The sequence below is a fragment of the Podarcis muralis genome, chromosome 3, assembly GCF_964188315.1.
Source record: "Podarcis muralis chromosome 3, rPodMur119.hap1.1, whole genome shotgun sequence".
In the NCBI taxonomy this organism is placed as follows: domain Eukaryota; kingdom Metazoa; phylum Chordata; class Lepidosauria; order Squamata; family Lacertidae; genus Podarcis; species Podarcis muralis.
Window position 1 is genome coordinate 57,504,217 of NC_135657.1, and position 288,358 is coordinate 57,792,574.

The 288,358-nt window shown below is 40.6% G+C and overlaps 2 protein-coding genes across 11 annotated transcripts in view; both read right to left on the reverse strand.

The window, feature by feature from the left end:
• Positions 1-55,832, reverse strand: part of SASH1 (SAM and SH3 domain containing 1) — a 548,281-nt gene extending 492,449 nt beyond the window's left edge. Inside the window, exons 1-2 of one of the 3 annotated variants that reach the window (XM_028723624.2) lie at positions 55,668-55,832; positions 54,303-54,803 (exon numbers count right to left, since the gene is read on the reverse strand). In XM_028723624.2, the coding sequence (XP_028579457.2) occupies positions 54,303-54,791 (489 nt within the window). In that variant the 5' untranslated portion in view covers positions 54,792-54,803; positions 55,668-55,832. Of the gene's footprint in view, positions 1-54,302; positions 55,009-55,667 lie in introns of those variants that run through there. The other 2 variants (XM_077925914.1, XM_077925916.1) reach the window with 2 other exon arrangements.
• Positions 55,833-72,052: 16,220 nt separating this feature from the next.
• Positions 72,053-196,848, reverse strand: STXBP5 (syntaxin binding protein 5). 8 transcript variants are annotated; one of them, XM_028723623.2, is made up of 29 exons: positions 195,269-196,847; positions 193,600-193,697; positions 169,764-169,845; positions 168,640-168,740; positions 159,517-159,651; positions 151,811-151,874; positions 146,939-147,022; positions 132,137-132,260; positions 130,637-130,715; positions 128,413-128,567; positions 125,850-125,922; positions 124,681-124,828; positions 124,530-124,597; positions 122,441-122,481; positions 121,211-121,431; positions 119,614-119,792; positions 118,297-118,422; positions 114,715-114,866; positions 109,934-110,017; positions 106,246-106,308; positions 104,264-104,323; positions 104,122-104,169; positions 98,478-98,528; positions 95,358-95,597; positions 92,485-92,854; positions 86,191-86,356; positions 85,001-85,112; positions 81,356-81,576; positions 72,053-79,671 (listed from the first exon to the last, which is right to left on the reverse strand). In XM_028723623.2, exons 1-29 carry the CDS (start codon positions 195,422-195,424, stop codon positions 79,630-79,632), a joined length of 3,543 nt encoding a protein of 1,180 aa, XP_028579456.1. In that variant the 5' UTR covers positions 195,425-196,847; the 3' UTR covers positions 72,053-79,629. The 8 variants fall into 8 exon arrangements, 7 of the variants coding, with proteins under 7 accessions (XP_028579456.1, XP_028579450.1, XP_028579452.1 ...); XM_028723617.2 differs by lacking the exon at positions 109,934-110,017 and having other exon boundaries at positions 106,246-106,311; positions 195,269-196,846; XM_028723619.2 differs by lacking the exons at positions 98,478-98,528; positions 109,934-110,017 and having other exon boundaries at positions 106,246-106,311; positions 195,269-196,846.
• Between the last annotated feature and the right edge of the window lie 91,510 nt (positions 196,849-288,358).

A 288,358-nucleotide genomic window follows, 5' to 3' on the forward strand; every position in this document is an offset into this window, starting at 1 on the left:
TTGCGAACAGTTCATCTTGCCCTTCTTGTGAGCTTCCTACAGACATCTGTCTGGTAGATCTGATAAGAACAAAGAAACATCTATGGTCCCAGGATAGTCAGAAGAGACAGTAACAGATACTGATCCCAGCACTTGCTTCCTCCTCATGTTGAGTCAGGAATTGGATTTTTTAAATCATTTCAGACATTCCCCGATTAAGAGGTGGCTGAATATTACTACCAGGTGTTAGGCATTTTTGGATATGATTGCTAATAACTCATATGGAGGAATTAAATACAGGAAACAAGGCACCGACTACATTGGAATAAATTGTGTGACATGACTTATCCTTCCTACCCCACTCCCTGCAGTCACCTTTGTGTGCCCCCCCCCCTCAATTCTGCTACAGATTGTTGATTGACCCTTTGGAGTACATTGCAGGCAAATTCTGATGTATCCACTGGCTCAGTGTTGGCTCTTGTGCACTTTATCAGTGAAATAACAATAAGAACTCAATAGGAGGTAAAAGGCAGTGTTGACGTTCTTTCAAATGGAAGACCTCCATTTGCATGCTACAGACCTGTAGGGCATGCCTTATGACGTCTTTCTTACCTGTGAACTTTATCTCACAACTATAAAGGCATTCTTTCTAAATGGCAACCAACATTTCCCACTAAGATAAAAGTCAAATATGTTGTCTCATAAACAAAAATAGTTAAAACTGTCAAAACATGTTAGTACTCTAACAGACAGCACTTTATCTCTTAACAACTGGTTCACTGTTCAACATTTTATTCTTAGGTTTTAGTCAAAGTGCCACTAAATTTAACTTCATATGCAAATAAATAAGAATGCAGTTTATTTTCAAAGGTTTGGATATATATATATGCAACAGATCCATATGAAGTTGATTACAAAACTTTTCAGGGAGGAATTTCAACAATGTGGGTGCAGAGGTAGTTTCATATTAATACAAAACAAAATCTGACACATTTCAAGTGAGACCACTCTTCAGATGCGAGACCCTGCTTTTCATAACTGAAATTCCAAGTTAATCAGTGACATTTCCCTTCCAAAATGTGAGTGAAAGGTGAACAAGTTAGAAACCAGAAATCTTGTTATTCATAGAAAAATAAAGGAACTTTCAAAACATGATAGCATTCTCCTGGTTCATATTCCCCCCCCCCCCCAGTTTATAGTCTCATTCAGATATAAAAGACTGTAGTTTGAAAACTCAAACAGCAAAAAATATGAATATGCAGCTTGACAGGTTTAGATGGTATGCACAATTCTTTGAAAGCATTATCAGCATTCAACAAAGATTCACCATTGTAAACTCCTAATAAATATATCATAAGTGAAAGTTATTAGTTGTTGCACTGTTCCTGTTTTTCATACAGAATGGGAAGAACATTTTTATTTGCTGTTATTATTAATTATTATGATTGGTTAGTTGCTATATAACAAAATAAGAAGACTCAATGAGACCTGCAACAAAAATAATACATAATCACACAATAGATTAAAACATGATAAAATACTAAAAGTGATTGGAAGGCTGAACTCAAGTACAAGAACGGAAGTCCAAAGTGGTATGAGTGGCTCTTCAAAGGTATTAAGACTATGGTCTGGTGGAATTCATGCATTTCAAATCTAGAAATTATCAGAAGATTGACTATGCCAGGTCTGTTTGCCTGTCCCTCCATTTTTTATAGGTAATTTCTATAATTAATTTCTGAAAATGGGCACTTACAGCTTTCTGTTTTTAACCTGCCAAAAGGCTACTTTGTCTGGTGGTGTGCCTATGTAGTTCTCATCAATCGATGAGTGTTTCATTAAAGTCAGGGATTATAATGAAAAAAACTTTTGTACATGTATCTTCACAGGCATTTTATCAGCCTGAACACTGATCATGCATGTTCAGTATCTCGTGGGGGAAAGGATGTAATTCAATGGTAGAGCATCTGATTTGCATGCAGGCATTACCAGGTTCAATCCCCAGCATCCCCAGGTAGGGCTGTGAGTGTTCCCTGTCGGAAATCCTGGAGAGCTGCTGCCAGTCAGTGTAGACAATACTGAGTTTGATTGTATAATGGTTGGATTCAGTATAATGCTGTGCCTATGTTCATTTTAACTTCCAATTATGAAAAGAACTTCTAGGGAAAGTTAATTTGTAATAGAGCAGAACATTACAATTACTTTTTGCTTGAAAACTTCACCTGGCATTTCTGATATTCCCGAAATTTGCTCTCCAGTCTAACCTCACAGTAGTGTTTTAGCAACCCAAAAACCTCTGTGCTTTGGGTATACCATAGGACAGTGATCTACTCAAAGCTAAAGACTGATTTTCTTTGCTAAACAGTGATTTGAACTGCTTCTTACATCTAACTCCAACAGGTCTAGTCACTGCACCCCATTGACTGCTTTATAACCTGCATTAAGAATTCTTTTGACGTCTACAGTAGCTACCTACCATCAAAGAGTGATGATGATAATGACTCTGTACTAGCAATTTTTAGCACAATTTAGCAGCAGGAGAACAATAGTGGGACCCAAGAGGTGATTAGCTGGCACTCTAGGGGTCATGAGCTCATATTTCACATAATATAACTGCTCTAAATATCACAGTTGGGAATGTCCTACGAGTACATCCTTCAGTTAAGCTGAATAGGGCAAAACAAATAAGTTTATATTTATCTGTCTCTTATTTCCAAGCAGGTTTACCCACTGAACGTTTTAATACTATAACAGTAAAATTCTCTCTAACAGTAAATTCAGGTATTTGGGTGTCAACCAGACTGGATCAAAGTAGGGGTGCTGAGAAAATTAAAAAGGGTGTTTCAGCATGAAACCTGAGGTGGAAGAAATAGAAAGCATTAAAACCAAAGGGGGAATCCTCCCCTCCAATCTCAATTCCTTCAGGAGCCGCAAGTATCACATGTAAAAGAAAAACGGAAAGTGTGAGTGAGGCAAGGAAGAAGGGCTACCCCTATGCTATCCATATAATCAGTAATCAGTAATCAATATATTCAATATATATCCATATATGTTTGCACATAATCAAGGCTTACAGTATTTTATAATCCATTTTGAATCAAAAGGGAAGCTGTGCCTTAGCTAACTGCAAACTGCTTGAAACAGCAAAGTTAGGAACCGACCTTTCCCCTATAAACATCTGTGTACCCCGGACAAGGGGAAGACGTGAATCAGAAGATTCTGGTACAAATTCCCCTCAGATACAGGCTAAATTAATCCACAGAACAGGAAGAGCAAAACCACAAAATGTCCAAGCTCCCTGTCCTGTCATAACTAGGGGAAAGGTTAGACAGAGCGTCACTGCAAGCATCGGAAAGCAGAACCAGAATCCAGTGCTTGACCAGGGTCGGGTAGCGTGACAAGAGCTTGCTGATTGGCTGATTCTCGCTGACAATATTGTGAGTCCCTCATGATTGTCTTATGATCTATGATTTGCTGTGATTTGCTCAGGTATAAAGACCTCTGGATTTCTGTCAATCGGGGTCCCAGTTCTTTGGAAGAGATTCCAACTGGGTCCTTATTGCCTGGCAATAAACCTCACCTTCTTATTCTCCAATTGCTGTTTCTGGCTGATCCTTGTTTTAAACTCCTGGCGAGTACCCATTTGCTTTATGAGGAGGGGTAGTGGAAGAAGTGGATTGGCTAGCTTGAGTCCCTTACAGTATAGGTTACCAAACTTTTAGGGAAACATTTGCAAACTAGAAAAACTTTTGTGGGCACTACATGGCAACTGTCCACCCATTGCAACCAGTCATGCATGCAGTTCTAAGATTACTATATTCTAACTTTCATTTATTTAATGATTTATTCACTCAGTATTTCTTTTCTCAGTTTTTACTCTGTTACACAAAGTGCAGTCATTGTTACTGATAGCAGCTGAATGGTGACCAGTGTTTTCTTGGCAAGAGAACCCATGTCAGTGCCCAGCAAGTAACACAGCTAATTGCTGATTTTCCAGATACTAAACAAATCACCTTCAGTATTAAAGCAAAAGTCCATCTAACTCAAGAATTGCTAACATAGTCGCTGGAAGCTCAAAACCAGGACATGAAGACTTTGGTTATGTCTGCCCTCTGGTTCAGTATTCAGAAACAGACAGCCCCTGACACAGATTTTCCATTTAACTATGATGAAAATATTCAGTAATGCAACAATGATGCAATCCTATGCGTATTTACGGGGACGCGGGTGGCGCTGTGGGTAAAAGCCTCAGCGCCTAGGGCTTGCCGATCGAAAGGTCGGCGGTTCGAATCCCCGCGGCGGGGTGCACTCCCATTGCTCGGTCCCAGCGCCTGCCAACCTAGCAGTTCAAAAGCACCCCCGGGTGCAAGTAGATAAATAGGGACCGCTTACTAGCGGGAAGGTAAACGGCGTTTCCGTGTGCGGCTCTGGCTCGCCAGAGCAGCGATGTCACGCTGGCCACGTGACCCGGAAGTGTCTCCGGACAGCGCTGGCCCCCGGCCTCTTGAGTGAGATGGGCACACAACCCTAGAGTCTAGCAAGACTGGCCCGTACGGGCAGGGGTACCTTTACCTTTACCTTATGCGTATTTACTAAAAAATGACTCCTACTGAGTAAATGGACATTATTCCAGGTACGAGTGTGTAGAATTGCAGACCACTGTATCCTGAAAGTGATAACTGATCATGGAAAATAAATAAACATTATCTTACGAAAGGAAGTATCTTTATTTACTGTGTACAACTATCCGGAAACAGCAGATGTCCTGGGTTTAATAGCTGTAGAATCTCAGATAAGATTAAAAACAGGCTCTTTAACACCATTAAAATGGCATGTGCTGTTATAAACTGTGTTTACAACCCACTGAGACTATTATGCGGGTCCCAGAGGAAAAGGCAAATTAATTCACTAATACTATTACATTTTCATTAACTAAGGACATATTCTGCTGGGAAGTTCTCTTGTGCAAGCCTCACTGAATTTGAACGCAAACTGTGCAAGAACACAGTGGTAAAGTTAGTAATAGTTTGGCAGAACCCATTCTTCCAATTTCTGCAGAGTTGATTAAGATGAGAGTAGTATACAAACATGGTGAGATATTGGCTCAGTTCACACATAACAGGAACCCATAGTTTTTTTCTGTAAGAACAAGCTGTGGCTCTTCCTCTGTATTGACAGTTTCCACTTTTGATTTTTAACTAATCAGTCATGTCCAACTCGTGAGTTTTTAAAAGCAGGTGTGGGGAATCTTTTCAGTTGAGGGATGAATTCCCTTCTAAGCAACCTTTCAGGGGATGCATGCCAATGGTTGATAAGAGCCAGGAGCAAAAGTGGGAAGAGCAATTTATTTGATTAGTTTGAATTGCAGGCTTCATTGTAGCCACACAGAAGTCAGATGATTCTAGACACACCCATGCCCACATCCCTACATCCAGGCAAGCAAGGTATTATCACAGTTCAAGGACATTTTATCTCACAACAATGTCAGTGTGAATGCAAAGAGAAACCTAGAATAATTAAAACAGAATTTGCTCACAGAAAATCCGGGAACTCTATGTCCTAAATTAAAGGTTATAGCAGATTATATTGTTGGCATCATCTGTCTTAAGAGACAATAGAGCATGCCTCTGGGGGTGAAGCCAAACTGCTGGAGAATCACAGTGCCTGCTGTGGCTGTAGAGATAGGTAGCTTGTAACTGCTGCCTTGTGCATTGCTTTTGCTGCACTAGCAGCACCAGTGACCTCCCTGGGGCGCAGAATGGTCAGTGTATATGGAGGACATGAGCTGCCCAAATAACAAGATCCCTTTCTCCACCTAACTGATGTTTGTCCAAAGGAAAGCAGAACAATACATTTGGCACCAGCTTGGCTGCAGGAGTTGCTGGAAGGTGGTGTACAAGACACTATCCAACCACCTTAGGGACTCCACTCCAGTTTGTGTAGGGTTTACTCCTTACCCTTTTCTTCCAGCAAGGCAGCAGGTAATAGCTGATTTGCTGTTCAGCTAAAACAGGGGTCTGCAACCTTTAAGACAAAAAGAGCCACTTGGACCCGTTTCCGAAGAAAAAAAAACCTGGGAGCCGCAAAACCATTGCGACATTTAAAGCATGCATGCTGCTGCCCTCTGATCTGACAACGGGCGGGAAGGTGACGTCAGGACGGTGCGTGACTAACGCACGCACTGCCCCCATGCGACGTCACAGCCAGTACAGCGCCCGCCACAGTGGGGAGTGTTGGGGCGCACAATGCGCCTCCTCCCCTCGCTAGTATCCGCCCTGGAGCCACAGCAAAGGTGTAAAAGAGCCACATGCGGCTCCGGAGCCGCGGGTTGCAGACCCCTGAGCTAAAACGATAACTGATTCATAGAGTTCTTTTTTAAAATAAAAGACCAACAACTAATGTTGCTCCTCAAGGGACTTTATCTAAGTAGACATCTGGAAAACTCACTGATTAATTAATAGATTCATTAATTAGACAGCTGTACTGTTAAAAGAGAATTTAATTGTTTGGATTAATAACCCTACTAATTAATCCTAAAGAAAATTATCAACCTTATAGTTGAGAAAATGCTGACTTCCTAAATGCCCATCTGTGTAATTAACATCATTATTTGGAAACATACTAGATAAGGATAGGCTGACTTAAAGCACCATATGTCAAACAGCAACACTGTTGCGGAACCCTTGTCAAGGGGGTCATGACCTTTGTCTCTTAACATGCAGGAACAGCTCTACTGTGATTGCACAATGCTTCTATCTCCATGTTTAAAGATTTTACAGAATTACAGCAATATGGAAACTGAAGTTAAAACAAACAATAAGAATACGTTTGGACATAGAGCAGCAAGATGTTACCTCCCCTGAGGATCACTTCTATATCACTCCCTTTGGGAGGAAAGCTGGAAAATGTAACTCATAAATAAATAAGGCTCTATTTTTAATTAATGTTATCACTGTAATATCAATACATACATGTCATCGTAAGATAGAAGGTAGGGTGGCCCTTGCCACCAAAAGGTTTACAAAAGATGGATTTGCTTTTGCTTGTTTTTTAATACACAAACACAGCGAGTTTATTAGGTTTAATACAGAAAAATAACAATAAGTATCCCTATTTTCTTTGTAATGGAAGTTACATGGGAGAGATTCACCTCCAATCTCTACTGTTTAAAACAGTATTTTGTTTCTCAACAGTTCCACTCATGCCATTACTATCTTTTCCCTTTCTTTTTTCTTCTTTCTTTCTTTCTTTGCTTTTTTTCTAATAATCTAATGCAAGATATATTAATTTTCCACAAGTTAAAAATTGCCTGAAATAGGATAAGACAATGATGGAGGAAGCAGCTATTCAGATTGCTAAAGAGGCATATCCTTCTTCTGAAAGAGTGAGCAGTTAGGGTCTGTGACTAGGGTCTAGTCTTCACTGGAAAGACGAATTCATGCCTGAACTATATGCACTTTAGACTCCAGGTGGTAGAGATGTGCCATGACCACATGGTTCACCTTGCAGCTGCAGCATTTGGAAGCAGCCCAGAATAATCAAAGGACTAGCAGAACAATACTGAGCAGAGGACATTCCAGCCAGTGGCGTAGCAAGGTCAGGTGGTACCCGGTGTGGAAAATTTCTTGTTAACTCCCCCTCCCCCCCCCCCACAAACATTGAAATTATTGAAAGAAGGAAAAATAAGATACTTAAAGTTGCAAGTGTTATTTTCTGGTTTATTTACTTAACGTTGTGAGCATAAGCACTTATAACCTTTTTCGTGATGGGAATTTCTTATTTTTAAAAAACTTATTTTTGCCATTTTGTCACTCATTTCGCCCTCAGTGATGACATTCAGGGCAGGCCGCACCCACTGCACCCCCCCTTCCTATGCCACTGATTGTAGCAGTAGAAGTCAACAAAATATGTTGTTCTCAGTACTTGGGCAAAATGTAATCAAAAGTTATGACACCAACAGTTCAAGATTTGAAACAAAATAGTAATAATTCAAAAGCTACAATAAAGGGCATGTATTCTCCTCACAGGACTAATAACAATAGTAAACTATAGAAAGATGTTTTTTCACACTATCCCTTCCCAACAAAAATAAATGAAATGCAAGATAGAAAATGTCATCATATGAGGAATGATCTTTGCTGACTTTCCCAATATTCTGAAATTGAAAATTTCAGATTTGGTTGAGGAACATTGATGCAAGGGTTATTTCAAGGATATCTTTCCCTATGTCTTATTATTGTGCTGTTAAGCAAAGACAGGCAGCTACTTAGAGTCTTGTGAGTGCAGTCAATAAATGTATTTCATCACTAGTCTCGCAGTAACAAATATCCCTGCAGAAATATGTTTGACAAGCATAAAAAGAATTAAGAGAAAATAGCATGATTTATTGCTTGCATTAGATTGACCACTGAATGAAACTCAGAAAGATAGGCCAGCTGGGTAAACTGGTGAAGAATAAATCAATGATATAGCTCTTTTAAAAATAGATTCCCTTAACTCCTGACTTCAAATGCTTGGCTTTCTGTTATTATCAATCATGTTTATTGTAACTGAGCTGCAGGTCCAAACTGGATGCTTATTGTGCAAGGCCCTGTACATAAACAAAGCAATAAATAGTTCCTCCTCAAAATAATTTATAATCAAACACACACATATTACATACAAGAAAAGAGCTAGATATACAGGCAGCAGAGACACTTCCAAGTGTTAGCCACATCACATGAATTCCACTTTGCCTGTGGCAGCTCTTTTGTGTGTAAGATTATCTTGCATCTATAGGGTTTGATAGAGAATGAACATGTATGGTTCTTGAATATTTTTAGTAGTGAATGGGTATTGAAAAAAGCTCAATTCAGAGCAGGGAACTGGATATGCAGAAAGGCCTGAAGCAGCCCCTGAGAATAATGGACACTTCAGCAAGACTATTAGGCACTACAAGGCATGTCCACCTCCATTATTGATGGAGCTTCCCCCCTCAATAGATGCTGGGTAGTGACTTGTCCAACCAGGCATAGGCAAACTCAGCCCTCCAGATGTTTTGGGACTACAATTCCGATCATCCCTGAACACTGGTCCTGCTAGTTAGGGAGGATAGAGGATGGGAGTTGTAGTCCCAAAACAGGGCCGAGTTTGCCTACGCCTGGTCCAATTCTTAAACAAGCCAGGTCAATATTCTTCCATCAGTTATTATATATTTGACCACAATCAAAGCACTGTTCACTCAAGAAGTTTATTGATCATCTTGCTTTCCACAGGGGTGCCTTCTGGTCACAGCAGCATGTAACTGGCACTACTGATGTAGGGTACTACCCGAATCTAGATATGCAATTGTAGTAGGTTGACCAGATTCATTGACAAACCTCTCCTTCCCAGTTTTGAAGATCTCCAGCAACCTACTGAGCAGATGGGCATCTGAAAACAGAAAGATCTGCTGATAGAAAAGTCACATGGAGTTTAACCGCACATGGCAGAAAGCTAGTTTGATGGCCTATGCAATGGTAGTGATACTAGCGAAGAAGTCTGTCTTCTCTGCTACCATCAGTTAGCTGAATTGTGTCTAGCTGAGTTATTTCAGAGGCTGTTATGCCTCAGGATCAATCCATCAGAAGGCAAATTACTTGTAACAGTTTTGCACAATCTTTGCTTATAAAGTCACTCAGATCCAGTTTGACTTAGGTGAGTGGTTAGCTCTACACCAGAGGGTGACCAAAGCATTTGCTTGTCATAGTTGCTTGGATCGTTTTGATCTATTCTCACTAAGGTTGTCAATGGGGCACTGGGAGAAAAGTACTTGAAGGTGGCAGTAATCTGCACTCTCTTTATAAATAAATAAATAAATAGCCAGCTATAGGTTCATGTAAACATTTCCTTTTATGCAACGGTTTGTGGTGCATGTGGTAGTAGAACAGCTCCAGGTATTCCAGGATGAACCTCATTCTGCAAGTCCTTCCAAAGTGGCCTCTGACCTGGTTACAAGACAGAAACATCTTTGGTATATATGGTTGGAGATCAATAGTGGAAACCTCACTGTTCCTTCAGTTCCTGGATTTAAATGTTGTGAACTGTGTTATTATTTCAAATTGTTTAGATTCAATATTTATAGTGAGGGTTTCAGGGCTGGCTCTCCAGTGGTTTTGCCACTGGGGATGCCAGCTCAACCACTTGTGATCTGATGAGTACAGTTGCATGGGTTTTGGTACAGTCATCAATATATGAAACAACTGAGTGACATTATCTGGGATTGGGTTATGTACAATAAAGATCTGATGGCACCCTGCTCCAAATTTCACTGTAAAAATACAAAGAAGCTGCTGTCTTTGTTCTGAAGAAATGTCTGGTGTAGATTAAGGATGAATTCAGACAAAGTGGGATAGTGCTGTTGGGAACCTATTTAAGTAAGGAAGAGGATCTCTTTTTTGCTGATCACTAGAAAAGCCATATCCCCATCTGACCAAGTTATCCTCAACCTGGGCATGCTTTCTGAGAAGCAGGTATTGTGGCTCATTGCACCTTTTATTTGTTACATGGGCTCCACCCCGTTCTTGAATCTTACAATACTGATCCTTTCTTTTGTAAGAGGATTGACTACAGCAATGCACTTTATGTCGGGCCGCTCTTGAAAATAAAGTGGAAGCTGAAAGTGGTGCAGAATGCTGCTGTTCATTTTTTGATGGGTGTAAGTTGAAGGCATATATGTAAGTATACTCAGTCAATACCACCTCAACTGCACTGGCTGCCTATGCCCTTCTGGGATCAAATCAAGGTTCTGGCTTTGCCCTTTAATGTCCTTTATGATATTATGTATTTGAGGGCCTTCTTTCCCTGTATCAGCCTTTCTCCGAGCAATAATCAGTGGGCTTCTCCCATACACAGATGGCCCCAAGATATAGTAGATTATCCCACCAGCAGAAGGGGGAAGGCAATTTTTGCTGATTCCTCTGTCTCATGTTGCTCCACAAGATCCCCCATAGCAGATTTTCAGGAAGGAAAAGTAGTTGGCAGGTAGTAGGGGGAATTGGTCACAACTGCTTCTTTGCTGATGGGATCTGCCCCCGCTCCAATCATGGAAGCCTACTCTATGTCTTCTAAACTGTGGAATAATAAGCCAGAAGAAACCTTTCCTAAAGGGCTTCAAAGCCTTTATGTTCCAACATGAATTTGATTACCATGACCTTGCTGTGTTTTGTTCCTACTGTCAGTTACCAGTGGCGTAGCGTGGGGGGTGCAGGGGGGCCCGGCCGCACCGGGCGCAACATCTGGGGTTAGGGCAAATCCACAGGTTAGGGGGCGCAAATCCATGGGTTAGGGGGCGCAAATCCACGGGTTAGGGGGCGCAAATTACTTGCCTTGCCCCGGGTGCTGACAACCCACGCTACGCCACTGTCAGTTACATTTGTTTTAATTTCTGTAATGCTTATATGAAAGCATTATTTTGATCATGTTTTATCTATAAGTTTCTTGAGTATTTGGGAAAGGGGCACAATAATGTCTTTAAAAATATATTTAAAAAATTAAAACAGGAAATGTGATGTGCTCAGAAAATGCAATTTGTAATACAATTTGATATCAGGGTCAAGACGTCAGTGAATAGTCCTGTTATTCTAAGTAGCAGAGGCATTGGGTTTAATAATAGTTTCCAGAAGTACAAAGTGCATGAATTGCTAGTGACCCATATCAGTTTGAGATCACATTTCCATTTCTCTTCAAATTTTAAGCTTTTTAAAATTACTGTGTGTCTAAACAATACAATACAGTACAGTATTGATGCCATGAGCGTGAATATGGAGTTGGTCATAGCCTTAAACTGAATGAGATTTCTGTGATGGCGCCAAGTAGATGCAACAGAAAGGGCATTTTAAGTGGATGATAATACTCTCAAGGAAAAAATGCTCACTAAAATTGAATTCATTAGAGCTTGAGTAATTGGTCAGTATTAGGAGATGATAACTGGCCTGTTGAACAAGAACTCAAGGCAACACCATGGGCTTGTGATGGTATATGAAGCAAGTTAATTACCATAATAAGGATGGATAAGGCAAGTACTGCTGCTCTTCCTAATACATTAACTGAGAGCTGAACATTTCTATCTAGCAATTCTATGCTGGCTATAATAACTTCAAGAGATTGAGCTATTGTGTACAAGCAGCAAAAACCTTTGCCATTTTAGAAGGTTAAGAAAGCCACCTTTTTAAACAAACAATATTCTGCTTTAGAAAACAGGTATGCAAGATTAGTTTAAAGAACAAATCTGCTTTGCTCTCAATTACAAATATAAAATGAATATACACCTGTCAAAATAAGGAGACTGGAAACATTATTTCCAGGTGGTGAAGGTCCTGTGTGAGTGCCTTGAGGCGGTTGGAAGATGGATGGCGGGCTAACAGATTGAGATTGAATCCTGAGAAGACAGCAGTACTGCTTTTGGGGGACAGGGGGCAGGCAGGTGTGGGGGACTCCCTGGTTCTGAATGGGGCAAGGTGGTGCGCAGCCTGGGAGTCATTTTGGACTCACAGCTGTCCATGGAGGTGCCGGTCAATTCTGTGTCCAGGGCAGCTGTCTACCAACTCCACCTGGTACACAGGCTGAGACTCGCCAGAGTGGTGCATGCTCTCGTTATCTCCTGCTTGGACTACTGCAATGTGCTCTACGTGGGGCTACCTTTGAAGGTGACCCAGAAACTACAATTAATCCAGAATGCAGCAGCTAGACTGGTGACTGGGTGCGGCCTCCAAGACCACATAACACCAGTCTTGAAAGACCTTCATTGGCTCCCAGTACGTTTCCGAGCACAATTCAAAGTGTTGGTGCTGACCTTTAAAGCCCTAAAGGGCCTCGGCCCAGTATACCTGAAGGAGCATCTCCACCCCCATTGTTTGGCCCGGACACTGAGGTCCAGTGCCAAGGGCCTTCTGGCGGTTCCCTCACTGCAAGAAGCAAAGTTACAGGGAACCAGGCAGAGGGCCTTCTCGGTAGTGGTGCCTGACCTGTGGAACACCCTCCCATAAGATGTCAAAGGAATAAACAACTACTGTATCTGACATTTAGAAGACATCTGAAGGCAGACCTGTTTAGGGAAGTTTTTTAATGACTGATGTTTTAATGCATTTTTAATCTCCTGTTGGAAGCCACCCAGAGGGGCTGGGGAGACCCAACCAGAAGGGTGGAGTATAAGTAATAAATAAATAAATAAATAAATAACAATAACAATAATAATAATTTTCTTTGGATTAATCTCAAAAGGTCAAAAGGTTCCATATTTAGAATAATGTAAGAGTCGGAGGCTACAGAATCTCCAGCTAAGGAGCCAGACCAAGTACAGGACTGTGAACCTTCTGCTGGAGATCAGGAGATCACCAAGGCTGTGGTTGATGACCACGAGCCCCTAGAAGAACCTCCCATATATGTAGACTCAGAGCCCAAACTCTCATGGACACCTTCCATGAGGAACCAGATGCCTCACACAGCACTTCACCAGTCCAGTGGTGTAGGGAACACAGCAGGAGGATAGGTAGAAAATAGTGTCTGTCTTCATGCCAGAGGTTTGGCCATTTAAGAATCTAAAGTTAGTCAAAAGTGGAGTAGAGCCTGGGAAAGGTGAAAAAGGCTCAGTCTGTTATCAACCTTTTTTTGGAGCTAATTGCGTATTTAGCACCAACCCCTCTGGTCATGCAATCTCTGATCAACCTTGCTGCCTTCTCCTTGGAATCTGGTATCAGACCAGAACATGACAATAATACCCAAGGGGATGAGCTGTTATGCCTTTATACCTAATAATTTTGAAAGCTAGTAATATAACCCTATAAAAAATTATTGGTCTGAAATTGTATTTTTATTTAACAGTGGTGAAATTATGGAATAACTATTAAACACAGGAAATTTGGTTTGGCCTGAGCCCAGGACAGACAGCTCAGCAGGCTATGTTTATCTTCTTGCCACAGGCCTTGATCTGGTTTTTCTACAAATCATAGGAAGTTTACAAGCAATGTATTTTGTTATATATGGGAGAATATAAATGGAAAGGAAATATAGCAAGACCTAGGGAGAAATATATTTGTGAGAACTCTTTAGTGCTGCAAATCTGCCTAAATGTTTCAAGCAATTGTGGACCTTCTCTTCTGAGGAAACAGTTATATCCACAGTTAAACTATTTTTTTATGAATCCAGAAGTCATTTTTATAGTTTCTATCTACAATATTACAATATTACAATATTTTCTGATTCAGTAAACAAAAACCCCATCTTAATCTTCTGAGAGTAAGCCTCAGGAACAGCCTTTATCCTTTTGGACCACCGCCTCGCCGACGTGGGGATACAGGGCATAGCCCGAAAATGGCTGTGCTCTTTTATCTCTAGTCGGGGACAGAGGGTGGCACTAGGGAGGGAGATGTCGTCACGCCACTCCTTGGTGTGTGGAGTGCCGCAGGGCACAATCCTCTCCCCGATGCTTTTTAACATCTTTATGCGCCCCCTTGCCCAGATTGTCTGGAGCTTTGGGCTGGGCTGTCACCAATATGCTGATGACACTCAGCTCTATCTGCTGATGGACGGCCACACCGACTCGGCCCTGGACACACTGACCAGATGCTTGGAAGCTGTGGCTGGATGGTTTCGTGGAACCCGATTGAAACTAAATCCTCCGGTCTTGGCTGGGGAGGGCAGGGTATAAATAAAAAATTATTATTATTATTATTATTATTATTATTATTATTATTATTATTATTATTATTATCATTATATGCCATATTTGGACAAATAATGAGATTTATTGGTACGCTTTCATTTTAGTAGGGCTGCCATATATCTGGAATTTCCCGGACATAGCCAGGATTCGACCGTAGAAAATGGTGCCTGGGCAGAATTTTCAAAAATACTTTGATGTATTTCCTTTTTTCTTTTTTTGGGGGGGGATGCATAAATCCTCTCAATCATTGGAACATACTTTGCATGCAAATGATACCAGATTCAGTCCTTGGCATCTCATTAAAACAAATGATTTTAAAAAGCCTCTCTTGGTCTGAAATCCTGAAGACCTATTTGTTGCCAGTCAGAATATATTATATTGGGTCAGACTGTTGGTGGTTACAACTTCCATCATCCTTGAACATTGCCTATGGTGGGTAACACTAATGGGACTTGGAATCTATCAACATTAGAAGGACCAGGGGTTCCAAACCCTTAGGGTAGACTGGCCATTTCTTATAGGATTTTAGTCTTATCTGATATAGTGCTGATATAATGTGATAGCAAGATGCATGGTTTTCAGTAGTAACATAATGTTTAAAGCTTTGAAATATTTTTTGCTTGGGCCCATGGGATAGGGTGGGTTCAAAACCTGAATAAATTAGCTAATGAATGGTTAATGTGTATATATTCTGGAGTACAACTGACTTAAAGTGACTATTCACTTTAATGAACTGCATTCTTTAAATATTTTTTCTGTCCCCATTTATCCTGATTTTGTTTCCCTGAATCCCAGAGTTTGTGTCATCTGTCCTCACATTATGATAGTGGTTAGTCCCAATTCCCTCTTATTGTGATGGTAAGGGAAAACCAATTTCTGCTCGCCATTAGTAAAGGTAGGATACAAACTACTCTGAAGAGAAGTGAAGTTCTCCTCTCAATTCCATTAAGTAGGTCTCCTACTTGAAGCTTCCTGCCAGCTGCTCGCATTAGCAATTTGATTCAAACAGTTGGTTCAGAGACAAAATGCCAAACCAGAAGTTGGTAGCACATGAACAAGCTTTAAAATGACCCATGTGTACACATATACTCCTCCATAAGACTCCTTCTCCTCACTCCATATACTGTATGGCAAAACCATATTTTGCTGCTTCATCTGAACCAGGAAACAATAGTTTGCACTTGTCTTATAAATCATGATTTGAAACCAGATCAAATTGTCCATGTAGACCCTGATTTGCAAGGAAAGCACAACCCACAATCTACCACTATGGGAGAAGGAGCTGAAGACATATATATCCCAGAAACCTTCCATGTTAATTGCTGTAGAAGTACACCAAACAAGATGCATCACTGGGATGGGAAACCTGACAGTTTTACAAAAACGAATAGCTGGAAATGGGGGGTTCTTATACAGAACACAGCATGCAGAGAGGGGATGTTTAACCCTTCTCTCTCTAGTTGTGGTCCTAATGAAAATCATGTGTGCACACACAACCTAATGAAAATCATGTATGCACTGGCATTAGCACACACACAAACACATGCAAGACCTCTCATTGGCACCAATTTCTAGAGCTTTTTAATTCTTCTGGAGCTAACAATGGCACAGGGGCAAAGTTCAGTGGGACTGCACCTGCGTGTGTGTGTGTGTGTGTGTGTGTGTGTGTGTGTGTGTGTGTGTAGAGCTAAATATCCCTTCCCTGTGTGCTGCAGTCCTAATGAAAATCAAAGAATCTCTTGATCTAAAGGGGAAATGTTTTTCAATAATGCAATGTTATTCTGAATTCTGCCTTCATAGCCACTGGCATTTTCTACAGAGCCTACAGATATTAAAGAGTAGAATATAGGTCTTCATGTTCACTCTAAAACATTTGTTTTTCCTCTCAATGGTATATGTCTAAGATGAGCACACATTCGTCCTACATCTCTAATCAATTGCATTTAAAATTCTGCAGGAGTGCCAACTTTAAATTCCCACAAAGCAAAAATCGAACAGAATATCTACATGTACTGCTAGCCTCTTGAAGCCAGCTAATCCTTCACACAGTCACAGCCTTTGGGATGCAAATACCGTTTTTTTATCTCTTGGTTCTGCAAGTAATTAAATAGCTGCAGAACTGCCCCCCCCAAAAAAGCTGACTGATAAAATACATTTTAAAAGTAACACAGGACCGAAAAGCTACCTAGATTCTGTTTGAACGCAACAGGCAGTAAAAATTATTACCTATTAAGCTGAAAACCTGCCTGCCTCATTAGGATTGGGTTAAAACCATCCAAATATGAACTCTTACAGTGTGATCCTATACATGTCAACTCAGAAGCAAGTCCCATTTAGTTCAAAGGGCCTTTTTCCTATGTAAATCAATACAGGATTGCAGCCTTACTCTGAGCAACCCAGTCATCACTATAGTTATCATTACAAAAAGTAATTATCAGCTCAAAAAACATACTGGAGAGCTGGAAATGGTTCATAAAATGCCAACCAAATTGATTGGGGGTTGTAGCAATTCCCCCTTGAGGAAAGGTTAGAACATCTGGGCCTTTTTAATTTATAAAAAAGGAAAATACGGGGGTATATAACAGAGATGCATAACATTATGCATAGGCTCTCCCTCTCTAGTAACACTAGAATCTAGGGCCAACTGGTGCTGAATGTTGACCAATCCAGGACAGACAAAAGAAATAAGTCTTCATGCTGCACAATAACCAACCTATGGAATTCACTCCCACTAGATGTAGTTATAACTACCAACCAGGGTAGCTTTAAAGGAGAATGGGACAAAATTAGAAAAGATTAAGCTGCATGTAGCTACTAGCCACAATGGCTATGTTCTACTCTACTCAACAGACAATAAATCTCAGTATATCAGTTGCTGGGCATCACAAATGATGAAGAACGCTGCTCAGGTCCAGATCATGGGCTTCTCATAGGCCTCTGGGTTGGCCAGTGTGAGAACAGGATGCTGGACTAGATAGCTCTTTGGGCTCATCCAGAAGAACAGTTCTTATATAACTATATATTGTATACACCAGGGGTCAGCAAACTTTTTCAGCAGGGGGCCGGTCCACTGTTCCTCAGACGTTGTGGGGAGCCGGACTATATTTTGAAAAGAAAACAAAGAATGAATTCCTATGCCCCACAAATAACCCAGAGATGCGTTTTAAATAAAAGGACACATTCTATTCATGTAAAGCACGCTGATTCCCGGACAGTCCGTGGGATTGGACCGGATCTGGCCCCTGGGCCTTAGTTTGCCTACCCATGGTATACACATTGCTTATTTATCTATAGTTTTGCTTCTATGTTCCCATTAACTTCAGAATTTATGTAAAAACATTTCGCCTTCATTTGCATTTTGTATAGATTTTGTGACATGTCCAGAAATATACCAATGCTTTCAATAATTTTTAACAGGTTTTTAAATATAGCATCATATGCTTTTTAGTTGAAATTTGCATCCAAAAGTAGAGGTTTTTTCTCTCTCTCCTACTACTCTGCTTTGGGAAAGAAAATGGGCTGCATGCCCAAAAATCAAAGAACCATGCCAATGTGTCAAGGGCTGCCAACAGCGGTTGTGAAAGCATGCTGGCTACAATCATATGATCAGTGTGGTAAAACAACCAAAGCATGTGCTCGTTCTAAAACAGTTGGCTTATAACCATCTGATTGACAGCTGAGCTGCCTTAATTAATTGGAAAGCTGTATGCCTCTTGCTGCTCTAGAAACAAAGGATTTCAGTGGTTCTTTCATAGAATACCATTGCTTGCCTTAACTTTGGCCCTTTCCCCCACTTTATTTCTTGTTGAGGGTGATTTGGGAGTTAGTTAAAAAGGAGCTATTAGAAACTTTTAGTTTACTTTATAAAACTGCCCATTGCTGTATCCCACTTTCTGGCAGGGATGCGTGAATCTGCCAATTTTGGCAGCTTTCAGTCTCTCATTTCTCTGCTCTTAATTTCAATTTTATACATTTCTGCATCAGTGTGCATTTTATTTTTTTAAAAAAAAGCCCTCATGAAACTTCATTGACATTTTAGTGTGAATTTATGATAATAGATACATCTTTGTATGCAATTTTGCCTCATATATAAAGTTTGGCAAACCAATCTCACCTAATATAATGCATTTTTGCTTGCAGTTTTCATGTACAGTATATATGCATTTTAATGCCAACTTTATGGGACGCGGGTGGCGCTGTGGGTAAAAGCCTCAGCGCCTAGGGCTTGCCGATCGAAAGGTCGGCGGTTCGAATCCCCGCGGCGGGGTGCGCTCCCGTTGCTCGGTCCCAGCACCTGCCAACCTAGCAGTTCGAAAGCACCCCCGGGTGCAAGTAGATAAATAGGGACCGCTTACTGGCGGGAAGGTAAACGGCGTTTCCGTGTGCTGCGCTGGCTCGCCAGATGCAGCTTTGTCACGCTGGCCACGTGACCCGGAAGTGTCTCCGGACAGCGCTGGCCCCTGGCCTCTTAAGTGAGATGGGCGCACAACCCCAGAGTCTGGCAAGACTGGCCCGTACGGGCAGGGGTACCTTTACCTTACCTAATGCCAACTTTGCCCTAGTATATACTTTGTACACATTACTTAGCTGGAGAACTGCACTGCAAAACATCCAAGTGTGAATTTCAAAGGATGGCTGTATTTGGTTTGCATATTGTTTCAGAAACTACAAATTAGGTAGATTCACCATTAAATGCAAACTGAATTTAACTTCTCCCTATCCCTAGTAAAGGTAAAGAGACCCCTGACCATTAGGTCCAGTCGTGGCCGACTCTGGGGTTGCGGCACTCATCTTGCTTTATTGGCCAAGGGAGCCGGCGTACAGCTTCTGGGTCATGTGGCCAGCATGACTAAGCCGCTTCTGGCGAACCAGAGCAGCACACGGAAACCCTATCCCTACTTTCAAGTAAATACGTTTTAAAGGCCAAACTGCTAATTGTGCAAAATTGCTACATTATCAGAGGCATTCACCTGTAAATGTGTGTTGCTATAATCACTGTCCTAGTGATAACATTTCAAAAAAACTCATAAGCAATATTTCCTCAGATTAACCATCATAAAAGGTAACTGAACTTTAAGATTCCCCTCCCCCTGATACACTTGTGCATTTTTTCATTTGATAGAAGGAGTCATAGATTTTTCATTAAAGGCATGTAGTTTGATGTTCAATTCCTCATAGGGTATTTTTGATCAATTATTCTGTTTCTATAGACTTTTCATTTAATTTAAAGAGGAACAGGCTATTTGTCCCCCTTTAAGCAAGTTTTAAATTGGTTCTAAGGTAAAGATATTTCAATAATATGCTCAGTATGAGCTGGACTACCTTATAAATTTCTTCTAAAACTTGGAATAAATTTGTCTGTCAGGTTTTTAAAGGAAGACATATCTGAAAGTTCTCCTATACATTTTTCAGTAATAAAAGGTATATATAGTCAGGTGTCCACTTTAAGACACATAGCACATAGCTGTCAACGTTTCCCTTTTTTAAAGGGAACTTCCCTTATTCCGAATAGGATTCCTCGCAAGAAAAGGGAAAAGTTGACAGCTATGACATAGCAGAATCTGTGGACAGGGGCATGGGTGTTTATACAAGATCCGACCCCCACCATCCTCATAAACATGACACCACCTGCTCTGTATCTTGACCTTTCCCAAGGTGATCAGGTGTGAAGGGTGCTTGTCCTCACATTCTCATGTAGGCAAGTAGAACACCTTGCACTGTGCAGGGTCCCTGCTTTATCAGAGTCCTGAATCATCTGCAGGATTCTGCTTGCTTGCAAACAGTGCTTTTTTTCAGGGGAAACTCACAGGGACTCAGTTCCGGCACTCCTCAGGTGGGCACCATTGCCATTCTAAGAGAACGAGGGAGGTGTTGATGCTGAATTCTGGCACCTCTTTTTCTAGAAAAATAGCACTGCTTGCAAGTGAATGTGATTAGTAGACTTGCACATTGCACAGTATCTCGTGAAGGCCTCCAGAGCCTGCACAAGAGTCTCCCAGAGCTTAGTAAGCAAGTCAGAAAGCTGAAAAGAGCTTTAAAGCTCCCTGCCTTGCTTTCCAGGCTCTGGGACAATCTTGCATGGGCTCTTGTGAAGGCTTCCATAGCCTACACAAGAGTATCCTAGGTGGGCAGGACCCGCTGGCTCTCTCCTTCTCCTTCTCCCTTTCCCTCTCTCCCAAGTTAGGGATCCTGTCCAAATACATGAGTTTGAAAGGGTGTGTGAAAAGTCATGTATTTAAGCTCCAGGAAGCCAAGCACAGACACATTTACAAATTCATGTATATGTGTGTACATGTTTGACAAAGTCCAGTCCTGTTAGGCTGCAATAGATTGTAATGGATTGCTCTGAAGTCACTTCAGCACCAGATAAAACAAAAACAAAAAACATCCACCCCGCCCCACATGTTGCCAGAACAAAGGTGGCAACCCCAGTCCCAGGCCCACAGCAAATGCCTAAACAGATGCCTGTTGTGTTAATTAAATATTTCAATTCAATTGGAAAGAAAGAAAGAAAGAAAGAAAGAAAGAAAGAAAGAAAGAAAGAAAGAAAGAACTAGAGATAATTGTCCATTTTGCTTTTAATGCACAGCATCTCCACTCCATGCATTTGCCAGTTTCTATCATTTATTCATGACTTGCAAGTTGACAGCACAAGCTTCTTCCACATTATTATCTTCCCAGCACCACCAATCCCAACATAAGTGAAGTTTCTGAGTTACCATATTAAAGCAAACAGTTCAGGCAAGACTAGACAGATTATGAATTTATGGTGTGTAAGCAACTAAGATGCACAATAATTTTTCAATAGGTGCTGCAGGGCTTACTATGGTACAAATGGATGACATTAACCAACCCCTTCCTGTAGTTTCCCCCTCCAAATCACCTTCCCCACACAAACTACTTTAGTCCTGGGATGAAAGCTTTCACTAGTGACTGTCCTAGTCTCATTTCTAGCGAATTATTTTTAGCCACCGACAAGGAAGAAACCCTCCTTTTCCTTGCTTCCCATGAGTCAATTACAAAGAAGTTCAGGCTTTCTTTGGGTAGAGCAAGGTAGGCATCTCAAGCAGCAGGTGCTGGGATAAACAAAGTAGAAAAGAACAAATAATAAAGTTGTCCTATTTACACCTATTCATTTTTTCCATTCAAAAATCCCTAGCATTAACTTCTAAAATCTAGCAAGATTTTTTTGGTCTTTTTAATTTCATCTTGTGCACATAACCATATGAACTAAGACTTACCATTATCATGTCTGCCATTATTAAACACATCAGGCAAGAGTTAGCAGCTGGGTTATTCCCCTGTGATTACTGACCGCAATCAAATCATGGGATTACCATACTAATGAGTTAACACCATTTTCATATTCATAATTAACATTCTTTATCATCTTCTCTGGAACAAACCAAATCATATGTGCTTTTTAAAATTGAAATTATCTCTCTAATAGCACAAAGTGTAAATTATAATGTAATGTGAAGTAAAATATTAGACTAATTATAAACTCAAGTGAATTGTTTTAAAGTCAGTTTCAGAAGAAGCTACACTAACCTAGCACAGGTTACATTGTGCTCAAAGAGTTGGAAGGAACCTCAGAAAGTCATATAGTCCAACCTTCTGCCAGGAACGTTTTGAGAATTGGTAAATTAAGACACCAAGTCACTTTACTCAGGAAGAATTCCAGTTGTTCTGCTAGGGACTACGACAGATCCACTATATTATGGATTGAAGTCCAAAGGAGAAAGGGTATAAACCTATTTATAGAAACATAAAGTAGGATATTTTGTTGTTGTCAAATTCACATATGCTCCCTTAATAATATTTTGTAACAGAGTCTCACCTGCAGAACATCCTGCTTATGAAAGGTATCCAGGGAGTGGACAATTCTATCTAATTTCCCTTTCCCCTCAACCTCTACACATCCTCTAGATCAGTGTTTCCCAACCTTGTGCCTCCAGCTGTTTTTGGACTACAATTCCCATCATCCCTTGCCACTGGTCTTGCTAGTCAGGGATGATGGGAGTTGTAGTTCAAAAACAGCTGGAGGCACAAGGTTGGGAAACACAGCTCTAGATCAGCCTTTTTCAACCTTGGGTCCCCAGATGTTGTTGGCCTACAACTCCCACCATCCCTAGTTAGCAAGGCCAAAGTTCAGGGATGATGGGAGTTGTAGTCCAACAACATCTGGGGACCCAAGGTTGAGAAACACTGTTCTAGATGTTGGGAGGACTCTCTGGAATATGGTGGGAGGTGAAGTACAAGACTGCAAGGAAAGCAGGTCACTCCCCATCCCCCCAAAACACACCCTTTCCCACCCCTTCCACAAGCAGCAACCTTTCCCAAAAGGTAATGGTGCTATTCTGCACTGATCCAGGGGAAGTTAAGTACAACTGGGCTAGGGCCAATAAGTTTGAGACTACACTCCAATGAACTCTTCCTTGGGAGCAAGTTTCCGCAGGAGTCAGTGAGACTTAATTCTGACTAGACCCTTAAAGGGTCAGGAAGCTTGCTGCTTATGTCTCACACAGCATGCTCATTAGTTTTCCACACACATACACACCTTCTTCCTGCAAGTGTGGAAAAAGAAGTTGCAAAGAATTCAGAACAGCTTACACAGTAGGCAAAATACCAAATGACTACTCAAGAGTTTCTAAAATTCTAAATGATGACCATATTCCACCTCCACTGTCAGCAGCAGTATGCTTCTGAATACCAGGCGCTGGGAATCGCAGGTGAGTAGCGTGTTGTTGTGCTCAGTTCCTGTTTGCATGCTTACCACACAAAGCTGGTTGTCCACTGTGGCAATAGGATGCTGGACTAGATGGGTCATTGCCTGGTCCAGCAAGCTACTTTAATGTTCTAACTACTTTCCACTGATGAAAGCAAAAATTATTAGGTAAAGAAAAATCAAAATTAGGGGAGTGGAAAGGGTGGGGGATCCACATTATTGTGACATACAAATTCCCAATTTTACCCTTCTGGGTTAGGTTCAGCCAGACCTGAGCTTATACATTAATAAAGCTCTAGACCAGTCAATAAATCATCACAAACAGACTTATATTGGTAACTTATATTGGAAAGATCAAATGTCAAGTCATAAAATCAAACCTGTCTTGACCCTTGTTAAAATGATGAAGCCAAGTAATTGTACACTATTGAAATTTCCACAAAAACTGTAGAGTAAGCCCACCGTACATGCACACACCCCTTGAGACTATATTATAGATGAAAATCGATAGTCCTTTTCATAAGATGAACTCTCAGACCAAAGGCTTATCTAGTACATCATTCTATTTCCAGCAGTGGCCAAATAGATGCCTCTGGGAAACCTACAAGGAGGGTGATGTCCCACTTCCACTATTGGCCCCATTAATTAATTGTTATTCAAAGACATGCTGTCTATGATCCAGAACAGCATGCAGGAGGATGGGGGATATTATTCTGTTGGAAAAGCAGAAATGCTTGTACTTAGCCATTGCTACACTGACTAAAATTCTTTGTAGCCATTTCTTGCTGTGCATACATACAATTCAAACCTATGCAATCTACATTCTTCAAAAAGCAGTGGCTGTCAGAAGCTACCAGAGCTGGAACTCTGAAATTTCAGTTCTGTGTAAGTTGTTGCCTAGTATGGTAATCTATCATATCTTCCTCTTGGATCGTCTTCCTGGCAGTAACATATTCTCAGGCTCTGGACTGCTTACTCAGACTGGCTATTGGGCAATCCTGTACAGGAAGAGCTAGGATCTTGCCTAAGCAATAAGATCTTCCTGCTCTAAATTGTTTGTTTATTTTCATTGACTCTGACTCTTGACTTCCCTCACCCTCAACCCCACAGCTCTGTCTCCCTGATTCAGCTCCTGACTGATAGTTCTCCATAGCTTCGCCTTGATGATGGCTATATACTCCCATTGATTATAATGCCTGTGGATAATGCCAAACAATAACCTGCTGTACACAGGGTAAGACATATTCCAAATTCTTCATCCGCCTAGATACAGAAACAGAGATGTACAAGCCTACCCTGCAAATGTCCCACTGAGTTGAACAACTTATTTTCTTGTAAGCATGGTTAATTACATGTTCTTATTAGACAAATAGTAATTAAGCAATTATGCTTCCTTCTCAAGGAGAAAAAACAGTTTCTTCTGATAGCTTTGCTCAGGAAAATGTGGAACACAACAAAATGAAGAGCTACAGCTCATGTTTAGGGAGCACAGAGCTTAACTACAAGCTAAGTTTCAGAAAATACTTTAAACTGAACCTTAGCCTTAGCACAGTGCAGCACAAGAATAAATAAAGAGGGAGGAGCAAAGCAGTATGAGCTCCTCTCCAGAAATCTGTACATTTGTACACTCCCAGTAAACCACAATTCTTCAGTTTAAAATAATACCACTGTATAAGAAGAATATCTGAGCCATTTTTACTATATTCAGATCAGTTTCAAAACAATTTCTCTGGCACATCACATCAAAATCCAAAAAGGTACATTAAGTAATTTGCTCTTAAAACAAAACAAATGATAGAGAACCAAAGCTGCATTTTAGAACTTTCCTACTAAACTGAAATCACGATAAACTCATTACTGCTGATTACAATACAGTCTAAATAGCAGCTACTATTTTGATTAGGGAATAGAGAAGTTTGATTTAATGCAAAAACTCAGGTTTCATCTAGCTAGCAGAGGATGAACAAAATATGCCTAAAGTGCCATAAACTTGATTGCTACAGGTTATTTAACATAATAGTATCCATTCAACTTTACGGTTCTTCAGGATGGGCACAGAAGGGTGGAAATATGCAAAGTAGGTACAATCAATCACTCCTTAATTCTGTGTGAGTTCCAAATACATTATCAGCATTATCAAAAAATTCATATGTAAAACAAGCTGTGTTAAACTTTAGACATCATTGATTTCATTTTGATCTCAAGGGGAAATAGTGTAAGACGCCTGTAATTGTCCATGGAATATTCAGTTGCTTTTTAAAGATAGATATTCTGTTATCTATTTTTCAAACTGGGGGAGAGTAAATGACATTTCCAGCATCTGAAGCGTGTAGTGTACATGACTAAAGCAAAACCACTTTTTCTTCTTTCTCAGATCCAGATCATAAGTGGTCACTCTGACTGATCCAAGCACCAGGGAGGTCATTAATGCCTCTTTGAAAGATGAAGGGGGTGGGGAGGTCCTAGCCTGCTTCAAGGAGGCTGTTGTAACCACTCCTCAAGAAACCTTCCCTAGATTTGGAAAATCCAGATAATTACCAGCCAGTTGCCAATTTCCCCTTCTTGGGCAAGGTTCTTGAGCGGATGGACATGGACCAGATCCAGGCACTCTTGGAGAAAATTTATTTTCTAGATCCATTTCAACTGGGGTTTAGACCCACTTTTGGCACAGAAACAAGTCTTTAAGGGAGCCATGAAAGGCTATTGTGACTTTTTCCTGATATTTTAATTGGACTGCTGAAATCTGTAAATCTGTAATACTACCATAGTATTGTGATTTTTAAGGTTGTACTGGGGCTGCTTGCTCTTTTAGTGTTTTTACTGGATTTTTTAATGTGTGGTATTCAACTAAGTTTTTCTTAGAGTAGACTCACTGAAATTAATCAACATGTCCAAGTTAGGTCCATTAATTTCAATGGGTCTACTCTGAGTAAAACTTAATCACCCAATATTGTTGTATTTATTTTTAGTGTTGTTGCTTTTTAATGTTTTAGAGTATATATGATTGATATATATTCTATGATTGTATGATTCTATTTGTTTGCCCTAGGTGTCTTGTCTGCCACCTTGTATGAGTATATTTTTAAATGTGGGTAATACTTTTATTTAAATTAAATATAATTAAAATGCAAACACTAATTAGAAAAAATTAGCTTCACTCCTTTACCGCTTTTATTGATTTTTGAGAAAAGCAGCAACATTAAAGCTGTTGATAATGAGAGTTTACATGGGCATAGTAGAAAGAAAAATCTATGGAAAATTACAAGGAACAGTTTGATAAAGCATTTCAGAGGAAGTCTGGTGTTTTAATTAGATACCATGGTGGGATTATAAATTACATGTGCTGTATCAAATAACGTATGACACACTGCAAATCCTTACTTCCCAGTTTGTTTACAAGACTGTAGTTGTTTCTTTTAGAAAATTAGCCCAAGATGTATTCGAAGCAATGATCTCTCTTTTTAGCTCTTTCAATCTAACATTAAAATTTTATAAAACCAGAATTATTCTATTAAAAAGGAAGGAAATCTTAGCTGTATAATTGCTAGCTGATGCCAGTGTGTTGTTAGGGTACAATTAACAGGATGATCTTGTTACGCTGATGTGCCTTCAAGGCATTGCAGGGTCAGATTGGGCAATATCATTGATTATATTAAGCTATTCAACTCTAACAGAATGATAGTGTACAAGACAGGTTCACTATTTTTCAATATGCCTCTTATAAGGACTGAACAGGGAGCAATGGATGCTTCCATGTGGAAATACCTTAGAAGAACACAAACTGACAACCATAAAGAGCTGTGGTTCAGAGTCAGGGAAATGACGGATTAAAGCCTGGAGGAATCAGATATCAAGTCACACTTCAATCAGGGAAGGAGGGGTGTCAGCAGCATATACACAGGGAACAGGTAACATAGCTTGTGTCCTCACTGCTGAGTATACAGAAGCACCAATTCCAAAATCTTGAAAGTTGACTTAATGCCAATCTCACAGTTCTGCCAGCAACTATCTCTCAGGAGTCTTTTCTTCCCTCCCTCCCTCCCTCCCTCCCTCTCACACGCCTAATGATAGTACAAAATAAAGAACCACAGGCATCCATCCAGGGGCAAAACTAGGCTTTATTTCACCTGGTTAAAAAACTCAGTTTGGCATAAACTCTGGTGTTTGCATACACATGTACGTGCATGCGTGCGTACACCCACACCCACCTCAACACATTTGCTCTTAAGAGGGCATAAAAGTAGGCAAAATATTATTTGAACACAAAGTTTTTAAATATAATATTTACTAACATTTTTACTGATTTCCAGCATAATTTACACAAGAAAACCAACATAACTTATAAGTTTTTATAAATAAAATAAAAAGTATTCATTTTTTACAGTATTCAGAGATATAATGTATATCAAGCCAATTCCTGACCCATTGTCAGGGACTGGGCATATGAGAAGGAGTGGCAGACACCCCCCTCCACAAGAGCCTTCCAGAGAGGAGGAAGAGGGAGAGAGTATGGACCCAGGATCGTGGTGGATTAAGACAGGATACACCACAGAAGAGGAAGAAAAGAGCTGGGAAATAATGGAGGACGAGGAACAGGAGCTAGCTAGCAGATGCTCTAGTCCTGAACAGAGACAAGAGTCAGATGTGGTAGAAACTGTACAGAAGCCATTTGAGACCATGTCACTTGAAAGCCTTGTAAAGCCTCCTCCTCCTCCTAGAACCAGGCATGCCCTTCATGTCTCTGAGCATAAAGCCAAATACAGACAGAAAGATTCCCTTGCCGGCCACCATAGGCAGCAGGAAGTGTCTGAGATGTAGAGGAAGTCAGCGACTGGGGGAGGAACAATTACTCTAGGCCACAGCTCCAGCTTGAGGGAGTACATTTCATGATCTCCATGTATTTCTGTTTGATCCCAATAAACGTACTGAAAAGCAGCTCTCTCTGTGTGTCTGGATTCTCTCAGCAGTTAGCCAAGTGCCGGCTTCCCACCGTGACACCTGCCTTCTCCATTAGGTGTGTGTGTGTTGCCTTGCTCTTTCCAAAAGATTGTGCTGGTGTTTCCTTCCTGGGGTTGGATAAGCTCCTCATTTTGGCTTTGGGGATGAAGGGGAGTCCCAGGACTGCAGGGGAGGGCGCCTGGGAAAGAGAGGAGGGGCGGGAAATAAACCCAGACAGTAAAATTGGGTGAAACTGTGTGTGGAAAGGGTGGATGGGTGTGTGGAAGGAGGGGCTAGCACTACAGCCCGACACAGATGTCCTGGGAACCCCACAGGTGCGGAGAGGACAATTCCCTTTGCAATAGGTAAGCTGAGGGGAGAGAAAGAAAGGAAGTCTGTCTCAGCGGGCAGGATGGGATGAGCCAACAAAGACAAAAGTGAAACCACTTTGGACCTATGGGTGTGTGTGGCCAGGCAGCCCAGGCACATTGTGGATTGGCTAGCAGGCTGAGAGCATCAATGGCGCCCTCTGGAGGCTTCACCCCAGGCAAAATTCCTGGCTAAATGCCTTTAGTTTTGGCACTGCATCCATTGCTGATTCCAAAACAGCTGGAGGGCATGCTTTCTGCCTTCACCACTCCTTTGTCCAGCTACAACTAGGCAACTGCTGAATTAGGAAGATATGTTGGATAAGTTTCACCAACGTTCACAATAGCATACTGAGGCCCTTTGCCAACCCCAACCCCAAAGAAGTCTGTTGCAGAGGATTGGGTAACTATCTCAATAACATCATCAGAAGTTGCTTCAGAAGAAAGGTGAAATTTGTAAAAGTCACCTCCCTCTTCCGTTAATCAAATCCTCCACTGGAGCAAAGAGCATTCCATGAGTGTTGGGTTGCATTTGGATATAACTCATTAATCATAATTACTTAAAATTTGAAGGAAGAAGAGATAATTTTAATAAGATACTTTGATTTTAACTTTTCTAACGCAGACAAAGTGTTATTTTTAGATGCAGCCACTGTAGTAATATCAGAGATCTGGCACATTTCCATTCATATTTTAGTGGCAAATAATTAAAATATTCCAATATTTCTTCCTAATTGGTTCAACAACCCCAGCAGTTGGATAGACAAAATAATAAAAAGCACTCCATGAGCCTTTGGGAGAATAAATCTGTAGATAATTATTTTATAACAAGCTTCCAATATTAAAAATCTCGGATTTAGGAAAGTACAATTTCATTGTAAATAGCACCATTTATTTCTTAACTCACTTGCAACTTGCTTGGAAAAAAACTGAATTAGTAGCTGTTGTTTTTAATCTAACAAAATTGAAAAGTAATTGGGGTAATTTGTGTATCTTTGTGCTTCAAAAACATGACTGGGAAAAATTTAAAAGCCAAGAAACTAATCAACTCCTAACAGCCACTTTCTCAAATCCCCTAAAACCTGACCACTGGAACATTAAATACTAACTTGAACTCATTGGCTCTGAGTACTACAATAGTTAAAAAACCAGTGGTAACTATAAAAAATGAATATGTAATTCATGATGACCAAGAACTCAAGAGCAGCAGATTATCACTGTCTTCTGTAGGATTTTCAGTTCTTTCATATCTCTGCTTGGCTGACATCACTAAATCATTGGCTGCATCCCATCTTAAAATGTGACTGATTAATGCAAAAGCTGGAAAACTAAAGTCACAGGAAGAACCCTGCTGGATCAGGTCAACAACCCATCTAGTCCTAACATCCTGTTCTCACAGTGGCCAACCAGATGTCTATCAGTGTGCTCAAAAGCTGGACTAGCACAGCAGCATTTGTAATTCCCAGCAACTGGCATTCAGGGTCATATTGTCTCTGACAAAACTGTTTAGGTATATTTATTCTACCAATTTAAAATAAAAATCACCATCGACATTGTTCAGAAACCTGACTGCTTTGAAATTGATTTTAAAAAATGGTTACATATATAACAAATTATATACACCATTCACTAGAAAAATGAATTGGACTAGAAAGACCTAGCATGATTAAGGGGTGGGGGGCTAAAAGCAGGACAGGGAAAAAATGTGAAAATACTACTTATGGTCTGAGGAAGGATGAACAATTAAAAATAATTATAACAGTTACATAAATCTCCAAGTAGTACTAGATATATGAACAGCAGCTAAACTGATTAGGTTGTGTAGAAAGATATGTGGCACAACTAAGAGTAAAAAGGAACCCATGGGGGGAGGTATGGGGAAGCTGAATAATGTAGAAGGATAATGAAGAATATTGTGAAATGGATGTACCAATTTGCTGTAAAAGCATAAATAATAAATAAAATAAATAAAGGCAAAATTAAATGAACAGGGCACAAATTAGAGACACGAATACAACCTGATCAGATGAATGTTCTGTCTAAAAAGGCCAGATGAAGAGATAAATAACATAACTGGGCTTACCCCAATTTCTAATTCCCTCTGCCATTGCAGCCCTCTGCACCTCATACCACACCATTCCAGATAATCCCCCAATCCTTAGGGGGCTGCAACAGGTTTTTTTTTAGGATGCTGTGTTTTGTGAGAAGTTTCATTGAAGGATTCAAGGTATTATGTCTTCCTATGAGTTGGGGAAATCTTCATTTTCTTTTCTTTACATATCTAGCTGCAGTTGTTATAGGTGCAACATTGGCAGTACAATGCTATGAGGCCTGTTGAAACATGGACATGAATGCTGTGAGACCTATAGAAATCTGCAGGGAATTAATTCTAAATGACAGTCTCTGAGGTTGCCAAGTTTTAGAAGCAGGGCCACAGAACTTTTGCTATGTTGGGTACTGTTCTACGGAGAAGCAAAGCCCAAATACGAGAACCATTTATTATTTCCTATGGAGTCCTGGGTATTTTTAAAAAATGAAATGTTATAAACTTCCAGTACACCACTTTTGACTATCTGCTATTCTCCCTTTTTCTCTCACTCACTCACAAACACACTACCTCAGCATACCCTTTACAGATTACTTACATATTTTTGAATTATTATTTATTATTATTACTACTACTACATTTATATACCACCCTTCAAATGAACACAGTTTCATTGCTACAGAACATGGACCATGTCTGCCAAGTAGTTTTCTTCTTTACAATAATTTGTAATGAATCCAGACGATGCAGGAGAAATTTTGTTGGCCTGTTCTTAATGAAAACATTATTCAAGTTCCCCCTTCTTTGGCCATGTCCTGCATTCGCTGGCATTTCCACTGCTAAGAATGAGAAGCATTTTCATATATGGTTCTTTGAAATTATCAAATTATCTCTAGACTGAGGTGGGGAACTGTTTTGTGGGTATCGTTGAATTCACTGGGACTTACTTCTGAGTAGATATGAGAATCAAGGGCAGAGGCGGTGTTGCTGTGCCTTGATCATGTAGAGTCCATTTCACATCTATAACGCATAAAGTAGATTCTTGTTTGCACTTGATCCATATAAGTTCAAGGAAACAAAAGAAAAATTCATTGGGACAGTACAGGAGTCCCATCCCCCCCATTTACTTGGGGGTTAACGTTCTGGGGCCTCATGCACATAAGTGAAATCACATCAACTGTAGAGCACCATCTAAAAAACCTGTTTTTTCTCACTCTCCAGTGTTCTCCCCCAATCTCTCTCCAATCCAGATCAAAATATCTAGAGTTGAACCTCTGGGGCCAAGAGGCAGCTAGAGGACACAAGGGAAAGCTGCTGCTTCTGTGCTATGCACAACATCAACTGTTAGACGGGGAGGCTGAGCAGTCTAAACAAAGCCCTGTTGCACTTCAGGTGTATTCAGGGCTTCTGATGCCCTCACCTGGATATCCTCTTCAGGCTCCAGGGAGGTATTCTTGCGAGCAATGAGGACTCCAGCTCTCTCCCGCCATTTCCTGGTTTGATTTTGTTTTTTTTATTTCTTGGCACGGCACATATACACAGTTGCCCACAAATAGAATACACGTAAGTGGGGGGATGCCTGAATATATATTTGAAATACTGACAGCTGACAATGGTCTTTCTAGGTGTGCATAGATATGCAACAGTCTTTAATTTATCATATAATTTATTTATTTTTTGGTCCTTGAGAATAAACTCCAAATTTCATGAAGAACGTTAATAATTTATGCAGGATTATATAGCAACAGACTACAGGGTATTTATATCTGAGTGTATATTAAAGCTTGGATGCATTTTTTTCATTTACTATATTGTCCTCATTCATGAGATGTCCTTGGCAACTAGTGATTTATTACACCTGTTCCAGGAACCAAAATGAACAACTCTGATTGACTGTAATAAATTATTCTGGCTTTCAGCAACTCTCCTTCATCCATGTGGCTGCTGAATGGTACTCATTTCCGCCCATGGAACCCAGGTTGGTATAGTGTATGTTCACATCTAAAATGAGCATTTCAACATTTTAAGTGATATGGAACTGAAGCATTAATGCTGAAGTTTATACTATTGGCAGCAAACCTAGGCTCATGTTCACATGAAGAAACAGAACAAGACTTAGGGCACTACTTTTTAAAGAATAATCTGTACTTCTGTTCTCTCCTAACTCTTCTCAGTATGAAGTAAGGGACTAAACGTACAAGCATATCTACTCAGAAGTGAGTACTTAAAGTAATTTGCTTATTTTTTGCCAAATTGTTATTGGGGTAAAGGGACATTTTTTATTCATGTACTGATGTCAGATGAACAGATGGAAGCAAATGACAAAAACTACAACTGAGCCCATGATCACAGAAGCTCACATTTATGTGCTTTCATGTCCCCCAACTCTCACTAACACAATTGTTGGAACCATTTATATGTGTGAACAGAACCTTCTGAAGAAACCTGTGAGGAAGGATTACTATGATCCACATAAACTGAAGTAGATTAGATATTTCCCCTCCGGGGCAAATCCTCACCAAATATTCACCTTCAAGAACAGATTTAGGTGGCTGCAGGAGGGAGTGAGAACTGCAACAAACCGCCCCCCATTCCACTGGCAAAAGCATTTTCATCATCAGCTGAGTGACAGTGTTGGATACAACTCATTAGGTTTACATTTTGTACTATGCCTCTCTATATAAACCGCTTTTCAGCTGATTCTGATAGGCTTGACACTGATAAATTTTGTAGTTACTACCAATAAAAAACAAATGTGATTGGTTGCACTCCCCTCTCTTCCACAAACCAAAGAAACCCACCCCGCAACGTTTTAGGCAAATCAGTCTGAGAACGTGGTTGGTGGTTTAGCATAGTCTGCTTATTATTCTGGGATTGTGTTTTTATTGTTTTAACTATGGGTGATAAACCACTCTGGTTACATTTTAAAATAAATACTGGAATATTATATATATTTTAATACTAGTAACAACAGACCGAAATTGTTCAACCAACATACTATACACACACACACACACACACACACACACACACACACACAAACACATACCTGCAGGTCTCAGAAGGTGGCTAACGTTTTGCATATATTTATGTTTCTAAAACATACGTCAACCACTTGGTATGCTATTTATAAGGACATAGAAACAAAAGAAAAAACTCTGCAGACTAATGTGTTAACTAGATATGACAGGCAATAATTAAAGAATTAGTCTAAACAAAACTGTTCACTGCTGCAATTTCTGTGTGGGCACTGAAAATCTCTATGACATTTCTCCTTACAAATGCATTAGACATGACAATATGACAGAACCATGAATGTAAACACAAAAAGTGTGGTGACTAGGCAATATGAATTCTGAAGAACTACTGTAAAAGGATACAGAAAACCTATTTCAGCTGCATCTGCAACAACAGACATTTTACTACAGGTATGTCTGCTTCCCTTCAAATTGCACAAAATATATTACAGGAAAATTCTAGTCAAAGCAAACATCTAGAAAACAGTTTGTGCTATTCAATCAAACTAAACCAATCAGCTAAGAAAACCAATTAAGTACCTTACATTTTACCAGCTGAATAGAGATGGCATAATTTGTTATCCAGATGACAAATAATAACGAACACATAATCTCTAGAAACTTCCAGATGAAAGAACTGGAAGGAAAGTGTGAAGGAGACATGGTAACCTCCACTAAGTGGCAACTTCAACATAGCACAAGGACATCACTACAGTAGTGCAAAATTTCTTAGGCTGCTGTAGCATTGCTTCGTGAGTAAAAGAGGGTTCAGGAGTAATCTCATTCTGTCCAGGAGGCAAAACTCAGTGACAGGATTGCACTGTGAAAATCTCATTCACATTTCCAGTTCCAAATACATCATATAATAAATATGACCTTTTAAAAATACTATTCCTCATTAGACAGCGTCTTAAAAAGCAGAGACATCACCTTGCCAACAAAGGTCCGTATAGTTAAAGCCATGGTTTTCCCGGTAGTGATGTATGGAAGTCAGAGCTGGACCATAAATAAGGCTGATCGCCGAAGAATTGATGCTTTTGAATTATGGTGCTGGAGGAGACTCTTGAGAGTCCCATGGACTGCAAGAAGATCAAATGCATCCATTCTTAAGGAAATTAGCCCTGAGTGCTCACTGGAAGGACAGATCCTGAAGCTGAGGCTCCAATACTTTGGCCACCTCATGAGAAGAGAAGACTCCCTGGAAAAGACCCTGATGCTGGGAAAGATGGAGGGCACAAGGAGAAGGGGGCGACAGAGGACGAGATGGTTGGATAGTGTTTTCAAGGTTACCAGCATGAGTTTGACCAAACTGCGGGAGGCAGTGGAGGACAGGAGTGCCTGGCGTGCTCTGGTCCATGGGGTCACGAAGAGTCGGACATGACTAAACGACTAAACAACAACATTCCTCATTAATGCATTTTATGCAACACACACACACACACCCCAACACAATCCAGAATCTTTGGGTATTTTTAGGAGGCAGGAACAAGCATAACAATAAAAGTATGAAAATGTGCTTCTTGTGCAGATTAATGCAGGCAATCTCAACATTTGCAAAGTGGAAATAATTCATAAGACAATGTAATTTATACCATACTGGTTCCCTTCATTTCACTTTAACTTTCAATTAATTTAAAATAACAAAAGGAGATGCAAAAATGATACATGTGTTCTTCAGTGTACAAGGTTGTAATTAATATAACATCTGTTTCAAATTTATTATTATCTATTAACAAATAAATAATTTTACAGCTTTCTAATGTGTACCTCTTAAGCTTTAAATCATTTGACCATAACTAATAAGCAGTGTAGTGTCAGGAGTACTGTAACTACAACCTTAGACTGCAGTTTTGTGGAATGTAAATCATCATCACTTTTAATGCAAAAGCAACAGCAAATCTCTATAATTACTGGGTGCATTTGAATCACTTTTATGGTTACTGCTCAAGACCCATTAAAAATCCAAAACACTGCACTGCACAGGGTATAAAGCTGGAATTATGATGCAGTACAAGCTGTAATTGAAATCCATAAATTTCCTCACCAGTATTCAAACTTATTTTGATGCCAGGAATTGCTGTCGTGCAGAAATGACTTTGAAAACATTTACTTTGTCTTGCAAAGTGGTTGTGGCAGCAGGACTTTGGTGTTCTGATAAGCTAAAAGTGTACAAATAACCTTGGTGATTTGTCTCTAAAGCTTATGTTTAACATGAGTGAGTTTGCTCAAGCAGCAGCAATGCAGAAATTATATCAATTGGCGGAAGCAAGGGGGGTGCTATTCATGCTCCAAAGTCTTTTCTATGCTGCAATTCAAAAAAAGTAATGATAAGTTTTGTCTAAATTTTGAACAAAAATATGAAAACTTCAAGACATAATTCAGTGCAAGACATAATTTAATAGTTAAACACTCACTTGTCAGATGGTAAACAGCTAAAAACCTGAGAGTCAGGTTTCACAAGCTGGCTTGTCTAGTTTTTCCTATACCAATTTGCTCTTGAAATATTTGCTCTCTATTGTAAATACTCTGCTTAAAATCCCCCTCCTTTGCTCCACAGATGACGATGATGAAGATGATGATGATGATTACAAAATACATATTGTTCTTATTGAAGTAGTCCCAGTGCTTTTTTTCTAGAAAATGGTGCTGGTACTGCAGGCTCTTGTACAAAATATATTATTGGGGGGGGGGGGGGTTGGGGGGGTTGGGGGGGTTGGGGGGGTTTCTCCCAATTTAATTGGATTACGCACTCATATCCAATGACATACTTTCTAACTAGACACAAAACATTACTATGAGAATGCAAAATTCAATGTGAAGTATGTAGGTGCAGCTTTTGTACATAATAGTAATTAATTAATGATTATTTAAAGAGATTTAGGGGTGTGTTGTTCCCCTGTGCACCACTACTGGTTCCAAGCAAGTCTCTTACAGGTGGAGAAGTGACAGGCTCAAAGGGGCACTCAATACACCTCGCAGCAACTATCTACAGTGGTACCTCAGGTTACATATGCTTCAGGTTACAGACTCCGCTAACCCAGAAATAGTACCTCTGGTTAAGAACTTTGCTTCAGGATAAGAACAGAAATCGTGTTCCGGCAGCAGGAGGCCCCATTAGTTAAAGTGGTGCTTCAGGTTAAGAACGGTTTCAGGTTAAGAACGGACCTCCGGAACGAATTAAGTACTTAACCCAAGGTACCACTGTAATTCTCTGGCACCTCCAGTACTTACTTGAGAGCAAGACCTGTGTCAGAATTTAATCTGAACTGCTGAACACCTAAGCTTGCAATGGACAGCTCAAGCCAAAAATTTAAAACATTTGAACAAGGGGAATGCCCTGAGTACGTGTGCAGGGAGTTGATTTCTAAAAAGATAGGTGTCAGGAGCTTGCATATCTGTGGAAGTGTTTTCCTATGATTCCTGCCCTGAGGAAGGAGACATGACTGCTCAGCTGCAAGCGGTGGGGGGGGGAGCACTCTACATGTTCTCAGAGGCATGCTGCTCTTTTCCAACACCAGCATTATTCTGGTATTTTGCTTTGTGGGCACCACCTCTTTTGTTGAATTTATGCTGTTATAACACAGGTAAAGAAGTTCCAAATAGAATATAATCGTGATGATTTTATCTATAAATGTATATTTTCTTATTGGTGAAGAGTGGATAAGCAGCATTTGAAGGGCAGTCTATTCAAAGGTTAAAATTAGAAAGAAGAGGAAGAAAATGCAGGAAGGTATTAGCTGGCTGGCAAAATGCAAAGAACAAATTATGTGTCCTGGCACAAAATGTCAATGAAGGATTTAGTGGCAAATATTACTTTGGAAATCGCAGAAGACTTTCACGGTGCAGAAATCAGTGCTGGTGCAATGTAGAGATATTCTGAGATATGTCTCTATGCTCTGTAGGGATTGTGATATTGGAGGCCACTGGCATGTAAGGTATGAATAGCAAAGCCTGGGTATGCACACTGACTGTGCAATGGCTACTTCATTCTATTTCTTGAGCAAGCTGAGAATCCAGCTGGAAAATAGCAGTTTCTGGATCTGCTCCAGAAATGCTTCTGTTCCAGTCAGAATTCTGAATTCCAGCCCAGACAACAACAACAACAACAACAACAACAACAATTTATACCCCGCCCATCTGGCTGGGTTTCCCCAGCCACTCTGGGCAGCTCCCTGTGGGAATGTTGAGGGTGGCAGGAGAGGATATATTGATTATTAATATCCTTCCTAACTTGGGCTAGCAAGTTTCTTCACCTAGCTTCTTATGCAGCAGAAAACTGGTTGCAGCCTCGTGTGAGCCTCTTAAGACAATAAACAATTCAATCTGGCTTGGCCAGATTGAGATATGTTCTATTATTCCTGGTAAGACCCCTATTATTCTTTTATCCTAAAAGAATAAAGACACAACAGTCTTATTCCTAAGTAACAAAAAGTACCGTAGTTTTACTCATGATCAGGCAGAGCAGGCTTTAGGCTTAAAGTTACAAACATGTACAAACAGGTTTACCCCATATGGGAGATAACCTGGGGAATCAGTCCAGGTGAATCAGAAAGTTCACAGGACGAAAAAGAAGATCGAAGAGAAGGAGGTGGCTGCGTGACTTGGCCTTTTACCAGGTCTGGAAAGGTCACGCCCACCTACTAGTCACATGCAAGGAAGGATGCTCCAGGCCAGGAGGAACAGGAAGGTTCAGCTGGCTGGACCAAACATTCCCTTGCCTGTCTACTCTAGCAAAATAAGGAATGTTGTATTTGACTGCTCCCAGTGGATTACATCCCACACTCCCAACAGAATTAAAAGCACAATAAAACATCAAACGTTAAAAACCTCCCTAGACAGGGCTGCCTTCAGATGTCTTCTAAAAGTCAGAAAGCTCCAACTGGGGTGGAATGTGACATCATCCTTATGAAACATGCTCATTCAAATAAGTCTGTTCTTATGTTCTGCCTCAATCCACTCAGCTACTACCACACCATATGGTTTGGATGACAAAGTGAACTGTGGTCATCATCCAGGCAGATGCTCTACAATGTACAATCTACATCCATAAACTTGGTTGTGAATAAGTGGATTTGCAATCACGATTCCATGATCTGGGATGCCACCTTAACCAGGAACCAATTCTGTCCACCTCTGTTGAAGATTTTCTCTTAGACAAACTAATGCTGGCTGCAAGTTTATGTAGGACTCCAAATGGAGAATAATTTTGTCAAAGGGGCCGAATATCTAATTTACTACACATACGCACCCTTTTATAATAGCTATATTTCAGTCATTTCAAGTACTCTAAATAGTATTACACATCATTGCTCATATGTCAATAGTTGAATTTTATAGTCTTAGTTGTTAATAGATTGCTTGTTCCTGAAGAAGGATCCTGTGTTTCAAAACATATTGAGCTGTAATGGATTCCTAATACTTCTGAGAAAAAGGTTTCTTCTATTTCTGTTCTTTGTTTTCTGTACCATTCCTCCTTTTTTGTATTTCACATACTCTACAACAATCCTAACCAGGGATGTGGAAAAAAGTAAGCGTCTATGAAGACTAGACGAGATTTATTGTGCCTTTTGATACTTTAAATTTCACATGAAGAAATATGTCACCTGCTTCAGGCGCAGAAAACTAATAAGCTAAAGCAGGGATGACATTATTCCTTCCCAGCTTAAGATAAGAAGAATATCTAGAGGAAAAAGTTACCCAGTGGCAGCAACTGCTAATAAGGATATTATCTACCAGGCTTTTATTTTCAGATTTTTCTTCTAGGTTCATTCTCAGAACTTACTCATTTCCTCGGTTATTTTAACATTTTCATTTTCTTTGTCATCAAAAAGAGAAATAGAGAAACAAATGCTGGGTGGGATACAAAGCCATAAATTGAAAACATGCCACGTTAGAGATTTTTTCCACATGCAATTAAATTGGAATTAAATAGGGAGAACTTAGAATGTTAGATGAAACCAGGTTTCCTGTATCAGCAGAACATTCCTGGTTCTTTCAATATAAAGTGAATCAATTCCAAATGGTAAGAACTCTATCTCCTTTTAGGGCCTAGTTATGCAACCAGTTCCTCTGAGATAACTGGTTTTGCTTCAATTTGGTGGTGGTGATCAGAGTCAGAAGTGACTTGGGAGAAAAATATCTCAGTCTAGTTCAGAGCCTGATTCAGTTGACTTCAGAGAAGTGACAGTGTAGACGGTGTAGACCAGGGGTAGAGGTTCAACACTCTCCAGATACTGTTGGGCTCCAACTCTAGCCTGCATGGCCAGTGATCTGGGATGACAGGAGTGGTAGTCTAGCAACATCTGGATGGCCACAGGTACCCTGTCCCTGGTGTAGACAATACTTTGATCATTATTGAGGGTATCTAGAAGTAAATGAAGTAAAGATCTATTCTATGGCAGATATATTCTATATCTATAGCAGTAACTTTTCATACCCATCCTACTGCTGTTTAATTTGTCACACTCTCTCTCTCCAGTGAATTGGAATCATGACAACTGTAGTTTTGTGAGTGATCAGAAATCCCTAACAGAAAATTCTCACAGTCCCCAAAACTCTGCAGTTTTCATCATTCTCTAAATATAAGCATTAAACTGCCATAAAACATTAGACATATTAAGCATAGATATGCTGTCCCAGAAAACATAATGACAGTGAACAGTGGTGTTTTCCTCAAATAATATTAGACCCTAGACTTAGGGATTGCTTGCCCATTTGGACAGGAATTAATGATTCAGCAAAGCAAACCTAGGATAGACTTTAGCTTTGAAGTCTTCACAGAATTTACAAATAAGCCATAAAGCAGCAATAACCATTCATTTAAAAGAAATAATATAAGTATATCTAAAAAATCAGGGGACACACTTGTCCTTTCAAAGCTCATTTCAAATGAAATGTAAAGCTGAATAACTGTATTCAGTAGCATATGCCAAATGTATTCCGCAAATACACATGCAGGATACCTGATGACATATAAATCCAATTACTAAATAATAAACTTGAAATGGAACTCCTCTCAGAGATAATTTTATAAGAGGACATTAATGTTTCTAGCCTAGTCTAAAGGTGAAATGCTGTTAATATAAGGAATTGCAACATCTCATATCAGCAGTAACTTTATCATTTATACATACGTACATTTGGAAGCATTAAGAGCTCTTTCATTATTTTTTTAAAAACCCCTCTTCTTAAGAAAGCAATCGAAATAGCATAAAATATATAACTGACAAGTATAATTATTCTTCATACTACTGCTTCACCTTCTGATCATTTTCCCTCATGGAAGAAAAACTATCCCCTGAGGATTTTATTATACCCCTTTGCTACATATGTGAGCATGAATTTGACCTTGGAAACTGGGACACTCCATCAGCTTTATATTTTAAGGGTTTTCTATGGCTTCAGAATTTGTCTGTGTAGAAGTCGTTTTAATGGGTGAGATCCAATTCAATTTTACAGCCTCTTTCTTGTGGCAAAGCTGGATTACTGTATAATTTTTAGACTGCAAGGAAAATAGTTTATTTCAACTCCTGCCTCTTCTTCCTTAATCCCCGAGGACTAGGTCTTTTGGTTTTAGAACTATTTTAAAAAGAGCCATTTAAAATGATCTTTTCCTGAATGTTCTTCCCTTGTCCGACTAAGAAAATGCTATATTTGCTCATATTGGGGAAGGAGGAAAGAAGGATGGAGGAGTTTTGGCTGGACATGCACAAAGGAAGAAGATGAGGGAATCCCCCTTTGCCAGTACAAAAAGTTACCGTAGTTCAGTACCACCCTATATTACTAAATTGGTGTTCTGTTTAAAAACTAACATAACATGGCAAATGAAAGCTCTACATCACTATTATAGTTTGAATCATACACATTGCCTCTAATTGTTGTAGGATCCATACACAAGCTAAGGACCTGTACCTTGGCCCTGTATACCAGAAGGAGCCTCTCTACCCCCATCATTCAGCCCAGACCCTGAGAGCCAGCACTGAGAGCCTTCTGGCAGCTCCCTCACAGTGAGGCAGAGGGCCTTCTTGGTAGTGGAGCCCACCCTGTGGAACACCCTACTATCAGATGTTGAGGAGATAAGTATACAACCTTTAGAAGACATCTGAAGGCAGCCCTGTATAGGGAGGTTTTTAATGTTTTACTATGTTTTTATATATGTTGGAAGCTGCCCAGAGTGGCTGGAACAATCCAGTCAGATAGGCAGGGTACAAATAAAATCATCATCATGAGTTCAGCGTGAACTATGATGTACATAAGGATCTTTGTTCAGAACTGCACAGCCCCAGAGCAGGGTAACCCAGGATAATGACAGGCCTGGAAATTGAGGAACAGTTCAAAGTGCTGGGTACATTTAGCCTGGAGAAGAGAAAAAGGGTGGCATACCAATCTCTGAATTGCTTTGAAGGATCGCCATGCAAAGGGTGCGGAAGACTTATTGTGTACTGCTCCAAAGGGCAGGACTAGAACCAGTGGGTAGAAATTGTAGTGATGCAAATTTGGCTAAGTATTAGGGGAAAGTTCCATACAGTAAAAGCTGTTAGACCAGGCTTCCTCAACCTCGGCCCTCCAGATGTTTTGAGACTACAATTCCCATCATCGCTGTCCACTGGTCCTGCTAGCTAGGGATCATGGGAGTTGTAGGCCAAAAACATTTGGAGGGCCGAGGTTGAGGGAAGCCTGTGTTAGACAGTGGGGTGGACTACTAGTGCCTCAGAAGCTGGTGGGCTCTGCTTCATCAGAGGTCTTTAAACAGAGGCTGGATGGTCATTCGTCACAGATGCTGCAGTTGCATCCTGCAATGCATCCTGAGCTGAGCAACGGAGATTGGAAGGGACCTGATCTTCCCCTCTTCCTGCAAGGCTCATTTTTCAAGTTAAAAAATGTGTGCCAAATATGTTTATACATTTAACCTATCATCTGTTTTGATAAAAAGACATAGGTTAGTGTCTTTGGTCCATGCTACAAAAGATAGACTAGGCAAGTAATATGTTCTTCGTTAATTTAGCACATTATGTCCTTTCTCTCATCTGGGAATAACTGCTACAGTACTATTCCTGTCTTCCAGACATACAGAGGACAATGTAAAGAATGGGGTTTTTACTATAAAAGATAGTCCACGGAGCCAAGATAATATATTGTAATGACAGCATTTAAACCTTATTTACCAACAGTGTCACTAAAGCTCTAGTGTACAGGCAAAGTGGCAGATCTGGGAGTGTTTTACACATCCAGCACATTCTACTGCAGAGTAGGTCTTAAAATAGAACACCTCTGCTAAACATAGTACTGCCATGATGTTTTAATAAATGGGAATCTCTACAGAGTACACAATCTCCACCATTTGTCAAGATGAGTATATCAATGTATGATGTAGCATTATCCAAGTGAAAAAGATTGACCTAGTTATGCTATTTTAAAAATAGCTACCTAATTTAAACTGACCAAGCAAAGAGAAGTTCAGACTTGAAATTAATTCTTCATTCTTCAGTCTCACTCTCACTCTCACTAAGTGCTCTAGGGAGCATGGCAACACTATCTAGTGGTGCACAAAACAAATCCTGCTAGTAATTGTAATGTTTGTGATTCTAGAAAAATGCCACAAAGCATATGCCTTGCATATTTTGAAAAGAGTCTATTAGCCACTGACCAACTTTCATGGTGCCTACAGGAAAATTCAGTTCAAAAGCAAATAGAGCCAATAAGCAAATGATACAGAAACCTGAAATTGAGAATTGGGTGCGCCATTTTTTATTTCTTTAGAAACACACTTAAGGGCAAAACACTTCTAAGTGCCTTCACTTCAGCTTTTATTTTCAAAAGCATATCACAAAGTTCTCTCTGTATTTGTGGTGGCAGATTTCCAGTGGAATAGTGAATAGGACAATATCTTGTTACAGAGTCAGTACACATGAACTATTCCATTAATTAACTTCAACTCTCAGCAACTGCAAGTTGAGAACACCAAAGCACCATGAACTGTGGGGTGCCCCAACAATCCTACACATCAAAAACCTATATAAGAAGGCTCACAAGTATTTGTGGTTGAAATTCTCATCTCTGAATACTAGATTAAAAGTATTTTGGTTTTCTGTTGCAGATTGGTTTGGTTGTAGGAAATAGAATTCCTAATACTAATGAATCTGGCATGGCATCTGCGATCAGTGCAAGCCAACGAAGTTTTTAATGACAAGTGTGTGAAAGATAGGTTAAATAAATAAACAAATAAATAAATAATTTATTATTTGTACCCCGCCCATCTGGCTGAGTTTCCCCTGCTACTCTGTAATGTAAATGAAATGCCTAAATATTTAAAAATATCTGAAGTTATCCTAAATATAGTGTAGCTGTGTCTCCTAGATGCCCCTCCCCCAGTGGAACCAAATGTTGGTCACAGAACCAGACATTATAGTAGAGATTTTAATAGCTCCTATTAAACTGTTGCACCCTTTCACAACCTGAAGCCTTCCAGGTGTTGTGAACCGCAACTCCCACCAGCCCACCCAGCATAACCAATGGTCAGGGATGATGGGAGTTGTAACCCAGCAGCGTTTGGTTGAGGAAGGCTGCTACGGGTTTTAAAAATTTGTATGGATATATGAGAGCCAGTTTATTGCAAAGAGCAGTCTAACTTACAGAAGAAATACAGTAGCCAAAATTAGATACCAAGACAGAGACACACATTATAGCTTCTTCCCATTAAGCTTTTCAGGTTCTTCTGTGTCATACACTGTATCTCAATTCCTAAAATATATTCTTGGAAAGATTTTTGCAAAACTGATGGAAACAAAGTAGCATGCCACAGAATTAGCAACTCTTTTCTTGGTTCTTTACAGTAGACATATCCCATGGGTAGGCAAACTAAGGCAAGGGGGCCGTATCTGGCCCAGTCGCCTACTAAATCTGGCCTGCGGATGGTCCGGGAATCAGCGTGTTTTTACATAAATAGAATGTGCCCTTTTATTCAAAATGCATCTCTGAGTTATTTGTGGGGCATAGGAATTCGTTCTCTTTCCTCCCCCTCCTTTCTAAAATATAGTCCAGCTCACCACATGGTCTGAGGGACAGTGGACCAGCCCCCTGCTGAAAAAGTTTGCTGACCCCTGACATACCCTCTAAGGCTCCTCATCACTGAACCAGCATCAGACTCAATAATTTTGGAGTGTAACTAAGCAGCTTTCAATGGCTATTGCAAAGCCTAGCTATACCAATCAATATTGTAAAAATTAGTTCAATAAATAAATAGCATGCAAATACTGGTTGCTTGCTTTCTTCAGATTTTCTGTTTATGCAATATACAGTTGGATTTAAATATGGTACAGGAATTAAATCCAGTGCAGAATGTTCAGAGTGCTATATTTGAATAAAGTATATATACAAAGAGGAAGGAATATGGTTATTTAAAGGTATCTAGTGGGAATGTCTGAAACTATTTTTAGCTTTGTAAACACTGCTAGCATTTTCCTAGAAAATATTGTATTGTTACTATTTACGCACAGCTGCTTTTGTCAATGGAAAGACTTCCCAAGATACATTTGAGAACATGAAATACTTGTATCTGGGCCAACTCTGAAAGAAATTTCACATTCAGCCACAGAAAAGGTTAACACTAAATTCTGCATAGCAGTGCACTTGAATTTTTCTTTTACTTAGAGGAAACAATGAAAGTTTTATATTTTTGTCCAAGTTTTAAGTCAACCATTTTAATGTACTGTTGACAACAGCTACAAATACATCTAAGATTTTATCTCTGAAAAAATGTATTTTATATAAACTAGGAGTGGGGAACCTATAGCCCTCCAGGGGCTTTTGGACAATGGTACCTATCAACCCCAGCCAAATGAAGCCTTATACCAAGTCAGGCTGCTGGCCCATCCAGCTCAGTCTACGCTGACTGACAGGAGTTCTCCAAGATTTCAGGCAGGGGAAGTACCCAGCCCTAGCTGGAGATGCTGGGGACTGAACTAGGGACCTTCTGCATGCAAAGCAGATCTTCTACCACTGAGTTGCAGCCCTACAACACTGTACAAACTTGAGGAGGAGGAAGCTGGTAGCCAGTGCCACCTACTGAACTGGTTATAAGGGCTATCTGAAAACAGACTAAGGATAACGAGTCTTTGTCCCATTTGCCCTAATGGACTAGCCTTCACTTATGCAAGTAAGTGGCAAAAGGGTCAGTTGTTTTGATTTGTTTTCATGCTTTTGTGTTTATTTGCATGTGTTTTCGTTTTTATCATTTAAGATCTAAATATAGTTCAGTGTGTGCTCTCAAAGTTACCTAATCATCAGAGTTTATTGAACAATGTTGTGAATGTAACTGAATTTTTACATAATCCTCAATTTTAGTTTTATAAGACCTCTCCACAGTAGGTAGTGATATGTCCATTGATTTATGTTTACTGTGGCCAAACAAATCATAATTATTAAGATGAGGTGTTTTTAAAATGTGTGCTTCTGATTTAGCTACTTCATTTTGCCCATACAGTGCTCTGAACAATTCTCCATGGAACAAAAATTGAATAAAGTTCCTCAAGAAAGGGTCAGGTCAGGTCATTTATTTCAATTAGAAGCACTAATGAAATTTCACTAAACTATTAGATACCAGTTAGTCCTTATATAAGATAAATAGAATGCTTAATTCCTCTTGACATATCCCACAGTTATGCAACCCTGACTTTCAGATATGGCCATTAAAACCCCCAAATTCTATTCAGTTTGAATAATTTTTCAGACATTTTAGTAATCCTTTATTAGCTGTATAATTAATAATTCATTAGCTGTGCAGATTCCTATCACTGCTACTTTTCAGATACAATATGGAATAGCATGCTTTGATCTAGAATGAAATTGAGCTCACCATACCTAGGCGGTTGATTGGTGAAGTTCATTACCAACCCCATCTTTTGTCTTCAAAATGAAAATTTTTATATAGTATTCTTAATACTAAATTTTCTAGAGAAAGATATCCGTTTTCAGTTCATCTGGACAGCCCTTAAGTGTAATTCTTATTTCACTGGCAATCTTCTTTTCCATGTCTTATGCAAAAGAAGTCACAGCCGTAAAATTTACTGCACACAGATATTGTGAGCCCATTCTGTACCCATGTCCTACTTGTTCGTGGAATGCTAGACCCTATCAACTCACTTAGTTACAGTGGTACCTTGGGTTACATACGCTTCAGGTTACAGACTCCACTAACCCAGAAATAGTGCTTCAGGTTAAGAACTTTGCTTCAGGATGAGAACAGAAATCGTGCTCCAGCAGAGCAGCAGCAGCAGCAGCAGCTGGAGGCCCCATTAGCTAAAGTGGTGCTTCAGGTTAAGAACAGCTTCAGGTTAAGTACGGACCTCCGGAACGAATTAAGTACTTAACCCGAGGTACCACTGTACTCTGTTTTAGTAGAGTCCTGCCACAGCCCAAGCTTGGTGCCATGTGAAGCCCAATAGAATGGAGAAAAACGCTTCCCATGGAACCCCGCGCAGCAAATAAGAAGTGCCTATTCCAAGTAAATACCTTTTTGTCCCACCAGCAGCTGGCTAACAATGGTATATAGGGTTTAGTTTTTTTAAAGGATTTTCATCTTATGGTTAACCCTAATTCCTATCTTTTCAGTAGCTTTATTTTGTTGTTTGTATGCTAGATGCATCTTGGGGTATGGAATAATTTGAATGAAACTAAACAGCAGTTATCAGGAATTATTATTCAATTATTTTCCCAAGGAACATCCTACACTAGGTCATTAATTGTACTTATTTCTTGCATTTATATCCTGCCTTTCCTCCAAAGAGAAAATCTTCTTAAATAATTTTCTTTTGGTTTCTTTATTTCTTTGCCATATACAGCATTATGCCAGTTTAATTCCAAGGCTCATTCTTCTGGTTACAACATTGCATTACCTGTTTTGAAAATGTAGAATAGCACATATGCGCTCCAACTGTAAACTGTTTGCATCCCAAACAAGTACATGGAACTAACTTCCAGAGATTCCCTTTGTGCATACGTAAGTAGCTTGATTTTCAAATGGCACTTTTAAATTTGAAGTACAGATATTTTTATCCTCTAAAAATGCTGAAAAGTTTATATGCATAAATACTGATTGGATATTCATGCCATCCATATAAGTGTGTTTAGTACAGTTTCAGATCCTACAATGTTAATGATTATGTGCTATGTAAATGAAAAGTTTGTTTTGTCATTCAGTTGCTACTTCCTAACTTCAGCACCATCCCCCTTTTATTTACAATACAAGAATCTGGTAAATGTGTATGGCAATAAAAATGCAGCATTTTGTTGGCTTTTTAACTGGCGCATACACAAATCTTCTTCACTGAGTTACCATACCTAGAAAATACCACAATCCAGTGCAGAAATGGGAAGGAGCTAGTTGGGCTGTGTGTTAAAAACTGTTTTAGCATATTCAAAAACTTTGGGGCAAAGAAAGAAACCCAACCAGCTATCAAAGCCTTAAGGCTACTTACCATGTTGCTTGTAGAAGATGTATTATTAACACTATGTCTTAAGGCATATGCAAATACAACCAAGAAATGAGAACATATCTATCACAGAGAGAATGCTGACATGTAAGTTACAATTAGTAACATTTTAAGTCACAGGTCCATGCAATGTGCAACCCAATGCACCCATATCTCAAATTACAAATCGTGTACATGCAGCAAGGCAGCTGGATCATGTCTAGGGGCACATGAGTAGCCTAGAGCCAATCTCAGGTTGGACTACTATTTAGATGCAGTCTTAATACATTGCATAAGAGTCTAAAAGCTGCATTCCCAAATGTCACAGTAAATGTAGGTAAAGGTAAAGGGACCCCTGACCATTAGGTCTAGTCGTGGCCAACTCTGGGGTTGCGGCGCTCATCTCGCTTTATTGGCCAAGGGAGCCGGCGTACAGCTTCCGGGTCATGTGGCCAGCATGACTAAGCTGCTTCTGGCGAACCAGAGCAGGACATGGAAACACCGCTTACCTTCCCGCCGGAGTGGTACCAATTTATCTACTTGCACTTTTGAGGTGCTTTCAAACTGCTAGGTTGGCAGGAGCAGGGACCGAGCAACAGGAACTCACCCCATCACGGGGATTCGAACTGCTAACCTTCTGATCAGCAAGTCCTAGGCTCTGTGGTTTAACCCACAGCGCCACCTGCGTCCCTCACAGTAAATGTATATACATACAAACTACACACAGAGATTTGTGAATATGTGTTTTATTGAAAAAAGGAATATGAAAAACAGGGCCTACAATAGGTCTACTTTCCTTAAAGACCTCTGCATTTACATCAAGTGAATGCAGGTTGTACTAGGCATGGTGCAATGCATTAACACAGAACAAACAATTGTGTGCTCTAAATCAGGGGAGGGTAATCTGTGCCCCTACAGAAATCTATAAAATCTAGTGCAGCTGATCTCAGTGAGGTGCAGCTGATCCCAGTGAGATACAGCACTGTCAACAAGTCCCATTTACAAAGGAATTATTGGAAATTCACTTTAAGCTTCTGATGGTTGCTCTGATGCAACCATGTCCTTCATGATCTTAGGTGTGAGGCAGGTGGGCATGACTTTCAGAGAAGGTCTTCACAGGCCAATTCGGGACTCATGTGGTCCACAGATTCTCCATTCCTCAATGATATAATGGATTCCAGCATGCAGCTACCAGTAACCCATTTCTACTTATACTTGGTGGTCCCAGGCACCTGTCTCTACCCACTACTGCTTCCCTAGCTTCACTTTGGCCTCCTACAGATTCAGGCCCCCTGTCATCTCTACCTGCCGTTCCTAAGCAAATGCACTACAGACAAGAAGAAATAGTCCTCCCCAATTACAGCTGAAGCACTAAACTACAATAAGTAACTTTTCAGAGGCTCTTTAACATGCAACTTCTACATGCAGCTAATCAGAGGTGTTTGGCCACAGGTAAAAATTATTCCATTTATTGGGGCCTCTAAAGAACATTGTAACTACGGGATCTATTTCATTGACCAGACTGAGTACAAAGCCTCTCAGCACTGTATCTGCAACGTAGAAAGAATAATGATACTGCCTAAGCTACCTTACAGGGATGTTGTAAGTTATACTAAGAAAGTATGTGAAGTGTTTTGAAGACATGAAATGTGCGATATCAGCACAACACATTATTTTCAAATATTAGAAATAATAGAGCCAAAGAATACTGTATATGTTGATACATTTAAGCTGATCTGTGAAACTGTTATATTCCCACGCTGGGTGCTACGTTTAAGCTAAATACTCCTTGTCTTATCCAGCAGACCACACATAACTGTAAATGCTGCACAAGTGGAGTAAGGGTCATCTTATAGTGTGAGTTCATTTCTCCTATATGAAGCTATAGAGTACTAAAACTGCATAAGTCACAATATTTCTCTAATTTTCTGGATACTGCCCAGTTGCTTTATCACTATCATATATAAGGAAATCAGTGAAAAAAGCATTCAATTGAAAATCACAAACCTGAAATTGCAAAGAACTTTATATTCTCTAACCATAACAGAGAGATGTCATCAAGGAAGCAGGCAGTTTATCTCTGCAGGGAGAATTTCCGAGACCACAATAACAAATTTTGTTTCAATAGAAGGACTGCATTTCTGTTTTTAAATAAACTTTCAGGGACAGTTTGCTTCTTGTGGCTTTGTTTTAAACATACTTACTTAAAATATAAAAGAAAATCAGCCTTACACCAGATTTATTTGCCATTTATTTGCAGAGGACAGAAATTCACACACTGTCTTTGCCAATTATATTATACTTCCAGTCCACTGAATGTGGTTTGCTGCTGCTGCTGTCAGAAGTTACTTACTGACAAAACCAATCTATGCAACGATATCATGGAACACAAGAAAAGACTTTGTTCCATAGCCACTGTATTTTTAAATGCCATTATACATGATACCCTACTCCTACTAGAGTGATATAGTTTGCATAGTCATAAAACTATTCTGATAACTGCTCTGGCTAATTTTCAAGTCTTTCCTCTGACAACTTCTAAAAATTAGGAGGTTAGGTTTTTGCATGTGTGTGCACATGCAACTATTATTTTGCATTAAATTCTGACACAGATTTGACGACCAGCATGGCTCCTACTTGACAGCTCATTTGATCAACAGCTTTCATAATATGAAATGGCCAGCATTTCCAATAGCATATCTCCACTGGGTGCACCATTGTTTTATAGGCTGACACTATGATTTGCCCCTCCCTTAAAAAATTGTATTTCCAGATGCATTCATTTATCCATTTGCATTTAGAACTGTTTTTGTTGCAAGTTGGCCAGTCATCATCCACTATACTGTCCATGATGACTGTGAAAAATATTTTTGTGAGCTAAAAGGCTAAGGGAAGCTTACACTATTATTGTATTACAGAGACCAGATTACAGATACCAATTTCACCTGTCATCCATATAAACCAATTTTGCAGTGAAAATAAATTAGTTTGAAGTTTCTGCATAACCCAGTTCTGATAATCAGGAAACCCTATTATGCTGTTGTCTACTTCTCTTGCAAAAGCATGATTTTCGAAAAGGCAAAGAATTCAAGGCAATTACTGAACTCAGTGGAAAACTTGCAGGTGTTGGCATTTGTCTTAAAAATCATTAAAGCACGTATCAGCTATTACTAGTCTCAGTGTCTCCTCGGACATTTAACATTGACCTCTTTCCTCACAAAAGGTGGATTATAACACTTTAGCTATGTACACTTCCTTGGGAATAAGAGTCACTGGATTTAGCATCACTTCTGAGTGAGCATGGATAGGATGTACTGCAAGTTCCAGGAGCAGCTGAAAATCCATAGTACAACTTTGTGTTTCAGAGGAGTCCTTCAGAATGCCAAATAAGTTTGTCCTACAATATATTTTTCCTTGATTTCATTAATTAGTTTCACAATTCAATAAATGTTTGGATCTTGCACCCTTACCATCTCATGGAATTAAAAATAATAATAATCTTACAGGCTTTTACCAGACACATTTCCCACCACCAAGAACTAAATAGAAACAAGAAATGCATCACCATTAACTGTCACCTTGTTTCACAAGTATTCCAAGAAGCACTAAAGCAAAAAGTCATCTAAGCAGTATAATAAGACCTACATACACACAGTACTAAACAACTCTCCTCTCAAGTTCTGTCACCAAACTTCACACAGAATAAAACTTCTAGCCTGCTTTAAAACACTACAACTCCGCCCCCATTCATCATGCCCACAGATTTTCCAGCAGCTTGAGTACAAGGGTAATACAAATCCCACTTTCAAACTCCAGACAAACTTCCAACATGCAAACTCAAGTCAGTGACTAAGCAAAAAAAGTTCTAGTTAACTCTTTGCAAAATGTGTCATCTGTGATATTAGAATGAGAAACACAAGAGAACTTGTATAAAATGAAAAGACATACAGCCAGAGCTGGTCCAAACATTTTGAGATGAACCACGCCATGGCACCCTCCACAGTCTCTTTAGTGAGATGGAGGTGATGCTGTGGAATAATTTTTGCTTTGTCTGAAAAAAAATACAAAGGCAAACTTCTAAATATGACTCCACTACACACCATTCTGGAGCCCCCCCCCACGAACCCTCGAACTTTCAAGATGTTAACAAGCTTTTTGCATTCCAATTCTGATACCAAGGGTCATTGTGTTGCCCCACCCCTCCCCACCTGCCCAATGCACATAGTAACACACTCAGATATCGGGTTCAAATCACACCTCCCTGTAAAACTCACATGGTCACCTTGAGTCAATTACAACCTCTCACCCTAACCAACTCACGGGATTGTTGTAAGGAAAAAGTGTGCAGGGGAAGGAAAGTTCAAAATAAGTCCTCCTGCCCTAGAATGCAAAATTACCACCTTTGCATTGCATGGTGCCTTGCAATATGCACATATAATTATACACTGTGTACACACAGATACAAAATGCATCTAATATCCAATTAGGAGATTAATTTTACAGAGACCCTGTGATAGCAACCCTATGCACACTTACCTGTGAGTAAGCCCAGCTGAACATATTTCTGAGTAAGCATGCAAAAGTTTCTACTTTTGGATACTAATGGATTTACCAATTTTTATATTAGTTGAGATAGTACTCAACTACTGTCTGTAACAGTAATCAAGTCAAGAGTGCATTCCTAAGACTCTCTACTCAGAACTAAGCTGCAGTGAATTTAATTAGACTCACTCATAAGTAACTTAAGTATAGGATTGTAGCCTCAAGCTACAGCTCTATGCATACTTACATGGCAGTAAACCTCAATTAGCAGAGTTGTCATTTACTAAATAAACATGGATGGGGTGGGTTGGGTTTCTCATTATGAAATGAGAAATCTCTCAGCCATGTTCTCCCTTCAACATGGAGATTACGACAATGGACTGTATGTGCATTTGAATGGTAGAACAAAGTTTTAAAATGTTACATGTACCCACATTTGCCATATAAAGTAAGGTATCGTTTATATGAATTCCTGCCTACAGATTTCCTTTTCTAGGTGTCCAGTCGCAACTACACTGTTCGAGATGTTTCAGTTGTATTATTTCCACAGCCTGCCTGCCACTTTCACCCAATGCGCTGGGGTGAAGCATGAACAATAACCAGGAAATCTCTTCCCCGAACAAAGTTATCAGTTTACTTTGCATGTTCAGCATTAAAGCGCGGGCGCTCTTCTCCCTCGTCTATCTACCACTTTAAGTCAACCTCCATTATATCCGGGGGGGGGGGGGGGCGTGACAAGGAAGAAGACGACCAGAAGGCGCACGTTTCTTGCTCATTAGCTGCCAGAAAGGGAGCGTCATTTGTTGCCCTCCTCTCTATAGCCTGTTGCTTCTCTCCCCAGCGCCCCGCCCAAAGACATGGAGCTGAACTCTCCTCCTTTGCTGCTTGAATTTGTTCAGCGGCACCTCCCGCTGCTTCAGCTGCACACTTGCACCACCACCAGCATCAGGGCCGCTCTCCCAGCGCATCATGCCTACCCCACTTTTGCCGGCGCCTCAACCGCCGCTTCCTGCTCCACCCGGGCGGCTGCCGAGGCGCGCTGCTCCACTCGCTCCCGGGCTGCCCCGAAGAGCGCGGGGAAGAAGACGGTGGTCCAGGGCGAGTCAAGGAGCGCGCTTCTGCAGCCAGAGGGGTCGTGGAACAGCAGGAGAAGGCTGCGGCGCTGGGGGCTCCTGTGAGCATGGTGGTGCTGGACAGTGGTGTTGCTGCTGCTCCGGGCGAGGCAGCAGGAGGTGGGGGGCACTTTGAAAACAGACACTTCCTCTCGCCACAAGGACGACAGCAGGGCAGCCGCCGCTGAACAGATTCAAAGCAGCGAGGCGGCACCGGTGGCTCGTTATTCGCCGCTGCCTGGGGGTAGACGGGAGGCTCTGTCCAGCTGGCTACTATTGCCACTTGTTACGGCGGGCGCCCAGCGGTGAACAGCAGGCGCGTCGCGGGTATGTGGCAGCGGCAGTACAACTTGCCGCCTGAGGCACCCGTCTTCTCTTGCCTAAGGAGCCGGCCGGCCCTGGGTGCAACTGCAGCAGGGCGCTTACCTTGTTGGAGTAGGGGGGTTTGCTAAGGTTGATCCCATCCCGGATGAGTTTGTCCCTGATCATGATTTTCAGTTTGAGCTTGGGGTAGGTCATCAGCTCCAGGCTGCGGGTCCCCACTTTCCGAGGGAGCCCCTTCTTGTTCCCCTGAGGATGGCGGGGTTTAGGAAGTGGCTCCTTCCAAGCCTTGGCCTCGTACTGCTCCACCAGGTGGCTGGTATAGATCTCTGGCGAAGGCGAGCTGGGCTGGGGCGGCTGAGGCTCCAGGGTGAAGTAAAGCCCGGCGGTGGTCTCGTCTTCCTCCCTCAGCCTCTGCACGGCTTCGTGGAGCCGGCGCCTGTGCTGTGGCAGCGAGACCCCGATGGCGTCCAGGTCCGGGTCCCCGATCTGCTTGCACACCTCCAGGTCGTCATAGCCGTTATCCACAAAGGACTCCGCGTACTGAGAGAGCTTCAGGGTCTTCAGCCACTCGTAGACTATGTTGGCGCACATGATGGATGGAGGCTGGAAGGAGAAATCAGCAACAAACTGCAACTTCGCAGGACTCCAGCAGCTCCCTTGGCGGAAAAATAAACCCCCAGGGGAAAAAATCCAGATGCAACAGACATCCGTGGAGAGAAAACAGCGAAGCCCTCGGTCAGCAAAACACCATCCCCGGGGAGAGACGAAACGTTAAATCCCAAAGCAGCAGCAGCAGCAGCAGCCCTGAGGCGACTCGCCTGCTAAGCCCACCTTCTGGCTGCAGTCGCTCTCCTCCAAGCCACCAAACCTGGAAACCTCTGGCTCTCAGGAGGGCTCCCTTGAGCGGCCCCCCACCCCCCAGAGCTCTCTGCCCGGTCCCATCTCCAGAGCGCGCGCCAGTGACTGCCTCTCTGCCCGTCTCTCGTGTCGCTGCCTCCCCTTGGGTTGGCTTTTGTTTCCCCCTCCTGTGGCTTTTATGGCTTTGGCAGTTCCTTTCCCCTCGTCAGTCTCACCTGCCTCTGCCCCTCTGCCCGGAACGACGCTGTGGACTGACTGACGAGGTTGGGTGCGCGCCTGGATTTTAATCTCGCCCCGTGTGAAGGTGGGGAGGGAGGACCCCAGCACGCTCTCCCGGCGCGTGCGGCAGCCTCGCCGCCTTCTGTGCCTTCGCGTCAGCCGGAGGGGGAAAACAGAGCACGCTGCCCTCAGCCCTCGCCTCGTCCTCCGGCTCGCAGGTCCACCCAGCCCGCCACACTTCGCCAAGCCTCTGACGAGTCATCCGCCCTGCTTCTCCCTCAGGGAAAGAAGGCGGCGAGCAACTGACATTCACGGTACCTCACCGAGTGAAGCCCAGAAATTCAACAGTTTCCCAGGCTCCCGCCTTTCCTGCGTTTAATAATGTCTCACCTGAAGCCTTGGGAGAGGGAGACGTTTTCCTCAGCGGCGACAAGTCTCATTCTTAAGTATTTGAAAAAAGTGTGCTTAAGACTGCCACTTTTATTTTGAAGGAAGAGCAGCCAATCAGCAGCTGTTGCTCGTGAGGAGAGGACCCGTAAACAGCTGTTTCTCTCCCCTTTTCCCTGCCTTGTAGCAGCAGCTAGGAAAGAATGGCGGGAAGCACCCCTCAGACCTCCCCGGCGGGGCTTCTCGCTCTGCGCTCTGGCTGCTCATGGGGTCGGAGGGAGGGGCAAGGGTGGGAAAGCAGGCAGCTGCTCCTGCTCCTAATTCCTTTCACCTGCCCACCTTTTCATGGCGGATTGGCCCCACAGGGTTGCAGAGGGTAACCAGAAGCAGCAACCTCTGTCCACTCTCTTCAGGTGGCGCACTACAGGCGATAGCGTGGTCAGCTGCCTGAGACAAAGGGCAAAATGGAGCTCCCAAGAAGAGTGGCTGCTGCATCTTTACTTCGAGGCAGAGACAGCATTTTCCGCCAAGGGCAAACTATGTAGTACACACAGTCGTCTACCAGCACTCCTGAGCACCTGTCACCTGAGGTAGCCACCTCATTCTGTATAGTGCTAGGGCCAACCCTGCAGGACAAGCCGCTTCTTTCTCACTCTCACCTTTGAGAGGCACCATTGTGGGAATTAGGGCTGACTGTGCCCAATCCTCCCCACCATACCTCCCAGTGAAAGAGTGAACAGAAGAAGTGAACAGGCAGAGATCATGGCCTGCCTCCTGCCCTGCCCAAGTAGCAGCCTCCTCCTTTTGCTGGCTAGGCTCCAGATGACTCCACAGGGTGAAACCTTTCTGTACTATTCAAAGAGAAAGGATGTGTGAGTGAGAAGAGCAAGCGGCAACCATCCTTTGATAGAGCTGGTAGAGATGTTGGAGAACCCTCAAATGGTTCTCCAATGCTGCAGGACTTCAATATACATGCCACTAAGTAGAATAATAGCATAACCAGCCCACTCACCAGCCCCCCTCCTCCTCTTCCCCTTATTCCTAATTGTTTAAACCAATTCATGAACCAAGAAATTATATATTGACCACTAATAATGAAACATATGATGTAGATATTTTTCCACATTTATTATGCTATTTTTGTGATATACAAATGACATGAGAAAACTTGATATACTTATTTGTACTGTATAACATTATTCTTGTTTATAAAACCCAATTACACATACACACACATGCCAAGGCTGCATCAAATGGGCCAGCTCAGGACTTCATGGCCTCCATGAGAACCACAGGGTTTCCTCAGTACATCAATGGTCCTACACATGTAGCTGGCTGGGCATACTCTCAACTTGGTCTTCACGTCAGAGCAGATTCATAATACTGTGTTGAGTGGCAGGCTCACGGTAATATAATGGATGGAACATAACCTGGTGAGATTTGGACTAAATGTAGCTACCCTGGTGTACAAGAGTGGGAAACCCTTTCGGACAGAGATGATTTGGCCACTGCACTCCATACTCTGGAAACTTCCAGATTGGATTATTGCAATGCACTCTATGTCAGACTGCCTTTCATGATTACTCAGAAACTTCAGTTGGTCCAAAATGCAGCAGCCAGAGTATTGTTTGGGATTTCATTTACATCTCATATAACCCATTTTAAAACACTTGCACTGGTTGACAGTTCATTTCTGGACCCAATTCAAAGTGTTCATGTTAAGTGTTTAAAGCCCAAAATGTAGAGAGGCCCCAAATATCTGAAAGACTACCCCATTCCCTACAGACCCTCTTGGGTGCTGAGATAGACAGAGGGAGCCCTCTAAGTAGTATCCCTACCTTCAAAGACTCAGGGGGTCAGGGAATGGGAAAGTGCATTCTCTACAGTAGCCCCTAAGCTGCGGAATTACCTCTGCACAGAGGTGAGTCTGGCACCTTTATTACACAGCTTTTGATAAATGCTGAAGGCACACCTCTTTACCCTAGGTTTTGTCACTCGAAATGTATATTCAGTGGTGGAGCGTATGCCTGTGCTACCTGGGTGGGTGGGTGGGTGGGATGGGCCCCCAAGAGGGGTGTGCCGCAGAGAGCGCCCTCCCCTGCGCCTCAGTTCAGGGTAGGAGAGGGGCGGGGAAGCTGCTGCCCACTCTCCTCCTGCTCTCTGCCGCTGGGTCAGGCCTGACCCAGCAGTGGAGGTTGGGCTGCTGAGGCTGGGTGCATCTCGTTGTGGCTGAGGCGGGATGCTCTCTGCCGCTGGGTCAAAAGTGACCTGGCAGCAGAGCTGTTGCCGCTGGGTGCAAGGTGTGCAGTCCTCCAGGGTTTCAGAAAGGAGTCTCACCCACCACTACCTGGAGACACCAGGAATTGAAACTGGGATCTTTTGAATGTAAAACGTATGCTCTATCCTTCCCAGCCCATCATTGCTGAGTGATCACTCAACCCTTGCACAGTAGCTTGGACTCAATGCATACAGTCCCTACCATTGCACCACCCAGAAGCAGAAAGCAGGTGAAAGGATGATGTGCTTGCTCTCTCCATGACCAAACCTGTGGGAGACTGGCTTAGTGGCACAACATCTGCCTTGCATGCAGATGTCTGGTTCAATCCCTGGCATATTCAGGTAGGGCTAGGAGGGTCCCCTGCCTGAAACCTGGAGAGCTGCTGCCAGTGTAGGCAATACTCTGGGCTATATGGACCAATGTTCTGTATAAGGCAGTTTCCTATGTTGCTCTCCATGCTGTACCACCCAGACAGAAAGCAACTGCTTCTGCTTTCTCGCAGGCAGCATCAAAGGTCCAATCCTCATGCCTGTGGCACCCAGAGAGGTGAGCAAGACAGAGGAAGCAGGAGCAACCTCTGTCATTCCCTGTTTGCAAGCTTCCCTGTCTTCCTCAGAAGTGGCAGAATTCCAACCAGAAAACCTAGCAGAATCTCTCATACCCTCCTTTCCAGCTTCAGGGCAGAGCAAGGACAGCAAGACAGCTGCTGCTACAGGAACATCCAGCCTTTCCTTCCCTGAGCAGCAGAAATTGGGCCAGGGATGGCTGCTGCTGCATCTCTTTGCTTGCATGGCCCCTTTCTTTGGGGTGTGCAGCAGGAAACATTGGTCTAGGGAGGGAGCCACTGGCGTATAACAGCATACCCAGCAGCAGAGAGTAGAAGAGTGAGGCCGCTCTGTCTTGTACCACAGAGGAGAGTGAGAGAGAGAATGGGTAGCTGCTTGTCTTTTATCTCCAAATAGCACCATGGGGCCAGTTCTCAATGTGCAGTCTCCAAATAAGGCAAGAAAATAAGAGGAACTCGCTCTTTCCTGCTCCCTCCAGAAGTAACTGAGTTCTGCTCTTTTCTAGTCTCAATGACAGGGCAAGGGAAGAAATCTAGAGGTATTTACCTCATTCTCACCAGCTGCTGGTGACACTCTTCAGCATGCTTTTCCGATCACATAGTCAAGCTCATGTGCTGTTGAGTCCTCTTGCAGGTGGCGACAGCAGTGATGGAGACGGGTGGCCCAAGACATTTTGGCACCTGAGGCGAACCTCAGGTGTTTCCCCTTCCCGCTAGGGAAGAAGGGGTGAATGAAGATCTACACTAGGAACAAGAGTAGGGAATGAAGTTCTACACCAGGATCTGCTGCCCCTGTGGATTCTGCCACCTGAAGCAATTGCCTCCCCTTGCCTCATGGGTGGACCAGCTCTGGGTCTGGGATGGTGTAAGCTGCAGTTGTAGCATCAGAGTGTGGGCCCATGACTTATTTCTATATACCAAAGGGGGGGGGGGGAGAGGGAGCAGGCTGTTCCACTTTAGAATGGCAATACAGTGGTACCTCGGGTTAAGTACTTAATTCATTCCGGAGGCCTGTTCTTAAGCTGAAACTGTTCTTAACCTGAAGCACCACTTTAGCTAATGGGGCCTCCCGCTGCCGCACGATTTCTGTTCTCATCCTGAAGCAAAGTTCTTAACCCGAGGTACTATTTCTGGGTTAGCGGAATCTGTAACCTGAAGCGTATGTAACCCGAGGTACCACTGTACTGTCCCGCCCTTAGCAGTGGATTTGATGCCCATTATTTCTGTTTCGGGGAAGAGCACATCCAGCACAGAAAAGCAGGGGTTACTTCCCCTCTCTTTGCCAGCTTTCAGGTATGCTCAACCCTTTATTCACCCTGACTCACCTGCCCTTTCCCTCTCCTGGAATTCTCTGCCACTCCGTGACAGAATTTATGCGGGGCCAAGAGCGCCCAGACTTCGCGGGGAGGAAGGGGGGGGGTCCTCCGTTGTCCCCCCCCGGGAGTTTTTCCAAGTGCCGCTGCCTTCGCTCTCTGAGAAATTATTTCCTCTTCCCTTGCCTCTGCCTTCTTAGGAGAAACATATTGGCTCCACGTGACGCAGAACAGCCTCGTTTCCCCTCGCGCTCCCGTTTGGTTGGGTGTAGCGGCCGTTGAGGCCCTTCGGGTTTGGCTTCCCTCTCGCCTCCCTTCACGCAGAAGGGCTGGAGGAGAGTCGGGTAAGCCCGGCGGCGCTTCCTTGTGGTGATTATGGACGTGGATGCTTTTATCTTTCTCCCTCTCTCTTGACGTGTAGAGGAAATGCTCGTGGGAGAGGCGGAGACGGGGTCTTGCCTGCGCATACCTAGATTTAAGAAAGGGAAGGGCAAGGGTCAGGAAACGCCTGTGTCGAAAGAAAAGGGGCAAGAAGCAGCAAGCAGTGGCGTCCTTTGCAACCCTCAGCTTCCCCCCATCGCCTTTCCCCTCAGCCCAGCACCCTCCCAGCGCCGCTTTCCTTCGTTTCTTTTGCTAACCCTGGAGTCACAGTGCCCCCTGACGGTTTCTGCTGAAAAGTGCAGCACTGGCTCCTTAAACCAGCGTCCTTTCACCTCCCTTAAAGGCTTCTTATTGAAATACAGTATATTATGCGTTCCCCATACCCACACGTTTGTCCCATCCATAGCAGGGATGCTTCTTTGCTGGAAGCCATACGTGAATCATTCCATGAGTAGGCGTTGGAACAGATACGCTTCCCGTTCTTCACATACACAACTTCCTACATCAAATTGTATGGTAAGGCATTTAACTTCAAGGTCCACTTCTACACATAGCAGCCTACTGCTCCAGGAAATGATACAGTGAACTCCTTCCTCAATAGTTCATCAAGAGGCTCTCTTGTGTGTCCCAATTTTGCACCTGACTGGAGTGAGACTGGGCTCAAGTTTTGGAAGCCGCTGCCTAGGGTGATGCTCTTTTGCTGTGCTACGTGAAGACTATCCTTTTTGGGTAGGCCTACAGCTTGGTTGTTTCTTAATGTCAGTTTGTAATTATTTTTTTTTATCTGCTTGCTGGCATTCTGCTGCTTGTTTCCTTTTTGATGATTTTTTTAAAAAGCATATGTATTATTGCGAACTTGTGTATGCACTTTTTCTACTGACCATCTTGAACTCTTAAGGCGAACTAGAAGTACATTTTGAAATAATTTGGAAACCTTGACATAATTTAAAACAGTTCACAGAAACTTGTTTGCCTCCTTGTTGTTTGTTCTTTCTTTCATAGGCTCTTACTCCTTTTAGGTGCAGCTGCACTTTACTGAAGTTGCAATTATTATTATTTTTTAGTGTTGTTGGTTGACCCAAACTAGTTAAAAAGAGTAATTGGGACTCTGGTAGGATAAAAATAGATGAGAAAAATGCTGTGCATTAGACACTACTTCCACTTCAGCATCTTTAACAATGTATGCCTAGTCTCCAAGGCCTTTGTTTTATCTACTTTGTTTTATCAATGCATTCCATTTCAGTAACGGTGGTAATCCTTCAGTGCATCCTAATGGTTTGGGGTTCTTTTGTGTGCATTAAAAAATTATGGATGACCCAAATGCAGACATCTGGTCCAAGCTGGGAAAAGCAGGAGCAAATCCCATGTGCACATGCCTACTCAGAAATAAACTTCACTCAGGTGAGATATTCTAGATTACAAAGCTGTGTGCATAGTTATCTGTGTTTGCTTCCCAATGTGGTGTAGTGGTTAAGAGCAGTGGATTCGTAATCTTGTCAACCGGGTTCGCTTCCCTGCTCCTCCACATGCAGCTGCTGGGTGACCTTGGGCTAGTCACACTTCTCTGAAGTCTCTCAGCCCCACTCACCTCACAGAGTGTTTGTTGTGGGGGAGGAAGGGAAAGGAGAATGTTAGCCGCTTTGAGACTCCTTAAGGGGAGTGAAAGGTGGGATATCAAGTCCAAACTCTTCCTCCTCCACCTCCTCCTTCTCCTCTTCTTTTTCCCTTATGGTCAGTACTGTTACAGAGTGCTGCTTATCTATTGAATAAACTAAAAATGTGTCTTACTTATTTAAAATAAATTGTATGGAAACTTGTTAAGGAAAGCAAACATTTTTATCAGAGGTGGCTTCCAGATGGATGGTTTCTGTTGCCATCCTAGCCATTGCTTTTCCACTGTAAGTTGCAAAAGGAATTGTAATTGATTTTCAACACTATCAAGAGAATGGTGCTTCTTCTATTTTCAACACTATCAGGAGAATGATGCTTTTTCTATTTGTCCACCCCTCTATGTTCTGTCCACATCAGTGGGCATGATGTGATTGCTGTGAGAGTATTTGAAGCTCAGTACGTATTCACTGTATTGTGGTGGGTGTTACTTTATGACACCATTTCTTTCTTTATTTTTAAAATTAGAATAAAACCCTTTTCCAGCTGCACTTAACAAGTGATAAGAGCAGTACCACTGCTTTGAATCCTCCTTAGAGTTGCTTGTCTGCTGCAGTCTCTATTGAACTTCAGGCCCCAGGATAGCCAAGCTCTGAATGAGCAGTAGTTGGTGTTTTCAGTTTTTCTCTATTTTAGATACAGTAGAATTTTTATTATTGCTGTTCGTTTTATGTAAGAATTTTTGATCCCAGGACAGGTTACCTCATAGTTAAAAATAAACAATTCTAGCAAATTAAGAACAGATAAAAGCATTAATAAAATTAAACATAATTCAGTCATAGTAATAACAGTTGCAGTAGTGGCTAATATGCCATAAATGACCAGTCAAACAGGTATTTGCCTTTTACCAAGCATTAGCACCAGATGTTTGTCTAGGGATGGTATTTCACAGCCAAGGCATCATCACAGAGAATGCCCTATTACATGACACCACCACAGATGATGTTTAGTTCCTCCATTCTGACTATACCTTCTCCTCAGTAGCATAGAGAGGGGTGGGGCGCACCAGGCAGCATGGCAGTTGTTGGGCGACATGGGTGTTGCAGGGTAGCGGAGCCACTGCCTATCCCTCAAGGAGATATTGCCCCCAAAAGCTGAAACGACTTTGGCAGGTCTCCTAAAAACAGCTCAACAACTTTGGGCGATCTCTTAAAAAAGGTCCGCTGCAGGGTTGCTATGCCGCAGCTTCTCCTGGTAACACTATATGCAACTGGGAGATTACAGCCACAGATAATAAACTAAGGCACAGTAGTAGGCTCATCACACGCTGTCAGACAGAAGACAGTAATGCCACTATAATACTTTTCCTGCCTGGTTCTCGCCCTAGGTAACGGTCACAAGCATGCCACCTGCAGTCCCTGGCTTACAATTCTGTATCTTGACTAATGGTGGGGGAAGCCCTTGTCCCTGTACCTCCCTGAAGTGACAACCCAAAGAAAAAAAAAATTCCCCTTGTGTCATCCCCTTTGGAGATAACCTCACCATGGTTAACTCCATGGCAGAGTCTATGCTTATGCTCAGATGGGCTCTGGACCACACCCACACCCTAGCTGTATCCACTTCACAACTTTATATTATCTCATAATACACAGAAATGAAGCAATGTAGAGTAAAAGGCATTCTTCACCTGAGCAAATCTTAGTTATGAAACCCCCCTAAGCTGTTTTATATTCTACTTAAACTGAAGACCTGTCAAAACTAAACTGCTCTCTATATTGCTTATGTTTTTCCCCTCAAGTATTTGCAGTGTACACTGCTGTAGATGACTCCACAGTATTGTCTGGGAGTAGAAAAGGTAATTTAAAGGCCAGTGGTTGTAAACACTGAAAGGTGAGAAGGGAAAATATAGTAGCTTTACTCTGTAAGCCACTCAGGATGATCTTTTAAAAATGCAGAGGAAAATATTGCAGTTTTACCACATGGCTGTGGGGCAACTATGAAATAGAAATCTAGATTTTCAGCAGATTTTTAATAGGCATAGTGCTGTATATTCAAGCACTGTTTACATCTATTAATAAAAATGTCATATAACCTCTATCCTAACGAATTAGATGCTTTTAAATTTCAGAAAAGTGTGTGGCATAATTTGACAACACTATCCAATTAACACCAGTTGCATAATGGAACTCTGAAGACATATGAAAAGCGAAAGGAGTTAAAGAATGAGTGACATTCACAGGAGAATTTTCATGAGCTACATAAGATATGATGAAAGACGAACTAGTTTTATTGTCAGAGAGCTAGGGGGATAGTGATGTTTGGGTTGTAAGAGATACCAACCTATAATAGCTTCTTAGTTACTGCATTTAACAGAAAACTTGGTATTAAGTTAACAAAAGAAAACTTTTATAGCCCCAAATAATTTATTTCTCCCCCTCCGCCTTCTATTAAAAACCATATAATGCACTCTATTATCTATCACATCATTCTAGAAAATCATGACATAGATAATTACCACCCATGTATTTTTTTTAAAAGATAAAATTCAACTCAACGAAGCGGCACAAAAAAACCAACATTACCTTCAAATCTATTTTTCAAAAAGTACTTCTTTCAACAAGATTTGTTGTTTATTAAATCAATGCATTGCTCTAAAAAGAGCAAGAACTTCTACTATGAAATTGAAAGCTCTATTTTATATTTGTCTGTGAAACAAAAATGTTTATGGCAGAAGTTGGACAGATATGTTTATGGCATTCTATTTGCCAGCCATATATCATAATCCCTTCAGTATAAACATTTTTTCTCACTCTCTGAGAGTGAGAAACTAGCCAGTCAACAGGCCCAGCAGCAACTCTTCATATATGTCTGCTGCAAAGTTCAGCTAAGGCATAAGAACAGAATAATTCTTTCCAGCACATAGTACTGATTTGATAGACCACATAGGAATATGGGGCTGCTGATACTAAGATTCACCTCCTAGCCACTGCTAATTTTCATGTGACCATTTCCAGTTCTTAAATGCACAGCCCAGTCTTCACTGAGGTTAGTCTCCAAAGTACATTTTCAAAAACAACCACCTGAAGCTTGAGCCTGAACTACTGTAATGTGCTGTACATAAGGCTGCTGTTGAAGATTGTTTGGAAAAGACAAGTATTGCAAAATGCTGCTTCCCAATTATTGAGTGGCATTATTCTTTGCGATCTGCAATGGCTTCCTGTTTGCTTCTGAGACCAATTTGTACTGATATTAACATGTTGTTGTTGTTTAGTCGTTTAGTCGTGTCCGACTCTTCGTGACCCCATGGACCAGAGCACGCCAGGCACTCCTGTCTTCCACTGCCTCCCGTAGTTTCAGATATTAACATACAAAGCTGTAAAAGGTTTGGGATGCAATTAGGTACTTGCAGCTTACTTAACATCTCAGTGTGTAACTCCATTGTTATCTAGTTCACTATTATCATTCCGCTAGCCCAGTCGTATATTATAATTTAAATTTTAGAGTAGTGCTTTTGAATTGTTTGATATAAGCAAGTAGGACATGTACTGTCCTCTATAAGGAAAGTAAATTCCTCACCAGGAACAATGTGCTTTAGGCAACAATGTTGTTGATGATGATGGTTAGGTAGGGCTGCCACCCTGTGGCAAAAAATATGAATTGGAGGATTTGTTTGACATTAATTACAGTGGTACCTTGGGTTACAAACTCTGCTAACCAGGGAGTGGTTGCTTCAGGTAAAGAACTTTGCCCCAGAATAAGAACGGAAATCACACACAGCGGCAGCAGAAGGCCCCATTAGCGAAAGCATGCCTCAGGTTAAGAACCATTTCAGGTTAAGAATGGACCTCTGGAACGAATTAAGTTCTTAACCCGAGGTACCACTGTATATTAAACTCTATTTCATAATAAGCAGATACAATTGGATATAATAAAATAGGAAGCTGGGCAAGATAGAAAGGAAAGACAAATGAAAAGAGAAAGCCTTGAGATCACATGAATAGATACTGAGATAACTGGGCTGTTAAGCTCATGGTAAACAGCAATTAAGGGAAGTTCACATCCAAGTATGGACAAAACAGCTAATCTAAAAAGGTATTCTTAGGTTCATTTACTCAGGGATACTAACAGAATTTCCTGGGCCCAGTATACTGTATGTGTATTGCCCACCCCCCAATCTCCCTCATCAATTTATTGGTCAGAACTGTTGCTTATGTAGCTATATTAACTTAACCTAACCTACCTCACAGGACTGTTGCAAAGATAAAAGGAGGCAGGGGAAGATAATGTACACATTCTTAAGCTCCTGGGTGGAAAGGCAAAATACAAGTAGATATCACCACTTATGTAAATAAAAAATAATCATGCACAAAGCCAGAAGCCAGCCCCTCTTGTTTTAACTGCCACGTTTCATAGTCCTGCTATTTACAGCAAAATAGTTAAATAGTTTGAGGGACGCGGGTGGCGCTGTGGGTAAAACCTCAGTGCCTAGGACTTGCTGATCGCATGGTTGGCAGTTCGAATCCCCGCGGCGGGGTGAGCTCCCGTCTTTCGGTCCCAGCTCCTGCCCACCTAGCAGTTCGAAAGCACCCCTAAGTGCAAGTAGATAAATAGGTACCACTTTATAGCGGGAAGGTAAATGGCGTTTCTGTGTGCTGCGCTGGTGCCGGCTCGCCAGAGCAGCTTCGTCACGCTGGCCACGTGACCCAGAAGTGTCTCCGGACAGTGCTGGCCCCCGGCCTCTTAAGTGAGATGGGCGCACAACCCTAGAGTCGGACACGACTGGCCCGTACGGGCAGGGGTACCTTTACCTAGTTAAATAGTTGAGGTAGTTAGCCTACCTCACAGGGCTGTTGTGAAGATAAAAACAGAGAAGGGAAGGCAATGTACACAGCTGTGAGCTCCTGGGAGGAAATGCTACTTACAAATATACAACAAGGAGCAACATATACTCAAATTTAGGTGCAGTTTCACAACTGTCAGCAACACCCAAAGTCATAGCTGTCGACGTTTCCCTTTTTTAAAGGGAAATTCCCTTATTCCGAATAGGATTCCTCGCAAGAAAAGGGAAAAGTTGACAGCTATGCCCAAGATATACTTGGGTAAAAGTACAATCTATAGGAATTTTAACTTGCTGTAGCTGCATGGCATTTGATTATTGTATTTGTGGATTCTTTTAGTATTTTAGGATTCATTTTATATTTTTGTTTTATGGTTACTGTATATTAAAAAATATATATAGCCAGTAAAGACATGAATACCAGTAGTGGTTGTGTGGAGGGACATAGAAAATCAGGGGGAGGGGGGACTGCAATACTTTTTTTTTCAGTAGGAAGGAAGCCTCATTTGTTTAAAGTATTTATCTTTGAGTAAAACATACCTAAGCCAGCCAAGGTAGCATACTTGTGGAGGGATGAACGAAATAATGTGGAAAGTACTTAAAAAAAACACTCCAATACACAGAGCCAACTCCACTCCTGCATCAGGCTAGCACAGGGGTCAGCAAACCTTTTCAGCAGGGGGGCGGTCCACTGTCCCTCAGACCTTTTGGGGGACCAGACTATATTTTGAAAAAAATAAAAATGAATGAATTCCTATGCCCCCACAAATAACCCAGAGATGCATTTTAAATAAAAGGACACATTCTACTCATGTAAAAACACACAGATTCCTGGACTGTCCGCGGGCCAGATTTAGGTGATTGGACCAGATCCAGCTCCCGGGCCTTAGTTTGCCTACCCATGGGCTAGCAGCAACAATGAGCTTCTCCTGTTTTTTCCCTGCTGCCTTGGGATGCTGCCCTCCAGATTCCCAGGTAAGCTGCTTAGCATTCCTTCCTCTGATTAAGTTATTATGCATGCTTAGCAACAGCAGTATCTGCAGCTTTAGAATGGTGCTTCCATGATTTGTCTTTTAGTTTTATTTATAAATGTCTGATTGACTTAGCTTTCATTTTTTTAAATAGTACGTCCCTGCTAGCTTGGGGCCTGCTACATGTTTATTTAATCTACACTTAAGACAATAAGAACCAGCTGCAGAAATATGAGGGACACTTGGATTGCCAGTAGGACATGTGAAAAGGATATGAGGTCTTAGCCGAAGCACAAGGGTAACTTGAGTCAACAGTACGACGCAGCAGCAAAAAAAGGCTAATGCTATTCTAGGCTGCATCAGTATAGTGCCCTGATCAAGCAAATTGAATCGTTCTGTTCTGCTTTGACCACACCTTGAGTACTGTGTCCAGTTCACAATTTAAGGAAGATACTGACAAGCTGCAGTGTGTGCCGAGGAGGGCAGCCAGTGGAACAGTTGAGGGAAATGGGTATGTTTAGGCTGGTAAAGAGAAGACTGAGAGGGGATAGTTGTCATATCTTCAATATCTAAAGGGCTGTCAGATGGGAGCAGCTTGTTTTCTCCTGCTCTGGAGGGTAGGACGCAAACCAATGGTTTCAAGTTACAATAAAGGAGATTCCAACTAAGTATCAGGGAGAACTTTCTGATACTAAGAACGGTTCAGCAGTGGAACAGACTTCTGTAAGAGCTGGTGGCCTCTCCTTCCTTGGAGGTTTTTCAGCAGAGGTTGGATGGTCATCTGTATGATGTAGTTGAGATTCTTACATTGCAGGGGGTTGGACTAGATGACCCTCGGGGTACCTTCCAACTCTACAATTCTATGATTCTACAATCCCTATACCCCGCAGTTAGCAGCCCTGCCTTTAGATTCCTTTATTATTCCAGTTAGTTCTGGGATTCTAAATTGTCTCTTACCAGCTTCCAGAAATGCCTTTTGTCTTTTGTTTACCAGTTTCTTTGATGTACTGAGTCTAAATGACAAATATAAATATTACTAGTCTTATAGCAATGTGGTTGCCACTAAAAATAGCTTTCATTTGTCCTGAGCTCCAGCTCACTGCAGTAATGCCTGAAAATTAGAAAACTGAAAAATTCAATGTTTATAAACTATACTGTGCACTAAATAGTGCACTAAATGAGAGCCAGTGTGGTGTAGTGGTTAAGAGCGGTAGTCACGTAATCTGGGTAACCGGGTTCGCGTCTCCGCTCCTCCACATGCAGCTGCTGGGTGACCTTGGGCCAGTCACATTTCTTTGAAGTCTCTCAGCCCCACTCACCTCACAGAGTGTTTGTTGTGGGGGAGGAAGGGAGAGGAGAATGTTAGCCGCTTTGAGACTCCTGAAGGGGAGTGAAAGGCGGGATATCAAATCCAAACTCTTCTTCTTCTTCTAAATACCCACACCACAATATCTGGGGCCAATGTTACTACAGACACACAGAACAGTGGTGAGAAGCATTTATTTTCCCTTCAAGGGGTGCATTCACTTGGGGAGAATTGTTAAGAGCTCACATCCTGGCAGTAGACAAGAGCAAAGTCTGGGGATGCAGGACACAAAAGTGGGCAGAACAAGGGTGTCTAACCTGTGGCCCTCTAGATGTTGAACTACAAGACCTAAAATCTCTGACCATTGGCGAGCCCTCCAAAGGCTGATGGGAGTTGTAGAAGAACAGCATTTGGAAGGCAACAGGTAACTTCCCTATGAGGCAGGGCCTCCACTTCTCTTTTTCTGTAACCCCCTTTCCCATCAATTTCTCCCCCCATTGCCACCCTCATTTAGAACCTATAATATACAGGTGCAGTTTTCAGCGGCAATTATATCATTTTGGTAATGTTTGGTTTATTGTCTACACAAGCTTATATTTACAGAAATATCTGCTTTGAGTGGGCAGCATTTATTATTCCCACAGTGCTGCGTCTATATACAGTACTGCATGAGCTGCATGGCATCATAAAAAATGGCTGGGGGGGGGGGAGCCCACTGCCCACCATGTACCATAGCTGGGGGAGGGAGACCTCCACCCCCCTATTTTGGGGAGTGCAGCCATTCTATTCCCATTGACAGCTGCCATGCACCTTTGGAAACCAAAGTGAGGTTCAAAGAGAGGAATACTCCTATTCCAAGTACTGTACTGAATTGCTGTGGCAAAAAAACAGATCATTCATATTGGCTGAGACATGTTAACTTATTTTGATACAGTTAATTTTTGTGTGCCACCTTGATTAGGTCTGTTTTTTGTATACAGTACTAGAAATTAAAGCCTGAGAAGTAGGGAGGCTGTTATATCATTGATAGTTAATACTAAGCACTGCAATACTTGTCGTATCATCAATGCAATCTTACATCAATGTGACACTGTTTGCAGGGCTCATTTTATGGTTTGGGGTGGATGCCAGCCTTAAGTTTAACTAAGCATGCAGCAGCAGCAGCTATCTCTGGCATGAACCACCAGCAGTTGGAGATTAGTCACATATCATGGAGAACAGATTGCAATTGAATCTAAACAGTAAGGTGATGCTGATACTAGGAAAGAGCCATGCCTTCTTGTAATAGATGGGGTTTCTGAAGTCCCATCTGATCAGGTAACAACTCTGAGGATACTCTGCCTAAGACCTAGTGCTATTCTTTGGCAGGCTCCAACCTGATTTTCAAAGGCAGAAAATGCATACACGGAGAAGGAGAAGGAGGAGGAGGAGGAGGAGAAGGAGAAGGAGGAGAAGGAGAAGGAGGAGAAGAAGGAGGAGGAGGAGAAGGAGAAGGAGAAGAGTTTTGGATTTGATATCCCGCCTTTCACTCCCCTTCAGGAGTCTCAAAGCGGCTAACATTCTCCTTTCCCTTCCTCCCCCACAACAAACACTCTGTGAGGTGAGTGGGGCTGAGAGACTTCAAAGAAGTGTGACTGGCCCAAGGTCACCCAGCAGCTGCATGTGGAGGAGCAGAGACGCAAACCCGGTTCCCCAGATTACGACACTACCACTCTTAACAACTACACTACATTGGCTCTCTATATAGTGCAGTCTCACTGACTGCAATACTATGAAACTTTACTTGTGTAAACACCCTGTTCAACAATAGGGCTTACTTCCAAGTAAAGATAGTGGTTGGACTCCAAAATTATCAAGTTAGTTGAAAATTAATTGTTCTAGATATTTTTAGTACACTCCTAGCAATATTTACAAGAACATATTGGTCCTGAGTGCAGGTGTGCATAGTACTTTCTAAAGCTATGTACGGATAAACCAAAGTTATTGCCCAAATTTAATTGGATTGATTTTAATGTATGCAGCAATTGAGCATTTTACTAGCTATGTATGGATTAAATTCTTCCACAATCTTTTCCTGTTATAAAACTGTTATTTCATTAATTACACTGTAGACGCTTATAACCCATCCTATTAAAATATTCAAGAGTTACCAAATTAAATCTCAATTTAGTCTAAAATTCTAACAGTAATCAAGCCAATGCACCCAGAATCTGATAAGCAGGTTATGAAAATAATGACTATCCACTGTGTGTTTCAAGCACCTGGTAAATCAGAGGCAGGTTGTGTCTGAAGGTGGTCATCTTCTGAAAATGCTGAGGTCATCTCAACCATCTTTCCTGTGTGATAAATCAAACAACATGACTGCTTTAAACCATTATTTGAAGAATTGAGAGCCTACAAAAAAAGCCCCCCCCCCCCAGTTTAGTGCTTGTGGTTTGTCTGGGCGGCGGCGGCGGCGGGGAATCACAAGTGTGGGTTTGCACATAACTAAGACAAACCATGGCTGAGCCTGGGTCATTTGACAGTAGCAGGGCCAGGGGCGAAACACATTAGACAGAGTCTGCTCTGTGAACCTGCACATTTGCGCTGAGTCATGGTTTGGCTTAGCATTACATGCAATCTGGGCCATAATCACTAAGGAGGGGGCACAAACAGAAGGTGGGAAATTATAGGATTTACTCAGGCAGAGGCAGCAGTCCTTTAACTTTTATACATCAAAGCACATTATCATTCTGTTCTTCATGGAATAATAAATTGTATCTTCCAAATCATATAACACAGAAGAAGTCCTGAAGCTTGTGCAACATTATAGTATAAAGCATGGACCATGCATGGTGGGAAAGAGACTTCCCTGACTATCAGGTTTCTTTTTATTGCTAGAAGACACGACAGGTTCTTACAGAGATCTGGCACCATAATCTGGCACATAATCACCAGCAAAATCAATGAAAGTGAAAATCAGATAGATTTTCAAAGTACAAATTAAACACATCTAAGATGATGAATATAGGAAAACCCTGAAGGAACATTTGCATTTCTTCCAACAGTAAGAAATACCCTCAAGCATGGACTGCATCAAGAGGGAAAATGATTACATGAAACAAAAACTAGGTTTGTTTTGTTTCAGGAGAGATTTGAATAGTTTATTTTGCCCATTCAGAGCCCTTCAGCATAATGACACATTCATATACACATATGAACAGTATTTTCTGAAACATTAATGTATAGTACATTTTCCTTTTAAAATACCAGCTGCACAGGTTTTTTTTATTTACAAAAATATCCCATACTTAATTTTAATGTTTGTAATGACATACTTTAGGATCAAGTACATAAAGTAAAATAACTATGCAGTCTAACATTTCCATTTGTAATGGTATGGATTGGAGTTCATACAAAACTATATTGGTAGACAGATGAATTTGCAACCCTATCCTAAGATGGATTTCCCATTTTCATCTTCAGAACACGTAGTGGGGCTCCGCAAGACTGAAATTAACAAGTGGAAGTGAGGAATAAATTAAAAACAAAAAAGACACAATGCACAGAGACTAAGATACATATAAGCTAGAAGTTCTATATCAAGCATGCTTACCCAATGAGTAATGTGAGAAACATTTATTGATGTTCTTCATCCCCCTGAACTCCCAACCCACCCCTGCAATGATGCTTGCATAATGAAACAGTAGCATAACCAGAAGCCGCTCCTCCTAGGTCTAACCAATATGAATAGTGGTGTATGAGTTTAAAGTAAAATGAGTACAATTTATTTACAAATTTTGAAAGGGTTGTTAACACTTAACAGTTTCCCCATTTTGTATTAGCCAATATCAAATAGCAGCTCCATGGATGATGCCATGATTTCATCAAAAAATCAAAACTTGTTCATATTTTTAAAAAATGTAGTGGTCAAGAAGAAACACAAACTGCAGTCGCTTGACGTTTAGAAAGATCAATTTCCTAAGTGCTTTATAAAAAAATGCTAATACTTATTTAGTTGCATCTTTGATTTCTATAATCAAAACTATATCTCAAATTAGTTTTAAAATTAAAAACTACACTCATCTGTGAACTTGAAACAAACATGATTTATATAGGAAACATGTATAGTAGTAGCCATGCACTTTTCTTGGTTTGATTCTCAATGCATGTTAAACAATGTTAAAAATTCAGATAATTCACATATACTGGACATTTAGCTTTGTTTACCGCCCACCACCCCCAACTATAAAATTCATTCAAACAGGATCTTTATTTATTTCTTTTGGCAGTAATGTCACTAACATTCACAGGGGGAAAGAATTCACAATACTTCACAGATAAATATCTAGACTGTGGGAGCAAGTGCAGCTGAGAATTTGTACAGTAAACAAAGGCAAACAATGAGCATTTTCAATCATTGGGCACACCACAACTACACTACAAGTGCAGTCATATTCTTATCTGTATGCATCAGAGCACTAACAAATAGGATGGTTCACCAACCACAGGAATATGCACTTTAAAAAACATTCTGAGGACAAGTAACAATCAATGAGTATAAAATATATGCAGAAACCAGAACTTCAAAATACAAAAGGAAAGCTTTAATTGACAAAAATACATGGAATCCAATTTTAATTTTTGGAAATTTTAAAAGGCTGAAGAAAATACCTGAAAATCTAGAATTTTATATATACTCATGAAAAAGAAGAGTTATGATAAATGTCCATCAACAAGCTGCAGCTATTTCAAACAGTTTTACAACTGAGGTGTGTGTGTGTATATATATACTTTCTTCTTGTAGCAGTTCTTTTTAGATTAAACTATAGGTTTATTTTAAGCTAGTAACTCTAGAGTATTTCTAATTAATCAAGATGGGTTAATTTGTTACTGTTATCTCGATATGAGATGAATTTATTTCTTATTATAAGCTTAATTGTATGCATAATAATATATACATTAAGTTCTTTGACAAACTTAACATAAGGTTTTTTTAAAATTAAAAGATAGAGCATATATTTTAATTTGGTAACAAACTATATTCTTATAGCATAATGTATAAATATCGCTGTGGCTGCAATCCAGCCATGGTTAGCTGTGCTTAACTCTCACTCATATCCATAGAACCAAAGCACATATTATTTGTGAACAAGATTGCAGTTTTGTGTAATTATTAAACAAATCTGAAAGTGTTTCAGTAATTTAGAAATAAAATATTCAGAGAAATTATCTACCGTTCTTATGAATCTTCCAAATCTAGCACTGGAACTCTAACACCTGTGACAACTTGCCTGTTTATTTCAAATGAGGAAGCAGGTCCCTGTATGCAGTCTTTATTCTCACAGATCCTTTTCCTTTATACGCATGGAGGTCCCTGCCCATAAAAGAATTTGTCCATGCAAAGGGTGCAAAGCTGTTTGTGTACAGAAAGAACTTGCCAAACTATTTTATGTACAGATAAGAGAATTCAAGACTCAGATGTACGTGAAAGGATTTAAGTACTCAAGGTTGTATTACTTAAGGTGCAGGGAAAAGAAATTCAAGTTTACGGTTCAGATTAGATCAGTGCTATAGAAAGCAAAAATATCACTGCATCAAAAATCACCTTTGGCTATAGCTTTCTAATGTATTTGTCAGGTGAGGGACGCCTTGAGCAAAAATGTGTAACAAAACCATACAAGTGCAGATGGAAATCAGCTGACTAACTTTATACCTACTGTACTGTAATGTAATGAATGTTGATGGTATCACACTTTCAGACTTGCTTGGAATACACGCAATTATTTACATGAAGTAACATTCAGAAGTTACAATTTGGCAGTTTTCTTCCTAAAGAAACATGTCTTTAGTTTAATTATAATTAAACACAGTAACATTACATGAAAGACAAGTAGCAGCAGTTTGTTTGCATTTTAGTAATATATAAAAAAAGTTTAGGCTGAGTTTAGATGCTCATTCCTCTGTAGCACTGGCAGCAAATTAACCCAGCTAATGTGGCATGAGCCCTGACCCAGCATCAGCAGCTTGATAATTGTACAAATGGTAACTGGAGAAGGAGCCTTGCTTGGGCAGAGTCTCTTCTTTATTTTTGTAGTTCCTAAGTGCAGCAGCTTCCTCTAGTCACATTCACAAGTAGGTCTTTTACTCTGAAGGAAAACTGTACTCCCCTTTTAAAAAGGTTCTATGAGTGCTTGGTGTGGACTCCATGCTTTGATATACTAAAATATCAACTTTTACTAAGTCCAAGAGCAATCTAGAAATCAAGAGAATGTACATGTGTGTCTGTGAAATTATGGTCAATAGCCAATAGGTATCTACAACAGTTTGCCAAAATGCACTTCATTACCTATTGCAGCAGTGCTGGTAATGTTTCTGAAAGATTATCTTGGCTTTTCCAGGATATAACTTGAAGGGGGGGGGGGGGGCTAAATTGAAATATGCACATTTCATGAGTTTTTTTAATTTTGCCACAAAACATGTTTCCTCATCTTGCCAATTTTTAGATAGAGGCTCGAAAGTGGCAAGTCTTCCTGTGCCTCTGAAAGTACAGCAGCTGCACAATCCTCTTCAGTTTCCACCTCCACAGTACCTTTTTAAAAGTTTCTTGCAACAGCCACTATTAACTGCTGCTTCAGCACCATTAAAAATTACTTCTGTATAATTGAAAGGGAAACCAAACTTTTGGGAACTTATGTAACCAGAAGGAAACAAATCTTATGGGAAAAGTTCTCCTAGCTAAATCTGTATAGCAACATGATATCATTAATTTCTAAGAAGAAATCAGGTTAAATAAAAAAATCATATTCCAGTAGTAATGTTTTGGTGAACTGAACAGCATCAAACTGGCATGAAAAAGATGGGAGATCCTTTCAGCGAACTTCATCCCCCACCTCTATTCCCTTTTTCAAGTCAAAATTCAAACCCTGAGAAAATTCAGCACAACACTACAAAAAACTTCCAGTATCAGTTTAACCAGAAACTATGGGAGGCCTAAAAAATAAAATAAAATAAAATAAAATAATGAACATGTGTTTACCATGGCCAACAGCAGCTCTACACTACTGCCTCCCAGTATCTAAAAGTTATCTGTACACAGCCTTATTTGATAGTTTGATCAAACAATCAAATTCAAATTCCAGCCAAGAGAATAATGGGATTTTCCCCAACAGTATGCCAAACAAACTCTATACAAAGTAAATTTCCCTATTCGTATAACTTATCTTGCTGCAGTGAGATTGACAAACATTACTGAATTGCCCAAACTAGACAAACAGCCCAACGATTTGCTACTATTTAATTTCTGCATTTTTTAAAAAAAGCAAATTATTTCATTTATGGTATAAAATGTGAGAACACATACACATTATAATAGATACCATGCTAAACTTTGTGCTAGTATGAACTTCCTTATTCTTCATTTCCTGTTGGGTGTCAAAAATTTGCTGCTCAGAAAGCTACAGATCTTGCCTCAGATAATTCAGCTTCACAAGGAGTGTCCCTCTTTGGGGATTTTCTGCAAAGGAATGTGGATAGCAGTAAATCTTCATTTACTATAGAGTTCTCTTGCTCTGGGCATTTTCTATAGTGGGCAAAAGTAATTATTCACTATAATTTTAATTTGTATGGAAACACAGACTTCCCCCTTTAAAAAAAATAAACCAATGTTATGTTAGGTTCATTATTACGTTTTGTGCTTCTGACTCCAATTACAAAATACATATTTGACACAATCCATATGAAGATTAGCCGTGAGAAATCAGTAAGGTATGTATCTCCACTTGAAATCAGTGGGGTTTAAAAGTGCTTATCTAAGGCTGGATCATGCCATTTATACACAAGACAGAATTTAACATTAAAAAAATGAAATTTCTAATGCACAGAGAAGTTATCATAACGAACAGTTACTACTGTTAACGTTTGAATGTCCACATCACTTAACAATTTTTTATTATTTGATTTATTGATTTTTCTCAGTGTTTTCACATATAGCTAAATGCAAATAAAGTAATTTGTTTAAAACAGAAAATCTGTTTCCAGGTAGCAGAATGAAAAAGTGAATAACTAGTCCCTAAACAAGTTGTTTTAGTTTTGACTCAAATATTTGCTGTAGAGGATTGGCTGCTGCCCAAAATCACTCCTGTAGGCTTAGACCTAGAGCACTGTGTGGTTATGGAAAGAACTGAATCTGCTTCTCATATGGACAATTGAATATCATGGCACTCTACCCAAAGCTGCACTGCAGGGAGACAAAAAGCTGGTATAAGTACAGTACTAAAACACACCATCTAGCAGCCCCAGTCTGAAACACAGATTCAAACATTCTTGCAGATTGTAGAGTTTCCCACCCCCAAGTGACCTTTGGTTGCAACCAACATGCTGCAGCGATTTAGTTGAATCAAATTTGAAGGGTTATAACCTTATCTTAATCACATTTACTTAGAGGCAAGTCTATATATAGCAAAACACACTATGCAGGACCAGCCAGTAACTTTTTCAACCTGGAGTGCACATTACATTTAGGGAACGAACGGGGAACACAATTTTTAAATGCCAATGCTGAACCCACACTAGGGAATTTTGTTTTGGCTCAAACTGCAGTCTATGTTCACAATGTTAGAAGTTAAAGACAACCCATTCAACATGTGCACAGCACCACCAAGTTTAGGAAAATAAAACCCAAAACCTCTGGCACTTTCTTACAGACAAGAGTCTCAACTAGTTCAGGCTGCTTGCAAATTATCACAAATTCATACTATTTCCAGCTTCCAACATGACTAAGATTATTATTTATGCATTTTCATAAATATTTTTTTAAAATAAATTCATATACTCTTATTACACTATGGCTTTGGTGCAACCTTCATTAGCTAAAATATACTGCTTCAATTTGGCACATCTTAAATCCCTCCTTTCATACAAATCAAAGTAGGAATCTACCAGTTGCTAAAGTGGTAAAATATTCATATATTAAATGCCAAGTTTTGGAAACAATCCATTCTGACGTTAATGTCACTCGGCAATTCATACAGTGAACTTAAGAACACTTACATGGAGGAAAAGTCAATTCAACTCAACGGTACTTGCTCCCAAGTAAATGTGCTTGAAATTCTGGAGACAGCTTCTTTGCTGCTTTTTTTTTTAAACTTGCTAAGCAGGTTCTTTGAACTGTATTGGGGGGGGGAACCCCCAAGAACCGTTTTAATCTAATGCAAGTAATAAAAATGATTGCTATTAGCCATCAAGTTGTATCCCAGAGTTCAACACTGCTTGAACTAAGGACTATTTCACCTGGTAGTTAAGTCTGATTGGGCATATAAGCTAGCTACGTATCTGATAGATCCTGTTTAAGTGCCTGCACTAATACATTCTCTTAAACACACAAAAGAAGATGTACAGCATGAATTAAACTCAAAACCAATTACAAATATTTTATAAATTGACTAACTGTATTTTCAGGAAAATAAAAAAAGTAGGGTTGACTGAAAGATGACATTTTTTTCCTCATTGTGGTAGACTTTTTTTTTTTACTTTTTACACTACACAGCCATAACACAAATGAAAACTTTCAGCATGATGTGCAGTTGAATCACTTTTTTTTACAATGCAAAAAAACTTCTCTTGCTTTGCACTTGACATGGGCTGTGTTCAGATGTCACGCTAAGTCACAGTTTGTTGTGATGGGAATGAGCTGCAGCAAGCCTCACGTGTCACCTTTTTTCTTCTGGTGTGGCTGCGAGAAGTTCCAAAGCTTTTGCTTTGTTTTGGATTAACTATATCGTGTCAGGTCCAAACCTTAAACCATGGTTAAGTGTAACAATGGTTCATCAAAACAGGCCAGCTTTATAATCTATGGTTTGAAAGTATGTTTCAAATAAACCATACTGAAAATTAACCACATTATGTCAGGTTCAGATAAAATCGACAAGCTACGGTTAATCAAAAGCTTCCAATGACCTCCTTGTAGCTACAACAAAGAAAGAGAGAGAGAGAGAGAGAGAGAGAGAGTGCAAGAGCCCAAATGCTTGCTGCTTTTCATTTCTGTCACAATAAGCTATGGTTTATAATGACATCCAAACACAGCCACAGTATGGTGATGCAAATACAAGAATACTAGATCAGGGGTCCAAGAAGATACTATGTGCATGTTAACTATGTATAGATTCAGAATGGAGCTCGCATACTTCTTTTGTCAGATCAGAAAATTGGTGGCATCAAGTCATTTCTAGTAACAGCTATAATGGCGTGCTCTAAGGAGGGAAGGTATAGATCAGCTACTAGTAGTCCCCTAAGATGAACAACTTTATTCTAGCTCTTGGACCCCTGATTTATTGCAGCCTCCTACAGGAGGATGAAACACTGGCAGCAACAACAATAGCACAAAAACTTTTGGCATATGAAATATTAACACAGGATAGATCCTGCATTGCCCCTGCTCATCTGATACCAAAGTTTCCTTTTTGTCCATGTGTTCTCTTGTTGACTGTTCCCAAGCTCCTAGTCAGCCCACAGGTAAAGACACACACACACTGTGTGGGTGCCAGTTTTAAGTATAATGACCCTCAGTTAAAGCTGCATGACTGAGGTAAAACAGTGTGTGATTTGTGCTAGGAAAGATCAGTATCCATTGGCTGACACCCTTGCACTTCCGCTGGTCCGGCAGAAGTTAATGAAAAGGAGATTTTTCTTCAAGGTAAAGTTACATAGATGCATTTGGAAATGCGTTGTCAGAACTGGTACCATTTCTTATCTTTGCATTTCAACATCATCTAAAAATGAAACAGAGGAACACAACATAGTTATGCATATGGTATGGTACACTGTACAGTTCATTTTTGAAGTTGGTGTAAGGAGGGAATTCTAAGAATAGAGAATTGCCTATTAAGTAAAGGAGATGAATAACTAAATGATTAAGGAGATCAGAGGTACATGAACAAGTGGATAAAAGTTGTGCATGAATAAGCCTTCTTGCTATCTGCCTGTGACAATATAAAGTTTAGTTCCCATACTGCTGGATTCTGGTGTGAAAGCAGAACGAGCCTAAAGTATTTTGCTGCCTGAGGTGAAGCACAAGATTAAGCCTGAGTAATATATAATACTGTCCAAAACCAGTTTGAAGTCCATTATCATGATAACGGTTTTCTAATTTTTGACCTGGGAATGTATTGTGAATCATTATGTATGTGTGTGTATGCTATGCAAAAATCACAATATGGGAAAAACCATGAAGACAGCCAGTGCCTCTACGTAGCTCCATCCTTATTTCAGACATTGTGATATATTGGTATATTGTGACATGTAGCTAGTGATATATTGTTGAAAACCAGCTATCGCCCAGTGATACAAGATGGCACCAACTTCCCCCATTCCTGGCAATTTAATCTAAGAATTTAATCTTACATAAAACCTGGTCATTGGCAGTGTCTTCCACTGCACCTGGAGAGCAGGAGATTAGCTTATGGGACACAAGACAGGCCATGTGGCACACACAGCTCTGTCCTTCAACACCTTGTTGCTGCCCCCTGCCTGTCAGCATCTCTCACCTGTGACTGCCACCTCACTTTGTCTAGTGAAAGGGTCACTCACCCAGTGTATGAGTGAAAGAGCTAAATGTCTTTCTTTTTTAAAAAATATGCTTTTTATTAGTTTTCTTAACATACACACACAAAAATTAACAAAAATGATAAAATAACAAAAAAATTCCATCCTTCCATAAATCCACATGTTCTTACAAAAGAACTTATGCCACCATGTTCTTAATTTCCAGTTCCTTATCTTGCCCAATAGACTTCCGTCTTCCTCAAAGCAGGTCTGTCTTATTTAATAAACTGCTTCTTTAATCATTTTGCCATTTTTTCTGTTATCTGAATACTATACTTATAATCCATATTGTGGTTTGTGAAAATTAATCAAAGCATGTCCAGGTTTTAACTTGAGGGCACTGTTGTTGGTTTTTTAAAAATATTCTTTCTAAATTTCCCACTCCTTTTTGAACTTTGGGTTTGGCTGTCTCCTAATTGTCTCTGTCATTTTTGCAAGTTCGAGATGTTCAAATAATTTATCCTGCCATTCCTCTTTTGTGGATACTAATTCTCTTCCAATTCCTGGCAATTAATATTCTTGCTGCTGTTGTAGCATATAAGAATATTCTCTTTTTTTACATTTGGAATATCTAAAGCTAAAATGCCTAAGAGGAAGGCTTCTGGTTTCTTAATCTTATTTTTTTTGCAACCCCACCACATATGAAACAGTGTCCCTTCTGCCTGATTACACCTCCAGCACATAATAGATCTCGTTTTATACATTTTGGATAGTTTTCTGGGAGTTATATACCACCTGTAAAACATTTTCAAAAGATTTTCCTTTAGTGTATAACAGGCTGTAAATCTCCATTCTTTATTCCATAATCTTTCCCATACCCATAGTTGGGAACCATGTCAACACTTTACTTACGTCATGCGCATGCTTTGAGAAAGAATCGGCACTGGCCATCATGGCTGCTGTTCGTTCTTCCAGTTCTCCCAACTTCTGTCCTCTTTCATCTAGTGCTATTCTGGCTCGTGCCAATTCACAAACTATTCCTGATGCTGCTCCTTTGACCCCTTCAATACCACCAGGACCTGGAATATGCTGGGCAAGGCTCCTTGATGCCTTTCCAGCAGCTGATTCTCCAACTGAATATGAAAAAAGAAAATCAAACAGATTCTATTCAGGATCCTTCCATACAAAAAATGGTCACTAGCTAGTTGAACTCAATACTAAAAGTGGAAATGTCATAAGCTTTGGATAAAACTAAAGTGTTGTGCATCTTATGATTGATTATACAACATATTTAACATAAAACCAAACTATTCTGATACAATCAATTATTTTTCTTTTCTGGTTTGCAATGAACTGAGAATCTGTATGGAAATTAGGCTATAAATAGCTGGGTAGCTGAGTGCCAGCTTAGCTTACTATTGGTTTCATGAACACAATGCCAGAAACTGATGTGTAGAGATATCATCACATCATTTTGCTTTGTGATTCACTGCATTTGTCATTTTATATAACAACAACAACAACAACAACAACAATAATAATTTATTATTTATACCCCACCCATCTGGCTGGGCTTCCCCAGCCACTCTGGTCAGCTTCCAATATTAAAATACTGTAATACATCAAACATTAAAAGCTTCCCTAAACAGGGCTGCCTTCAGATGTCTTCTAAAAGTCTGGTAGATGTTGTTCTCTTTGACATCTGGTGGGAGGGCATTCCACAGGGAGGGCGCCACTACCAAGAAGGCGCTCTGCCTGGTTCCCTGTAACTTGGCCTCTCACAGTAAGGGAACCGCCAGAAGGGGGTGGAGACGCTCCTTCAGATATACTGGACTGAGGCCGTTTAGGGCTTTAAAGGTCAGCACCAACACTTTGAATTGTGCTCGGAAATGTACCGGGAGCCAATGTAGGTCTTTCAAGACCGGAGTTATATGGTCTCGGCGGCCGCTCCCAGTCACCAGTCTAGCTGCCGCATTCTGGATTAGTTGTAGTTTCCGGGTCACCTTCAAAGGTAGCCCCCACGTAGAGCGCATTGCAGTAGACCAAGCGGGAGATAACCAGAGCATGCACCACTCTGGCAAGACAGTCCGCAGGCAGATAGGGTCTCAGCGTACGTACCAGATGGAGCTGGTAAACAGCTGCCCTGGACACAGATTTGACCTGTGCCTCCATGGACAGCTGTGAGTCCAAAATGACTCCCAGGCTGTGCACCTGGTCCTTCAGGGGCACAGTTACCCCATTCAGGACCAGGGAATCCTCCACACCTGCCCGCCTCCTGTCCCCCAAAAACAGTACTTCTGTCTTGTCAGGATCCAACCTCAATCTGTTAGCCACCATCCATCCTCCAACCGCCTCCAGACACTCACACAGGACCTTCACCGCCTTCACTGGTTCTAATTTAAAAGAGAGGTAGAGCTGGGTATCATCCGCATACTGATGAACACCCAGCCCAAACCTCCTGATGATCTCTCCCAGCGGCTGCATGTAAATGTTGAAAAGCATGGGGGAGAGGACAGAACCCTGAGGCACCCCACAAGTGAGAGCCCAGGGGTCTGAACACTCAACCCCCCCACCACTTCCTGAACACGGCCCAGGAGGAAGGAGCGGAACCACTGTATGACAGTGCCCCCAGCTCCCAGCCCCTCAAGACGGTCCAGAAGGATGTTATGGTCGATTGTATCGACCAAGGCAGTTTCAGTCCCATGATGAGGCCTGAATCCCGACTGGAAGGGATCCAAATGGCCCGCTTCTTCCAGGCGTGCCTGGAGTTGTTCAGCAACCACTCGCTCAATCACCTTGCCCAAGAATGGAAGATTTGAGACTGGGCAATAGTTGGCCATTGTGGCCGCATCTAAAGATGGTTTTTTAAGAAGCGGTTTAATAACCGCCTCTTTCAGCGGGTCTGGGAAGGCTCCCTCACGGAGGAAAGCATTCACCACCCCACGAAGCCCATTGCCCAGTCCTTCCCGGCTAGCTTTTATAAGCCAGGATGGGCAAGGATCCAGGAGACAGGTGGTTGGTTTCACTCGTCCAAGCAGCCTGTCCACATCCTCGGAGGTAACAGATTGGAATTGATCCCACGCAACTTGACTAGACAGGACTCTAGCACTCTCCCGCCCTGGCTCTGCTCCCACGGTGGAGTCTACTTCTTCCCGAATCTGAGCAATTTTATCTGCAAAAAACTTTGTAAAATCATTGCAGGAGATCATGTGGCCTGTACTGGGCCCCGATGTCGCAGGTGGTTCCGCTAAATTGTGAACCACCTGAAAAAGTCTCTTGCTGCTTTTTTCTGCAGATGCAATAGAGGCGGTGAAGAAAGTCTTCTTCGCTGTCGCTATTGCCACTTGGTAGGCTCGACGTTGAGCTCTAACCTGTGTCTGGTCAGATTCGGAATGAGTTATCCACCACCGGCGCTCTAGCCGTCTCAATGATTGTTTCATTGCCCTCAGATCCGTGGAAAACCATGCAATCGGAGAGGGTGCTTCGGAGCCAAACAGTCAATAGCTCTGGTTAACTCCACATTCCAGCAGGCCACCAGGGAATCAGCTGAAAGGCCATCAACATGGGATAAAGCATCCCCTACCACTCTCTGGAAACCATTTGGATCCATTAAGTGGCGGGGGCGGACCATCCAAATTGGTCCCACCTCCCTGCAGAGGGGATGGGTCGCAGAGAAGTCCAGTTGCACCACGAAGAGATTTTACATCTCTTTATGTTGATGTATTAAGTTGTTTTAAAAAAAATCTGTTCCATTAAAGATTGATAAATTATAAAATATTCTTTTCAGACACAACGTCTGCTGTTCCCTGATGGCCTATAAAGTGGGTGGGTCTTTCAGCATTGCATCATGTGATGCTACATTAAAAATTAACTCCAAAGGTAGGATAGTTCTCTTGCACCAAGGATGGAAAACTTGTGGGCCTCCAGATGTTGTAGGACTGAAGCTCCTAACAGCTCCAACCAGGATGATGCCTTTTCATCTTGAACTGCTGTTTCAGTGTTGACATCAGCCTTTTCGTTCTTGCCAAGTACTTGTGGATTAGATATTAGAGCAGGACTAAGGGACCAGCTATTTATGCATTTTGTAATTTTATAACTATGTAACTTTGCTACTTAGTTGATTTTTTTTTACACTATGTTATTTTATTGTTGGTTTTTATTGATTTTAGTCTAGCCTAGATTTATTGTAACCATCAGGAGTAATATTCCTACTGTGCCAGCAAAACTCCAGTAATCACAAGTCAGTATCCAACCCATTATTCATTTTATCCCATTATTCATTTTATAATTAATAAGTAATTATGCATAGGACTGGAAAAAAGCTTTATCTTTAATATTCTACTCTAATTCAGAAAACTGATAGTACTCGGATAATGGGCATATTAATGGGAAGGTATGTACAATAATATACAAGTAGTTAATATGAGGAAATAGATTGCACTAATCTTAGTTTCTAGTTAATATTTTTGTGTTTAATTTTACAACTTGGGTCTGCATTCAATAAATATATTCTACTCATTTGCTGTTCTTTTATTTTAAAAAATGTAATGAACTTACAGAGTTCCTCTCTGTCAAGTGATTGTGCACCACCTCCAAATAGGCCTTTGAAGAACCCCTTGTTTGGTGCTTCCGGTGTTTCTACTGGTGTGAAGAGTTCACCCAACATTTCCTTCAAAGAAAAATCATTTTCAGTCATATCTGAAATTTTATTTGTATTTCGTAACAAAGGACAAAAGTACTATTAATGCACTCTCATTGTATTTTCACTTGACTTCAGAACTCAAAGTGCCCATACAGTTCCCCCTGTAGATTTTATCATTTTTCTTCAAACAATTTAGCATGCATTAGATTAACTGAAAAGTTGTTAAGTCACAACGATAGCTTTACATCACCTTTAACTCAGATGGAAATTCGAGTTGCGGTTAAACTCTGCACTTGCCTCACTTTCTTCAACGTTAAATGTTCTTCACTTACTGCAACACACTGCCTTCAAATAAATACTTTACATTTGGTCTTACTGAATGTATTAAACTAAAGATTAAGCTGACAACAGACACACAGAAACATACTGACAATTTTCTGCACTGACTAAAAGTGGGTTGTATCCTGACCTGCTGTTCCTCCTTCCATTTGTGGAAGTGAGACAGATCCAGCAGGGCTCCCTTTTAGGCTCCAGTCACCTCCCATGCCGTTTCTAGCACAGTTAGAAAAAGCATGGGAAAATTCAAACTGTAGAGGGAATGGCTCCGCCCCTCTTTTTTTTTAACAGAACACATACAAACTAACTAACTACTAAAGCTACTGACAGAGACAAGGAACAAGTAAGAAAGCTATAAGCCTTGACAAAACAGAGAAGATGGAGTCAAGATGCAAAATGAAACTGTTCTGCAAACAAGGGTGGGGGCCTGAAAATGGCCTTGGAGCTGTGATTTTGCCTGCTACCATTTGAGGGCACTTGATACCTATACTGAAGACATCTCTTCAGTATGCATTTGATCATGTGCAACCTCTACAGCCCAACTAAATGCATATGGGTTGTGAGAACACAGAATTTTTCTTTAAAAAAATCTGATTCAATTCTAATTCCCTGCCCCCAGGTCTCTTCTCCATTCTGGAGAAACCCACCTGGACTTGTTTCATCTCTTCTTCCAAAACAACAGCTATAAATTAAAAGACAAAAGTAGTCTATTCTTCAAATAATGCTTTTACATTAAAAAATAATTACACAAGAATCTTTTATACTTTACCTGCAGATTTTCACATGTTTCTTGACTATAGGTGATTCTCTGGATTTCTGTAGGTGAGACAAGGTACAAAGCTTGCCCATTGTTGGTGAAGCAAAATGTTCTGGCTATCCGCATGTTGGTAAGCGGTAAGTAATATACATCCAACAGCGGCCTTAAACTTGGCAAACTTAAGAAAACAGAAAGGAAAAAATGTTAAAAGTGGGATATGAGCACTTTATCTACTTTTCTAAATCTTGATACAGTACATAAAACGCCTTAAACCCCCCCTAAAAGCTTACATTTTTCAGAACTATGTAGGCTTATGCAGATTCCTAGCTCACCTACCCTAAGTCCTCCACAACTGAAAGAGTAAAAATATAAACATATGCGAACTATTTTTCATAAGGATATATATATAATCTAAATGGTGCATTGTATGTCTCCAAAAATGGTAGCCAGTTTGATTCTCTGGGATTTTATTCTGTGTTTTTAAATAGGGCATGAAGAATCATTGTGAAAAAATGTTGATATTATATCTTATACACAACAGAAACATTCAAACAAAGAATCTAACTATTAAATGTACACTTAAAGCTATGTGGGATGTAAGGAGTTGCTATATTTACTCTGGGCAGGGGTACCAACTTGAATAAAATATTGGGGGGGGGCAAGTAAGCCCCACCCCACATAATCGATTACATGATGCAATGCACACAAACCATTTCAATGGCGATGCCCATCAAATTTGTGGGGTCTGGCCTCCTCAAATATTTTATTGAGGGACCAAAAGGACCTTGGCCCCTGGGAGTTGGCTCCTATGACTTTGAGTTGCATCTAGGGGAAAGCAGTGTGTGACTGGAAGACAGTTCATGCAACCAAACTCTCTCCCGCCACCCCCAGTGTAGCCTCCTGAAAACACTCTCTAGAGGTTTGGGGACTGCCTGAACAATGCAAAACTGTTGTATGGGGCTACAGTGTGAAGAGGGAATTTCCCCTCCTGATCTTACGCGATTTTCCTCTCATACTGCAACCATGTACAACACTGCTTCCACTGTTCAAGGGGCTTTGGGGGAGAATAGGATGAGGGGGGGGGGAGAGAATTTGGCTGCATCGTGAGCTGCCTTCCAGCCACATAATCATTAGATACATTCCCCACTTTCTTTTGAACAGTAGCCCTCTACCCTCACACCATGGTCTCATAAATTACTTTGGAGCCTCCTCGGTTTCAAAAGAAGTTTGCTATGTAGCATGGGGGATGTTTTAGAGCAATGCAATTGCAAAGCCCCACTGGGCACACAGAACTAGCTGTAAAGTTTCTCAGATCCTGGACAATACAGAAAATCCAAGTAGTGCTTCTAATTTAGGACACATTTCCTTCAGTAACTCCAAGGTTGGAAAACCAACCACAGACCCCACTAAACTTAGCAGATGCTTTTAAAAGATGTATCACAGGGGAAAAAAGAACAGTCTCTTCTTATAGATAATGACTAGAACCACTGCTAAGTCCTGCCTGGAAATAAAAAACACTTTAAAAGGTAAACTACAATACTGAAAAAATACAGCAGCTGGCCAAATTATGTCTTCTGAATTTTTAAACTTCACTGCACTTTTTCAGATATAGTACACAAAGGGTATTGTGAAGCACATTGTATTAGTCATTCTTCGTGATCATGAAACAGAGGAGTTGGTGATCTTCAGGGTATGAGCTTGAACCTATTTTATAGGTCACAAACACCAACTCTTTGAATAGAATTGCTGAGGACAAAAGATTGGCAGAAACTAAGGTGGATGGAAAAGACATTTGTCAAATAAATATGATCTAAGATATTCATGAGTACCATTTATGTTTAAATAATTTTAATTCTTTGGATGTATAAGCTGATCAAAAAGCAGCTTAACAAATTTATCATCTTGGTACAAGTTGTATCAGAATATTAGAACACAATAGAGATGACTTTCAACTTATGCTGGGGTTACGTTACAGGGATAGTACATAAAGCCAAAATCGTGTATAGTCAAAACATATAGGGTTTAGTGGCGGATGAGAATGCTATCCCCTTAGGATGCCCCATCCCTTTGTAATTTTTTTTGCCAAGTGTGTAAAGCAGATAGACACAAGTTAAATGTGCGTAAGTTGCAAGTTACCAGTACTGAGTCTTTTCTGGCAGCACATTCTAGAATTCCTGTATAGTTCTTTATTTGAACAAAATGATATTATTTTAACAAACTAACAGTCTTGACCTACTTGCAGAATCCTATAAACAAACTCTATAGATCTGTGGCATATGCCAATGCAGATTGTTTAGGAAAATATAGAATTATAGAATTGTAAAGTTGAAAGGGACCCTGAGGGTCATCTAGTCCAACTCCCTGCAGTGCAAGAATCTCAACTAGATCATCCATGACAGATGGCCATCCAACCTCTGCTTAAAACCCTCCAAGGAAGGAGCGTCCACCACCTCTCATGGGAGTCTGTCCCCTCAATACCTTCATCCAAGTCATTATAAAGTTGTTAAAACCCCGCAGCACTTCACGTGTCCCTTTTTTCTAGGATGATGAGAAACCGTTAGTGAGCACTCTTTGGGTTTGGTCAGTGAACCAGTTACAAACCCACCTAACTGTCATCTAGTCCAGTCTACATTTTACCAGTTTCTCAGCAAGAATATCACAGGGACTTTGTCAAAAGCCTTACTGAAATCAAGATACACTACATCCACAGCATTCTCCTGATTCACAAAGCTTGTAACTATCAAAAAGAAAGAAATGAGATTCATCAGACATGACTTGTTTTTGAGTAACCCTTGGTGGGTCGTAGTAATCACAGTGTCCTTTTATAAATGCTCACAAACTGACTGTTTAATTATCTGTTCTAGGACCATTCCTGGTATTGATGTGAAGCTGACCTCCTGGTAGTTATCTGGAACTTCTTTTCGTGTTTTGAAGATGAGGACATCTGCCCACTTCTAGTCTTTTGGGACCTCACTTGTTGACTAAGAATTGTCAAAGATTATAAGCAGAGGCTCTGAGTTTACTCCCGAAATTTCCTTTAGTACCCTTGAGTGCAGCTCATCAGCCCCTGGAAATCTGAATTCATTTAAAGTAGCTAGGTGTTCCCTTACCACCTCTTCCCATCTTTGGCTGCAGCTCCTTCCTTGCATCATTTATTCTGTCTTCATCAGGTTGGGCACTGCTTTTCTTTTGGGTGCAGAGACAAAGCAGGCATTGAGCACTTCTCTGTCACCCAATAGCATTTCTCTGTCTTCTCCAATCAGAGGATCTTGCTTGTTCTTTCTCTTGTTTTGAACATAGCCAAAGAAAACCTTTTTTACTGTTGTTAATTTATCTTGCAAGCTTGAGTTCATTCTGAGCTTTGGCCTGCCTGACCTCCCTGCAACTTATGTGTACTCTTCCTTAGTGATTTCTCCTTTCTTTCATTTATTATATATTCCCTTATACATTCCCTTCTTACATATGAGCTAATCTGTAAGTTCATTACGAAGCCACAGTCGTTTATTTAGGTGCCTCTCACTTTTCTTTCTTGTTGAACTGTCTATGCCTTCAATATTTCACATTTAAGAAACTCCCATCCATCTTGGACACCCTTCTCTTAAGAGTATTTCTGACCATGAGACTTCACACAGTAGTTCCTCAAGGTTTTTGAAATCAGCCTTCTTAAGTCCAGAGCACATGTCCCATTACACTCAGCTTTCCTGTAGCTAGGTATCATATAACCCAAAAGGACATGATTAATTCCCCCCAAGGTTCCCTATACTTTCACTTTGTCCATCAGTTCCTCTATGTTGGTGAGGACCAGGTCCAAGAGAGATGACCCCCTTGTTGTTTCTTCCACTTTATTGGAAATGAAATAGTGAGGCAATTGAGGAATTACATTCTTGGAAGAGTTTGAGCTCCAACAGATATCAGGGTAGTTGAAGTCTCCCATGACTGCTATACCTTTCCTTTTTGAATGTTTAGTAAGGTCACTTCTACAATTTTTACCCATATTCTCTCAATCTGCCTTCTATGTTCCAAGTCATGGATCTCTTAACAAGTGTACATTTTCTTAACATATAATGCTACTCCTCTTCCCTTCCTCTTTGATCTATTCGTTTCTATATAAATTTCTATATTCCAGTCATGAGTCTCATCCCACCAGGTTTCAGTAATGCCTATTAGGTCATATTTGCCATCCTGCATTAAGTGCTCAAGTTCTAATTGCTTGTTTCCCATATTCTGTGCATGTGGAGTATAGAGAGTCAACTGTGTAGAGACAACTGAAACTATGGGTTATTCTTCTGCACACTGCTGCCTCTGTCCTCTTCCATAGAGAGTCACCTGCCACGACTACAAATCTCTTCCTTTTCTGGGGAGTGACAGGAATCATTCTGTACACTGTACCTTCCACTACCACCTTGGTGTGTTTGAGGTTTGCAACCACTGCACTTGCTCCTCTGGCTGAGAATTGGTGTTCGAGATGAGGGCATGGAACCAATTTTGTAGTTCCAGAGACACAGCATGGCTCCTGAAAGTCCTGCTTTTTTGTGCCACATTCCTCCAGGGGTTCGTCTCCTGCACTTGGCAATCTTCCTCCTCCCTAGAGGCACCCTGCCTGCATCTCTGTTCCAGCACAGTCCACTCAAAGCTTCTGATCCCAGGTTAGTTAGTTAACGCAGGTAAGTAAGTTTAAGTAATTCAAAAATACCATTGCAAAGAAGCCAAACTCTTGGTACATGCCCCACAAATCCATAGAGGGAAGATGATGACACAGAAATCCAACTCCATATGAAATCTTTCCCTCCTACTATTAGATTGCACTTTTCCTGTTCACACTGTCTCTGTGTGTTTTTAATTCAAATTTAGTCATGTCTAGCTGGAAAGCAGACACTTTTGAGAGATGGATCTGTAAAATTTAGCCTCTACTTTTAATGGCAATAGCAGCTGCCACCCAAAGTTATGCTCAGCATATGTGGGCACAGTTCCCTTGCATGATGCAGACAACTGTTTCCTTTCTCCCGGTCCTATCAGCTGACAAATGAAACAACAATCTCTTGATCACAGCAAGCTCGTCTGATACTGGTTTTCTTCAGATATCATACTAAATCTTGGTCAAAGAAGTTTAACCAAAGTTAACACGATGTTTAAATTGACAAACTAGTTTACATCTGGCTGGCAAGTAAGAATAAGCTACTGTTTGAAATAGGTAACAAAACATGGGGTCAGATCCAAAGGTTCTGCAAGCCCAAGGCCACTTGTAGAATTGATCATTCTCCCCTCCTTCCCATTCTTTCCAGGAGTCACTCCAGAACAGTATGGGCCGAATCATGGGAGGCTGTCACAGAATGGGGAATCACCCAAAATCAGGTTGAGGAAACGTACATTAGGGGAGCTCCACAGCTAGAATTCAATCTGTTGCAGCAAGAGTCTTCTGCCTAATTTGGGGTGGCATTCCCACTGCAGCCTTCCATGATACACCCTGCAGTTGAGATTCCACCTTTACTGTCTGGAGCAGCCTTTCAGGGGTGCAGGGGGCTGCAGAGGAGTGGAAAGATCAGTTGTGTAAGCATTCCACTGAGCAGCCTTTTTGCTTACGATGGCTTGGTACAATGATTCAACTGACAAAATTTGCAGCTGAGGCACTGCACTATATCATCAAGAGAATAATAAGCAGTAATGGCATTTTTGGAACCGCAGAGTATTGTTTGGATTCTAAACTATGGTTAACACAAGCCACAATTTTAATGATATTTAAGCAGAGCCCTATTAAGTCATAATTCCAAACAAAATGATTTTAAATAGCTGTGAACTGCATTCTTAATGTTAATTAGTCAAGCCAAAAGAAGAAAAATGCATGTAGCAAAGGGATGGCAAAAGTTATCTTTTGCTTCAAAGTCATTCAAAAACTGCATTAAATCACATAAATAGGTAAACAAGTGGCTAGTTTATCAGCAGTCATGCATACAGGTTACATATGAAGTATGCATGTTACGACTGCATGTTCTCCCCATCACTTGTACAGCTTCAGTGTGAACTGAAGAATCCTTTGTTCTAGGCTCTGTTGCAGATAAAATATGCAGCATCTGTTTGACGATTTTAAAATAAATTAATAATAATAGAATAAGTCTATTATTTTAATACTGTAAATATATTACAGCTGCAACAATATTTACCCATCAAATCCTTCATTTTCCCTGTGTAGTTGCAGTCTTATTCACCTATATAACATTTGTTTTCTTAAAGTCTTTGTACATTTTATGTATTTTCAGCGAACACATCTATACTGATTGTATTGCCTCCTTTTAGTATTGAATATCTTACCTAAAAGTCATTATATGTCCATTGGCACAGAAACAAGCAAGGCAGATACTGTTACTCAGTGCCACTATATCTCCACGAAGGACAAATGAAGTCTCTGTTATATTTTGCTTATAAGTACAGTTCTGTGAAGGCAGTGAAATAACTTTTGCTTGCTTTTCAGAACATATCACTGCATATTGGTTTTCACTGATTTCCTGAGAGGAGGATGGAGACACTGAGACAGGCCGGCGTTTCTTCACCTTATCCTTTTCGTCCTTGTCTTCAGGAACATTGGGTTCTCTCCAGGGTTCATATGCTGGTGGAACTAATGATCCTGTAGTGTCCAGAAAAGCCATTCTCAGTATTGCCCCTTTAAGCCTTAGTATGGTTCCTAAGATACAAAAACAGAGAACTTTGCTAAAATATCTGTACAATTTTTGACTAATAAAAAAATGTTCAGCCTAATACACTGAAATGTATTGCTAATTTATAAAGCACTCTTAAACTATTGCCTCCATAATACCATGACATGTAGAATGTGCTTAGGGGTCACTCCTAAACAAGGGTCCTTACTGAAACGGTCTTCAAGAAATACATGTAAGCATATAACTTGTTCTTTTAATGAAGGATCATACTGAAGAACCCATATGAAAGTACATTTATATGTACTTATGTTTGGAAGCTCATTTTTAAATGAAATACTGCCTTGGATTTGTTCTGTAAAAAAAAGGGTTCCTGTTTGCAGAAGATACTGAGATCCAGCAGAGGGTCTATGCCGGAGGAAGGAATTCCCCCAGTTCCTTCTTCCTCTAGCCTCTCCATGTTGCTGCTTATGAGCTCCCCATAGGCATCTGGCTGGTCACTGTGAGCATAAGATGCTGGGCCTTTGATCTGATCCAGTAGGGCTCTTCTTTTATTCTTATGTACTCATGTCAGTTGCTGAAACCACTGTAACAGATTTTCAGAGATCATAGGGGGGGGGATGATGGAGAGAGGAAAGTAGCTAAAATGGTCTCCCCCCACATATAGTGTAACTGTATGAATCACATGTCTGGATCAAACCACTTCGTTTATACATCTTTTCTCTTTCTTTAACTCTGTGTTGAAATAAGATAATGCTGGCAACATGATGGCAGCACACACACAAATTACAGTTCCTGCTTATCTTTTTTTTTTTGGGGGGGGTGGATAATTTTTAAAAAGCAGGATTTTCTGCCATCCCTCAGAGGTCCTTTCCATCTATAGGAGAAAACAATACAGAAATCTATAGATAAAGAATAATAAAATTCAGGGGAAAGGACTTGCTCACAATTGCCCTCAAATGCTGTTGTACACGATAGCCAAATCTACAGATTTTCTAATCCTGTGCTTCCAAATCAAGATGACATGTCCATTTATACAAAGCACAATCTATTTGAGGCATATGGGTAGAAATATTGCAGTTTATGAATGATATTATTTTCCTTTTACACATATGTGAAGATGAAATTTTACAGATGAAAAGGATTATGTTGAATTCATATATATATATATATATATATGCTTTCGTAGATTTTCACGGGTACAGGAATGCAGGTTTTGGTGTCCTCGGGTGTCTTCCCGTGTAAAAGTTGGGGTGTCTAGGCGACGTTTCGACGAGGTCTCACTCGTCATCTTCAGGCTGGTGCTTTCGGCTTCTTGTTACTGGAACAGAGCAGGATCTCAGTGTTTGAGTTCCTATAAATACTGTTGAGGAGGTGTGGCCTCTAATGTTCTTGGGCAGAGAGGAAGTTCCCAGGCTAGTGTGCCTTTTCTTCTTTTGTTTCTTAATTACTTGAGGGATATCTTGAGTGATTTCTTGAGTTGTATCCTGAGTACCGCTTAGGTGGGTCATTAGGTGTGGATTAGTTGCTAAAGCCTTTGTGTCTTGACCTCTTGAACTTTGTGAAGAGTTTTTCTGAGAAGATGGTTGTACTGCATTTTGTTGTGCTCTGGCTTGGCTTCGTGTATAGGGGCGAGCTGTGGTTTTGTGGTCTGTGCCAGCCAGATCTGTGTAGGGATTGCAGGGGGGTGCAGCATCCGGAGGTGCCACCATGGTTTGGCTACTGGATGGTATCTGTAATTACAGATACCATCCAGTAGCCAAACCATGGTGGCACCTCCGGATGCTGCACCCCCCTGCAATCCCTACACAGATCTGGCTGGCACAGACCACAAAACCACAGCTCGCCCCTATACACGAAGCCAAGCCAGAGCACAACAAAATGCAGTACAACCATCTTCTCAGAAAAACTCTTCACAAAGTTCAAGAGGTCAAGACACAAAGGCTTTAGCAACTAATCCACACCTAATGACCCACCTAAGCGGTACTCAGGATACAACTCAAGAAATCACTCAAGATATCCCTCAAGTAATTAAGAAACAAAAGAAGAAAAGGCACACTAGCCTGGGAACTTCCTCTCTGCCCAAGAACATTAGAGGCCACACCTCCTCAACAGTATTTATAGGAACTCAAACACTGAGATCCTGCTCTGTTCCAGTAACAAGAAGCCGATAGCACCAGCCTGAAGATGACGAGTGAGACCTCGTCGAAACGTCGCCTAGACACCCCAACTTTTACACGGGAAGACACCCGAGGACACCAAAACCTGCATATATATATATATATATATATATATATATATATATATATATATGAATATATATGATTATATATAAACTTTAGCACTATAAGAGAAGCCAACAATCACAATTCTCACAAGAAAGTTCACTTTTCTGGCAAAATACGCCAGAAGAAGCCAACAAACGGCCTTCTTGCTTTTGTGCCGATGACTGTCATAATCACAACACCACATTAAGAATTAAAAGCACATAGTATTTTGCACATTGTAAACTCAGCCTTGTGAAATACATACCACTGGGAGATACAATTACTGGCTGAAGTAGTCTTTGCTCTCCTCCTGGGGGTAAATTCAATGCAATGACTAAAACTGTACCCAACGTAGTGCCAACCCACAAGCAGGGTGAAGGTGCTGTATCAGCTTTTCGCGTGAAAGTCTCACAAAAATGAAGAGCTGAAATTGCTTCTCGAGATTCCTTGTCAATGCTGGTGACACTAGAACTCCTGGATCTGCTGAAGGAGTTGTCTCTAACATCTGAAATATTTAATATTAATTTAAACACAATGAAAAATAGTCCATCTCCACTTTAAAGGACAGTTACAGTTTAGCTATAAGGCGTCTATAAAAACTCAGTTCACTACAGTTAAGTCCATTTCACACATTGCATGTTTTAGGTGAACACTTAAGTAACAAGTGTGAAAGAAATGTCATTGAACATACACATATGCGCCCACAAGAGCACCATCACTGTCTACAAGTATCGACAAAGAAGTGAATCTATGTATCTGTACATGAAAAGTGGCTTGCAGAATATACCAGACTTTATCATAATCACATTTATCTGTTAGATAGGACAACACAGCTGTGATCAAGTAATTTTTTTAAAAAAAGATATATATCATAATGTTGCATGATGCGCCATTTCCCAGACCAGCTTGGTCATTTTCTTTCTGACTAGTTTTATGAGATGCTATGCACTATGGAGGAAAATGATGTAAACATATTTTAAGTTCTTTTACAAACACACACAAACACACACACTTACATACAGAGAGCTATTGATTTCTTTTTTAGTTCAGATTAATAGTTCTCACTATTTTTTAAAGCTAGTTATTGCAACTTTAGGACAGAGGATCTATTTGCTTATGTAAATTAGATGAACCCTTAAATGTACTTTTTTTTAAAACACCAATATAATGTTAGGTCAGATTTCTGAGCTAAAAACTAGAGCCCACACACTTAAAATATATACTCTCATAGACCACCCAGCCACAGAATCTATTGAACGTGTGTATTTAATGTGGAGAGATAGGGAAGGGGATGGTGGTAGAGTACGATACAGTTGTCTAGATAAGATTAATTATGGGTGTTTGCTTTAGTGTATCTGTAGTATACGGTTAGCAACACAATGGCGGTATTTGATAAAGGTACAGGGCAGGACCTTTCTATGGCAGTAGCATTAACTGTGAAGGCCACTGCATAAGAAGGTCAGTGCATGCCCATCTCTTTTGATGTTATTAAGCTTATCAGGAGCTATTTGTTTCCAGCAGGGCTTTTGTTATTGATGATGATGTTGATGATGCTTCTATTATTTTGTTATATTGCTTAATCTTATTGCTTAGTTTTAAAGTGTAGTTGTACTTTCAAAATTGTGGTTTTATTTTTATGGCAGAAAGTTTTATACAAAAACTCAATACTTCTCAAGTTTGTAAAACAGTGAGATTTCCAAACTGTGTGTCCCAAGAGGAGCTGAAGTGTGCCTTGAAAAGTTAAGCCACCATGTTGAATGCACTCAACTCTCTATGCTAACGTAGCAAGAACATAGCATTGTTCCTCCTGTCCTTTGCCAATATTTGAGCAGTGAAGGCATTTTGAAGGAGAGAGGAAGAACACACTGAGATTTCCTGACACAGTTCAGTCCATGTAAATATATTGTTCAGATCTTACATCCATTGAAAGCATGAAAATGATTTCTGACCTATTAAATTGCCATACTGGTCATACTGTCCCTTTCAAAAGTACAGTATGTTAAAATCTCATTTTCATACGAACACCAGACTTTTAAACCTGATATTATATAGTGATTTGCTGCATTTAGTAAGCATGTTTGTAAAGAAGAACTGCAAAAAAGCAGAAGGATCAGAAAAGTGTGAAGAAATACTGAAATTTCAAGATTAACATGCACATCTGTAACAAATAAGATAAACCAAAAACCTTATAATTCACTGAAAGTAGGGGATGTGCCTGACATTAAGTTCTGCCTCTTTGAATTTTAGTTTGTACCTTTCTTTTGATAGAGAACTCTACAGTACTATTTCCTTAGTAAAACAGCAAGGGCTTTAATGGACATGTAAATTTGCTAAGACATAGTTCAAGAAAACAGCATGATTTCATAAAGGCATTCAGATTTAAACATGAGCGTATGCCTACTGTACTACTAATATGTATACATGATTTTAGTTTTATATGCTAATGGTCCAATCAAAATCAATCAAGACCGACACACAATTATATCCCCATGGATCTTAAAACCTAAGGCCTCACTACTGAGGCCATGATCTGAAGAACTATGAAGTTCCATTTGCTAATGGTACTTTAAATTTTTTTTTAATTGTATCCCACTACTCCAGAATAGCAAACTATATTTAAAAGTAATGGTAGTTTCAAAGGCAGCTGTTTGTATTCTTGCCTAAGTTTCTCAAACTGTGTATACAGTTGCAGCAACACCCCATTGTGATGCACATAGCACTTCATTAAATACTTGTTTTAAGACTCCGGTGATTGATTAGATCTTAAGAAATATTATGTAGCTGAAGCAGCAGCCTATTTATTCAATTTATTTTTTACATTTATATCTTGCTTTTACTCTAGGGAGCACAAGGCAGCACACGTTATTCCTCCGATGCCTCTTTATTCACACAACAGTCATGTGGAATAGGTTAGGTTGAGAGAAAGTGACTGACTCAAGTAAGCCAGTGAGCTGAATGACTCAATAGAGATCTGAATCTGGATCTTCAAGTCCTAACTCAACACTCTTATAACCACTACACCACACTGGCTATGAAAAGAGGTATATAGGATTTCCTTAAACTATTCTTGTTTTCCATACAGTGTCCAAACTGATAATAATGTGAAACATGGTGATTAAAAAACAAGAACCTAAGAAGAAATTTTTATGTCTTATTTCAGTAGATTTCCCATGGTTTTAAATGAGAAGAACATAAAAGTGGCTCCAAGTAGATGAAAAAGCATTTTGCTCACATGCATTAAATATTGTCAAATTTTGGAATACAACAATGGAAATTAAATGGAATCCCCCCTACTTAGTAGTTAGGTCACTGTATGTGTTTCTTTTTCCGCAGCCTTTTCAAAAATTGTAAACATCATTAATACAGGCTTTGAACAAACACTTACCTAACTCTGGTTTCAGTTCAGTTGGTAAGCTTAATTTTCTAGACATCTTTGCTGAAAAATAACGTATAGTTTTATAATAAAGCTAGAATGATCACATTTTAAAGAGTTTATGAAACTAAGAATTTAAGCTGTTGGTTCCAAAATAAGAAATCATACACAACAGTTGTAAGCAAGGAAGGTATGCGCATTTACACATATATTTGTAACAGGTTTTAGTGACAAGTGTGCAGTCAGAGTATGGCAGTGTACCTTCTTTGGAGTTATGAACAGTTAAGAACATTAGTAGTTAAAATTCTCAGAATCTCTGATGTCTTTATTGTAGTGCACTGTAAGTCATTATTTTGTATGATTTTGTATGGATTTAAAAATTGAGTCAAGTTTACTTAAGCATCTTTCCAACCATCTCCCTCAAACAACGGAATACTAACACTACAAAAAGAATAGAAAACCGCTGAACCACAAAAAAATGACAAATTTTAGAAAAATTCACACAATTACACTGTAAAGTTAAAGACCACAAAAGAGTGGCTACTGGGAATATATTGGAGACAAATTTGTATAGAAAATAAGTTCATGAACTATGTTCCTGGGGAAGGACTCTTTTCTCCACTGATGAGGCCAAGTTAGCCAGAACCACCATTGGCAGAGGGCAACTCCATCCATACCTGCAAGGAATCTAACTGCTGTCAAACAGCACTGTTTAACAGAGGGAAGAACCATGTGGAAGAAGCATCCCTGACCCAGTTAGGGTACCGTTGCTCCTCTAGTGTGCAGGTGCTTCCACCCTATCCCATTGTCAAGGCAGAGACAAACAGAACCTGAAGCAGTCTGGTCCTGTGCTCTAGAATACAACATCTACATGTGGAAGCCAACCCTGCTGAGAATGCAAACAAGATTCATACGTATTTGTAAGCTGTCTTGACATACGCAAACCACTTTAAGAATTTTTTTGTTGAAAAGCAGGATATAAATGTTCTAAATAAATAAAAGAAGGTAATACTATGCTGCAAGTAAACTGGACAGAAAAGTGAGAAGGTGATGGAACAGTCAAAGAACATACTGTACACTAGTTGATACCTAAACTCCAAATATAGCTGGAGAAGCCTGTATACTTTAGGACTGGTGAGCCTTTAAGACTACATTTTCCATACAAACTTGCTCAAATGCCCCACTCTGAACATGAGGCCCTTCCTGGGGTCTTTTCATTGATGGTGTCTAAAAGTATGCAATTCCATCTTCAGGAAGGTTTGTTTGGCTCTCCTTTCTTTCAATAGGTTAAGATCATTTTGTTTAGATGTGCTTAAAGTGGGGTGGTGGAGGAGACAGGAGAAAGGGTTGCTGCTGTGTTGTTGTTTTTTAGTTTGTTTTATACCGGTTGTTGTAAGATGCGGTTTTAAATTTTATTTTGTTTTATGTGATGTAAAATTGTTATACTTTATGTTTTGTTTGTATGGTATTGATTTTAACCTTGCTAGTTGAAAAACCAGTTCTGAGAGATTTAGTGTAGACTTTAATATGGTCACATATTACATTTAGATATCGTTTTGAACAAGTTGATTTTTAAAGGCCACTTACAAGTCTGATTTTTAAAATTTTGCTAGTTTTCATTTGCTTGGTAAAAATGTATTTATTCACCCAGGTCACAGTGGAGACCTTGACAGCCATAGGAGAGACAGACAACGACACATGCACACACAAAGAAAATTTGTAGCCATATTAAAAATGCAAGAAAATTTCAGTGAGTTCTGAAGACCTGATCAGAAGAATATATAAATACACTCATTATTACTGGAGTATTTTAATCCATCTCCCCATCAAAATTGCACTCCGCATCAGCCAATAGGAAGTATTCAGTGCAAGGCACCACAAAAAACAGCTCTCAAAGAGGCCCAGGTAATTCCCATCTAGGAGGCATCAAACCCCAAAGCTTTAGATGTCATCAGATAGGGACAATGCACACATGCCTACAGTAGGAATGTTACTGCTGTTTTCAATGAAAGAGGCTCACTAAACACAGATCTCAAGTAATCTAGATAAAAGCAAATCAGAAAGTAAAATCTCTTTTAAATCAGTCACTGCTCATTGTTTAAAATAGGCAGCCACTATCAGAAGAACCAAACTGAGAAGGCCAAACATAACATCTAAAGAGTCTGGTACTATGACCAATACAGAGTCTGGTATTATGACCAATACAGATTCAATACCAAGAGACATGACCACAGAACATAAGCAGGTGATCTAATCCTGCTCACTGAAAACACTAACCTTTGCCATAGAAGTAGCAATTGTTATGGACAAATTAGTATAATTCACACAGTACCTCATGAAAGGAGTTCATAAATTATAATTATTGGGCATCTCAGCATGTAGATAAAACTGACACAGTGAGAACAGCATATAAGCAACAACTCAGAGGGTAAACCAATTGTCTCTTTTCCTTTACTCCTTTGCCACACCTGCAGAATTTGTGCCATACCAACTTAACTGCAGTTTAAATCAGTTGGCAAAATTAACTAGCTATACAGTTAATGGTGCCTGATTAATTACAGGAACCATTTTGAAAGCAGTTCATATAGTTAATCATCTCTAGCAATACAGTCATCTGCAGTCCAGACACCACCAGAAAATACCTTCTACTGAGGAGGAGGGCTTGCTTGTGGCTCCCCATGTTCATGACACACACAGTTTCAGAGGATATTTGGGATAACTAATAGTTATTTCCCTTGGCAACTCTCTTCTATTGCTGTGGGTTTATTTTCTGCTTACTTTATTATTTATCTCTTTTTATGTTGCATGAATTCTGTTCAACACAAAACTGAGATATATCATCTTAAAATAACAATAATTTTAACGTTCTTTGTATGCTTTTTTCATTTCTGCAAGCCAAACAGCTGAATCTTTGTGTGCCTTTGAGTCTCCTCCAAATATATCCTTGCTATGTTGGGTGAGGCCCAGCGAAAAAAGGATGCCAGCCACTGCAGAGCCGCCCAGCCTGGCACTGAAAGATGAGGTCGTTAAAGTCAAAGTAGATCAAATTTCAGAAATATTGTGCCCAGCACAGAGTCACCTGGCACACTACATCTCCTTTCAGTGCCTAGACTGTTAAAGCAAGAATACTGCGCCTGCCCAGGAAGCAGCTCACCTGGTCCAGAACAATTGGTTTCCCCCCAAGGTCCTCTCACTTGAATGGGTGGCTCTGCAGCATCGTTCCTCCAGCTGGCAGCCATCTGCTGCTGCTTGCACCATAGATTCATGGGGTGGGGAATAGACTGCCTACCCAGGAGGTGCAGGGGCTGGAGGAACAGATCACCTGCCTACAGGTAAATCTTGCACAAGTTCTGGATAATCTGAAGACCTGTAGAAGGAGCATGGCAAACTTCCTGCACTGTCCAACAGAACTCTGCAAGACTGCTATTCTGTCTTATCTTAAGATAAAGCTGATGAAAAATGTATGATTAGTTGTCATGAGCCAGACTTAACCTCTAGGAGCCCTCTTGATAATATGCCTCCTCTTTGTATACAGAGTAACTAAGATTACACTCTTTTAAGTCTTTCTGCTGCTTCAGCAAACAGCAGAATACTACTACTGACTGCAACAGGACATAGCAGAGGCCACTTTCAAAAGTGGTAATTTGCCAAAGATTTTCTTCGTCCTATTGCATCCATGCAGAGCCTTATGGTGGATCTATTCCAGAGGTCAATGGTCTTCTGTTCCCTCATTCATCCAGAAGGTAGAATCTTCTGTAACCAAGTCAGACATTTTCACTAGTCACTTTGCAGATAAAATGCTCACATTGTTCTAACCTTCATGCCACAATTAGAGCAGAGTCTGAACTACAGTTTGCTCTTCCTTGGATTTAGCTTTGCCACTATCTCACGGCGATAGGATGTTTGGTAAGGCACATGTGCCATATGGATATTGTATGCACATACACCTTGACTGGTAAGAGATAGGCTAGCATCTCAAGCGGAGAGAGGAGGGAAGTAATCTTTTCTTGTCAGTATCAATCACTGCCATTTAATGCAGCAGACCAACCAATACCACTCATGTGTCCCTGGGTGCTGGTGGAGTTGTGAGGCAAACCTTCAGTTTCTCTCCCTCCTTTGTTATTTCTTTTTCTCTTTTGACTGCACACAATGGCAAAGCAGCAGATTTTTACCTGGAGGTAACTGGTGCTGCATACAGGTGTGTCATGCATATCATGAAGTAATACAGCTGGAGAACTAGTGGCATGACGGCAACATCCATCTCCACCCAGAGTTTGTCTCTGAAAATGAACCTAATACTTTTGACTAGCATATCTAGCACACATCAATAAATTTGTGGCATCTTCTAGGATTCTTTTTACAGACACTTATGCACAATGCCACACAGGCTAGCTGGTTAGTTACCCATTATACAGGTGCTTCCTTTAATCATGGAACTGCTTGTGGGTGACAGTTTTTGTGAGAGCGAATCTCCCCGTCATTTCCTTTTTACTATGCTAATAAGTCAAGTCAAAAGACAGCAAGTAGAAACTTCCTTAATTTGAGAAGCTTCTGGTTTTATTTCCCAACCATACTAGAGAGGTATGGCTGTGACTTCTTTGTGGCTGGATACCTCATTGCTCTCTTGACATTTGAATGAAAGCAGCACATAGAATGAGCATCACAGCATCCTAGAAGCCAGTCCTGTTGACACAGGAAGAGTAACAGTGGAAGAGAAGCACTTAATTTGTAGTGACTTGCACACAACTTGCAGATTAACAGATATGTTGTTTCAACACATTAAAACTAAATCTATAAAATTCCCTTTGACACCGAACGTTGTGCTAAACTGAAGATATTAAAGAAGAAACATGATCAAGAAAATAACCATTAGACAACATGCTGTAAATATGCAAATTTAGAAGATAGATAAGCCACTGTGGTTACTCTGAAATATATATTGTTACACATAATTAGTAAAATCTCACTACAAGTAAACAATTAGATAGAAATAATGATAAATGGGAGAAAGTCTGCTAAGTAATTTAATTTCCATTCAAACAGATGACCAATAGGTTTAACAGATATACTCTAAAATAAAAAGCAGAACAACCATATCCAAGCAATAAGGTTATTTCTTATGCTCTTACAACAGAAGGGTTCAATCCACCTTATGCATGTACTGCAAACTTGATAAGTAATTTGCAATTTAATTGTCAGTGATCAAAGATCAATTAGCAACAAGGATTCAGAGAGAATACACTTATCGCTGAAATACATGAATTAAAATGTTATGTACTTTATTGCCAAGAAGCTAAAACCATTGTTCATGCATTTCAGAATTAGCGTTAACACTTTGAGAACCTATGTTAAAACCATTTTATACGGCAATGCTCACAGGATTGAACCCTTTCAGTATTTCTGAATAGAAACCAAAACCTTTGTAGAAGGATGTGCATATACAATTAGAGAAAATTAAGAGCCCAATCTCTTGAATTGTGTTAATAATTGAGTACAGTATATTAGCAGAGAAGCAGCCCAAAGGAACACCACTTATGGTTAGGAGAATATTAATTTAACAAATATAATGCAGCGTGCTTTGTTTTGCTGCAGAGTTAAGCGCTGCATAGAATAAGGTCCCAGGTAAGGAGCAAAGGAGAATTTTTCTAGTTCCTACCTATATCATTGGCTACCATCTTGGAAAACTTTCTGCTTTTGGTCTTCACTGCAAATAATATTTCAATACAAAATGTCAATTTACTAAAAATATGAGCTAATGAAAATTTATGATAATTCTCTTAAAAATAAAAATACTATACCCTTTTCTATAAAATTATTCATTTTTTGATCATCATCAGAATTGTTGGGAGAACCAGAACCTAAATGAGTGAAGATAAGAATGAAAGGGACATACGAAATGGATATTAACAAAAAAAGGATGCATACAAAAAAATTACGACAGATGACAAAATGAGAAAGACTATATATCCTAATCCATATCATATGCAACAATAAACCCCTAAATAAACACCTCTTTGGGTATTATGGATGATTTATAAGTCTAGGCTTTTTTCCTGCAAAAAAAGAGGGAGTATTCACCTATATCTCCTGTTTTGCATCTTCCATGTTTTACTTTCATCATACACAGCTTTAATTTTTTGAACTTATGCTGGTGCTACAATTTTCTGGTACAGATGAGACCACACAACCAAAGGAAAGCCTAGAAGATACATATTTTCTGATGGGAATTGGGAAGCGGGAAACAAAACAGTCTGGAAAGGTTGCTTGTGTTCAGATTAACAAAAATATTCACATGATAATAGCAGGGATTCTAGTTCACATTTTAAATGTCAATTTTTGTATTATCAATATTGCCAAAATAATTCAGAAGAAGTAGCTTCATTAAGGTCTAAAGTGTGTTCCAGTGCACTTATCTCTGTGATAGCAAATGAAAATACAGCTACTTTTGCCAATTCTCTGTATTTCAATTCAAGAGAAAAGATTTGAAGTGTGGTTGTTTTGCTATTAATTACTTTAAAAACTAATTGGAAATAACATCCTTTGTTTACCTGTAAAAATAAATTTTGTAAATAGTTTTCTGCATACATACATTTATCATGTTTTAACTAAGAACATAAAAAACCTTCCCTCCCTTCTCTATGCATACCAACATGGTACAGATGGAAATAAAAATTACTCATACAAATTATATCAGGAACTACTACTTTCAATAAGAATACTTGCTGAATTCCTTGGGAATATTACATTCATTCTCTTCTAGTGATGGGAGGCCCTCTCCTCCCTACCCAAGTCAGATTCATGATTGGGTTCAGCAAATTAATACACATGATTAAAAAATGGCTCAATCCAGGGATCACACCTAAAGGCAAAATTGTGTCAAGTCAAAATCCAATGGTGGGTGGGATTGCCAGAGTCATTTTCCCAGAACCCTGCCTGCTTTTTAAGAATCAATAAATAAATTTGCCATGCACATAAAGCTGAATCTGCACAAGTTAAATGTGTGTAAGTTGCAGGCTTACTATACACAAAAAGCCCCTGTTCACACTCCTGTGGTGACACTGTAAGCCCCCCCCCCCCCGGCTTGCTCCCTGGATTCTGTGATGATGATGATTTTCTTGCCGCTGAAACAGCAGTCAGGGAAGCAGAGGGAGGAGTTTTTTTTGCAAGGTCCAATTAAAATCTAATCCACTGAAAAAGTCTCAACTCCTATTTAAGAAAAAGATAACAACTTGCCAAATTGCATATCTGAAATAAAGATTCTAAAGTTTAATTAAATCGCTACTCACTCCTTGCTTCCTATTCCTATACAGTATACTTTCCACCCGGTTGGTTAATTTTACTATAACAGCAGCAGAAGTGACAAAAGTGGAATGACCTTTCCCCACTTAAATTACCTCTGGAAAAGAACAATGAAAGCTCCTACAAATAAAAGATCGTGATGAGAGTAGGAGTTAGAACACATTTCTACTGTGAATAATCTCTTCTTGAAACAGATAGCCCAAGAGACATAAAACACATTCCCCTTATAATACAGTATTTCCTATAGTAATGCATTCGAAACACTGTAAATAATAAATAATGACAAATATATAAGAATTGCTTTGAGGCAAACCAGCTGTATGTACTTGTCTGAATTGTGTATATTTGAGAAAACCACTGTAAAGTTCAGTAGCATAGTAAAAATCCTTCTGGAGCATGAAAACAAAAGAGAAGAGAAGCCTGCTACAAGGCGTTTTGAAGTACTATTTGTTCTAAAGCGTTTCCAAGAACAGTTCATTACCTGAGGTGGGTGACTTGCAACGATCCTCTTGTACAGCTGTACCTTCATTAATATCACAAAGACCTGCTGTAAAATACAAAGAACACAACAGGTTTCAACAGTTGTGGACCACTTCTAATTCTTGACACAAACATGACACATAAGGTATTTTTGTGCCCACTGGGGAAACAATCAAATCCGATACTTAATTATATTTTTAACTAAGAGTTTTGACAAACGTGTTTTGCTGTTCAAAGTATCAGTGTTTCTTCTTTGGGGAACAGGATGATTATGAAGATTCAGGGAAAAGGGGAGTTGGTATAGATGTGCATGAAAGCCGTTTTTCAATGTCATTTTTCTATGTAATATATGTGATTAATGCAAAATTAATGCAAAATTACCTGTATTGTAAGCTTGGTCTGGTCACCCCCTGGGTATGCAAACTTCCACCCATTGGTCGCAGGGTCGTACACACAGAAGATCATTTCCTGGAAGTTTGCATACCCAGGGGGTGACCAGACCAAGCTTCTGGTCAGTAAGCGTGCTGAGTTCTGTGAACAGGATGGGTGGTCAAGACTCAGTGATGGTCCTGATTTTCTCTCAGAATGTCTGTCTGATATTACAAAGAAAGGTAACCAAGTTGAATATAAGAATGAACATGTAAGGAAAAATAGATTACATTTAAAAACCACCACAGACTATAAAAAGCAAGCTAGAATTAGTAATATTTAACATGTTTAAGTATTTGCCTACCAGTGTCGCCAAAACAGATCAAATTTTGATGAAAGGCCTAAAAATACATACTTCAAATATATTGCTCTATTTGATAACCTGTGCCCTTCTAGGCCCAAGAAACCACTAATTTTAGAAAACACTATGGTGGTGAAAAATCCAGGACTGTGGTGGTTGCTTGGAACTCTTGCTCAATCAAAGTGACAGTCAACATGTGATTTGGGCATCTAGACCGTTGATTAGGATAAAGAAAGCACTGTATCCACTACAAAACCGAAGTAGCAACAACAGGCATCACTACAGATGATAAAATACTTGGGCTGCTTTGGAAGGAGATGCTGTTATGAAAGGTGTTGAAGTGTAAAGGTGACTCTGAAAGGCAGAAGTACAAAGCCTCACAAAGCCTCACGTCAATCTGTCGTTTGTTATCTTATAGTTCTAGGTTTCTCTAGGTCCATGGGCTTTGCAATAAACAAGGCTGTCCATAATGTTGCTTGCTAAGCACTGAAGAGCTCTTGATTTTCTTTGTAAAATCACAGGAGTGGAGGCTTTCTTAACATATTATATATATAATATATATATATATATATATATATATATATATATATATATATATATTAAAGTAGAATAATGTAGTTTTATTTATAACTAACACACACACATATACTTACATATAATACACATATAATGTATGTATATGTGTGTGTGTGTTAGTTATAAATAAAACTACATTATTCTACTTTAATATCTAGAACTCTTCAGAACTCCACAGGCAGCTAGGCAGCCTCATGCTGGAAGACCTATCAGAGATCTGTAAAACCTATGAGAGGATACACACAAGCATTGGAAAAGTTGGTGTGGCGAAAAAAAGAGAAGCAAAAGTATTCCTGACAAAAGAGCCAGATTTAGATTTCCTATTATAATATTAGTTATTATTATACACCATTCACCATAAGGCCCTTGTTAAAAACAGTTAAAACAGATTACATCTAAAATATGTATCTCAGGTATCAAAGGCTAGAGTAAAGAGGTGTGTTCTAAATGAAATCCCAGCCAGTAACCTGGCTGTTGTATTTTGGACCAGTTGCAATTTCCAAGTCATCTTCAAAGGCAGCTCCACATAGAGTGCATTGCAATAATCCAGCCTGGAAGTTATCAGTGGATTAAGTATGATGATCATGCCATCTCAGTTCATAAGGGGCTATAGCTATAAACCAGTCAAAGCTGGAAAGAAGTATATCTAAGCATCAAGGCCAACTGAGCCTCAAATGACAAATCCTGTATCCTGGACTATCCTTCCCCACAAGCTGTGCAGTACACGCCATACCCCCACGTCCTGGACTCAACAACTTAGAACACATAATACCTGTGTTTTCACGATTCACCTTCAACTTATTGGGCCACATCCCACCCATTATTGCCTCCAACCATTGGTCTAGCACCCACATATTGGTGACACCTCACATCAAACCCCCTGATGAGAGCTCCCAGCATTTTCAGATAGATGTTACATAGCATGGAGGACAAGATGAAACCTACAGCTCCACTCCCATGGTGCCAAACAATGGTCCTCCCCAAACTATTCTCTGGAAACAGCCCTAGGAGCAGGAACAGAACCAATGAATTGCACTGCCCTCCATTACCCTCCATAGCGAAGAGAGAACAGAGAGCTTCATTTTACAGATCTGCTCAAAACCTGAATTACAGATTAATCCAGAGACCACAGACCAACACAGAGACACAGAAATTTTAAGAAATGCACAGTACAATACTGGGGCCAGTACACACCCTATTGGGTCATCTTCTACCCTGCCATTTGCAATTACAACTTTGTGGTTCAGACATGTCTGCACTTGCACCCCAAGAACAGTTAAGGTCACTTTTACTTGAATGAAACGTACGACATGTATAATATTGTATCATAATGTAACTATACAGTGACTTCTTAATGAGTGCCTGGCACAGCAGGAGACATGCCTAAGCCTCTTTTGCAAAGTTCACATTTTGAATTTTGCCATTTAGGGAGGGGATGCTTTAAAATTCACCCACATTTATTGTGTAGAAGTATTTGCAGAAAATAACTTCTAGGCAGTATCTGATCTCAGGAGGACCCACCACAAGAAAGATGCATCCTGGTTACTACGAAAAAAGGAAGGATAAACTTCGGAGACTCCAGGCACTACTAGCAAATAAGACAAGCAGGAAAAGTGCACTAACTGGAAAGGAGAAACAGAAGGCTTTCCCAGCTGGATAAATGGGTCTTTATAACAAGTTTTAGGTTTGTTTTAAATTGATTTGTTTTTGTGTTTTTAACCACTTAAAATTATTTTATATGTAAATCACCTTGAGACAGTGGTTTAGAAGGTGATTAATAAATTAACTGTAATACCAATACTAATATTGTCTGGTGTACATACAACACACTCAACAATCACAGCTCTGACTTCACTCGCTGGCTAAAAAGCAGACAGAGCAGACTGACAGAGGCACCCAGGCTAGCTCATTTCACAGAAATTGCTTCGAAGGGTACCTGTACATTTTTGCTTCATAACTTTCTTTCCAGGAGGGTTAGAGATTTACTTTTTTATTAAAAATAAAAAGGAAAGTTCAGAGTCTTGGTCCTTTGTCCAAGGGCACCAATGAAGGTCTTTGTGGACACCACTGCACGCATTTGTGCACGTTTGTGGGCACCACTGCACATTTGTGACTTGTATTCTATTATCTACTAATGCCACTTTTTTACTGTTGCTTGCAAAATAGATGAAGGATGTAATCTGGATCTTACTGTACCCAACATTCCATATTGATAGTATCTCAGGTAACAGTCTATAATTATATTAATATAGACTTAATCTCTGCTGATATGTTAGTGAAAGAAGCTGAAAAGTAAAGGCTATGGTAAAATATTCAGGGTGATGAATGCATATAACCTAATCAACTGGATGTTAAAACACTTTATTCTTATGAGATGACTTACTTATATAAGAGGTGCGAAGTTTTTTCACAGACTCTGAATATAAGTTAGAGAGGCCACACATGCAAGAAGCCACAGCCAGCATGCCTTATTGAAGCAATGAGAAAGGAAAGACAAAAACACCAACACAGTATATTTGGAGAAAGAAAAAAAATCTGCAGAAAAACTTTAATATCCAAGCAAACAATGTATTTTTGGGAAATTGTAATACAGCAACTGAAATACAACAAATCATGCATGTGCCAGAATTCACACAGTGTAATATAATTTACTTGTTGTCTTACGTAATATAAAATTTCCCATTAATACTACTAACAATTTAATGACAAAACAAACCTATCCCTACTCAGCTGTTTAACTGTTTCATTTAATAGAATATATTACTAATATTATAAAATAGCCAGACTTACTTGTACTTATTCTTTTAATACAACTACGATTATTTAACCATCTTCAATATGGAACTACCAGGAAAGGTAGGTAGGAAGAGCCAGAATTGCTGCTTATTCAATAGCCATAAATAGTTTTACAACCATTACGAAGTGGTAATTCATGGAATATTGCAGTTTATATCTGAAACATTTGCAGTGTTCCATGTGGCTATTATAGTAATTCATAATTGCATATGAGTACACAAAAAGTTCCATTGGTTACTACCAGAAGAGGAGATCTTCAGTGCCTGATGAATATTATTGGTTGAATATTGGTTCCATATCTGATGGTCAAAGGCAGGAACAGAACTTGTGAGAAGTAGGCACTTCTGACATCCAGACAGCAAAGAGGGTGCCATGGAGATACTGCCATGATCAGGATCTCCAACAGCCACAGACGTTGTGGCCAGAAGGAAGCTAAAAGGACCACTGTGGCTTTTCCTCCCTGATTTTATGAAGGACTCAGGTAAGATCAGAAATCAAGGAATGGTGTACAATAAGCCCAGGCCCAAGGAGATAGCAGTTTACTGAACCTCTACTAATAGGCTCTAAAACTATAGTATTAATTAACTATGAAACATATTTTTATACTACAAGGAGGCAGAGTCCCTCTCTGCCTTCAGGATCTTTTTTAAAAGTAGAAGGAAATGGTATGGACTTTGTAAAGGATTTTAGTTCAACAAGAACAGATGCCCCCTTAAATGGTGCTGAGGTAAGTTCTGCAGGAGGGCAATGAAGTCTAAGGCCATTGCAGAGCAAAGGCACATAGTGGGAGTCATGAGAGATAAAACCCATCAGGCCCAGGCAATGGTGAAAACAAATGTTGTTAAAGGTCCAGACTGTCCACAGATATAATAAATGGATTCATCCCTTTCCATGGATAAGGGCTGCCTATGAGATGCTTAGTGCTTGTTTATGAGGCAAATGCTGAGCAAAGGTCTTACATTTAGAGGAAGAAGGAAAAGCTGCCTTAGCAGGCACTTTTAAGTTTATTCAAAGGCTGAGTTTGGGCAGGAGGCGTGGCTATTGCCACCAGAGAGCACACTGACTGCCATCCCTACTCTTCAGAAAGCCAGAATGCTGAGGCATGGATACATAGCACACACCAAACCAGAAGGTGCAGTGGTCCAAAACAGCTAAGAAGAATCGCTGAGGTTCAAATACCAACAAACCTGCCTCCATCCTCCAGTGAAGCAGTTACTGGTGAAATCAGGATGAGAGAGAAAAGGCAAGCAGGCAAGGCAAAGGGGTTCTATTTATGGGAGAGATGCAAGCAGCATAGAATGTAGAAAACAGCCAAGAAAGACGGGCTCAGGAGACAAGAGACAGGCTGAGAGAAGAAAGTGCTGGAGCAGTCGTGAGGAGGAGAGAAGGTTAGGAGCGACAACCATACTGCCCTGGTATACTGAAGGGAGAATGGGATGGCTTAGAAACAGTCAAGAGGAAGGCAAACACTGGAACGAAGAAGAAAAAGTAGAATTTAGAAAACCTGAGGAGAGAAAGAACAGGAGCTCAAAAGCAATGTGACTACTTTGATGAAGGCAAGAGTCAACTAGGAGCTGCCTACTTCCCACAAGTTCTGTTCCCACCTTCAACCACCAGGTGGAGCCAATACTCAACCAATGACCTTCACAGGAAGTGTGCCACATTAAACATGGCATTTGAAGCAGAGACATATATCCCCAAACACTTGGGGGAAGAAGCATGTTCTCACTACACTTTTACTTCTTTCACATTCTTCCTCCTGTGGAAGAATGGTGTACTGTGGTTACTGCATACTATAAGGTCCCAGGGGCTGGTTACACTAAAAGGTCCCAGGGTAATAGAACATAAAGCATTCAAAAAAGATTAAAACAAACTATGCTCACAACAGGTGTCTTTAAGCATATGACAAAAAGCTGTATAATGAAGGTGACAGATATAATTCTGTAGGGAGGGTATTCCACACAGAGAATGCGCTCATCTCAGATCACATCACGAGACCTCTAACAACAGTGGAACTACCAACCTCGCTGATTTTAACACCCAAGAAGGTCTGTAGGAAAGGAGGTGGTCTTTCAGATATTTGGGGACTAAGTGAGCACCATGAACTAAGCCCAGAAACAAACCAACAACCAGTGCAGCTCTTTTAGAACAGGGCTTATGTGAGTTCTAAAGTCAGTAGTCTGGCTGCTGGCTTACCAGAGCATAGAGTACTGTGGCCAAGTTGTCTCTGCAAATTAGACTGTAACTGGTGAAGCATCCAGAGCTGGAAAAAGGCATGCCTAGTTACCAAGGCCAACTGAGCCTCCAATGACAAGGCTGAATTCAGTAGCACTCCCAAGCTATGGACATGCTACTTCCAGGGAAGTACAACCCCAACCATGACAGGTCCCCACATCCCAGAATCAAGAACCTGGAACACATAATACTGCTTTCTTTTCAGGATTCTGATTCAGTTTATTGGCTCACACACAGTCCATCACCACCTCTAAGCATCAGTCTAACATCCTAACTACCTCTCCCAATTCATATGCAACAGAGAAACAGAACTGGGTATCATCTGCATATTGGTGACACCAAATTTCCTGATGGCAGTTCCCAGTGGCTTCATATAGATATTCCAGGGACAAAATAGAATACTGCAGGACACCACGGGACAACTCTCACGGCACATAACAGTAGCCTCCCATAACTACTTTCTGGAAAAACCCTGGATGAAGGATTGGAACTACTGAAGTACAGTGCCCCCAACCCCCACCTCCCTGAGATGATCCAGAAGGACAGTGGGAGGTCAAGGAGAATGAGCTGGCTTGCACTCTTCTCACCTCTCACCTGACAAATGTCATCAACCAGGATGTCCAAGGTGGCTTCAGTACCATAACTGGGCCTGAAGCAAGACTGAAATGGATCTAAGCAAAGAGTTTTTTTCCAAGAATGTCTAAAGCTGTACTGCCACAACCCTCTCAAGCGTTGTCCAAAAATTAGTTATTTGGTACTGGGCAATAGTGATTTAACATTTCTGGGACCAAAAATGTCTTCCTAAGGAGGAGCCACACCACCATGTCCTTCCAGGCAGGTGGTCAGTCCCTCTCCTCAAGTGAAGCATGAATCACTCATTGCAAACCCAGCCAACCATCTACGGCTAGCTCTCAGAAGCCAAGGTGGGCAAGCATCAAAGGGCAGCTGGTTGGCTGCACTTCTTCAAGCAGCTTGTCCACATCTTCAGGTATGAAGCACCTCCAAAATTTTCTGTTCATATGCGCTTCCTCCTCTGAGAATTTCAGGCTTGTGGTTTGCTGAATTTATGTGATTGCTTCCATGTGCCAATACATACCTTAACAGATCAAATACAGCATGCTGAAATAATTGTGTCCAAAAATGAAGGGGTTAAGTGCTGAGTAGTTCTGTGAAGCAGTTAGTTCAGAATAAATTAACAGGGCATTTATGATAACAGGATGTGATAGCACAAAGGAAGACGAAAAGTAAATCTCAAACAGGGAAAGGCAAGACAATGGAAGATGGTTGATGTGAACACATAAACCTTGGTAAAGAATAACACTTTTTGTATAGAAAGTAATGAAGTAGACTATTATACTGGGGAGGCTACCTTTGAAGATGACTCAGAAAGTACAACTAATACAGAATGTGGCAGCTAAACTGGCGACTGGGAGTGGCCACTGGGACCATGTAACACAGGTCCTAAAGGATCTTCACTGGCTCCCAGTACATTTCCAAGCACAATTCAAAGTATTGGTACTGGCCTTTAAAGCCTTAAGTAGCCTCAGCCCAGTATACCTGAAAGAGCATCTCCATCCCCATCACTCAGCCCAGTCACAGAGGTCCTCCTCAGAGGGTCTTCTGGCAGTTCCTTCACTGTGAGAAGTAAAGTTACAGGGAACCAGGCAGAGGGCCTTCTACGCAGTGGTACCCTCCCTGTGGAATGTGCCCCCCCCCCCATGTCAAGGAAATAAAGAACTACACAACTTTTAGAAGACATCTGAAGGCAGCCCTGTATTGGGAAATGTTAAATGTTTGACATTTTATTATGTTTTTATATGTTCTGTAAGCTGCCCACAGTGGCTGGGGGAAATGGGGTAATAATTAATAATAATAATATTAATAAGTGTGCTTATTATATATGCTAAATTTGGCAGTCTGGAATACTCTTAAAATGAAGACTGCCTACCATAATCAGATGATGCTTTCTAAAAAGAAGCCCCTACAGAATATTATCAACATATAAACCTTTTGGTTTGAGCAAGTTACTTTCAAGGAAAAAGCTAGTCGCATGCACTCCTAATCAGCTTGCAGTCCGGTAAATAGAAGACCAATACAAAAATTTATCAGCAAGTATCCAGTGTATGACCTTACCTCCAGATGGTTGTCTGCTTTTACGTGGAGATCGGGGTTCCCTCCTATAAGGATCATTGGAACCATACAATTCAACGGTGCCAAGGTTTAAAAGTGTGGTCTTTTGGATGTAATCAACCATTGCGATACCATTACAATTTCCAAAAACTACTCTGAAAGAAAATTTATTAGAAAGAATATGATGGCAATGAATGATTGATATCCAAATATATGCTTATGTTAAGTACAATATTTTACTTTCCATTTTTAGGAACTAGTTGAACTGATTATTTTTCAAAATCTAAAATCTATTCTTATATAACATTTAGAAATGTAAGTTTGCACGAAAAACTATTCAAAGAACAATTTATTTTAGAAGTAGTTGCTGAGAATAAAACCAATACACTACAGTGGTACCCCGCAAGACGAATGCCTCGCAAGACGGAAAACCCGCAAGACAAAAGGGTTTTTTGTTTCGGAGGCGCTTCGCAAGACAAATTTCCCTATGGGCTTGCTTCGCAAGACGAAAGCCCATAGGGAAATCTCCGGGGACCTGTTTTAAATTGCTGGCGGTCGGGAGCAAAGACTTTCGCCCACAGCCGGCCTTCAGAAGAGGTCCTGGACCTCTTCTGAAGGCCGGCGGGGGGCAAAAGTCTTTGCTCCCCCCCGCCTGCCTTCCTGGGACAGCGGAGACTTCTCCGCTGCCCCGGGCATTCTTAAAATGCTGGCGGGCGGGAGCGAAGCGTTCGCTGCAGACCCCCAGCATTTTAAAATCTCCCCGGGACAGCAGAGAAGTCCCGCCCCGCTCGGGATGGCGGCGCAGAGCTGTCTGCCGTGCCGGGATCAGCGCAGCTCTGCGCGGCCATCGGGAGCCGGGGGCGAAGCCCGCCCCGCTACAGATGGCCGCGCAAAGCTGCCTGCAGTCCCGGGACTGCAGGCAAATCTGCGCCACCATCCCGAACGGGGCGCTAAGTCCCGCCCCGCTCTGGATGCCAGCGCAGAGCTGTCTGCCGTCCCGGGACTGCAGGCAGATCTGCGCCACCATCCCGAGCGGGGCGCTAAGTCCCGCCCCGCTCGGGATGGCGGCGCAGAGCTGTCTGCTGTCCCGGGATCAGCGCAGCTCTGCGCGGCCATCGGGAGCCGGGGGCGAAGCCCGCCCCGCTACAGATGGCCACGCAAAGCTGCCTGCAGTCCCGGGACTGCAGGCAGATCTGCGCCACCATCCCGAGCGGGGCGCTAAGTCCCGCCCCGCTCTGGATGCCAGCGCAGAGCTGTCTGCCGTCCCGGGACTGCAGGCAGATCTGCGCCACCATCCCGAGCGGGGCGCTAAGTCCCGCCCCGCTCGGGATGGCGGTGCAGAGCTGTCTGCCGTCCCGGGATCAGCGCAGCTCTGCGCGGCCATCGGGAGCCGGGGGCGAAGCCCGCCCCGCTACAGATGGCCGCGCAAAGCTGCCTGCAGTCCCGGGACTGCAGGCAGATCTGCGCCACCATCCCGAGCGGGGCGCTAAGTCCCGCCCCGCTCTGGATGCCAGCGCAGAGCTGTCTGCCGTCCCGGGACTGCAGGCAGATCTGTGCCGCCATCCCGAGCGGGGCGCTAAGTCCCGCCCCGCTCTGGATGCCAGCGCAGAGCTGTCTGCCGTCCCGGGACTGCAGGCAGATCTGTGCCGCCATCCCGAGCGGGGCGCTAAGTCCCGCCCCGCTCTGGATGCCAGCGCAGAGCTGTCTGCCGTCCCGGGACTGCAGGCAGATCTGTGCCGCCATCCCGAGCGGGGCGCTAAGTCCCGCCCCGCTCTGGATGCCAGCGCAGAGCTGTCTGCCGTCCCGGGACTGCAGGCAGATCTGTGCCGCCATCCCGAGCGGGGCGCTAAGTCCCGCCCCGCTCTGGATGCCGGCGCAGAGCTGTCTGCCATCCCGGGACTGCAGGCAGATGTGTGCCGCCATCCCGAGCGGGGCGCTAAGTCCCGCCCCGCTTTGGATGCCGGCGCAGAGCTGTCTGCCGTCCCGGGACTGCCATCCCGAGCGGGGCTAAGTCCCGCCCCGCTCTGGATGCCGGCGCAGAGCTGTCTGCCGTCCCGGGACTGCCATCCCGAGCGGGGCTAAGTCCCGCCCCGCTCTGGATGGCGGTGCAGATCTGCCTGCCGTCCCGGGATCAGCGAAGCGTTCGCTGCTGACCCCCAGCATTTTAAAATCTCCCCGTGTCCCGGTGAGATTTTAAAATGCTGGGGGTCGGCAGCGAAGCCCTTGTTCCCCCCCCAGCCCCCCCAGCCTTCAGAAGCCCTTGTTCCCCCCCCCCCAGCCTTCAGAAGAGGTCGGGGGACAGACTGTCCCCGGACCTGGTCTGAAGGCGGTTTCCCTAGGAACGCATTAATTGATTTTCAATGCATTCCTATGGGAAACCGTGCTTCGCAAGACGAAAAACTCGCAAGAAGAAAAAACTTGCGGAACGAATTAATTTCGTCTTGCGAGGCACCACTGTATTGCCTTGCTAAATAGCAAACCTCCACCTGACATAAAATGATTACTGTCCACTGCTTACTCAAGGGTAGCTGTTTTGTTGCAGTGCGGGAAGAAGCTAATAGCTGCCTTGTTAGTTTGTCCTTGACATGCGTTTGTGCTTGGCATGGTTTTACGTTAATATTTATTTCTTATAAAACAGGTTTAAGTAAATAGGCAGTAAGAACAATACATAATAATATGCAACTCTAAACAACAAGCAAGATAAAAACAACAGAATGAGCTGGAAACACCAACAGGAGATTTTTGATTCTGAACTGTTGCGATTAACCAAAGAAGCATTTTCACATCTATATAATGGGAGCTGAGACAATCCACCATCTGGCTGCAGAAGAATACAAAAATATAATATTCCCCATTCCTGGCTGCTACACTTGAGATTTGCCTCATCACCACTGATGACTCTGTACTTCTACTTTTTACAAAACATCTTACACCTCCATGCCTCACCCAGAGGTTTAGTATGCTGGTCTGATTGTCTTAGCCACATCATCTAACCTTCTGCTCTACAATTACCCAAATGAATACCCCACTGTACATCCAACATTCAATTATTTCATTCTCACCATCTTGTTTTAATCTCCAACAATTGTCTAATCTGCTTGTCACAGCAGCACATTATTGCATTCTCCCATATTCTTTCTGAATGTCCACCTAGCCTAGATACAACCAAAAAACTAAACAAAAAAAGCCTCTTCACAAAACAGCTGGTAGTCTAAATATATACAAGACATTCAAGAAATCAGAGATGGCACAGAAGATTGTGTTCTATGCTGAGAACCATTTGTTGACTTTTCTGAAAGTGCTGTGTACACATCCAACAGCAGAAGCTATTTTCCCCATGCAATATACAAAGATGGTACCACATTATTGTAATGAAAGGGAACCTTGGACAAAGACTGAAATGTGTTTGTGGCTGAATACCACAATAAATGAGAAGGCCCTTTAAGTACCTTTTTACTGAAAACATGGAAACAAGTAGCATATCAAAACAACATGAATCCAGTAGTTTAGCAGTAACGTCATATTCCTTTTGCAATAGGACAATGGGATTTAAGGAAGAGAAAGCACAGCACCAAATATACTTACAAGCCATAGGCAGAGTTGATTGCAAGGCTTGTTATTTGCTGAGGTGGTTCTCCACTCACCCATACTAACTGGATAACCAGCTCAACCTGGTAGCCTGGAGACTGCTTGAGGGAAGAGTTTTTAACTCTGCAATATACAGGAAAGGTAGACAACATTTATCCTTGTGGAAGTCTGCCAATAAATTTTTCTAGAGTGGGAATATTTCATGACTGGTTGTATTTCTTACTACAAGTTAGTACAGCTTCAAATGCTTACTCTGGAACAGATTCATAAGATGTGGAGGAGACTTTTTAATGTAAGTGGCCACGTTCAGATGTTGAGAAGGATCACATGCAAGCACTGGAGAGCACATTTTCCCACCCCCCCAACCTGGTCCCGGTGTAAATTGCTTAATCAGTCACATTTTAACATATTTTCCAATCCTGGCATGTAAATGATGTTTTGCACACAGCAGAGCTTGCTTAGTTAAGATGAAATGGCAAACTATAATTTGCTGAAGTGATTGCAAAATTAAGCATTATATCATAAGGACTCACAATACTTACTATACATTTATTTATTTTTCTTTAATTTAAAGCATTTATAAAGCATTTATAAAAACAGAAATTCAGTAATAACAGAGACCAATCTTATGAGTCAGGGACTTCCAGGACAAAATGTTATGTCTTTACAAAGTGTCTAAAGCAACTAATAGATGATGCTTCACATATGGCAGAGGAAAGAGCATTTCATGGTGCTATTAGTTCTGCTCTCTGCCAAGTCTCAATAAAGTAGAATTTGGTGGCTTGTCATGACTGGTGAGCTAGACTTGAGAGTTGGTAACTTACCTAAGTTAATCTATTGAGTCCATGGCTCAACTGAAATTTGAACCAGGAATCTGCAGGCTCATAACTTAATCTCTATCTCAAATATGAAGGAATAGGAAACAGTACAGGAAAGGACATAGGAAAGGATATTCTAAGTTAAATGTGTAGTTGGGGGCATTTGGCATCCGGTTCTCTCTGGAGGACTGAGAACGGGCATGCTGTTTTTTAAGAAAAGCTGCACTTGCTATATATCAAACTTTGGCAAATACAGCTATTGAAACACATAAGTAGTTTCACAGGGTAAGCAATATATAATTACTTTGTACATTGATACAAGCTCAATACATGTGTCTTCTACTAGGGCACCTTTGTAAAGCATACACTAGGAGGAGGTATGAGTAACCATCTCCCAAAGCAGCACATGTCAAAAGCCAAAAGTTTTTTCTACAATAAGATTAAGCAGTCTATGAAGGTGAGATACAGTATTTAGAAATACTAGCCTTACACTTACTTTAAACATGGGACATTATCCCGAAGCCCATCAGATGAGCTGCTGCTAGTGGATGGATGAGACTGGGGAGCAATGGACTGAGGGTTAGAACCTGTGCCTGGCGTAGGCAGTGGTGGCACTTGCTCAGAATCTGGAGACTCTATGTAATTTATTTCATACAATAGCCGTACTTCAAGCATCTGCAAATGACAATGGAGAAGACATGACACAGTCCGAGAGTTCTTTGCACTGCAAATTTTGCAGTTGCCAATTCACTACTTTGGTCTCAACAACCTCCACAAAGTTAAATACAAAACGTCTTATTAAAGACAAGTGGATGGCCTCAACCACAGTATCAAGCTGCAATGTATCAATCAAATACCAGACAATAAGGTACCAAGAGTACTATGGGGTTTGTTTGACACTATCCTGAGAGATGCTGGGAGCTGCAGGTAAATAACATTTAGAACGGAACCGATTTGCCATTCCTGTTTTAGAGAAACACTTGCAGCTGATTCTGTGGTCTGTGACCACCTCCTCAGAACTGAGCAGTAACACAGGATCAAGAAATACTTCAGAGTGGTGCACCTTCTCATTTAAAGGCAATGTAACCCCATCTAGGAGAGGAAATAGCAGCATCTTTATAGACCTAGATTGTCCTGTCATCATGGTCCTGTCATCATTCCTATCAGGAATAAGCTTCAATTTGTTAGTGCTCGTCCAGTCCATAACTACATATGTTCAGGCATTAATTAAATGCACAAACAATTGTTTCTTGGTTTGATGGAAACAAAGCTGGGCGACATGTGTATATTGAGAAGAACTGCTGAACATTCTCCCTCCATAGCTGAAGAGCACTGTGGACATCCATCTCAATTGATCCAGAAAATTTGATCAAATACCATGATACTATATCAGGCATAGGCAAACTTGGCCCTCCAGATGTTTTGGGACTACAACTCCCATCATCCCTAGCTAACAGGACCAGTGGTCAGGGATGATGGGAATTGTAGTCTCAAAAAACATCTGGAGGGCCGAGTTTGCCTATGCCTGTACTATATTGGCAATACAGATAATGAACAAGTTATACCCTCCCTGTTCAAATCTAGATGAAGACAACCAAAGCATTACAGTGTTCTCAAACCCTCGCAAATATTTACTGATATGGTCAACAGTCTGCCTCATCCATCAATTTTTTGATTTGATTATGAACAACTTATGAAACCCTCCAACCTCTGTCTATGATAAAAAGATTAGCTGCACTCTCTTCATAAGGCCAGGTATAAAGTACATGTGACCAAGGAGCTACTATGAGATTTTACCCTTAAGCAAGCATCTAATGCAATATTAAATTGTTCAATCTAATTTCAATTTATCATTTTCAAAATAAAATGGCTTTCAGCTAAATTTTAATTGTATTTGTAATGAGTAAGCCTAATGTTTTCAGCAAATCCTATTCCCAAGAATGTCCTATTCCCAAGAAAGTGACATAACCACTGAGAATGGAACAAGCTAGTAAAAAAAATGTTCAAGTTAGTATTACTAGTTTATATATTGGCTAAATATAGGGATTAACAAATATATAAATGCATGTCCAATATAGATAACTGTCAATTACCGGAATCACATCTGTTGTAATTTCTTGTTTGCTGAATCTGTAAACAATGACATGTGCAGAAACTCCTGCAATGCACAGCATCCTGCTTTCTGCACACCACGAGATGATCTGAATGGCATATGGGTCTTCATCTACTATGTCTGTGCTAGGTCTGTCGTCCTTATTTTTTGATTTTTCAAAGACTTTAGCTGTTTTTAGTTTGTACAGCACTTGCAATGTTACTAGGAATAAAATAAAAAATAAAAATAGTTAAACCAACGTAATGTACAAACCAAGATGTACAAACCAATATAATTTTATAAACAAAAATATTGTTCAAATAAGGCCACTCTGAAACAATGGTAATACAGTGCTCACATTTCCATTCACGCTGACTGAAAGTTCCTCTGTGGGTGATGTGTGCATGTTTGCTAGTGAGATAGATATCAATTTGTATTCCGCACACATGTGGTTCCAAAATATAACACTTTTCAGGATGTTGAGGAACTTCAGTGGGAAGACAAGGGCCAGGAGGGGGCTGATAATTTATATGCAAATCATTGCATGCAGCCCTTTGGATCCTGGGCATTGTGTATTATGGCCAAAATCCAAGGGGCACAGAAGCAGAAAGGCTTGGCAACCTTCCCTTATGCAGAGAAGGATTGTGCCCTCAATTATGAAATGGCATTAAGACAAAATATATAATCAAAAATAGTGTTACAGCACCTTCTATGCTCCAGGATTTCAATTTGTGTTTCAAGGATGTGATACGGGTTGCTTATGAGATATCAATTAACTATCATGTATGATTTGAAACCTCATCTCCTCCATCACCTTCCTCACTTCCTGTCTTTCATATCAAACTTTTGGCTCAGAGGTTAATTACACTCAAGTCCTATTTAAGCTGAGCAGACAATTTAGTCACAGAGGCAGGGCAGAGGGATTGTGGTGTTAAGGGGACACTAGCAGAGCCCATACGGTTCTCCTGCTGGTGTGCCTTTACAGCCCGAATCTCACAGCCACCCTGCCTCATCCTCTACAGCAATCTGGTAAGAAGCAGGGAGAGGCAGTTCTGCAGATGCTGGCTGTTCCTGGTCACAACTAATTTAGGACCATTCATTCCAATGGGAATTAAGTACAGCAGATTTGAGCAAACAAGGCGAGTAAACCCCAAAAGATGTCATCTATAAGGCAACAGTTTCACAGCAGCACTTTTTAAACAATTCTTCCACAACTAAGCAAAACACTCACTTGCAGAGGCATCCCAAAACTTGATCGATCCATCTGCATGCCTATCAAAACAAGAATTTTTTAAAGCAAAATCTCTTTAGAAAAGGAATAGCAAGGCCGATGAGATTTAGTTAGTGATGTTAAATTGATGTAACAAACCCATATGCTCCTATTTTCTTCTTAGTATTAGCCTATCATAGGTGAGCTGCATGTTGAGGGAAGGCTTGCTGAAGGAAGTCCTAGGAAGATACAATGCATCTATGTGTACTCTGAATGAGGAGACATTTAATACTTCCAAGAAGATCCCATTGGTGCTGCCTAAGTCATACAGTATCAAGCATGATGGGCATGATACTCTATAATCATGTTGCTAAATGTGGAGTTTTACTTTTCCCAATAGAAGTAAATAACAGACATTCACTTATATGAAAGAGGTAAAGTGTTGTACTTGAAGACACCACCAAGACTGGTGCTAAACTCAACCTCTTGTCATGGTGACTTTATAATCTGGGATGAATAATGGATTTTGCCCTCTCTTAACAGAGTGAGAGGGGGCAACAGATTGTAGGTTTTTTATTTTGCTCTACAGAACCAAATGATTTCCAGTGCAACTAAGGCTGTAAGCCTAAGAGCCTTTACTAGTGAGTAGCTTCAATGAACTCAACAAGACCTACTTTTCCATAAATGTGAATAGGACTGTGCTGCAAATCCATCCCACATGCATTGCAACACCAACAGCTGGTGTCATCTCATGAGAGCAAATGCTAATTCTCACTACCTCACTAAGAGAAGTATGATAGGATTTGGTTTTATGCAGACTTTTCTAATTTTAAAACAGTTTAGTTCCGTTCATCTTTTAATATCGATGTGCATGGTTTAAAGATTCTGAAATTCACTTGTGTCTTAGATGTTGCTTTAGAACATGCTAGCCCAAGTGTTGCCCTCCAGATGTTGTTGAACTACAACTCCCATCAGCCCCAGCTAACATGCAAGCTGTCACTCAACAACATTGGCTACCCATATTTTATATAATTAATTTTTTTAAAAAAATATATATTCTTTGTCTGAGGACTATGGATCCAGACAGAGAGAGTACAGTATATGTTGAAAACCATTCCCATAATCTATCAGACAAGTAACAAATAATCAAAGCTAATTTTTGTTTTTCTTTGTTTTTTTGATATGTTGAAAAGAAAAACAAAAAAGGAGTAGTATCAACACCAACACTACTTAAAAGCCAGCATTATTGCTAACATATTATTCACAGTAACCACCTACAGAACCCACTGAATGTCTGAAATGTTTCACATTCAATAGATAACAGTAAGTAACAGATATTTTTAAATTCACAGATATACATGCTGATTTTTCAGATTTTCTCTGCTCAAGTTGGCTAGCACCTCATACGTCCAAGAAAACTTCATTAGATAAATTATACAACATTTAAAATAACTCAAACGACCACCAGCTGACCATACTTACATGTTTTAAATGACTGATACACACATGGCTACAAATGTGTAAGCTATTGCAAAGAAAGGTGGAGGCTGAGAGCCACTGGAGAAGTATCTCCACTGTTGCAGATATTGCTCTCAAGTAAGCATTGCTCTCAACTAGCTTGCTCATTTTAACTCTTCTGTTATACATTAGGATGATAGAAATCAGAAAAATAATATCCCTCTGCAACACAAGTACCTGTCCTCCACAATGCAATTTTAGCCTCAGATCAAGGATCACACAGTAATCTTTTCCGCTGTTATAATTTTCAACACTAGCCTTAACTCTACATTTATATTTTTAATAAAAGCTGATGGTAAATGCCAGTGAAATGTCACACAGCAAGTGGTTTTTGGGGCTGTAAGTCCTTTTCTTTTCTTTTTCCCCAATACATTTCTCTCCTCCCCCCAAAAGGGGCAAGGCAAAGCAATGCCTTTCATCCAGCTCAAATTAGTTCATAATGTTACTTTAAGCATGACAATTATTATCTAAATTACCCTAAAATATGTGTAGGTTACAATATACCAGTTTATGAATAATGATGCATAAATTATGCATATCCCCACTTTTACTTTGGCAGCCTTGGCCAATCTAATGTAGTCTTATTACTTACCCAGTAATAATGATCTCTGGATAACTCTGTGTGACCAAACCCCAGTTTCCACCATTGATAGGCCATTCCTATTTAAAACAAACAAGCTGATTAAATCCAAACATATGGAATACTGTTGCTTAGTAATAAAGATATTAGCTCCCTTTGGTACCTTTTTACTATAACCTTGACGTTTCTGGCGAGCCCCAACTGAATAAAGTGCTGGAATAAGGTCCACAGGACAATCGGCAAAATATTCACAACAGGTAACTGGAGATTCATGTATACTCAAGGGATAGGGATTCTCAAATATAGGATACCTTTAATGAAGGGATGAAAACATGAAAGCAGTTAGTTAGCTGATAAATAAAATTTGTAGGATGCAACACTTTCTCCCAAGGTGGTATTAAACAATGATAAAAATGTCAATGCAAAAAAAGAAAAAAAATAGTAAATGAATACAAGCGAGTACAAAGTAAAGCAGCAAAGGGGGAAAGTAGCTCAAATATTTATAATCTATGTGAATAAATGTAAATCACTTTGGAATACTAGTATACTCAAAACACATTAGTAAAGATTTAATTGTAAACTGCTTGTGAAATATACAGAAAATTATCACTTCAACAGAATGCTGGTGAATCAAGAATTTTCAGAAATTATCTTGTAATATCCCAACGCTAATATGAACTCCTGTTGTCATTAAAAGATCTAACCTAATTTTATGTATAACTAAAAATTATCTTTAAGATGAAAATTAGCAACTATAACACAATGCATAGCCATAGCTATGTTCCCCCTATCAGGTATATTAAGTGTTTGAATCTTCACACAGTGTGCCATACTGGCCAAGTTCACACATCTTGCTGAATGCTGGTTTATAGAATTACAAAAATGAAGAGGTGCAAACTACAGTGAGCCTCGGTCTTGGGTACTTCCCAATCCTTTTCCTGCATGGCCAGGATTATGTGTTTGGAAGCTTCTGCCTTTAAGTGCAGCTCACTATAACATCTGGACCCGGAAGTGTGTTTATCAAACTGTGGTGAAGCAAAAGCTGCTGGAATTGTCCTGGTCACACAGCAGGAGGAGATCATGTTATAGTTTAGCATGATAGACAAATGTGGACACTGAATTACTGTAAAGAAGAATTCACCGTGAGTTATCTTCATTTCTTCATTCACCATTAGGAATACACACACACTCAGGGGCTATTTACAAGCAAAGCAAATCACAATAGAAAACTTAGTGTTTTGTTAAATGGAACAACCTTGATTGGTAAACTCCATCCATGACAGCTACGAGAAACACACCTTTATATAACCTCATTATATTCTGAATTCTTACCCATTTTGTGCAAGATCAATAAGTACTAAATCTTTTTCTAGAAGAACGACCACAGCATATGGCTCTTGGAAATCTAAGAGACAACAATGCAATCAAAGAGGAAGCCTAATTAATAATTTAATAAAAGCAAATATTTTGATGCTTAATGCAACATGGGAGGGAAACAGATTAATGCCATAAACATTATATATATATATATATATATATATATATATATATATATATATAGTTAAAGGTAAAGGTACCCCTGCCCGTACGGGCCAGTCTTGCCAGATTCTAGGGTTGTGCGCTCATCTCACTCTAGAGGCCGGGAGCCAGCGCTGTCCGCAGACACTTCCGGGTCATGTGGCCAGCGTGACGAAGCTACTCTGGCGAGCCAGAGCCGCACATGGAAACGCCGTTTACCTTCCCGCTGGTAAGCGATCCCTATTTATCTACTTGCACCCGGGGGTGCTTTCGAACTGCTAGGTTGGCAGGCGCTGGGACCGAGCAGCGGGAGCGCACCCCGCCGTGGGGATTCGAACCGCCGACCATGCGATCGGCAAGTCCTAGGCGCTAAGGTTTAACCCACAGCGCCAACCGCGTCCCCATATATATATATATATATAAAACTTTTCACCAAATCTTTGTAACTGTTTCCTAAACAGTAGTCCCAATGTAGTGTACAATACCACTGAGCAATTAAAAAATGACTAAACAGCCATAAAATATCTAACGACTTCAGCAGGAATCAACTCTGAAAAAATACAATAGGACAAGAATGTCTTCATCTGCCTGCAGAACAATATCGAAGAGAGTGGCAAATAGAAGGCGCTCCCCACTCCAGAGACCCACGGAGTATGCAAGCAAAGAGGGACCTCCACTGCTGATGACTTTGGGGATGAGTCCTGCAAAGTCTCATTCATCTTATTTGGTGGATGATTTCTTCTCCAGTAAACAATAAGCCTGCCATCCAGAGCCATTGACAGCAATGAAACCCAGGAAGCATTGCTGTTGCCAATTCTGAGAAACATACGTGATGCAGCTACAACAACAAATATGATTGGCTGTTTGGTATTGTGGCACCCTCATATTCACAATATGATCTGTGACTGGCGGAGAACCAGTTTGTTAAGAAGAAGAAGTTGCTGCAGGGGGGGGGGGCCAATACATGAACAGACAGAACTGTGGAAAAATTGGGGGGTTACTTGAGAAGGTTCTAGGCACCTCAAAAGTCCCCATATCACACTAAAAAGAGCCACTGGGCTTACCTATATAAAAAGTGTGCTTGAGTGAAAATATGCTCTCAGCTGGGATCTAAGCTCCTTCGAGCTCTTACAGGGTTTTACACAACTGTCCAAGCTGCCACCACCCGCAATCAACACAAGAATAAAAATAGCAACAAGTAACACCAACAAGAATATACACTGCTCAGGGCTTCTCTGGATGTATGAAGCAGTGTAGAAGCAGAGTCAGTTAGACCAAATCAAGAAAAAACTAGGTAGCCCAGAGTAATGAAAAATATATTTTACAGTCCAACAGTTCTTTTCCCTGTCAGGTGGGACATGCCCAAGATGGCAACAGATAGGGTGGGTGACCCTGGAAGCGTAGGCTGAAACACACACTGTCAAAAGAGTGCCTCAACAAAGGCAAACATGTTCAGCCTAAAGAACTATGCGCACAACAACAAACTGCCAAGGAACCTGGCTGAGGGAAATACACTCCAATAACTCAAAAGGGGCGAAAAGCTCAAAATCAGTGCAAATAATAGTCAGTGGAAAAGCATTTATTTTAAATAGGTGAAGTTGTGTGGGAAATTGGGGGTGGAGGGGGGCAAAGTACAGTATGAAACAGAGTGGGAAGTGGTAGAGCTGACAACAGAGGAAAAACAAGGCTAGCCGAGTGAACAAAACAGCAAACTCACAACCAATCAACTCACCCCCCCTCCAGGACACAAACATTAAACTACCACAAAAAACAACCCTGAGGCAGACACACAAACAATTCCACACACACATGGAAGATGCTACAATTATTCTCTCCCTTTAATAACACAAGGAACAACCACAAACAACCAAGACCAGTTGACAAGAACAGTCAAAAAAGGGAGCCTGAGCCAAGGGAGAAGGAGACTTCTCTGCATGAAGGGAGGCGTTTAAACTGGTGGGGGTTGGCACAACTTTAATTTAGCTGCAATCCTGCCTGGAAGCACTAGAGGGAGCTCACATACCACCTGAGAGCATCTTTAGTCAAAAGAAAAATGATCACACACACAAAATTAGGTTATGCATTAGACAGCACAGCCACCATCCCATGGAAGACATTCCAGAATATGAGGTCTACTCTTTCTCATAAATGCTATCTTGCTGTCCAGATAGGATGGTACTAGAGACGTGTAAGTTCTCCTCAGATTACTCAAAAACTATCTACGATCTTTCAACATTTTTGAGGAACCTTTTGGAATGGCCCCACCCAACCCTGCCATGAAATCATATAAACAGTAAATAAAATTCTGAAATTGCTGCAGCAAAAAACTGCTATTAAGCAGTCAAACAAGTGGGAAATTTTTTTTTTCAGAACCTACCATTAGGGTATGGAGTTTCACAGAGGGTTAGAAAATCTACTATTGAATAATCCATTTCTAAAACAGCAGTGCTCTTTCCGTGCATAACTGTTAAACAGGGTCTTCTTCCTACAGTGTCATATGACAAGCCACCTGACAAGATGATGAAAGGTTCTCTGGAAAGAAAAAACGGGCGGAAAACAGTTAAGATTATGAGAGACAGCATTAGGAGACTTATCATCTGAGATCAAGAGAGTAACCAATAGCACTCTACACTGTGTATGTGGCACAATATACCACTAACCTTTTGTGTTAGGTGTGCTTGGCTTAAGAGTTGTGCAAGAACACAAGTCTGCCCAACAGACCAAACAACTAGCTGAAAAAATCCATTCCCATTGTGTTGATCTGTGTAAATAGAGGCACTTGCTTGTCTTTTAAACCACATTTTAAGCAGTTGGACAAACTATTGTCAAGGATTCAGTACACCTCCCCACTTATTCAGAAAGATGCATATGCAAAATGCTGCCAAGAAATGCAACTAATCTTACTAAAACTTGTTTTTCCTTCCTTAGATGTGTCATACAAGTGTGAAACTCAAAATTCACTTTTAGGCAGGACCAGCCCATCCATCATGTGGACTGAGACAGCTGCCTCAGGCAGCAGAATCCAAGGGTCAGTGTCTCAATGAATGAACCACCTGCCTCTACAGGAAAAACGACAGCAGCTTCTGGCAAGACCTCGCAAACCTTTTGTCAGATCTCACAGGAAGCCGCCACTTCTCGTGTCTCTGGTGCTGCCATGGGTGCTGTAGCCCCTTGCCACCAGAGAAGAGAGAAGAAGCAGTGACAGCTTACAGGTTCTGACAAGATCTCCCTGGAAGCTGCTGAAACTGTCTCTCCTCACTTCTGCCATGGCAGGGAGGACGCCCCACCCGCCATCACCAGAGAAGCAACAAGTGGCTGCAGCAACAGGCTCCAGTGAGATCTTGTGGACCTCTTGCAATAAAGACTCACTATTTTCTCTTTTAGATATGTACTACATACAAATGGAGACCCACAAAGTGATATATTTGTGATAAATCTGATCATAATCCTGAATCAGAACAGTAGTGTGGGAATAATTCATTTCCCCTGCACATGATGTATGGATGTCTGACAGGTTAAAAATGCATGCCACACCCTAATTCCATTCCCTTTCCTTATTCTAGGATTCTTTAAACTTGCAAGGGCAATGCAGAGCCTGCACATGTGTCAAATAAGTTAGGATTACCAGTAAATAAAAATCACTTCCTCTGTGATTCAACCCATGACAGGGATCAAAGAGCCCTCAAAAACTCATCAAATCCTAAACTGAGAAGAAATTTTGGTTAATCATTTAGCCTCTCCCATTTCCAGATTACTGTAAAATGTAAGGTGTTTTATGTTAATTTTGCTCCCTCTGTTTTACTTTCCACTTCCCCCAGCTCAGTGTTAAAATTTCCCTTGAGGTTTTTCTGTGTATCTGGAACTAGTTTTCCCCTTGTATATGCACAATGACATTTTTCCTGCCCAAAGTAACATCCACTTTACTACAGCAGCAAATGATTTTAATACATATTCCACACCTACATATAACAAATCTGTAATTTAAATTGTTGCAAGAATTTAAGAGATTTCTCATTCAATTAATTTTAACAAAAAAATATTTTTTGCATGAAGGTTGTATGAAGACAAAGTGCATGGGAGTTTAAGAAACCATTTACAGTGGTGCCTCGCAAGACGAAATTAATCTGTTCCGCGAGTGTTGCGGTTTTTTCGTCTTGTGAAGCACGGCTATTAGCGGCTTAGCGGCTATTAACGGCTTAGCGGCTTTAAGAAAAAGGAAACAAACTCGTAAGAACTCGCAAGATGTTTCGTCTTGCGAAGCAAGCCCATAGGGAAATTCGTCTTGCGAAGCACCTCAAAAAACGGAAAACTCTTTCATCTAGCGAGTTTTTCGTCTTGCGAGGCATTCGTCTTGCGGGGCACCACTGTACTTTCGCAATCATCTTTGCTTCCAGTCTACTTTTATGCAGTAACAACAACAACAACAACAATGCTGCATAGAACTGAAGGTTTCATGAATAAACAAAGTGGTGGTGGGTTTGTCACTTTTAAAATCATGGAAGTACTTCAATAGCTGTTTAGATTATTTTGCTTTGCAAAGTCCTTATTTTTTCTCTACAAATATCCAAAACAAAGTTAAGTAACTGTTTCCTAATTCTTACCCAGCTCTGGTAGTTTTGTATTCCACTTTAAGAATAGGTTTACAAGGCTCTGGCTTCTTTCCATCTTTTACCTGCTTTCCTAAAACAAAATATTTTCTTATTTACATTTAAAAATAATTTGATAAATCTCAGAAATCACACCAAAATCTTAAGAATAGTCCCATATATTTAAAAGGTTATATAAACACTACCAAGTGTACGTCATACTATCCTTGCAGATTTAATGCAAATAACTCAATTGCTTCTCTTATAAACAGTAGATATTTGGCAGTAATAACCAACACCCCATGTGCTCTCTTACCTGGGAGAAAGTCTCAATCCACTGAAGTCAATGGGATTTACTCCCACATAAACATGCAAAGGGCTGAGTTGGAGAATTATGAAGAATAAAGAATTCTTTTCCCTTCATTGTATTGCTGTCAGAAAAACTACTTTATTTCAACATTTGGTCGTGATATATTTTAAAAGAAAGCAGGTTTGACCAGCAAATTGCCAGTTTCACAAAAAATCATCTCCACTATATAAACACTGTATAAACTGAATAGAACCTTTTACAGTTACTAATTTACATAAATAGTGAGAACCTTTTCAGGGCTAATAGGCTAATTACATGTTCTGCTAATTTCTAAGAAAGCTATACAAAACTGCAAAGCACTGCAAAGCAGGTAAAATCTAGACATTTTTACGTCAATGCACAAGTCTGATAAGGTGCCACTGGACATCTTTTTGGACATGCAATAGTAACATTATGATCACACGACACATCAAAATTCCTAAAGTTGTGAAAGGTGTACACAAAGGTGTACAACAGTGTAGCAGCCTTGGATTTTCCCTGGCAATCTTATGATAAATGTACTACTGTGCCTGCACTTAGGGTGAAAGTAATCTTGGATTACAATAGTGTTGTGCTAGTTTGATATATGCTGACTCCTTCCACCCCCTCACACAATAGGTTAGTAGCTGGCATGCCCATAATAGCCAGGAAAGCTAACTTTTGAAGCAGCTCTGCAGGCATCAGTGTTTAGCTCCACGGCATGAAAACCTTCACCTGCTGCCTTCTGCACATCAAGCATTTGTTGAAACCAACAGAGGAGACAATATTGTTGCCCCTTACAGAGCTAGTTCACAACCCTAATAAAATACGTAACCAGAAAAAGCTGCCTGGTCCTATTCTACCTTGGGCCACAAGAGGTGCACCTGAACTAGTTTTCTTTTGCAATACTGCCTTGATTAATAAACAACTCCACACTTAGCCTCCAAAGCAATGGACTGTCAAAGCCAAATCCTGACTACAGGAGACAATGCAGGTGATATAAGCAGCAGCAGAGTTGCAAATATATGGTACAGTTTAATACCTTCTTTCAGCACATGGTCCTCAAGAATAGAGTGGCATGAAGTAGCAGCCACCGGTAAGCAGTTTAGATGACTTAGCCTGCAAATCACTCTAAAGCATAATGTATACACAATGTTGACTAGAACACACTTCCATTTTGAACTTACCATGTGGAGTGATTGTCTGAAATGGCTTGGTAGGATTCCTTACATTCCATATAGTCAAGGTGCCGTCCGAATGGCTACAGATAAATTGCTTTCCTTCGTGGTGCCAAGCTACAGAATGAATTGCCTGATCAAAGGAGGGGAAATCAGAACTTATTCAAAGCAATAAGCAGAAATCTTAACAATTTCATTCAAATATTGCTTAAATACTCCACCATAGTTCATGTGATTAAATAATGTGATAAAATACTATTTTAATGCAAAACTGTAACACTGATTCTGAAGATAGTTTTCTTTAACAAATCATTTTATGTGTGTTGCAAAAGCAGTTAAACTATTTAAACTCACTTTGTTTGGTTTAAAACTGCTATTGAAAACCTAATACAATGGTATAGTACAGTGGTGCAAATGAGAAAAATATATAGATATATATTTCCAATTGCTTTTGGTGTACTATAGTCTGTTAAACTGAAGAGAACACCTGTATCTTTTGACAAGGGTACAATTAAAATATTGCAACGTTTGTACTGTCATGTTTGTCTGCAGTATTTGTGAAAGACACAATTTTCATAATGACTTTGTTTCAATGCTATGCTTCCCTACAGCAATGTACTCTTTGATCTTTTTAGCTAGCATGCATTTTGTATCAAGATTCAATTGCCATAATCAATGCATGTGGAAGTGAGCTAGCCTACAAAATGTTTCCTATACAATTGATTTTGGAAGTCTGACTGGCCAACTGGAACTGCATCATGTGATAATCGGTCAACCTCCTATCTGATGAAAATCATAAAACTTTCACATCATGCTATATTAAAAATGTACTATTAGTCAAGAACCGAGAATTCTCCTGGTGTAAATCAGCATTCATCAACATCTCACCAGCTATGCACAACTGAAAAGGTGACATTTGATTTTACAAGGCAATGACAAACTTGATTTATAATAAAATGAGAATCAGATATGACATGTAATAAATGGGATCTGCACTCCATAAAGGCTTTGCTATAAGCAAAAAATGAATCCAGTTTTTAGACTTACTAAGACTACTACATTAAAACACATGTATAAAATGTATATCTTATTATTTTCTTCTTTGACTAGAACATCCTGCAGTGGTGTCCAAACTTTTTTCAAAGAGGGCCAGAGTTGTTGAGCTTTTTTTAGGATTGAAGGACTACTGGAAGTAATAAGAGTTTTGTTGTATGCAGCAATCATCACCTAACACAGCAAAATACTTCAGAGTAATTCTTCAAAATAATTGCAATGTAACAACTAATACTATTGAAATTTTTGTAATTTGGGAGTGCTTGGACAATTCATAGCAATGCTAAATAACAATCAAGTACTATTACTAGAAAAGCAGCTCTAAAATTTAAACTTATTTAGAAATATAGCCATCCCTGCACTAGAGTAATAATCTATGGCCCAGTCAGATGCCGTCCAATTTCAACTTCCATCAGCACCACGCAGAACAACCAATTGTCCATTATTAGGGATTATGGGAGTAGTAATCCAACAACATTTGGAGGGCCACAGACTAGTCACCTATGCTATATAATGATAAAGCTTCAGACACTATACCTTTGGTTTTCAGTTTTCCACTAGATTAGAACTTCTCACTGCTAAACTGGTCAAGAAATTCCAGAATTCCCCGAACATACTTTGTAAAAAGTGCTATATGCTATATTGACTATTGGATTAATTACACATAGACTTGAAATTTTTAACTATAAAAACTCAAGGCCATTTTACATACAACACATTTGAAAAGGCATTAAAATGTAAATTTAAATTAGTCCATCAGATCAAAACACAAGGTGAAAATCAGATTAACAATGAGTCCTGTGACTTGAATATTCCAGCCAAGTATACAGCAATAATCCTGCATTAAACTATTATGAAACAAAGCAAACCACAATGTACTACTTTTATTTTTTGAAGAAAAAATTCTTTCAAGTTAAGGAATTGCTCATTTCCTAAAATGCCTGTAGCGTAGCTTGTGAAACCAGATGCCTTTCTAGGTTTCTTTTGATGTCATTTTTATTTCCCCACATTATATAGCTACTTCTAGCTATGGTATAAAACGAAGCAAATGTATCCTCTCTGTATTTTTTTACTTCTTCTATCAATACAGTGGTACCTCGGGTTACAGACGCTTCAGGTTACAGACTCCACTAACCCAGAAATAGTACCTCGGGTTAAGAACTTTGCTTCAGGATGAGAACAGAAATCACGTGGCAGGGGTGTGGCAGGCCCCATTAGCTAAAATGGTACCTTGGGTTAAGAACAGTTTCAGGTTAAGAACGGGCCTCTAGAACGAATTAAGTTCTTAACCCAAGGTACCACTGTACAGATTCCCAAATTATTCTATCACTCTGCTGCAATATCAGAAAACTTTGATACAAGATTTCATAAACTGCATTCATAGCATCAGAAAGTCCACATGACCATGTTTTTATGTATCACAGCAAAAGTCAGGGTCAAGAAAGAGAAACAGAAGTGACTCAACAATAACACAGGAAAGTGATGGAAACATTTATTGCCTCTGTACTAAATGTCGGTCTCAAAGGAACAACAAAAATGAACAAAGGCAACTGCATGAGGAAAGGTGAAATTTTCTGCTGTAGAACTGTAAAGCAGATTTCCCTCTTCATTCTGGAAGGGGTCTAATTGCACACTAGTGATGTGAAAGTATATCATGACAGGTATCATCAGGCTAGGAAATGTTGTGTATTGCAGATATAGAAGCCTTGAATGCAGGGGCAGAGAACCTCCAGCCTCTAATTAGGTCTGCCAGGCCTCCCCATTTGGCCTAAAGCCCAAGCCACACCCACTGGCCTATATCATGTCAGGTGTAGGGCAAGTAAAGACATGACTAGGTTTTGTAGGCACTACTGATCATTTGCATCTCAAAGCCCTGGTGCACAGCACTTTGACTGTTGGGGCTTGAACGGTCCTTTTAAGCCATAAAGTTTAAGGGGGAAATTTAAAGTACCGTATTTTCCTGTTCTGCCTTTGTGAACTTGTTCTAAATGATTCTTTGATAACAGAAAGCACCCTTAAGAATACATTTCCTGGAGCTTTGGGTAGAAGAGATGCCAAGCCAAGCCATCTGCTACACATCAAAAATCTGAAGAAGTGTGCATGCAAACGAAAGCTCATACCAATAACTAACTTAGTTGGTTTCTAATGTGCTACTGGAAGGATTTTTTTATTTTTTATTTATTTTTATTTTGTTTTGACTGAAGCAGCCCAACACGACTACCTACCTGTAATCAAATCCCACCACCTCACACTTCCCATCATGAAAATATTGCTTGCTATCTGTCAGCTTCTTGACAACTGATCCTTTCCTCAATTCATGAGCAAGAACAGTGTAATTTAGAATGCAACAGGGGTGGGGGGAAAGCAGGAATCTGGGGAGCTTTTCAGCCTATATGCTTTAATAATACCAACTGCAAATTAAGACCCTGGTTTGCAATTAGTCAACTTCTACAAGTGTACAGTGCTCCTTTCCTCTTCAGTGATGATGAGTTGGATATATAAATTTTAAAGCACATCACTTGGTGCAGTCCATCTGTGGGGGTGGACTCCATTAGCAGGGCTGACACAGAAAGCTGAGAAGATACAAACTGTAGCCCTTCGGGTCCCTGCAATATGTAGCCCCTTCTTCCACCTACACCCCATTTTTGGGGAATATATCCAATAGGCATTTCCCAACAATCTTTGTCACATGGAAATGTCATGGATGCTTTAGCTGAGATTCCTGCATTGCAGGGAGTTGGACTAGAAGACCCTTGGGTCCCTTCCAACTATAAGATTCTACGAATAGGCAGAGAGATAGAAATACTTGGAACCACTTGAAGCAGGGAAGGCCCTGCATCCAAGATACATGCCCACCAAACTGGGGACCTAGTTTTGGAAGTGAAAGAAGTGGTGCATTTTGAAACTATTTGTCATTCTCCAGACTGAGGAGCTGGATTCAGTTGGGATTGTGAAAAGCAAAGAATTTTATCCCACTTGAACCAAGCTCCTTGCAAAGTGGGAAAAAAGTATTTATTTTTTACATTTGTGACATCAGTATTCTGATGAAGTGTGAAACAAGTGCAAATCTGCATGAAGGAGGTAGGTTCCTATCCATCACTGATGCCACTGCCAGAGGTACAGCCCATAAGACTTCTGTGTATAATATAAAAATATAGTCAATCGTTGGGTTTTCCCTCTGCAGGACTACAACTTGTAAAAAAGAGATTTTCATCAGTTCATAACACAAATGGGCAGTAATGAGGAAATGAAAAAAGGGAAAGGAAAGTTCAAAGAATTTATTTAGCTATCTAATAGACCCAACATATTTCAAAGAATACTTGCTTCAGGATAACTAAAACAGATAACTAGTACTATATTAAGAACGCTGAATATTAAAATATCCTTATGTAAGAATATGCATACTATATCAAATATGAAAATAAATGAAATTATCATCCAATATCACCACTATTTGAGATGGTGGATGATGCACATAATTAGATGTAATGTGTAAAAAGTGTTTCTTGATTGGTGTTGCCCCTCCCCTTTTTTATCATCAGGCAGACTTGTTGCAGAAGGCAAAAATTCACACTGAAACATGGGAATTAGAGGTTGGGAGAGCGGGAGATTTCGCCTCTTCCCCAACGTTGCTGAGTACATGCCTTGAGCCCATATACAAAGGCACTACTTGAGCCCATGAAAAATGCTCCATTTGCTACTTTTTCAGCTTTAACTATATTTGAAAAATTACATGAAAACATACCAAAATAGATTTGGTTATAACATTACCAACTAAATAGCAATGTTCATACATGCCTTAATTTTAACACTGAAACAGCTAAATAGAAACAACTTATTTACCGTTTTTTCTCATTCTATAGATTATATCTTCACAAAAATGTGCACTCCACAACCAATATTTTCAATTTTATTTTTATGTAAGCTGTTAACAGCTGCCATATATCTAGTTCCAATTGATAATTTTATCTATTTCTTATAAAAGCTGTTAACTTAATCAGATTTTACTGCTCTCACATTTTTTCTATGATTGATTTGTTACTCATTCCTTTGGAGAACAGTTGAGTTTTGTCCCTAGGGAATACTGTGGTAATATGGGCAAAACCTTTACCCTACTCACAATAGGTAACCTGCTTCCACTCAGAGAAACTAACGAGGGGGAAAGGGAGTGCTGATGATTTAGCGTGTCACTGATTGAAAACCCTGGGGGCTGGGGAGGTAGTCTCCCGGACCTGCCATTATTGTAGGGATGTTGGTAGCAAGTTCACTAGCTATTATGCCACAATATTTTTAGATGACTACCTGGATATGTTTTACAAATTTTTCTCAATATTCAAATTTTAAGTAGAATTATTAGTGCTAAATAACTGACACCAGAGTAACCATTCAGTAATACAATGTAAATGTTTCCATTGTTCACACTGGCACAAAACAAGAATTATATTTGGGACTCAAAGAATTCATAAACGTCTCCTAAAGCATCCACTGCCAATGGAAATCAGTAATGAGGATACATCCGAATCAACTAGCAGCTTCCCTCCTGGACACAGATATTATGGCAGACATGTAGAAAACCCTAAAAATGATACAACTCAAAATATTGATTTATGTGCTTGTTATATATATTCTACCCTCTATTTCCAAGCAGAGGCATACCTAGGGGTTGGTGAACCCGGCCCCTGCCCAGGGGCACAAAATTCACCTATCAAGACTATGGAGTGTATGGCGTATATGTGTGCTGCTGCTGCGATCGTGGCCAGCTCAAATGCAAGAGAAGTTCCCCATCCTTCTCGCACCATGGTAGAAAGGTGTGCAGACTTTTTTGCCCTTCCTCCTTACCTCACCCTCACTCCAGATGCTTTGAGTACTTGGGTTGTGTAAAACGTAGTAATTTTTAATTCGGCTGTTGTGGTAAAGTGTTTTTCTTCTGGGGGGGGGGGGGTGTGCCAATACAGCTCGTTGCCAAGGGCACAAGGAACCCTAGGTAAGCCTCTGTTTCCAACTAAAGACTAGTATTTTTAAATTGAGAAAAATCAACCTCTAATCCATAAATTTCAAAGTGCTACTTTCATAGAATTGTGAGAATGAATCCTTGAGTATCTGCACACCTAGAGTGCTCAGCATTTATGTGAGAGGAACTCCAGAAGTATCCTTGCTTTTTGCTGTCTTTTTAAAATGGGTACTACATTAATGCAAATCATGTTGGAAATCAGCTTTAGAAAATGAAATTTCCAACTTGCACCACATGTATTGATATTTAAATTCAGAAGTTCCCCCACACCTTCCTTTTAGAACGATTAAAAAAAATTGTAGGGTTTCTAGGGAGAAAAACATATCCAAAGTCTGCTCCTATAGACTATACTGACTGCCCATGAGGCTATCAACTATAATGCAACTAACTCCTAGCCTAATCACACTCACTAACCTTTGGGTGTAGGGCAAATTCCAGTCTTGGGGTTACAGCAGGGGGCCACATTAGTGACATCACACATCAAAAATAGGCTTCTGCCTCCTGAATGGACTGAAGACTCGTCATAAGATGTCCTAAAAAAGGAAAATATTTTCTCTCTTTTATAGAATGCTCCCTTAAATTAGCCAATATGCTCCTCGTTTTGGAGTAATCATGGTTACCAGGGCAGCATCTAGAATGAAATACCAGAAACTGGTATTTGTCTTTAAATGTCATTCTGATTAAACAAGTTGAGAACAATTTAGCATCTTAGTAGTCGTGATGATTTCCATATGCCTAAAAGTGGGTTTCTGACTGTTTGTATGGAACTTCAAAAGAAAAAGGACTATTTGGCAGAGAATAAGCATACAAAAAAGCAACAGAAAAAAGTTATGTAACCTCACACACAACCAATAACAGAATCAGTATTAGTTTCCTTCTACTGCGCTTATTTCACAAACTATTCTGTAAAATGTTAATTTGCTAGGTGAAAGGGCAACTCTGGAAAAGATACTATAGCTACACAACTCAGCCTCCATAAGTTTACATATGTAAACAACAAAGAAAATGGAATAAATACCCAATAATGTTTTTGATTAAGTATCTGAACCACTGGAATGTGGGGATAGGGATACTTGCTCAATATCCTGTGTTCATAGGAGAAAGAGCATTACTACAGGACATCTGAAAATTTCAATAACAACTGCCCTGAAGGCTTTGAAATCAGCCGGAGTATTGCATTGCTATGAAAACAAGCACCATGACAGTGATCGTAACCTTAAATTGCAGTTTAAATAGACACCAAGGACCAATAGAAGGCTTAGAGACCTTCTCCTCTGTCCAAAAGACTTACCTGACATATAAAGGAATAAAGGGAGATGCCCAGAGTGACTGGGGAAACCCAGCCAGATGGGTGGGGTATATTATTATTATTATTATTATTATTATTATTATTATTATTATATTATAATTATTATTATTTCATTTAAAGTTTGTATCTCTTTTATTACTCAACTGCCTAGATGTAGGTAGAAAAAACTTCTGTCATCCTCGGTAAACATTTGCTAAGTTTTACAACTGGTAGAGAGAATTAATCTCTACTGAAGGTGAATATCCCTGGCGTTCCTTAAACCAATGAACTGGTTTGCCAATGAACCCCGGCAAAAAGCGAGTGATGGCTACGGCTGAAGCCTGATGAAACTTAAAAAAAGACAAACTCATTTCTAATTTCACTGAACAGGGTATCTACATGGCCAACCCCTAAGGGGCCCCTTCAAACTCCTCATGGATACATAAGATAATTCTATGCATTCATTTAGGACTGCAGCTGGTCAGAAGAGGAAATTGAGGCTCTGGGCTGCAACTCTTGGAAATGCCTCCATCTCTTAGAGAAAACCTTTGCATCCTTATGCAAACTCATGAAGCAATTCATATTCCGATTTGAAATTGGCCCTGCAGAGGAGTCAACAGACTTGTCTGTGGTTACCTTGGCAACACCCTGCTGGCTCTTCAGAGGTTGGGGAGATTCAGGTCTGTAAGGAGAAACATTTAACCTAATATTCTAGTGCCTTCAGAGAAAGAGTGGGAAAACGCCTCAGCTTGAGGACTATTCCCTGTCTTTAACCAAAGGGTTCATATCCCTGTCTGGAATGGGCACACTTAATCTCTAGTGTGAAAAGGTTGGAGGAAATAACTTTATAACCACTCAACTCAGTAGGAACACTCTGGCGGTTCAGATTACCCTGATGCGACAGTGTTTATGCTACACAATCAAGTAGCTTCACTCCTTGGCCCCTGAAATTTTAGGGGGGGGACAAGAAATATGATACCTTAACTCCTGTTTGGGGGTCTTATGAATACCTCCTGTGTGCCTGATGCAATCTCCCAAATTCCTGAGTAGCATCCTTTTTATCCAGCTGAGGAACTCTGGGTAAAGGGAATGTACATCACCCATTAAGGCAGGAGCCTTACATACAAGTGACTACACTATAAAGCTTCATTCCACTCAGGGCTGACCAGTTTCTGAAACAGAATGGGAGCAGAAACAACTCTTCCATGAGGCTTTGCATCAGGAAGACCGGTGCTTCTGTGATATAGAAGAGGCAGGATTCTCACCTGGGGCACTGAGATCCTGTACTGCCATGGCCTTACAATATAAGTGTAGGCATTGTTTGACCTGAAAGCAGTCTATTAGAGACCATTTCTTTCTTTCATTTATTTCCATTCAGAAGCAACGCTCCAGTCCCATTTAGTCTCTCACAGATCTAATGCAGGGTCCACAACGTCTTTCAATTGTTAAAACTGGACAGCTCTTTACACTTTGAGATTGCTAAGCCCTGTGGCATTGCATGAAAACCTGGAAACTTTACTTCTAACCTCCTCAGACAATGGCCATCTGAGAGGAACTTCCTCAGGGAATGACAGCCCTGGCAACCAGAAAGTAAACCAAAGCAGCTGAAAGAATAGGAATATTTTATACCCCAACGATGGAACTCCTTTGCGTTTTTTTGGGCTTTTTTGCGATAAACCAGAAAGGAGAGCTCCCTTTATTTGATTCAAGACTTCAGGGTGTCAAAGAGATGGAAATTGGTGTTTAGACTGCTGGACAGATCCAGGTAAGTCTTTAGATAAGTCTGACAACAGTGCCTCTTTGCTGAAGCTTTTCAGTATTCAGCTAAAGCTGAGGTAGAGCCACGCCAATAGTATGTCAGGGGGAAATAGCAGTAGTGATGAAGCACTAGGCATACTTGACAGCTTTGATTACCTGGACTGATATTTGTGTAACTAAGCCTGAAGAAAAGAGCGGGAAATTAAACCAGACTCCCATTGGTGGGCTGCCTTTGACATGGCAGCTTTAGAGGCTCTCTCAGCGACAGACATAGCAGTTATAGTACCTGGGACACAATGAAGGGTAGTAGCCTCACCCAATGAGAATGGACTCAGAGCTATAACCCTGCACACCAGAAGTTGATGCCAACTGAAAAATGCAGTGATTAAGTAGGGACTTATACACTGCCATAAGGGTTTTAGCCTTCAGCAGTGTTTTCTTGTCCATGGCCCACTATTTCCTCAAAGTTGCAGCAGCAAATTGCCTGGAACTAATGGGGGAACCATAATACAGTAGTTGCTGGCCATTGCTTTGCAGGATAGGTGATCTAACTAAGTGCAGATCTGCTGTGGTTGATAGTTCAGAGCTCTGGTGGGGCTTCAAAAATGGCAGGAAGGAGAACAGAGCAGCTGTTAAAAATTCCTCACACAGCCACAGACCACTATGCTGCCTATATAAGAAAAGGGGGAGAGGAAGCAATATGACCAAAAGGAAAAAGTCAAAAAGAAACAACCAAGTTGCCAGAGAGGAAGGAAAAACGTAGTGGGAAATAACAACCAAATTCCCCACAATCAACACAATACCCCTGCAAGATGCAAACATTAAACTACGCAAGACACCCCAAACTCAGAATGAGAGATAGCTCACACTAGCTTTTGCCTCACACAAATAACATGACAGACACAACCCTTTATAAAAAAACCAAGCAATACCAACAGCACAAAGACAAACTCCAGAAACACAGGTACACAGACAAACACAGCCAAGTCTGAGCCAAGCTGAATGGAGAGTTTGGGACACAACATCTCAGCACAAAGGCAGGAATAAAAATCTGCTGGGGGCTGGTCAGTTGGGAGCAAAACTCTCCAATTCAGCGGCAATCCTGCCCTTCAAGTGCTAGAGGGAGCTCATACCCCACCTGAGAGCATCTTCATCCAAAGGATAAACATGCGGTATTTGCTAAGGTTTGTCCCTGCTTATCAGCATTACTCATAAGTCCAACTTGCCAAAATTTACTGTGGGGATAACAAACAGATTAGAAATAGCACCACAAATATTCATAAACTGCTTCCAGATTAGAGCTCTTATTGCTGCTGGAGCATTGCTCTTGTGTGATAAATTGGTAGTGATGCCACTCTGAATATAATAAAGCACTTCAGGTAGAAAATGATCAGTTTTCTAAAATGGTGTTATTCCTCCTAGCTGCACATATTGGGGCTCCTTCCTCTACTCCTCTCCCCTTCTAAGACAGGAACATTTTAATACCACAATACAGAATAAAATATCCCAGATTGGAAGGGGGCATTATGGATCCAAGCCAAATATATTCACAACAGTTTGGTCATCGCAAGGGTTATGTTGGCACAAGTGTCCACAGCAACACTCAGTTATACAATAAGGAAAATTTACAAATGTTACTACCACCTTCACATGAGCACTTTCTTAGATACTGTATGGCTTTTTTTTTTTTTTTTTTTTTTGCAATCTGCATGTTGGAAGAATATTGAAACTGCCCTTAGCCAATGTTCATGAAGTGAGAATCCATAGCAGCCAATGATTCAATAGCTGTCTTATTTTTACTTTAAATACAAATAATGTTACCAGAAACCATGCATCCAAACAGAAATAGGAATGTTACCCTTCAAATAGGCTGCTTCTACTGTTCATTTGCAAGTTTAAAATTACTCATTACTAAGGCAGTTTCCAATTGCATCTGAAATCCCACACAGAATTGTGACATTACATAGAACAAGAAATGTGAAATGAAGTAGTAAAATAGTTATGTGTCACATTTTTTGTAGAGTAAATACAGCATAAGAAATTCTTGACTCTGTCAAAAAAAGAAGTAACTGCATTGTTACAGCAACTCTAGCTTCCATAGCTGGCATGCATGACAATATGTAATCAGAAGCCTAATATTCTGCAACCAAAAAGTTATATTTTAGAAAGACAAAGTTTAATTATCTGTTGATTAAGAAGACAGGACAAGTTAGAATTTAAAGTTTCCTGCTATTAAAAAAATGAGGGTGAACCTCCTCACTTTACCTCTTTTGTGCCTGCAAGGAGATTAAAAGCTCCTGCTTTCTATTTTAGTTGAAATTTCTCACAATATCCAAACTTAGAAAATGTGGGTTTGTTTAAACTATGGTTTGAAAACAAGTCAGGATGTTAAATCATGGGTCTAAACCAATTTGTTTTCTCTAGTCATGAAAACAAACAAGTTTTTCCATGTTTGGACATCAAGGGGAACTGTGGTTACTTGAAAATCAAAAGCTTCTCTTTGTGGTTACAAAAGAAACAGTGAATGGAAATGGAGAATATGACCCATGGCTTTGTTCCTCATAGGCTACATCAAGGATGAGTCTAATTCCTGTCTTTGGCTAAATTTAAATACACAGCAAAAAACCAAAAACATCACCCCTTTTAGCTCACATGTTATTTATATAGATTTCTTATTTAACCATTAGAAAAAAGTAATCATAGGGCCTCAATTTGTCATTTTACTGTGCTCCTATTTCCCTCCTGCATAGACTGCAGACTTTTAAACTATAATTACTTTAATCTTAGGATACTATAAACACAACAGCTGAATTGAGGACTCCTAGAATATTGAAAAATACTTATTGCACACATTATTCAGCATCACAATATATATTCATTTTCCCAATGAAAAAAGAAATGGTTCAACTGCAATACAAAGTTCAGTCTTGTACATGTTTTCCCTTTATGCATTTACAGCAGTAAGTACCAAACAGGGTATATGTAGTACTGTGTGAAGTAGTTCTCAGTGTCGCAAGCTATGAGGTAAACTGACTAAAAAAGAGAGGATTATGATGATAGCTGCAAGTCAGCAGTGTAATCAGAATACTGAAAGTTTATGCACATGAACCGGAAGAGAACTTGTTGAGAAGTATTTATTTATGGTATTCCTTTATAGGAATATATCCTAGGGCAGTTGGTAATAAGAATACGATACAATTACATAACCTAAGAACTACAAAAGAAAGAAAGAAACAGAATCCCCATCTCTCCACCATTTTGTGGTGAGGCAGCATTGTGCCACTGACATGGAGAAAAGCTGCGGGGAGGTCTCCCTCCCTGGTTGGGTGGTTGGCCACACTGCATTCTACCTGGCCTGACTCTGGAGGCCAATCAACAGCCTGCCTGACCTCAGGGGGAAGGCTTGTGAAATGGATCAACGTGAGAATTTATTCCTGCTGGTCCATTCCTATGGTATAAATAAAGCCCAGGCTATAGGGACGTGGGTGGTGCTGTGGTCTGAACCACTGTTTGCATGGATTAGGGTGCTAGAATTCTGAAGTATACCTGGAGAGAACTAGAATCAGTCAAAATTGAAGATGTCTTCAGACGTGGGTGGCTCTGTGAGTTAAACCAGAGCCTAGGGGTTGCTGATCAAAAGGTCGGCGGTTTGAATCTTTGCGACAGGTGAGCTCCCGTTGCTCAGTCCCTGCTCCTGCCAACCTAGCAGTTCGAAAGCACATCAAAGTGCAAGTAGATCAATAGGTACTGCTCCAGCGGGAAGGTAAACGGCGTTTCCGTGCACTGCTCTGGTTCACCAGAAGCTGCTTAGTCATGCTGGCCACATGACCTGGAAGCTGTACGCCGGCTCCCTCGGCCAGTAAAGTGAGATGAGCGCCACAATCCCAGAGTCGGTCACAAATGGACCTAATGGTCAGGGGTCCCTTTGCCTTTTATAGCACTAGTATTGGAATTGTCAGTTTTCCAACCCACGTTCCTTTTGCTAGGTGTGATTTTGCTGTGGACATTTGTTGGAAAGACATTATACTGTCTTAATTGGCCTAACTAGGCTGAAAGGTTTTTGCCTACCTCAAAGAGAGGAAGAAGCTGTATTTATGTTTAAGCCATATCAGGTTTTTTTGAGTGGGGCAGTGCATTGGACAGGATCTGAAGCTTATGAGGGGACCTCAATGGGGTCTTGAGGACGGCACTTTAAAGACTATGGCTCTAGGCTCAGAGGGGTAGGATGGGTGAATGGCTGCCACACACCCAGGTTGATATCAGGACTCACAGTAGCAGCCATGGTTGCCCAGTAGGTGGGCTGGGAGATGTGTATGCCAGGAGGCCATCTGCCCGATACAGATTCTTGCCTGTTGCTGTGACAAACTCCAATATGTTGTGATCAGTAAAATTATGGCCATGTTTAATCCCCATTCTTCTTGTGTCAATTGCTCCCCAAAACCATGCCTAGAAGCACATAGCCAACAATTAACAGAAAAGCATTTTTCAAATTCCCTACTTCATTAATCCAGAGAGCAGAATGGATGAGTCAATTATGGTGTTTAAGATAATCAGTTCCTTTTCCACCGATCTAAAAATGTCACTTCATTTAAAATGCAAATGTACAGTTGCTGGCCCAAACTAGTCACTGCTGAACCTAAACACATAATGGTTTGCTAAAGCTTTCTTCATTTTCTGACGTTCATACACATTTAATTATATAGGAGGAAGCTATGTTTCTCGTCCACTCCACACTTTAGACACAGATGGTTTCTGAGGTTCTAGAAAAACCAAACTGGGAACCTATAATGAACTGGGGTGGGGGGGATGGGGAGTGATAAGCAAATAAGCAAGGATTGCTACTTGTTTACCCTGACATCCCTCCACGTCATTGGAGGATAGAGAGACATCAGAGAATGCTTCACCTGAGTGTAATTGCACCCTTACTACACCCTTGATTGCTTCAACTGTACAGAAATATAGCCTCTCTCTGTCACCAAAGTATAGAGAAAGCTGGGCTAAGAAAAATATATAACCCTCTTCCATAGTCACTATTCATCCCCTTTTGCAGGGCAAAAAAACTGCTTAGACTGAAGCCTGTGCATTGCTGTCTGATGAACACAACACCATACAGCAGCATGAGAGAAGCATACATGTGCAATCTTTACTGTAGCCACTTTCTTGGGGGAGGGGGGAGGTTGGTCTATCCAAACCTCTGACATTTTCCTGCATTTCTCTCCTAATCTCTCCACCCCCATTCCCCCATGTCTTCAACATTAACATTCAGATGCTGTAGTTAAGAACTATTAAATACACACACTACACTGAAGTCCATATAGCACATGCAAGTTTAGCAACCTTAGGAGCTTTATTCCCAAATCTGTATGCAATCTAGCAATTTCAAGACATTTGCTATCTTATGAAGTATTTTTCAGCAATGCTTCAACGTGTTAATGTAACTCATATACATATAGAATAGAATCATAGAATTGTAGTGCCCTCCAGATGTTATGGATGAAAACGCCTGTCAATCCCAGTCAGCACAGCTAATGGTAAGCTATAATGAGAGTTGTGGTCTAAAACATGTTAAATGCAACAGGTTGGGGGAGATCGTTCCAGACAAACACAAGCAAATAAGTATGTTTCTAATATTAAACTACAAAACTGCTTTAATTCTAATATCATGAGTACAAAAACCTGCCAGATTAATAATTTCAGTTACCTCGTCATGTGTGTATCTGTAATCTGCCTTCTTGCATTTGAGGTCCCATAATGCTACTGTTCCTGATTCAAAACCAATCAATAGCTGTAATAAATAACCAAAGAAAATATTAATTTTCTGGGAATGAAAAGGAGTTATTTCTAGTACCTGAATACACGTGATTCAATTCTAAAAATTTCTGGATTAAAATGCAAATGTTAAGGACAACTATAGAAGCATAATATTAAAAGGTAACAATATCCTAAAATTGTGACAATACTATCAGAGACACCAAAAGATGAAATATATTTTAAATACTAAACCCAGTGTTTAGGACATGCCAACTGACAGACTATTCCAACATAAAAGAAATATACAGATACTATGATATGCAATTTCAAAGACTTTTTAAAGTACACTTGAACTGTCAGAAAAAGACAGACAAATAGTCTCATGGTTGCTTCAGTCTCAATCGAATTAAATGAATCCACCCATGGATGAACACACAGAGGTATTAAATCTAGGAAATAAAGACCACCACAGACTGAAACTCCCAGCTTGTGGCAAACCATTTATATGAAGCAGATGCAGTGTAGTGAACTGAATTATTTTGCATGCATAGTCTGATTATTACCCTGAAGGAACACTAATCTTAAAACGTGATACAAGGTTGATTAGGAAAAATAAATTACCTGAGTCCTTATTTGATTTTCTGCAATGCTTTTACTGCAATTATTTGTATGCCTTAAACAGATTTTATATATGTATATAGTCCTAATTCTATTAATGTTTAATTGGTTTTTTAATTATTATTTTTTCTATGTTTTTATCAATTCTTGTTATAATCTGTAAGGCACCTTGAATCCTATCAGGGAAAAATGTGAGGTATAAATACTGCTGCTGCTGCTACTTCTTGTTGTTGTATAGTCGTTTAGTTGTGTCCGACTCTTTGTGACCCCATGAACCAGAACACACCAGGCACTCCTGTCTTCCACTGCCTCCCGCAGTTTGGTCAAACTCATGTTGGTAGTTTCAAGAACACTGTCCAACCATTTCGTCCCCTTCTTCTTGTGCCCTCAATCTTTTCCAACATCAGGGTCTTTTCCAGGGAGTCTTCTCTTCTCATGAGGTGGCCAAAGTATTGGAGCCTCACCTTCACGATCTGTCCTTCCAGTGAGCACTCAGGGCTGATTTCCTTAAGAATGGATGCGTTTGATCTTCTTGCAGTCCATGGGACTCTCAAGAGTCTTCTCCAGCACCATAATTCTAAAGCATCAATTCTTCGGCGATCAGCTTTCTTGATGGTCCAGCTCACACTTCCATACATCGCTACTGGGAAAACCATAGCTTTAACTATTCGGACCTTTGTCGGCAAGGTGATGTCTCTGCTTTTTAAGATGCTGTCTAGGTTCGTCATTGCTTTTCTCCCAAGAAGCAGGCATTTTTTAATTTCGTGACTGCTGTCACCACCTGCAGTGACCATGAAGCCCAAGAAAGTGAAATCTTTCACTGCCTCCATTTCTTCCCCTTCTATTTGTCAGGAGGTGATGGGACCAGTGGCGATGATCTTCTTTTTTTGATGTTGAGCTTCAGACCATATTTTGTGATCTCCTCTTTCACCCTCATTAAAAGGTTCTTTAATTCCTCCTCACTTTCTGCCATCAAGGTTGTGTCATCTGCATATCGGAGGTTGTTGATATTTCTTCCAGCAATCTTAATTCCAGTTTGGGATTCATCCAGCCCAGCCTTTCGCATGATGAATTCCGCATGTAAGTTAAATAAGCAGGGAGACAATATACAGCCTTGTCGTACTCCTTTCCCAATTTTGAACCAATCAGTTATTCCATATCCAGTTCTAACTATAACTTCTTGTCCCACATAGAGTTTTCTCAGGAGGCAGATGAGGTGATCAGGCACTCCCATTTCTTTAAGAACTTGCCATAGTTTGCTGTAGTCGACACAGTAATCAATGAAGCAGAAGTAGATGTTTTTCTGCTGCTACTACAATTACTAAATTCCCCAGTATGGTTTGTCGTCTCCTCTTCTTCAAGTATGCAGGGTCACCTGCCACTTATCACATTGCAATTGGACTTAAAACGTAGAATATTCTAAATGACTCACTACCAAAAGAGTCAAAGGAAAAGATTGACTCTAATGTAAATAAATAAGAATCAATTCAGATATGCAGAAAGATACATCCTAGACTGTACAAATACAGGAATATTCAAATGCAACTCCATCTGAAAAAACACACCACATTGCATGATAAAAGCTATGTAACAGGAAAAGTGGTTTTTTGTGTTTTTAAGACACAGTTCTAATATGCATTTTGCCCTTTTAAGACACAGAAAAACTAAAATAAAATATCTCACCTGCGCCTGAAGTGGTTTGTTTTAATTTTGTACAATGCTCCTTTATTGTGAACTCAAAAATAATAATTCTGTTTTTGTAGTTTGGGTACATTTAAGGTGGACCATATTACATTGACTTGAATATTAGTTTTTAGCATGGAGACTGAACATGGTATTGAACTAGAAGTTTTTGCAGTCTTTCACAGATGAAATGTAAAACCAGACCACCTAAAGTAATCAGCTCTTGAATTGAAATACAGGCAGCTCCCCACTTGTGCATAACCACCACATGTGTGACACATGCACCATTTTTGGTGCCAAAAGGGGGTGGAATGGGGGTGGGAGCAGAACGGGAAGGACTTGTGCACGTCCTACTGATGTGTGCAGTGGCCATGAACGGAAGCCTCACGTAAGCAGGGATTCCCCTGTACAACAGTCAGCTATTAGGCAAGGGTCAAGAAATAAGAGTAGAAGGCAGCATCAGGATCAAACTAGTTGGTTGACTGGTGTGGTACTCTAAAAAATAAACGTTTCCAACTATCATCTTCTACTATTACGGAGAGAAGCAATACATGATAGTATGTTCATCTGCATGAGAACTGTAACTGAAGACACAGATAATCCTCCATCTATACCCTATACAAACACAAAATGTATGTTTGACTGAATAATTTAGGGAGAAAAAAAGTTTTAAGCCATTCTAAAAATCCACTACGTAAAAATTTCAAAACTGGAAACCTAGAGTCCTAAAAAGTCACTCTAAAAGAACCAATTTTTTTTTTTAAAGTCATGCTTTTTTCACAGCAAAGGTATTAAAGAGGAAAATCTGTCGTAACTTTACTGCACACTTCATAAAATGCCTCCTGCCGCTTGGAAATAATCTTCACCAATCTGGTATGCACCCGTGTCAAAACTGTTATTATGTAAGGCCCCCGCCCACATTTGCACAGAAATATCTTTAAGATCCCTTTTTAATCCTAGTATCAGAATATCGAGAGGATTTTCTAACATTTAAGATTTATATCATAATCCTACTAAAAAAAAGCATTCTGAAGTACTAAATTCCATTTAATCCAGTAAATGTGGAAAATTAGATCTCTTTCTTGTATACAAATTATGTATACTGCCTAAAAATGTCACTAAAATGTCATAAGTATGAGTTTACATTGGCAAGATGTCTATGTATGCTTTATACATATAATTTTGAAACAGCATTGTGTCATAAGCCGCCACTTATGAACATCCAATAGTGATGCTTGCATAATAGTCCAGATGCTGGAGATGATTTCATTGCCACTAACTACCATTTTTCTGGGGGATCAGTCTCTAGGACATATGACAAGGCACTTCAGTTGTTGTTCTTAGAAGAGCACAAAATTATACATGAATGAAACGTGAAGGATGGACATAAACCTTTTTTAATGTTAATTCACAATAAGGACCTTATCTTTTCAGTAAGAATAGGTTTCTAAGCCCTATCATGTCCTTCAGTAGGGGAACAGGGCTTTATAGTATAAAAGTAATGAAGGGGATAATTTTTTAACCCATTCCCCACTGGAAATTTTTTTTTGGCTTCAATTAGCCCACAGCAGTGACCCCTGTGTGGCTCCCAATGCAGTCTACATATTTCCCCAGGTGTGTGTTTGTGTGGCCACTTTTGCAAAGGAATATAAAACACTTCATCCAAATAGTTATTAATAAGGGCATCTTGACACAGATATTTACACCTAAACATGGTTCTCACCAGAACTTCCAAATTCTATTCCTATTATTAATAAATGTATGTACTTAACATGCATATTTCAACATAAATCTCTAAACAGTTTATGTATGTCAACAAAAATAAAAACTAAAAATGCAGGAATTTCATATTCAAAACCGTTGCTGATAGTAATAAATGTAAATTCCACATTTTAAGTAACAATTGATTTCAGAACCATGTAACTAAGCACATAAATAAAATATATACCATAGAATTTAAGCCTATACAAAACACCAAAATACATCAAAACACAACATCAAAATAAAACCTAACTGCAGCATATATCAAGAAAATCTCATAACTATTACAAAAAAACCCTAACATGATAAAAAACAAGAATTCAGGAGTCATGCTGTCACCCCCAATCGGGAAGCATTCCCACTCTCCTTGCACCACACCATCCACTTAGTTCTCCCTTCAATAAAACAAGCAACAACTAATAGGCATGCACAAAAAGATAGCTCTGTTGAATAAGAGCACTTCAACATTAGAAAGCCCAATGAATAAGAAAATAAGAAAAAGAATAGAAACAAAAAAGCCATCTCTCACCCAGAGCAACACAACAACACTTTCCGTACCTCTCTCACCTAGGGTCACCAAAGTCGTTCCCAACAAAATATTACAGTTTGAAGTCGGACATTGCCACTAATGCACCTGACACCTCACATTGTTTTACAAACTATTAGCATCCAAAACAGAGATGCTAAGTGAAACAAGTTAATGTTAAGAAACAATTCAACTCTTAAACAATTTCCCCCCCATTTCCAAGTTTTAACATACCTTGCCTTCATCCATTGGATTGTCACTAATATGGACAACAGGTCCTGGATGAGACTTGGATGACCTGAAAATATAAACAATATCTATTTTTTACAAATTAAGAACAGGAATGGGGGCACGCTAAATACACAAATATTGACACAAAGAAGCAGGCACCAATGTCAATGAAAAAGCCCATTCTATGTAGAAGCACATAATATTACAGACTAAGCATGTCCAGTTAGAAAGGACTGAGGTACTTAGAAAATAATGGTTTTACAAATTGAACAGTTATTGTAGTAGGTACAACTCAAACTATTATTATTAATAATAGCTCCTACTGATGGGACTCATTAGGTGCTGTCCATGATATTGATTCTCAGTGTGTAAACTCAGTGTCAGAGAATTAGAAGTCTTTAAAAGAGAAACCTTTATTTAAAAAAAGTACAGACTTGTCTGAGTATTCCCAAAACTAAAAAATATAACAAAGTACATTTCTAATCACATTTATGAACAACTAAACCCTTTAAAATCACAACAGCTGACAGAATTTAAGACTAATCAATACTTGTTAGTGGAACACTGCTTCATAATTTGGCAATGCCAGACTGATAAACAAATGAAGTATTACAGAAAATGCCTATTAAATGAAATTACGTATACATGCAAGTCCAGAGTTCCATGGCACTTGTACTGATGGAAAATATCTGTGAAAGATTAGTTATCAACTTAACTAGTAAAACTTCAGGGTCCATAAAAATATTTATATTCTGAAAACAAACTCACTGTAACAATTTCACGAGACTAGTTACTCACGTGTTTAAAAAGAAGCAGCTATAAACAGTAATAGAAATGGAGTGACTACAGAGAAGCTAGAAACTAAGAGCACTCTCAGCATTCTCAGGAAATAGATCAATTTGCAAAGCACTCTGATATGATATTTTAATGTACAGTGCCAGTTTAGTGACTTCCAGAGACCTGTTTTAAAACAGTGACTGAGTGAATTTTTTCTCTGAGTTTAGAAATGTAGTGTTTCTTAAAGTTAAATAGTAATATGATGGTAAACACCAAACAGGATGACTTGTGCAATTGAAGTAGTAGTCAAATCTAAAATCTAACTTGTAATTAGCTTTCCTTCAGGTACTATCTCTAGGAAGTACATAAAGAAATTTCCAGGGAAGATTCCATTTTCTTTGAAAGTAATATTTGAACCAAGTAAGGCCAAGTTCATATATAATGCTACGCCAAAACATGGCTATGTGACAACACATGAGCATGTAGATACTCACAGTAAAAACAGTGGCTGCTTCTTTTCAGTTTTCCTGCTGCCAAACTACAAGAACCAAAAACCCAGGTTCACACAAAATGCTAAGCCAGACTAGGGAGGGAGTAATCAGCCACAATTTTTTTCCTGTAGGTGCCCATGTGCTCTGACTTCCCTAAGGCTTGGCATAGTGTTATGTGCCAATCAAGTCTCTGTCCACTTTACCGAATGCCCCCTCCCTCAACAAACTTCACTTCAAATACTTTTTGCTATTGCAATGGTTCCCAATTAGCTAAGTATTGTTTTTGAAAAATCAAGCCATGGAACCCCTACTTTTGAAAAATTTGATATCTCCATGGTAGTTTTTGTTATGTGAATGGTTCCATGGACTCCCTGTGTGGGTTACGTGGACCTCCTGGGGTCTGTGGACCACCAACTGGGAACCACTGGCCTATTGGAAATCTTTTAAGATATTAATCCAGCACAAAGTTAGCCTGAAATATTTTGTTGTCGTTTTTACTAAAAGTAAATCAAAACACGCGTGCAAGGTTACGAGCTCCTCAGCTACAGATCTGTCAAATTGTTCTATGTAAAGTGCCATAGATTAAACTAGAGAAATCAACATTGATTTAGGGTAGAATAACAATTTTCAAAAGATCTGCATCACTGTATTTAAATCAGCCACAATTTTAGGCTTGACAGGACTCTCAAGCCTTCCTTTAAAAAGCCCTTAAGCAGAGAGGCTTCAAAGATCCATATGGCTGCAACAAGTCACACATTAGGTGCTGATCTAGCACTTACTAGATCTAGATCTACCTACTCAAGTTAGGTGGTAAAGATGTGAGAGCACACATGACTGAATTCTCTTCCATACAAAATTTCTCTCAGACAAGTGAGAAGAGCTGTAGCTTGGCATTTTGCCCAACATCTAGCTCAGTTGTCTATGTAAAGGAAACGCCTTGCATGCTGAAACATTCAGCTCCATAAATGCAGCAGTACAAACCAGACACAGCTCTGCTACTTGAGTGAGATCTTGACTGTATTTTCCAAACTAAAATTAAACCAATAACCAGGTGACCCTCCCAATTAGAAATGCTAAATATGTGCTCTATTAAATTGCCACCAGGAAACCAGTCTCACAGTACAATTATTGCCATGTCTACTCAGAAGCAAGCCTCACCGAGCCCAACGCAACTCATTTCCAGGTAAGAATCAATATTTTCTGGGGGAGTTTCTTCAGGAAACATGCAAAGCAACATCGCCTAAGAGGGTCTAGCAGCTGATGTGCTATGCTTTCACGACAATTCAGGCTGATACCAACTATGAAAATCTTCCCCTGCCCCCAGACAAATGCATGCATGAATGAAACAGACTAAAGCAATTAAGTCACACTTTTATCTTCTACCCAGTCAGGGCATAGATAATTATTGATTATAATCAATATCTACTGGAATAATCAAACTTGAACAATAAAGGGCAACTTAGCCTAAAACTTGGGGGGAAATGAACTATTGGTTATGCAGTATTGTTGCATTAATCAGATCACTAATCAAACTTTCTCCCCTTCAGGCCCTCCCCCCAATCAGCTCCAGAGGGTTGAAGGCGACACCAGAGCAGATTTTGGGAGTGGAACCTCAGTGGTTCAGCACTGGATACCACAAAATAAAAACCTCCACAATAAGACTGCTGGCTCCTAATACATAAGCTAACATCTAGGACTTTCCCCCCTTTAGCTCCATTTTTTTCCTTGTTCCCTTCACCTGTAGCAAAATCAAACAAATTTACTTATTACACCAAGAAAGGAATCAAAGGATTCAAGAAACTGAACAAAAGACACTGGCTTCAGGTGATAATGCACATCAATATGAAATTATGGAATAGGCTTCCTAAGTGGAGGACTTCCTGTGGAGAATGGAGGAGTAGGAACAGTCATCAAAACCTTACGAACAAAATTATTGGGAAGACAATACTACCAATGAAAGGGTGTTAAATTACACCTGAATAAGCTACTTTTAAAGTCCTTCAGTGTTTTCACAAATTGCTGTAAAATCTAATTTAAGGGTGGCACGGTGTGTGGGTTGTCTTTAAAAACTGGCAAGATAATGGCCCCGGTCCAGTGACCGAGACAATACATATTGTTGACAGAGTTCACCGTTCTGAGTCCCAACATATCAACTTGGCTCAAAAGTCTCCATTTTGTCTGGAAAGGTCTAACAAATTAGAAGTATATTTTTCAGTTCCCACATTATACCAAATGGAAAAGAATACCCCAGCCCTCTACATGCTGGCCTGGGAACTCACAGGTTTAGGAAAAGCAAATGCAAACTTTTATCTTCCTCGACTTCCTAATTCAATCAAGACAGCACTATCAACTGGCTACTAACAGGATATTCAAAAATCTTCTTTGTTCACTGATAAATCATCTTTCCATGACTACCTTAGTCTTTCATATTCTTCATTTCTAATATAGTTTAGTTTGGTTTCAAGAGAGCAGCCAGTGTGGTGTAGTGGTTAAGAGCGGTAGACTCGTAATCTGGGGAACCGGGTTCGCGTCTCCGCTCCTCCACATGCAGCTGCTGGGTGACCTTGGGCCAGTCACACTTCTCTGAAGTCTCTCAGCCCCACTCACCTCACAGAGTGTTTGTTGTGGGGGAGGAAGGGAAAGGAGAATGTTAACCGCTTTGAGACTCCTTCAGGTAGTGATAAAGCGGGATATCAAATCCAAACTAGGATAAACTCAGTCTAACTGAACCCTGGAATTCCTGGTTTTGGGTGCCTGCCTCTGACACTAAATTCTTCTTGGGCTTACTACTGTCCCTTCTCATTCCCCTCCTTGTCTGGTCTGGTCTGCAAAAGTTAACCTATAAATTGCCTTTGGTTTTACTCTCCCTTAGTAGACCTTTTTAAAGGGACGCAGGTGGCGCTGTGGGTTAAAGCCTCAGCGCCTAGGGCTTGCCGATCGAAAGGTCGGCGGTTCGAATCCCTGCGGCGGGGTGCGCTCCCGTCATTGGGTCCCAGCGCCTGCCAACCTAGCAGTTCGAAAGCACTTCAAAGTGCAAGTAGATAAATAGGGACCGCTTACTAGCGGGAAGGTAAACGGCGTTTCCGTGTGCTGCGCTGGCTCGCCAGAGCAGCGATGTCACGCTGGCCACGTGACCCGGAAGTGTCTGCGGACAGCGCTGGCCCCCGGCCTCTTGAGTGAGATGGGCGCACAACCCTAGAGTCTGGCAAGACTGGCCCGTACGGGCAGGGGTACCTTTACCTTTACCTTTAGTAGACCTTTTTATACCCTCCAACATTTCTCCTATGAAAATAGGGATGTCCCATTCCATAATAATAATTTTACTATTATACCCTAGCCACTCTGGGTGGCTTCCAACACATATAAAAACATAATAAAACAGTAAACATTAAAAAAGCCTTCCTTATACAGGATTGCCTTCAGCTGGCTCGGGGGTCGGATAACTCCACACCCTCTAACATTTCTCCAATGAAAATAGGGACATCCTAAGGAAAAACAGAACATTCCTATATGAAATCAGAAACCGGGACGGCTTCTCTAAATCAGGGATGTCCCTGGAAAATACGGACACATGGAAGGTCCGCCTTTTCTGTTGAAGCTCTGATACAATCTCTGTTGTTCCCTTCCCAAGTACCTTTTAAAGGCACCCCACTACCAACAGAAGGGGTGTCAAAAATTAAACTGCAGTCTAACACTTCTTTGGGTGATTTAAAGTAAATTGGAAATATTTTTTGCTTCCTGGTTGTTAAACAATGGGAAAAAGTTGAACTGCTAAAAATGATGAAAAATAGGGAAGGCAGCCAGAAGGCACAAATAATGCATTCAGTTCAGGTCTGATAATCAAACCAATTCCTCAACTCAGAATTCTTTAATTCTAACTGAATATCTTGTATGTATTGGGCTACAGTTAGTTAGTTGTTTTTTTTACAAGAACCTTGAGATCCACTAAGAAAGCCTGAAATGTCATCTCTGAACTAGAATAAAAAGATATGCTCTTGTGTATTCTGAAAACATGCTAGTTTCTGGGCCAACTCCAATGTACTGACAGCAGCCTATCCTCTTGCAGATGAGAGCCTGGGACACAGGACACAATGCAGAGCCTCCCTCACCCAGTCCTACAGTCATATTTTCTCTTCACAACTGGTGTTCCCGAATACCATTTTTTTCTGAACAGTAAGTTTCAAAGACATACAGAAACATGTCCCAAGCGAGTCTGATAAAAATACACTTACTAAGATAGGCAGCAACATGAATCAGTCTCAACTCACTTGCTCTTCAATAACTTTTTGTTTTAAAAATTACATGATAAGTGAGTTTAGTTAAATAAACAAAATGAAGCTTAGAATTACATTTGTTTTATTTCTTTTTAGTTACTGTTTACTTTATCTTTTGAATATTTTTAAATACTTGTTCTAAAGTGTTTTTATCAATAAATTTAACCTTTTATTTTATATTTTTGTAAAGCACTTAGCAGTTGTATGCAATCAAGTGGTATATGGAGTTTATTAAAAATAAGTAAGGAAACATGAAACAAATGTGAGTCAAACTCAGGAGATATTTATTATCATATATGAAACTAAAGTGGAAGAGAAGTTTGAGAAACTATGCTTAATCATAAAATGCAGCCTGTTCTATACTTCCTCCCTTTAAACTAGATTGCATTTTACTGTTGCACACAAACGCATGCACTCACAAAAAAAAAACAATAACAGAAAAAAGAAAAACTAATAATACAGAGTTGCAGTATAAAATAAGAACAGCAAACCAGTATACCAAATTACAATCATACTTCACTAAATATCAAAAGAATGAGAATAATGGAGCTGGAGGGGTATGGGTAGATCCCTTCCAGTTAATATATTCAAGGGAAACCAATCTGCATAATTTCTGAGACACTCAACAAATATATACTCTGTGTGTGTGTGTGTGTGTGTGTGTGTGTGTGTGCGCGCGCGCACGCGTGCTTCAAACACTATCAGTGCTTTTTTTAATAAAAAAAAACTTCAAGGGATCCCATTATGTACTGAATATATTCTTATCTAAATAACATACCAAATGTTTAAAATATTACTTTGCTGGCATGCTGAAACTAGGATCCTGGCCAGGGTTCAACTAACAAGTCCTGCTAGCAGAAGCTTGCACAAGGACTTCCACCAGTTCAATGGGTCTTCCTCATCTCCTTTTCCCGCACCACCCCAAACTGGCTTGGGGGGCATGAGACCTCCTTCCACCCTGAACAGCAGGTGGAGGGAGGACAGAGTGGCTCTTTCCATCTGGCAAGCTAAAAAGGTGATGGAATGATTGCCATAGTGTTACGTCGAATTCCTCTGTGTTCTACATCATATGACGAAGGCTGTAATCCTACAGCTGGCTACACTATGGATCACATGCATGATCCAATGAATGCAGAGAGACATACTATTTCTGAATAAACCCATAGGATAGCAATGTGCCACACATTCTAACAGTAGGAGTATTATTTTCCAAGGAAATTTCTACCACTTTAGCCAACATAGGGAGATAGCCAGTTAATAATAATAATAATAATAATAATAATAATAATAAATTTTATTTATATCCCGCCCTCCCTAGCCGAAGCTGGGCTCAGGGCGGCTAACAACAATCAAAATAGTCCAACATTCTAAAAACATTCATTATAAAATTAATTAAATCAAATTAAAATCAAATTAATGGCAACCATCAAGCAGAATTCTGTGCAGATTGCCAGAGGAGGGGGTCAGGCTGCGCCCTGACCAAAGGCCTGGTGGAACAGCTCTGTCTTGCAGGCCCTGCGGAAGGATGTCAGGTCCTGCAGGGCCCTAGTCTCTTGTGACAGAGCGTTCCACCAGATTGGAGCCGCGGCCGAGAAAGCCCTGGCTCTAGTTGAGGCCAGCCTAACCTCTCTGTGGCCTGGGATCTTTAGGATGTTTTTATTTGCAGACCGTAAATTTCTCTGTGGGACATACCAGGAGAGGCGGTCCCGTAGGTACGAGGGTCCTAGGCCGTATAGGGCTTTAAAGGTTAAAACCAGCACCTTAAACCTGATCCTGTACTCCACCGGGAGCCAGTGCAGCTGGTATAGTACCGGATGGATATGATCTCGCAGCGAAGACCCCATAAGGAGTCTCGCCGCGGCATTCTGCACCCGCTGGAGTTTCTGGGTCAGTCTCAAGGGCAGCCCCACGTAGAGCGAGTCACTGAGTAGATCCATGGACACCAATGCTTTTCGTTATTTAAATTCATTTTATTTCAGTTTGTTTGCACTGAGTATGACTAATGCTGGATATCATACATATACACATAACAGGTCAGAAACCAGGGCTTCACAACCAAAAAAAGAAACACATCTACATTTTGTGTGCTGTGTCAATTGAGAATATAGTTGCCAAAAAGAATGATACCCAAATAAATTACATTTATTTTCAAGTACACCATACTCACAGTTCAATGGCTTTATTCCACATGATGACATAGCCTGAGAGAGAGAAGGACTCCACATTTACAATGTGTATATTTCCTCTTTCAGTGCCCACATACAGCCATTTACTCTGGAACGGCATATGGCAAAATGTTATCCTGAAAGACAAAACATAAAAAATTGAATTAAAAAATGCACCTTATCTAAACCCTAAAATTGACGATAAATATCAAGGAAGGCATGCTATTGCACTTCATGTCTAGAGTTTATGCTCACAAAAGCTTGTTTAATTCACACCCAGGTAAATAAAATTTTCTCTAACTTAGGTCTCTGCTTTTCAATAACAGATCATTAGTTCTCAACCGTATCTCCAACACAGTTTTATGAATGTGTCGTTCTGTTAACACATGCAACGGGAACACTAGCTGCCCATCTGCAACACATATAGAATGCTAGGTCTCTATGCCTTTAAAATGGGGTGAAATGGAGAACTGTTCCTATACAAACATGAGAAATAACAAATGAAACAACTTAGAAAATCCATGATGAATGATTCTGCAAGAGTATACAAGACATTTCTGCTCTCACAAAAAAATCAGAGCAAAAGACAACCACTTAGCCGAGACAGAATCTCTTTATTTTACTTCAATAATGGAGAATATTTGTAGAATAGACTCATTCCATAAAAAAAAATCTGAAGTGCCCACTATTCTGAATTTGTTTCAAAGATCTGCTGTGCAACAGTAATTTCATCCATAGCCACTCTCGATTTAGGTCAGAGGATATCTGTAAGGCACACGGATCCACATTTCTCACAACTTTCTAATTTATTGTCAAGTACTGAGAGCAAACTACTATCCAAGATCTTCACTTTCTCCTTCCTTAAAAGCTGCAGTTTTGTCAAATAGCATTCTATAGAGAATGTAATTTATAATTGCAATAAAGGGCATCACAGACTTTGTAGCTGGGTACATAAAAATGACATTATTTTGGGACGTGAGAATCTATGACGTGAGAACCACCATCAAATCCAGACCCTTACTAGGGAAAGCTCTAGGGCTGGAGGTCCTCTAGGGGGGAGAGGTTGTGGGGAGAGGGGAGGGCTTTGGATACAGGGAAGGATATTATCTCTCTCAACCCCCCACCGACACACACCCTTTCGCTCCCTACCAGTATAGCATGGATGGTGTGATAGCCATGAAGGTTCCCATGGCCCATTGAAGACACCTGCATTGGTAGACCTTGTCCATCTGCAGAAAAGGAGGAAGACAATATCCAGGGGCACAGGAGAATATCCTAAAATGCTTAATAGTAAGTAGAACTCACATACTGTTTACTATTGTTTATTTATCATCTTCAGAAGAAAAGCTTGATCTTGTCTTGGTATTTCGGGACATGGCCCAGACTAACAAAATAGAGTACACCTAAAGTGGAAGTGCTATAGCAGAGCCATAATCCAAGTAAACATTGCTAAACACCTACTGAATCTAAGCACAATTTGCATAATGGCTTACATAAATGTCTTAATAGTTAAGGAAGGTCACTTGAGAGGCAATTTGCAGATACTTGCAAAGGATTTCCTTTGCTAGTTGTAGGCCATATGTCTCCTCTGATAAAACTGTCAAAGCTACTTAAGCAAAACCTTTATCATGATTTGTAAAACTTAGCGTAGTGTGTAACAATTAAACAAACTTGCACTGTTCCCAAAAAGTTCATTGTAAAAATCTCAAATACTGATGCTTCAAGTGAAAAGCCAATTCACTCTTTTTCTAATTCATTATTTTAATCCAAGGTTTTTAATTTGCCAAAAGAGTTGTACTAATTTATATCTGTGTCAAGCTATTTATTTCAGCCATACTGTTTTTGTTTTTATTTGCTATTTAACTGGTTATTTAATGATGTATGCCACCTTGGGCAATTTTCTATTTGACAGGTGGCCTGGAAATATGGTAAATAAAAAGGTAAGGAGGAAGATTATGAAGGAGATCCACACATATGGCAGGTCTTTTTCCAAACAGCTGCCACATGATGGACTTGGCAACACAGTCTGGCCATAAAGGTCGAAGCTACCCAAGGCCTGCTGAAATAAAATGGCTAAAATCTGTTAATTTTGACACAGACTCTTCCTGGAGCATATTCATCAAGAAATAAACAGGAAATAAAACCTGAGAAAACAGATATCTCTTTCCCTTTTCCCAGACAAATTATACAGCTGGGATGTCAGAATCCTGCTATACAAATATCCCAAGTAATCCTGTGGATGCAATTCCATGGAGATTGCAATGTCTGCTTCAGCACATCCACATTTACTACTGCTCCTTCCCATTGGTGATTCATGCAACTGCAATGGTTTAGAAATGTGTAGTTGTGTCCATAGCTGTACAAGGCAAGACATTACTTTTTCCACACAGCTGCTTTGCATAGAGCAATATTGCCAGCTTCTAGGTAGCAACAATGTAAAAGGTACTGACAAACAAATCTGCTTTAGTTCTATAACCAAAATGCAGGCATTCACCTTGTTGTGTCACTTAAAGGTTTGCACAGTCCAAATGTTCTACAACCACCATTTATGTGCTCCCCACAATAAATGCTGCTGAGGTGACTATGCAAGGGCCTGATGAAATTAGGAGATTAACCATCCTATGATTTCTTAATATGTATTTTGTTCCAGTACATTCAATGCCATCTGGAAGACTAGCCACCCAGGGATTCAAGACAACAGAAAAAACAGAAACGCATTACACTTTTTGTCTAGGTATGCCTAGACAAATTATCTACTATTGGCCAGGCAGATAGGAAAGAAATTAAAGACTTCTTTTGGAAGAAAATTTAGAAATTAAGACTTCTTTTGGAAGAAATGACACGGCATCGCATCTTTAGGAAGCTCGAGAATTTCTTGAAAGGCGACAATGGAACAAGGGTGCAAGGCTATGCCTTATGTTTGGGCATTGCTACATCTATTTTGTGGAATTTTCTCCCTCTGGCATATATCTATGATGCTATGCCTTAGACCAGAAGTTCCCAAACTGTGGTCTGCATAACATTTATTTAGATGGTCTGGTATATCCATACAAAGTATTCCTATTGGTTTTTTATTTTATTTCTTCTATTATTTGTTATGTTGTTATCTTATTGTAATACAAATTGAACTGCACTGTCAAAGGTATGAAAAGGTAACAGAGCTCCAAAAGATTCAACAAGGTCTACTCCCAATAGTTCCCTGTTTAGATTACCCACTACAGTAAACATGGATTTCCTTTTCAGGCCTAAAACTGGACTAAATGGACAATTTGTATCCACCCAGCACTGAAATGGCACCTTATCTAGAAATTCAACAGAGACACAGCCTCATGGAAACAAATAGTGAAAACTATGGTTTAGTGAGATTTCTGAATGGACACACCAGAAAACTAACCAGGCTCCAAGAGGTACATTTAAGAGGGAAAAGGCTAGTTTGGAACATGAAGCATTATTTTATTGAATGCACTTTAATATAGACAAGAGCTTGCACTTAATGTTTTAAATTTAACATTAAGCCATTATGTTAATAACTTATGGAAGTGCCTGGTACATAGTAAAGAGTATTTTAATTGATTTATTAAAAATGCATAGTCAAGCATTTATGATGCATCTTTTTAAAAATCCATGTACAGTGTTAGTTAATGGAAAATACTGTAAACTAGGTCACAATTGCACCTTTTTCTTCAGCATTCTTCCTTCATATCAGTTCACTAATGTTTCTTTAGAGTACTAAAAGTATAACAAAAGTTGCACTATTTAGCTAATTCTTCAGGACATTAAAGTGTTCAGAAGAAACTAAATTAAAGGATATTCTCACATTCTTCGTTAGGAAGGAAAACATAATCTCTGAGTTAAGAGAATGAAGTTGCCACACTGTTTAATTTTGGCAATAAGTTCCATGCTCTGTTCAACAGAGAAAAAAGCAAAGAGACAACAGAAGCCTCTAATCTTATCCTTTCTTAGTGACATGAAAAAACAAGGCTTCTCTCAAGGAAAAATGTTTAGGCGTCTGTTTGGTAGACTTTTCACCCTAAAATTTTAGCTCTTCTTGTAAATTGGTTTGCTACACTTCCTAAATTGCTAGTAATCAAGTGTTACATTTTATCTATGTTACTAGTGTAGAATATTGGTTTACCATGACAAATTCATTTTCTGCAAGGGATAAAGGAGGCCCTTGGATGGGCTGTCCCCCCCCCCCCCCCACTTTCTACACTAGGCAGGCAAGATTATAAAAACTGCCGGCATTTAGTCTGAGTGGGCTTGGTTTGTAAGTGCCGAAGCTAACAGAATAGCACCCCAAGAATAACAAGGCAAAAATAAAAACAGAACAAAGTACAGTGGTACCTCGGGTTAACAACTTAATTCGTTCTGGAGGTCTGTTCTTAACCTGAAACTGTTCTTAACCTGAGATACCACTTTAGCTAATGGAGCCGCTGTGGCGCCGCACAATTTCTGTTCTCATCCTGAAGCAAAGTTCTTAACCCGAGGTACTATTTCTGGGTTAGTGGAGTCTGTAACCTGAAGCGCCTGTAACCTGAAGGGTCTGTATCCCGAGGTACCACTGTAGTAATAGAAACAAAAAAACCCATAAGGGGTGAAGAATAGCCCTTGGAGCTCCCTGTCTTGCAAGTGACTGCATTGTATTGTACTGGCAACAGCACTTCTCCCCACTGCAGTGACACCAATCACAGGGTGGCTCAGATCCCTTCCATTCCCAGCTGAAAATGAACTTCTCACAGTAAGTCCATATTTTTGCAGTGGAGGAGGAATATACCAAAGCAATCTCCAGTCAGGTAGGTATGCTGTAGCCTGGAAACTACTTACAAACTATGTGTTACAATACACACCAGTCAAAAGATGCTTCAGCAGATGTATACACATTTTTAGCTTGTGGCTGCTCTGCAAATGTCCCACAACTGAATGTCCCACAACCGAACATTAGACCCAAAGGCAGAAGAGGAAGAAGCACTTTTTTGTATAATTGGCAGCAACCCTACCAGGCACAGCAGCAGCAGAAACATCATATCACTTGGAGGTACACCTTAATCCATGATAACTACATAGCCAACAAAACCTTATTTCCCATTGTATTGGGCTGGACAGAAACAAGCGGGTAATCTATTGACTAAAGTCTCTTATATGCTTAAGCTATTTGTGTAAGGCCCAGCCGATATCTTTTTTTTTTTTAATAAAATTTTTATTTGGTTTTCTGGTTTTATAAAGACAAAACATACACAAAGAAAAAAAATAAAAAAGAAAAAAAAAGAAAAAAGAAAAAGACAAAGACAAAAACATGTATAAAATCAACCAATCCCCGTTTCATAAACTTGTTCCCTGACTTCCCCCCACCTCCCCTCGTGCATCCCAGTTTCAAGATTATATCAGCAAGTTGGTTTTCTCCTCTTAACAATGTTATTCATCACCTTATTTTGTAATAAAAATTAATTTTCCTAAGTTGGACTTAAGTTCTCTTCCATCGATTTTCATTTTATCTTAATTAAAAGTCATATTAACCAAACCTAAAAGTCTTAAGAGTTTTTAAGAGTCTCTTCTTCCCTCCCTCCCATCCCCGGTTTTTGTCCCTTCCCAATAAAAGTCCAAGATCGAGTTTCTCAGCCTGGGTTCCTCACGTCCGAGGCTTTCAAATCCCTCTCAGTCCCTCTCCGCCTGTCCCGTTGGTAGTCCTTTATGTCAATCATCAAGTCTGGGAAAAGTTCTTTCACCATCAAAGTGTTTCCTCTTCCCACAAGAGGGTTCAAAGGTAACTGCTGAAGAATTTCCACAAAGTCTATCTCTTCAAGGTCAAAGTCCCAACGGAGGCCCCAAGCAAGGCCCAGCCGATATCTAGGAAGTGCCACTTATGTTCCTTGGGAAGTGTGAGCTCCAGACAGCACCAGCTCTATGGGAAATAAATGAATTTACCTTGGACATATATGCTGAGCAATGCAAAGCACCACTGAGTCCTCAAGAAAGATACACAATTCCATAAGTGCTGAGGGTGCCCTCAAGCTCAGATCCCCCAAGGACTGATGTTACTGACACCAGAAAAGAGCACCTTTCAGCTCAACCACTTCAGAGGCACTGTGCACATGTGTTCAAAGGGTGCTTTCATCAGGAACTTAATGAAGACCCCAGGTGGGATAGCAATGAACTGGAGATGGCTTAAGCAAAGCCTTCCCCTGTGAGAAGCACTCAGTGTAGGAGTGGCAATCCAGGGATGCTCGAGCAGCACAAGACAGAGCAGAGCATAATACTACGACTATCCACTTCAGGGTGTTTGGAGGCAACCCCTGATCCAAGTATGACTGCAGAAACACAGGCATCCCTTCACAAACCCTTACATGTTACCTAACGAATGCAATATCTTCAAGTTCTACAGTATACGCCAGAAAGGTAACCACTACATTATTGTTACCCCTTCATGGATCACTGCCTTGTCATGGTGAAAGGGCTTGAATAACTCCAAGAAGCTATGAGCTATGCCGTGCAGGGCCACCCAAGATGGACAGGTCATAGCTGAGAGTTTAGACTAAATGTGATCCACCTCGAGAAGGAACTGGCAAACCACTACAGTATTTTGCCAAGAAAACTCCATGGACATAAAAAAGAGCTTCGAGAAGAAAGTGATAGTTTCCAAGGCATGCTCTGATTCATGGGGTTATGGAGAGTCGATCACGACTAAGATGACTAAACAACAACAACACTATTGTTGTAGCCTTAACATTCTAGGCCCCTTCTTTCTATTGCCAGAAGAGTCACAATCACCCTAGATCTGTGTGGACTGTGTTCCTAACCAAGAAGATCTCTAGGCACTGAAAGAGCTCACCATCTTTCCTAAATTATTACAACCAGTTTGGACTGTGTGGAACCAGAACACAACAACAAACACCATCTCTGTTCCTCTCTACCTCTAGATGATTGAATATGCCCACAGTCTCTGACTAAAAAGCATTCTGGTGAATTTTATAATCAACGTATGTGAAATCAGGCTGAGAGGACAGAGATCAAGTTGGTTATTCATGCCCTTGTGGGTGCACCAACTGTACAAGATCCTATCTTCTGCAATCAACGCAAAACCTTCAGTTGTCCCTGCCAATGGTGAACAGAACCTGACAAATAATCTTACTACTTTAGTATTGATAAAAGGAAATAAAAGGAACTGCATTTGCTGACAGCAAAACAGTTACAGCTGCGTTTTTAAGGGTTATTGTTGTTGTTTACAATTAAAGTAAATACAATCAGACCAAACTTAAAGGGAGAAGGGAGTGGAAGAAAAGTGGGGGGTATAAGCTCTCGCAGAGCTGGGCATGTTGTTTATGCAAACAATTCTAAATATGGATCCCAAATGTCTGAGTGTTTCTTGTATTCATGTCACCTATGGATGGTAACATTTTAATATGTTGATGGAGTAGGTAAATCTTCTGACTACTGAGCAATGGGCGGGGAGACATATGTTTTTTCCAGTATTTTGGCCACCAACAAGGCACATGAAATCCAATTACGTTCCCCAAGGCCCACAGTGCTGGCATATAATTGAGCCTCATTATTATTAATTTTTACTTCTGCAAATGTTGAGGTTCTCAAGTCTGGCAATACCTTTGTATGTGGGTGGAGCTATTTGGGAGATAAAAGATTCACACATTTTGGAGATGTACAGATAAGCCAAGTGTATTCATAAAAATCCACTACAGGATAAGACTACATTTATTTCATTATGTATTTATAGAGGTGTGTATGGATTCTGCACAAGCTTGGGAAAATGTGGTAGTGGGACTAGAATACTCCTTCTTGAGCAACAAAAATGTTAACTGCCTCATAGATACAAGGATTAAAAACTTAGCACAACTGCCATGCTTATCTTGTGAGCTACTACACAAATTTCAACTGAACTGTCATGTACCAGGCATTTGACTAGCCCTCTCTCCCCAGGCTTTTAAACAATTATAAACAGGCAAGCAAACACAGGAAATTTCTTTAGTATCTGCTGGGTTAGTTGGCTCCATTTGACTTAGAGGAGAGCATATGCTGTGTAGGTCTGTTCTAGGAAGCTTCCATCCTTCACAAAAGCATATTATATATATATTTGTGCTTGCCCAACTGGTTCAAGACATTTTGCTACTCGAGGCAGCATGTTGCCTCTGATTTCTACAAAAGGCTGATTTGTGAGCATACACACAGATACACCCTATCTGTTTCTTAGTGGACTGACCAGTATTTCAAGGATTGCCTAGAATGGAATCCTCTTTTCATATGGACATAAAGAATGATATGAGATGTCCATTTTTATTAAAAAAGAAGAAGTATTGAACCAAAGGCAAGCCAGTAGCTGAGTTGCTAACAGGGAAGGGAGAAACCGAAGAGAGTAATCGACAGCCCCAGCCCTACGAAGACTTATTTCTCTTGTCTTTTAGTCAGATTTAAATAGGTGAACAACATTAAGGGTAGGAAAAGTGTGGCTGCAAAGATGGGAGACAGATGAACAGTGTCAGGAGAACCTCAAGAGTAGAAGCACTCCTCTGGTGGGACGAATGATAATGAGGTGGGAGGCACTGGAGACAGTAGAGATAACAGTATCTCCAACCCAACCCCAGCCAACACTTCACAGATGAGAACAAGGACTCTCCTGTTTGTGTATTTATGTTGGTCAGACATAGATCTAGATAGCAAAAGCTGACCCACTGCTAGGTATTTGAGATACATTTTCAAGAATGGGGCCTAAAAATGCTTCTTCGTTTCTGCTACTGAAGTTGAATTCTTAGAGGCAGAGAAGCAAGAGAATACAAAAATATAGAAAGAACTAGAAAGAAAGAAAAGTCCAATGCCCATTTTGTTATTCCTTTTCCCCCTCCCACTTCCCAGCTGGGCTGGCACCTGCTTGCTATGTAACAGTAAGCAAGCAAATGTACCATCACCATCACTTATCTTCTTATTTCTTACAGAGTCCCCACATCCTCCAAGACAATAGAAGAAGTGATTTGCAAGTAAATTGCTCATGAAGAAGTAGCAGGCTAGAGTATGGTTAGGGCACGCAGGACTGAAAGCATTTGCTGCCTCCACCCTATTGTGTGAAAAGGAGCTAAAGTTGACGTACATTGTAAAATATTACAACAACAAATAATTCTTACCTTTCTCTGTTAAATTTTAGGGAGTGCAGTATAGCAGGCCTCTTCTGACGCAAATTCCATAAATGCAAGGTATCATCAGCCAAGGCACTCACAAGGGCTCCCTTAAAAGAAAATGGAAAGCTTTGTCAAGGGAATCTGTAAATATTTTGGAATTATGGTGCTTTCAATATTTTTAAAGGGATTAGAACTGCTTCTCAAGAGTCAGTCAAGTTACATTCAAACACATTTAAAATATTCCACATATCATCGCTCAGTTTTGCAGCAGAAAATGACAATTTATACATTATTGTCATTAAAGCTAGGTAAAAAAAAAATCTGTTAGTCTTTGCTCCATTATACCAATTTGACTGTATCAGTACCGAGAGTCAGTGCTGGACAAACCAGCAAATGGTAAATTGCCCAAAAATGGGAATGGGAGCTTTCAATCATCTTCAACTTCTTCAACGGGAGAAGAATGCAAGCCCAAGGCTGTTTGCACACATAATAGCAAAAACATGGTTTGTCATTAAATTTGAATGCAGTAATTAGCATAAATAAGTTCTTAATTTTCTTAATTAAGTTTTTTAATTTTAATTTTTCAATTTTTATTGTCCAGGTAATCTGACAACTCATCATTCCAGTCAATTTAGTCGCAAGCATTTGCACTGAACAGATTGCCTTCTACTTTTAATACATACAAAATTGTATGTATCATGCCCAAAAATGGAAAGAAGAAGCAGCTCCGATGAGAGAATGGATACAAAAACTTATGGACTATGCAGAAATGGCGAAACTTACCAGAAGAGTAAGAAATCAAGATAACAAACTCTTTATAAAAGAATGGAAATGGCTTACTGAATATTTACAAACAAATTGTAAACAGATAAAGACATTTGCAGGATTATTGTAATAACCTGCAGTTTCAAAAGAATATATAATCAAAATAGATAAATAAAAGAAAAGGTTAAGTTAATTTAGAATATGCAGGAGATGATAAAAATTAATTTAAGGAACAGCAGAAAGAGGAGGAAGGAAGTCGAGGTTTGAAATGTTACAGCTATTGTTAAGCTACTGAAATGTGTATAAATGAAAGCTATAAATAAAATTATATCTTAAAAAATTGATTGTATCACAAGCTTACCAACCTCATTGATCAGAAACTGAAGCTGGATTACTGCAGCACCACTGTCATGTTGGCAGTAGCATTCAACGCCTGGCCGACCAAAACTGACATTAATTTCATTAAGGAATATTAGCTAATATAAATTTGTGTGGGAAGCAAATAATCACATCAAACTTTCTATTTACAATTATGCTAAGCAACAGCTTCTATATGTCAGTTATACCACGGTGCAACCTTTTATAGAAGCCACACTGAAAATCAGCAAGCGCTAAAGAATTTATTTCCCCATCATTTGTTTTGGACAGGAATTCTAGTTCATACTTGAAAATTTGATACTGAGCCTGGTGGCAATTTAAGCCTCATTGTCATCACTACTTATATGCTGTGAAGAATTTCTCACATAGGACCACTGTTGCAGGAATACTTAAACCACAGGAAAATGAAATGTTAAGGTGATCTTAACACATCAAAAGCTAGCTGAAAATTGCTAGATCAACACGCTGCTATCCTTTCAGTATGGAAGAACATCACCTTCCATTTCTGAAATGAAAGGCTTCTAGCTGTTGATGTAATAAATTAAATTATTTATTTTTGTTTTAAATTGTTTGTATTGTGACCAATTTGTTTTAGTTTTCTGTAAGCAAACTCAGTCTTTAGAGAGCTGGGATATAAATATTTTCAACAATAAATAAGCAAGTAAAGAGTGCCTATTCCTCCTGCATGGGTACATAAAGATGTCCTAGAAAAACCAAGGGTTAGCCTGTTTTATTGCGGCCAAATCATTTATCCGCCCACAATTCCTTCACCCTGTGTACGGAGGCCCAGCATGTGAACTTTCACCCAGGAGCCAAGTACTAAGTGGACAGCTCACTAACATTATTAATTGTTACCATTAATTTTGTCCTCTTCTACTCAGTGATTTCTCTGGTTGTTTATGAAAAGCACACTAAAACATAGCACTTTAAATCTGTAGATTTTTAATACAAAATTTACAAACAGCAGAACTGAGGCGAACTTTCAGCTGACAAGTTCTGCTAGTGCAATGGGGTTCTCCCATCTTCTCCCCCTGAAATTGGCTCTGGGGAAGATCCAGAACAGCATGTAAGAAGAGGAGAGGGGGTTGCTTTGACTATCAAGCTGACAAGCTTGTGCTGGTGGAATGAGTGCCTTACTGCTATGTTAATTCTTCCTTAAATATAAAGATGTGTTTGAATAAAATGTTTCCAAAATTTCAGTATAAAAGCCAAGGAACTCAGGCAAGCCTTCTAAAAACCTCAGTACCATCACCAAGAAGGCACTGTATCTCATTTTCAGTAGGACAGAATTTAAAAAAATGAGAAACATGCATGAAAAACTACACTCACAGTGAGCTCAAAGTACATGCCTTCTTTCTTCTCCGTTTATGTCCAAAAGGCACATTTTCAGTAAAGTACATGTTACATACAAGTGCCACAGTTGCCATTTTTTCTAACAGCAGGCAGGTATACTTAATCTTCCCTTGCCCATGATATCATCCACTCAACCCTATAGTCTGGGCAGTTCACAATTTATAATAAAAAGAAATCAACAGTAACAATCAACTACATGAAATCAATACAAACACAGCAGCACTACAAAACCATATGAAGGTAAATAAGATTTTTTTTAAAGTGTTGAAACCCTATGACAGACTGGAGATAGTTCTACAAACCAAAAACACTCATGAAAACAAGGTATTCACCTAGCATTAAAAAATCCTACTGTACATGCCAGGGAAACTTGTTTGGAGAAAGCATTCCATACCCAGAGTGCCCCACCCCAAAAGGCCCTCTCACCAAACAGCCTCCCATCACCTTATTAGGCTGGAGAGTCTCTGATGCACATCTTACAGCCCTGGTAAGCAGATAGGCAACCCTTCATGCATCCTGACCCCAAGCTATTTACAGGTATATTTTTATTTATTTCCAAAAAATAAATAAATACTGCTTGATTATGAAGTGGTTTATAAAAAGAATAAAATGATCAAATTATTGGCAGAAATAATTTAAACTACTATTTTAAACTTTCAAAAAATTAAAACCAGCAATAAACTAGAAATATATGAGTACTCTAGAAACCTGCATAGGCTTGTTTAAACAAAAATGTTTTATAGAAGCACAGTGACGGCACATGCCTGATAACAATATAAAATATTAATACCAGTACTTTGAAATGGGCCTGGAAGTGGACTGGAAGCCAGTACAGATCACAAAGGACTAGAGTGATGTACTGATACCTATCAGCCAGCAATAATAATACTGCTGCTCTACTGTGGGCCAGCTGAAAATTCCAGACTATTTTCAAAGGCACATATAATGCATTGCAGTAATTGAACTGGAAGGTTACACAGGCCATGGATAATTGTCCAGTCTCAAAGTTAATCCTCCCAAAGTGGCTTTTAAGGCCAGAAATAAAGAAATAAAAATGAAAGTGTATTGGGCTACTGTCACGCACATGTGTGTATGTGTAGGAATATTTTGTCTGGTTCCAGGTTTTGAAATTTAATATTGGAACAAGCCCTGAACACTGTGACCACAGTGGAAGGGATAAATACAAACTTCCTTAAACAAATCAGTCAAATCTTTTATAATCAGTGCTGAATTTACGAATGGGCTGAGTAGGCTGCAGCCCAGGGACTCATAATCTAGGAGGACCTTGGCCTCTTGCCATTTTTTATTTTAATAAAACAGGCATTTTTTACTATCTAGGTGCAGTTGCTTAGTAACTTTAAACATGTGCCGTATGAGTCTGTATATACAGTTATGCAACTGTATAACAGTTACACAAGTGAGCACTTACTGTTTAGTAAAATCCATGGAGGTTTTAAAGCTACTCAGAATCAAATGTTAAAGTCAGCAATGAAGCAATACAATGGTACCTCTGGTTGCGAACGGGATCCATTCCGGAGGCCCATTCACAACATGAAAAGAATGCAACCCGCAGTGGTGCGTCTGCTCATGTGCGGGTTGCAATTTGCCGCTTCTGTGTATGCGCAAGCGGTGAAACCCGGAAGTAGCCCTTTCCGGTACTTCCAGGTCACCGCGGGATGTAACCTGAAAGAACGTAACATGAAGCGGACGTAACATGAGGTATGACTGTACAAGTGTTCAGATCACTCTCTATCGATATAGCATGCATTCTAAGAACAAGTGAGGATTCTTTTATATGATTGTGGATCACAATAATTTTGACTTTTTGTGAAAATGATACTGAGTAAGCAATATGAAAGTGGTTGTAGTAAATGAAAAGTGACGAAAAGAAGGAAATACTCAAATGTTTAAAGCCAATCATGTCATATGATTTTATACAGCAGGCAGAAACATCCCGACATAATCCCTCACATTCAGAACAATTTTGTTTACAAAGAGAAGAATATCAAGTAGACTACACAGCAGTCTGAAGAACAACCAGTTTATATACAGAACGCAACCTTCCAAGAACTTCGAGAACTGTTGTCGGTAACTACCATTACAAATACCGATACTTCTGGACAAAGTGACAAGGAAGTGACAGGACCTACAGCCAAAGAATTAACACAAGGTGCTGAAGGAACAAGCCATGAGATAATTATGCCAAAAAAAAAAAAAAGCAGTTCAAGCTCATTAAAGCATCTTAAAGAATTGGAAACAAAGCAAATTATTTCAGTGAAAACACTAACATTGCAGACATAAAAATACCAACTGTTCATGCCACTAGTGATTTTCAGAAATAATGATGTAGGTTTATGGACCACATTGAATAACAAGGAAGTATTGTTCTGGATTGATAAAGGTCTAATGTAATATCAACACTGAGGCAGCCCTTTTACCAATTTGAAGCAAACATACAAGAACCAAGCCCAGTTCTGCTCTAAGAATTCATTCTATTCCACCAAAGTAAATGGAGAAACCTATCCTCAAGAGTGGCTAGTGCATTCTCCCAGAAAATCTACGGTTTTGTGTGCACACTTTCCCCTAACCAAACTACCTCAGCTACAGCTTTACCTTGTACTGAATTTGATGATTGGCATCACACTTATCTTGCTCAAATCCATGCAAACTATAAAATTGTAGAAACTCCATGCTAACATACTTAACAAGAAAGCATAGTCAAACACTCACATCAAAACTCAAAGTGCAGATCAGAGTAGGATTACCGGAGGCACGTACTTTAGAGCATGTTGTTGCAGTGATTTCCCTCTCAGCAGAAAATGACTTGGCATTTAGCAGAGATAATGAAACATTTGCTTCACCAAACAATGATAACTTTCTGTGATTGTTTGAATTAATTGCCGAATTTGATCCCTTCCTGTGTGCTCACATAAATCAGTATGGAGGTAAAGACTCTAGTCAGTCATTGTACCTATCCAAAACCATATGTGAGTTGATGGCTAATAGATTTCGAGAAGCTATACTGAACAACATCAGGCAGGCAGGTTATTTTAGTTTATCAGTTGATTCATCCCCTGATGCTTCCCATGTTGATCAACTTACTGTCATTGTTAGATATGTTTCTCCTAGTAATTGATTACCAGTCAAATGTTTTCTGAGGTTTTTTGAACTGAAAAATCACACCGGTGAAAGTATGGCTGAGCAGATTCTGAATTTCTTGAAATAAATTTCAGTAAATGTAGAGGACACTCATATGACAATCCAGCCAATATGGCTGGAAAGTAAAATGTCATTCACCAAAAAATTATGGAAAGGAACAAGTTTGCAAATTTTATTCCATGCGTTGCACATTCCCTAAATCTAGCTGGATGAACCGAAGTTGACTTGTGCCTGGATGCAGTGAAGTTTTTTACCACGATAAATGAGCATTATTTATTTTTCTTTGCTTCTACAAAAAGATGGGAAGTGCTAAAAAATTATTGACTCTTGCATCAAAAGTTCCTAAACATTTATCAGACACAAGATGGGAGGCTCACACCAAAGCTACTACAGCTATTAGCAAAAGTCATATTTACATTGTTGAAACCCTCAGTCTTATTTACTGTGATAGAACTGAAAAAGGAGATACTACATGACAGGTTGAAAATCTTCTGCAGAAAATGGAAGAATTTGAATTCATTTTCATGCTTCACTTTTGGACACATTCGCAAGACCAATTTCATGAAGTTAGCAAGGCAATCCAAAGTCTGCAAATCTCATCGAGCACATGTAAATATTTACAGCTGGCGATTGCAGTTTGTATTCACCACTTAAGCTAAATTTACTCTACTGGATGTAAAGTACAAAACTGCCAAAAGAAGGCAGAGTACTAAAAAACCAAAACAATAATGGGGCAGCGCCCTAAGCCTTAGATGAACTTTATCCAAGAGACAAGTTTTGAGTAAGTTCATTTATCCCTTTTGTCATTGATCCTCTTGAAGTCAACCTAGACAGAAGAGCAATAGTGTACAGGAGTGTAGCTGACCTTTTTTTCATTTTTGGTGAACCTGCAAGCAACCAAAGAACTGATTTACAATGGTGTCGAAATGCTGATGCAAGAGTATCCAAAAGACGTTGACCTTAGCCTAGTCAGTGAACTCTTGCACTTCCACATGTATGTAAAATAACCTCACCCTGAAAAAGATATGTATTCAGCCACCAATATATGTATCATAATATTCCAGTAGAAAATTCAGACAGTTTTTCCAAATGTGGAAACAATTTTCAGATTGTTCCTGTGCTTAAGGGTTACAAACTGTACTGGTGAAAGATTTTTTTTTAAGTAAAAAGAATAAAGAATGATATACAGTCATATGGTCAACCCAGGAACGGTTGTCTGAACCAAACATTCTCTACATAGAAAATGATAAGTTGTGACTTACTGATTTATATAATTGGTAAGTTTGATAACCAAAAGAGCTCAAAATAAACTGATCTGACGTTATAGTGTAATCTCAGAACATAGCTATGATTCCCCTATGAATGTTCTTTGTGAATGTCTTAATTAGATACTTTTGTAAACTTTATTAAAGGTTATAAATTTATAAACTATCTTTTAATCAATGCTATAAAAAAAATCAATAGTGTTCTACTTTCATTAAGCAGATAAAGAAGAAAATGAAGTTTTGTTTCTTATGATTAGATGCTATTAAGTTTGGGCCTCCCAGGGCCTCCAGTTATTTTAATCAAGGACTGGTCAAAATTAACACTCTGAAATTGGTGTTTCCTTCTGTCATGTAGCCGCAATGTTCTTCATCAAGTTTTACCTACAGGTATATTTAGAATACAACTGATCTGTTCAAAGAATCCATGTCAATGTTAACTACAGTTAAAATCTGTGTTCCTCACAAATGATACGAGAACACATGACCCCAAAATAACTAGAAGTGGCCATAAGTACATTAATGTCTTTCTGAAGAATACTGAAGAATAGCAAACACAAGAACAGGGGGTGGGGGTGGATAGGGAAAACACTCACTAGCAAAAACTGGTAATTAAACAAAGCTTCAAAAACTAATGCTAAAAGCACTATTACAGAAAACAAGTCTATGGAATGCTGCAAAGAGTTTAATGATGCAATGTTAAGGATGAGTCAGCTGAATCATATTCTGCCATAATAACAATCAATCTGGGGTGCGGAAGTTTAAGTTCTATTGTCAGGACGTGCATTTTGAATTCTGGGAGAGTGCTGGGGAAACCAGTAACAAAATGTCAGGCATTGGGCCGGGGGGGTATAAGTCAAAGTTAGAGAAAAACACCCCTGACAACGTTACACATGCAACTGGAAGTCACCTATGTCCTGATTGTGGAGATCACATAACTGTAAGACACAGAACAGGGGTTGCCGACATGGCACCCATGGGCAAACTTTCATTGGTTTGGTTTTTGTTATGTACTTTGCGTTCTCATTTTGTATTTTTATGTTGTGAACTGTATGAACTGCCATGGGATCTTTGGATGAAGGGCAGTATATACAAAATAAAATAAAATAAAATAAAATAAAATAAAATAAAATAAAATAAAATAAATAAATAAATAAATAAATAAATAAGTAAGTAAGTAAGTAAGTAAGTAAGTAAGTAAGTAAGTATCACACTCTTCTAGAAATAAAGTTATGGGGCAAAATGTACAGGTGCCTGCTAAATAATTTTTGTGACATAAGTGGTGTTGCTACCTTGTATAGCTATCCTAGTGCTGAGGAATACTTCTTGTTAATAGAAAGTGACACCATTTGTGTGTGTCTGTAATTAGTATTAGCAAATGGTTTAAACAGACTAATTTAAAACTTAGCAGCATAAGAGTGGTATCTTTCAGGATGGTCTGTGCCAAATTTGTTGTAGAAAGGATAAGGAACGGCTTATTCTAATCAAGTTAAAGTTTGCCGAGACACTGGGATGCTGACCACGATTCTGCATTTTTCGTCCATAGATTTTCATGGTATGCTTCTTCTGGAAAGATTGCTCTCCTTGTATTGCATGTTTTTGAAAATGTGTTGTTTTAGGTCAAGGGGAACATTTAATATGTGCCTCCATCAGCAGAACAATGAGGGAAATGATTTCCATCCCTTTGCCTCTGCCTGCAGACATTAATGTGACTTCCCACACTGTTCCAAATGCTCCTTCCACCAGTAAAAGGAGTGGGAATCAGAATCTCCTGTGTCCTACTGACAGAAGCTTCTGCTAAATCCAAATGCTTTCTGTCTGCTGATTATATTACAATGCTATGAAGGGCTGGCTGCTTCTATGATTTAAAAAGGCTTTCAATCAACATCATTTTAGCAACTTTGTGGAATGGTGGTATCCAAACAGGTTTTTATTTTTAAAAAAATTATAGCAAGATAAGCACTCTTTAAGGGGTATCTCACATCTTTAATATTTTAAATATTTAGCGTATTTTTTTTTAAGCAGCCAGAAATTTTAGGCCCTAATTAAAATATTTATTTAAAAAGTCATCAGGGTAAAAACATGGCACCAAACAAAGTTTAAAGTGAACATGCGCTAAGAGGGACACAGCATTGCACTGATGACACACGCTTCAAACCCCCAGGTGATAGCTCCCAACTGTTTTATGTGGAATAGTATAGGAGACAGAATCAACACCTTAGAAATCCCACAGCTCCAAAGCAATGGGACATAGCAATAGTCACCTAGTGCTACTTTCCTTTTCTGCAGGTAGGAGCAGAATCACTGTAACACAGTGCATCTAACTCCCAATCCCATGACAACTGAAACTGATCTCTCAGGCTGTAAACTAGATGATGCTCCAAGGACCTCCAAATGAAACTACATTAATTGTGGCATCAAGTTTGGCACAAATCCAAGAAATTTTGCCCTCAAAGTGCCTTACAAATATCACAGCTGGCTACTGAGTGGTCCATTGTTAATGATACCGCACAAGTCTGAAACCTGCCCATTTGTCATTCTAAACAGCTCTTCTGGGCAGTTCACTGAAGATGTAAAAAGTGTGTTCTCTTTGTTGCCACCACTGTCCCAAGGTAGATGTGACTATAGTCTTGTATCCATTTGATCAAATTCACATTGAGACTTCCATCAGCTCTGCTCTAGCAGACTGCCAGTGTACTTCATCCTCATTAAGTTACCAACATAATAACGAAATACAATACAGTGGTACTTCGGGTTAAGAACTTAATTCGTTCTGGAGGTCCGTTCTTAACCTGAAACTGTTCTTAACCTGAGGTACCACTTTAGTTAATAGGGCCTCCTGTTGCCGTGCCGCTGCCATGCAATTTCTGTTCTCATCCTGAAGCAAAGTTCTTAACCCAAGGCACTATTTCTGGGTTAGCAGAGTCTGTAACCTGAAGCGTCTGTAACCCGAGGTACCACTGTACAAATGAAACTGGGCAACTGGAACGAATAGAACAGGAAAAGAAATTTAAACTCATAGTTCCAAGGAACCTTTTTCCAGGTGATTATCTCTAGGAACTATCACACAGAGAAATTCAGGCATGCTAAAATTAGTAAGTTAACAAGTAATACAATGAAGATGATTTCCAAGTAAAGTTCTGAATTTATCTGAACATTAAACCCTACATGCATCGCACATTTTAATTTTGTTTACTATCAAGTATGCTGAATCAGATCTTATCAATTTTAAGGCATTTAAAAATTTGTTTCCAAATTATCTGGAAAACCAATATCACCGACTCTGAAATGTTGGCATTAACGATTCTGCATTTTATCCATACATACAATAGTAGTGATTTCCTGGTGTGAGGCAAAGACCACCTTCTCTTGGCTTCACTACAATTCCTTCTCCCATTTACATTGAGGCACAAGGAGCCCTGAGGGAAGACGACTTCAGTTCCCCAGTCCTACTGAAATAAGGTTTGGGAAGTCCTGGACATGCTAGTATCCTAAAGGTAATTCCAAGGAAAGGCTAGCAGCAGAGCCTTTGGATCTTTCACCCACACCCACACACTCCAAACACTGAATTTTTGGGGGAAACGCTATTCAGAAGCTATGACTGTACTGTCTGGGAAAGGCAGGTTGGAATTTGGGGCCTGATCCTGTACCTACCATGAAAGGTCAATAAAATGGAGTAGTGTGCTTGTCATGTCTGGTACTCATTTGGAGCTTGGTCTTTAAATTTATTTCCCCATGGACCCTGAGTCATTTAATATGCCCTTGCCCCATACTTCCAAAATTGGTAGCTAAAGTCCTTTAAGTCTCTACAGTTTTTAATAAACGTAATTCAAACTTCAGAATTCTGTGAGAAATGAAATCAGTAATGGTCAAAAAGTTTGCAATGCTTTTTTCTGCTTCATAAGTTCATTAGTAACAAATAATAGATTGCAAATACAGTATTAGGCAAGCTTGGCAGTTTCAAAGCACTTAGGTTTGTTTGTTTTACTTGTCTTTAGTCAACGTCCTAAATTAGATCACTCTAGGCAATCAATTCCCCCCCCCCAAAAAAAAATCTCTTTTCCAGGAAACCCACATCACTGGATGCAATCGTCAACAATAGTTTCAAACTGCATCTGTAAATTACAACTAAACTACAGCCAGTCTATTCAATGACAGATTACTGCATTCTATTGGCAGCACTGGCATCCAATGGTAAGGCAAACTTCCTGGCTTACTGAGAACAAGTAGCATATATGGTTGCTCTTTAAAAAGTCACAATCAGCAAGTCAACAAACCAAGAGTTCAGGTAATCATCATAACTTGTGAAGAGTGGGGGGTGGGAACAAACCATGTTCCCTGGAACACAAAGCCAATGCTTCCTGGTTTGTTTACCCTGTTCCTACTGGCGGGACAACCAAAATAGGAGTGATTCAATACATGTGCCAACATGCTGCTTGTTAAGTGTGAATGAAGGAGCATCAAGGCAATCACTTGCTTTCTCATCAGTTTTGAGGTTAATAATGTAATATCTGGCAAGAACAGGAGACAGCAGCATACTAATGGTGTTTTAAAGTTTTAAAAATACTGTTAGAGAAAGTACAGTCCAATTAAACATTTCAAACAAAAATCTACCCAGCATTGGGTTCACTGCGCACTGCTTCATAAATCATGTTCAAAAGAAACAATTTAATTGATCTAATTTGCCAAGTGATACAAGATGTAAGGAAGATATCAGAGAATCTATCATCCTTGATAAAGCCAGTCTTATTTTACAGTGAATTGACTCTCCAATGCCAGCACATACAGTGGCTAGGTATATTGTGTACTTCACATACACATGCTTGTAAATTATGTGATTTATGTTTTATATGGTAGTTTTACCAACTATGGGCTTAGCCAGACACAAATCTATAAAGAGATCCTACAATCCAACTTATGGTTGACATTTCCTGCTTTAGGGTTTTTGTTTTCAATAGCAAGCTCCCATGACTGCTTTCAAGATCAAGTTAGATGAGCACTGGGAGAAGATATTTAACTTGACCCTTGATCTAAATAGTCTCCTAAGGCTATTATTAGCTGGGGGGGAGGGGGAGAGTCAGGTACAGATAGTTTAAACACTCATGCTGTTTCAAAGCATAGGTCTGCTAACAAGTTAAGAAAAGACACATTGGAAGATTCTGATTATGAATCACATAATGTCTTGTATGGCTCCAAGTTTAATGAACTTACTCCCCTATATTATGGTGGACTGTTGCAGTCTCTCCTAATCCCTCCTGACCTAACATTATTTTTGTTAGCTACCTTGAAAACAGTTTTAAAAGTTAGGAATAAATTTTTTAATTAAAATTAATTATAACAGTAAAACCTATGTTTATGTATTATCTGTTTAGGGTCCAGGTCCTAATTGTGTTTTTCTCCAGCTTTCAAAACAGCATTTATCAATTAAATTACCACATTTTATTATCCACATAAAATATACTGAGAGAGAAAACAGAAGTTAGACATGAACATACATACAAATAAGGCTGCAATCCTATACTTACACTGGAGTACATCTTGCTGAACTAGGCAGGGTTTATTTTTCAGTGAATATGCACAGAATTGGGCTGTGTTACTAAGTTTTAAAGCAATACCTAGACTACTCTTATTTACGATTCTTCTACCACCAATATGTGACACAATGTATAACTAAAGCACTTTAAACTTAAAACATTTATTTCCAATTCAAGCAGCTATCCAGATGCTTAAGTTCCAATATCAAATACTTCATCTCTCTCAAAATATCCTCAAACGAAAACCAAGCCTGAATTTCATATTTGATGAAATATTTCACTGATTACAACTCAAGCAGAAAGGAAAGTTAAATTAATACATTATTCAGTGTGAAAGCATTCATTCAGCACTGAGCAACACACTATTATCATTACTGCTTTTACATAAGCAGCTTTATGATTTAGCAGAGTCATGCCTTTATCATGCAGTAAAAATGCAGTTGTCGACTTCTACTGCTATTAACTTGCAGCCAACATATGTTCTTTTTATAAAAATAGTAACTGATACCATGTCACTGAAACTATAATGCACAATTGCAGATGCACAGTTACTAGGAACCAGTATCTCCTACGATCCAATCACAAGAAAAAATAGCATTTTCATGTTTTTGCAGCATATTCCGAAGTGTATTAACCCAGATTTGTTCCATTTTGTTTAACAGGACCTTCTTCCTATAAAATATGATTAGGACTGCATCCTTTGGTCGCACCAATGATCAGTTAATACTATAGTATTCAAACTAAACGTTAGGACCAAACAACTAGACAGACCCTACCTTGTCCTCCAAGTATGTGCTCAATCTTGCTTATTTACACATATTAATTTTATACTCTTCACACTTGGTATATTTCATCTGCATCTTGTTGATTATTATATCTCAAAATACTTATGAAAACACTGATGAGCTTTAACAAAGCTCAACTATAATACAAATGTTTGGTCAATTGTTCAGTTCCAGCACTTCACTCAGAACAGTGTGCAATAATAAAAATGTACAGGATGTATAGCAGTCTATTAATTTTTTAACAACAGATATTAATGCATTTGTGCAGTACTTGAGCTTTCAGTGCAGTTCACATATTGTTATTTTAATCCTCACAATATTCCTGTAAAGATTATTGGGGGGCTGGTGGAAGTTAAGAGCTTAAGGCCATTCAAAAAGTTTATGGTAGAGATTTGAATGAGACACATCCCAGTTTGTAGCCCAGTCTTTCTAAGAGCAAAGTGCCAGTCCCAAGGATACAAATTTTAAAGGGACTTTGACCACCTGCAGGTTAAAAAATACATCTCCAGACAACACCAGTGGAGAAGGTGGGAGTTGGGACAGGGGGTGTAGATCTGACTGACAGCAGTGATTTCCAACCAGGGATTTGTTATTTATACTGTATCCTGCTGTTCCTCCCTGAATGGAATAGCTTTGCCAACGCTGCTCTTCAACTTCTCATCACAGTGATTTTGGATGGGACATAGAAATAAATTATCACAAGGCAACTGCACCCAGTGCTCTTAACATAAAGACACAGTAGTGAGCTGAGCTCCTGACCTCTGAAACAAAGAGTAAGAAGGGCCCAAACATTTTCTTTGCCTGAAAAAGTAGTTGCTGAGAGGGCTTTTACATACAGGTAGGGCTTTACAGTGTCCACCAAACAGTACTATAACACTGTTACAAAGCCACACAAAGAATTTAAATGTCAGATATTTCTAAGCTGTTTTCAAGACAATAGGCTTCCCACTACATTATTAAATACAAGTCCATTAAAAAGCAAACATTAAATCATACCATTCAAATCACAGTAGAACAGCCTGTTTACATATGCCTAGTACAATAAAATTCAATAAATACCACTGAATACCCCATAACCACTTACATAATAAAATATTTCAATGGAAAGTCAAGGATAACTGGTTCTTAAACCTTTCTTTAAAACCTGAAGGGAAAAGACTTTCAATTAAACTAAAACCCTAGAGGAACACACTAAATTCCATATAGTAAGGGGGGGAGGGAGTCATGTTTAAAAACTGCAAGCTTTAAAAAGCTTCTCTTAAAAAACCCCCAAACCCTTGTAGCTTTCTGTCTCAAATTTTGTAGCTTCATCTCTTCATAATAGACTATGTTTTAGGGTTTCTTGATTTTAGCTGAGCTGCCTGCCCACAACATTCAAACTGCAAAGCCATACAGTATTTAGTAGTAGTAGTAGTAGTAGTAGTAGTAGTAGTAGTAGTGCACAGGCCTAACATATAGTGTACCCTGCAATTTGTGAAACGAGGATAGGTTAATATATCAGTTTTATATCACGTTTGGATGATACATCCTCTGACAAATACCTTGTGTCAATTTGTGTTCATTGTTATCTGCTATTTAAAATTATCTGTTTACATCCTGGATACTACAAAATAAACTAGATAAGGGTTCAGAAACAAATGAATCTTTGTGTAAATGCTGACATCCAGTTGTCAGCTTAAAGGAATCTCTACAACCTCAGACTTATTCCTCACGGTGTTCTGCAATTTTTCCAATTCTTTACATACACATATCACTGGTTTTACGATTCAAAGATTATGGAGTGTAAAGACGAAGCAGCTTGCTGCCACCACTCCTATTATCCTCTTAATTTTTACTATTACTCTCTTTCTTCCTCTACATTTAGGGCAGGTACCAAGTTATGTTTTGTTTTGTTTTTTGTCTGAGCAATGTTCAAACAGAAAATATAAGCAGCAAGTCTGTGAATCCCCCCCCCCCCATCACAACCTGGAGCCCATCAGCAACATGGATCGGCCTCAGGATGACCTAAACTGAACTGGGGGCCTTGCACATTCCTAATTTAATTTATTAGGGTTTTAAATTCTAATTAAACGTGGATAGCAGTGAGGGAGGAGGTGAGCTTCTGTCTGACTCTCCCCCTTCTCCACCCCTCACAGTTGATTTAATTAGGGTTTAAAACTCTAATTAAAAATGTGCTTGTCCACTCACCTCCCTTTTGACAGCCCCAGATGGACCCAACCCAGGGTGATCTGGGATTTTTCCAGAATCTGTGCACAGCTTCTTGAAAATATAGCTCAGGTTTGTTGATCAGCCAGGCTAAAAATGAATTGTTTTATTTTTAAAAATCACCTGTCTATCAAATGACAATAAAGGCAGAATATTGAAACTTGTTGTAAGCCAAACACTCACTCAACTCAGCTAATAACAGAGGCCAGTGTGTGCCTGCCTTTTGCTCCTGAATCCCAGTGCAAGTAGCAGTTGGAACTGAATGTCCTCTCTTTGGGAGAACAGTAAGCTTCCTGCAGCTGCTCCTTCTCTGGTAATGGGTAAGCTAGGCTGGTACTTCCCTTGAGACAACAGTCCTTCTGGGTGGCAGGGGATGCTGCCTCCTAATAGTCCCTGGTCTCCTGGCTGATGACAAGCCCAGAGTGTCTGCAACAACTCTCGCTCTTTTAACTTCCAGGTAAATTTGCTGACAAGCTTTTGTAAATCCATTGCCCTTGTCCATCATTAAGTGTAACAAATGCCACTAAACCTTCCCCAAAATATTAGCACAAGCATACAGGGAAAAGTCTGATCAACAACTCTTTTGAACTTATTGGTAAGGCAGATACAACTTCAACTATGAAACATAAATGTAGTTATAAGAACCTTGCTATATTTACATATGGCAAAGAAGCAGAAATACTAAATTACTAAGGCACATTATCCATCTGATTGTTCTGCAAAACTGCACCACCAAGTTGAAGTAAGCCAGGTATAATTACAATTAGGTTACTTTCTTGATTATTTGCCTAATTGGTTCAAATATAAATACCACCCTATGGAACAGATGCCCCAAAGGTAGCAAATCATTGTTTTATAGCATTAAATCAAGGTTTCTATAGGCGGAATTCTATGCCTGTCTACTCAAAACTAAGTCACACTGAGTTTAATGGGACTTAGTTCGTGGTAAATGTGTATTGGATTGCAGTCTAAAAGTGTAAAAAAAGGATAGACCGATGTGCTCCTCCTACGGCAATTAGGCAAACAGCTAAATACAAGGATGAATTGACATGTTACCTGAAGATGAATTTAAACTCACAAAAAATATTGCAAGTATAGTGTACCTCGGGTTAAGAAGTTAATTCGTTCTGGAGGTCTGTTCTTAACCTGAAACTGTTCTTAACCTGAAGCTCCACTTTAGCTAATGGGGCCTCCTGCTGCCACTGCGCCGCCAGAGCATGATTTCTGTTCTCATCCTGAAGCAAAGTTCTTAACCCGAAGTACTATTTCTGGGTTAGCGGAGTCTGTAACCTGAAGCGTCAGTAACCTGAAGTGTCTGTAACTCGAGGTACCACTGTACAACTAAGGAAAATGTTTCCATTAGTATGGTTATTAAAACCCAATTTTAGTAACTAAATCAACTTGTACAAGGGTTTTTTAAAAAATGGCTCACTTTATTAGCTATGCGAAAATAAATGTGATCACCAGGACCCTTCCCTGCACATCCACACAAGGAAATGAACAACTCCTGCTCCCTTCCCCAGACTGGATTCAATTCAGAAAGCACATTTGAAGGTTTTCCCATTTAGGCTGCAATCCTAGTGTCACATACCTGGGGGGAGTAAGCCCCACTGAAGTCAACAGGACTTACTTTTGAGTAAGCAATGTTAGGATTGTGATGTTAACTGCTATGTGGCTGAGGCACTCCAGGCATATTGGCTACATAAGGGACAAGGAAAGTGGAAGCTTGCTGGGCTGGGATCAGGTGTGGTTGCCCAGACAATACACACCCACCTATGCAATTCCTAATTTTTTTTGGGGGGGGGGGGACGACAGCAGGGTTGTGACACTCTTGCCAGGGGTCAGTGGCACACTAAACACGCCAAGCAAAAATGTGGAACCCTCAAGTTACACTTAAGAAGCTCAGCATACAGAGTCATCATTTATGAAGCCAAAGTTCTAAGACCTAAAGCTGCTATGACACTTCTGGTGCCAAAACCTTGACAAGGGAGAAACTAGACTAAGGTCAGAAAACTGCTGAAATTAGAAAGCTAGAAATACAAGCCTGCTGTGAACAGACTATTAACAAACGTTTGCAGAAAACAGATTGCAATTTAAATAAAACTAACTTGCTTGAGGAAATGCTTATAGTTTCTTTTACACTATAAACAAAGAGATTTTAAATAAGCTTGATAAATACGCTATGTTAACTGAGAGTGACGCGGCACAGAATTACAATACTGCATCACATGGAAACTAGAATGACATGAGCAATTACACATGATGTGTAGAAACATCTCCTGGACATATTAATTATCAAAGAAATACCACAATCAAACTCCCCAAACTAACGGTTAAAATATGGTTTCAGTCCCAGTAGGAAGCTTCTAAAACATAAGATCACCAAACCAATAAAAACTCAGTCAACTACCTGGGTGGAATTGAAAGCACTCCAGCACTATTATCCTTCTGAAGCAGCTGCTAAACCTCAACCCTGGAAAATGGTCCACTAACATCTTGGCATTGCACTACTTGCATGGTGACCTGCATATGTGTATATTTATACCTATAATGGCATCATACTCAAGTTTAACCACAACAAGGACTGGAAAATATAAGAGCTCCCAAGCTTCCTCCAAAGGAAGACTGAACATGAAGAGCAAAGCTCAGATTCGAGTAAGACTGAAGTTAGAACATTGCATAGTGATAGCACCATAAAATAGCACCAAGCAGAAGAAATGTAGGGATACTCCTGTATAACTGAACAGAGTGGTGCCAGAAGGAGGTTGCACATTCTGCAATGACTTTAACCACAAGACAGAGTATGGGTCTGCTTTACCCTTGCAATAACAAAAAGAAAATGCCAGAACAAACCAAACAGATGTTTCAATTTATAAATAAAACACCTTTTTATGTAAAACATATGGCTACGTTCTACAAACTAAAATGAGTAATTTGCTACAGGTCTGTTAAGTGTCACAAATCACCCTATTCTCAAGAACCAAAGCAGAATCCTGCATGTGAAAAAACTGATGATGATGTCTTCAGAATACGGTACCCACATTTCAGGTGTTATACTGAAAACTATTGAAGCTTACATTTAAAGGGCATTCAGAACAAAAATAACTTGCTGTCTACTAAATAGGGACGGTCAAAAGAACATTTGCATCCAACTGTTGGAGTTGTTTACACCATTTTTGGGTTAGATGGTGGAGAGTGTCATGGTAGAGCAACTAAAGGTGTTCCTAGAGGAAAAAAATGCCTACATCCATTTCAAAGTATGTTCAGACCCAGATTCAGGACTGAATCAGCCTCAGTCATCCACATGGATGATTGTTACTGGGATAAGGGTAGTGGGAGTGCAACCCTGCTTCTTCTACTCTATCTCTCAGTGGCTTTTGATACCACTGACTACGGTGGACCAAGTCCATGGGATGGATATTGCAGAGTCATGCTCTTTGGCCCCATAGCCACTATTTTATGGGGTCCCACAGGCACTATTTTCTCCCCAGTGCTATTCAGCAGCTATATAAATCTATTGGGAGTTTGGGGGCAAGGTGTCATCAGTATGTTGATGACACCCATCTTGCTTCTCAAGTTACATTGAAATCAGGAGAGGGTATGAAAGACCTGGACTGGTGCCTGGATGCAGTGGTGGACTGGATGAGGGCCAATAAACTGAATCATGGGAAGACAGGGTTTGTGGGTGAGTAGTTCCCAAATCTAGGAGACAACCCTGGATGGGGTTGCATTTTTCTCTCAGTCTCTTCTTTACCAGACTAAACATATCCAATTCCTTCGACTTTTCCTCATAAGGCTTTGTTTCCAGACCCCTACAAAGGACAGGCACCTAATGGTCAGGGGTGATGGGAATTGTAGTCCAGCAATACCTCATTAGCTTCCTCTGACCTAAAAGGTCTCTTTATGAGAAGGCACTTTGTCTTTCGTTTACTACAAAATTAGCATTCCTACTTTTTCTCCCCCATCTATCAAATGACAAAACTAGGAAACATGTACTTGGATAGCATGCTACTATTTGCAGCTCACTCACTTACTCTTGAGTATTGGGTATATTCACAATTTTGTTAGTACAAACTAAGACATTTCTACTTTTGAGGTACTAGTCATACATAGGCTTACATTGGATAAGGTCTATTAAACCAGGGGTTTATTTATGAGGAAATATGCACAGGACTTATACATTTTAAAAATATACCAAATAGTACAATTATATCTAGGGGCGCGGGTGGCGCTGTGGGTAAAAGCCTCAGCGCCTAGGGCTTGCCGATCGAAAGGTCAGCGGTTCGAATCCCCGCGGCAGAGTGCACTCCCACTGCTCGGTCCCAGCGCCTGCCAACCTAGCAGTTCGAAAGCACCCCCGGGTCCAAGTAGATAAATAGGGACCGCTTACTGGCGGGAAGGTAAACGGCGTTTCCGCGTGCTGCGCTGGCTCGCCAGATGCAGCTTTGTCACGCTGGCTACGTGACCCAGAAGTGTCTCCGGACAGCGCTGGCCCCCGGCCTCTTGAGTGAGATGGGCACACAACCCCCGAGTCTGTCAAGACTGGCCCGTACGGGCAGGGGTACCTTTACCTTTACCTTACAATTATATCTATTAACTAAATTATAATTGATGTGCTATAGGCTCTTAAAGCGGTAGAATAATCTGATGGCTGTTATTTAAGTATTGCCTACATTTCATTTTTCCTCAAAATGTTGTTTTCTTTGGAGGGCGTAGTTTTTTCTATGGTTTCAAATTTTTCAGAAATTTTGTGTCCCTAATGACAACCTAGATTACCTATCTATTAGCAGATAACTTACACAAAACCTGTGACTGATTCATGGATTAGCGTTATTTCAAAATTGGAGGTTGTAAGTAGTTTCAGTCCAAAGAAACCAGAATCAGTAAGCGAAGAAATCACAACTTCCAGTTTGGATATAACACCACACCAAGGATTGTGGTTTGCTGCCCCTGCCTTCTAGTAAGGAGGAGCAGAACAGCTCAAAGAGGTGCCAGAAATCACCATGAACACCTACTTGTGCGCCCACCTGAGAGGTGCCGGAACTGAGTTCCAGTGAGTTCCAGCTGAAAAAAAAGCCCTCGTCACACTATTCATTTGCAGAAGACACTGAAATTCAAAGAAGATGGTAACACAAACCACTTGTGGTGTTGAAAAATCACCAAGCTAGTAAAACAGATGGCTAAAAAGAGATACTCTGGACATACTGCTTTATATATAATCTTCAAATTGCAGAGATCCACTGTTTATGAGGTTTTCAGTGCTGCAAGATACTGGATAGGAAGATCTCACAGGGAGATCTCAAATAACCTTTCTTTATAGGTGCAAAGGTTTCTAGCAATTAGTCAGTGCCTGAACGGATGACAAAGATTATGAAGTTTCATCTCAGTTTCTATTAGCAAAATCAATGGATATTGCCACCTAGACATAATAAATATCCTCATACAAAATAGAATTTCTGGATTATAAAAGGGAAGTCAGGTGATGAAGGCTGATGGTGACTCAGAAGTGTAAAACATACAAGCACTATAAATGTGGGAAATTGGTGGTTGCCACACCGAAAGAAGACAAGCTAAGGGGCACATTACTCTTAGAAGTGACTGGAATAAACTTACTCTCATAAGGGAAAACAATAAATGGGAAAGGCTAATTGTACATTTTACTTGTGCTGTGAACTGACAAATTTTTTCAAATTGATTTTAGATCAAAGTACAAAATGCTTACATTTGATGCTAAATATGGTTTATGTACTCAATAATGCAAAGACGTTTTTAGAAAAGCAATTAAGATTTGATACCACTTTGTCATATATATGCAAGCAAAGCATCCGAAAGAAACAAAAGCAGCTTGTAAGATTTGTTAATCTGTTATACCTATTGAAATTTTAAAAGGCGGTAAAGTCAGTTGAGTCCATTGTGCCAGAAGGTAAAGAGGAAGAGGTTAATATGGGGAGGGGATGGGAGTGGGTTTTTTGCTACAAACTCTAAGGAAATATTAAAGTTAAAAGTTGGCAGGGCGTTTACTTCCTTTAACATAGTTGTTAAAACAGAAATTTTCATTTTATTTGCAACTGTTAGTGTTCGCAAATGAAGTTGTTTTAGCAAATGAAGCAACACTTTCAAGAAAGTCATTATTTGTGAAGTGACAGTTCTGGGACTACAGGCTACTTACTACAACAGTGGCTGGATGTGAAAACATTTGCACTAGGAATCTGAAGACTGGGAAGGTGCTGGTAGCCCCCCTTTAGGTTAATGTAAGATGAATACAATTTCTCTTCCCTAGCTCCAAGACATTTCCCTGGACCAGGGGTCAGCAACCTCTTTCAGCCGTGGGCCGATCCACCGTCCCTCAGACCATGTGGTGGACCGGACTATATTTTGAAAAATGCATATGAACAAATTCCTAGAAGATGCATTTTAAATAAAAGCACACATTCTACTCATATAAAAAAAACCATGCAGGCCCTACAAATAACCCCAAGATGCATTTTAAATAAAAGAACACATTCTACTCATGTAAAAACACCTTGATTCTGGGACAATCTGCGGGCCGGAATGAGGTGATTGGGCCACATCTGGCCCCCGAGCCTTAGGTTGCCTACCCCTGTCCTAGACTTTCAAGGCCTGCTGTACACACATGTTCCTTTGCATTACGAAGATGGGGAGGTAAACAAATAAATAAGAGGGCAATGAAGAGGGCAATAATCCAGATGACAATATCAAGCTGTGCTTATATGTTTCATCAGTTGTTTAGGGTGATTTGAAAAGTATCCTAGGGCACTCTCTCTATAATCCAAAACTTTTTTCAACAAATGTGACGGCAAAAGCATATAATATGTTATATATAAAATATAATGCTCACCAGCACAGTCCCAATGGACAGACTGATCATAGGTGCAAATTGCTAAAAGCTGCCTATGTCCATTGTTGTTGACAGTCAGTTCGACCATGAGTCTTTGTGGTTTCATCCAGTGCTACAAGGTATTGTCATGAACAGTATTTGAAGACCAAGTCTGGGTAAAAGACACAGTGGTGGAGCTTTTACCAAGTCTATTTGTTCTGTCCTGTTTTCTCCTCTAAGGAGTGATCTGTAGCAACTCACTCCCAACTATCAAACTGATTTGAGTCTTCATTCACTTTTTTGTAACATTCCAAATTAAGTAACAGGAATCCCTTCTACGGGAAGCAGTGCCAGAGGAAGGATATGCCTTAAAGAGCTTACTTCCTGTTTGTCTCACCCCATACTGAGCATCAGCCTCCACACATTGATCCATTCTCAATCTGGGTGGGTCAATACATGGAACCTGGTGTTCACCCTTGAAAATCAGCAATTAAAAAATAAACAACAGCCACACCTTGCTGACTCTGGCAACAACTACTCTTTCAGCTATGGAAAAGAAGCTACTGCTAAAATTCAGAAAGAAACTGCTTCACATTGTGAAATGTAAATGTTTTTTAAGATGTAAAAAGCCATATGCAGATTCAACACTGTGAATCTAAACTTGTAACTAAAAACAAAATAAGCAGTGCAAACAAAAACAAAAAACACCCACTTTTTAAAAACTATTCCTTCTATTAGATGGGCAGACAGATTCTATCAAAGCTTACTCAGAAGTACATTTTGTGGCTAGTAAAAGCTTGTCTTTCCAGCAGAATTTTGTGAAAAAGACGTGTGGCACACGCCTGCCCTAGCACTGCATGTGTCTTTAGGACAGGAATGGCCACCCTGTAGCTCTCAATATGTTGCTGAACTATGTCTTCCATAATTCTTAATAAGTGGCTATACTGGCTAGGACCAATTGGAGCTGTAGTTCAATAACATCTGGAAGGCCACAAGCTAACCGTTCCTACTTCAGAAACTACAACCCTTTATAGTCATTCCAAGCAACCAAATCATGAAACTATCATCACTTTTGAGTGCACAACCTGAAAATTCCTTTGCTATGGCCAATATGCCAGGAATAGACCAACAAATCTCATTTATTCAACCTCAGCCTGTGGCTCCAGAAGCCTTCCTGCCCAAGCGCAACTCAGGCCAGTGGCTGAAGTGAGGTCACGTAAGGCCACCAGACCTCCAACAACACCCAAGGGGAATATAGTGCCCCATTCCTTTATTTCTACCTCTGACCATCAAAGCATACTGCATGTTGAATATACACTGAGTGACCTTAATGGAATTCTTTCATACGTTTGCTGGCTTTTTAAAAATGAAATATTTCTTTTCTTAATACCACTTACTCTCATTTAAGGGTGCACAGTATTGCAGCTTTTATCACTGGACATGCTGTTGCAGCAGAATAGATTGTTACTCACTATTTACTATTTTTAAAAATTTACTCCAACCCCTATTTATACCATAGTGAAAAGTTCTACTGATCAACCAGCACCATATTAACAACTCTTTTCTACTAAACTCATATCTAATCCAGCTAGCATCCCTGCCACTCAAAATTGTTCCATAAGAGGGTATGCTATGCTGCTATGCATTGAATATGGGTTACTACCATTATTATTCATTAAAGCTTTCCCTTAAAAAATGTGCATTTCATCAAAACTAGTAGCAAAGTCATAGTGCAGGCATAGGCAAACTCCAGCCCTCCAGATGTTTGGGACTACAATTCCCATCATCCCTAACAGGACCAGTGGTCAGGGATGATGGGAATTGCAGTCCCGAACATCTGGAGGGCCGGCGTTTGCCTATGCCTGTCATATGCAAGGAGAGCCACTGTGCTGCTGTCCAGAAGTTGTTGGATGCAGCTCCAATCATCCCCAGTCACCATGACCAATGCCCAGGGATGAGGGAGTTGGAGATCATCACAATGGTTACCTGTGCCATATTGTATATGCAATTATTCAATGATTTTCCGAATCATTTCTATTTTCTCAAATTCAGCTATGAAAGATCTGGGCTTAATATTTGTTCATTTTGATTTTAAGGACACACATCAACACAAAACAATTTTTTCATTTACAGTAAATTTGTGTCTTACTTGTAAAGGAACACCTTGAAGTGATTTATAGTAAGAACACCGTGTAGCCAAATACATAGTGTTATTCCCTCCCCCCCCCCCCATTTCAAATTCATTTCCAGTTACAATTTGTAAAATAATGATTGCTATACAGAATCCTTATATTCTACACTGAAAACATTATCTGTTGCTTTAAAGCAAGGAACGCTTACAGCAATAGAAGGGAGTGATAGACATAAGGGTCACATTTCCGGTTTACAAGATAAAAACTAACTTATCTGCATTAAGCACTGCTAAGTAAACTAGACAGGCTGTTAGCTGGGATACTGCAAAAATAATCAGGATGGTTTCCCAGGAAAATAAAAGTACTGGTTCCACTGCTAGTACACGCACATCAGATAAACAGAAGTAAATGCAAAGGAACAGCAGCTTCTCCCCTCCCCCACTCAAATGCATACCTGACTTGCAGAGTGAATTGAGACACTAACTCCAGCACAGCACAGTAGACAATGACAATCTTCTTAGTAAGTTTCTTTTAAGAAATACAATAAAAGGATACAGCCTTAAAGCGCCAGTCTGAGTCCCGATGGCAAGTATCTTCTGAACAGGATCAAAAGCCAAGGCCGAAGGCTGATAGGGGAAACCATGGCGTACAGTCTGTCATGTCAGAGTGGTGAGGCAATGGTGCAACGGGCAGTAGAAGAAAAATAAAACAAAGAACAAATGAGAAAGAAGCAATGTCATTTTACTTTCACTTAATTAAAGGAACCACAAGTATATGAAAGAGCAGAATTATCTAAAAAAGGGTAAATAATTAATTCAAACCTCACTGAACATGGATATGCTAAAATGAAACCTTAATTCTATCCCTACTCATGTATATTTAAACAAAACAATCTACCCATTCACCTCTCACCTTTATTGTATTCCTAGCCTAATCTGCAATTCTTTCCATAAATAGCTGTGGTTAAGACATCTGAATTAGAATCAAGAGTCCCTGGGAAATGTGATGATGCAGCCAGTTCTGTAAATTAAATGACCACTAATTATTAAAATGGCTCTTCAGAGAGCCATCACTATTTCTCTGAAGCAGGCCCTGAATGACATAAGCTTGCTAGCCCAGGGTAGCTTTCAAAAAACTCTTACCCACACAGACACCCACAACTAGAAATTGCAATAGCAGTCCCCTTCTTTGCAATATCTGAGCCAAATAAATTTAGGTGGAAAAAATACTTTCTATCACATTCAGTCTCAAGTGCATGTCCCCCATGCCTTATAATTACAAAAATAAATGTGCATCTCAGTTCAGCTTTTTGTGGCACTAAAATGTAGGGGGAAATCTGCAAATAAAAGTATACTTAAGTGAAATACATGTGTCACACCTGAATCATCAAATTAGGCTAGCTGGTGGGAAGTTGCAGGGGAAAGGGGGGGGGAGTACATCGCAGGTAACGCTAAAAGTGTTTTAATCTTTAGGATCAACACCCCCCCTTGTTGTTTTTTAAGAGAAAGTGTTCAATACACAAACAAGTCAAAGTACAGCAGCTTCGGCCACAGGTGTTGCAAAGGTAGAGATGAGCACAACATCCACATCATTTCTTATTTCAATTTGGCACAGCTGGTGAATTAAACTGCTGCATCATCCTTTTGGAATTTAGACCTCAACTGCATATACTGTGCTGTGTCTGGATAGAAACGTTACTAATTCATCCAACCAAGCACTCCATCCTAAAAATTTTAAAAGACTATTCCTCTATAATGAACTGATTGCGCTGAAGCTTGTCAAAATGCCTGTGCATGGAATGATGGGGAGAATTCGGTGCCAGGTCCCGTTATCCACCTCCCCCCTTTTTATAACACTGATGAACACAACACTGATGAGCCCATTAGATGTTTCTCCTCCAGAGAGAGGCATCTCAAGATCCGCGAGTGCATTTTAGGAATACTGTAGCCTGAAACGCAAGCGAGTGAATTGTGGTTGGAGGGGGAAAGATGCTGCTAAATAAAAGCCTAGAGTCCATCATAGCATTGGCGTCATCGGCGTCGCCTCCCCCACCACCATAATTTTTGTATCAAAAAAGAAGAGGAGGAAGATAGATGCAAATCGACAGCTTTGGAACTGGAAGCATCAAAGTCCAGAGGCTGCAGAGCCCATCATGGCTACATCATCGTCCTCCACCCCCCCCCCTTTTCCTTCCCAACCGGCTGTTAACGGCTGCAGCATTCACCTTGCAGAGCTGGAAGTGCTCGGACTGTAGGGTCTCCTGGATGTCGTTCTCCCGGGTTGCAGGCGGCGGCTGCTGCGAGGAGGCGGCAGCCGAGGAGGAGGACGACGAGCCCGCCGTCAGGCCGTCCAGCACCTTCCTGATGTTAAATTTCCTCATGGTCTCTCCGGCGGCGCACCCTATTCTTCTCCCTCCTCCTCTCCCTCCTCCCCCTCGCCACCCGCCTCTTGCCGTGGCTCCTGCTCCCGCCTTATCACACGCACCTCAGGCAAAGCACAGCAGAGGCGAGCCGAGGAAGGGAAGAGGCAGGCAGGCAGGCGGGAGGGCAGGACGGCTGGTCCCGACGGGGTCGAAGCGGGGCGGGGGGGCACCGAAACAGAAACGCCTCTTTCTCCCCTGCTCTCTCTCTCTCCCCACCTTCCCCTTCATCCAACCATCCCCACCACCATGATGTGCATGGAGGGGACCGAGACGCAGAGGCGGAGGGGGCAGAGCACAGACACCCTCGCCAGGTAGGGAAAGGGAGTGGACCTGGTCGAGGAAGAGGAAGAGCCCGACAGGAAGGAAGGAGCACGGAGTAAATAAATATAGCGCGAGGTTAACGCAGCAGCAGCAGCAGCGCTTCCTCCTCCAGACGCGCACGGAAGACACACATACACACACACACACTCAGGCAAGCGAAAGCCGGGAGGCGGCGGCGGCGGCGGCGGCGGCTTCCCCCACCCTCCTTCTGCCGGGAATACTCGGAGCGCCTCCCGCCTCGCTTCTCCCTCCAAGGCTCCTCCTGGAAGGCCTCTCCCAGGCAGCCTCTTGCAGGCTTCGCCGTTCCCTGCCTCGCTGCGCCTCGCCGCCCAAGCCCTAATCCTGGGCCCTCTCTCCGCCACTGGCTTCAGGCCCGTCCCTTCCCCACGCACACACGACACGACACGCACACCCCCCTCGCTACTGCGCGCCTGTCAAGCGAGCGAGCCGAGTGCGCGTCTGCCTCGCTGCTTCTCTCTCTGCCGCCTTCTCCCCCCGCGCTCGTGCGGCTGCGAGCCACCAAGAAGTGACAGCGGCGGCGGCGGCAGCAGCAGCAGCCTCAGCTTCCCACCCCTTTCCCTTCCTGCCAGTCGCGCATAGTGGGAGCAACTACAGCAGCCGCTGTCATCCCGCCATGTGCCCCCCGCTCCGCCGCCGCCTCCCTCCCCTTCTCTCTCTCTGCGCCCCAGACGCCGCTGCAACTCCGCCCGCCCCGGACGCCGGCCTCCCCTCAGTGCGACTCCTGCCCCGGGAGCGTCACCTGAGGCGCTTCGCAGTGGTGGTGGCGGCGGCTGTGCCGCCGGCTGTCACACGCCCCCACAACCATCCTCTCGCAAAGGCTGCGCCGGGCTTCCGCTACCTCCTCCTCCCTTTCCCAGCCTCGGTTCCCCTCCTCGCTCGACAAACACGGAAATTCAGCCCCCGCCGTGAGAAAACAGCGGCGGCAACGACGCTGCTGCTGCTGTCGCCGCCTTCCTTCTCCTCCTCCCTCCCCCACCCGCTCTCCACACGCCACCACTGTGGCAGCTGCCGCTGTTGCCTCCTTAAACTGCTGGTGGTGGCAAAGCCAGAGCGAGTAACGAGGAGCATGCGCGCTCAAAGGCCTCCAGCAGCACCCGGATGTCACTGCTTTCCCCCACCTTTCCCTCTTTATTTATTTATGCATCTCCCCCCCGCCCTTTCCCCAAATTATTTATTGCTCCTTAGTGCCTGGTCGAGGTCGGTGCAAAGAAGGCCTTTAGGGCCGCAATCACTTACTCAGGGAGTAACACAGACACCCGCCCCCCTAACGTGCATGATCAGAACCAGCTGCACGTGTGGTGGGTTTGGCCCCACTCTCTCGCGCTAACTCTCCCTTCTGATGTGGCTTAAATAGCTACGGCTCCAGCCCTGCGCACGTTACCTAAGAGTAAACCCCATGGAACGCAGCGGGACTTGTTTCCTAGCTGAAACTGCATAGGAGCGGGCTGTATCTTAACTGTTCAAAGAAGGGATTAGCAGCGCAGGGCCAGCTCGGAAACAGATCAGCTGGGGCAGCTATTCGTCTAAATCCCCCGCCCCCAGAGTCTGGGTCTGCTGATTCAGCACGTTCTCTTCCACGTCCGCCCACCGCCACTGCTACAGAGTAGTGCGACGGCCCTTGGAGGTGATCTCCGCTGGTCCCTAGGAGAGCCCGGGGATCTGTTCCGTATTCTAAACTCCGCGCAGTAGTAGAGAGTGTAATCCCCTCTCCCCGTTGCTTTCCACACACGCCCCTCCTCCGCTTCTCCAGGTTTGAGGTGGCTCAAGCTGAACTGGAAGAAGTTTCCCGAGAGAAAAGCAAAAGAAGAGCGAATACAGTGGCGTTTTTTGCTTGCTCTCTAGTGTTTTATGATAGGGATAATGTATATCTGACATGAGAGGAGAGCGTCCTTCAGGATTCTGATTGTGGCGAGATACTGTTTTGTAGAAGCGAAACAAGAGACAGTGGGGTTAAAGTCTTGGATGTGAACCCTTCCTCTAAACTTTGACAAAACACCTAAGTCTGAAGTAATGTGAGAGAACAGTTCTGCAGAGGCATACCTAGGATTCACCAGGTTGGCCCCCACCATAGGTGCAGTCCGAGGGGCGCCTTTGGCAGGTACACAAAGGATGGGAGGGCACCCCTCACTAAGGGCACAAAAGACTGGGCACTGATACAGCTCCTCACCAAGGGCATAAGGGAGCCTAGGTACACCTCTGCAGGTGTGTAACACTTGGTGCTTTGAAAGAGCTACAGAAAATCCTGATAATGTTATTGTCACCCTACTGTGTTTCATCAGGCAATGCCGAATAACTGTTTGGTTCTGTTTCAGACCAAGCATGGATGCTAGTTATTGTTTTCGTCCCATAAATTTGTGTCCCACCACATCTTAAGGCCAAAAGGTATTTAAAATACAGTGGTATCTCAGGTTACATACGCTTCAGGTTACAGACTCCGCTAACCCAGAAATAGTGCTTCAGGTTAAGAACTTTGCTTCAGGATGAGAACAGAAATTGTGCTCCGGCAGCACGGCGGCAGCAGGAGGCCCCATTAGCTAAAATGGTGCTTCAGGTTAAGAACAGTTTCAGGTTAAGAACGGACCTCCGGAACGAATTAAGTACTTAACCCAAGGTTCAACTGTACAGATTTATAATGAAATAAAGTAGCAATTCATTTTTAAACCGTAAAGACTAAGCCTGAGTATTGAGGCTTGTTGCTATTATAAACAAGAACTACATTAGATATTTCAGTGGTGGTGATTCAAGGTTATTGCAAGACCTTTTCTTTGAATGGCAAAAACATCTCGAACACCCACAGAATCTCAGGGCATTTTCAGATGTGCCATTATGTGACCATCTGGGGGCGAGCCTGATTGAGCGTGGTGGGACTTATTTCTGAGTGAACGTGTATCGGGTCGGACTACACGAAACACCTTTGAACCTCTCTGGATTTTTGTGCCATGTGTAGGTGCTGTTAATTTGGAATTTGAAAGAAACATCCCAACTACATTTTGGCACAGGGCATGTTATACATCAGTTTGGAGCAAAGCTAGTTAAAGCTTCATGTGTGACAATGACCTCAATCTGTTGATGTGGCTAAGGATTACACTTCTATCATTAAAACCTTTTTTTGTACCCTGGTGACTCAGGACATTTTGGCCACAATCCAAGACAGAATTACAGACATGTCAACTAATATAAGCATGCTTAGCTCTTCATCCTAGTAAACTGTATTGTGGGTAGCATGTGCCTACCTGAGCTTCTAAGCAGTCCACTGCAATTTCTAGTCCCTTCTTAGAGAGGTGCATTTGGTAGCTTTCTAGCTTTTGGTGAATGCTGAAGATTCACCTATTTACCCTGACATTTGACATCTGAGGTCTGTGCTTTCAGGACCTGCATTGTTCTCATCACTGTGATTTGTTTTAACTTTTTAATTCTGAATTTAAATCCTGCTGGTGAGGGGCAGGAATGAAATAATAATAATAATAATAATAATAATAATAATAATAGCCTTAGACTGACTTGCCGCCCCCCCCCCTTGCTAACTCTAGCCATGGCAAAGAAAGAAAGTGCCCTGCATCATTTTATTTTATTCACTGGCTACTAGCCATGATGGCTATGCTCTGCCTCTATAGGAGGGGAGAATGTTCCTGTTCTTGGGTTGTGCTTGAGAACATGATGTTGGAGTAGATGGGCCAATGGCCTGATCAAGCAGGCTCTTCTTATGTTCTTATTTTACTTTTAGATAAAACATTTACATCCTGTATTTCCTTCCATGGTTCAAAGCGGCTTACAAAAATAGTAAAATATAACGCAATAAAAAACAGTACTGTACAATAGAAGCAGCTATAAAAGCCAGCAGTAAAACAGTTTAAAAGTTCCCTGTAAAGATCATGAAAGAAACAAGATAAAAGAAAAGGTGAGGAATGACTAGAAAAGCAAAATAGTTACATATAACTATGGTAGTCAGCAATAATAATAGCCCAGCCTCTAAATGCCAAATGCCTTCCTAAGTAGGTCTTGTCACATTCATTCATTCATTCATTCATTTATATCCTGCCATTTCTCCAGACTCAGGGCAGTTTGCACAAATTAAAACTATACATACGGAAAGGTAAAATGCAATCAAATTATAATAGAATTTTTTAAAAAACCCAAATCTTTTAAAATACAGATGTTTAAAGCAGCGCTGCGCTATTTAAAGCCCTTTCCTTACAAAGACAGCCAGTTTCCCAAAGCCTGTTGGGAAGGGGTACAAGGAGGAAGCCAGTCTAGCTTCTCTAGGAAGAAACTTGGCATAAGGCCAGAATGGAAGGGTGCAAAACAAATCTTCATAGGCTTGGCATTCCAGAGCATGGGTGCAACAATAGAGAAGGCTTTCTTCATCTAGGCCTGCATATGAAGAAAATGGGAGAGGTGATCTGGAGATGTGGAGTAAGGTGTAACCAATATGCAGATGATGACACCCAGCTCTATCCTTTTCATCAAATCCAGGTCAAGCAGTGGGTGTTCTGAATCACTGCCTAAGCACAACATTGGAGGGGCCAATTAACTGAAACTCAATCCAGACAGGATTGAGGTGTTCTAAGCGGATGACTCCATGATTCTGCTAGTGGTTTGTCATCTGCAATGGAATGGCTTCTATTTATGTGTACAGACTGAACTCAAAGTGCTTGTATTAATCTTGAAATCTCTAAAAGGTTTGGAGACAAGTTATTTTAAGGATTGGCTGTTCCCCTATATACCTATCTGGGTGCTGAGATCTTTTTGAGGCTCTTCTCCAGGTGCCCTTGCTAAATGAGGTGTGGCTACTTAAAGAGGGAAGCCTTTTTCAGCAGTGGTGCTTCAGTTATGGAGCAACCCCTTAGAGAGGCTCGCTTGGTACCTTTGTTGTGTTCTTTTTAGTGCTGGGTGAAGACCTTTTACATTTCCAAGGCATTTCAGCCCCTCAACTTTTAATATATTTTAGGCTGCATTCCTATTCCCACTTCCTAAATAAGTACAGGTATAGGATGACACTTAGTGACATAAAAAACCTTTCGATATCCCTAGAAGCTTCGGAGCAGCTGTCAGTTTTATTTTGTAGTTGTTAGCGTCTGTGGATCGCTTTATGCTCTGTTGTATTTTGTGGTTTTGTTTTTGTATACAACTGTTTTTAATTAGTGTAAACTGCACAGACAACATCGGTTACTGGATAGCCTATAAATACGGAAAATAAAATAAATGACAATTAAGAGAAATGGCAGTTTGAGACAGAGAGCTGAGCTCTCTAAGCATATTAGGGTGTTGACTCTCTCCTTAGAGATCTGATGTGGGAGCAGTGACCTAGATATGACTCCATCTAGGTACAACCTGTACATTTGTATATAATGCAAATATTACAAAATGCCAATAAGCATTTAGGAACCTCTTTCCAAAGGGGAGCAAACCTGAGTAAGTGCTGCACCCCTGGAACAGAGAAGTAGGGTGAATGTAAAGCAATAACAATACAGTATGCTAAATCCAGAATATTTTGTACCCCTGGTTACTTGTCAAAAGACTAATAGCCATAGCTCTTCCTATGCTCTCAGTTGATGAAGAACTTGGAATAATATATTTTTGTTTTTTAAAAATCCACACCTCATCTTTTAGAGTAGAAATTGGTATTTATTTACTTACGTTTATATACCACCCAGTAACAAAGGTCTTCTGGGCCACTTACACTAAAAACAGCACAAAGCTATTGGCCACAAGTGAAATATATGAACATAGGAATTCTGATTATGCCTGCCATTTTAAAAAATGAGAATGAATCTAATGTGCTGTACTGAACACAGACCAATGCTGTGTATTTTAATTGAAGCTGCTACTTATAGCCCTTAGCTATATTATTTGTATATCTGTATGGCATTAAATTCAAAGATTGTGTAGTCATATGTATCTTCAAACTTGAAATTGATCTAGCCTTGCAAGTTATTGCACTAGAAAAATAAAAATGTTTAGGACAGAGCAGTGTTGGCTACACAACGCACCACAACCTGTCAGGTTGCACAGGTGTCGCCAGCCTGTTGAGGGTTCCCTGTGGGCACAGCAATGTAGATCGGCATTCCTGTGCCAGGAGGATCAGTGCCAGAGTAGTGTCACAGCATGCATTTCCTGACATAATGCTGAACGCGACAGAAGAAGGCTATGATGCCCCTCTCTCCGATTGCATAAAGCCATTTTGACCATGATGGAACTATGACATTGACACAACACTACAACCCTAAAAATGTATAGTAGTAACATTTTACAGTGTCATTGCAACTGATGGGTAGCAGAACTGAACAGACAGCCCACTTACCAAGCAGAGGCTAGTGCTGCCATTGTTACAGCAGAAGCCGTTTAGTTTGCCATTGCAGATACAGATATCGAATGGACTTTGAGCTTCTTCAGACTGCCACATTTATTCTGGTAACAAAGGAAGCATCTTCAGCTACAGCTGAAGGTAAGAGGGCAGGAAGAACTTCACTGTTCTTGAGGATCAGGGTGCTGTAAGGTTACAATGAAGTTTGTTGTTTTTTATCTTGAAGCATGTGCATTTGGAGAGAGCAGTGCAAGGTGGAGATGCTAGCATATTGCATGTAGCCCAAATGGTACAGTATCTGTGACTGATCCCTGTCATATGTATACAGATCAGTGAGATAACTGTTGGAGTCCTCTAGTCATATTGATGTTGACAAGTGGTGGTGGTGGTGAAATTGGAGAAGATGAACGTGAAGCCATGGTGGTTAAGCAAGCAGACGAGCCTGGTTGGCAGCTAAGTCAGACTCCAGTGTCGTGAATACATGTATGTTTGCTTTAGACTACTTGTTTTGCATGTAGGTAACTATCAAAATGGCCAAAACAGCTGCAATGTGTGTCCTCCGCCCCTACTCAGAAAAAACAAATTGTTTTGTGCTAGCCTAGGCCAGGGGATACATGGGGCAGCCAGCCTGGAACATCAGGCTGTATGCTTGTATTCAGGGTTTTGTTTTGCCCTCTCAATTTATCCCTTATTTTCAGTGTTTTCCTCAGGATTTAAGCTTGATTGCCTTTGCAGTGAATTCCCTGAGGTTTGACTCTGGCTATTCCTGTAATTCTATCACTGTTTGAAGGAGTAATTTATTTTTCTGCTTATCCAAATCTTCTTTAGGCCAGTGCAAGGACTTAATTAATTTCCTTCCCCCAGTCTAAAAATGCACAGTACTCTGTTTCCTTTCCTTTTGTTCACATAGTCCATTGAGTTCTGCTTGCTGTTCTGTGTTCCACTAAATATCAGCTTTGGCCAGCTTGAAATTGACAAGGACAGCTTCTTCAAGGGAATATCTGCTTCCTTTCCTGTCTCCAAAAGCAGATAATGGAAGTTTTGTGAGTAACTGCAGCAATGTCTAGATATAACCTTCAGTTTTTGTTTAACATATATTATGCCTTTATCAGTTCAGTTGTGCACATCTTATATGTATAATTCAGCACATCTTAGAAGTAGCCACCACTTGTCCAATAAGGCTGGATTTGAAAATTGCAATTGTTTTGCTTGGTTACACCTGTTTCTGCAAGCAAATCATCAAATTAAGGCTGAAATCTATACACACTTAACCAAGATTAAGTTCCACTGAACTCAGTAGTGCTTACTTTTGAGTATGTGTACAAGCCTATACTTGCCTAATCACATTATCAAAATTTGCATCAGATAAATTCAGTGACTGCAAATCTGGCTGAATAATTTGGGTTTTTCAAAAAACTGGGAGTATGACCCTCCAAATGTACTTTTAAAAACACATTAAAAAAAAAAGAGGAGAAATTGTAATCAACATATGTGAAGAGGGAGGTACTGGAACTTCTGAATATTTTATTTATATTTCTTGTTTGTATTTTAGATATTTCATTGCTTTATTATTGTAGCCTGCCCATAATACCAAGGATAAGGTAAAATAGGTGAACATTGTTATGGACTAAGCATTCCTTCATTTAGTGAATTGAAATTTAATTTTCCAGGTAGATCAGCTGATGTTTCATTAACAGGAGCTAATGTGGCTGATAGTCAGTTGGAATGGGTATCTCTCTTGGAGGAGGGGATATCCCTCCAGATGAGAAGAGTGGTGTGGGAGATGGGGAGAGACAGCGAGAATGCAGTTCACAGTTTGGGGAGTCAGGTCCATTATAGCCTAGGGCCCATTTTATGACTGCAGGAGCTTTACACTTCCACAATCTGCTATAAACAGAATTAAACTGATTCCACATTCCACATGATTCTAAGTATACATACACTAATTGGATGGAGTTTTGTTTCACTTGGTAGCGCAGGTTGATCTCTCAACCAAAGCAACAACTCTTATTCATAATATGTAACAGTCTTTCTGGTCAAGCCAGCCTGTTGTGACAAGTGGTGGTTTTACGTTGATTTCAGTCCCAGTAGTAATTCTGGAGTAGCTAGACCCATGTGACTTGTACAATGTCAGGGCGTGGAGAAAAGTAAAGACCACACCAAGCTAGTCCTGATCTATTTAACTCTGCTCTGGATCCATTTCTTTTGTGACACAGTGTTTGGAGAGTGGGGAAGGTTGCTTTATAGACAGAGGGCTTGTCCACATTTGAGCATTATTTAGCTGTTCCCCTCATTTGAATTAGACTTGAGTAGTTCACACCCACATGTATTTGGACTTGTATATGAGGAGCAACATTGGTCTTTTGTGTTCCTACAAGCAGGTGCTCCTTTTTGTATTTGTCCTTGCCTTCTAAATTGTTGATTCTATTATGTCAACTAAGTACCAATAGGGCATGTGCAAAAATAGTTGTGCGCACCTTCTTTTGTTTGCTTGCTTGTTCTTAAATCCCCCCCCCCCAAAGACGTGTGCAAAAACACACAGTCATACCATTCTAAATTTGCTTGTTAAATTTTCTCTGTTTTGTGCAAATCTGAGCGATAACCTGAAGTGCCCTTTTCTGGAAAAGAAATTAAAGCCATTGTAAATTCTCAACATACACTTTTCGAATTATACTGCCCAATATATCCAGTGCAGAAATTTTTAATGTGGCCCGCTTGTCTAGTTTTCTGGTTTAGTGCAAAGCTGCATTATCAAAAGAAATAAAGATCCTCCATTCAGGAGTGCACTAGAAATTGTTACAAGGACCGATGGGAATTAAATAAAAGCAGTGAAGGAGTAGTGGGCATGGAAAGGGGAGTAGAAGAAAATGACAATTGATCCACCTACCAAGAAACACCAAAACAAATTGTCTGCAACCCTGTTTGGAGCCCAATTTCCCCCATTTTTTTGGATTATATCAAACCAAGAAAACCCAAATTTGCAGGAGGAAATCACTGAGGTTGATGTTGGTTGAGGGTAATGTCATGCGGCCTATGCAAATTAATGAGAATGCAAACAGCTGACAAAACACAGTAAATTCCAGTGGACAAGCCCAGATAATATATATGATACATCTTAATTGGGTGTAATAAAATGCTGTAACCTATGTGATATATTTGTCAAAAAGAAATTAGTTCATAGTGGAGTAAGCAAAAGTATTGCAGATTTTCCTGATTTATATAATTCTAAGTGACTATTATGATGCATTTTGAAAGCATTGTTCATATCACTTTTTAATATTTTACAGAAACTGTATAATTCTAAGTAATAATTCACTGGTGATACATTGTAAATGACTACTTACATGAAAAGGAAGATCTAGCATTATATTATTTTCACTGTAATTGCAACACATTTCATTGTCAAAGTCTTGTGGCACTGTCAATTCAGTATATGTTGATTCATTTTAGTAATACCTGTCCATAAAATAAATACCAATGGGATTCCAGTACATTATTCACTAAAATATTATGCGGCAGCTTTTAAGTTTTGATTGTGAATAGCTCAAAACCAGAAGGTTAAGATGATACAGGGACAGGATATTAATGATGTGAAATACTCCAAGTTACATAGCAACCAGACCTTGATCAGGAGTAGTGTGAAGAAATCGGCAAAAGGTCTCCAACTACAAATATGAAAATTGCAGTATTGAAGCTGAACTATGTGAGAAGACTAAAATGCCAAAAGAAATAGTTCTTCATTTCATCCTTAAAAGAGAGCATTCTTCTAATTCAGTTTAACGTATAAAGCAGTATTAAACTCCAGGCAGGCTACAGCTGTGTTGTCAAGAGATCTGCTAATTCACCTTTAGTATGTGAAGTGTTATTGGATTGTGTGTATTTTTCTGGGAATATTCTCTGCATATGATATTCTTGTAATGAATATCAACAACATTTTGCTGTTAGTGTTTTACAAAGATCAGCTGTATACAAGTGAATAGTATTGGTAAAAAGATGGATTTAGGTGAAGGTCCTCTGCATGTGACCTCCCTCATGTTGAGATTTTTTGTGTATGTGAAGGAAGGACCAGAAGGTTTGATAACCATCTCTAAAAGTTATTTGCTTGGATGGGTGCCATAGAACTTAGGAGAAATACTTTCCTGTGTCATTTGAGGCAGCTAAGATAAGGATATCTTTGTGCTGGTCAACAGACAGAGTGTGGAAAGTGTGCAAAGCACTTACAGCTTACTACCTTTTGATCCTGACATTGCTACTGTTAACTTTGTATTCCCGCCAGTGTGGTACAGTGTTGGACTAAACTCGCACTTCAGTCCAAATCTCAGACAAATTCTGTTAGCCTGAGTTATCTCACTTGATAGTTTCATGTATAAAAGGAAAGGGGGGGAAAGGAATCATGTATTACCTGAGCTGCTTGGAAGATGGGAACATAATGGTGTTTTAATATGTGTATTAAAGCGGCTTCAAATGAACTTTCTACATCTAAGTGCAGAGAAGCTGATGAAACTTGTACTTCCTTGGCTGATATGCAATTTGTTTGGGGGGAGGGTGTTACAATGCTTGCAGGGGTGCCATCTTGAGCCCCAGATTATGGGCACCCAATGGCACCCGTGGTGTAATGTGACTCATGACATCATGAGGTTATGTTACATCAACCTGCCCGGCAGCGCTTCTGAGGTTTGGCAGTGCCTCCAACGTGATCTCTGAGGCCTTGTGGGACCTTGGAGATCATGTGCAAGGCCTCACTAGACCTCCAATGCGACTTCTTGTTTGTACCAGAAGTTGCGTCGGAGGCCTGGCAGAACCTCCAGCGTTGCTTTGGAAGTCGCGTTGGGCCTCCAGCGTGACTATCAGTACGAACAGGAAGTTGCATCAGAGCCCACACAGTGGGTGTCAACCACCCACAAAAAAAAATTGTGGGTGCCTGAGCCCCCAGGGCCCCCTATAGTTGGTGCCTATGGATGCTTGTGTAAAATATCAGGAATTCTGAATTCTTCATCTCAGGTTAAAAGCCAAGCCAAATAAGAAACCATGTCTAAGCCTGCTTGAAACTTTCTAGTCTCAAATCATGTATAATTATTATACTATTGCTCCCTCCATCCCTTAAAAAAAAAAAAAGAGCCTATTGTGGCATGACTGGTGTAGGGGACTCAATTTTCTCTTGCTGCCTGAGCCAAGGGATTATGTGATCTTTTGCACTGATGCCAGGAGGCCTGATCTTGTATTCTGCTGACAGTGAGCAGGATGGAAACCCACAAAAAGGATGCAAACCTGCTTTGTCTTGTGATTTTCCCCCTCAGCATTGCTTTAACGTACTCTTCAAGTAGGTGCATTGACATGGAACAAATATGCAATGAGGACCAAATATGAATCTTCCTCACAACTCAATGCTCTTCGAAATCTACTGATTTTTCAATGCAGCCTTTTGGCTACAGGAAGGCCTGGGTAAGATATTAGTTCGGCAACATGACCTGAAGGTCAATAAATGCAGGCTCTAGTGGATTAACTGAGAAAGTACATTCTATCCTTCAGTAAAAATGCCTTGCTTCGTCCTGCTTCTGATTAAAACTGTAAGGCTGTGACTTCTAGCACTTCGGTTGATCCTCTTTGGTATTATGAGAAGACAGACTCCCTCTCTCACACATTCATTCAGGTATTAGTGATGTGCAAACACCTTGGCTCACCTCAATTTTACAGCTCACTTTTTGCAGTCTTTCTGTGGAAGTGTTGAAAAAAAGCACCTAGAGTCCTTTTGGGTACTTACAAAAAGATTACATAAAACAAGTGGACAAATCTTTTCCCCACAGCCTTACTTCCCATTATTTATATGGCAATTAACTGTCATAGGCTGCTTGTGTTGAAAGATTATCTGCCACAGATTTGCAATTTGGCCTTGTACACATTACCTCCCAATATGTGACAGAAGCATGAGTTGGAGGACCTCCAGTGGAAACTGGTCCAGTAAGGCAAATGATCTCACTCTGCTCTCCACCAGCCACCACCTGCATGCTTACATACAACCAGTCCAGGGAAAGCACTGGTTGTTAGATTTCTCCACATTGGTCTCAGTATTGTATCAACTGGGAGGAAGATTGTGCTCTGAACCTTTGCCTGCCTACCCACCCATTTGCTCCCAGGCTACTGCACTTCTCCTCTGGGCAACTCAGAGGGCCCTTGGTCCACTCTAGATAAACAAACACAGAACCTTAGAGCAGGGATGAGAAACCTGTGTCCTTTCAGCTATTGCTGGATGACAGCTCCCATCATCTTTTGACCACTGGCCACCCTGGCTGGGGCTGATGGGAACTGGAGTCAAGCGACATCCAGAGGGTGACAGGTTGTATTCCAACTTCAAATAATGTAAAAACGAATTCCACCAGTCCACCCACATAATAAAAACCAAGATCCATTTCAGCCATTCATGACTGAAATTGGAAAGCAAGGAAAACAAAACATTACTTTCTGATTTGTTTTCCATGCATAATGGAAGCAACTCATGATATGTGAAAGCATTTTTATGCTTTTCAAAACACACATTGGACACAAGGAATATTTTGTGCAACTATGTAATAAAAATGGTAAGCAGAACACCAACTTTCTAACACACACACACACACACACACACACACACACACACACTCTAAACATATGGTTTGTGAAACAAAAAACTAAGTACTTTTAAGAGTGAAATATTCCTGTGTGAAAAAATAGAAAATCAACCCTAAGCACTCCTGATATGTCAAACAGCTAATTGAACCATAAACAAAATAATTCCAGTATGTTTAACAAACAAGATTAATAATACATTAGATTTTTTTTAAAAAAACAAAACATGCCAATATCATCTATGGCTACAGTTCCATGCAACTACTCCCTAAGGCTGCAATTCCATGTGCATTTGCTGGGCGTATCTCCTGTTAATAAAATCAGTGGGGCTTAGTGCTGCGTAAGCATGCATAGGCTAATGTAACAAAAGTCTTAAAGAGGCCCCATATATTTCAATGGTACATATTTGGGATTATTTGAATGTAAATTATTTTAGGTATGTTGCTGAACTAAACTGCATCACAGCACAGTGACTAATTTCAGAAAACCTGGTGTGATTCACCCAGTCTTTGCTGTGAAAATAATCTCTCTTAGTCGTGGCTGACAGAGGGAATTCCATCCTCTTCTGTGTCTTTCTTTTACTTTTAAAGCACGTTGGAAGCACATTCCCACTCAAAGAATTATGGGTACTGTAGTTTCTTAAGGGTTGCTGGGCATTTTAACTCTGTGAGAGGTAAACTACAGTGCCCAGAATTCCTTGAGGGGGGAAATGTCTTTTGAATGTGCTTTAAAGGGTCGGTGTGTATACAGCTCTCTCTCTCTCTCTCTCACTCACACACACACACACACCCCTATTCTCCATGATCTTTTCTGACTATGAAATGCCTTTCCAAGATGATAATCCTTTTTGATAATGATATATAGCCATCTGAATGGCTAGAGGAGTACTTATCTTCCCAACTAATACAAATCAGTAAAAGTCTTTTCCTTGTGTAGGGTCGTGGGGGTGGGGGATAAATTTCAAAATTGCCAAGTATGAATATTGACAAACACAGCATCTGACATTTAATATCTTATAACTATTTGTATTAGAACTCTAGAATAGAAAGTTGACATTTCTCCAGTGTGTTTGCCTTGACCCCGCCCCCCCCCCATGGAAAGCTATTATTAACAACAGATTTGCTTTATCTGTGCAATATTTCCAGGATAGTGATCTACGTCTAGCTTAAAGTACAGTTCAAATTAGTATTATTTATGAGACACAAGTATTTCAGCAGTAAGAATTCTTGAGAGCACAAGGGAGAAAATATTCCCCATCCTCCACCCCGCCTGAGTACAATGGCTTGGATCCTAAGTTGCTCTTCTGGGGCTGCAGAAAGCTACAATGGGAACAGAACAGTAGGAAACCCTTGTTCCCAGTAATCCCATGGATCTTTGAAGTAAAACTAAGATCCAAACATACATTTATATGTTTATTATTTGTTTTGCCGATTAAAAAACCCCACAAAATTCATTACACACAAACAATGCATATTGTAATTGTTAGATATATATACATTGCACCTTCATTTATCTTTTTAAAAATAATATTTTAATTAAAACGCAACTTCATTTATATAACCATGCATCTAGGAATAGGTGCAAATGGGCCCCCTGTAATGGGCATCGTAAAACTGTCACCTTTAGCTAATTAAATAATCTATGGCCTTTTAAACTGTGGGAGGGTGGGGTTATTGTTTTCGTTTGTTACAAAATTGTGTATTTTTGTGTTTTTATGCTGTAAACTGCCCTGTGGTCCTCTGATGAAGGGCAGTATGGAAATTTAATTAATAAATAAAATCATGATAATAACGCTAAACTTTATTATAATAAAAGAAGAATAGATAGTTCATGCCTTTTCTTTTTCTTCTTCTTTGTTTTCTGAAGCCACCACTTGGAACAGGTCCATGCAGTTATTAAAGCAAGGACAGCAGCAGAATGCAAACACTCATGAATATGAACCTTAGCCACCTTTTAAAGATTCTGAGAATATTCTAGTGAGCTAATAATTTGCAAGGTGGTTGGCATCTGAAGCTATTTTAAGAAAGGAGAGGTTTATGTGTTTGCATTATAAGCTGGAACTTCAAAGTGCTCATCTGAAACCATCAAAATGATCTCTCTCTTTGCTGATATTTTGATAAAGAGTTTTAGACATGTTTTATACACTTTGAGAAAGCCGTAATAGCACTCATTATAAAAGTATCATTGTGGGCAATATAAAAGTTACGATTAGAATTATGAAACAATCATCTTAAATTGTTCACTTTACTTGCTTTAAAAAGAAAAGTACAGTATCATTTGTGATCCTTTACAGTTATTGCAAAATTACATTTTGGATGTTCACCTTTACTTCCTAAACTTCCCTAAACTAATTTTGTTGCAGATTGTTTTTGGTTTTGTAATCATTTGATCCTCCTGTGATTTGACATTTGAATTACTTTTTATTTTTTGGGGGGGTGTAATTTTTGTGCCCCTGGTTCCATTGCAACTGCTTGAGAGTAAATAGTTTGACACAGCTGGTATTGAATGCTGTTGTGGCGCTCATCCAACCTCCCAATAGCAGAGTCAGTGTTGCTTACTGGAAGGAAAAGGCAATGGGCGGAGGAATCAGTGTGGGGCAAATACAGCACTGGAGACAATCTGGTGCGCCTCCTGCTGTGCTTTCACCATGCCAACTCCCTTGCCACCTGGCCCTTCTCCTTCTTGGTAAGCAGCAGCATTTCAGTTTTCAGGTGAGCACTGCTACCCTCACTGTTAAGTTGTGGGTGAACATATCAGATGACACGATTCTTGAAACAGCTCTTGTTTATTCACAGGCCAGAACAGAACTGAACTGAAGGGTTCAGCCAGCCTGCTTATATAGAGCTCCACTACAATGCAACAGTAACCATTTTCTGTAACTATCCAATCACTGAACGTCACTTTCAATCCCTTATTTGCATATGTGAACCTGAGTGAAAACTATCTACAGTATCCTCCTGCTGGCCCAGGGTGAGAACTTCAGTACATAACACCCACCATGCTGTCCACCACTGGACACAAAATAATACACTGATTCCTATTTCCAGGTCAAGGTCAGATCGTACACCCAAAGAGTCAAGTGGAGAAGCTTTTCCTGTGTAGCTTTGGGTGGTGGTATATAACTTGAATGCTCCATTAAAAAACCCTAATAAAAACCCTCTCTGCATATAGAAAGCTACTGTGCCAGGAAGAAGGCTTAGCATAGCCTTTTCTTCTACCACAAGGAGTTTCCCACACCTAGGTGGGAGCATTCAAAGGTTTCGTTCTTCATCACAGCCTGAAGAGATGCAATCCGGAGGGCGGGGGGAGCTTTACAACTTGATTCTGCTGATTTGATTGTAATCAGGAAAAGGCCACTGTGCTAAGTACCATACTTGGTAAAAGTCCTTCTGAAGTCAGTGGCATATATATCCAGCATATATCCTTCCTTCTAATTGTTTTCTGATAATTCTCCCAATGACAGAATTTAGATTAAGGCAATTTTATGTTGTATCACTAGTCTAGAGATAATTTTACAAGCCAGAACCTAGGCACTCTTAAATTATTTGGATTATGGAGGAATCTGGATCACTGATACCAGTGGGGCACTCATCAAAACCTATGTATTTATGGCTGAGACCATCGCCTAATCATTATTAATCACACCCTGCTGGAAGAGTTTATGGGATAACGAAGGGAAAGCCCCAATATATGTTAAACATGTAGACATTCTTCTATATCTTCCTCTGCTATAGTAAAGTAGTTGTTTAGAAACTGTGATGCTTTCTGTTACACTAAATAAATACCTTACCATTCTTCACGGCCAAAGATGTTGGACAGATACCCATTCCCCAAAACACTTTTCAGAGAAGACCTGGTGAAGAAGGTAGTCAAGTCGAGGTGACAAGAAATGAAGTTAAAGAACTAATTGATGAATTAAAAATTAACAAGTCACTGGCTTTGGACAGCATGCACCAGAGAGTATTTAAGGAACTCAAGTGTGAAATTGGCAGTAGATTCAGGGGACAGGCAAAAAAAAGTACTTCTTCACAAAGCCTGTAATTAATCTATGGAAGTTTCTGCCACAAGTTGTAATGATGGCCACTTATTCAGATGGCTTTAAATTCATGGAGGACACATCTATCAGTGGTGATTAACCAGGACAGTTAAATTGACTGCTTCCAAATGCCAACCGGGGGTGGAGGGGGGACAATGGGGAAGGGATGTTGCCACCATTCTCTGGTTGTGGGCATTCTAGAAATACCTAGTTGGTTATTGTTGGAACCAGTATAGAATCATAGCATTAAAGAGTTGGAAGACACCATGAAGATCATCTAGCCAACCCACTGTGAGAACAGTGAAAACAGGATGCTTGGACTTTAAGAGTTATGATCCAGAATACTCTTCTTGCGTTCTTAATGATCCTATTAGCACAATATTGAATTCGACTGTGTTTTCTTTGCTAAGTGCTTTAAAAATATTTAAGATTCGTTATGCCAACACCTGAAGGGTTTTTTTTTTTTTTTATGCAGCCAATAAGTAGTTTTCGTAACAAAATGTAGCAGCCGAAGTGCAAATCAATCTGTGTATATTTCTTTAAAGGTGGTGAGTATCCTGTATTATATAATAAAGCTGCTATTTAAGGCAAGCTTCTTCCGAAGTACAGCTGTAAAGTGTGTGTTCAATGAAGTTTTCTATGAAAACATCTAATCAAGACAGTTTAATTGGCTGCAATTATGTATATTCTGATGCTTTTGGTTATCTTCAAGATAAAATATGACATTAATGTTATTTCGGGAAAGTAGATCTAATTGCATTATTGTTTGTTTTGTTTACTGCCATCACCAGATGAAAAACAGCCATTTTGCCAAGTAATGTGGGCACTATCACATTAATTAAGTATATAAGGCTGTGATGTATGTGTTGAAGTTGAAAAACATAAAAATAGTGTTGCTTGAATTAAATTGATGAATCTTTACACTTGACTGTATACATTTCCTGCTGTTTCCATTCTCATTCTTGAGCAGAAATGAGAGGCAGGCCTTCATTTCAGATTTGCTTTGCTGACTTTGTAGTTTTTCACATCATGCACAGTTAAGCTAGCAGGGCCTATTGGAGCACATCGTGTGTTGTAGTGCCCATGGCGAAGATGTCCCAAACTCCAGTGTGGTGCTCTATGTAGGGACTGTAATATTGACATGTGTGGGGTAGAGGTTAGAGTGTTGGACTAAGACCAAGGAACACGGGATCCTAGTCTCCATTCAGCTATGAAGCTCATTGGGTGATCTTGGGGCAGTCACTGTCTCTCAGCCAAACCTACCTTACAGGGTTGTTGTGAGGATAAAAGGGGGAGAGGGAGAACCACATATTTCACCTTGAGCTTCTTGCAGGAAAGATGGAATATAAATGTATTAAATAAATAAAACTGAAAAATATGGAATATCCTTACACCGGCAACATGAGTGGCTACTAGGCACATGTGACACTGGAGAAGCTTACAAACACAATCCCACATGTGCAATGCCCCTACATGGAAACAGTTTTTTTTACCATCCATGGGGGTCAGGGCATAAAGCATGAAGAGGTTGTTTACTGCTTTAGACAGGGATATAATTTTTAATTATATTTGTTTACATATATAGCACTTTATTCTAATATTCAAAAGTGTTTCACATTATAGTGTCTCAGTAGTCCTTAACGCGGGTGGTGCTGTAGTCTAAATCACTGAGCCTCTTGGACTTGCCGATTGGAAGGTCAGCAGTTTGAATCCCCTTGACGGAGTTAGCTCCCATCGCTCTGTCTCAGCTCCTGCCAACCTAGCAGTTTGAAAACATACCAGTACAAGTAGATAAATAGGTACCATTGTGGTAGGAAGGTAATTGGCATTTCCGTGCGCTCTGGCTTCCACCACAGTGTTCCGTTGCACCAGAAGTGCTGGCCACATGAACCCGGAAAGCTGTTTGTGGACAACCGCCAGCTCGCTCGGCCTGAAAGTGAGATGAGTGCTGTACTCCATAGTCGCTTTTGACTGGACTTAACTATCAAGGGGTCCTTTACCTTTACCTTTTACCTTTTAGAACTTAACAACAATCCTGTAAGATATGTCAGTATTTATCCCCATACTGCAGATAGAAAGGCTGGGGCTGAAAAATACTTTAAGACTTCCTAATGAGGCTAAGGCAGCACTTCACATCTCATGTCACACCCTCTTCACCAATGCGCTGTACCCAGGCATAGTATTAGCAATGTCTGCTAAGCATCACACTCCTACATCACTGAACTCTCAGAACTATACATAAGCTTCCTGGAAGCTTAGATTGGTCTAGCTTGCACCGCTTATATAGCACCATCTTGAGAGATTGATTCAACCTGACAATAGCTTGATAATTAGGAATGCTCTCAGGGCCAATTCACACAACCTTTGGGGCATGTAGCCAGCCACTTTCCCCCCCTCGGGGCTGACATTTTCATCAGCCTGGATTCCAGCATGCTCTTGTTAAAGCGGTCATCCAAACACTGTCATAAGCACAAATTCTTATTCATCATCATTCTGAAAACAAAAACAACAATAAAATCTGTTTAGCAGCAGCATGCTGTATCGGGGGGATTGAGAGATTCGATGACTGCTTCACCAGGGGCATACAAGAATTCAAGGTGACAGAAAAGGCCACAGCTAGAAAGTAGGTGGTCAACAATGCACTGAAAGGACATGTAAATCAATGCTCACCAGCACAGCACAATGTTCTCATGCTCTCCACATAATAAGCACTAGAGTGGCATTGGAGGCCACCACATGGTAAAGTGCTGAATGCATAACTTGCCACATGGCTTGGGTGCTGGGTCTCTATGACATGCCCAGAAAGCCAACCAGTTCACATGAAAGGATGAAGAAGCCACCGTACAGATTCACTTTCAGTTAGTTTCTGCACAACTGAATGGGGTCTTATATAGATTGCACACAAGTGACTTTGCCACACAGTGGCTACTAACAGAGGTGCCTTGAGGCTGGTATGTGTCATATAGTCATGCATCAATAAAGTGAATTTTAGCATGACACCACAACTGATCAGAATTGTGGACACTTAAATGTTAATAAATTGGCCTCACAAGCTTGCTGTTGTAGCTCTAAAATGGCTTTAAATTGGGAGATCAGATGGTCATCCTTAAATATTCCCAACTGTATCTACTCCTAGCATCATGATGTTAGTATTTTTGTTATTAATTTAATTTTTTATGCCACTTTCATTTGACATTGCAAGCTGCTGCCGTTTTTTTGTAAAACAAAACACTATAATTTCAATACAAAATAAAATAAAATAAAAATTCCAGTAGCACCTTAGAGACCAACTAAGTTTGTTACTGGCATGAGCTTTTGTGTGCATACACACTTCTTCAGATACACGGAAACAGAAGTCACCAGACCCTTATATACAAAATAAAACACTAATCAATAGGCTGGGGCTATATGCATCCTATCTTAAATTAACGCTGGATTGTAGTTTTTATTGTTATACAGTCATTTTTTTGTTTTCTATTGACCCTTGGCTGTCATCTGCATTTCTTCCTTTCATCTTGATTGGCCTCCATCACACAGATTACTTTTCAGAAAGAGCTGCTGCATTTTTAATTTCACATCAGCCAAGACTGATGCCAAGAAGCTCCACCACCTACCTTTGGTCAATAAATATCATTACTGCAAACAAGCATGAATTGGAAGAGCAGAACAAATCAAGAAGTGCTTTTGACAGGCTTCCCTGGCAGTGTAGGAGGATATTCTACAATTCTAAAAATAGCTTCAGCAGATTTCATAGACAATTTGCAATGTCTCCGTAAGGCCTCCCTACAAAAGATAGTCCCAGAGCCCACATCCTGAATCTGACACATGACTTATAATATTAACCTTCTTGAGCAATACATTATCTTCATTTTGTTTTCAGCTGAGGAACGGAACAGTAATCAAGAACCATGATCAACATAGTTTTTCTTCCTTTCCTCAGCAGATGATCCTTAGACTTCCATAAGTGCCTTGGAGCTCCACAGCCAACTGAATCACTGCAACTTCCCCAAATGAGTCCTCTTCACAATGCCAGTGTGTCTGCCCTTTTCTCTGCTGATCCAAATGGTTGCCAGTCCCCCAGTCCTGATTAGCATATCTGCTTGAACTTCATTGTCAACTTTACAATTTCACCTCCATTTTGGATCCCTGCACAATCATTTCAGTTCAAACATCTCCATTGACACCTTGTCTAGAAATGGAAAATTGGATGGCCTGGGATCAATTAAATGTGCAAAAGTGGACCCTGGCATGTCCATATTAGATTTGTTTGCCCCCAATGCCCACCAGCTGCCTCTGGTGTTGTTTTTTTAGGGCTGCACAGCCTCCAGACTTAGTGAGCATATTCCAAACTTCAATATGTTAGCTCTTGCGGGATACATTTAGTACCAATTTACAAATTTGTAATACTATGGTTAAGAACACATATTCCACAGAATCTTTACTGGTTTATCACACCTCTATTATTATGGAGCCTGACCGACCACTCATGGAGACCTAAGAAAATTTACTTCTGGCCTTCAGCTAAGTCTTCTTCTTCTTCTTCTTCTTCTTCTTCTTCTTCTTCTTCTTCTTCTTCTTCTTCTTCTTTGACAATCACTCATAGCCAAGTAAGCTAGTACATGGGTCGGCAAACTAAGGTCTGCGGGCTGGATCAGGCCCAATTGCCTTCTGGATCCGGCCCACGGACGGTCCAGGAATCGCCACGTGGATTGCTAGTGCGCGTGTTCTTTCCCTCTTCCTCACACGGCGGTGGCGGTGCCTCCTCCCTCCCTCCCTCCTCCTGGCTTCTCCCCACCCTGCCTAGAGGAGGAAGGGGGCTGGGCTTTGTTGGTGCCAGCAGCAGCAGCACTCAAACGGCCGCCATTTTAAGCAGCCCCCTTCTGGAGCCCTTTCGTGAGCCACTCATTGCCCCTCCACCGCTACCACTGCCAGCCCCTGCCACTCACAAGACACAGGTAAGCAGCCACCGGGGCTTGTCCGGTGCTGTGGAGAAAAGAGGGGAGAGACAGTGGGGGGGGGCTTATAGTCCCCCCCACAAGGTCTGAGGGACAGTGGACCGGCCCCCTGCTGAAAAAGTTTGCTGACCCCTGATAGATTAGCCCTAACAATATGAAAGCTGGCCACACCTGTTATGTGGAAAGACTCATCCTAATTCAGCTAACATGATTCATGCATTTTGAAATTATGAACACAAATTAGCTGCACATCCAAAATGAGGATGCAGACTGCACTGCATTACTTTGACTGAGATGCACATTCTAGTCTGTATACACATCCTCATTCCTAGCCACATGCAGCTACTCATACAGTAGCACCGTGCATTGGGACCAGTGCTTTTGGGGACTGGGGCTACTGAGTGCTTCAGGCCTAATTGGCACTTAAATTTAATTGTACTGACAGAATGTGTGAAACGTATGAAGCCTCCCATTTTAGTAATGCAGCATGGTAATAACATTGTGAGATTCTTCTTCTTTGTTGCAGATTATTATATTTGGTGACATTTTCAATGCCATTTGAAAAGTACTTTAAAAAACCCATTCTGTATTGTTACGTGCAAATAACTTCTTAAATAAAACTAGCAGTCTGTTTCCCCCGCAATGTAATACATTTTACTGCTGCAAAAGCAGAGAAGCTACAGAACATCCATGTTTCTTTTAAAGCAGGCTTCTTCAAATGGTGATAGGAACGTCAACAGAAGGCGATGCAAAATGTATTACAGCTATTCATCATATTCGGCTGATGTTCCCACTCTGCCAATAATTTAATTAATCAGTTTGGATAGAAACAACTTATTCATTCATGCACAGTGTCACCACGCCTGTGCCAGACTGTTGGTATTCTATTGTTTAGACTAAATTAGCTGTAGGAGTACCAATCACAGATATTCCATCAGCTCCTCTGGGAAACAGCTTGACAGCATAATGGATGTCAGAGGCAATATAAATGTTCTATCAAGTCAGCAGTGCCATGTATGAAGACTACGCTGTTCTGACCCACCTGCAATTGGACACCCATGAAGCAAGGCAGGCCAGTGATGCCAGCACCATGGAAAGCTCCCAGTGAGCAACTTACTCCAGCAAAGGCTGGAGGTGGACTGAGCTTTAAAGTCATTTTATTTATATGAGAATTTCCCCACCTATCTAATGAATACACGTCACTCAAGGTGGCTTGCAACAAATCGGATTACATATCCACAACAAAACTTCAGTTTTGTTTTAATACACATTTAAACACACAAAAAATGATAGAGGCAGGTTGCATAGATAAAACAATCTATCCAGATGAAATGTCAGCTGCTCAGTAAGACAAAATTGAATTGTTGGGTAGCTGTTGCAGGATCTCATGGGCATATGATCCCATCCAACTGATGTTTTCAAAGATTCTTCAAAGATGTCCGCATAGAGAGTGTGCTGGAGTAATCCAGTCTTACTGTAATGAATGCATGTGCTTCGATAACCAGATCTCATCTCCTCAGTAATGGGTGTAGTTAGTGCACCACCTTAAGCTGGGCAAATTGGTTCCAAGCCATCACTGCCAGCGGTGCATACAAGTGCAAGGCTGAATTCAATAACACCCACAAAGGATGAACCTGGTTCTTCAAACTGAGTGCAACCCAATACAAAACAGGTTTGTGGGTTTGTTTGTTAATATACTTCACTTCATTCCTTGCCTCCATCTAGCCTACCCTTCCTAAGCTCTGTATAGAAAATGTGAATCCTTAAGAACCAACCTCCTGGCCTGAAGACAAGTGCTTCTGGCAGGTGCTCCCTGTGCCACTGGGCAGGTGTGGGAGGTACAAAACTAAAGTGAATCAAAGGGAAGGTCATGACAGGGGTCCTGGTTCAAATTCTGAAGCCTCCTGACCAGCAGCTCAAGGCTCAGAACCAGGGACATGGTTCTTTGTTCCATCTATCAAAATCCAAAATGGTACCCTTGTTTCTGGTTCTCCAGTATTTTGCTCAGCTAGTCAAAAAGTGAGCATCTCTTATAAGCCTGCTCTAATGGAGAGCACTGAAGCTAAAGGCCTTTATTTCCACCAATTAGCCAAAATTACCCAGATCAGTAATGAATAGCACAAAGTAATTCTTCTTTCTTTGAGCTTTAATGACCAATAAGTGATTACAGAACCTTTGTTAAACATCACTCTTTCAGCTTTCATTTATCCAAGCTATGAGTTCAGGACTTAGCTTTTTTTGCAGTCCAAGTCTAAGAATGTTTATATAAGCCCAATTTGTTAAACACGTGTTTAGGGCTTCAGCTTTAATTGGTCATGGGAGAGTTGACTGCATAACATTTAACGTCATGGTACAGTACTTGGGAGTGACAAAATTCCTCTGAGTCATTCCAACCCAGAAATGAGACTATCGGCCATTCCTTGGCTTACTTACCATGATGCTGTGAAATTACCCACTTTGGGCAGCACATTCCAGAGGAGGCAACCATTCTGCCACTTCCATTTCCATTGTTATGTGTTCTGTAGGATGGTGTTACATGTACACAGCCTACAATCCACAGTAGGATGGTGCTGGCAACTTTTACTTCATGTGCAAAAATATAGAAGCTGCAGAGTTACAGAAAGTGCAACCTACAATTTACTAAAACAAATTGTTTTTAAAGTAGTATGTGCTAACTACCTAGTATCAGACCCAAATCAGTTACACAAGCCCCATCTACCACCCCCATTTAGGGCTGCAATCTTATGCACACTTACGCAGGAACAACTCCAGCTAAACGCAGTGGGTCTTGCTTCCATGTGAACATGGTACACAGGATAGAGCAGCATGTCAGAATGCTACTGCCAATTAAACATCACTCCTGCTAACTCTAATATTGTGCCAAAGATCCTTGGAACTCTTTGGAACACTCACTTTATGAAGAAGAAGAAGAGTTTGGATTTGATATCCTTCTTTATCACTACCCTAAGGAGTCTCAAAGTGGCTAACATTCTCCTTTCCCTTCTTCCCCCACAACAAACACTCTGGGGGGTGAGTGAGGCTGGGAGACTTCAGAGAAGTGTGACTAGCCCAAGGTCACCCAGCAGCTGAATGTGGAGGAGCGGAGACGCAAACCCGGTTCACCAGAAGTGACTCATGGGCACCATAGCTGTCAACTTTTCCCTTTTCTTGTGAGGAATCCTGTTCAGAATAAGGGGATTTCCCTTTTAAAAAGGGAAATGTTGACAGCCATGATGGGCACAAAGATTACAAACAGGGCACGTGCTTGGTTTGCTCAGCTTACGTACCATGCCTGATAAATGCAAATAATATTGTAAATAATTTTCTTCTCTATTACAGAGTATCAAAGTAGGCTACCCTCTTTTTCTGTTTGGGCTTATATGTGCATATGTGTAACAGAGATTGGGGGGGGGGGGATTTCAGAGTACAAAATCTTATCAAATTCATGACCGGAACAAGATGTCGCAAACTAACAAAACAAGATCGATTCTTCTTTCATTGTATATGTTTGTTCCCATAGGGCTGACAGAGGGTTAAGTGCCTGTTTCTCCTGCAGGCTTCCTGTATGGTAAGTCATCAAACATGCTTGACAACAGCCAGAGAAATTGCTGCTCAGAGTTTGAGGCAGCTGCCAGTTATAAATACTAGGTTCCAACAGCTCCATCCCTTGTAAATGACCAGATTGGAAAAGTCACATGCAGCGTAGTAATTGTATGGATGTATTGTATACAAACTGACATTTTATTTCGCAATTGGAATTAGGATTGGACATGTGACTTTGACTTTCAGATCTGGTTTGGTGCTTCATAAATGAATGGCCACCATTGAGAGGATTGAAGCATTAAGAAATATGGTATAATTCTTATCAGAATTAATATAAATGGTTATAGGATTTGATGTTGCTATGGCCCTATCCAGGTTGTGCCCCCAGTGACAGCCTGGCCTACGAGAAGCAAATAGATGCTTTTCCTGAGGCAAGGAATAGTTCAGAAGAAATATCTCGCCCTCTGAAATAAATCCAAACAATTATGTTGTGCATAAGATGAAGAATCAGGAAGGAACGACTCGACCCAGGACCCTGCAGGCCACAATTGCTTCCCTGCGTCACTCTGTTTATTGGGTTTTCTTTTAATCACACAAGCTTGGAGATGTTATACAATTGTGATTGGGGTTTGAAGGCTTGTGGAATTGGAAAATATTGTTCAGTTTATAAATAGAAGCCATACCTTTGTTTCAGCGACAGTGCCTTTTTCAAAGTAACCAGAACTGTCTGAAATTAACAGGCTTTTCATAACTCATTTTGGAGGCTGTCTCTCATCTGGCTCTTTGCCCCAATTTTAGGAACACTGCCTCCAATCACCAGGCCATGGAGCTGACAAGTACTGTGGCGACATGTGTTATTTCCCTCACTACTTCCTGATATGGAGCCATGGTCCTCATTTAGTGTCAAGCTGCACGTTCCCCCCCCCCCCCTATGAGGCCTCAAACTAATTGGAGTATATACAGTTCAATCTGTGGAGCAGTCAGGCCCAGATACAATTAGATTGCTCAAAACAAAGCTGCAGATCTGAACAGCACAGAGAGAGGAAGAGAGAGCATAGATTAATTCAAGCTTCTTTCCAAATAAGGTTGGGTAAGGTTTTTCTGTGGCTGATTTCACAAGAGGCAGGGTGGTCATGTGTCCTACTTCACAGAGGACAGTCCTTTATTTGAAAGGCTGTCAGAGGCAGAAGACAATCTTCTGTTTGAAGCAGTCCTCTATTTGAAGGCCTGTCCAGGTCCAATCTGGTTTTAAGATAAAGAACCAAAAGAAGGAGAAACAGCAGAGTTGCCAATTAATAGCCGATACCCAGACAGCAGATGCTGACACCTTCCTATACTTAAAGTATCATTACCATGGCTAAATTTCAATCCATATTCCTTTTTATGCAAATCTGCCCCCCTTTGAGCTTTTTTTTGACCATGCACTTCTTTCTTTATAGTGACGCATAAGTGGTTATGCTATAAGGAAGTGGGTTTGGTCCTCTTTTTTTTTACAGGAAACATCCCTTACATCTGCCCATATTGTCAAACATTATTAAATAGAACTCAGCAGACACAAGCTTCATAGAGGCATGAGAAACTGCCTCATGCTAAGTCAGATCACTGGTACAGCTAGCTCAGGATTGCCCACATTGACTGGCAGCTGTCCAGGGTTTTAAGCAGGAGCTTTTTCTAGCCCCAGCAGGAGACACCAGGGATTGAACCTATGACCTTCTGCATGCAAAGCATTTGCTTTACCAACTGAGCTATGGCCCTTCCCTATAGCCCAACAGCGAAAGATGTAAGGCAAAGGGCCTTTTGAAAAGGGTTCCGCTTAGAGGAGTACTAGGTGCAGAAAAAGGTGGTTTCTTGGTTCTGCATGGATTTACACTGTCCACTTTCCCATAGTAGTAAAGTCCAAGGGATGTTCTTGTACATAGGGCATTTCCACATAACAAGATATTACTGGAGGGGGTATGTCAGAGAAGGACACAGCCTTTCTCAACCTGTGGGTCCCCAGATGTTGTTGAACTACAACTCCCATCACCCCTAGCTAGTAAGGCTAGAGCTCAGGGAAGACATAAATCAAAAGATTAATTGATAGTTTCCCCAATCATCTGACCTCAACCCACCCCCCAAAAAAAACATGGAGAAAATTATGCCAGCCTAGGAGCTGAGTAATTCAATCCTGTTTATTTTGAAACTTTTTTTCTTTAAAGGATGGACGAGCACAAGAGTTGTGCTCTGCTCTAATTTCTGCGGTGCCAGTGGGAGCCCTGCAGAGTACTAAATAAGGCAGGAGAACCACATTCTGTTCCACTACCACACTCAGGCCTTAGGACTGCAGAACTGGTGCCTTTGAAACATTGCACACTGTGGGCATCTCTCAGTTGTGATGAGCCTCTACCGCTGACAGTGCAGGGATCTCCATCTATAACAGCTACTGATATCACTTAATCCATTTATTTAGTCCCCACAGTCTTCTTCCAACATAACTGAATTTGCTCCATAATTTTAAAATAAAAGGGCTCAGTTTAACACTAAATCCTAAGGCCATTCTTATGGACTAGTTGGAAAGGCAGGGGGGCAAGGAAAGAGACTGCTGGTGTTCCTCTTTTTCTGCCAGTAAGGAAAGGGACAGCAGGACGCAAAACTGCAATTTTAGTTCTGTTTTGACTTTTTGCCATCTCACATTTCAGTGCCCATTTATATTACATTTTAATTTTTGATAGAAGACTGTGCTGGAGGGCTGTTACAGATCAGTTTGTTCAGGTAGAATGTATTTATATTAGCTACTTCAAAAGATATTGGCAAAGAAGTGACACCCCATTCCTCTGAACAGGAACTTGCATCAACTAAGAACCACGTCACGTGCTGCCTATTATTAGCAGGAGCTGGCACAAGTCCTGCTAGGCAGCAGTGTTTTATCCCCCATGTGCCCCTGCACACACACACACACACACACACACACACACACACACACTGACACGGGGTGGTGGTGGTTCAGGAGAACTCTCAGAACAGTGCATGGGGGGGGGCGCGGAGAGGGAAGATTGTTCCGTCTGGCAAGCAGAAATGCCCGCACTCACATTATTATTATTATTATTATTATTATTATTATTATTATTATTATTATTATTTCCCCAGCCACTCTGGGTGGCTTCCAACAAAATATTAAAATACAATAGTCTTTTAAATATTAAAAGCTTCCCTAAACAGGGCTGCCTTCAGATGTCTTCTAAAAGTCTGGTAGTTGTTTTTCTCTTTGACATCTGATGGGAGGGAATTCCACAGGGCAGGCGCCACTACCGAGAAGGCCCTCTGCCTGGTTCCCTGTAACTTGGCTTCTTGCAGCAAGGGAACCGCCAGAAGGCCCTCGGCACTGGACCTCAGTGTCTGGGCAGAATGATGGGGGTGGAGATGCTCCTTCAGGTATACTGGACCGAGGCTGTTTAGGGCTTTAAAGGTCAGTACCAATACTTTGAATTGTGCTCAGAAACATACTGGGAGCCAGTGTAGGTCTTTCAAGACTGGTGTTATGTGGTCTTGGCGGCTCGTAATAGTGCAACAATGAATTCCTCCCTATATTATATGAATCAACTTCCCTCAAGAATAAAACAACCTAAAACACACAAGTAATATATACAGATCCGACACTACTAAAAGATAAGCATCCAAAATTAAGATCCAAAGAACATTTTTGCCAGGCATCTAAAATCAGATAGCAATGGTGCTAGGTGTGCCTCCCTGGGGAGAGCATTCCATAAAAGAAGGAACCACCACTGAGAAGGCCTGTTCTTGTGTTATCTCCCTCTGCACCTCCCTCGGAGGGAGCACATGGAGATGGTCCTCAGATGAAGTCCAATTTCTCGCACCAGACTATTTCCCCCAAACCACACCCACCTACCTATCTGCTGGTATCACTCATGACATCAGCTGATGGGGCAGAATTAATAATAATGCAAGGCTGTCTGTGTTGGCAGTTCTGTGAATCTTGTGTATAATGTTCTGTAGGCAAAGGCTGCAATCTCAAGCACACTCACCAAGCAGCAGCTCCAATTCAATGGGACAGGACTTACTTCTGATTAATAGTGGGCCTGGTCTGTTCAGAACTCAGATATGATTTCAGACTTTGGCTGTCTTTTAGTGCACATAACACAATTTTCCACTGCACAACATATTTGTACAACACACAGTTCAGCTTTATGGCCTAGTCCTGGCAGCAGGTTCCAGTTTTCACAAGCATCCTTGAAAAAATATTGCAGCAGCTGAAACCCATAGACCTGGTCAGTGCACGCATTGCACAACCCTTCGACAGTTCTGCAGAAACTGTTGTGGCCACTACAAATGTTGACACAGACAGAGGAGGGTGTGGCCACAGAGGAGTCATTGGAAATTGACACCGAGTGGTTTGGTGAAGGGAAGCAGGGACTACGTACATTCCATTAAGAAATCCATGGTTGTTAAGAAAACTCTGACATCCAAATACCCTTCTCAGATGTTTAACCTCTTATTATTTTTAGATAATATATTGTTAGATGAGCATGAATGCATGTGTAATATCTGTTTCCAAGTCAAGTGTTTTGTTTGCACAGTCATATCCTTGAATTAGGAGTTCTCTGTTAGTTTAGAGCAGGGGTCTTCTATGAAGACTTACAACACCTTCTAGAAATGACACCAAAGAAGGATGTTCTTCCCATTATAGGGGATTGGAATGCTAAAGTAGGGAGTCAAGAGATAAAAGGAACAACTGGCAAATTTGGCCTTGGAGTTCAAAACGAAGCAGGGCAAAGGCTAATACAGTTCTGTCAAGAGAACAAGCTGGTCATCGCAAACACTCTTTTCCAACAACACAAGAGACGACTCTACACATGGACATCACCAGATGGGCAGCATTGAAATCAGATTGATTATATTCTCTGCAGCCAAAGATGGAGAAGCTCTATACAGTCAGCAGAAACAAGACCTGGAGCAGACTGTGGCTCAGATCATCAGCTTCTTATAGCAAAATTCAAGCTTAAACTGAAGAAAGTAGGAAAAACCACTGGGCCAGTAAGATACAATCTAAACCAAATCCCTTATGAATACACAGTGGAAGTGAGGAACAGGTTTAAGGATTTAGATTTGGTGGACAGAGTGCCTGAAGAACTATGGATGGAGGCTCGTAACGTTATACAGGAGGCAGCAACGAAAATCATCCCACTGAAAAGGAAATGCAAGAAAGCAAAGTGGCTGTCCAACAAGGCCTTACAAATAGCGGGGGAGAGAAGGCAAGCAAAATGCGAGGGAGATAGTGAAAGATACATGAGTTTGACCAAGCTTCAGGAAGTAGTGGAAGGCAGGAGTGCCTGGCGTGCTCTGGTCCATGGGGTCACAAAGAGTCGGACACGACTAAACAACAACAGTCAACCTTTTTATACCTACCGCCCACTAATGCATCTTTCTTTAGGGTAAAATTTCCTTACCGCCCACCAGTGCTCGATGGAAGGAGGATTCAGCTTGTGCTGTAGAACCCCCTACCGCCCACCTAGAATCCTGAAACGCACACTAGTGGACGGTAGGAATCAGGTTGACAACCCCTGGCTTAGACTCTCCTCGTAATTTAAAATAGGCCAAGCCCTATTCATCAAAGATAACAATTTCTTTAGATCCTGAGCTGAGAAATACACAGAGTCATGGATTTTGAATTAATAACATGGCATCATGATATTAGCCAGATTTAATGAAATAGATTAGCAATGCTGTGGTTAGGTTTATTGAGACATTAAAACCTTTTATTAAAATCAAAGAAAATGGCAGAGCACAGACTGTGGTTCGTGCATTTAAATATTACTTAATTTTTCATCAGTGGACCCTTGATAAAAGATGGCTTGGTTTTCTTTTTCTTTTTTAAAATTAAACAATTGTATGAATAAGAATCTACACCATACATTTTAAGCATACTCAGCACACATTTAAAGCACGTGACTTGATCCAAAGAATCCAGAGAGCTGTAGTTTGTCAAAGAAAGAGAAAGAGCAGATGGACCATCATCACACTTTAGAGATTGGGCAAGAAACAGCAGAAGAAGCAAGAAAGTTGTGTCGCTTTACTTTATAATGACAAGATCATGTGATAGCTGTGGTATGACTTCCTTTCTTGCAACACAGTGCTTAAAAGCTCTTCCTCTCCTTAACCATTCGACTTCTGCTCCCTCCAACTCCTAGCTCTCTGTGTGTAGAAATAAAGGCAGTTTTGGGGCCAGCGGGCTGGTGACACAAATAAATTTCCCTTTAAAAAGGCAGGCAGAGGAGCTGTAAGTTAAAAAACAACAATTACAGAAGCAGGGCTGCTGATCTGGAGATACGTGGGAGCAATTGCTTATAGGGATGATAGGTGGTTAAGTTCCACCTATGCTCTTGTGTGTGTGTGTGTGTGTGTGTGCGTGTGTGTGTGTGTGTGTGTGTGTGTGAATAAACTCAAACATTGCAGACACACCCCAGTGCTTCTCTCTTTCCAAAGGAAAGCGGTCTGAGGTACATACTACCCCTCTTGGAGATGTGCAGCACACATCGCAATGATATTGATTAGACTCCTGGTTTTTTGAAGGCTGAGGTCTGGAGAAAGTGGATTAATCCTTTTGGTATGGATAGGGCTGCTGACGTGTGGATTGACCTGGACTTGCATAAAGGGTTAGGTTAGAGATGGTTAATTAGAAGCCTTGGGGCTGGTTCACATGTCATTCACTACACAACCTCTTTGTTGAATTGTGCCCCTCATCTTTTACAGCATTTCACCCTTGGTTTGGGGTGCTGGACACATATCAAACTTGCCCTTAAGACTGACACTATTAGGAAGATTGACACTATTATACTTCATGTTCTGTAGTTACTGATTCAGACTGGTAGCATTCTTTCCTGTTTGATACCCTAAAAGTAAAACTTCGGGGTTAAGAGAGAATCAGTGTTAATTGAGAAAAAACAGTGCCATGACTTCGGAAACATTAAGATACACTGTCCTGCCTGATCTCCAGTCAGAAGGTCCAGAGGATGTCCAGCTAACTGTCACTGGTGATAAATCCACATAGTAAGAAACTTTCTATGTGGTCTTCTTTTTAAAGGGGAGAAAGCTATAGCCCAAATGAAAAGTGAGTGTTTGTAAGAATCCTCCACTTGTGATCAAGCATGTAGATGATTGACTTTGATTGATAATGGGCAAGAGTGTCACATGCTTGGACAAGAGAGGTTTTCTTCCTTTGCCAACCAATGACCCACCCACAACTTGGACCTAGTTAACAAAGCCCTGTCTCCTACAGGCTTTCAGTTGCTAACACTATCAATTTAAAAACAAGCTATTATTCATCGCCTGCCTAGTGAGTCTTTTGTTTCACTTCACTCTTGTGTGTTGCTTCTGGCTCCTCCAGGACTGTTAGCTATTGCATTTTCGCTGCCAGTGCCATTATAACTACCTCTTTGGCTGCACAGCTTCTGTTTATTTCCAGTGCTGCTAGATTTGTGGCACAGGTGAATGAATTCCTTCACCTGAAAGGAAAACAACCAAGGAAGAATGAATGGGTCCTTGTGTGGAGCTTAAAAAGCAAAGTGTCCATTTCATTCCACACGTTGCCTAGTTTTCACAGACACCGCTACTTGACGTCCTTTAGCTGAAGATTTGCAAGTAACAGAGATTCAAAAGTAATGTCAGAATTCCACACATCATTTCCAATAAAACTGATTGAGTTTCTGGGTAAAATCAGATGTTATACTAAACAAATGGCATGGTTACTTCCAAAAGTACCAGCAGTGCATCAAGCTCCACCTTGCCCTCTCTAATGTCCAGTAGAACATGCCCATCGTTGGGTATCAAGGCCACAGTCTCACCATATCTAACTTGTTTGGGAGTCAGCACCTATGACATTGGTGGGACTTCTGAGTAAACACAGATAGGCACAGGCCATAGGTCAGATATCTATTGTATAGAAATATCATTGTTGTTAGCCACTTTGATATTTTCTATGATATAGTCATTTATAAATATTTTTATACTCTAATAAATGAGCTAAGCATGTCTGGACAACCAGATCAATTGTTGTGTAACAGCAGAATAAAAACAACAGACATCTTTTAAAAAACAAATCTGGTTAAGTGTCAGGGAAAACACATGCATCTGGGAAAAAAATGGTTTAGGTTCCTTGTTTGTATTAGTATTCATGATTTTTAAAATTCCGATGAAGAGTATATACTTTTACAAGTAAGATCAACAAATAAAAGCACTCTATGCTGAATAGCTGTTCCAAAGGCACTGAACACAAAATATAAAACAGCAATATAGTTTATTTTGAAAATAATGTACCGACTGCCATCTGTTTTAGTTGGTGTTTCATTAATATTTTCCAATACTGAACATTTGTAAGCAATAAACCTGATTTTCTTTTTTCTTTCCCCCCCTCTTTTGTAAAGAAAAAGCCAAATGTGTTATTCAATAGATATAGAGAGTTGTTTTACTGGCTGCCGTCCAGCACATGTCCTCTCATTGAGCATTCCAGCCTGTGTTTCAAACACTGATAAATGTGCAGTGAACTGTCTCCATTACCATTTTCTGGGCCTATATAACATATGGCCTGCAAGTGAAATGCAACAGCCCTTGTCAATTTCTGGAGCCTGCCAGCAATTCATTGCCTCCATTATGCAGACCACCAGCTATGAGATGGCCAAGGGCAGCAGAATACTGAAGGTTGTGTTCTGTTGTGGTGAGGGGGTTGGAAGGAGTGCAAGATAGAAGGGAATGCTCAAGAAATGAGCCAGCCAAGAGACCCAAATCCCCATTGACTAGAGTTGCCATGGAATTTCACCTAAAGTGAAATTCTGAATTGTGAGGGAAACAGAAAATCTCCAAATAAGACTAATGACATTTCTCAGGGGGTTCTGATCATCCCTCTCAGTGACATTATCGGGAGTGCTACACATCCATTTGTTCTCATGCATTTCTAGGTGTGGTGAGAAGAGTGCCCCGCAATCACAATTGATATGGGCTGAAGTCGCGTACAACTTCAGCACTGCACTGCATCTTCCTTGCATTTTCATGACCATTAAAGGTTTCTTCCATTTATCCTCCACCTTTCTTCCATGGCAGAAGTCAAGGCAGCATTTATCAGATTCCCAGAAGATTTCCATTCTGGACACTGATCAGACCAAATCCTGATTAACATCAACAATATTGATGCATCGTGTACTTTCAGAGACAATGACCTTTCCCAGTTGATGGCCAAATGTGGCCCTTAGGACTGCCAAGATGGGGCATCCAATGAACTCTTAAAGGCAATCAGATAGGGGTTGGGGATTGAGCTGTACCTGCCATTGCTTCTCTCTAGTACGTTGTTTTGATTTGATTTCTTATACATGTATGTCACTTTACAACATATGCCTAATGGTAAAAGACATAATAAAACTTACCAAACAATGCACAATATCAGTACAGTAGCCAGTGATGCCTGGTGCTCATTGGGACTGGCAGGGCAGAAGGCAAGGAGACCAAAAGGAGCCAATGACAAGTAGAGCCAACTAGTTCTAGTTTTGCCCCCATCCTCCTCCCTGCTGAGTTCTACAAAAGCAACTCAGAGATTAGGGGGCAGGAAGCTGACGGGCAGTGCCACCCCCAGACTGGTTGTAAGTAGGAAGGCAAGCTGGTGAGGTGGGTGTGTGGCTGAGAGCAAACTGAGGTTGATGGGGGCAGCAGCCCATTCACCCTAATGGATCAGCCTCCAATGACCGTAACAATTGTAAAAAATACACACTAAAACTACAGTGGAGTAAATGATGAAGAGTGTTAACAAGCAGGGTCATCTGTACTGATGCTGTCCTGAAGTAAGAGCAAAAGCAAATATGATCGCAAGAGCAGTTCTTCTTTTGAGCAGAATCATAGAATCATAGAGTTGGAAGAGACCACAAGGGCCATCGAGTCCAACCCCCTGCCAAGCAGGAAACACCATCAGAGCACTCCTGACATATGGTTGTCAAGCCTCTGCTTAAAGACCTCCAAAGAAAGAGACTCCACTACACTCCTTGGCAGCAAATTCCACTGTCGAACAGCTCTTACTGTCAGGAAGTTCTTCCTAATGTTTAGGTGGAATCTTCTTTCTTGTAGTTTGGATCCATTGCTCCGTGTCCGCTTCTCTGGAGCAGCAGAAAACAACCTTTCTCCCTCCTCTATGTGACATCCTTTTATATATTTGAACATGGCTATCATATCACCCCTTAACCTCCTCTTCTCCAGGATAAACATGCCCAGCTCCCTTAGCCGTTCCTCATAAGGCATCGTTTCCAGGCCTTTGACCATTTTGGTTGCCCTCCTCTGGACACGTTCCAGTTTGTCAGTGTCCTTCTTGAACTGTGGTGCCCAGAACTGGACACAGTACTCCAGGTGAGGTCTGACCAGAGCAGAATACAGTGGCACTATTACTTCCCTTGTATTCTCAGTTTGTCTTGCATAAGCAGTAGGAAATAGTCCAGTGGTTTTCCCAACGACGGTTACTGGACTATTGCCGTTGGTTTTCCCAACCACTGGACTAGTGTCGTTGGTTTTAGATGCAAAACATGTGTGCTGCCACTGAGCTATGAGCTCTTTCCTATGTCCTATTCTACTGCACTTACTTTTCTCTATATTTACTTGACTATTCCAGTACGTCAATATTTTCAGCACCATCATTGTGCTTATCTTCCGAGACTGCCTGAACCTTGATAGCAGCTGGTAGAGGTGGCCATTATACAAAATTCATAGAGCACCTTAGTAAATTGGTTAGCGGTGCTGATGTAATAGATGGGCTAGAATAAAAATGCAGCTGCCTGTGAAGTGGAATGAACAAAATAATTCTCCTGAAGAGAGTATCAAACTGGGATGAGAACAGTAGCAAAGTGTCCCCAGGCCACCCTGAGCACAGAGCAATGGCATTACACATGTGTTGAACACCACTTGCAAATCACTTAATATTTTCTGATCTCTTTTTTTATTTTAATGGGTGTGGTTGTTCTGTACTTTTTCATCTATATTTTGCCTTCTGCAGGCAGCCTACTCAGAAAATGGTAAGTGAGGTTTAAGTGGCCAAAAACGAGCAACTTTCCTTTTTTTCCTGGATATAGCTGACAGGCGTAATTTGTTCCTTCCAAACTGCACCACTTTGAAGAGGAGCAGATGGTCCCTTTAAAATGTAACAAGCTACAAAAATATGTAGATATGATCAGCTGAGCTGACCTCTTACCGGGCCATCATGAGGTGAATACAGATGAGCATGAATACATGCAAACTCTTGGTAAGCTAACTGTCTATATTGTTTTGCCAAGAGGTGAGGAGAATTTTGCTACTTCCCTGTCTCCTCAGGCGTCTGATCAGATGTGGTGTGGCAAAATTCTCTTCTGTATTTATTTATTATTTAACATATGTTTAACCCACCCTTGATTGCAAAGTAAATGCAGGGTAGACTACAAGGTGCAAAGGTACTGGAGTCAATTCTACAACAGTAACCCTATTTTTAAGAACCTTTTATCAACTAACCCTGCATTTAGACCTTTATGCTGCTGGTCTGGGCCTTAAAACATCACTTAAGGGGTTGTCCAGCTTCTGATTCTCAATTGGTGTTAGATAATGCAGTGCATATCGGCACCCTCAGGTTCACCCTTTAGTATACCTTGTTAAGAATGCAACCAGTGAGCATTACTGGAATCTCTCTTCCTTGGATTCCCTTTTCCTATTAACCCCAAGCTCTTCCTCCTCTGAAAAGGAAGCCTGAAAGAACTTGTTTTCTTTAGTTCTTTAGTTCTGATGTTTCTGACGACGACAACAACACAACCACCCCCTCCTGAATCTCATTTCTTTCCAATGTGAACATCATTTTGTTGCTGTTCACGAGAAGTTGAACTATTCACACAGCACTGTAGACAGTGATGGAATTATAGGTGTGCACAGAGTTAGGACCCCATTAAGCTGACACCCCACACCCAAGTTATAACTATTATTAACTGAGAGTATACGTTTGAAACTTGACTATAATGAATTCTCATAGCTGAATTTTATTTTTATTTTGTAGCCATTTTACCCCTCTTTATTCAACTCTCTGATTAAAATCAGTGGAGGCAGGCCCATCAAGGCAACCAGGGCTTAGGCCTACCAAGTGAAACATCAATTTGTTTTTAAAAAGCAAAGTTTTCATCAAGATCTCAAAGGTATACCCTTTCCTTTCCCACACATCCTTCAATAATTGGTTTGAACGTAGAAGGCTTGGGCAACCATTTCTGTCAATCTCCTGTTTACTGCTTGATCTGTATGTGTAATGTGAGAGTGGTTTGCTTTGCGCAACCATCACAGGCTGATATAGAAGACCAGCCATTATTTTTATCTGGTGGTGCATCATCTTCAGCTGTAGTCTTTTGCACTGAATAGCAGCTGAAGGTTAGATGATATGTTTATGGGCTATGCATGCTTCTTGTGTCCTGTTTTTCCTTTTAAAAATAATAGCCAGGGTGGTGGGGGAGGTGCCAGATTAAGTATGGCATATAGAAAGGGAAGATTTAGACCTTGCTGCAGTCCTTGTGAAAATCCACTCTCACTGGCTGCTATTTCCTTGGAGACTCCCAAATTCAGAGAAGAATTTGGAATGGGAGATACCCATATTTACTCTGGACTCAGATTACCAATTGTCTTTGCTTTCCCAAGTCCTGCGTCTCTGTTGGAGCTTTCTCCAGCTTTTTTGCCTGGAGCCTATGATTTACTTACTACTCCTGAGCAACTCTAGTTGCTCATCCTAGGTTTGGCTTACGACTTGACAAGTCCATAATAGTCTGGCCGGAACAGGGCAACAGCTGTAAATGATTTCCTTGGCACACTTGTTTTGGGATCGCTTGATGAATTTGCACAGATAATTTATGCTAACATTGTAGCTTAGTGACAACTTAGTTAATATCTGGAGCATCTTGTGCTCAATTGTTTGACAGCGTTGCTTCATCAGTCTTCTGAGCCATCAGACACAGTGAACCACTACTTGGAGTGCACACGCATGAATGGCTCAGTTGATTCATGTATGTGAATGCTTGGATGATAAAACATGGAAATATAGCTAGAGACGCAGATAACCAAACCCAATTATGCCACATTGTTTCCACGTTCTTGGCTTCAGCATTTTTAATTGTTTTTCAGTCACAAATTATACAAGATAAAGGTCAACATGGACATGCATTATACCATGTCATGCTGCTCTAGCTTGCTCGGAAACTGGTTTGTCAGCATTTCTTATGAACAGCTGTATGGAGGTACTAAACGGAGCAAGCATTTTCTTCCCCTTCAAAAAAATGTGGAATAAAAAAAATAGTCTGTGCAGGATTTTGAAACAGATAGCTCTGAGCTAATAGTGAGTCTATTTCTTTAAACACTGGAATCACGCCAGTCTTATTTTAGCAACAGTAATATTTACATTAATCTTTTCTATGGTCAAAAGAAAAAGTAGATTATATAAAATGAAATGAGGTCCCTTGGCACCAAGAAAATGTAGTGATTATGGATGGCTACTATGCTTGGGGCCTCTCAGATAAGTAATGGAATGAAATAATTCACACACTAACAATGCAATGCAATCCCATTGCATGTTTCCTTAGCCAAAGGTCCCAGTCATATACATATATGGGAGAAAGTCCATTGAACTCAGTAAGCATTCATAGGATTGTGTTGTAAGTTGTTTATACTGTAAATTGATTATGATAACCAAAGCATGACATTGCTTGAATAAGCTTTGCAGGATTAGACAATACAGACTACCTCTAGCAATAACAGATGGAAAGAGTGTTATAGGCCAGAATAACCAGTTGATCTTTCCTTAATGGCTCAAGACCCTGCCATTGAAATTAATAGTTGAGGTATAAAGAGAATGTCTAGAACGTGAAAGCCATTTTGGACAAAGTGGCTCATTCCTTCTGCTGTCTTCCTTAACAAAGGGTAGATCTTGATGGTGTGAAAAGAAAAATATAGACCTTGGGCCAGTGATGGAGGATGACACATGGGGCGGCCCGCACCCCCCTTCCCACGCCCCTGCCTTGGGCAGAGAAAGCTGAACTGAAAACCTCAGGAGAAAAGGTACCTTTGAGAGTGCCTGGCTGCCTTTCTGGAGACCCAATGTGGGACAGTGAATCAGCTGCTTGACAGAATGCTATGCTCTCTACTTCCACAAGCGCTAAACTTGAATATTTTTAAATAAACCCAGATATTACAAAATACCAGAAGTCTCCAGTGAACTTGCCTTCTAAAGGAAGCTGAACCCTGATATGTACTACCTTGGAAGTTCTCATTGTACAGGGAAGTGGGGAGCATGAAACAATCCGAAATAATGTTTCTTCCTAATGTAACACTAAAGTCTCAACAAATGAAACTGACCTGTAGAAAATGTAACTTGAAAAAAGAGACATTGCGCATACTTTTGTAAACTAAGAAATCTTTAATAATAAAAAATCCTAAAAAAAGAAGAAGTAGTGAGAAAATTGCTCCTAGCAGGCAGAGGGCCTTTTCGGTAGTGGCGCCTGCCCTATGGAACGCCCTCCCATCAGATGTCAAGCAAATAAACAACTATTCTACTTTTAGAAGACATCTGAAGGCAGCCCTGTTTAGGGAAGTTTTTAATGTCTGAAGTTTTATTCTGTTTTTAAGGTTCTGTTGAAAGCCGCCCAGAGTGGCTGGGGAAATCCAGCCAGATGGGCAGGATAGAAATAATAAATTATTTTATATTATTATTACCATCTTTCTACCCATTAAGCAGGGTTGGGAGTGCCTATCTATTGCTGGATCATGCCAAGAACTTTAGTTTCTCAGCAAGTAAACTTCCCTTATATTTAGTAAAGTTTTTTGCTCCTTTCTCCCCGGACTTTATGTTTATATTCCAAAGATTGCCATCTGGTAAGGAATAAAGCTAAATATAAAGCCTAACCTAGTTTTTCTTCCCAAATCAACACTGCAGGTTTTTTTTTTGGGGTGTTTTTAAAGGCTGATGCAGTCTTTAGGCTCTTGCTTTATTTTTCTTCTGAATAATATAGGGAAATATTCAGGGTGCCCTCCCCCAGGCTGATAAGGTTTTCAATAAGTCAGACACTGAAATTCGGAATGCAGATATAATGGTCATTGTAATACAAGCTTCAATATTAAGCTTCAAATTAAATAGGATTGCCACCCTCTTTGGACATTTTTGTGCCTGTCTCCTTGTCCATGACACCTGAACGATGCACAGAAATGCAACTGGAGCATAATCTTTTTCTGACACTGTGCAAATCCAGCTTTCTCACCCTTTGTATTCTGTCCAGCTGATTTATAGATGTTGGCACTACAAATCGTAGAAGCATGACAATCTCCTCAAAGAACCTGGGTTCTCCCTGCACCTTACTATGTTATTTAAATTGCAAGCAATTGTGAAACCTATGTTTTTTTTACCAGATTTGAATATAACTACAGCCTGTTCTCTCAGCTATCTACAGTCATACCATTGCGTTGATTCATAGGAAGAAACTCACCTGTTCACTCGTTTATTTATTTTCTATGCCTTGCCATGCAAAAATAAAACACATAAAGCTGTTCTCGTATCAGGAAAGTTATACTGTACCAGTATCAGACTACAAGATTAGTGAATAAGGTGATCAGCTGTAAAGAAAGATAGGCTCCTTTAACTTCAATGTTCAAAGCCAAGTGGGAGTTCTCTGACAGATTTTCTTACTGCTGCATGTTAAGCTGCACTTGAAAAGATTGCCTCTTCCACAAAACCAGCGAAAGAACAGTAGCCCTATCATTGCACATGCATATCTAGCTATCTAGCTAAAAATGTTTATATCCTGCCTTCCAGAATGAATTAAAAACACCATACAATACAATCAGAATATAAAACCAATGAAATAAGAACAGAGTGTTCAGAGATGTAAATGACAAAAGCTGCTTGCATTGTGCAACGTGGAAAAAGCACAATCAATCATGCAATAGGTAACAGGATGCTGAAAGACTGAATGGTCATGGGAAAAGTAACAACAGGTAACTCTGGCAAGAAACCTTCTGAAACCAACCAATTTTTAAGACAGTTGATTAAAAGAGTGACTGCTGCTCCTGTTCTTACTATCATCCTACTTCCATCTTTGGTAAAACAAGCTCAGCAAGTTGTGATTTTTCAAAAAAAAGAGAGAGGTAGAGAAGTGATAAATGCCTCTGAGTGTCTGGCAGACTCTTTGGACCAGTGGGCACATTTTGAAAATGTGCCAGTCCCAAAATGGGAGCACTGCATAACACGGAATCAGAGTGTACAGCCATTGTCGCTTTCTCCCCCATCTCAGACAATAGGAAGTCACCTATATCCTGCTGGTGCTGATTGTGAAGATCACACAATATTGATCACATACCTAAACACAATGCTGCTGCTGTCTAATAATGACAGGGAACATTCCCCCAATACCAGGAAAGATAGACAAGGTGGCCACATGCTCTATCGCACATACAGCACATACACCCACACTCAGAGCATGCAAATGAACCACAGGCACATATGCATCTCTTTCACACTCATACTCTCCATGAATACACCCACACCTCTCCCTCTCCGCCCAAGTGCATCTCTCTCACACACACCCCTCTCAGACTGTACAGAAATACATACCTCAGCTCCTCTCTCTCTTGCACCTCTCTCTGCCCAACTGCATTTCTCTCAATCACACACAAACAGCATATCTGAGCACACCTGCACCTGCACATTTAGAAAAGCATCTCTATGGTCGAAGGGGCTGTTATTTTTAAAGTATTTTTAAACGAAAAATAGATGAAAGCCACCCATCTGCCAGGTTGGTGATTCCTGCATATACACTTAAACTGAGACTAAGTCCTATTGAATTATGACAATGCAGGCAAAACTGAATTCACTAGGGTTACTTGGTTCAGAGCAGACATTCAGTGGATGATGCTGTGAGAGAGCTCAGGGAGCAGGGGATTTTATGTGTATTGTATTTAGTTCATTGCTGGTATTGCTTGTTCTCAAAATTATTAAAAAGCAAAAACAAAAAAACAAAAAAGCAAGCTATTCCGAGCCTGGCAGCAAATGTTGTATTAGTTCCTTTAAGAGACTGATTTGTGTGTTCTGCTGATGTACAGCTTACCAGAGGGCAAAAGAAAATCTCAAAATGCATTGGCTGTAAACTTATGATAGTGCAAGTAATTTTAATATCCAAAGGTGGGGGTGCAGGATGGATTGCAATTTGTCAGACTCACTGGGTTGGGGCCTGCAGGCAGAGCGAGAGGGAAAAGGAAGGGTCTATAATGGCTGCCAATAAGAGCTGAGAAAGTCTCATTTAGCAGGGCTGCTCCTACCATTAGGCAGAGTGAGACAGCTGCCTCAGGTAGCTGATTGTATCACAAAGGGGAACAAATGTTCGTTATTCTGTTTATCACTGTTGCATTTCTATTGCCAGGGCGGGGAGAAGAGCTTGTTTGGTCTGCTTCCTCAGATGTCAAAATAATTTGGCTGGCATTGGGTACTCTGCCCCTGGACTGAGGTACATAGGGAGGGCACTGTTTGTCAGCAAAATGCCTCAGGTCAGCTTCTGCTCCCACCTCCTGCCTGGATTCCCAAAGGCATCCCCAGCTTTCCTTCTGCACATCTCTTTTAATTTTTCTTGTTCAGGCCAGCAGTTAAAATGAGATACTGGGTAGTCAGTTAATAGGAGAGGCAAGAAGCGGCTGTGTTTCCTTGACAGAATAACTGCAGCAGTAGGCAAGGCAAATTCCGTGCATCTCCCCATTCTGAACACACAGGAGAGATGCTGCCCTGCCCTTCACAACCTCCTCTCCACCCAGCCAGTGTTTGTGCTGACTGGCAAGCAGACAAGCGAAGTGATCAAACACCTCCCATTATGTGCTAAACAGTAGGCACAGCTGCATGCTTGTTGCTGCACGGCTTCCTTTGCAGAGGGGTGGGGGTGGAGGGGTGTGTGGAAATCAAATGTCATTTGTTTGACTCTGGCTGCGCTGATATTTCACTTCTTGGTTGTGACTCTTTTTTCCATTGTCAATCTATTGAGTGCATTTCCATCCGCAATAACAAGAGAGCCTGCTGAGGAGCAGCAAGAGAGAGAACAGTGTGATACAAGTTTCATCATAATGGCAGCATAATGGGGTCCCCAGGGGCCTAGACCTGAGTGCATTGGGACTCGCTCACAAGGTAGACTTTCCTGTGGAAGTAGCAGCTCAGCCTCTCAAGTGTGTAAACAGATGTAGGAAAAATCTCTGCTGTTGACATTAGGTTGCTAGTTGGAAATCTGCATAGTGCTCACCAAATCCCAGCATTAGCTAAGTAAATAGCAGCATCCACCCCATTGTCTTTAGAGGATTTGAGTCCATTTGCCAGTTATAAGGCACATATCCATAATGCATCATCACTTCCCTACAAGTTATATCTTATAGTTATATATCTCTGAATATCTTTCTTTGTCTCTCTCTGTGTGTGTGCCTGTCCACATATGTGTACAGTATATGAACATCTAAAATGTGCACAACCATTTAGACAGTAGGGGGGTTTATTTTTCATTCACTGTTGAGATGGTTCACTTCAGACAACAGTAGCCGATTCCTCCTGATTAGGTGGCAATGAGCCAGTGCAAATTCATTTCTGCAATGGCTTTAAAGAGAGAGGGAGAGAGAAGAGAGAGAGAGTAGTAAATCCTGCTAAAAACAGCAGCATTGGTATTGTAGCATTTGGAAGCAGGATAACCTGCGGAGAAATCAGCACTGCCCTCTGGATGACATTCAATACTCAGGATGGAAATATGTCATGTTCAGAAGATAATTTACCGTTAAGGACTGGAGAAAGAGAGGGAAATGGCATTACAGTGCCAAGGTGGAGGTAAACTTTTGTTACTGTTTTTAGTGCATATTTTTGGAAAATAAATATGGCCTTTTAAACTTGGGCCCTATGAAATTAATGCCACTTGCAACCATTTTTTTTGGCTTTAAAATGAGGATGCCAATGAAATTCACATCAAGGGAATAATTGTGAAAACCATTTAATTTGTAGCAGCCTGGAGAAGAGTCACTGAGAGCTCAGCAAAGAAGCACATGCATTGCATGTAGGAGGCCCCATAGTAAGGCACTGGCATCTCCAGTTAAAAAAGGTAAGAACATAGCTGGGAAGACTGTGACTTTTAAATATTTGCTTTGGGTGAGTGGACAAGACTCAGAATACCTGAACATGCAAAGAGGAATCAAACAAGGATGCTCCTTATTACCTCTATTACGTGCACTATCAAGGGAACTATTGTCCAATGCAATTCAAAACAATCTGAAAATAAAAGGAATAGTAAGATATGGGCAGATTACCATCAAACCTTTTTGCTGATCATATTTCCCTGACAGTCTCCGACCCAGAGACATCCCTGTCAGAGGCCATCAGAGAAACTGATTTATTATTATTTTTTGGGAAAATAAATTTTTTTTGGGAAAAGATTGTCCATCAATAAAACAAAATTGGAACTATTAAGTCTGAATGTCCCCTCAAAGATGCAAGCAAAAATAGAAACTAAAACAAATTCAATAGTCAACTCTCAAGCAATTAGACCATTGGCATCATTTGAAAAACTAATTCTGAACATGACTGAACTTTTTTTTAAAAAAATAATAATCTATCAATTGTATTCAAAATACTCATTGATCTAGCCATTGGACAATGCTCAGCTATTGAACAAAACTGGGAAAAGGACTTAGACACAGAATTTGAAGAAGCAGATTGAAGAAGCAGATATTATCTATGGACAACAACACTACCCGTAAAATCAACATCAACCCACAAGGCAGTCAACCCATATCACAGAAAACTCTTTTAAGGTAATACACAGATGGCATCTAACACTTGTAAGACTCAGCTACATAGACAAAACATCCTCTTCAGCATGCTAGAGAGGGTGCAATGTAACTGGTATGACTTTCCATATATTGTGGACATGTGTAACCATTTTAGGAAAGGGTATTTACAGAAAAAAAGCAAAATTGTGAACCAGGACATACAATGCAATCCAGGTTTATTAACAATTTTCAAAGATACTCAACTTGTACTATTACACCTGGAACTTATCACCTTTCTCCTGGTAACAGCACAATTACTTATAGCAAAGAACTGTGAAGTGCTGCAACAATGGATCAAAAGAATATTGATTTGACCTTGAATGAAAATTACCATCTTATTTCAATGTTATCCTGCTAAAGCGTGTGCACAAGGCGCCGCCCCCATGAGATTTTGACCGCCTTGTGGCCTCCACAGGATTTAATGTGGCACTGGACTTGATCCCCTCCCCTTCACACAATGGAAACAGAACATACTGCATGAACGTTTGCTTTATCTGAGAAACTAAGTAAATACACACCCAGAATGACATACTGTATCTGATAGGGATGATTTGTTGAAATATAGTACCTCTTTATAAAATATTCAAATGAACACCCTGATGACTGGTACCCACTTACTACGCACATAAACTTATGGGAAAAGTTGATGCATTACTCTTCTGTTCTGGGGGGAGGGGGTGGAAAGAGGGAAAACCAATTATGCTCATGTTTATATATTTTTGCTCTTGAAAATAAAAAAAAATATTTGGAACATGAAGATTTGTTACCACTGAGGGCCAAGCTACTCAGGCGACTCATGTGATGTATGTCTTTTATTTGCGGGGGGGGGGGGGGGGGGGAGAGCTGCTCATTTATTACAGAAGTGTTGCTGAGGGAATGGGTTAGAGGTGCTGTTTCCCTCTGTGAAACTGGCTTCCAAAGCTGCTGTTAGCTTGCTGAGGAAAACAGATAGGTGCAGTACAGGTACCTGTCATTTTGCCTTGTGGTGATCAAAGGAAGCTGCCTTATACTGAGTCCTGTTGCTAGTCCATCTAGCTCAGTTAGTTTAACTGTCCTTTTGAGGCCTTAACTAACAGCTGTGATGAAGGCTGGTGTTAGAATTCAGAGTATACAAAAAACATACATGCATTTTGATTGGTTGGTGCAGGTTTAGAATTTTCAGTTAGGTGGTGTGATTGGCTGGGGCTGGACTAGAGGGTCTGGAAGAAGTGTATATATGGCTGGGCACTGGTGAGTTGAATTAGTAGGAGTTATTTATGTTTGTGGAGAGAAGAAGAAGGCGGCTTAGGTTGAAGAGCCAAGGGGAGAACCTACCTGCAGTGCTGACGGAAGAAGTGAGAAGCAGCTTGGGATGTTCATCTCTTTTGATTGGTAGGAGTATCAGAGTGAAGATTTCTATGACGGGACAGCAAAACAAACCTTTGCTTCAAAAGACCAGTAAAAAGTAGGGGGGGGGGGAAATGACTTCCAGCAAAGTTCTCAGAGTGTCGGTGTGGCTTGACAAGGACAGAGAAAATAAAAAGGCAATTTAGCTAAAGGGTTTTAATAGGGTAACTTCTTTAAAGCTTTCTTGAGTGTAATATTAGTAGTTAAAGATTGGCATTAAAAGTGACAGCTAACAGGTTGACAAAGCATATACTCATTTAAAGATAGATTGAAGTAACTTGAAAAACTTGTGTACTTAATAATCTTGCAAGAGGTAAATGCAAATACCTTTATTAAATATAATATCAGTATCTGACTGTCTTTGTACCATGCCTGTACTAGGGCTGCCATATTTCAAAAAGTGAAAATCCGGACACAGATTTTTGCAAAACCTCAAAAAAAATAATGAAATTTTAGAGCTATTTTTAAGGAAATTCACCAAAATCTACACTACCAACACGGGTTGCTATACGCCCGGATTTTCCAGGACATTTCAGCGATTTCCGCCTGGACTCTGTTTCTGACTGCTGAATCCATGCTATGTTCTGGACATATGGCAACCCATGGATACCAGGTTATTGGTAAATTAAGCGTCCAGAGGGACTAAGTAAGACTGAGTGGTGGTAGTGGCACAGATTTAGAAGTACTATGATGGTAGAAGTTGGGTTTTGTTATTATAGAGTAAGAAAATATTCCCCTTCTGTCTACAGCTATACAGGGTTAAAGGGACCAAAGAGCCCCAGGAAAAATTGCACAGAAGGAGGACATTTGGAGAGGATCAGGGGCTCTCATAAGGCTGGATCAGGCAATGAAGCTGAATGTTGGGAGATAAAGGACAGACAAAAGGCAGTGTTTCACAGTGCACTGTTGATTTCTGGAATTTGTTATGACAAGATGCAGTAAGGGCTATCAACTTAGACAGCTTTAAAGAAGGATTAGACAAATTCATGAAGGATTAAAATCAGAGGCTACTGCTAATGATAGCTGTGCACTACTTTCAACATCTGAGGCAGCATGCCTCTGAACACCAGTTGCTGGGTTTCACAAGTGGGGAAGGGTTGTTGCACTGGCAGGCTTACTATAGGCATCTGGCTGGTCATTGTAAGAACAAGAATGCTGGGCTAGATAAACCTTTGGTCTTAACGAGGAGGACTGATGTTGTTATGTTTATATGCCAAAGTCTGAATCCTCAAAACCTAGAAGGGGTAAAATTGGACAGCAAGGGGGGGGGGAAAGGGGAGCATAGGCTGTATACATACCATACATTTAAAAAACATGTTAAAGCACACACCTTCCCTCAAAGAATCATGGGGACAATCATTTACACCCTCACAGTGCTATAATTCCCAGAACCCTTAATAAACTACATTTCCCAATATTGTTGGGGGGAAGACATGTGCTTTAAATGTGCATTGAATATGCTTTAAATGTGTGGTGGGTATTCTTCATCGTGCCATTGTTTCATTTTAAAAAGAAAAGAAAACTAAGCCATCTTTTATCAAGGATATGCTGATGAAAAAGATAATATTTAAATGTACACAACACAGCTTGAGTTTTGCCACTTTATTTGATTTTTAATAAAATTCAAGGTTATAATGTCTCAATAATCCTGACCACAACACCGCTAATATATTTTCTTAGATCTGACGTAGGCTAGTATCAAGATGCCATATTATTTACTTAAAATCCATTATGTCTCTCTGTCTGTTTCTCATTTCAGGATCTAAGAAGATGGACAAGTTATGTGCTCAAAATGTATGGAGTACACAAAGCCCTAAACTTTATGAGAACCTACTACAACAGTGATAAGCAATGGAATATGGTTATCTTTGGATAGCAAGTCTGTAAATAGCCAATATGGTGAGCTGATAGTGTTGCAATTGGATCGAGATACCCATTTCTGCTTGGCCAGGAAACTCATTGTGGGACTCTTGGCCAATCACTACCCTCCAGTCTAACATCTCTCACAGCATTGTTGCAAGGATAACGGGAATGTGGCGTCATATTTGCCACCCTCAGTTCCTTGGAGAAAGGGCAGGGTAAATTGTAATGCTTTTTTAAAAATCAAACCAACAAGTAAGGATAAAGATGGCTGGGTTCAGGGTGATATAGCTCCAACGAGAGGCCTAGAAAACCTTAAAAAAGAAATTGCTGTTGGTGAAAATACCAGGCCTCAAAAGTAACTTATTTTTAGGCATATACTATTGCCCCCCAGCAAATATTCTGATGCGCTCTTGCAATGGAGAAAGAAATCAAGGGGGCAGATATTTCAGCAACTTCACCTACCCTTGCAGTGACAGATTAAATAAATGTAATCATGAGAAAGGTACAAATATTAATCATATTTCTAAATGTCTGCAGTTATTAGTGGAACTAAACAGACAGTAGCCATTCCTGAGGGGTCGCCAGGATCTATTTTTACAAACAAGTCAGAGGTCTCTAAAACTACAAATAGCATGGAGAAAGCAGACTAAGGATTTTTTTTTCTTCCTCTCATAATATTAGACCTTGAGTTTGTGAAGTGAAATTGATTAGCAGTAGATTCAGGAAAACAAAATAATTGTTTTTCATACAATATATAATTAACATTGAATTTACCTCCACAAGTTGACGGCCGCTGGCTTACATTTCAATAATAATAATAATAATAATAATAATAATAATAATAATAATAATTTTTATTAAATGCTTCCTCCTCTCTTCCAGCATAGGACATTGAGGAAAAGCCTCTTATGTATATAGCTTTTGGAATTTTAGCCACTGCAATTATTATTAATTAATGGAGTATCAACATTACTGTTCATTGTTGTTCTTGATTAGGGTTTTCTGAAACCAGATAAATTCTTGAATTACGGAATGAATTTCTAGCTTCCATTCTTATGAACTAATCAGTTATTATGTGCATAAATGTGACCACTGTGTATGTAACACACTGAATATAATTTATGTTGCAACATCTGATGGTAAGTGCATCAATACATTCCTAATGACTATTATTATTGCTGCTTTGCAGATCTCAATAAACATTTCAGCATTGGCTCAGAAGAGTCATTAACACAGAGCCTTTTGTGTCAGGTTCTGCAGCTGAATCTGTGAACTGGCTACAATGAAGAGGGTTGTATATGGAGTTTGATCTGGAATGGCTCATTCACATAAACAAGGTACCCCTGCAAACTGCAGTCATTAAGAGATTAATGTGTAATGGATATTAGATAAAAATAGATTGATTTTTCTCCTATAAGCCTTTGCACTCTTGCTTAAGCATTCTTATTGTGGTGTCTGGCAGGGCTGTAGCTAGGGGGTGGCAAGGTGTGGCAATGGGTGGGTGTGTGCAACATCGGCTAAAATATGTCCATAAATATAAATATTGATTATTGCCTCATAAGAAATGGTTTTAAATAGAGGGTGAATTGAATGGGTGGAAGATGAGGGTTGGAGGAGAGGCAGAAAGAAGAGCAAATTGGCTAGGGGGCGCAATCTGAACGGTTCTGCCAGGGGTGCAAGATCACCTAGCTATTGCTCTGGTGTCTGGTGATTTCCTGGACCTTGTAAGACTCTTGCTATGTAAACAGTCTGTCTAATCTTACCACAGAAATCTAGCACAGCTCTTTGTCCTGCTCTTTTGCCTAGGGATCAATCTGTAGAGAGGGTAGTTGGGAAAGCTCAGTCGGTAGAGCATGAGACTCTTAATCTTAGGCTTTTTTTATAATATTTTATTAAGTTTTCTTTCAGATATTCAGAAATTTACAGAATAAAAAGTAGAAAGTAAAAGTAAGAAAAAGAAAGTATACATAAATTCCAACTTTCCAAAATACTTTAACAGTTCCAATCGGACTTCCCCACATCTTCCAAATTCTGTGTTCTTTGCAATTGTAACATCAGCAATTTGTTACCTTATTTCATGTCTTACTGTATCTTTCAAATACTATGTTTCCAAATTTAAAATACTGTATCTCAGTTATTTATACCCTGTAAATAAACATAGTATGGTTACTTCATGTTGTCTACCTCATCTTTCTTATAACTTAATTTCCAATTCACCTATTCAAGTTGCTGAAGCAAACGTTTCCTAATCGTACACATTCTTAACATTCATACAACTTATAATGTTTTTGCAGATAGTCCTTAAATTTTTTCCAGTCCTCCTCCATTATTTCTTCTCCCAAATCACGGATTCTGCCAGTCATTTCAGCCAGTTCCATGTAGTCCATCAACTGCGTCTGCCATTCTTCCAGCGTGGGTAAATCTGGTGTCTTCCAATGCTTTGCAATGAGGATTCTTGCTGCTGTAGTTGCATACATAAACAAAGTTCTATCCTTCTTTAACACTTTCTGGTCCACCATGCCCAGAAGGAAGGCCTCTGGTTTCTTGGGAAAGGTATACCTAAATACCTTTTTTAGCTCATTATGTATCATTTCCCAGAAGGCCTTCACCTTTGGGCAGGTCCACCAGAGGTGAAAGAATGTCCCTTCAGCCTCCTTACATTTCCAGCATTTATTGTCAGACAAATGGTATATTTTAGCAAGCTTGACTGGGGTCATGTACCACCGGTATATCATTTTCATAATGTTTTCCTTCAAGGCATTACATGCCGTGAACTTCATTCCGGTGTTCCATAACCTTTCCCAGTCCTCAAACATAATGTTATGCCCAATGTCCTGCGCCCACTTTATCATGGCAGATTTAACTGTCTCATCCTGTGTATTCCATTTAAGCAGCAAGTTGTACATTCTAGAGAGTATCTTAGTCTTTGGTTCTAACAGTTCCGTCTCTAATTTCGATTTTTCCACCTGGAAACCAACTTTTTTATCTATTTTAAACACCTCTTGAATTTGAGCATAATGTAACCAGTCTCGCACCTTATTTTTTAGTTTCTCCTGGCTCTGCAGCCTCCAATTGTCTCCAATTTTTTCAATTATTTCCCAATATTTCGGCCAATAGGCCTCCATGTTGGGTCTTTTTCGAGCCTTGGCCTGAGACTCTTAATCTTAGGCTTTGGATACAAGCCCAACATTGGGCAAAAGATTCCTGCATTGAAAGGGGTTGGACTAGATGACTCCCATAGTCCCTTCCAACTCAACGATACTGTGATTCTATTGCAAATGCAACAGAATGAAAAGGAAAGGCCCATATCAGTAGTGGCACTTTGGGTATGGAACAGCCTTCCCCAGGGAGCCTCTCCTGGTGCCTGATCAATTGTCTTTTGGGCACCATGTAAAAACCCTTCAAAAATCTGTTCCTTATGAATCTGTTGGGAGACCCTTATGAATGGTGTAGAATTTGCAAAGTGGGTTGCAGGGCAGACAAGGAGTCTCTCAAGATCACCTTGATCCCTGTTCTGCTGTCAGAAGGCTCTTGGGAATCAAAGAGTTCCTCTCCACTGGCTTCTGAGTAGGGGGTTAGAGAAAGGAACTCTACTGTGGCAAAGGTCACAACTTCATCCTGCCAGGCAGAAAGCAACCATTAGCAGATCTCTAAGTATGACAGGAAAGGGTGGGAGAAAGACCACCGGGAATGACCTGCTCTGCTTATTAGGACTGACACTCAACCAAATCTGTGAAGATCATGTTTTTTCAAAGAAAGAATTAACTTCATCTTTGAACTGTGTGATTACTGACCGGCACACACATCTGTGACAGATGATGTTTCTTCCTAAGTAAAATGAGAATGTAAACTTTCATTCATATATATATAGCTAGCCAAAACTTATTGTTTCATAAAAGACTCCAAAACATTGAAAAACAGCCCAAGGCAGAGCATGCAACTAAGCAAGCACCTAGAAGACCTTTCAGATCTTTAAGCAACAAAGGCCGCAGCATGCTACTGTACCTTTTCACAAGTTCCTTTTGTCATTGCTTCAATTTGCCTTTCTTGCCTTACTTTGTTTCTGCTCAGCCATCAGGGTCCATGTGGGTGTGGGCTACAGCTCAGTGACACATGCTCCACATGTAAAAGGGCTGGGCAACTGACCTGCCCAAAACCCCAGAGAGCTACTACCAGTCAATATTGACAATACTGAGCTAGATGGATTATCTGACTTGGGAAAGGCACATAGGAATCTACCTTATGTGTATAAAACTGTCTTATTTGTATAAAAAAGGAATGGATTGTATACCTGGCCAGCAATGACTCCACCAGATGACACCACCTACCAAAGTCTAAAAATAATTTTTTAAAAAGTGTTTCTAGCCATGTTTCAAGAAAATCAGTCGTTGAATTCAAATGAATATTGACTCGAAAATCAGAAGGCAAATACTGCACCCCACTGCTTCTTTAGCTGCAAGTACTTGGGCTGAAAAACTGCTGAAGAAGGTTGTCAAGTGGTGAAAGAACCATACCCCCCCATTCTGTTTAAATTCTGTGTTGACAACTATTTATTTGCCTTTACTGCAGAACTTCCCATGCTATGAACTAAGAGACTGATCAGGGTCAGATTTCTTTCTTTGGATACTTCTTTCATAAACCAGATCTCCTTTGTGGTCAAAGGACACAATCCACAGAAATGCAAGGCTTGTTGAATTTAATGGGATTTAAGAGCTTAACTGCACTTTCCACTCTTTTGTTAACAGCAGCGGTACTTAGGTACGCATACTTTTCTATGGATTGAGCTCAAAGAGTCCAGGAAATTTATTATTATTATTATCACCAATGCTTCACTTTTTACTTGTATGTTTAGAAATGTTGCTTTAAGCCTTTATTGGAAGGTTGATTCGGGGTACTACATCATATTGGTGACAGTTTGTTTAAGTGACATCTCATTCAGCTGGATCTAGTAACACTCACTCTCATCTGTCATTAGTATTGACATGGACCAGTATTACCCCTGTGGCCTGGAGTTAGAAACCATGAAGACAAAACTTTGCAATGAATGACTAACGGCATTGGGAACAGCACAGCAAAGGCCAAATATCCTACTACAGGACTTGCACCAGCAAGATTATGATGTGAAGAGATGTAGTAGGAACAAAATGGCATTGTTGAGGGATTTAATGATGACATGACTGTAACAAGATGACACAGGACCTCCACTGACAACTTTGTTCTGATGTTTGTTCACGATGCCTGGCTATTTACCATGCTGGCAGGGCTGATGAGAGCTTCACTTCAATAAAATCTGGAGGGCAGCACATTGGCTACCGGAGTTCTGGAGGTTTGCAGTATCACATTTATAAATCTGTGTGATAAAGACAAATCTGCATAAGCATAAACTATTCTCTGTCTAAAACATACTTCTAGTAAAACTATTTCCCTGCCACAGTAATCTTTAGAATACAGTTTCTTTTTGCATACCACAGATCACAAGCGTAACTCTACAACCACTTTCGCAAGAGATCATGAAACCAGAGAATGGAGTCTTGCCAGCCTTACTACTTCTGTGCAATGCTGCAGCATATTTTCAGGTAAGAGAATACTTCACAGCAGAGGTCGTTCTGCTAAAGTGAAATATCCCATTCCAAATGCGACTGTTTTAAAACGGGTGGCTGTGAAGCACCTATATGCACATGTATTTAGATATTAAGGGTGCACTCCTATGCACACTTACCTGGGAGTAAGTCCCAGTGAATTTAGTGGGAGCAGACAGAATGTACTGCTGTTGTAGTATGATTGTAGTAGTAGTATTGGCATTTGTATGGTGCCTCATAGCATACAATTATTGGGTGGCTTTAAATACAAAAGTTGGCATAAACACAGTTGTGCGGGGGGACGGGACTTCTCCCCAACCCCAATGTTAAAACACAGGTTTAAAACAGAGGCCCAGACTACATGGTTTATAATAAAAAGGCTAGTTGAACAGAACTGTATTTGCCTATCCCCAAAAGTTCCAAGTGAACCTTTCTGAGATGGCTGTTCCATAACTAGGTTGTCTCTGTCAAAAAAGCCCTTAGTGGTTACCAACTCACTTCATTTATTTGGGACACACAGAACCAGGCATCCAAAGAAGATCTTAAGGTTGTGGTAGATACATATTGGGAAAGGCAATCTTTCAAATAACCTGGTCCCATATATTTGTAATATTCATAATTTGTCATATGGTCAAATGAGACTCAGGCAGAGCATAGATAATTTTGGCCAAGATGGCTCCATTCAGGTGAGGTTACAGCTGATAAAAAGCACTTCAAGGCTGTGCAACCTCAAATGATAACGCTGAGTCAAAAAGCGCCACCAGACTATGAACCTGGTCTTTTAGAGGGTGCGTGACCCCATCTAGAAGAGGCTGAACACCACCCACCCAGACAGATAAGTCACCACCAACAGTACCTCTACCATGTCTAGATTGAATCTGTTTGTTTGCCCTGATCCAGTCTATTACTGCACCCAAGCATTGATTCCAGATAGCAGTCTCGCCTGCATTTGATGAAAAAAGAGAGAAAGCTGGGTGTCATCCACATGTGGTTTGACCTCTCTTAGTGGTTTTATGTATCTGTTCAACAGCACTGGAGAAAGAATGATGTCTGTAGAATCCCATAGTATGACTGTCTAGAGATCAAGCAGTAATCTCCCAGTACTGTCTTCTGGAAATGGCTTTCTGTGTGGAATTGGAACTCTGACACCCAACTTAGCCAACCTGTCTAAAAGAATACTAGGAATAACCCATTCATCTCCAGATTAACTGTGACCCAGGCAAATAACTAAAAGAGGAGTAAACAGAATAGCACCTTCACAGTTCCCAGAGGGGTGTGCCTGTCAGCACCGTGCCTGCCATCCAAGGCAGCTTTCCTTTGAAGTCCCTGTCCCAGGAAGCTGATGCAGCCTGATGAAAATTGGCAGAAGGCTAATGCAAACTGCTGAGTCAGGCCTGGTTCCCTCTTGTATGCCAAATTCTGTAGGCATAAAGAGTCTCTGGAGAAGAACCTGTGACAGGCAGGCAGGCAGGCAGGCAGGCAGGCAGCAGATGGTAAGGCACACTGACTTTCTACCTGATTCAATGGTCTGTTCTTCTTCCTCTCCTGCTGCTTAGGGGTGTAAATGTTGGCAGTCTTGTTTCTAAATACCAAAATTGCTGCTTAGGGTACTCCCAGATTGTCACTATTTTCAGATGGGATTCAATTACAATTTCAGATTGTGTAATTACCATTGATTTGGAGATCTCCAAAAGATTATTTTTTTTAATTGCAATAAGGAAAGTGATAGGGAAATGTGCTGGAAGTGTGGGATGACACTTGCTTGATGCAGCACTGTCTAACCACCCCACAGACAAATTAGAATGAACGCTCAATAGTCAAATCCTCTGGAAGCAATCTTAAATTCTTATTAGTTCAAAAGCGTGAGTTGGGAACTCTTCAAAGGAAAATTTGTGGACAAATCAGTAGCAATTTCCATTTTAAGTGCTCATACCAAATATCAGCCAAATACCAAATATTGGGGGGGTGTTTAGAACATCTACAGAGAGGACGTTTCAGAAGAAACAAGGCATCCACATGTATCCTTTAGTGACCCTCCAGATGCTGTTGGACTCCAACTCTCAGCACCCCCAGTTTTAAAACTGCTGCAAGTTCAGACATACAGAAAACCAGATATTGTTATAAAGCAGCACACCTGAAAAGCAAACAAGACACAATGAGAAATTCTGAGCGTCCACTGGTTTAAGAGACAGCCCGTACTTCACAGCTTGTGAGTTATTCCACACAAAGTCTTTTCTATTTCCTCCTGTCTTGTCAAGGAAGTCTTTCCAAAAACTAACTTGAATAGGCTGAGAAATGATCTAGAACAGTTGAGATACCTGAAAGAGAGAACCCTACTGCTGCCTTCTTTCCAAAGGCTAAAGCAGCTGTGATAAACCTCAGGCTCAGAGGCTGGATTAAACCTTCTGGCCCTCGGGAATCACTCTCTAAGCCACATCTTTCATCAGTCCTGCTCCATGCTCTGCTTGAGTACTTTTTCCTCACTGAAATTTGTGGGACTGTGATGCTTCTTGCTTGTCAGGATGAAGAGCATTGAACTTGTATGCAGAAACCTCTTGCTTTTGTGGCTGAAATATAGCTTACTGTACAAATTCAAGAGACACATCTTTTGCTCCATCCACTATTGCTTCTAGCCATACCCTTTGTTGCCTCTGACCCTGCGCACCATTTCCTACCCCTGCTCTAAACTAAGAGTTGGGCAAATACAGTTGTTGCTATGTGGCCTTCATGCCTGCTTGAGAGTCTAATGTCACAAATCTAGAAGAACACAGCAATGCTGGAATCATTTGGGAATAATGATTAAGGCACAAGGTACTTCCTGGTGGATCAATAACCCACTGGGAGGAGTTAATGGTCCAATCTATGCTCTGCTTTACTAAACCCTGCCATCCGTTAATCCCCAGGTAATGTTCTGTGCTGAGGCTGCGTCTGTTGGTTTAAATTGACAATAGTTTTCATTCTCTAATTCTGATTACGGTTGTGGTCTGTTAATAATGATGTTAGATATGAGTATGTTAGGATGTAATGTTCAGACAGAGAAGCTCTGTGGAGTTGTAACTTTGAAGACAATGAAGCTATTATTTACTCCAGCTGCAAGGATCAGGAAGACTGAAATAATACATGTAAAATGATTCGAGCATTCTAAAATGTTACATAGATGCTAAAAACCCAATCTAGCTGACCTTCTATGTGCATTGTTTGGCGGGTTCAGCTCTCTTGACATAGGAGGTGGGAGAGGAGGGCATGGTGCTATTGGCAAGGGAAAGGGGTGTTGGTGGTAGAGCATTCTTGCTTCTGCAGGTTCCATCATTTGAGCAGGGATTCTAGGGCTTTGGTGAAAAATTTAACACCAGCACCTTTAAAAAAACACTTGTTTATCATGTATTTCAGTTATTTTCGGTTATTGTCACCAGAGAAAGAGCTGGGAAATATTTTTTTACTTTCTTTTAAAGCCTAGACCAGGGAACTGGTGGCCCTTCAGCTGATTTTGGACTCTCATCAGCCTCAGCCAGCATGGCCAATAGTCAGGGACAATGAAAGCTGGATCCATCTTCAGTATATTCATTTTATTGGCTATGTTGTTCATTTTGCAACTTTGTACATTATTTGCATGCATAATCTATCCATCGTATATGATGACAGAACTGCATGCATGGATCGAATCACAATTGCTGGCAGTTGCTCACACATACTCCATTGGCTGAATGCGCACTGCTATTGTAAAGTTTCTCATGACTAATAAAATAAAATACAGTGGTACCTCGGGTTAAGAACTTAATTCGTTCTGGAGGTCTGTTCTCAACCTGAAACTGTTCTTAACCTGAGGTACCACTTTAGCTAATGGGGCCTCCCACTGCCGCTGCATGATTTCTGTTCTCATCCTGAAGCAAAGTTCTTAACCCAAGGTAATATTTCTGGGTTAGTGGAGTCTGTAACCTGAAGCGTATGTAACCTGAAGCGTATGTAACCAGAGATACCACTGTACAAAACTTATGAACAATGTTGGTCATGTAGGTCAGTGTTGCAAGACTTCCAACTGAAGATTAAGTATGTGGAGTAGACAGTCCGTGACAGATACCATCTGAATTTGGTGTGTCTTCTCCATTGCAAGCCCTGCCACTAAAGGCGTTCATGAGTTCACAAAACTATTTTCAATTTTATTTGGATACCGGCTCTGATATTTGGTTATGTAAATATACTAAGGGTGAAACTCACTCTATAGTTATGTACTTGGATTAGTTTATATGTTATCACACCCTTCCTCCAAGGAAGTCAGAATGACATTTTTAGTATGTTTATGTTGACAGAGAGTAATTTGCCCAAGCCTATCCAGAGAGAATCATTGTTCAGTGAGCAACTAAATTTTCTCTTCATATCCAACACTCTTTTAACCACTACATCACAGTGTCAGCATGTTCTACTGGATATGCAATATACTTCCGTCAGGTCTTAAGTGTGCATAAGGTTAAGTTCATATTTCAAGTTCAATTTCTTGCACAACTGCCACTTCTGTGAACAGAACTGCTCACAGCTTACCCCTGTGATGAATATATACTTGACTCATTTGCAGAGTGTTTTGCTATCTTGTAAGCAGCCCAGAGAACTTCTGTTATAAAGTGGACTATAAATGTGTATAAAATAAACAGACAATTTCACTCCAAAAGAAGTCAGTACTCACTGGGATCATACACACGGTAAATAAATATGTGTGCTTTTATTATACATGATGATATACATGCAAAGTACCCAAAATAATTTACACAAAAGTGATATTAGTCATCTGTAAAGTTCCTTATCTGGGCAGGGGATCACAGACTATTGATATCCAACTTGTATAATGGCAATATTCCAGTTTATTTCAGAAATTTTAAACTATGCCTCCAAAAGTTATATACTCATGGTAAAGCATTCCAATTTCAGGGAATACAATATTACAACTCCAAGGCTTACTGCTTGGAAGGTCGTCAGAACAAGTTCTGCACACCCTATATTGTTGTTCGTGTGATGTTGTGCGAAGTCTCCAAGAGCAGAGTTCCATTTGGAGAGACTTCTCTAAACATTCTAGAGCACCAACTACAGCCAGTGACCTTTCATTACTTGGTTTTCACAGGCTATATATAGATGATTGCCTTGTAGACAAGGTATTTAATTGCTGCTACATTGATTCACGAAAATAAAAAGGGTAAACAGATTAAAGTCTAACATCTAAATATAATACTTGACAGGCGAAACAGAAGCATGACACTGAAATTTACCAATAGAAACCTTGTAAGGCAGAGTTCTTGAGATAGCCAGAAATGTGAAATTAATATGCCTTTTCTTTTTCTGCAGTATTACATCCAGAATGACACTCCTCCTCACACTGCATACTACTGATACCAATGCAAAGTTTCTTTGTTTTCAGAAAAGCTCTGGCAAAACAAGACTCAGCAAGGGAAAGAAACTGGAATCTCAAAAATACAATGTCAAATTATAAGGTAACTTTGATAAATGGATAACAGCCATGGTTCTTTCTGAGCTCTTGGATTCAAGTGGGAGGCACTTGAGGATGAGGGCTTGGAAGAGGAGGAGGGAATGAGACTATGCAGCAAAGTCCACTGGAGGAACCTACCCCCCAAATGACGCCACATGCACCAGTACCTGATGAGACCCAGAGGTTGCCACTACCCAGTCTTTGGACAACGATGGAGGCAGAGAAGAGCAGCCTGCTGTGACAGAGCAAGAAAATTCAGATGAAAATGCATGTCCAGCAACGTCTCTCAGGTAAAAGTAGTTCTTCAAGGTAAGAGAGGAGATTTATCTTCCTTGGAGAAATGCTTACCTTCAGGCCAGGAATTCTCACAGAGATTCTTGCGAGTAGTTGAGGCTTCTGTCTCTGCTTACAAGCTTGGCGGGTAGGTGTGGAAATTTGTTGGAACCCTGTTGCAGCTGCTGTGCAGTGTCTTGGAGCTCCGGCTACTCATCTTGGCCTCTTCAGCCTTGGCGTTTGCTCTTGACTTGGATTTATTGTTGTCACGCCTCTGCCTTGCAAGAGCACCTAGATAAGATTCTATTTCCTAGCTGTTGAGATTGTACTGTTAGACTGCTGTAATAAAAGTTTGCTTCTTTACTTACAAATAAATGCTTTCAAATATTTTTGAAAAGTCCAGATAGTAGGTACCTGTCATAACTCAGCAAGAATGTTATTCCGTCAAAGAGGAACAGCCATGTTAAAAGCCCTGCTCTGTGTGGAGAAGGTTTCTGAGGTCTTTGGAACTTGCAGGATAAACTATCCCACAGATTGCAGTGATCGACTGGGTACTTAAGGAATCAGATGGTTGCCACCTTATCCTGAATTGTATAGGGCCTTATATATTAATACCAACACCCTGAACTTGGTTTGATCACAGATTAGCAGCCCATGCAGATCCCACAAGCAAGGGATTATCTTGGCACCAGGCAAAAATGTTTCTCTATAACCAGGCCTTGTATTTGTGGGAGGGAGGTTATTTGTTTGTTTTTGTTTTTATTATGCATTTTGAGTTCTCATTTTATATTTTTATGTTGTGACCTGCCTTTTATTTTTGGATTAAAGGCAATTTACAATTTTAATAAATACATAATAAATAAATGCCAGCACCATGTACTCATGTAGAAGAATGTTCAATGCACCCTGAACCCACCCAGTCATGCCCCTTTGGCTAGCTTTAATCAGCCATTACAGAGGCACCAGACTCAACTGGTGCAGCAGCACTGGCTGCCACACTGTAGGGGGTGCCACAACAATGCTGTAGAGCATAGCACGAGGCGGGGGGGGGGGCGTGCGTCGGATTTTAGCATTGCTGAAATTTGAGAGCTGAAAGCTGCCACTAGCCATTAAGGGCAAGGATCCAAAGAGCATGTCATCAGGTACACCCTGTCGACACCATCAGGCTGTAAAAACAGAAAACGATCCCATAAACTTGGCTTGATAGGGCATTGGAAACCTCAGTTGGGGCATTTGGTTCTCTGTGGAGACAAATGACTTTCTCCTCAAAGTGATCAGCAAGCAACTCACAGAAGGTCTCTGAGGAGTCCCAGGCCCCATCCACCAATATAGATGTAATCAGCCTATCGACCACTTTGAGGATATGATGGAAGCAGTGAAGCAGTCACTGCCACACTGTAGGCATGATTATGTGTTCTAGCATGTCTTTAGACCTCTTTGCAGTGGGACTTCTACCACCTGCCACTGCCTGGCCTGTTTTGTTGCATGTAGCTCCCCAGTATATAAGGGACTGTGGCGATCGCACAGGGTCCCTGGACATTTGACGGTCTATTGATCCCTGTGCCACCACTGTGCTCGCTTCCCCGCTGCCACCAACCCGTTACTCTCGGGTACACACTGAGTCCAAACAGTTGTTAAAATTAAATCAAATAAACAAGTTTATTTTGCAAGCATTAACAAGTATGGTTTCTCAGTTAATTTTCTTGTCAGTTTCTTATCCTTAGTTTCTTTACCAGCCTATACCTCCCTAATACCTTCCGACTGATTATATCAATTTAACAGTTTCTCTCACTCTCTCACATCAGATTAGCCCAACCCAGATTTATCCTCCCTCTCTCTTCTCTAACTCCAGATTGACTTCTTAACAACTCTAACTCTAGCTCCTCCCCTTGGGTTCCTATAGGTTAGTCATTTTACAATTAGTTAACCCTTTCCTTATGAACCCAGTATGATGTCAGACACCTAGGAGGGCAAACGCCACAGGGGCCCTAATATGCTCTGTGATGTCAGAGAGCGCACTCAGAAACAATTAAATCTCTGGCCCCATCTACACAATGGGAGGGACTTCCAAATGGTAGGTTCTCAAGGATAGGGTCAGGTTGTAACTCTATCTAATGCATTGCTCTTCAGATATTGACATCGGCATTAGCCAACAGAGTAATCTGAAATACATTAGACATTTAAAAAGCAAAACCTTTCCCCCCACAAGTGTGATACTAGGAATACACAGGCAAAGCTGAGCATCTGTACAATGAAGCCCAAAAAACCTCTACTCATTCTAATGCTCATCGTTAAGGAGAAGGAACAGAGGCAGCTCAGAGCATTCATACAAGAAATATATTGGATTATTTCTCAGAAAGTCACTGGAGAGGAAACATGTGCTCCCTTTCTATGATATATAGGCATGTCAATAACACCTCATGATCAGCATTACAAAAGGCAGCTGCTACATCTAATAATGTCAGCAGGGACACCCGATTTATCACTGCAAACTGTGCAGACTTTGTGCTGTATGCAAGATAGCACAGCCATAGAAATCAGAGATATGTACACGCTGCAGAAGTGACAGGGGCACTCGTAACAATAAATTGCAGGCTGCCTCCGTGGTCACCACTGGTCAGATTTCACAAACAGCAGTGCTTTTTAAAATATATATATATAAAATTAAGGGACATAAAAATGGTTGTGCTGGCGTTAAGGGGCATCTGGGAATTTAATACACCCACGAATAAGAGTACTGGCCTAATCACAATTCCTTTAATTTGCATATTGTCTCTCTGTGTGTGCTCATGCCCCCAATCACTTTAACAGTGGGGGCAGCTTCATGAAATCAGCAAGAATTGACTGCCTGGAGCAGACTAAAGTCCATTTAACCCAGCATACCAGTTCCAACAGGAGCCAGTTAGATCCTCTTGGAGACAAACCACCCGGACGTGCTGGTCATAGCTGTCCCTATTGCTTCTCCCTTCTATACTTCCCTGAACATGCTGCTACCACAGCTATTTCAGTTGCTATAAATATCCTTCCCCTCTACTTCTTATGAATGATGGAGCTCTTCTGCTCACAGGAAATTATTGAACCAGGGTTGTTAGTCTGGTTTGGCTCTACAACTGTTGCAACCTGTCCCCAGAGAAGTGGATAAAGGGTTGTGTCCAAATCAGTCAATCAAACCAAGGAATCCTTAAAGAGAGATGGCGCTGAAAACCGCTTTTTACAGGTGGATGAGAAAGACTACACAATATGTGCTCATACAGAAAGACCTTATCTTTGTTGGAAGTTGGAAATTGGAAATTGGAAGTTAGACAACACACAGCAGTAGCCCAGACTTGCCGGAGTCTAGCTATCATCATGATCCCTGACTGACCATTATCCATATTGATGGTCTGATGCATGGGTAGGCAAACCAAGGCCCGGGGGCTGGATCCGGTCCAATCACCTTCTAAATCCGGCCCACAGACGGTCTGGGAATCAGTGTGTTTTTACATGAGTAGAATGTGTGCTTTTATTTAAAATGCACCTCTGGGTTATTTGTGGGGCATATGAATTTGCCCCCCCCCCAATATAATCTGGCCCCCACAAGATCTGAGGGACAGTGGACCAGCCCCCGCTGAAAAAGTTTGCTGACCCCCTCCAAACAACATTTGGAGGACTGCATGTTCCCCATGCCTGATCTATGCAACCCCCCCACATAGTGTATCTAGAAGGAGATTGCTTCTCCCTACTGTGTGGTAGGGCTGTCTGTGATTTCTTCCCATTACTAGTATCAGACACAGCTATTCATTCATTCAGGATTTGGAATGCCTTATTTCAGTAACTCCTATTCATCACAAATTTAATTCACTGGCCAGTGCTGTGCTACTTCTTGTCATTGCATTCTTGCTACCTTACCACTATTCTTCAGTGAGCACAATAACCTATAAAATTCCTACCAACTTCATAGGTAACCCAGAAGACAAAATCCTAGACTAAAGCAAAATTTATACCAAAAAAAGTTGTCACACTGTCAATTTGCTGTTTCCTCTCTGTGCCCAAGGCCCTGTTGGCACAAGATTTCATACTGTCCAGATGGTCTCATTTCCACTTCCTATGCATGCAACCTTTTATTTTTGCCCAGTCGGTGAATGCCAAGTTTCTGGTAAAAACTTTAATTCATTTATCTAAAAGGCTCGTGAGATCTTTCTTTTAATTCCCTCACCATGCTGTACTGATGACTGCTAGAAAAGCATTTCCCCCCTACAATAATCAACAATAGAATCACAGAAAAGCAGGAAACATAAACAAAGGGCCATGCTCCAACCAGAGATAATAAGTGTCTGGAAATTAGGATAGTTAAGCAAATATTCTTCTAGGTATTCTTTTAGAAGTGTGGCTGAGGCTGCACACATTTCCTGGATTGGCGCTGGGGTGTGTTTTGCTGGAGAGCAGCATTGCAGTGGCAATCTCTGCTTCCTAGTCTGCATGCCTCCTCATCCGTGTATGCAGTGTTCCTATACACATGCCAATGGGTATACATAGGCATCTTTCGTGTGGTTGGGAACCCTACAAAGTCAAGCCCCTAGTCATGGGGAAGATGTGAATATGCATGTAGGCACACTGTAGATGCATGTAGGCACACTGTAGATGTTCACTACACCAAGAGCCTACGGCCACAACACAACACAACACAACACCCTAACACCTGACGTGAATTTATTGAGCACATGGAGGCCCAGCTGCGTTTTACTTTCAGTGTAATCACTGGGTAAAGGGGCCTTACTCCCAGTGTAATTGGTGCTTAATTTGGCAGGATCATGCCCCCACTATGTTACTACACATAATTTTATTTACTTACTTGTTGGGGTGGGGAAATACCAGGTTCGTTCCCTGGTCCTCTCCTTTCTAGTATACTATATCTAACTGTGTGTACCTTAGATCAGTGTTCCCCAACCTTGGGCCTCCAGCTGTTTTTGGACTACAATTCCCATCATCCTTGACCACTGGTCTTGCTAGCGAGGGATGATGGGAGTTGTAGTCCAAAAACAGCTGGAGGCCCAAGGTTGGGGAACACTGCCTTAGATGAAACCACCAGTTCTATATATGAGAAACAATGATGCACCTTGTAAGCTATAGTTATGTGTCAGTATTTTTAAAAATAAACTGAGGAATCATCTGTTCTGGATTACTTGCTCTTTCTGAAGTCCACTATTTCCTCCCATGGTGTAGGGAATTTGAAAGACTTCCTGCCTCTGTGCTGGACACAATAGCCTAGAAAGATATGTGTTCACATGAGCAAGAACCACACAGATGTTACGGAAGACCAGAGACATTTCCATTGTAGCTGATGGGAAATCAGCTTGCCTCTATTGGGGTAGAAACTTCAGAAGAAACCTCTGGAGTGTCAGCAGTTTCACTCTAGGGTCCACTTACAGCTGAATGTCTTTTTCCTCTAACTCCTTCAGAGCATCCTTGCACAGAAGTTCATTCATTTCTCCAGAATCTGTCCTGTATAGTAGTCCATTCATGCTTCCTACATCTGCCTTGAGCATAAGTTCATCCCTGATCTCCCACCTTAACCCTTTGCAGTTCACAAAGGACTGAAGGGCATAGCACAGGTAGTGCAGTCTAAAGAGGGGAAAGGGCAGCATAGATAAGCTAAATTCTTGGGGTGAACACAGGGCTTCCTGATGAGTGCAAATACACTTTATGAAAATTTTCATTCAGATATGCCAGAAAACAGGTTAAACTTTTAAACAGGCTAAACTTTTAAAACTGTGTGTGTGTGTGTGTGTGTGTGTGTTGTATTTATATATTGCATAATATTATTATTTAAGAGCAGTATGCCTTTTTTAAAAAAGATAACACACAGTGTTGGCCAACCCTCAGACGGCCATAAGCCTATGGCAAACACAGACATAACATATATGCATGCCACATCCATAGACACATACCCACACTAACCTCTATCATAATGCTGAGCCGAAAGGAGAGACTTAAAAGTCTCCTCTCAACCACATCTGCAGTGGAGATTCAAAGCACCCTATCACAGCACTGGGCTGAGAAGAGATGTTTAACCCTCTCTTTCCAGTTCAGCACTGAGACAGCATCATTTATCCATTGCAATGCCGAGCTGACAATGATACTGACCTGAGAGGATTGTTAAACCTCTCAGGTCAGTATCATAATAGTGTGAGTTTTTCATCACAGAGCTAGGCTGCGTAGAGAGGTTTAAACCTCTCTAACAAAGTACAGGGCTGCAATGGGAAGAAAGTCCCATCGTCTTGCAGAAATGCTTCTCCTCCCTCTTGTGCAGTGCCATTGCTTAGGGTTTTTGAGTCTCCTGCAAGTCTCATTCATGCCCAAACACTTAACATAGCAATGTTAAGATAGACTCTGTTGGTGATTGACTTATTAGTAACTTAAAATTTCCAGACAGACTAGACCAGGCTTGTACAACTTATGACTTATCAAGCTAATGTAGACCACCAGCCATGTACTGTATCCTGCTTAGGTCTTGGCAACCTGCCTGTTTTGGCAGTCTCATATAGGCAGCAGAAAAGTGTAAAGTTGCACAAATCCCTAGTGGGCTGCATTAATTTGATGGGTCATAAGTTGTCAAGGCCTGAATTTTAGTTAGCACTTGAATGTAAATTTTAGTCATTTTAAGTCCCATTGATTTTAATGAAATATTTAACGATGTTTTTAACTTTCTAACTGAAATCAATAGGAATTAGATTCTGAACTGTATGATATACAGGTCCTGTCCCTTGGCTATTCTATTAAGGCAATTATTGTTGAAATAAATGGAAATTGCACTGGAAGCAGTCTTCATAGCCTTTGGGGCCTTAATCTTTTAATTCCTCACAGCTACGTTAATTAGTACATTATCTTGAAAAATCAAAATAATATTTCGATGCAATCTTGTGTGCCATATAATTATGTTTTCTTCAGCTACCATGCAAACACTTTCTAGGTCACAAATAACCTTCACACGGGGGGAAAAATTGTTCAATATCCATAGTTTATATATATTGAGATACCTTTTAAAGTGCTAAACAAGAATAAGTTTTTTTAAGTGTTGTAAGTGCTGTTGTTGCAAGAAATTTTGGACTAGCAACCCGTTATATGGGAAAAAATCCATGAACAAAGTGTGAGACAATCAAATGAACCAGACAATCAAATGATATCTTCACATTGCAATATAATTTTAGTACAGTCCAGCTGAATGTTATTTGAATGTTAAGTAAGGGCACAACCCACTGGGAAGTTTTCTTGCAAACAATCCCCATTAAATTAAAGAACAGTGGAAAAACACTCTTGTGCTGTGCCTGTTCAGCTGGGCTGGGGTCATAAAACATCCCAGTGGATTTCCTAGACAATCATACATCACTATCTCTCCCATCCCTCAGCCACCATGTTAGTCCTTCCCTGTGACTTAGCCACCTCTTAATCAACTTCTAGATGTGAGCAATTACTGTCTTGTAATTGCTCGGGTCTTTATAGCTGCAGGGATAAGCCACTTGAAATGTTGTATAGCTTCCCCAATAAAGTGATGCTGATGTGGTAGCATCAGATGGTGCAAAATGATGCAACTGGGAACCCTGAACTCCAAAATACCTTGTTCCTTCTGTGGTTGCAGTCATTCAGTAAGTCAGTCTGCATTGTGTACGACATGTTGCCCTCTTAGTCTGCCTTCAAGGCAGTGCCTCTGCCGCCATTGCTAAGTGGTGACAACAGACTAGGGAGACAATTGCCAGCCATCTTATAAAATGTTTTTGTAAATTCTAGTATCTTTTCAGGGTTGGGGTTTTGTGGAGGGAGGACACTTGGACCTAAAGTGTATTTGCTAGGCTGTACTTAATTCCTCCCCCTTTAAAATCTGTTTCCTTTTTATGTGTTTATAAAAAGATTTCCACATACCACTTTTCACATAAGAACCAAAACAGTGCACAATAATAAAACAACTGTCATTAAAATAGAATAAATGCACAATAAAACAATGAACATACGATAACCGGGAAGAAAATTGGTACCCAGTAATTCCCTGGGTAAAGAAGAACATTTTTTCACTGCCTGTAGAGACCTCCCTCTAAAGGCGCTCACTGTATCTCAGGGAAGGAGAGGTGAGAGAGAGACTGTATGAAAATACAGGTGCCATTATAGATCAACTGATGCAGGTTGTGGTGCCATTAAAGGGGCTCCCTTGAAGATATTAGTGAACAGAGTGATTCATATGGGAAAAGATACTCTTTTGGATAGCCTTGTCCTGAGTCATTCAGGGCCTATTAAATCCAAAGTAAAACCTTAAACTGGGCTTGGTAGCTAAAAATGCCAGCTCCATTTTTGTCACATAAATGCAGGTAGTAGGCATGGCAGTTAGCAGCCCAGCTTCAGCTTTCTGCGCTTGTTGTGGCTTCCAAACCAAGCCTAAGGGTAGCCCCACATATTGTGTAGTACAGTAGTCCACTCCTGAGCTTACTGACATTGTGGCCAATGTATCTCAATCAAAAAATGATCATACTTAGGATTCGAGCCAAAGCTGATGAGAGGAGCTCCTACTCACAGTGTCTACTTGGATGACCTGATCATCACTGGTGGCCCATCAAGTTGACCAAGGCTATTTCAGTCTCACAACTAGACCTGAACTCATATTGGAAAATATCTAGAGTGCCTGCAGCTGACCTGCCACCACTCTCTCAAGCACCTTATCTCAACAGGGTTAGCAACCAGGTGGGCATTGTTAACCACCTCTAGGTCCAGAGTGGCTTTCTTTCCAGGAGTGGAGATGCCACTAGCTCCTTAATTGTGGCAGGCACCACACCTTCAAGTAGCAAGGCATTAACCACACCCTGGACCTATCCTTTCAATCCCCCTCAGGTAGCTTGAATTAGCCAGGAAACATAGTCAGGTGGGCAGCTACAAGGACCTTGGTCACAAAACCGCAAAAGGCTGCAAAAGCTTAAACTCATAAAACCAGATCAGACAGTACACCTTATATGGACCTGTCATGACCATGGCATGCAAATCATTGTGATCAGGACAATGCAATTCCACTCTCAATGTGCCTGGCAAATCCGTCACCGCAGAAGGGTTCCAACATGCCATGTACTGGAACAGATGCTAACAACTTCTCACCACTCAGAAAAGCTCTTTTGGGTGGCTACTTGAAAATGCTACAGCAGCAACACAGTAAAGCCCCCCAGGATAACCATTGTGGGGTTCTCAAACACCATGCTCAAGAGTAGGAATGTCAGATAATTCCAATGGAAATGGGAGAAAAAATGGCCAATGTTCACTTATTTGTCCCATATCTGGAATGGAAATCTATGCAGTGAATAAAATCCATAATGGTTGTGGTGGTTGCTTTCGGTCCATAAACTATATGTAAGCGATTACATTTCTCCTCCTCATGTGCATCATGTTTCCTTTGCACGGAAATGAGTGGAGCAGAAAAACATAATGACATTGTCATGAATTATGTGAATTATGCGAGTTAAATAATTCCACTACAGCAGGAAGCAATATGAATAATATAATTTTTGGCAGAAGACGAAATGTATGGGGATGGAAACAGTGTTGCATGAGATGGGTGCAGGGTAGAATGAAAAACAATGGCTTCTAACATCCCTAATCAAGACCAGCTCAGTCAGGGAGGCCGGTCCAAAATTGCAGGTCCCCACAGCTTGCCCCAAGGCAAGGAGATCTCCTGGGGAGAAAGAAGAAATTTTCTTTGGATATTAATTTGGAGATGTATGAAGTTTTTCATACTGTGAGCTTTTATGTGTGTGTTTTAAAAAAACAACAACACACAGGCACATGGGCAAGCTAGAAAGATTTTTTTTAAAATCTCACCAATTATAACAAGAGATGCAGTGATGCAGCTATGGTGCCTCTTTGTCCAACACACCAGTTAGGAAGACACTCTCGATTTGCTGGGAACTCTTCCTGTCTCCACAGTTGGCCCCTGTCTCTACTTTGAGAAACTGAATCACTGCAATGCAGTCAATGTGATACAAACAAATGAGGTTGAAGGAAACACCATAACCTTCCTGAGCAGACATATTTTTCCTATCAAAATGCTCTCAGCCAGATATCAGGCAAAGCCTTTCCATCAAATGAGCTGGAAAAGTTAAGTATCAGGCAGGCTGGGGTGAAAAACCCATGGCAACTGATATAAGAGGCCATTATGCAACAGAATGCCTTTGCTTACAGGAAACACAGTGTCGAACAGATCATTTAACCAGCTGCAGCTAATTTCAGGTCATACATCTCTTCATTAATATCAAGCTCTCACCACACAATCTGTGCTCAGTGGGCAGCTTTCTTTTCGATCTACGGTACTTATTATCTGGGTGAAAAACAAACAATATTGGCAGTCCCTCTAGGAATGAGATCAGGCAGGTGGTCATGCAGGTGTCAGAAGCACCCCTTGCATTTTTATGTAGCGACATTCTTTATATGTAGGGAAATAGACTCAGGTGGCTGGAAAGATGTATGCCTGTATCATTTCTGAACTATGTGTTGCATTTTTACCAAAAAAAGAGAGAGAAAAAGTCATAAGTATGTGAAAGGAGGCTGGGTGGAAATATGCAATGACATTTGCAGGTTACTTAGATGCAAGCCTCCTGGAGATTTCAGGTCTACTTCTTGCACATGTTTCAGAAAATGACATAAGAAGTGGCTCTCCTGTTATTATGGTCCGGTGGAGAGATTGCCGACTTGGTTCTGGCTTCTTTACTTCAGATTTGGCCCTTGGCTAAGTCAATCTCTCAAAATGTGCCTCCATATTATTTATTGTGGTATGACCGGTACAGGTATGGTAAGCAGGAGTGCTGTGTCATTGTTTTCATTCCACGTTTTAACTTACTAAAGAAGTCAAAATTTGTGATTGCTTAGACAAAAAGGTCATGCCCATCATCTTCCTGGTCATTGTCCTTTATGCATCATGGTAAGATAACTTTAAGAGAAAACCTATTCATTCCATTTGCCATTTTCTTTTCAGAAGAGCTCAACTGGATCAGTTTAGCATCCAATTTCCAATACTGGCAAGCCACATGCTATTTAAATTACCAAGTTGTTATGTACTGAAGTTCTCACCCTGGGCCAGCAGGGGGAAACTGTAGATAGTTTTCACTCAGGTCCACATATGCAAATAAGGAATTGAAAGTGACGTTCAGTGATTGGATAGTTGCAGAAAGTTGTTACTGTTGCATTGTAGTGGAGCTCTATATAAGCAGGCTGGCTGAACCCTTCAGTTCAGTTCTGTTCTGGCCTGTGAACAAACAAGAGTTGTTTGAAGAATCGCTGTGTCGTCTGATATGTTCACCCACAACTTAACACAAGTGATTTTTAAATGATCAAAAGCCCCCTATCATATCACAAGGTGGAAAACTACTTACTGTAAAATCTTACTCAAAACCAAAATAAGATACAATGGAAACATAATCTTTACAATGAGAAACCATCAATAAAATTAGAAACTGAGAAGACTAGCCAAATTACAGAATGCAGATCAAAAGCTGTCTCAATTACAATGCAGTGCAACAAAAAATAGTATTTAGGATAGTCACGGCAAACTAATAGGCAAATCAAGCTGCATTTACATGCTTCTTATATGAAACGGAAGTCCTGTCATAACTTTAAGAATACAAATAGGCTAGTCAAGTGTCACATTAATATCTTAACAAAATAAAATTCCCCTTCCAGTAGCACCTTAGAGACCAACTAAGTTTGTTATTGATATGAGCTTTCGTGTGCATGCACACTTCTTCAGATTAATATCTTGTTCTAAGATAGTGGTCGCCAACTACCACATATTAAAACACAAGTAGGGTAGTGTAATTGGAAACACAAACAGTAGGGATATTTTGGAACTATATACTAAAAATAATATTTCTTTTTTGTGAGATTACTCAGCAAAGCATTTTAGAAAGACTAACTTTGGACGTGCACACTTGTCATGCTAAACTTTTCACAACAAGCCTTCAAACACACAAGTTCATACATAAAAACACTCATTTCTGGTGTATTTTTTACAGTAACCTTTGGTAACTGTAACTGATTACTGAAAATAGCTATGGCTTAGTGAATATATGACCAAAGTTGTCCTATCAGATTGATCCATGATCACACAGAAGTAAGAGCAGTGGATTCCAGTGGGACCTTTTAAAATTAAATGTCCACAATCCAATACAGAGTTTAGCACACTTAAATTAACTGAAATCAATGGCCTTAACTGTGCTCAGCCTTGTATTGGATTATGGATAGTACGGAATTTGTGTGGTAGCCAATATAGGCAATGAAGCTTGTATGTAAAATAATTTTTTTTTTAAATTCATTTTTGGACAGAATTCAATAACACAGTGACTTTCCTCTTCCATATTTGGTGGTTTCAGGCAAAAATGTGCAGGCAACCCCCACCCCACCCAATGTCCTTGCATGCATCATGCCCCCCTGTGTCTGCAACCATGTATCTCTGTATTGGGTGTGGAAGGTCACTTCCACTGGAATGTGAGCAAAATGCCTCATGTGATTGGGTACTCTGCTTCATCATAGTCCTCAGCCACACAGGTGGTCCTATTTGCATTCAAGTGCAACCCCCCTGCACACACACACCCCCGCTCAACATGGGGATGGCGGGTTGATGTAAGGTGCCCCATGAAAACTGGGGCTTGCCTGCACATCCTGTACCCCCATTAATGGATACAGTGTATGCATGTTCAGGCCTGAACATACAATTTGTCTTCTAACAAGCCTGATGGGTGATGGTTAAAAACCTTTTAACCACTGTTAGAAGATATTTCTCTCCACAAAATTTAGTCTGAATCAACACCAGCATATTTTTTAATCATAAAGTGATTGAACTCACGATTTTGGAATTAAGTTGGGACATGAATAATTCAGCACTTTTCTCTTCCTACACAGCATGGAAAATACTTGTAATTTTGATTCACGGTTTCAGCTAAATAAAAAGCTGACAATGCTATTTTCTGACCAGCCACCTGGCATGTTCTTTCAGAAGAGGCGCTTTTGACCATAACTCCCTTTAAAGTAACAAATAGAAAGAGAATGACCAGTAAGAAGAGAAGTTTCCTTTATGGGAGCTATTCCCTATCCAGACATGCAAAGAAGGACCTACATATACAAAATGCCAGAGGCACACTCTGCAGTCAGGAAGGCATTGCAGCTCTTGCTAGCATCAAAATAATCATTTTACCAAAAAATAAATAAAAAATGACTTGATGATTTAACAATTCCGTTTCCCACTGTGCTATATAATCACTTGAAAAATGGCGAAAGATTCACCCATGTGATCCTGCTGTTTAATTATTTTGTTATATGCATTTCCAGAACTTTCTTTAAAAGTTGGAAAGATTTGTTTTGTAAAATGTTCTGCCCAGCCCATGCTCCACAACTATCCTATGAGGCTTTCTTTAAATGGAATCTGTGCTGAAGATGCTCTGAATCCGGATGGATTGATTTTTCTTTAATAGAAGATATAACCACAATTAACTCTTGCTTGTCTGGTCACGAAATTTTATTTAAAAGGGATAGGGGTAATGAGGCCACTGAAATTCAGGCTCTAGAGAAACCTTTCCTAACCTGATATATAATGCTTGAAACCATTTAAAAAATCATTCTGTGGTAAAACCTGTCAGAGTCCACAATAACTTTAAGTAGCTACACTTCCTTCATGGGAGATCTTATACCATTGAGTTAAGCTGATAACCTAGTGACAGTTAAATACCAGGGATATGAAACTTTCAAGAGGGGTGAAAACATAATAAACTGTGCTTCATCAAATGAATCCAGGGAGGTGTACAAAGGTGTGAATAAATCGAATCTCTCATTTAACATATAATTACAATTTAAAACCAACAAATGAATATCATAGAACACAGGACAAAGAAAAAATGAAACCCGAACAACTAAAGAGTAAACTAAAATAAACGATAGCATAAAACACTAAAATGCCCATCCTCTTCCTGGCCTTGACTAAAATGTCTTTTTCTGGTGCTGGAAAGCATGTAAATGTCAGGGCTAGGATTGTCTCCTTGGGGATGGAATTCCAAAGCTGAGCGCTCTAATAACAATATAATGACTCTTCACTAAAAGAGGATATACGGACTGTTATGGGGCAAGAGAAGAAGAAATCCTTTAGGTATTTGGGTCTTAAGCAATTTAAGGATTTAGGGGCAAGCACCTGCACCTTAAATTAGGATTGGGAGCCAATGTAAGACCTTCAGGTTATGTATAATATGAACAAGTGTGGCTGTACCTAACAGAGGCCTTACTGAGGCTTCTGGGTCACTTTTAAGGGCATTATGCACAACACACAACACATTATAGTAACAGGACTGAGAAGCTACTAGAGCATGAAGCTGGTAAAAGGCTCTCTGAGCCCCTGATGCCACCTTGGCCTCAGTTGTTCGTGCTGGATCAAAGAGTGTACCCACACTGGGAACCTGTTCTTCCAAAGCAAATGAAATCATGCATTGAACAGGATATACACTGGTTTCCCATACCTGAGAATCACCCACCCACAGCGCCTCCATTGTGTCAGGATTCACCTTCAGTTCATCAGACATTAGCTCTTGGAAGTTTCTTCTGCTAACCTAATTTACTTGGCAGTTAACAGCTATGCATGATTCTTTCTTCTATTATTAATTATGTCCTCCTTTTCTTTCTTTCTTTCTTTCTTTCTTTCTTTCTTTCTTTCTTTCTTTCTTTCTTTCTACATAATTCTGTACTGTACTAGGGAAGTTTCTTCAAAACAATTATTTTTATAGCGTTAGTGTTTCCCAACAAGCCACTTTCCACAAGTGGCAGTGGAAGGGAACAAGTAGAACTGAATTCCACTCCCACTTCTAATTCTCCTACATCCACCCTTATATAAATGGGTACCAGAATGAACCTGGGTGTGCCAACAGTAGGAATAGTTTCCCCATGTGCATCATAGGACTGTTGGTTCAAGTTAATTACCAAGAAGATTGGAATGAGCTTTTATTCTTTAAACATTCTCTAAACTCTCTCCTAACTAAATTCCTCAAATGTTTGATGTTCAGTAATCATTTTTTTTTGTCATTCTAAACCACAAAATTAGATGCAAATTTCTGTAGATTTTCTCTTCCTTCCATAGATTTTAATCTGAACATTAATGTAGCCTTGAGGCCAGCTAACTTTCAAGTTCAAAAAGTTCTCAAATTTTGTACAGGAATAGCATCACGTTGAGATTATGGTGAAACGTCTCTTTTTTGCTAGAGTGTGTCACCTTCCGACACTTTAGGAATTCATTATTTGATCAAATGCAAGCTAAGGCCAAGCAAGTCAAGCTGACACGTAGTCCCAAAAGATTAACTGTATATCATTTACAGTATCAGAGCAAGACATTACTCTTAAAATTAAACACTAGTCAAAGCAGAAATCTGAATCCAGTTTGTTGGCATATGAGCTGATCTTACAGAGCACATAAATTCACGAAACAGGTAAGTCCATTGGGTTCTCTATCCCAGTGGCAGTATGTATTCCAAATGGGAGCAGTTATTCCTATCATGTGGATGAATAAATATGGAGGTAGTATTATGTTTGCTATCCTATATGTACAATACACAAATACATCCATAATTCAGACTGTTGTAGTGCAATTTTGTAGTGTTTTTTAAACGTGGTTTTAACTGTGCTATTATACTACAGTACTGTGAAAATTAAAAATCTGAATATTCAAATTCAGACAGGTAAAAGAAGAGTCAACTAGATACTGTAATGCCAGGGATTACATTGGAGGCCAGAAGAATCAATGCTTGGCTTCAGTATGAGATGAAAATAGCCAAATAGCATTGTTTATGTGCACTTGTGAATTGACACCTTACTAGCTTTTCATTTTAAACAATCGTAGTTTGGATTAAACACTCATTTTTGCAAGCCCACAATTTCTCCTGCCTTTAAAAAAAAGCTGAAAAATTAACTGTAGTGAATTTAGGTAGTGAAATGATTTTGAAAAATTAATTTGGGAAACATGATGGATGGATGAATGGATGGATGAATGAATGAATGAATGAATGAATGTTATCTCTGATGTATTTAATTATACTATCTAAGGAATAGGGGAGCAGAATAACAGCAGGATGATTCTAAGACAAGTTATGGAGATAGGCTTTTACGGTTGGTTACATATTAGTAAATATGTGGTATCACTCCCTTTAGTAGCTAACATATTAAAAATGTGAACAAGCTGGGACCTAACCCCTGTCAAATCATCTAGGGTTCATAATGTTAACACCAAATGTTGGAAATGGACAGGGCTGACTTTTTCCATTGCTGGTGGCCATGTTCTGTGGCAAGGGATTATTGACAAGAAATCCAAAGGAAGCAGGAGCACGTCTGGATTCAAAACTTTTTAATTAGCCGATTTGAAAGATTCTGTCCCAAAAGAGAATAAGAAATTGTTGTTTTATATGATTATTTTCTATATGTCTGTGGGTGGGCATAGGGCATTTCTTATATTTTCCTTTTTGTTTCTTATGCATATCTGGTTTTACCGAGATACCTTGGGAGCTCACTGTTGCAACACAGCAGAAGATGATTCCACAGATTGCAGCATAAGAAGCCTGAAACGATCCAACTTTTAAAAAAACAAACAAAAAACATTTGCGACCATGTCATATAATATGTGATCAGCAATGATGGGAAATTCATCAGGAAATGTGATCCTGTTTCTTTGGGGTTGGAAAATCTGTATAAAATCTACTACAGCAAACTCTCTCTCTTTAGCCTTGCGCTGCACATATTGTTTATCACTCCTGTAAATCAGTCTATAGTCATTTCTACCAAATGCCCTCACCACTTCTGTAAAGCTTAACAAACTTTTATAGGGAGAAATTCATAATCATGTTAGTACAACCCATGTTGCACTGTGTTCAGTTGAATGTTTACTTGAAAACGATAAAGGAAAAAAATTAGCCCCATCCCGTCCCTGTCCACTGCCAGGTGGTTGTTGTTGTTGTTAAAAACCCCCCACTCCTTTTCAACATTCATTGCAACTTTCTGCAATGGAAAGTGGTGAGGGTGGGGGTAGGGAGAAGAATCGCGCTGTCCAGGCTGATCAGGCAGGCAGGCAGGCAGGCAGAGCGTACTCTCATATCTGCTGACAAAAAGGTCACTTTGCTAGCTTTTATTATTCAGCTTCCACTCCAGATCTTGATTTTTTAACTTGACACAAATAAGTCACTTCATGCTCGCCAGATCCCCAAGGTTGCCAAGCTGTTTTTGGATTATTTGGGATAATTTATTTTGAAAGCAGCCTGCTGAGTCTCTTTCCATGTACTGAGAATGTTTTAATGCTGTTTTGACTGTCACCCGCAGGAATGAGGCTGTACACCTTCACTCTCTAATGTTTGATTGGAGAAATGTAGGAAGAGAAGGGATTAACTTCCCACACCCTCTGCCTATTGCACTTTGAGCTTTGACAGATGCTAGCCTATCATTTACCACACTCTTTGGGTACTTCCAGATGACCTGCTTATTGAGCTTTTGTTTTTATTTGTTTGTGGGAAAGTTAGATGATGATGTGTCAAAGCAAGAATTATCCAACCCTTTCCAAACATCATTTTCCTTATCTCAAAAACTCATAAATATATTGGGGAAGCAGGTCTGTTATGCAAGACCTCCCAATCTACTAAAATTCTGCAACCTGTATTTGCCACTATGTGATTTTGTTTTGTTTTATAATTGTATTCATCTTTTTCTCCATTTGCTCAAGGGGCTGCACATGGTTCTCTCCCTTCTCATTGAATCCCCATAACAACACTGTGAAGTAGGTTAAGCTGAGAGGCAGTGGCTGGCCGAAGGTCCCATAGTGAGCTTCCTGGATGAATGAGGATTTGAACCCTGGTCTTCTGGATTCTAGACCAACACCTTAACCAGAACCACACCACAATGGTTCTTGCATCCCATCCAAAATAGTGCTCAAAGTCTCTTCCTGTTACTAAAATGATATGTTTGCTAACCAGTCCCATGAACCACTCAGACCAGCAGACTTAGCAAATGTACAGTCTATAAAATATATACAGAAGTAGCATACAATTATTATAGCTGTGGGTAAGAACATTTCCTACTACAAGACAATATTCTTGGAGGAGAAAGATGATTTCTGAAATGTTCAAAATACTTAAGTAAAGGCACCCTGTTTTCTGGAGATCCCTTTCTGCACTTTATATATTCCTAGGCAAATTCAACCCAGTGCAGAGTCTTGGGCTGGTGACTACTTGTTCTGTAAATCTCAGACAACATTGTCAAAAGGGGAAAATACAAAGTCGCAAAAGACTGAGAGCAATCTAAACCTTCCCAGCATCTAAAGTCTCCTCTCTTTGCTGAAAAATGACAGGCGTTATAAAAGTCCACATGCTCATGTGTGCTCATACTTTCCCCAAATCTACATGCTGTCAAAATTGCCTTTGCTGGGTTTCTGCATGTTTGGTGCTGGTATATTATACTATCCCAATTACTTCAGATATGACATGCATTATTCAACCCCTTCCCAGGCACAATAAAATAGTCTTTTTGTGAAAGAATTTGCTTAGAATTTTGGAAGAAATGCCCACACATATATATGCCCACAAGATTATCTCATTTTTAAAAGTTTGAAAGATTTGTTTGCTTGTTTCAGGAGAAAGCATGATTTCAGTTTCTCCAAGTAATGACGTTAGCCTTTAGAGCAATGTGATTTTCTGAGATTATGAAATGTTATTGATTGGAGAAAAGGGGTAGCAAATGCATGTCACACACACAGCTGAACGATTTCAAAACAACACAAGCTATTTATGGTCCACAGACAGGAGGCAGTCAAAGAAAAACAATTATTCAGAAAATATACAGCTGCATAGGTGTCTAGGAGGTATCCTCATTTTTGTAGGTAATGGCACCTGTACTATAGAGACTTGTTTTCTATCTGCAAGCATTGCATATTGCCAAGCAACCGCTGCTGTTCCATAAGGGACCACTTTCTCACTTATCGTAAGGTTGGGGAACCTGTGGCCCTCCAAATGCTCTTGGACTGCAACTCTCATCAATCCTGACCACTGACTATGCTGCCCAGGGCTGATTGAAGTTGAGAGGGAAATTGAGTTGGGCTCCCCAGCCGCTCCAAAGTGCACCAGGTCTCGATGCAGCAAAAAAATAAAAATAATGTTGAACAGGGGGTAGCTGATGCAGTGCCCTCCATATGTTGTTGGCCCCTCAACTCCCATTAGCCACAGCCAGTATGGCCAGTGATGAGGGATGATGGGAAATGTAGTCCGTTAGCATCTGGAGAGCACCACGCTGGCCTCTTCTGACATAGAAGCCTGGCAATACACATTGTTGGGAGCGCTTCCAGAGATAAACAGCAAAACCAGAACTGCACTGCAGCTCTGATGCTTTTCATGGGGAAAGCAACCCAGCGAGCTGGTTCCTGTTGCTGCCATGAACAGCTGAGAGCTGGAAACTGAGAGAACAGCCCTCTCACTCTTCCTCCCCTTGAGGAAGGAGGAGGAGGTTCACCTCCTGTCAGACCTCATAATGACTCAGATGATTACAGCTTTTCTACACACACACACACACACACACACACACACACACACACACACTTGGCAAAGTTGATAGACACATGAAAGGGGCTTGTGAGCCTACTATGGCTGACAGCCGTCTGAGCTGAATGTTCATTTTATGCTGAATACGTAGCACGTAGCCACATCTTCATGTTTTCTTTAAGTAATGACATGTTGGGGAAAGGGTTATTATTGGGAGAAAGGAGGCTTCTTTCCCTGCTTTCCAGCAACAATTAAAATGACACACACACTCTGCCCACAGTTTTTCTTTCTTTCTTGGTCACCACAAACATTTGTTTATCTTCTGCGTGGAGGAAACCTCTTTGTTGCATTTATATCCCACCTTTTCTCCGAGGGGCTGCTTGTTCTTTCCTTTGCTTCAAACATGGACAAACACGTCCTCCCCTCCACCCCTTTGTTGTTTCCAACACTTCTCAGTCAAGATCTGATATGGGAAGGTGGTCTGTGTTCTTCTTCCCAAGCAGCATCATGTGGAGCTAGCCAGGCTTTTCAGTTGTAGCCCTGGAGCTCTTCCCAGGCAATCTATATCCTCTGCTCCCGTATCTCTGGGGGGCAGAGCTCTGTTCAGGAGCCCAGGCAGCTGGTTGGGTGACCCAGACAGCTGGGGCAGGACACTACAAATCCTATGGCTCTTCTGAGTCACTGGCAGCAGTCAGATATGCTGGGGGGTTGGTGGTTCCTGCTCCCCCTATGAGATTCCAGGTTTCAGTTCTGGTCAGGCCTGAGTCCTGACTTGTCTTATCGGAATCCTAGCTTCTGCTGTGCATGCATTTACCTCATCCAAACCTGAAGCTTGCCTTGTTTGATGCTGTCTTAACACGCATGCACTCCCCAACTCTGACTAGAACCCAGTCCAGCTGAATCCACTGCCCAGGAAAGAACGAGGAAGATGTCAGAAAAGGAAAAGGGGTGGGGGTGGGAAGAAAAAGAAGCAACGGTCTGCTGGATGAAATAAAATAATTGTATGAAATGGCCACTAGTCTCCCACATACTTGTTTCCTCTGCGGCATTCAGTTGTCAGCATGACTTCTAATCTTGGCCTTTCAGACTACTTTGCCTTTCCTGTGTTTGACCAGAGTGTCAAATATAAATACGTTTCACTGGCACTTCCTGAACACATTCTGAACCCGTGTAGTCTTGGATTGCTTCTCCCCTCCTCCCACCGAAGTGTGGGAAGAAGTCAAAAAATGATTGATGGTATCCGAGGAATTGTCAACACCCTGTAAGTCCTCGGGCAATAATCCTTCTTCCCCTCCCCGCCCTCCTGCCCCTGCCTGGCACTCCTCTGGTTGTTTGCCCACTTCTGGCAACGGCCCATTAGTTAGACCAAAGAGTTTCGGATGGGTAGATTAAGACAATAAAGCTGAAACACACAGCATACCAGATAATCAAATATATGTATTCAACACTGCTTAATAACTGTTGCCAAATAAGACGGCAAATTCTTATTTGTCGTTTCAGTTGCAAGTCAGCTTCCCACGTCTCATATCTCAATTCTCAAATGTCTGGTTTCGAGCACAGCATGACATTTGCAAAGGAAGAAATGAGATGCAATCATACATCATAAAACCAGGGAATGATGTCCACTTAAAGAGAGCAGGCTTGCTGAGCTGGGGCGACCATTTCTAGACAGCGCTTTTCTGCATCTGCTGCTGATAAGGCCAACATAATATGCTGCAACTAATGAGGAGTCCTTATTTGTATCAATCACAACTGAAGTCAGTGGGTAACATTGATCCTAGCATCTGCCAAGAAGGAGATGAGGCATATTAATACAAATTCAGACAGAAAACCAAGCTCCCTGTGTTGATGACAATGAATCTTTCCTGAAATCTACTTGGTATTTAGAAAATAAAGTCAATTCTCAGGCCCACAGCCAGTAGGTAAGCCTTGTGGGTGGGTACAGTATTATCCTGTACAGTATTAATTTCATACTTCCTACACAGATACAAGACACATACTTTCTGTCAATTTCTGCCACTGAATTCTTCTCACTAGAAAATTCGTGTTTCAAAAACATTCATTCACATATGTATCTCAGTAAAAACAGATATGCTAAGTATGTTACATTGCATTTTTAAAGCGCTTCACCTACATTATCTCGCAACACATGCACCACGTTGCCCCCATGATTGAAGGGCGCTGGGGCTGTGTGATGTCACTGCAGCGTGTACGCATGAGTCAGTGTTCTCCATGGCTTGATGTTGCATGTGTGTGCCACGGGGGTGCTGACGTGTGCATGGATGCCCCATGGCATGCATCACAGATAACAATGGCTCTCAAAGTGAACCATTCACAGTGGGATCAGGTGTTAAACAGGGTTGTGTTATTGCCCCAACTCTGTTCAATATTTTCATTGCCATGATCCTACACTTTGTTGAAAGGAAACTCCCCACCGGAGTAGAAATCATATATTGAACAGATGGAAAGCTCTTCAGTCTAAGCAGGCTGAAAGCAAAGAGTAAGGATACCGTAACTTCCATCATAGAGCTTCAGTATGCTGATGACAACATAGTGTGCGCACGCTCAGAGGATGAAATATCTTTGCAGGAGCTTACGAAAAGCTTGGCCTATCACTCAACATCCAAAAAACCAAGTACAAGTACAAAATAACCCTTCTGCAGCACCACAAATCCAACTCAGTTGTTTAACGTTGGAAAATGTTGATCTCTTCTCCTACCTAGGCAGTTACCTTTTCACAAGGGCCAACATTGATGTCAAAATCCAGCATCGCCTGAGCTCTGCGAGTGCGGCTTTCTCCCGATTGAAGTGCAGAGTGTTTGAGGACTGGGACATTCGCAGGGAAACCAAAATGCTTGTTTACAAAACTATTGTACTACCAACCTTACTACAGTATATGCTTGTATACTGTACAAACACCATCTCCAACTCCTTGAAAGATTCCACCAACGGTCTCTCTGAAAATTTGGGAAAACTTGGGAAGACAGGCGAACTAATATCAGTGTACTGGAAGAAGCAAAGATCACCAGTGTCGAAGCAATGATTCTTCAACATCACCTTCGTTGGACTTGTCATTTTGTGCGGATGCCTGATGAGCATCTTCCAAAGCAACTACTCTATTCCAAACTTTAAAATGGAAAGCGTAATGCTGGTGGTCAACAAAAGAGGTTTAAAGACTGTCTCAAGGCAAATCTAAAAAAATGTAGTATAAACACTGACAACTGAGAAACACTGGCCTGTGAGCGCTCCAGTTGGAGAACAGCCTTTATCAAAGGTGTCATGGGCTTTGAAGACACTTGAACTTAGGACGCAAGGGAGAAACGTGCTAAGAGGAAGGCACGCTTGGCAAATCCACACCATGATCAACTCCCGCCTGGAAACCAATGTCCCCACTGTGGAAGGACATGTGGATCCAGAATTGGCCTCCACAGGCACTTACGGACTCATTGTTAAAACCGTGTTTATGGAAGACAATCTTACTCGGCTACAAGTGATTGCAAATGGAGGAGGAGGAGGATGCCCCATGGCATGCTTTTGCGGCTGGCATAGAAATTGGGGGTGGCCGGATCTTTTATTTGGAATTTTGTGGGGCTTTGGCAGCCTTGGTCTCACAACAGAATTAGGCTGCTGTGTTGGGTTCATTAGGATTGTTTTTAAAAAAAATAAAATATACAATCCAGAATAGTAAAAACAGTTGTCAAGATATTAGCCAGCTCTTGAGTTCTCCAAAACACCTAATCAGGCTGGATGCTAAAGAAACTGAAGGTGAAGTAATAAAAGCTGAACATGATGTCGCTTCATCCAAGTCTGCCATTTTTAACAGTCTTAAAATGAAGCACAGGAAGGGTTATGCAGGTATAACTGGATTAGCCTCACAAGGTGCTAAACAGTTTGTAGAATGAACCCTGGAGCTAATGGGACAAAGGAGCAAAAAATCTCATAGCTACTGGTGTCTGCTCCAGCACTATCTGAGTAATCCTTTACAGTAATCCTGTAAAAGGTATATTAAGTATTACTCCCACGTTGCAGATCACTGGCTTGCCTTAGAAAAGCACAGTTAGATGCTTATAAGTTCTGCTAAAGCACTCCTGTCTTAAAGGTAAATGGAAATAAGGTTCTGTCTAGAAGAGAACACACCATTTTAATATGCTCTTGGAATCCAGTGCAGCGTTTAGGGTTTTGCAATTAGGCTTCATATATCTAGCAGATGGAGGCACTGTGCCGCTTCTACAAAGACCCTGCCGTCAAACAGTTTTGTAGCCCTATTATTTACTTGTATTAAAGCAGCTGGCATCCTATATCTATGAAAGTACTTAACAGCAGCTAAGGAACAGCAATATGCAGCAGACAGAATTTAAAATTGAAAGTAATATGGGAAAGCAACGAGCAGGATCTTTTGTATCTTGTTGACACACCCTTCCAAAAAAGGAACATGCTGGAAGAGAATTTTTTTTCAAGGAATTGGAAAGTCTCTGCTAATTGCTAAGCAAGGTTTCCACACAATCCCAAATTAATTTTAAAGTTATATACTTCAAAAGTTTGGGTTCATATACACACACACACACACACACACACACACACACACACACACAGTGGTGCCCTGCAAGACGAATGCCTTGCAAGACGAAAAACCCGCTAGACGAAAGGGTTTTCCGTTTTTCGATGCGCTTCGCAAGACGGTTTTCCCTATGGGCTTGCTTCGCAAGACGGAAACATCTTGCGAGTCTTGCGATTTTTCCCGCTTTCCCCCTTTTTCTAAGCCGCTAAGCCACTAATAGCCTTTTAGCCGCTAAGCCTTTAATAGCCGCTAAGCCGCTAAACCGCTAATAGCGCTAAGCCGCTAAGCCGCTAATAGGGTTGCTTCGCAAGACGAAAAAACCGCTAGACGAAGAGACTCGCGGAACGGATTATTTTCGTCTTGCGAGGCACCACTGTATATATATGAGCACAAAAAGCATCTTGTCCAGATTTCTTTACTTATAGTAACTAATATACAGGGTTAAGCACAAAAACCTTTAACTGTTTTAAAAATATAATTTACAACTAACTCAGAATGCTCTTTTTAAGAATAACAAGTAGTGTTTTAAGAGCAAGTTAACCTGAAGGAAACAATGTCATTAGCGATTATATTAGCGATTATCATTATTCCTGTTGGATTTTTACATCTTTGTGTGTGCGTCTTTGCCCACCCACCAAGAACTTCTTCTTGGTGCCTAGCAACTGCTGCTTTTCAAGTGGCTAATGGTGACCATCTTCTGAATCCAATAGGATTGTGTGGGAGAAACAGTAGAGTGAATTAATGCAGAAAAAGATCCAAACCTGCTAGCTTCATTCTGATGTAAGAAATAAGAGAGCTAGTTTCAGAAGCTGTGGTTTTTCATCATGCAGGCAGAAACTAGGTGGCTATGTAATCACAGACCTGAAACTGCACAGTGCTTAAGTTCTTGAGGAAGGACAGTAGAGCATGGGGCTAAGGGTGGGGGGCATGAGGGCCATTTGGCATGGGGCTTCAGGTTCAAAGGGGGTCTCACATGTGGCCCCTTGTTAATTACTTAGCATAGGATAAGTTTCACAACTTGTTTTTGTGCGCAGCAGACTGTTAAGTTGTGGATGAACATATCAACGACACAGTGATTCTTCAGACAGCTCTTGTTTATTCACAGGCCAGAACAGAACTGAACTGAAGGGTTCAGCCAGCCTGCTTATATAGAGCTCAACTACAAAGCAGCAGTAACAACTTTCTGTAACTATCCAATCACTGAACGTCACTTTCAATTCCTTATTTGCATATGCGGACCTGAGTGAAAACTATCTACAGTATCCCTCTGCTGGCCCAGGGTGAGAACTTCAGTACATAACACCGACCAAATTGTGATGCACTCGAGCAGCTTAAAGCTACAAATGGAAACAAGTAAGAGATATGATTTGGTAAATGACATAATTTTTGTTAAATGATAATAGAGTTTGTCATACACTTAAAATCAACTGCGACATTGTGTGAAAGCAAGACTATCCCTCAATAAATAGTGCATTTGCGCAGAAAGAAGTCTAGAAAAGCATTTGTTAAATTTTATTATTTGTTCAATTTATATAAAGCCCTTCATCCAAGGATCACAGGGTGGTTTACAGTATAAAAACACAAAATACAATGCATAATAACCAACAAAACAATACTACCACCGCCACTCCCAGTTTAAAAGGCCATAGATTGTTTAATTAGCCAAAGCCTTGGGAGAAGAGAAACATTTTTTCCTGGTGCCCAAAGATATGAAGCAAAGGTGCCAGGCGAGCCTCCTTGGGGAGAGAACTCCACAAATGAAGAACCACCACAGAAAAGGCCCATTCTCATGTTGCTACCCTCTGGACCTTTCATGGAGGAAGCGCATGAAGTAGGGCCTCTGATGATTATCACAGGGTCTAGGCTGGTTCATATGGAGAGCGGTACTGCGGGTACTGAGCCATTTAAGTCTTTATAGGTCAAAACCAGCACTTTGAATTGGGCCAGAAGCTAACTGGCCCCCAGTGCAGTAGGGCCAGAATCAGTGTAATATGCTCAATCAGTCTTGCCGCAACTTGAGCAACTTGGCCACTGAGTTCTGCAACAGCTGAAATGTCTGAACTGTCAGTAATCTAACCCCTATTGTGTTTCACTCTTTTTTTCTCTCTCTGTGTATTTTGCTGCTTCTTTTTTATTCCTTGTTTTGCTTTCATGTGTTGTGATTTTATTTTTATTATGGCTGGAGACCTTAGCTTGTTCATTAGTGCAATTAGGACTTAGCCCTACCAAGTAAAATGTCAAGCAATTTTTTAAGGGGGAGGGGGGAAATCTTCATAAAACTTCAAGCCTTCTTTTCTCAGTGAGGAATAAAATGAAAGGATATTAAGTGGAATAGGACCTAGGAGATCACGATAAAAACCACACTCAATGCAACTCACTGTGGGACCTTAGGCCACACTATCCACCAGCCTATCTTCCCTCACAGGGTTGTTGTGAGGCTAACATGGGGAAGAAGAGACTCATGAATGCCACCTTCAGTTCCTTGGAGGAAAAATGGAATGGCAATTAACATAATACTGAAAAAGAAAGAAAGAAAGAAATCTCTTTCCAGTCTTCTTCTACCCAATTTAGAACTGGGGAATGCAGGCAAAATCTTGTCAGCTGGATGTATTTTGAAATTATTGGTGCCTAGTACAGGTTTCCTCTACCTTGGCCCTCCAGATGGTTTGAGACTACAATTCCCATCATCCCTGACCACTGGTCCTGCCAGCTAGGGATCATGGGAGTTGTAGGCCTAAAACATCTGGAGGGCCCAGGTTGAGGAAGCCTGGCCTAGTATATAGAAGATGCTGTCTCTTCTTGTGCTCATTTCTAATGCAAAAGTCTAAAACAAGCGATTCATGCTGCCATACCACATGTAGGCTTTGCATGCAGAGTTCTCTTCTGAGCCAACTCTGGTGCCATCCTACTTTTTGTATTGTAACAGCATTTTAAATTTGCCAGAGTGTTTTATATTCTTTTTATTCTCACAACAGCCCTGCACAATTTGAGTAAATCAACAACAAAGAACAGTTCTGAGACCATAAACACCAATATTTTTATTACAGCCTGAACTTTGGGGCGCTAAAGTCCAGTTCAGCAGATGAATCATTCTTGGTAATCCATGAAAATTTATGGAATAATACATATGCTAGCCTCTAAAGTGCTACTTTACTGCTGTTTCATTTTTGCTGAAAGCCAGGGCTAGTTGGCTACTCCTGTGATTGAAAGGATACCAGAGTAATGCATCCTACTTCACAGAATGAATCAGTGACAAAGAAGAGGATTTTTAAACTTAAGTCTTCAAATTGTCTGGTATACTTGTTTTTTAAAAAATGTATAAAGGTATAAAGACAGGGAGGCTTTTGCCAATTGGCTTACCGGGAAAGAAAATATGCAGGCAGTATTCTATCCAATTAAAGTATGATGCAGCCCAAGGGGTATAACTATTAGCACCACCAGAGTCTGCTCGCAAACCACAGCCTCCTCTAACAAACTTGAGCAGGGGAGACCTGATTAGGAACTATGAACCTCAGAAATAATTGGCATGATAATGCAGTGTACAGTACCTGCCTCAGCAATGAGGAACCTCTATTTGTATTTTAAAAGGTTCTGCAACTGATTGTCTTTTCTATAAACAGTACAATGCAGAACTGGCACAGTAGAAGGAGCCTGCTGGATCAGGCCAAAGGCCCATCTATTGCAGCATTCTGTTCTCACAACACCCAACTAAACACACACAGCATTTTTTAAACCTAAAGAAAAATAGGAATGCAAAATATCCACACTTCACTCAAACATAAATGACACACACACATTTATACCTATAGTTCCAAACACAGGTAAGCAATTTTTGACATGATAGTCATTCTGCCTTATTAATATTTCTGCAAAGTTATTACAGACAGACTACAAAATCAAATGACAATTCACATTTGGGGAGTCATAGATTGGCAAATTTACAATTTTGTGGGAGGAGGACTTTAGAAGTAAATAAAGGCTGAAGACACCATTTTGTCTAAGAGTTAAAAGTTTTATGGGAATCATAAAATTCTGCAAAGACAATTCTTTCATTCCACCATCATCTCTCATCAAACAGGTTTTTAGCAGCTCTTCAAACCCTGCAAAACCTGTTTACCAGAGATGACAGTGGGATAAGTATGCATATCGTGGGCGATGCTGGTTGTCCTTCAACAGTCTGAGAAATATGTGCAAGGCTATGTACACATTAGTGGCTTAAAACTCTGTAAATTCATTTCCCCAGCTGCAGTCCAAGTCATATTTTAATACCAGAGATGGGGCTGAGCGTCTCTTCACCTGATGCACATTACCCAATTTCTTTCCCTGCACCTGCAACCCTCCAAACTCTTATTCAACGAAGCTGCCGTCTGCTCATGTGCAATGGCTGTTGGAAATACACACACCTCAGCTTACCTGCAGCTTAAGTTTTCAAATCAAATGGATCTGGTTTAAGGGGAAATGTATCAAACAGCTGTATTTCTCAAAACCCACAGGATACAAATGGATTGTGGCTAACATCATGCGTGCTCAGTTTCAAACACCAGCAGTGGGAGAACACTGGAGAAAATGGTAATGTATACTCTCTTGCCAAATAATGCCCAGTTCGTTAGCTGAATCTCGCACCCTGCTTCCTCCTGCATCTACTACGGTATATAGTTTGGGAAATGGTTTGGACATTTGTCCTTTTGTTTGTTTTTCATTTCATGAGGTTGGAGTGGCAGTTCTTATTGATGTCTGGACACTGGACATCCTTCTGAATCCAGATGGCCGACTGAAACATCACCTCACTTACTTCAAGGTGCAAAGACTTGTAGCTCAGTGCCAAAGCACATGCTTTGCATGCAGAAGATTCCAGGTTCGATCCTGGAATCCCAAAGTATGACTAGAGAAGACAACTGTTTGAAATGCCGGAGAGCTGCTGCCAATCAGTATAGACTAGTAAGAGCCAATGTGGCGCCCTCCAATGTTGCTGAACTGCAACTCCCATCATGCTCGGTGAACACGAGCAATAATCAGGGATGCTGGGAGTTGTAGTCTGACATCTGGAGAGTGACACATTGGCTGCCCCTGGTTAGACAACGCGGCCCTAGATTGACTAGTGGTCTGACTAGTATAAGACAGGCTTCCTGTGTTCCGGGTCCACATGGATCATTATCCCAGTAGGTCTCTGTATCAGATTTTTGATTGCTATGATTCTTTGTATATATGAAACTGTGTCATTGGTTTTTTATTGCTTTTACAGTGAAATCACTTTTAGATATTTTTATGGGAAGCAATTCAGAAGTTAAATCAAATACATACATACATATGGTACTTTTTTCTCAAAAAAAGTTTAGGGTTTCTCTCATTTTCCTTCTCGTATTGAAATACTGCCCCTCAATGAGGCCAAACTTAGATTCACAAAGTGTTTAGGGGTATGCTTACCCCTGCATGCCCCCAGAAAAAAAGCACTGCATGCATACATAAACACATGCATGTTTTCTAGTCAGATTTGTTTTCAAGAGGGCTCCTCTTCCTAATATATTATAGCCTTTATCTATGCCTTTAAAAGAAAGTATTCTTCATCCATCTATAAGGCAGAAAAAGCAAGTTCCCCTTTCATCCCCTCCTAAAGCCACTGAACTCTTAATAAGTTCCAGTGTTTTCATAATGCTGTGTGAGGGCACAAGTGCACTTTACAGAGGATGTTGCTATCTTCACCTATGTTTACATAACATAACAACATTCAGAAAGCAAATAAAAGAGAGGGAACATGAATATCCATTACGAACAGGCATCCACACAGAAATGCATGAGTGGGAAGAACTGCTTTTGGAGCTGGAATGTTTTCGAAGCTGTTTGTTTTACCAGCTCAACAGACAAGGTGCTTTTAAAAAATAAACTACTTTCCTCTGCGGCAATGGTAGCTAATCCCAACTGCACAACGCTGCAAGACAAATTCCAAAAAAAGTTCCATCTGCACAGATAGCTCTTATCTACCAGTACTTTTATTTGCTGCTTTGGATTGTGTCCAGCATTGTGAACTATTGGGAATGTCAACCCCACCTAGGAAGCCTTCAACTTTTGCAGATACGTAATACCCTAAAACTAGTATCCCAAGAATCAATGCATGCACTCTGCACTGGAGCAAACTCAAGGTAGGTCTAATCTGAGGAAGACATTTCAGCAAAGAATCCTTTGGAATGGGTTTGGATGGGATGAAGGGATAAACTTTTTATTTGCATTCAACACTCATTAGAGATATATAATTCAGGAAAAGTGGGGAGGGAGGTATCTATTTTGGAGTTTGGTGAATATATTGCAGCAGAATGCAGAACTAAATAGCCTGGTAAGACTGCTGGTTGAAAGAATAAAGCAAATTCTCAACAATTTATTTATTTTAAAATTATTTATCACCTTTTCTGTGTTATACTAAAGTGGTGTAGAGCATAATTAAAGGCATATTACATTAAAACCACTGAAAATATACCGAAAAGGAATCACATAGTAAACAAAGAAAAGGTAAATGAGCCAGTGACCAGCAATATACAAATGCATTGCTTCTTACATTAAAAAGCTACACTCCCCATAAATCGTTTTGCAAAACCTTCTTTTGTGCTCAAACATTGGTAGCTACCTTGGAAGGATGGACCAAGGAGTGCCTAAGAAATGATCAGGTAGATTTAATGTTTGCAGACACAGAACCTTTTAATACACTGCAAACACTCTGTGTTTCGGCTTTCCATTTGCAAACTATACTAATATAGAATTATTAAAGGATTATAACCCTACATGTAAATGACCTAGCAAACACTGAGTGTCTTCAAATACTGAATCTATAAAGCACTAAATAAGCACCGATTAACATATATCTGGACAAATTAAATTGTTATTATGCTAACCATCCAACCCCATGAACTTGGCAATGCTTTCCATCAAATTCTCTAGGATCAGGGTTAGAATATACATTTTGAAAAGCTAATTATTCACATCCTGATCTTGTTTTACAGTAGGAAATTTTTCTTGAGTTCCCATAATAAATACATTAGGCTCTATGTGCAACAAGACGTTTGCTGGTTTTGCTGCAACAGACTAAGCACCTGATTTTGGCAGAAAGGAAGATTGGTACAATCTTAGTACTGGATAAGTTTTCAAGTTACAGTATTTTCAGCCTTTGTTTTCTTGTGGGGAGGGCAGTTCAGAAAAGTTCAGTCTGTGGGCCATTTCTATTCAAGAGGTTGAGGCTCACACATAGCCCCTCAAATCTCCCCTGGAAGATTGGCAGGGGATCCAGACAGATTCCAGGAGGGCAGGGGAGGAGGGGATGTGCTATTCCAAAAGCAGAAGTCCCTGGAGCCAACTCCAGGGGGCCATGGGTGCTTCGGCACTCACAATAATACATTGGGGGGGGGGCTGGGCCCCCACAAAGTCAGTAGGCAAAGTTGAAGCCCTTTGCTGCGCCCCCCCCAAATCTTTGGCACGAGATGGCATCTATGACAGAAGTCCTTGTGTGAACAGGACAACTTCCCTGGATACAACTTGTAGCACCTGTGTGACACGTTACAAGTGACGCAGAAAGGAAGGATTCAGGCAGATTCATTTCAGCCAGTCTACACTGCTGGCTGATCTTGAGTTCAACAGGCTGGTGGCAAACCACAGAGGTAAGGCAGGAATTACTACATTATCTCACAATGTATTGCTTGAGTGGCACTGCCTAATACCTGGACTTGAACTTGCCCATGTGCCAGTAATTTTGCTCTTTAAGTGTCATAAATATTGATGGCACTATCTAAACAGTGATACACTGAAGTGTCCTATTATTCTTTGGATTGACTCTTCCCTGTCTTCTGCTCCACCTTTGTTCCAATTTGACACAGATAATTTGCAAAACTAATTTTGAAACCGGCACGTGTGCAGTCTCTCCCCCCCCCCCCTTCTGTTGCTTCTGTTCATTCATATCTGCTTTGTCTTTCACATTCAGGTGACTGACCTGCATAAGTGCCTATGCGCACTAACGGTGCAGGGAAGAATCTTAATGAGGCTGAGTGCTCCATCAATCACATCGAGAATCCTTTTTGTGCTGTTTTTCTGCCAGTGTCACACATGCTTGTGAGCATTCACAATCAACATTCTGGCAGAGGGGGAGGATATGAATTAATAGAAGGAATTGAGAGCTATAGCAATCTACCCATATGCTGCAGTCTGTATAAACTCCAGAAACGAAACCCGGAAGAATAGCAGATTGTCGACATATCCGTGCTACTCTCCAAAGAAGAACAGATAATTGGGTTCTGTGACAGGAGAAATTCAGGAAATAAATAATTCAAGACCCACCCCATTTGGAGCACGAAGATTTCATAAGCATCCTAATAACTACTAGCTTTTTCAAAAGCATTCACCACTGGAGTCAACATAGGTCTATGATGAACACCCTAGAATATATCTCTTCTCCCCCCACATTTCACTGTTGCAGGTTATATTAGATCTCATCACTTACTTAAATGCATTATTCATTCATGTAGCAAGAGTGATGAACCTGAACTCAAAAGCAAGTCCAGGTGTGGGATAATTTCTCTCAAAGCATGAAAGCAGTCATTGTGTTTGCAGAT

What these genes read in the sequence shown, in the direction of transcription:
- STXBP5 (XM_028723623.2), bottom strand. Translation starts at nt 195,424, where the DNA reads ATGAGGAAATTTAACATCAGGAAGGTGCTGGACGGCCTGACGGCGGGC. An exon ending in GAATAATTTTATAGAAAAGG is followed by an intron (nt 104,170 to 104,263) that starts GTATAGTATTTT and finishes TATTATTTGCAG; the next exon opens with TGAAGACCAAAAGCAGAAAG. An exon ending in TCTCAAAGCATGCGCATGAC is followed by an intron (nt 79,672 to 81,355) that starts GTAAGTAAAGTG and finishes TTTCATTTTTAG; the next exon opens with ATGATGTTGAAATGCAAAGA.